Consider the following 288358-nt stretch of genomic DNA (forward strand, 5'->3'; position numbering starts at 1 on the left):
GTCATGTAAAACAAATAGCAGAGAATACCTAGATGGGAAGAGAACCTGAAGGTGATACAGATTCCTGGGTATAGGATTCAAATCATGATGAACAAGCTACACCAAGAATTTGCTTTCCAGACAATTGTATATATTCTAGAAAGCAGGGAGCTTTTATAGACCGGTTTCATGTGTCTTAAAATACACACATTTTTCGTGTAATACTTGACTAAAAAGAGTCATTAAATTAACAATTATCATTTACTGAGGATTTAGCACATGCTAAGCAGTGTACTGAGAGGTTTAAATGATTTAATTAGTCCACTTCTCTTTTAACCACTTATAGATAAGTAACCTAATTCTTAGAGAGGCTAAGTGACTTCCTCCAGGATGCATGGATAGTAAGTGCAAGGTCTAGAATCTAAACCAAGATCTAATCTCACCATTAATGACACGCTTTTAACCACTGCACCACACAGCTGCATTGTAAAAATCAACTTTTCTGCTAAATTAACATTATTATTAGCCTGACAATAAAGTCCACAAGGATAAAAGATCCTTGCATAATTTTAACAAGTATCACACATTTGGCTTCTCCTGGATGATTTTTATGACCCATTAGTCTAGTTAATTTTTCTTCTAACTCATTTATCCTTTTCTATCTTACTGTCATTTTTTAGAGAAAGTATCAAATTCTCTCAATACAGAAAAATAAAAATTTTTTTGACTCTGGGCTTCACCCTCTTTCTTGAACTTAACTCATTTTAGGAACAGAAACTATTGGTAAGCCAAGCCTGTAACCCTAAGCAAATTAAAGTTCTTGAGTATTTGCTATTTATAGCAGTTCAAATTCATGTTATATATGACAAATAAAGGTGAATATTTCAAGACTCTACATATTTATTCTGATTTCCCTGAGGTTTCACATATGTCCTTATCTGTTTGGTTTCTGAATTAGGAATCATAAAAGAATTTCTAGAAATCTACATTGCCTTGAATCACGGGTCCTGGTTTGCAGTTTCTAAAGCACTTGTTAAGTTTGTGTATCTGTATATTATATTTAGATTTTGAAGCATCACTTTGGCATATACTACCTATTCAATTTCTCATTTGAGAGGACCATGACTGAGCTAACATTACGCAGTGCCAACGAAATTTGTGTTTGATTTTAAACCAAGTGCTTGGTAGTTTTTGAACCCACCTGAATTGTTCAGTGGCAGTTTCCATCCATCAATACAGACACACTGGCAATTCCTCAGGAAATGCTCATGTGCTTGTGTGCCATCGATATGAACCATGAAAACCAGACAACCCACAAGTTTTCAAACTTCCTCTCAACTATCCAAATGGGTAGCACAAATGCAAGTTTATTGACCTTTTTTATGAGAAACAACCCAAATTATTTTGTGGTTCAAATATCTGTATTCCAATATGCATTTTTAAAGATAAGATGCAAACTCATTAAACTTTTTTCTATGTTTGAAGCAACATTAATCGATTAACCTGTGGAAATAATAGCTAAATCATGCTATCAATAATAATTTAAAACTTGCTTTCATTTTGAGGACTTGACCTATTGCTTATAGCTTGTAGGCAATCTCTAATAGGTTTTATCTATCAGAATCCTAGTTGAAATTTTCAAAGAATCCAGTCCATCAAAAGTTTTCTTAGAACTCTCCTGTGAGTTGAGAGGAAGTATGTTATGGGGTTAAGAATGCAGATTTGAATCTCCGTGGTTCAAAATCGTAATTCTGAATTGTGCGACTTTGGGCAAGTTACTTATATACTTCTCAGATACACTTCTTCATAGGTAAAATGAAAACATTAATAGCATCTACCTTATAAGATTCCTGTAGAGATTAACTAAACAGTAAATAGGTGATAGACACATCTAACTGTCTAATAAAACTTGTGTTCCCCCTTAGTATGATATTGTAAGTGGGAAGTTACTTCCTAGGCAGGAATCACATCTACCAGTCACTCCTTGCATCCAGGGGTAACATGTCACCACCTTTCACGAGTGAAATGTGAGGAAAAACAATATATTTTGCTTCCAGACCAGGACTTTTAAGTACCAATGTATCTTGTCCCTAGCTTCTACTAGCTGAAGGCAAAGGATAACAATGTCCTGTGGGAAGATGTGATAGAAACAGCCTGGGTCACTGAGTCACTATGAGAAGGAAAGTCACTCATCAACCAGGAGCACCCACGAGCTAAGAAAAACTCGTATTGTGAGAAGCCACTAAAATTTGAGCTTTATTTGTTATAGCAGCCAACATTATCCTACCTAATTCAACCTCCAAAGAGCTTAGCATAAAGCCTGGCATGTAATAGTTATCAGAAGTTTTGCATACTTTTGGCCACAACCTAAACACTGGGATCACATTCAGGATGCTAAATTTCCTTTTTTTTTTGGGGGGGGGTGGGCGGGGATGGAGTATCACTCTGTTATCCAAGCTGGAGTGCAGTAGTACAATTTTGGCTCACTGCAACGTCTGCCCCCAGGGTTCAAGCAATTCTCCTGCCTCAGCCTCTATAGTAGCTGGGATTACAGATACGCACTACCACACCTGGCTAATTTTTATATTTTTAGTAGAGACTGCGTTTCGCCATGTTGACCAGGCTGCTCTCAAACTCCTGACCTTAAATAATCTGCCCGCCTCAGCCTCCTAAGGTGCTGGGATTACAGGTGTGAGCCTCTGTGCCTAGCCTCAGGATGCTAAATTTTCAAAATGACTCTTGCCTTGATTCACATTATAGTTCAATCATATTCGCTAAATATTTGCTGAGAACCTATATTATTAATTATTATAATTATTAATAATTATTGCTAGGCACAATTCTGGGTTCTGGTATACAGTGGTCACTAAGTACATTCCAATCTTCATTGCAGCTTCTATTCTAGTCTGGCAAGACACAATATAAATACATCAATACTGTATAAATAAGTACATAAGGTGATTCTGGATAGATTGTGATAGAGAATGACTTGTAGTAAGAGATGCCATTTTAGAAAGAATTTTCAGGCCACTGGAAAAAATATTTCCAGTTAAAATAAGTACTTTCTTATATATATGTCTTCTAATTTATAAATGTTCTCTTCAGCTATGTCTAAATGAATATTTAACTTCTCTATTGAATTTTAACTCTAAACTTCTAATTTTTTTCATTACTAGAAGTTTGACATTATTTACTTTTTTAAAACCTGTCCTGAAGTTAACTTTTTTTTTCTTCTATTTCTTGATCCTTCTCTTTTCTTTGTTATTCATTTAAAAGATACTAATTTTATAGCTTTTGATTATTGCTTTATCTTAGAATTTGCACGCTAAACTTTTTTTTTCTACTAACTCTAACATATAATGGATTGTTCTTAATATTTTTAGGGTAAGCTTATTTTAACTGGAAATATTTTTTCCAGTGGCCTGGACTATGGAAAATACTCTCTAAGTGTGTTTGCATTTATTTCTTGCTGGTATTGTAGGGATATCACCAGCCTGGGGACCACTTTCATACTAATTTATCAGTTTGGTAGTATAGAAAAGCATAGGTTTAACCCAAGTAGGGCACACATTTGTGGCCTAATATGCCTCTCCTTCACCATTAAACATGATGCACTTTACTTTTGGATGTGAATTAGTCATACCTTAGAACTCCAATTTTCACTGAATGTTTCAGTGACACTCTTTTGCCAATTGCCAGAGCAACGTCCCCTTGAACTCTAGTGTATGAGAAGATATATAAGCAAATAAACAACATAAAGTAGTTGATATTACTACAGAAGTATTTATTTTTAAACAGCTATTTCAACATGAACAAAGTGGGAGTTAGCTGCAGTATATTAGGAAGGGAGAAGAGCAAATCCAAAGGCACAGAAGAATGCAAGCCTGACACTTTCAGAAACAGGGAAGAGCTGGAAGTTGGAAGACAAAAGATGTGATGTATATGAGGAGAGACTTACAGATGAGGATGGACCAATTGGCTACAGTGATCTTACGAAAGCCTTTTATCCATAAAGAGGTGTTGAAGTTTTGGTTAGATTACAATCTTTTTTTCATGGAACTATGAAGAGTTACACATATAAATGCTGTTTTGATAAACTAAATTATTTTAAACCTGGTTTACATATACATTTAATAGGTTTTTGTACTAAAAGTTGGCAATTTCTAGATTAATACCAGTTCTTCTTTAGGTTCTTGAGAAAAGGAGGAGCAGCTAAGCAGGATATTTCTCTTGATCACTGCCCAAGGAAGGGGTTAAAGAAGAGGTTGGGGGCTAAACCCAGCCTTGTCAATATAAAGACAGAGCATAAAACAGGAGGGAATAAAAACACTTTCTAAAGTATATTGCCAGCTATGCTTTTCAGAGTATGGGAGAATTGAGAAATTCCTATGCTTTCAAAGAATGGACAATAGGCATATACACATACTTGAGCTGTAAATTATATAAATCTGATACCTTTTTCCTAAGGAATATCCTGGTTTTATACATAATAGGCAGAATAAAAATAGAATAAACAATATTCTGTGACAATGTGAACCCATGGTTTCCAAATCCGGCTTTACTCTCAAAATTATCTAGGGAGCATTTTTTTAAATGTAAATGCCGGGAACCTACCATAGAGACTAGAGTTTCTCATCCTTTTCTTTATATTCTTCATGTCATTCTTGTGTAACTAGCACAACTTGAGTCAGCAGACCAGGAAAAATACAGATAAAATATACTGTGATTATACTCTAACTTTTGTACTCTCTTTAAATTGTTTTTAATTAGTTATCTTTATCTTAAATGATGTTCGTTATTTTTTAATTACCTTAGTTATTTGGTTATTCTTCCAGAGATGAAAAAGGATTACCCTAAATTTTTTCAAAATTTTTGCCTAGTTTTTTTCTTATTGTAAACATTTTACGTGGTAATAAAGATAGAATTGTAAGCCAGTAGAGAAAATACGTGACATTAGGTAGCCATCTGAAAAAAAAAAAAAAGGAAACTAGATTGATTCCTCATACCTTACTCCAAAATGGATTTCAGAATTATCAACACTGCAAAACTTAAAAATTAAATAAAACATACTAAATATTTTTAAATCTCTGAATTGGAAGAAAGCTTTTTAAGTATAATAGAAAACCCAGAAGCCATAAAAGATAACTGATAAATTTGAAAACAAAACTGAAAATCCTACATGCTTAAAAAAAATTCATTTTAAAATGTTAAAAGATAAATCACAAATTGGAAAAAGATATTTGCAACTCATCACAGAAAAGGCATATCTATATTTATAACTGGCTATTTACACAGAGATAGATATAGAGACAGAGATATATAAATAGGCTTAATATAAAAAGAGTTCTTAACATCAATAAGATAAAGACAAATCGATAAAAAATGGCCAAAATGTAACAATGATTCTCACAAAAAAAGAAATAAAAGTCTTTTAAAAGTACAACATAATGCTAAGCTTCATTATATATAACCACACATAAAATATATACATATAATCCTATGAATGCAAATAAGAAACAGATATAAACTTTAACCTCTCAAAATTGAAAGATCAGAATCTGACAACACATAGCATTTGTAAGAGTGTAGAGAATCTGAATCCTTCCAATATCCTTTGGAGAGTATAAAATGGTACAACCTCCATGGAGGAAAATTTAGCAATATCTACCAGAACTTTTAAAACATATATGGGACTCAGAAATTCCACATCCAAGAAATTATGCTACAACTGTAGTCACAAATGTGCAAGATTACATACGTACCAGAATATTCAGTACATCATTCTTAACAAAAATTAGAAACAACTGAAATACCCAAGAGAGAATTTGATAATACAATGCTGCCTTTAACAAGAACAAGGCAGTCTTGAGATAGAGAAGAATGTATCAATTATGTTTTTTAAAATTTTACTGTATGTAATAGGTTGTATTGTTGTCTTTGGTATATTTTGAATTTTGTAGTATGTGGATATATGACTTATTCTAAAACTTCAGATGCAAACTGATGGCATTTCTGTCAAACATATGCAGTAGAATGGCAAATAAAAAGCAATACTATAAAAATTATAATAATGGTGTTATACTGATCAAATTTGAGGTTTCACTTTGAAAATTTGTATGCTTTATGTACAGACAATAAGAAAATAAAATGAGAAATTATAAACTTAAAAAATATATATGTTCTGGCTCATCATAGGCAGGTTGTAAAATAATGAATAGTAGAGGAAAAAAAGCAAAAAATATAGAGATACAATTTTCCCTCCTATAAAAATATATAATCATTATTAGCCTGGTTTGATTTTTTTATTTCTATATGTGCTTGCTGCTTGTGATTGTGTGTATGGTAGGTTAAAATCAATATACATATACATGTACATATATATTATAGAAGGCAATATGGAAGTATGTTCTTTATACTGGTTTTTAAAGTTTGAAGGATTTAAATGATAATAGAACCATAAATTAAAATATATTCAAATGAATTAAATCTATTTAATAATTTATTATATTATTTAATTTATTAATAATCTATTATTCTATATTATATTGCTAACACATTAAATATAATAAATAATTTAATATAATATTAAACTAATATAAAATTTAAAATGAAGTCTCTGAAAAATATTTACTCTTTACATATATTTATTTGGGGGAATTAATTAGGTTAATATTAGTAGATATGTACTCCAACCGTAAATTTTAAAGAATACTTCTTTGACCAATAATACATTTGCAGTTCCTTAAAAACAATAGCAGAATCTTGAATAGGCTCTTAAGAAATAATAAATTAAATGTTATTAATATATTGCTACCATTAACAATGCACACTTTTAATAATCTAATTCCTGTCCTAACCCACCTACTAACCGTAATCTTGCAAAATATACTATAAGGAATTAACGGGCACTTCACATTGCAACCAGCAGCAAGCAGAGTAAAGATTAATGTAGAAGTACTAAATTAAATTTTTCTCATTTTATAGTCACATTTTAGGGAAAGGATCAAAACAATGTTTTTTAGTGCTTTGCAATACTACAGAGAAGAAATCAATTATACTACAAATTATTTATTGAATTTTAATAATTTTATTTGTATCTATCAAAAAATGCAAACCAAAAAGCAGACATTAATATAGAGTACTTTATAATTCCTTTATAACGTCCAGGAAGGTATTGTTTCAACATATGAATTCTGTTGTCACATATTGAATTAAAGATTAATGTGTTTTCCTTAATATTGGGTTTTATTAACTTGAAAAAGAAGCAACCAAAGTATTTTTTTTTTTCATCTTGAAAAGCTGGCAACCAATGTTGCAAAATGTGATGTTAAAAATTTTATCTAAAATTTATACATAAAAGTCTTGACTTGTAAAGCTTTTCAAAAGTCCCCAATGTTGTTATTCTTAATTCCAGACTTTCCATTTTTACATAGGCCATTTCCCCCTATCTTTCATGCCCTTTAGACATTCAGAATCTGACTTTAAAATTCACATCTTCCAATCAGTCCTCCCAGTTACATTTTTTTTCATCCTCACTCCAGTCACCATTTGCAGGTGTCAGGTTCTGCCTTTCTGAACTGAAAAACACTCAAGATTAGGAATAATATCATGCCTTGTAATGTTTTTACATCTTTTTTATAACACCTACTTCATCGATCTGCACACAGTTGGCACTTAATGAATGTATTTAGTGATAGGTTCAAGGATCCTACAAATACTTGAGTTTGTAACAGACATGTGAAGTGCCACATGATAGACTTTAATATCACCTTCCTCTTTGTAGGGAGATGGAAGTGGGTGTTAAAGAAACCTAGCTAAGTGTTCAATCTACTTTATCATAATTCCCCTTAACAACTGTGTTCCAGGTCCAAAATTATTTGATTCTTGCCAAGATCTTATTTAGAAAAGCTGTAAAGTTCAATCCTATTTTATCAAGCCATATTGTCCTCTTCCATCATGACTTCTTCCTCTTACACAGAAAGAAAACAGGGTACTTCAGAAAAAGCGATTTACATTAACAAGTTAACCCCTAAACCTCAGTGACTTGGCCCAACAAATGTTTATTTCTCACTTATGCTATGTTCATATGGGTTGGGGAAGGGGATGGCTCTGATTAGGTGTGTAGACAAAGGGAAGCTCCAGTTTCTCAACACTATGCAGGGAAAGAGGAAGCTGCAGAGTCTCACATTATGTCCAAAAACAAACAGGTTTCCTGCACTCCCAGCTAAGGGCCAAAACTTGCTCATGGCCCTATCTAATACAAACGGACTGGGAAATGAGCAGCACACGCATACTCAGTAAGTAGCAACCATTTTCCCCATAAGAATAAATAGCTCAATTTCTACAAAGAGAATAAAACATCTAGGAATACAACTGACAAAGGATGTGAGGGACCTCTTTAAGAACTACAAACCACTGCTCAAGGAAATAAGAGAACACAAACAGATGGAAAAACATTCCATGTTCATGGTTAGGAAGAATCAATAACATGAAAATGGCCATACTACCCAAAGTAATTTGTAGATTCAATGCTATCCCCATTGACTTTCTTCACAGAACTGGGAAAAAACACCTTAAACTTTAGATGGAACCAAAAAAGAGCCCACATAGCAAAGACAATCCTAAGCAAAAAGAACAAAGCTAGAGGCATCACACTAGCTGACTTCAAACTATACTACAAGGCCACAGTAATCAAAACAGCATGGTACTGGGTCCAAAACAGAGACATAGACCAATGGAACAGAACAGAGGCTTGGAAGTAATGCTACACACCTACAATCATCTGATCTTTGACAAACCTGACAAAAACAAGCAATGGGGAAAGGATTCCCTATTAAATAAATGGTGTTGGGAAAACTGGCTAGCCATGGGCAGAAAGTTGAAACTGGATCCCTTCTTTACACTTTATATAAAAATTAACTCCAGATGGATTAAAGGTTTAAACATAGGAACTAATACCATAAAAACCCTAGAAGAAAACCTAAGCAATACCATTCAGGACATAGGCATAGGCCAGGACTTCATAACTAAAACACCAAAAGCATTGGCAACAAAACCCAAAATAGACAAATGGGATCTAATTAAACTCCAGAGTTTCTGCATGCCAAAAGAAACAATCATTAGAGTGAACCGGCAACCAACATAATGGGAAAAAAATTCTGCAATCTACTCATGTGACAAAGAGCTAATATCCAGAATCTACAAAGAACTAAAACAAATATACAAGAAAAAAACAAACAACCTCATCAAAAAGAGAGTGAAACATGTGAACAGACACTTTTCAAAAGAAGACATTTATGTGGCCAAAAAACATATGAAAAAATGCTTATCATCACTGGTCATTAGAGAAACACAAATCAAACAACACTGAGATACCATCTCAGACCAGTTAGCATGGCGATCATTAAAAAATCTGGAGACAACAGATGCTGGAGAGGATGTGGAAAAATAGGAACACTTTTACACTGTTGGTGGGAGTGTAAATTAGTTCAACCATTGTGGAAGACAGTGTGGCAATTCCTCAAGGATCTAGAAATAGAAATACCATTTGACCCAGCAATCCCATTACTAGATATATACCCAAAGGATTATAAATTGATCTATTATAAACACACATGCATACATATGTTCACTGCGGCACAGTTTACAATAGCAAAGACTTGAAACTAACCCAAATCCCTATCAAAGATAGACTGGGTAAAGAAAATGTGGCACATATACACCATGGAATACTATGCAGCCATAAAAAAAGGATGAGTTCGTGTCCTTTGCAGGGATGAATCTGGAAACCACTATTCTCAGCAAACTGACACAAGAACAGAAAACTAAACATCTCATGTTCTTACTTCTAAGTGGATGTTGAACAATGAGAACACATGGATACAGGAAGGGGAACATCACACACTGGGGTCTGTTGGTGGGTGAGGTGCTAGGGGAGGGATAGCAGGGGGTGGGGAGATTGGGGAGGCATAACATTAGGAGAAATACCTAATGTAGGTGACAGGGGGATGAAGGCAGCAAACTACCATGGCATGTGTATACCTAGGTAACAATCCTGCAAGATCTGCACATGTACCCCAGAACTTAAAGTAAAATTAAATTAAAAAAAGAAAAGAATAAATACCTCATTCATTCTAATTCTGCATGGCAGTGTCACTATAGAATCTTGGCCATGATGTGTGTCACTTATCCTTACAATCATTCCCAAATGCATCCCAAATTTTAAAAATTCCAAATTACTAGTTTGTATTCTTCAATCCTCAGTTCTCAATTAGACTAACTTTTACCCAGAAACAACCTGTTTTAATGTTTTATTTTGTATACTTCATGTCTTGCCCAGACAATAAACTTGCCTCATTCATTCTTCTTTTTCCTTTCAGAAACATTATCTGTCTTTTTGCTCTAATAGTTGTGTCCTCCATGATTTTTTTTAGAAGCATCACAATCATAAGCAACTCAGAGACAAAACAAAACAAAAATAGGATCTGACACTGCAGGGACTCTTCTTTCCCTTTGTTAATCATCTCCCTCCATTCTTTTAATGCATCATTTCTTAACTGTGGCTACACATTAGAATCACCTGGGCAGCTTTTAAAAATGACTCGCTCTAGGTTCTGGGGCCCATAAGAGGGAGCTCAGATGTCTGCCCTAGGATGTAAGAAGAATCTTACAAAAGGCTGTGCCAAGGAAATGCCACTGAAGACAAATCTTTAAGATGAGTAAGAGTTGACCAGGTAAAGAAGGAGATTATCCCAGCTACTGGTAATATCAGATGAGCTCCCCAAGAGCAGGGCTGGGACAGAGTCAGGTCTGTGAGTTGAAAAATGATCCCTCTGGAGCCTACACAAGACACGAAATGGAGAGGAAAGACACAGCAAAGAGGCATTGATAGGATAGCCTTGGCAAGAGGTGGGCACAACCTCCATCACCATATTTACTCACCAACAATTGCTTATTTGTGTGTCCACTTGAGATGGACACACAAATTATCTCAACTTGAGATGTGTTCAGCTTTAAGTAGCAAAATCACCTGAATTACCACAGCTTAAACAAATAAAGGTTTACTGTTATCATACACACAAAGGTGCAATTTTAATGCTTGGCTTTCAGTTTTCACTTAAACCATTGAGCATCTCTGGGGTTTCCCAAACCCATCTGCTCACCGATGTACTCCCAATTTGTTTTGTTTTCTTCTGCCTCTCACTTCCCCACTCCTTCATAGCCCTTTTGGGATCACTCCCAAATACAGTTGGCCCTTAAACAACACAAGTTTGAACTTCACAGGTCTATGTATATGTGGATTTTCATCCACCTCTGCCTCTCTTGAGACAACACGACCAACTCCTCCTCTTCCTCCTCTTTGGCCTACTCAATGTGTAAACCATGTAGATGAAGACCTTTATGATGATCCACTTCCACTTAATAGTAAAGGACATTTTCTCTTCCATATGATTTTCTTAATGACTCTTTTATCTAGCTTACTTTATTGTAGGAATACAATACATAATACATATAATATACAAAATACATGTTAATTGATACTTTACATTATTGGTAAGGCTTCCAGTAAACAGTAGCCTATTAGTATTTAAGTTTTCAGGGAGTCAAAAGTCATATACAAATTTTTGACTGTGCAGGGGGTTGCTGTCCCCAGCTCTCCATCATATTCAAGGGTCAACTGTAAATTATTGGGATCTAAATCTTTGTTTTAGTATCTGCTTTGAAAAATAGGAATAATAATAGTGTCTATCACATATGATTGCTGGAAGGATTAAGTGAGTTGATACATGTGAAGCATGTGTTACCTGCACCTGCTCTTCCCTCCTCCTAGCAAGCTCTAATTCACACTCCACCAGGGATAGCTTCTACTTTTCACCCAGCGTAAACATCCCCTCCTCACAGAAGCTTTTCTGTGACCTGAAGTCCACTCTTGTTTTCTCTCACAGTTTTGATTGTTTTTCTTTCTTAATACTCAATACTTGTCATCATGTTTACTTAAATCTGTCTCCTCCCACTGGAATGAAAGCTCAAATAACAGGCACAGACTTGTTAACTACAATCTACCGGTGTTCACTAGTTTACTGTTGTCTAACACATCATAGGGGCCCAATGAAGAATTGTTGAGTAAATGCCATCTAGACATATAGCCTAACTGTACTACACATCCTATAACTTTTCTAAAACTCCAGGTAAAGAACAAATTAGGAAAACTGAGAAGTTAGAAACCTATTGTGGCAGACAGAATAATGGCACACAAAAAAATGTTCATGCCCTAATCCCTGGAACCTGTGAATATGATACTTTACACAGAAAAAATAAAAAGGCATTGCACACGTAACAGACCTTAAAGTGAAGAGATTATCCTGGATTACCCCAGTGGGCCCAATCTAATCAAGTGAGACCTTAAAAGCTATGCATGTTCTCCAGCTCATTACAAAAGAGGCCACCAAAAGAAGATGGAGAAGAGGAGCCAGAGAGATTCTAAGTATGAGAAGGACTCGATCACACTTGGATTATACTTTCTGGAGTAGGGCCAGATAACAAGCAAGCAAACTCTTCCAGCCCTGGATTCAGCCAGCAAGGAAACAGGAACCTCAGTCCTACAACCACCCTGAACTAAATTCGGTCAACCATTGGATGAGCTTGGAAATGAACTCACACCCAGAGCTTTCAGAAAGGAAAGCAGCTTTGCTGACACCTTGAGTTCTGCCCTGTGAAACTCTAAACAGAAAGCCCAGGCCATGCTCTGAGTTTGCTGAGCTGTGAGATAATGAATAGGTATTGTTCTAACCTGCTAGGTTTGTGAAAATGCGTTATGGCAGTAAGGGGAAACTGCACCATCTAACCCTAAAACTCTCTCTTGGTGAGATGTCTAAAAGAGAAAGAGAACTGGAAGCCCATTATTCCAGAGTAATAACAGATCCAAGGGAATCTCTGTAATAAGTAAATCTACAGTGCTCAATAAGATTCTTTAACTCCGGAAGACAATGTGTTTCTGGAAATGAGGAATGAATACTATTTCCTGTGCTATGAATGAATGTGCTATGAATAGAATGAATACTATTTCCTATGTGTTTTCTCATAGACAGTATCACTTAGGGTAGAAAGAGGTGATCATCCTAAGGCAATGTACAAGATGCAAACCTATCAAGACACTCAGCAACTTTTAATGTTCTTCCTGCCTGGTTAGTGACTGATAATTAGGAAGAGACCCACGCTAAAAAATGCCACAGTAAATATCAGATATTGAAAAAAATGAGAGGTATCTTAACACTCCATTTCTCAGAATCAAGCTATCCCCAAACATGAAGTACTCATGCGAGTGTGTACAAATGCAGAGGCACTATGTATCAACGATTCTAAAGCGGTCTTTTTCAGGTTTTGATATACTTTAAGTTAGGATGCATCTTAAAAATAATGTATACTCTTCAGGCCAGGTGCGGTAGCTCATGCCTGTAATCCCAGCACTTTGGGAAGCCGAGGCAGGTGGATGATGAGATCAGGTGTTCAAGACCAGCCTGGCCAAGATGGCGAAACCCCATCTTTACTAAAAATACAAAAAAAAAAAAATTAGCGAGGTGTGGTGGTGGGAGCCTGTAATCCCAGCTACTCTGGAGGCTGAGGCAGAGAATTGGTTGAGCCTGGGAGGAAGAGGTTGCAGTGAGCTGATATCATGCCCCTGCACTCCAGGCTGGGTGACAGAGTGAGACTGTTTCAAAAAAAAATAAATAAATAAAAGGATACTCTTCAAATAGTTTTCCCCAAGAAAACTATTTTTAAAGGAAGATTCATTTCATAGAGTGAAGAAATATGGTATTTAGCACTTAAATGATAACATGGTGCCTAAGTCTGCTTCGGCTGCTGTAACAAATGCCACAGACTGGGTGGCTTAAACAACAGACATTTATTTTCTCACAGTTCCAGAAGCTGGAAATCCAAATCAAGGCATTTGCAGGTTTTGTTTCTCCTTAGGCTGTTCTTAGATGGCTGTCTGCTCGTTGAATTCTCACACAGTGTTTCCTCTACATATGAGTATCCCTGGTCTCTTTCTCTCCTTTTGTAAGGACACGTACTGGATTAAGGCCCCAATCCATTACCTCATTAAACTTTAATGACCTCCTTTAAGGCCCTATTGCCAAACACAGTCACATTGGGGGTTGGGGCTTTAAAATATGAATGAGAAGGTATAATTCGGTCCATAACATATAGAGAACTGAAGCTAGTGATTTGAGTAAGGAAAAGCAAAGCCAAAATGGAAATTGGATTTTGCCTTTCCATGGACCTTCCTCTGTGGTCTCCTGGCATGCTGGATGGCTTTCTGGACTGACAAGGTCCAGTAGGCACATTTCATCAAAGCTCAGCCACAGAGAGAACTGGTAAGTGAGGCTGTTGAGGCTGCACAGAAGGAAATGGATGTGGGAGGCGACATGAGGAGCTAGATCAGAGCAAAGAGTTTTTCGGGAAGCAGAGGTTTTATCTTGCAGAAAAAATTTCAGCCAAATTGCTAAGCCACGTTAACCCCATTCCCTTCTTGCTAGAAGTTTAAAGGAGTTTAGAAACTTGTCCTGAATATAGTATGTCTTCACGTCAGCAAAACGTTTAGAACGACTTCATGGTGGGAACTTTGTGGTGGATAAAAACACTCAAATTCAGTGTTAAGCTCCAGCTGCATCTAAAATTGAGCTCTGCAGAGTTCTTTCCTTGGTTCTTTTTGAAACTTGGTGTCAATGATTTAGATAAAAATGTAAAACACACTTATAAAATCTTCACTATCAAAACATTGAAAGGAATGAGTATTATGCTGTATTGAAGATTCAAGATCCGAAGAGATCTTGATAAGATAGAAAGTTCAGACAAAGCCAACACAATGAAATTTAACAATAGTAAGTGAGAAGTCCGGCGCTGGAGGAAGACAACTGTGTAACAACAAGGTTAAGCAAACCCCACTCAACAGCAGGAAGAAAGATCTATTGAAATTGGAGATAATAGAAAAAGAAGCATGCCAAAAGCAGGACCCAAAATCAACGCATTTGACATAAAATGGTACAAGGCAAGAACTTACTGGAGCTAGAATCAAAATTCTTTGCATGATAATTTACTTATCTACCCCCTACCCACTCTTCTTTAACTTTTAATAAAAATGAATATTTATAATCTCATTTGTTTCTATGTATTGCAAACAAATACCAAGATTAAAGAGAAGGTCAGCCAGTTCATCATCACCACATATTCCTGAGTAAAACATTCTGGATTCTCATACGCTTAGACTTGGAAGGAATTGTGGACACTTGGGTCTTCTCCATATGCTCCATGTTAACCTTCTCACATCTTCTCTGTTTGAATGCCAAGCTCCACTCAAATAGGACAGCTTGATATTACTCGCACACTTTCTGGTCTCTCCTACCTTTAGGCCTTTGCTCAGCTGATTCCTCTCTTTGGAATGCCCTCCTTCCAACTTCTTTGAAGACATACTCTAATTTCAAGGTGTAATACAAATTCTGTCTTTGGATACAGTTTCATGACATCTTTCTATACCTCATTTCTTACAATCCCAAGTTGATGCCCCTTCTCTTTTGAATCTGTAAACCTTTATAGCAAATACATATGCTTCCTTATGATACTTAACATGTTGTTTCTACATAGGGGAGGGTGTCTTTGTCAGGAGGCTTTCTAAGCAGTGAGGCCCAGTTTTCCCCCTGTTGCTAACACAGGGAATGACCAGCCAGCCAGGTTCTCTGCCCAGCCTGGTAGTCACATTCCCATCTTGCTCTCTAAACTCCTCACCATGGAGATGGCAAACCATATCTCACTCATCAAAGCCGAAAAACCTTAGTTTTCTCTTATGTAAAACTTTTTGTCCATCCCAAGCAGAGATGATCACCATTCCTTTGTATTATGCCTTCACCTAACACATGCTTCTATTAGACAGGTTTATAATACTGAAATAGCCATGTTCCCTCAGTTATAAAGCTATGTTTATAAAACACTATTTATATATATGATATAACATAAAATGTTGTATTAACACTGCATGTCAGTTGTGAGATACATAATGACTCTAAAAGTAATCAAATGCTTTAAAACATGCATCCTATGGTTGAAGTAATAATTGTTGACTCACATTCCTTATCCAACAGATTAGTAGGCCTTCAGCAGGCAGCAGAATCACATCACATTTATCTTATTATCAATTTTTGCCCAGTGGCTAGTATATAGTATCGGCTCAAGACATATTTGTTGTGTGAATGAATTAAATATGTTTTTAGCTGACTATAAATTTAATTTGGTTCAACACTCTAGTCTGGCCTTTATGAAAATTCACGTAATATAAGACTGCATCATATTAGAATGTTCAGAGGATAGAAAGCAGTAATCATAAAAAGATTCAATCACTTTAGGAATATGGTATTCAATATTTTCACTACCTTAACTAGTAAAGGGAACACTGACTGTCCAAGATGATCAGGATGAGAAAAGGTCCAGAAAATCTTTTCATACAAAGAAAGCCTGAGAGAACTGGGTATAGATAGCCTGCAAAAGAGAAGCAAGTATAAAACATGATGGCTGTCTTCACACCTTCGAAAGACTGTCTACATAAGTGTAAAAAGGCCTGATGTGTGGCACTCCAGAGAAGCAAAGACCCATGTGATGATAATTCCAGGAGTAGATCTGATTCTCTCTTCAAAATACCTTTACAAAGTGCTACTCCAAGGCAATGGAACAGGTTGTCTTATGATATCCTTTATGTCTTACACCCAATTTCAGGACACCAAAGCAGAACCTTAAAGGCTAAGAGTTATTCAGCATTGGATAAAATCGTAGACCAGATGTCTCATTAGGCTTTCTGCAATTTCAATCTTTTATGATTTTCATCAGTATTAATTTCTTTTCCAGAGAGGACTACCATAAGAACGGGCACAATTGAAAAATGACAGGTGCTCTACGGGATGACCTGAAAGTTTCCAGCCCCAGATCTGTGACAGATTATCAATGAACATGAATCTATCCATCCTTTCATTTATGTATGCAACCAATCAACAATCACTGAATGTCTACTGAGTGCCAGGCACTGTCCAAATCCCTAGGGATACAATAGCAAGCAAAATAGGCATAGTCACTATGTTCATGAACTTGATGCCTAGTGCAGACAATAAGAACACATAGAAATTACAACCCCTGATAAGTGCTATGAAGAAAAGCATGGGATAAGACAAGAGCCAGTTGAGCTAGTTGGAGGGTTCAGAAAAGGCAGGCTGCTTTGACATTTGAGATAAGAACTAAGGCAAGTCATTTAATTCTCCATTCATTCACAAAGGCTGCTGTTAAATAGGGCAAAATATTCTGGCCTTACCAAGACTTTGCGGAATCTAGTTACTATCTGGGGCACTAAAATTGTCTTTGTAACCTTGAAGAAGTTCATTTGACCTCTGTAAACCTCAGCTTCCTCATCAACAAAATGGGAAGGATAACAGCACCTAGGTCAGGATGCTGTCAGATCATGCATGCAAAGCCAGTGTCGGCCACAGAGACCATCTTCAATAGTAGATGGCGACTACTGTTGTTAAAATACATAGGAAACACTCTGAGTGCTTAGACGGAAAAATGCCACACACGTTTTAGATGTTATTTCTACTCTTCTAAAATCCCCAAGCTGCCGGGTGGGAAGAAGGAATTAGCCAGTAGGTGTGGCGATATTTATCTCAACCACGTTTGAGGACATCAGCAGTCTCCCTGTGCGCCAGGCTTCCCTCCTTGGAGTCAGTTGTCCACTAGAGGAGGAAAAACATCCTCCTTTGTTTCACATTCAACTTTCTTCTCTTTAAAAGATCAGAGAAGGTTAGAAAGAACACTCCTAGAGAAACGAGACCACGTCTGCCTCAGCCAGTGCAGCCACCAAATGAAAATTCACTGCAGCAGCTCCCTGGCGTTTCAGGAGGAGACCAGCCCAGTATGAATAAATAATCCACATTTCAAGCAGGATTACGGATATAAATGAAAGACGAAAAGCACATCAGGGTACCAATTCGTCACACATCTCCATACAAAAGTGCAACCTTGTTTCTCTCCTTCCTCATCCCCGGCTTACCCAACTTCCTACCGCACCTTGCGGCCAAGCGTGCACAACACTGAAAAAGAGAAAGAAAAACGTAGGGCAGAGAGACACTCAGACATCCAGACAGACGTGTGACTGCAGTGGGTCTGCGAGTGACACCCATCGCCTCCCTTCCTGTCAGACTCCGTGGATCCACTTGAACTTCTGCGGTCAGATGGTATCCACCAGAGCTTGACTGGCACCGCAGCCAGTGGTATCACAGGGCGCCCTGCCACAGTCCCCCAGGACCCTGCCCTGCATAGCTGTGGGGTTATCTCCCTCTTGTCTTGATAGCTAATACAGCTCCGACAGTGGCTCTATCCCATTAGGTCACAGCAATGAAAACGAATGCCATTTTCTTGATGGCTTATGCAGAATTGCTGTAATTCGAAGCAAGCCTCTCTGGCCAGCTTCTTCTTTCTGTCTCCATCCCTCACCCCTGGAACCTCAACCCCCTTGCCTGACTGCTCCCCTTCCCCAGCTACCACCCCCCACCTCCCCATCTCTGTCTGTCCTCTCTTTTCATACTGAATATATTGGGGCCCTGGCAGGCTGCCATTCTAACTGCACATTAGAAATGGTAGAGTTTTCCTCTATCTGATTCTATAAAATGAGTTCACCAGAAGGTGCAGACCCAGCACATTAGTGGCTTTTCCTATAAATTACTTTAACACTGTGTCCAATCATATATATAATTTCAGATTTTCAATTTCAACTCACTGCTGTGTCAGCACAGACTCCACTGATATGTCTAACGTATTTAGCTTAAAATGAAACGGATGGCATTTCATTACCAGGAAGATAATATTTTTGAATATGTTTCCTGCATGGCGGGATCCATCATTATTCTGCCATTTTATGTTCAGTGTGTGTAATAGCTTTTTAATGCTTTGACGTATTTTATTTATACGTGTAATATTTTTCTAATATCATAGGACAGTTTAACTCATTGGACACATTAGAAAATCTTAATTGACTGCTTTTAAATATTAGCAAAAGGGGGAAAGGCTGAACAAATTGCCAATATTTTTATTTAAGATTTCATAAAGAGTAATGAAAAAAGGCACAAAAATTGTTCAAACCTTATTCTTTTATCTATTCTCCCAACCTTCTCCCTGCCTCCTCCTACTCAGTAGTCTCCCATAAATATACACACGTTGGAGAGGAAATAGGAAGATAAAGAAAAATCCCCTAGTCCCCTGAGACTCACAAGCTGTCAGGGTGAAGGCAAAGAACACAGGAAATAGTGAGCAAGCCCCGGTGTGAATGACAGGAACCCTCTCATTGGCTGAAGCTTCTGACAGCACTGAAATCTTTAATACCAGGTTCCCGGCTCTTTGACCAAAGTCATGGAGTGTTTGAAAGAAGACTGTTCTCAAAAGATGTCTTTGCAAAGAAAATGCAAAGGAAAGTGTTTCACCTTAAAACCTTGCAGGTAGCCAACTTTGCTAAAGGCATTTCAAGCAAACAGGTAAGAGCTAGAGTGAGCACTTCATTCTCATTCTTTCTCTCTTCTTTCAAAGCACTACCTTACTCCAAATGAAAAATTTGGGGGTCAATGTGGGAAAAGTGATTTGGTTTTCTCACTTTAAGTCAAACCAGTGTAGTGGGCTACTGACCAGTGCACATTGCTGGAAGCCCCTAGTTTTGGGTCACTCACAATGGAAGGATGTGAGAATTAACACTGTCTTTTCAGAGAAAAGACTGCCATTACTGTATTAAAAGTACAGCCCCTGTTTCTCTAACTCCTGCTGTTCTAGGGAAGAGTAAACAGAAATGAATTCTAATTCTGGTCCATCTTTTATCACCTATGGGACCCCAAGCAAGTTACTAGAAGTCTGCAGAGCACAAGGGGATTTATCTGTAAAACTGAGATAATAACTCCCAACTTGGAGGTTGCTGCAGTAATAAGATGCAGTTCCTGCAGGCTCCTGGCCCAATGCATGGCTTATGCAGTCAACACGATCATCATTATTATTTTTGCTATAATTAGCAAATTTCTTTTTGATGTTAAAAGACAGCTACTTTTACCCCACTCCTTCAAATTCTGTAATTTAAAACCAAACTCTAATACGCATGCTGATAAAATAATAAATACAAGTTATAAAGGCACAGACAATTATGGTATTTTAGTTACTCAAACAAAGTTCATTTTGGAGTAAAACTTCCCAACTTTATACTGAGGATACTTGAAAGAGTTTTGCTGCTTGCTAGCCTGGAGTGTATATATACCTATATTCATGTTTATTCACCTTTTTGTTCTTAGAAGAAAATCATGGCATAAAATCCTGAATAGAACACACCACTAACAATTTCTTGTATCAAATTCACTTACTTGAAGCTTCTTGTAACTTTTTCGAGTTCTCAGAGTTGGAAAACAAGGCTCTAAGACAGAGGTGAACAAACTTTTCTCTGAAGGGCCAGATAGTAAGTATTTCTGGCTTTGCTGGCTCAATTCTGCTATTGTTACCCCAAACAGCTATGGAAAACAGTAAATGAACCAGCTGTGTTCTAATAAAACTTTATTCACAAAACCAGGCAGCTGGCTTATTTTGCAGACTAACACCTGATTTAAGACATTAATATATCTTAATTTTTGTATTTTTCAAGAACCAAAAGTCCCAAAGAATATAATCACAAAATCAGGCACAGAGAAAAGGAAGTGTTGACAATATAACCCTTTAGGTTGAGCACAGGAATTTTAAAAATCATATTATAGGATACTGTATCTTCTATTATTCTTATACTGGCTTTATAGAAATTTGCCAAGATGAAGTTTCAGTTTTTCACTCCAAGGCTCTGTTACAGTTATGTCAAATTAACCTAATCTAATGACCAGATGAACAATTTTGATCAAGATCAAAATAGCACAAATAATTTATACATTCAACAAACTCCACTGAACAACCGCTATACACTGAGCAAACCCAAAGGCAGAGAGTGAAAAGACACAATCCACGTCACTGCACATTTAGGTTTTAGTCACAAGACACAGACAATATATAATCAAACAAGTCAAGAACAAGATAAATGGATTTACCAGTAAGTGCCAATGGCAATCCAAAAGACTGCTGTGACAGAAAGGAATGGGCTTGAGGGAAGAGGGGAGTCCTGGGAGAGTAGTCTCTTTGAGAAGAGGGGCTAATCTGATATTTGAAAGGAAAAAAGTGATCATGCTCAGCCCTTTGAAGATAGGAATAACAATGCAAAAGTCATAAAGCAAAATAAGAGTTTGAAGAGTAGAAGGAAAAGAAAGGAAGCCAGTGTGGTTGAAATACAGGAAAGTGCTGTGAAATATAAGACCGTGCTGTTCTGCCTGGAACTGAGTTTGCATAAAGTTTGTATCATATTTACAGGCACATGGATAGTTAGACTTGCAAAATTATAAAGACTAGATTTTGTCCTCATCAGTAGAAAAGTGTTTGTACCAGTTAATTCTCAGTACATTATTTGTTGACAACATTGAAGAAATTATCTTGAGGTGAAACCATGGGGCCAATCAGAAATTCCTTATTACTCTGTTATAGACCTTCTGAACCAAATTTCTAAATTCCTGCTTTCTAAATTCCAGTTCTCCTGAAGGAGGTGGAAACATTTAGATAGGTGTGGGCAGATCAGCATTGCCTTATTTGGAGTTGCTCTTTCAGGAAACAAAGCAGAAGCTATTTAATAATATTCCTCTTCAAAGTTATATGGCACTTTTCATCTAAGAATATCAGAGCACTCTGCCGCAATTAAATTATTAATCCTCCTGACAACTCCATCAAGAAAGTATCTGCTTTATTATCAGTGAGAACACTTGGCATTTACATGCTCGCCTTGAGAATGCTATTCAATCATACTCAGTTAATTAATGCGTGCAACACATTTAGGAGGCAGGTCAGCATTCTGGTCCCCAGTTACAGGTAAAGAAACTGAGGTCCCAAAATGATAAGGTGTTTCCAGACAACTTACCCAAATGAGACTGGTAACAGAAAATGCTTGCTGCCTTAATCATGGTTAAGAGTCACTAATTCATACATTAAACTCTCAAACATTTAAATGCCTGTAACCGTATAGCTGATTATAAAATCATCAACCTAAGGGAGGGAAACGAGCTTTCTTTAATCATCCCAATAACAATGTCTTTATAGCAATATAAAGCAGTCTGCATAATATTTCCACACACTTCTCATTTGACTTTTATTATGACCTAGGATGTTGATGTCATTAATTTTGCAAGCAAAGAAATGGAGTCACAAAGAGAATACAAGATTTGCCCATCACATTATATGGATAGCTAATAAGAATTTTGATTTTAAGCAAGGTGCTGTTTCTTCTATTCCAGTGTTTCTCCTCTAACCTCTCAGATTTTTATTATAAAATGATTTGCCCTTGACCTCCATCCAAGGCATTTTGTTTTCTGACCCCCAAGGTGGTGCTGATCATATTTTTATGTCACCTATAAAGTTGTTCCATAGTATGGACTTTGACAAAAGGGTTATAATAAAAGTTTTCTTCAGTTGATAACAGAATCTACCATAAACAAAAGAAAGAAAAGCTGCACGGTTGTTGCTTTTAACTCAATATGTTGTATTTTGGTATAGTCAGTCCAAATAATTGAAACCATTCTAGGAATTTCAAATGGAGGGAATTTAATTCAGGGAGCTAACAAAATATGCTGAAAGGCTGCAAGAGCAGAGGAGAGAGGGGGCCATATTTGAAAAAATAATAATAAAAGTGGCAAGACCCAGATGCTACTAATGGCACTTAGTTGAATGAAACCCATGAGCTGAATTGGCGCTACACAATTGGAGACACCAACTGCAGTCAATTTTAGATTTACAGGAGAGGCATCTCCTCAGCTAAGGATGGGAGCACTAAGACAGTGCTGTTCTGCCTGGAGTTGAGAATTACTACACCCCAGCAATTGCCACACTGAGTGAGCCCAAAGCCGCAAGCTTCTTTCTTCTTCCCATCTGTTGATCCCTTACCAATGCCTAATGGTAGATGCCAAAAGAAAGCCAACTGGAAAGGGAGCTGGGAAATGTAGCCTCTGAGACTCTTCCCTAGCAGGCCATAGTATGGGGAGGTATGAGTCTGGGAGACATTGGGGAAATCAATGGCAGGCTGTGCATTGTGAAGGCTCAGGTAGATGAAGCAGGGAGGGACAGAGCTTTCCTCAACCCCAGGCAGTGCTCTGCACCTCAATGACAGGCAGAGGAGGCATGATGAAGGCTTTGCCCACAACCACCCTGAAAAGTCTGAAAATAAAACATGTCCCCCAGTAAAACAATATGTGCTGAACAGAAAGCTTGGCGTTCTTTGTACCTTAAAATCCATAACGGAAGATAAGGAGCCCATCTAGGCAAGAAGGTCAGTGTCATGAATACAAAAACATATCATGTGAGTACTTGAGAAAAATATGGATCTCTGCTATACAGAAGCCAGCAGTGATAGTGGGAAGAAAAAAAAAAAGCAATAAAACAAGACATCTATGATGTTGGCAAAAGAGTTCTAAGGAGGAAGCTGGGAGAAGAAAAGGTGAGCTGTAAGAAGAGCCAGCATTACAGAGAAACCAGGATATCTTTTCGGTGTGGAACAAACAAAGAAAAGATTTCAGAAGGAACCTATTGCTAAGGACAGAGAAGGAAAGAAAGAGAGACCCAAAATGGATTCACCGAGCTGGACAGGTTGACAGCCAGCCCGAAGAGCTCACAAGAAAGCATCAAGCATAAGGCCAGCAAATGTCCATCAAGATCTGAAGGACAAGGCTCAGAGGAATAATAACCAAATGCAATATGCTGCCTCAGTTTCCCAGAGGTGATTAGCCCCCAACAGAATGAAGACACAAAGTTCTAAGAGAGACTCTGAAGCAAGCACAATGCTCGTTTATGGCCACTGCACCACTACCCTCTACCCCTCAATCCCCTGACCCACTGATGCCATACATTAGAGAACTGCCTTTCCAATCTCTAGATCCCCTCACTTAGTATATACATAGATGGTCATTGGAGCACTCACTTTTCTAAGTATCTTGGTATAGTACAGGTTTCTCAGAATTCTAAATTGATTAATTTTCTAAAACAAAAGAGTGACAGTTGCTAGGAGGTGTCTGATTTCTTCCATTGAATAGCTTAGTTAGTTCAACATCAAGTTCTTTCTTCTACCTATCTTCATTTCCTAAGGTTACAGAGTTGGAGCTCACGGTCCCTTTCACTGAATTATAGACATAAACCCCACTATGTGACAACAGAAATCAATCTAGAAATGTCCCATAAGGTAAGTAGAAATGTAGTTCAAGAAATCCACAATTAGTTTTGGGGAGAAACTTTTTTCTTTGTTCAGGATGAGTTTAACCCTCCTCATGTGGAGTGTACAATTAATGCAAGCCGATAGGTAATGATATGGCTGGGTACGTATGTAGAGATGGTGGGAGATCAAGCTGACATTTTACGTCTGTGTTAGGATCTGAAGGAACTTGAGTGGTTTGCTAAGAAAAAATTAAATCTTATATGGTAAGAAATAAGGAACACACTACAGTACTTCTATTACCATGAAGAAAATGTCACAAATCCCATACAGGTAAGTCTGGATGTGCAGCCAGAAACTACATCTTAAGTCAGTCATTCCCTGCTCCATGGTCCTTCAGCACCTTGCACATAGCAATAGAGATGAGTACTCTTAGAATCTGTCCCTCCCTCTCCAACAATCATTTTCCTTCCTCTTGGTAACTTTCCAAATGTTTATTTAGATATCCATGCACGCCTATGCATCTTACATTGTTGGGGGCATGAGGCTCAGGCTTAAGCTCATCATCCTAACCCTTGACTACACGTAGCAATTCAGAAGTGGACACAGGCCCAAATCAAGCCAAATGTGCAACAGAAGAAAGTTTGCTGCTCATTTTGGAGAAAGAAACTTCCCTGTTAATGATTTCTTGGTAAAGGAGATAGAAGAATAAACCTTCTTGGAAATGTGAGAAGTCAGTTTTTTTAATGACATTGATATTATGGAAGACAACCATGAGACAGAATCTTGAAGAATATCCTTGATCCTAAATTAAATCAAACAAACATTAACTCAATCAAGCTAGATATATACATTATATTAAATTTTTAAAAAGATCATTTTTGTTTAATTCACTTGTAGGTGGGTTTTCGGTTACAAGCAATGAAAAACCACTCTAATTCATACAAGTGCCTATACCACTCCATATTATGATTAAGGTTACATGTGTGTGTCCTTCTCCCTTAGAAGACCGTGAGCTCCCACCATGCAGGGAGAAGCCCTAACACCATCTTCAAATCCCCAGCATCTGGTCCACATTGAATTGTCCCCAAAATGCTGTTGGACATGCTGAATTGAGGCAGTTACCTCAATTCCATGAGGAATTACCATGGAACTTACCATGAGGTGGCTCTGAAGCAACGTGCTGACATTTCATTTCTTCGCTTCTCAGCACAGTCCCAGCCTGCCCTGCCTTTCATCTCTGTGATCATCACTCATCTCCCAATTGCCCAAGCCACTAATACCCCCTCTATTCCACACTTCAAAAACCTCACTGCCAGCCAGGCACAGTGGTTCATGCCTATAATCCCAGCACTTTGGGAGGCCGAGGTGGGCAAATCACTTGAGCTTAGAAGTTTGATACCAGCCTGGGTATCACATGGTGAATCCCTGTCTCTACAAACACAGGAAAATAGGGCATGGTGGTATGTGCCTGTAGTCCCAGCTACTTAGGAGGCTGAGGTGGGAGGATCACTTGAGCCCAGAAGGTCGAGGCTGCAGTGAGATAAAATCATGCCACTGCACTCCAGCCTGGATAACAGAGCAACACCCTGTCTCAAAAAAATAAAAATAAACTCGCTGCCACTTAAAGGCCAATTGATTCTAAATCCCCAAAACTAAGGCCCCTGCTTCTCTCTCCCCAGTTCTAATACCTTGTTCTGACCACCCTGATGACCATTTCAGATAAAAGAAACTGTCTACAAAACTGATTCCCTGATTCAGGTCTTGCCTCCCTTGTCTTTCTTCTCCAGTCTGCAGCCAGACTGAGGATGCATATGCAAATCCGGTTATGGTGTTTCCATGAATGGGGGCCTTTCCTGGCTTCTCAAAACTCTCAGGTTAAATCCCAGAGTCTTCCTTATTACAAAAGCAGCCCTTGGCAATCTGGCCCCTTTCATATTTTGCCAGAGCCATTTTTCTGTACCATACCCCTCACCATATACTATAATACATCACCTTTAGACTATCGCCAGTACCCTAACACAATGAGTACTCTCCTAAGTCCTTTAAATAAGCTGCCCTATCTGAAATATGCTTCCTGCTTTTTTTTTTTTTTTTTTGAGACAGAGACTTGCTCTGTCACCAGGCTGGAGTGCCATGGTGCGATCTTGGCTCACTGCAACCTCCACCTCCCAGGTTCAAGCGATCCTCCTGCCTCAACCTCCCAAGTAGCTGAGACTACAGGCACGCACCACCACACCTAATTTTTGTATTTTTGGTAGAGACGGGTTTCACCACGTTGGCCAGGATGGTCTCAAACTCCTGACCTCAGGTGATCCACCCGCCTCGGCCTCCCAAAGTGCTGAGATTACAGGCATAAGCCACTGCACCCAGCCCTTACAATTTTTCATCTATACAAATCTGTCTCCTTCAGGGCTCAACTCAGCCATCACCTCCTCTAAGAAGCCTCCTAATTCTCCCCTGGCTACCTAGTCTATTAGCAGCCCTTCCTCTGTAACTCCAAAACAACCCAAATTCACCTATCTCACGGTACTTGTCATATTGTATTATCTTCAACTATTTATATGTCTTTTCTGCCAGGCTTTTGACCAATTTTTAGAAGCCAACTACATGCAGAAACCTTGTCATATTCACCATTGAAAGCCCAGGACCATGCTTAGTTCATAGCAGATGATCAGAAAACTATTAAAATGAATCAATGAAAGAAGCAAATATCAGAAAGTCAAAAACATTGCAGCTTCCAGCTTCTTTTTCTCACTTTAAGACCGACAAAAAATATATTTTCTTCCAAAATTAAATTGTAAAACAAATGAATTCATTCAGGGGCCCACAAGGTAGTGTCTCTAAAGCCAATAGAAATCATTATCAAAGAACACTTTCGTGGCCGACTTCCCACTTCACTACTCCATTGCCATCTTTCCACTACGCTTGAATGTCTGCATGTATCCAGTTAAAGATGAATTTACAGGTTGGAGTGGTTGGCTGGCCATATATAGAAAACACAGACCATGAGTATACCCAAAAGAAAGTCCCAAGGCAGCTCTTCTTTTCTCTAGTCTCAGTGGGAATAGAGGGGAGTGATGCATTCTAAGTTATCGGTGCTCCCGACAAAAGTCACTGCATACTGGTAGGATGGGGGCCTTGTTTCAGTCTGAGGGTCTCCACAGAGCCTGGTGAAAAACAGCTCCTCACCAGCAGATCTCTTTGGGAGGACTGCAGCATGGCAAGCCTCAGGCTGCCCTGGGGGGTTAACCACAGACTGCTTTGTTACCAGCACAACAGAGAGTTATTCTCCTTCTTAAGGAAAAGGGCATGGTATTTAGGAGCAAGGTTGCCCAGGCAGAAGTGAATGTTCCCCTAATACACATCCATTCCCTCCCTTAAAATATTTACCTAAGAGCCAATTACACTCTTACAGTTTAAGGTTAGTATGGCTCTATGCTTGCCAGATAAAATACTGGACTCCAACTTAAAATTAAATTTCAGGTGAACAATAAATATTTTTAGTATAAGTAGTTAGTTGAACAACGGATATTTTTCATACAAACATGTCCCATGCAATAACTGAGACATATTTATACTAAAAAAAATTATTCACTGTTTATCTGAAATTCAAATTTTATGGGCAGTCCTATATTTTTATTTTCTAAAGCTGCCACATCCATATGGCATCAAAATTCAAACGGTTGCATTTAATCAGCCTACTTTTTACCTTTCTGGGTCCGCAGGATTCAACTAACGCAATTGATAGTCTTGAAAAAGATTTTGAGACATAGCAACAATTCTAAAAGGGGATTACCCTAGAGATCATTACCAATACAATGACCCAATGAGGGCATATAATATGGATGTTTGTTAATTTGTTTCTTTCAACGAACGAATGAATTATGGTGGCTTTTTTTCCCTTTCATTTGGGAGTTGTGTGCAAGTTTCATACAACTTGAGCTACCAGCTTTCTCCAAGGGCCAAATATTAAATACAGAGGTCTGTGAGACCTCTGCTCTTCTCTCTCAGAATCATCAAAAGCTGGCCCTGTTCTTTCTGAGAGTTCATCCTCTCATTTACTGATCCTTCCAGATCCAGAGATGGATGAGTAACCATACACGCAAGAAAAGAAGAACTGAGTTGTGTGAACAAAAAGACACTATGGAAATTCTCCTGGGGCTCCTCAAAAGAAAACGAGTCCAACCCTCTGCATTAGTTAGCTTGACTCATTTGCTGTTCACGGCAAGGAGACTGAATTACAGCAGCTTGTAACAGTTCAATAGTAATGTTTTCTTGGCTCATTGCTCAGTGGTGAAATTTCCCCTGCAGTAACTGATGCCATCCCCAGCACCCTAAATCTCAAAACGTGTGCCCCATTCTCTCTGCTGATGCACTCACAGGCTGTTGTATAAGGTGTCTATTGGGGTCTTCAGATAAGTACCCTGTCATTTGCCTTTCATTTTCTATGCACCGTCTAAAAAAAAGTCTGAACTCAAAATGTATTTCCAGTCAGAAAATAAGATTCTTAAGTCCCTTTTCTAAAGCAGAGACATCCTCTTCCCTTTTCCTGATGTGTCATCAGCGACTTTAAAAGCAATCCCCTTGTGTCTGTCACAGTGACTCAAAAACTAGGCCAGTGATGATTCTGTCATTTAGTGGTCCTGCAATATGTGTGCCCCACCGTCTTTCATTTCTGTGCTTCGAAATACTAAATGGGACACACGGAGACATCTTTTTAACACAAAGTACTCCGTGTAATGGCTTTGGAACACAGGGAGGAAATTGGAGATGCAAGGAGGGGTGACTTTTGCATAATTGCTGTTTGTTTCTGTGGCAAGTCACTAGTTGGGAAAACATGTATTTGAGGGACATTTAAGGTTTGGCATTTCGATCCTTGACTTCAGTCCTTGGAACTGCCTTTTGCATGATGACATTTGAAACTTGACCACCCTAGACCACCTGGTTGCCAGACAGCAGCCACTTTGGCATGAAGTAACTCCAGAGGGATGGGAAGAGGCTGTCTTCTAAATTAAAAAAAATTAATAAATGTCTGCTCAGAACCCTGTATCATCCCAAACAAGCAGCTGCAGTGAAAAGGTTTCTCCTATCTTGTACATCCAGAAAAGGTGAGCTGCTCCAGACAAGGCCAGAAAAAATCCACTAGAATGTGGCGGGGGGAGGGAGGGGCACCAGGAGGGGTATCACTTATTTTTTAAAGGAACTTGAAAGAACTCAATTGTAGGATAAGAACAGTAGCTTCCACCCCCATTTGACCCCCTTTTCAGTGTGTCTGAGCACGTAGTGCACAGTTAGAATCTGCAAACTCTGCCCAGATGCTGGTTATCATGAAGGCCTGACACTGGTATTAAATCCCTTTCAGCTGAGACCATTATGTTCTCCATATATGTCAGAGCCCCTATTCTCTTTGGACTGCTGTAAGGAGAGAAGTTAATTGAAACTCTTTTCTTTAGTTTCATCCTTGGCTCTTACCACTGCAACTCAGTCTTCCCCATTCACCTGTTTCCCTTTTTGACCCCCCAAAAAAATTTAAAGAGAGGCAAGATAGGCCAGGCACAGTGGCTCATGCATGCAATCCCAGCACTTTGGGAGGCTGAGGCAGGCGGATCACCTAAGGTCAGGAGTTTGAGACCAGCCTGGCCAACATGGTAAAACCCCGTCTCCACTAAAAATACAAAAAATTAGCCAGGCGTGGTGGTGCGCGCCTGTAATTCCAGCTACTCAGGAGGCTGAGGCAGGAGAATCACTTGAACCTGGGAGGCAGAGATTACAGTGAACTGAGATCGTACCATTGCACTCCAGCCTGGGTGACGGGGTGAGACGCCATCAAAAGATACAGTCAAACAGAAGAAGAATGGGTGTTGAGGGAATAGAAAAGGCCTGAAGAAAATCTGTAGAGTACTTGCAGCTCAGGTCAAAGAAACTGAAACCGAAAAAAGACACCAGGCCACTCCTCTCTCCTATAATAACATAATAACAAACATAAATATAAAGGCTACATTGTTCTAAGCACTTCACATGTTACCCATTTTAATCCTCACATGCCTTATGAGGTAGATATTAAAATTATCCCTTTTAGCAGAGGAGAGGCAAGCCCAGAAAAGGTAAGTAATTTGCTTGGGATCACACAGCATATATCTTGCAGAAGAACCTGAAAAACCACTCAACCCCCGCAGCCTAACTCTGCCATATCTAAGCTGCCTCCTGTGGGTTGAAAGTGTTCATGTCTGTCTATACTGTTCTCCCACTCTCTGTTAACATCCCATGTTTCTCTTTGCTTGGGGATTAAATATGAAGAGGTAGACTTACTGCTTCATAGATTTCACTGGATGTTTCCAGGGTCCAGAAATGAGGACCGTAGGCCCAGGCATGGTGGCTCACACCTGCACACCTGCAATCCCAGCACTTTGGGAGGCTGGGGTGGGCAGATTGCTTGAGGTCAGGAGTTTGAGATCAGCCTGGCCAACATGGGAAACCCCGTCTCTACTAAAAATACAAAAATTAGTCAGGTGCGTGGCAGGTGCCTATAATCCCAGCTACTTGGGAGGCTGAGACAGGACAATTGCTTGAGCCTGGGAAGCGGAGGTTGCAGTGAGCTGGGATGACAAGATCGCACCACCGCACTCAAGCCTGCATGACAGAGTGAGACTTCATTTCAAAAAAAAAAAGAAAGAAAGAAAGGAAAAAAGAAAGCAGAAGAATATGAGGACTGTTACAACAGAAGACAGGAACTATGCCAACTTAAATCCACAAATCAAGGTCATCCCCAATGTACTTGTATTCATTGGTCATTCAATCAGAAGAGCAGTAAAAAGTATGAATAAGATTGAACCCTGGCTGATAGAAGTAGGTTGGGGTGAGTTGGGATGAGTTTGTTGCAGGGATTTGACTTGTGCAATTGTAGGGGCTGGCTAAGCCATCTCTGTAAGGCCATTGTCCTTGAGAGTACTTCAGAAGCCTGAAAGCAGAAGCAGTCAGAACTCTGAAATTTCAGAATTTCCTGAAAGCAGGAAAGGTTGGAACCCCACAAGGATGGTATAAAGCCCATGAAAGTTCTTATTGACTCTGACCTTGACCTTGATAATATGAGTATCCTGCAGTAGCTGGTAGTGCGGCCAGCATGTCATCAACATACACACTTGGCACAGGAGTTGGAGGAGCTGAAGGAGGATGCAGGGGGCAGTGGTCAGATCTAAGCCCAGTCACTACCTCGAACCAATGAGGTGAGCCGCACCGCATGGGAGCCTCAACGTGGCTGTTGCTTCACTTCCACCCTCCAATTCTCCCACAGGATGCCTCTTATGGCCCACCCCATGTGGCTGAACACAGGGAAGGGAGTTCTGAAAAATGTGGTTCAGCCTAGCCAGATCAACAATTACCAACCCACCACCATATAACCTAATTGAAATTGTTCCACACCACAGTGCTTGTGTAATAATTTTATCATCTAACCAACTTCGCCACTCAGTAAATACGGAAGGCAGAAAAGTGAAACAATTAAGACACAGACTCAGGAATAGAAGAGACCTAAGTTCAAATCCTAGCCCCAAGAGTTATTCACTGTGTGACTTCTATATGCTTTAATTTCCTCATTTGTAACATGGGCTTAACAATAATGCTGTCTTAATTAAATACAGTAAAGGTCAATTGAGAGAATACCTGTAAAGTACTAGATTTTATGTCTAGTGCCTAGAAAATATTCAGGAATACTATATTTAATATAAAGTAACACATACATTACATATGTAAGTATATAGTAACAAAGTTAATTGTTATTAATAATTTCTAATTTTGCAATAAATTATACAATGACCAGATTAATTGAATGTGTTTTTTTCTCAGCCAAATAGAGTTCTGATTATACTTCATGAAATATTAACAATCTATGAGGTCTCCTAACATGGTCTCCCCATATATTTAGAGTTTTCATATAGGATATATTAATACTGAAATAAAAACTATTTGTTACTAAAATGTGGCTAGGGAGTGCCTTGAGTATTTGAATGGTTTCTGTTGAGGATCTTTGATCTAAATATGTCTATTTTAAGCCAGGAGAAACCAGTAACAGAAAGACAAAGAGAAAGAACCATAGATAGCTTGGATCCACCCCATAAATTAGGTTCATGACGTTAAGACTCATGTGATCTCTGTGAGTTACAGGATCCCTGAAACTCAAAATTAGTATGAATCATAGAAGTACTTTAATCAAACCCTGCTCTGACACATCAGTCTTCTCTATACCACTCTTGATAAATCTGTGACTTAGAAATAAGAAGTCACATTCTGATAAGAAATTCACCACTCCTGGAGGCCAGACCAGTCCATATAAAGAGAACCCCAAATTTTAAAATGTTATTACTTATATAGTCGGATGTTTCCTCCTTGTAACTTAGAGCTATTAGTCATTGTTCTGCCCTTTTTAGCCACATGGAAAAAGTACAGCACATTGGTGTTTAGTCTTTGAGACTCTCATTAATTCTATGGACCTACTCCACCCAAAAATATAAATGTTCCCATTCACACAAATTGTACATAAGCTCAGAGGCTCCTCAAGTCTCCTTTAACTCCTACTGATCAAGTCTCCACAGTACTTCCCTTCCTTAATCCAAAGACAATCGTCAAGTTCTTCCCAAGTCCTCCTGTGTGCAGAGATCCATCAAATGTTTTTTTGGCATGATTTCAAAATCTTTTACTATGATGGGCCTGTCTCCATGAATCAGCTCCTCCTTCCAACGTTCTTCTTAATGAGTGGCACTCAGAAATAAATGCAATACCATAAGAGCAACCTGGGAAGTTCAGCACACAGTGAAAACATCACCATCTGTGTACTCACGTACCAATTCAATGCAGCCCAATACTGCATGAGCTTTCTTGGCAATCACATTGTGGTGCCAGTTCATTTTATATTAAGCAGAGCTTCAGTTTTCTATTGTGCAGGATAAGGTGGTAGGAAAAGAACATCTCCAGGTACCTTCCAACTCTAAACTGTATAGGTCTACTACAAAGGACCCCCTGAAGGTGATAATCTCACCAACAAATTCCAGGGCTAAAGCATTGCTTTAGGGAGCCATGGAAGGAAATAATGGCAAAGACATATTGGGTAAGTTATGTTTTTTAAGGCTCTGGCCGTGGTTATAATGAGAACAGGTATAAAATGGAAAGATTTGTGATATTTACTAAAATGCCAAATTAAGGGAAAAAAAGCTTTTCCCATATTATCTTTGAAGAGCATTTTCAGATTAATAAAGAGCTTTCATAAACATTAATTCAAACTATCCTGTTTGGAAGACTACTTCTGAAGCTTTATTACACTGTCCTAATTAAGGCTCAGCAAAGAAACACTGTACTGGCTTACCAGTCTCTCAGAAATGAGGGGCCCCCAATCATTACCTACCTCATCATTTAGCATTTATGTATGTGTAGGAAGCATATGAATTTGTAGGCTCCGGTTCAGCTGGTGTTCTACAGCTGAACTCCACTAATTTAAACGACTTGAGGCCAGATGTGTCATAAAGTGGCAATTTATCTAGATTAGTCATTGCACATTGATAGCCACAATCCTTTCTGCAAAATGCACAGCACATTCTGATCCTAAGATGCCTCAACATTATGAATTCCTTTCACTTGGTTGAGTGTTTCATTTGCCTGCTAATATAAAATTCATTGAGGCAGCATGCAGCAATGGGAGCTGTTGGGAGTTCTAGTTCAATGCACCACAGACCCATTGCAGTAAGACTAATGGCAAAGAGGGCACCCCAGAATAACCCACTTGCCTGTCTGGCATATCAGTAGGCTTTCTGTATACGTGAAGCACAGGTACAGGGCTTACAATGGTTTGGGATAAATTTGCAAATCTCACCCCCAGAGAACAGGACTATTTCCGCTGCAGTTCTGTAACTACTTAGCAAAAATGCTTCAGAGTGCTCAGCGGGGAGAGGAAATGTGATAATTGTGGCAAGATTGGACATTATATTAGAGTGAACTCTTTGGCACAAAAGAATAATGTCTGTGAAATGCTAGTTTCAGGTCACATAACACTGAATTTTCATCATGCTGCTTTAAGGATGCAAAATGAGTGGGCAACAGGCAGTAAGGCTTTAAATCTGAACCAACTGGGCAACTGTTTGAGGGTTCTGCATCAAAGAATGGGGATAGGTGGATGGGGACAAGAAGACTCGAGGTTATTCTATCAGCTGTAACTTCCAGCTGCCAGGCTTAAAGCATTGCATTTCAGCTCATCAAGGCATGAATGAGGCTGTGTCTTCCAAATTCACAAGAGATTAGCTTGTGTGAGAAACACAACAGAATAATTTCCAGAGAAAAGCAGAGAAACCATTTTGGGACACTAAAATAAGATGTTTTCTTGGTAATTATGTTGTCTTGGAGCAGAGAGGACTTTAATCGGATTTACCTCAAGTTTTCCTGGACCCATAGCTTTCCTCTTTCCAGCATAAATTAAAAAACACTATCTAGTTCTTACCTTCAGGTTTCCTTGAACTAATGCCTAAAGTCCCACAATTAGTAAGTGATAGAATGGAAGTTGCAAGTAGTAATCTTGGACTACAAAACTTGCCCTTCACTCTTCACTACTCTGTTTCATTTAGTAATTGTCTTTTAAGCATGTTAATTGACAAATATTTTTCATCAATGCATTAGTCAGGATAGACTTGGCTAGGTTGCAGTAACAAATAATACCTTCAGTCCTACTGGCTTTATATTTCATACAATCTAATTTAGGGCATGCAGTTCTTCCAGGAAGCTCTTCTCCAAGTAGGGACTTAAGAACTTATTCAGTTTCCATCTTGTAACTACATCATCTAAAATCACTGGCTTCCAAAATCTGAGAGGAGAACATCACATTGGTGATACTTCAGTCACATGACTCTTGCCCTGGTAACCAGAAGGCAGAGAAAAGCAGGAGTATGAATCTTTCTGCTTTCTTGATTGGAGGGGGCAGAGTTCTACTTCCCAATGTAATGGCGGATTCTCCTTCAGTACTAAAAGGGATTGGAAGTTGGACAGCCAAAAAATTTTAATATGTCCATTTTATTCACAATGTGTAGCTCATTATGCTAGAAGCTATTCAGGATATAAGCAATCCATGACTACAGCTTTGAAAGAAAAAAATATTCAAAAGTCTGCAGCACTGATCTACAGAATCGGCTATAATTTCAAAGACAATACAAGTCAGTAAAACAATGGAGAAGAAGGATGACAAATGCTGTTTATAGAACTTGCCAGTCTCAAAATCTGAATGAGTATATTTACAATGTGTTCTAAGTGATAAGGTCTCCTCATTTATTCAGAATGGAAAAAAATGTCTAAAAAGAAAAAATGATTCACTTATTAGAAATGATTCACTTATTAGAAAATCACTTATTAGAAAATTTGAAAACAAAAACTTTTCTCTTGAACTTACTGCTTTTTCATTCTCTTAACATTACCAAAACTCAGTTTTCTTATCCGGAAAATTATTATACTATATCCTATATTTTTCCTTGGGTGAAGCCTATTATGTAAATAGTAGCATAGATAGTATTTCTCTCCATTTTCTTGACCGTTGGTCATTTTTCACTGCATTAAATGAAGGAAATGGTAATTGAGCCTATCATAGTTGGGTCTCCTGAATTTATTCTTCCTTTGACTTCAGTCTCATTGTCAGGTCCTGCTGTTATAGGTCACATTCACTTCTCTAGGGTCTTACTAAGTGGATGGCAAGGTGATTTGATGAAACATGTTTGCTATTGTTTTAATGGGTGATAATTCATTGGTATATTATTCCTCCAAAGTAAAATGTATATGAAAAGTGGTCCTCACTGTCTCAAGTCAATGTTATAAATAAATAGTAAGTTTTTTGACAATGTGTCAGCCCCAGAGGGCAATTATATCCATGTCAAGAATTCTCAACCTCAGCTCTATTGACATCTGGGGCAAGAGAACTTCCTTTGCTGTGGTGGGCGCTGTCCTGTGAATTGCAGAATGTATTCCTGGTCTCTACTCACTCAAAACCAGTAGCAGCCTCTCCCATCCCCACAAATGTGACCACCAAAAATGTCTCTAGACATTGAAAATGCTCCCTGTTGGTAGAGAGGCCAAAACTGTCCTTTTTTTCCCCATGCTGGCAGTTGGTAATCACTGATCTAGATAAAGGGTTATTTGTATTCTCTTTATGGTGAACACTGATGTTGCCTTCCAAAAGCCATTAGGTATGTTTGCCCATGATTACAGAATCCTGATTTCACTATAGTACAAACTTTCCAGAGATGAAGGTGATGCTATTCCAAAGTCAGAGGTAAATCCTCAAAGTCTAATCCAACATGGTAATCCCAGTGCCTTCCTTAGAAGTGGTTTAGGGACAGTCATGTGACTGAACCCTGGGTAATGAGAAATAAAGAGCACACTGCTGCCGGTCTTCTGGGACAGGTTTTGTGGCTGTCAATAACACAGGAATACCTGCCCTCTTTTTCCATTGGCTATTGCTGTGCCTGCATATGATTACTAGAACCACTAAAAATCATGAAGATTTTAGCTAGGATGAGAACAAAAGCAACAAGCTAAGAGCAAAGAACCTAGGTCTTTGATGTCATTGAAACAGGAATTTAATTGATCCTGAAGGTATACCACCTCCAGACTTCTTGCAAAGTATATTAAAAATGTGCCCTTTTATTTAAGCCAGTCAGTCAGGGTTTTGGATTAATTAGAGCTAAGCATCCTGTCTGACACACTCCACATATCACATCAATATAGTCAGCGTCAACTCCAGCTTTTATGGCCTACTTGACCAAGGCTGTTTCTATATAATTAAAAGAAACAGATCATATAAAAAACTGGCAATCCAGTGTTTCTTCTTCATCAACGAATCAAATAAAAAAACATTTTAGTGACTGCTTTCTCCCTCATTCACCAGATAAGCATGTATCACTGTGCCTTCCCCCACCACCAAAAAAAAAACAAGAACAACTGTACTTAGGTATGACAAATATGTCTTCAAATCAGATCTGCATTAAAATTACTCACATATTAAAAGATTTGTTTAACAGATACTTATGAATACTTATTTCATAGAAGTTACTCCATGGATAGCAGGGATGATAAACATATGAGGTCAAAATTCTTCCTGCCCTCAAGTTGCTCACAGTGCACTAAGAGAAAGCATGTGCAAAAATTACCATAATCACTGGGTTTTGATCATAGGAATCATAAGAGTGGTGGAGCTAGAACATTTTGGAAATTCAGATGAGGACAATGTTGCTGATAGTCTGTGCCAATCAAGGAACATTTCATTATGAAGGAGTAATTTTTTTTTTTTTAGACGAAGTCTTGCTCTGTTGTTCAGGCCGGAGTACAGTGGCACAATTCCTGCTCACTGAAACCTCCACCTTCTGGGTTCAAGCAATTTTCCTGCCTCAGCCTCCCAAGTAGCTGGGATTACAGGCACGTGCCTCCACACTCAGCTAATTTTTCAGTCGAGACAGGGTTTCACCATGTTGGTCAGGTCTTGAACTCTTGACATTAAGTGATCTGTCCACCTCAGCCTCCCAAAGTGCCAGGATTACAGGAGTGAGCCACCATACCTGGCCATGAAGGAGTAATATTTTAACTGTCCCTTGAAGTATGAATAATACTTATTTGTTTAGATTGAGAGGTGTTCTGGGTTGTGAGGAAGGAAGCAACAGCCGGCCACAGCCAACAGATACAACAGGGCTCTTATATAAAGAGCTGAGACATTCGCTTTAGCTGAATGTCTTAAGACATTCAGGAGAATAGAGATGAAGATGTGGAGAGTAGTAATGGCCACAAAGGAGGTAATGATTGTGCTCAGATGATGAACAGTCTTAAACATCACATCATGGTAAGGAAAGCTAGAGGCAAGGAAAGCACAAAAAAGCAAATGAAAATTAAAGAGAATGAAGATCCCAAATATTATAAGTGAGGGAATACACTTCTTTATGATCAAAAGATAGATGAAACCAGGAAAGAGGAGTATCAGAATGCTTTGATTTAGGAAAAATAATGTTAATCCAATTATCTGTAATTATTTTCTCAATATAAGAGACCAAGATGAGCAATTCACGGAATATCCAGTGGACTCTTCACCTTTTTCAACATTACAGAATTGATGCATCAGCAAGCTATAAACCAGAATAGGTTATAAATAATCTAGGTATACATCTAAAACTTTCGCCCCCTCTTTCTACCCTAGAAAAACTCTTAGAGTCTATTTTCTTTGAAGCTGTGCAAGTTTTCAGCCCTCAAGTAAACATAGACAGTGTTAGCTTTTTAAATAAAGATGATTTGGTTTCTAGTCCTATTCCCAAGTTGATTCAGTAATTCAACATAGATTCTGCTCTCAAATTATAGCATAAATCATTTACTGTATAGTAGGTGGTTTAATGATTTCACAGAAAATGTAAAATCAATTTCAATGCAAATGTAACTTCAATAGAAATCACCACTTTCCCCACTTATCAACCGTGTGACTTTAGAGATATTATCTAACCTTTCCGAGTCTATTTCCTCATGAAAAAAATGAAATAACCATATCTACCTTTGAATGTTGGTGAGAATATTGAACAAAATGATATGCCTAAATCACCAAAACAAATTCTGTGACATGGTAAGAGCTCAGCCAAAGCTGGCAGGGGTGGAGCTGGGGAAAAGGGAAACCATTTAATCAAAGCCTCAGAAACAGCCACTCAAAACAGAATAAAGGAAAGGGACCATTTATAAAAGGATAGATAAATACCTCATAGAAACCAAGAGAGGAAATTACAGCAGGGATTCACGAGTGACTGAAACTAGTAAACGGAAAGTCAAAATCTGAACCCACTGAATGTTCTCTTTGAGACTGTGGTATCTCTCATCCACATGTCTGTGTATGTATTCAGCTCCCTCTCACTTACAGACTAGCCACTCCTGCTTCACTCCAAAACTTAGTAGCTCAAGCCCAGCTGTATATCAACTTATATGCAAATACCAAGCAAGCCTTCAAACTATGTGTTGGTCCCACCTGGGTCTGGTGTACATTCAATCCACTGGGCATGTCCATTCATTTCTGAGAAAGGGTTTTCTAGGAAGAGAGAAGCATTTGTCACATCTAGTATATCAACAAAAAGAAAATCCAATAATGCCCTGACTTTAATATCCTCCAAGTTTGCATTAAACAAAGAAAATCGTGGACTGTGGTATTCCTGGAAGAATCCTGTTTCAGAGTCCACAGGAGCTAAAGAGTTTTCAACAATGGCCTCTGCCAACTGCTTAGTTTCAGCTAAGGCTGCTCAAGAACAACCCAGCTCCTCTCCTCCCCATAATATATTCAGGTCTCCCTCTTCCATTACGGCTGTGTGTGTATTTCAGTTTGGCATCTCCCTCCGTAGTGAAGCGGAGGTGATCATATTTCAGGAGGTGCTAGTTCCTGCGTGTGGAGATGCTTCTGTGTTATAATTGCTTTCCGCCATGCAGCTGCCGCACATGAGCTAATCTACATGCTGTATTGCTTCGTTTACAGCAAGCTGGCCTCACACTGAGTTTAAGAAGAGGCAGGCGCCACCAGCAAATCTTGCTTCCTGAAGCATGTCATTTCTTTGGACGATTTGCAGCCTGATAATGACCATGTCATGATTGTGCAGCGATAGTTCCAAATGCCCCAAAACACTTGATGGATCTTAGCATAAATTGGCCATTTATCAACATGTAGGACCTTCAGAATTTCCATATTCAAGCCGTTATGCCATAATGTTGATTAATTGTTCGAGGCCCCAATGTAACCTCTACATCCTGTGTTACTGGGAGGTTACAGCTACCCACGTGGCTTAAATAGATTTGCCTGGGAGAAAAGCAGTGCTAGATACTCTTGAATAATAAGCATTAATCTCTGGTTTCCCAGTGAATTCACAGGTTTCTTAAAGGAAAGCATGTAAGTACTTCTGTGTATCACCTATAGTCCCTTTGGAGAGAAGAAAGTCCCTTTGAAGATATTAACGAGGTACAGTTTGCAGACTTTTAAATCAGAAGCAAAAAAAAGCATAAAGCTATCACTATATTGAAAGTATGCCTTGTTCCCAATTTAATAAGTCTGAATTGATTATTCAGGGTTTTTTTTTCATAATTTTCTAATTTACTTATTGCTGGAATCTTTCATTGTCATTAACAAAATATATTCATCACTGCAACAAATATATACTAAGTACCTAAATATTTACTAAGTACCAGAGTCAGGAACAATTTTCAGGGATACTGTAGGATGAATTCTGACATTTATTACAAGGAGATCAATCACAATGGCCCCTGCTAATTCTGAGATTCTGTTCCTTCTAAACCAGTATCTGTTAACATTCCATTCCATTCCATTCTGCCCATCAAGGAAAATGAAAAAATATATATACAGCTGGTTCACATACCTATTCATAAGCAAAAGCTAAAGTATGCTTCTTCCTTCACAATGTTTTTTCCATCCTTTTTTCCTTCATGGATTCTTGTGTCGTATTTTTTCTTCTTACCCGTTTCTGCTTTTACAAACCTTATCTTCAGTGAGCCCTAAATTTCACACTCAAATCATTGTTAGTAGTCATCTTTTTTTGCATATCACTATCTGATTTTGGAATTTTCTAGTGACCTTTCATACATTGTATGTTCCTAGCTTCAACAAAAGGAATTCTGTATTAGCTTCCCATTGCTGCCGTGACAAATTGCCAATGTTTTAATAGCTTGAAAAGAGTACAAATATATTGTATTAGTCCATTCTTATGCGGCTAATAAAGGCTGAGACTGGGTCATTTATAAAGAAAAAGAGGTTTAATGGCCTCACAGTTTCATGTGATGGAGAGGCCTCACAATCATGGCAGAAGGCAAAGGAGGAGCAAAGTCATGTCTTACATGGTTGCAGGGAAGAGAGCTTATGCAGGAAAACTCCCATTTATAAAACCATCAGCTCCCATGACACTTATTCACCTCCACAAGAACAGTGTGGAGGAAAGCCCCCAAGATTCAATTTTCTCCACCTGGCCCCACCTTTGACACATGGGGATTATTACAATTCAAGGTGAGATTTGGATGAAGACACAGCCAAACCATATCATGTTTATCTTATACCTTTGAAGATCAGAAGTTCAAACTGGCTCTCTCAGGGATAAGACCAAGCAAGGCTGTTTCTTATGAAGGCTCAGCAGGGAGAAGTTATTTCCTTGTCTTTTCTAGCTTTCAGAGGCTGCCTACATTCCTTGGCTCACAGCCTCCTTTCATATTCAAAGCCACCAATTGCAGATTGGTGTTCTTCTCACATTGCTTCACTCCAACCCTGCTGCCATTGTCACATCTCCTTCTCTGACTCTGCACACCTCTTTCATTTTTTAAGAACCCTGTGATTACATCTGGGCCCATACAAATAATCCAGGATAATTTCTCTATCTTAACATCCTATCTTAATCCCATCTGCAAAATCCCCCTTGCCATGGAACATAACACATTGACAGACTCCAAAGATTCGAGTATGGACCCTTTGGAAAGCCATCATTCTCCCCACCACAGGACCTCAATATTGACTAGTGAAGTCTTCCATTTCACAGCTGAAGAATAAGTGGCAAGGAGATGGAAGTTCTTGCTCACCAAAGTGCCCTGGAGTAGAACTGGAACTACAATTCACATTGCCTACCTTCCATTCCAGTACTCTAGAATACACCACTATCACCCCCAGTAAAATCATAAATTTAAGATAAATCTAGTAAATAAAAAGAATATTACTAAAGCAACTATCTTGCTAAAACTGAAAGTTTTCTCAAATTCTATAAATTATTCTATGATTTAACAGTTTTCTGATTATTAAGTATTTTAAGGTAATTCCTCGGCTGCCTAAAAGAGTTAATATTTCCTTTTAAATTTACTTAATATGCAGAAATAATTCTTATTTCATGCCATAAAGAAGGATAAGGAAGGTCAAATTCACTTACTTTATAAAAGAATCTTCTAAATCAAATAAATTGCTTCATTTTATTTCACTTCACATTGTGATTAATATTTGGATAGCGGTTATAATTTCCTCTTTAGTTTTTTTGTGTTTTTTTTAATGAACTTTGTTTTTTTAAGTAGTTTTAGCTTGACAGCAAAACTGAGAGGAAGGGACAGAGAGTTCCCATGTACCCTCTGCCCCCACACATATACAGCCTTCTTTATTAAAAATATTCCCCCACCAGAGGGATATGTTTATTACAAATCATGAACTCACATTGACACATCATTATCCTCCAAAGTTCACAGTTTATATTAGGGTTCATTCTTGATGTTATACATTCCATAGGCCATATCATAAGAGGTCAGTCCATCCTCATGGGATAGTAAGTAGGTAATGTGAAGCTTCCCATCTGACTGGGAGCCACCTGGGCCGAGGTCTCTTGACAGCAGGAGATGTTTCATGGATGTTTAGTGAACTGAAGATAAGCAAAAAATGCCCCATTAGTTGCCCCTTTGAGCCTAGCTCCTCTTTCCATGCAACAGAAAATGGCAATAAACAGTCCCCTGAATCGCCCTGCCATGGAAGAGATGAGCACCATTAAGGACAGGCAGCACTCACTTCCTCCAAGTACCCTCTTGTTTCCTAATAAACTTCAGCATTTCAATTATTGGTATACATATCTTTAAAATGCCAGTTAGCAGCCACCAAGCAAACCTAAAAAAAAAAAAAAAAAACAGACTTTTCCAAGTCTCCACCAAGGACTGCATTCACCAGGGTGGTGAAATGGTCCAAGAACCTCTGACTGACAGCCCTGCCACGGAGCAGCACCTCGGGATTATTCCCACAACATCTTAACACCTTGCCTCCCCATCCACTTGACAGTAAAACAATACTTAGTGGAACATGGTTTCCACTACAACTTAAAGTCAACAGTGGACTGCAAGCCAGGGCCTGATAAGAAAAGAAAAAAATTAAACAAATCAATCATGAAGCTAATGTTAGAAAGGGAATGAAACTCAACAACAGAAACAAGGGAATGGAGGATGCATCGCCAGTTGAAATTTGAGCAGAAATACAAAGTTGATGAAGAAGAAAGAGGCAAGAAACTCTTCAACATGAGGCTGAGCAACCCTGCCTTTCCGCCAAAAACCAAGGCAAAGCTTTGCACATCTCCTGTAGTTCCTTTCTCTTGCACATCTGGGCTTCCCGCAGCCTAGGCAGCCACGGAGCACTTGGACGCTCTTAATAATAATGCTGGGTGCAGCCTTGTGTGCATCAGATATGGGGCTCCTCTCCAAGCAGAGCCCTCTGCCAAATGGGCCCCAGCACCTTGCCCCTTGCAGCCTGCTGATAATCTGCAGCTTGCCTATAATTATTGCAGGAACATGTACTTTCTTTCACTGATGATTTTGGCACCCTCGCAGGGCTCTACCCCAAAAGGCATTGAACAATGGGATGTGATTGTTTTGAAATGTACCCAACAGGAAGCCCTCCTCCCTCCGACAGGCACTCAGGCCCCAGGCTTTAGGGATTGAACGGATTAATGGAGTTGAGCTGCAGTTTACAGTTTATCACCAACCAAGTGCTGCTCTGGCGGCCTGTCTTCCCTTCTCCAGCTTCTAAAGAAAAATAAAGAGAAAGAAGAAAGGAAGGAAACGCAGCAGCCCCAGAACATTCATTGTATAACAATCTGAACAAGGGAAAGAAAAAAAAATGCCCTCAGTGACCATGAAACTGACAAGGCTCCCAAAATGGCTTCCAGCTTTCAGTTTGTCATGCAGAGTTGTCTCCCCTTCAGTCTCCCAACCCTCTCCCCCGTTTATAATCATCGTTCAAAGTGGTGAAAGGCCTAATTGCCCCGAGCAGTGTGGTCAATCTTCCTGGAGATTTAGCTGCCTGCTTTCATCTGGCAGCCTGGGAGGGAACTCAGTATTTCCCTCCAGGCAATCTATATGGTCTGGCAGTTCACTGCGGAAAGTGGTGCCTTATCGATTTCTGCCATAGCTTCCATGGCTGACTCAAGGATCAGAGGCTCTGACAATGACTAACAAGTTTAAACCATTAGTCCCATTTGTAACTACTCAGTGAAAGGCTTGTCAGTCACCGCGTACCATATACTGCAGCTTTTAGCAGATTTCTAATCCCATTCATTTTGCCACAATGACCCCTGTAGTTAATGGGGGTTATTGGAAAACTATTTTTTCCCTTCAAAAGTGGTGCCTTTTTCTTCTTCTTTTAGGAACATAAAAGCCATTTCGGTTCTGATGTTTCAAAATAGTGATGCAGGAAATGATCAGTGTCCCTCTTAGGACAAAACCAGCATCCTGGTGAATGGTACGATACGTCTGATCCTGCAAACGCAAACAGAGTCAGGTGGCAGAGAGCGATTCATCATAAACAGATCCTCCCTGTCTTATCCCTGTCTTACTTTTATAGAGGTTTGTCTTAACACCGTTTTTCTCCTCCCTCTGACCTAGAAGTATATCATTTTCCTGTGAGAAACTTCTCTCTTTCTGGATAACTAATCACCCCATGGTAGGTCTGGCTAAAGCCTGTTACTCAAAGTGTGGTGCCCTGAATCAGCATCACCCAAGAGCTTGTTAGAAATGCACAATTTCAAGCCTAGCCTTAGACATACTAAGTCACAATCTGTGTTCTTACTAAATCCCCGAGTGATGTCCGTGCATTTGAAGGCTGGAGAATCACTGGTCCAAGGAAGCTATGTTTTTCCACTTTTACATTAAATACAGCAAAATTTAACATTTCCACCATATACTAGGATATTTTTAAGGAAAAAAATGACTTTTTCTGCAAAATAGTTCCAGTAATATTCTCCTTATAGCTCTGACAATTGAATGTTTTTCATCTTCATATCCACAGTAGTTAATCCAATACCTGATAGAGGACAAGTCCAAGATAAATAGTTGTTGAACTATTTGTGAATATCTGTTGAATTCACAAGAATGAACAAATGAATGAGAATGAAGAAAAAATGTGATGTGTCTCTCAGTCATATGAAGAGCCAGGACTGATGAGAAATGAAAAAGCTGGCTCAGAGGACAAGGCTCTCCATTCATTTTTTATGGATATTTAATAGTCACATATATGTTAGGGGGTACATGTGATATTCTGATACCTGTATGCAATATGGAATGATCAAATCAGGGTAATTGGAATATCAATCACCTCAAATATTATTCTTTCTGTTGGGAACATTATACCTTTTCTGGTTTGAAATATACAATAAGTTGTTGTTAACAATAATCTCCCTGCCATCCTTTTGAATTCTAGAACTTATGTCTTCTGTCCAACTATATGTTTATACCTACCCATCAACCAACCTCTCTTCCTACCCTTCTCCACACACCCTTCTTCCCAGCCTTTGATAACCGTCATTCTACTTTCAACCGTCACGAGATCTACTTTCTAGCTCCCTCATATGAGTAAGAACTTGCAGTATTTGTCATGCTGTGCCTGGTTTATTCTCCTTAACATAAGGACCTCTAGCTCCATCTGTGTTGCTACAAATGGCAGAATTTCACCCCTGTTTATAGCTGAATAATACTCCATTACGTATATGTGACACATTATCGTTATCCATTTATCCATTGATGGACACTTAGGTTGCTTGTGAATCTTGGCTATTGTAAATAGTCCTGTGATAAACATGGGGATGCAGGTATCTCTTAGATATGCAGATTTTCTTTCTTCTGGATATATGCTAAGCAGTGGGAATGCTGGGTCATATGGTAATTCTATTTTTAGTTTTTTTAGAGTCCATTCATTTTTTATTATCTTAACTAAATGCTCACACCACCAAGTTGATCCAGTCCTAAGAATGGATCACAGGCAAAACAACGCAGCAGATGGGGCTTTTCCTAGAGTATCTCTTTCCACATCTAGGTCATCCTCTCTCCTCTCACCATCATACAGGGTCTCTGTATGTTTGCTTATTCTGATCATCAGTCTCCATCTCTTAAAATCCTGTGCTCAGCCAGCTGAGACCAAAGTATCTGAAAACCAACACACTAAAATGGAAGTGATGGATAAGAGGTGACTATGTTGAGGGCTATTTCTTGACAATCTGGAAATCATACCACCTAGGCAGTCTATTTTATCTAGGGGGCAGATCAGCTCTATTGCTGCCAACTTTACACCTGAAAAGGGAAAAGTAACTTTCCCACGTGACATTTGGGAAAGAGATTCCCTTCTGTAGCTGCTTCTTGTGTAAGCCCAGCCCTTCCACTTTCCAAGGAATGTGTTTTCATCACGTGGCCACCTTGGCTCGTGGGCATAGGTCTTTGTTTAGACACTGGTCATAAAAAAGTATGTGTAGGGAAGGCTTGCCTCTATCTTATCTCAAAAAAATTAAAACATATAAATTTAAATGTAGGGCAAATTTGATGGGAAAGTTAAAGACCACAGCCATCTTTATCAAAGAGAATCTTCATGATTTTTTTTTCCTAAGACAAGGACTTAAGGACTTGGGAAATAAAATTACCTTCTTCCAGTGATTACCTTTGGAAACAACTATTTCTGGAGCTTTCATCTATGAACTGCCATGTTGTGACTACTTAATTGCTGCCTGAGAAACAGAAAGCTGATTATGTGTTTTTGTTTTAAGGTAATCCTTTGACATTTTGAATAGTTACAAAAATAGGTTGTTTTGTGAGTTGCTAGGAAGAACCAGCAGGAAACCGTTTCATTTTGGGGCAATGGTGCTAGTGAGTATACAAAAAGGGCCGGGTAGATGGCAGGGCAGGAGTAGACAAGTACACACACTCACAGAAGCTGAGGATGCCACAATTCTATGGTCTGAATTCTCAGCCTGAATCTGTATACCTTAAATAAATTATTCATAGATTTCCCACATCCAAGTTAAAAAGTGCCTTCAGAGTCAGGGTCTCCTCCCTGCAACCCACCCACTATGAGTTTTAATATGTAATTGGAGAGCATGTAAAATAAATGGAAATATCATTTGGCTTGTAACAAAGACGTAAATCATAACGGATTATCGAGCGGCATCTTGTGGTCCAAAGTGAGTATGACAGGTACAGAAAGCCATTTGGCTTGCTAGCACGCCACTCCAAAATGTGTTAACGTCACCTCTTATCTGGCTTTTGATAACGTTAATAAGGGGCTGTGCAAGGTTATCAGTGCAGCCTTATCATTATGCCACCTTAAAATATTTTTGTGAATGAGCATATCAACTTATAATTAATCATCATGCATTAATGTAAATGTATCCATGTAGGCACGTTTAATCAGTGCTCTTTCTCTTTCATAATATTTTAATAACAGAGCACTAAAGGAGACTTACAGGATATAAAGTTACAAGAGCAGTGTTTATAATCTAAGCCACTTCAGCAGAATTTCAAAATTAGTGCTTTTCTATGAGATGAAATATGAAACCATTCAGTCATTTACTAAGTAAAATCCACTTTCTCTATAGTCTACAAAACCATAGGAAAAGAAGAAACTACTACTTCCTCGTATCTGTGTCACATAGAATCATGTGTATTTTGACCACGAAATAAGTTAATGGACCTTCATAAACAGAGAGACAGAACCCAGACACAGCAGCTATATATCCAGCCACATTTGTTTTTTTGTATTTTTGTTTTTTTTTTTGGTCAGGGTCTTGCTCTGTCACATAGAGTCCTGTGGTATGATCATGGCTCAAATGTACCCTCGAGTTCCTGGGCTCAAGTGATCCTTCCACCTCAGCCTCCTGGGTAGCTAGGCCAGGCCGTGCCTGGATAATCTTTAAATGTTTTACAGAAACAACGTATCTACTATATTGCCCAGGCTGGTCTCAAATGCCTGGCTTCCAGGGATCTTCCTACCTCAGCCTGACAAGACACTGGAATTACAGGCATAAGCCACTGTACCTGACCTCCAGTTGTGTTACTTTTATAATACTTTTATAAGACAGTAAGACAGCCAGTGACTGCCAGTTCAATTTTCAAAACTCAATTCAATATTTTAAAATTTTTCACTGTAGACATGACTTGGCCATCACAGCATTATAAACAAAAAAAAATACCTAAACAAAGGCAGAATATGAGCTATCAAGTCAAAACTCAGATATCCAAAAAAGTACTGAAGGAATTCAGTAATTCTAATAAATTCTATCAAAAATCCCAGTATATGCTGGGAAAGCATTATTGCTTTTTACCAACCTACTGTAACAAATTGTTTACCCTTTCTGGCACTTTAAGTCTTCTTCTGAATAAAGAGAGGGCTTTCTATCGCTAATACATCATATTATTTTAAATTTTGTAAACTCTGACGTTAAAAGTGCTACTGAAAACAAAAGACACCCATGTAAATAAATTTTCTATATCAGATAAGATCTAAACGGGGGGAAACATTCAACTATTTAAAGCAGAAAGAATTTAGTACAAGGAATTGGTTACACTGGTGATAGAAGAACTGAGAAACTCGGTGATAAATGTCGGACAGTGAAGTGACCCAGATTAGCAACAGCAGGAAGCCAATACCACCCCTTCAACAGAGGAACAACTGGAGGAGACGAGGGAAGAGAGATTCCCCAGGCTACAGAAGAAAAGATGAAAAACCATTACTTCTTTCCACCCATCCTCCGAGCGAGCTCTCTTCAGAGCTTCCCATTGGCTAAACACAGCTGGAAAACAGCATGTTAACTAGTGACTCTCAAAAAAAAAAATCAAGCCCTGATTGCTAGCATTTGCTGATTTCCATAGCATAAATACTCTCACTTGGCCAATCTCAAGCTACTCCTTGTATGGTCCCTGAATGTGAAGTTGAGAAGAGATAAGCAATAATAACACCCTGTTATGTAGTGTTTCCCACACATATGGATATCATACTATAACTTCTAGAGCAGAGACAGTCAAAAGAAGGGTAGCAAAATAATTAGGAAATGATAAATTTGTAATAGATATTACCTTTGGTTTTTAATATACAATAACTTATTTAATGTGCGTTTAGATAACTTAATTTTAATGGTGATATTAATGGTGTTAACCAGTTCACAGGATCTCTGACAATTTATCAACTGGCTCTCACTCATTGATAAGAGCCAGCTCCAGCAAACCCTGTCAGCTAGCAAGGAAACCTAGAAAAAGCAGCCTAAAAGTGGTCCACCAGATACAGTGCAGAACAGAGCAGGAAAGAGCATGGAATAAAGCTGAGAGCAAACAGATCCAGAAACGGTGCACTATAAATCAGCACGCAGCAAAGACGACTTACATCCATCCAACAAGAAGGAACTGAGCATCTCTATAACTGACTTCCTGCTAAATCCTGATTAGATTGACTATAATTAGGTTCACAAAATACTTGCCAGGAGAAACACGTGCCTATGGGTTGTTCCCACTGGTCAGTTACAATTATTTTGTCTGTTTTATTTTTCTATTGTCTTTTGAAGATGACAATCTCCAGAGCATCATATATTAAGAAGTAGAAAGTGTACCAGTAATTTCTGAGCTAATGAAATTTTGATTGATTTCTCTATCACATTTTTTTGGCAAATTGATTCATCATGATGAGTCTGTGATGGTATGCCCAGTGACAGAAAGGATTCAGAAATGTTTAGAGAAACAAAAAGTGTTGTTTGTGTATGGTTTGTTTTCTCTTTTGCAAATCTTGGGAAAGTCACTTAGCCTCCCTGGGCCTCAGTCTCCTCATGTATAAAATGAGAAGTGAAGGGGTTCAATTAGATAATCTCTATGGTGGCGTCTGGCAATTATGCTCCATGATTTTATTATGGTGTGTGTGAATTCAGGTTGAGTATTTTATTCTATTTCTTTTCTCTTTTTTAAAAAATTCCTCTCACCTACCCACTGTATTTGGCATAAATTAGTCCTTTTGATCAAAAGCATAAGCCAAGTGGACATAAAAATAGAAAACGCAAGGAAAGATGAGTGAACGGTTCCAATAACAATCAGGAATCTTCTGTAAATGGCCGCATCTTGGGAAAGCCTGATCCAGCTTATTTTCTGGGAACTAATGATCAGTGAGATGAGTTGCTGATAGGCCGCAAAGGCAAGGACCATTAACACTTGATTGTCACTAATTCTGAGTCAATGTCCCATTTCAAAGTCATTAGTGGTATTAAAAACTGCAACAGCACATACATACGAAGAAAAAAGAAAGCAAGCATTGGGATAGTCTTAAGATTAACATATTACTATTGAAATACCGAAGAAATTTTCATGAAAACCCTTAATGCAATAAATGCCTATTCAGAGACTTCTCTGTATAAATTCTATACTAAGCATTACATGAGACATAAAAATAGAAAAAAATAGAAAATACTTCCTCTACCTTTAAAAAGTTTAAATTCTGCTCAATATCATATTCATATGGATTTGTACTTATCTGGCAATGATGATCTTATAAGAACTTTCCATTTCTTTTTTTAATTGTGTCACATAAGCCACTAGCCTCAAAAACTTTTCAGAGCATGTTTCATAATGGACTTAAGTCTATATAGTATTCCTGTCCCATAGGAAATACATGTTTGATTACCGGTCAAGTGCCAGTCATGTGCTAACAAAGCTAACCATCCAATGGGGACAAACAAGTAGGAATTTCAAAAGAGAAAAAACAGGCGACAATTACAGGAGTGCACAGAAAGTCGGCTAATTCAAATTGGAGGGATCTGAAATTGCTTCTGTGGCAGCCATCTGCTGCTTTTGCCTGCCCAGCATCTTTTTCTCTCTCTTTGAGCCCTAGCCCTAATTTATGCTTGAAAACACTCATTTCATGGCAGCTGGGGAACTCTTCCCATTAACTGCTGAGGGCAGCCCTCTGCTCATGGAGTGGATCTGTGACCCAAGTTATGCCAACTATGAGGCATTTTCTCCAAGGAATATTAATCCTGAATAGTACAATCCAAGATCAAAAATGGCTGGAGTTCTTCTAATGGTAGAACCTTGAAGAGACACACATTGGGTCCTACCTCTTCAGTTCCTGAAGCAGCCCTCATTTCTATCTCTCCCAATTCCTGAGTTTTTAGCCTTTTGTTTCCTTGCACTACCCTGTGACCTTCCAAACAATTCCTTCTTAGTATGATAAACCAGTCTGTTGCTCTTGCTGGCTGACTCAAAACTAAGCCCAAGAGATATGGCTGCCCTAGTAAACCTGGAGGTGGCAGTGGTAGTGCAGGTACCTTTAAAAAGCTGAAAATAACTCTTTCTGGTTAGAATATAAAACTCAAGATGGAATTTAATGAGAGAAGACAAGAGTATGCAGAAAATCAATCACACAGGGCTTTGTAAACATGTTAAATCCAAGGGGAAACCATTGAAAATGTTTTTAAAGAAAAAAGACTGCTATGACGTCAACATGGAAAATAGAAGGCATTAGACTAGTGATGGGAAACCAGCAAGACAACTGTTTCAGTAATCCATTCCAGAGATGATAACGGCTTGACTTAGAGTGGTGGGAATGGAAATAGAGGTCCAGGAAATTGAGGAGTTTGACTCAACAGAACATGGAAATTGAGTGGATGCTGAGGCCAGGGACAGGAAGAAGTTAAAGATAACTTCCTGACTTGAGTTTTAGCTGACTCAATAGGTAATTGCTCCATTCACTGAAATAGAGAAAATAAAAAGATTCTGGTTTTCTGAAGAAGACAACAAATTTCTTTTTTTTTTTCTTTTTTTTTTTATAGTGTTGAGAAAATTGAATATTCATATGCAGAAAAATTAAACCAGACCCCTATCTCCTACTACACAAAAAAATGAGCTCAAGATAGATTAAAGACCTAAATGTCTTTAAAGACCTGAACCTATGAAACTACTAGAAGAAAACATAGGGGAAATGCTTCAGGACATTGGTCTGGGCAAAAATTTCATAAAGAAGACTTCCAAAGCATAAGCAACAAAAGCAAAAATAGACAAGTGGGATTATATCAAACTAAAAGCTTCTGCACAACAAAAGAAAGAATCAACAGGATGAAGAGAAAACCTGCAGAAAGGGAGAAAATATTAGCAAGTATACGATAAGTAATTAATATTTAGACTATATAAGAAACTCAAATAAGTCAACGCCAAAGATTAAGAAATAAATAAGTCAATGTAAAAATGGGCAAATGATCTAAATAAACATCTCTCAAAAGAAGGCATACAAACAGCCACCAGGTATAGGAAAAATTGCCACCATCAATTTTCATCAAGAAAATGCAAATCAAAACCACAATGAGATATCATCTTACCCCAGTTAGAATAGCTATTATCAAAAAGACAAAAATCACAAATGGAGGATGCAGAAAAAGGGGGGCCCTTATACATCATTGGTGGGAATATAAATTAGTATAGCCATTATAGAAAACAAAAATATGGAGATTCTTCAAAAAACTGAAAGTAGAACTACAGCATGATTCAGCAATCCCACTACTGGGTATATATCCAAAGGAAGGGAAACCAGTATGTCAAAGAAATGTCTGCACTCCCATGGTTACCACAGTATTATTCAAAATAGCCAAGATATAGACTCAACTCAAGTGCCCATCAATAGATGACTAGACAAGGAAAATGTGATATATACACAGTGGAATACTATTTAGCCATGAAAAATAATTAAATTCTGTCATTCACAGTAACATGGATATGGATAAGCTTGGAGGACATTATGTTAAATGGAGTAAACCAGGAACATGAATATAAATACTGCATGTTCTCACTCATACAGAAGCTAAGACAGTTGTCCACATGAAAGCAGAGAGTAGAATAGTGGTTATTTGTAGTGGGGAAGAGTGGAGGGGGCCTGAGGAGGTAGCTAAAGTTCGGGTAACAGATAAAAAAGTACAGCTAGATAGGAGGAATAAGTTCCAACGTTCTATGGCATTATAAAGTGACTATAATTAAAAGCAATGCCTTGTATATTTTCAGATGGCTAGAAGAGCAGATTCCAAATGATCTCAACACAAAGAAATAACAAGTGTTCGAGGTGATAGATATCCTAATTGTTTTGATTTGATCATTACTCATTGTATACATGTATTAAAATATCACATTGTATCTCATAAATACACACAATTATGTGTCAATTAAAAATAATCATAAAAGAAAATAGGCATAAGCTACTATCTATAGAGGCAGAAAATAAAATGCAATCTTAAGTATTCCAAAGGAAAAATAATAATTACAATAAGATAGTCCTTTGATAAAACCCAAACTTGATATATAAACAAGATGCTTAGAGCCATTATAAAGAAAGGATAAATTCTGTTCAGTAAATCTGAAAATATTTTGCAGAAGAGAGGGCAATTTGTCTAAGTCTTGAAGGGTGCATGAGAGTTTTCCAGGTGCTAAATGGTGAAAACAACACTCCAGACAGAAACAAGTCACATTTGTAAACCACTGTTAATATTTTGGTATCTTTCCTTCCATTCTTATTTCTGTGCAAAACTATTTATTGAAACAAAAAAGAAGTCAAACACAAGAAACAAAATGAAAAGAGCTTGACATCTGTAGAACATTTTGTGACCTGTTGATTTCTTTTTTTTTTTTTGAAAGGAAGAAAAAGAATTAACAAATTTCTTTTTTTAACAGCCAAAAAAGTATGTCAGGTAGGCAGAAAGATAGGTAAATTTGATACTCAGGAGCAGTCTGAGTAGAAGATACAGGTTTGAATTTAGGAATCATCAATATATAGTTGAAAGTGGAGCTAAGGCTATAAATGCAATCTCCTGGGGAGGGTGCATGGTATAATCAAAGATGATGGCCCAGAACAGATTCCCTGTGATACAGAAACATTTTAGGTAGAGGAGAAAAAAGAACCTGGGATAGCCATAAAAGAGAAAAATTTAAAAGACTGCAATGTTATAGAGGCTATTTTTTTCTAAATTTCCAAAGGCAAGATATAGATAATGCCGCCCGGAAAGTAAGAAAAATAAAGATTAAGAAGAATCATTAGACTTAGCAACGAGGCTATTAGGGGCATTAGTCAGAGCACTGGGAGAGCAACTGGACTGCAGTAGGTTGAGAAGTGAGTGGATGAACCAGAGACTGAAGTGTAGATGATGCTTTTAGAAAGTGTAGCTACAAGTGGGATGTAACAAGAGAGAGCTGAACAAAAAGAGGTGGAGGGAAGAAAGACTTAAAGGAATGTGCTTTACAGGAAAGATAAGTATATCATAAGTAGGTTGAAATGTTGGAGAAAAAAATTACCAAATTGAGATGAAGTAGTGGCAAATACAGGAGAGAGGGGGAACAATCAACGGGCCAAAGTCTCTTTAAAAGTTGAATGGCAGCCAGGCGCGGTGGCTCAAGCCTATAAGCACTTTGGGAGGCCAAGGCGGGTGGATCATGAGGTCAAGAGAGCGAGACCATCCTGGTCAACATGGTGAAACAGTCTCTATTAAAAATACAAAAATTAGCTGGGCATTGTGGCACATGCCTGTAGCCCCAGCTACTCGGGAGGCTGAGGTGGGAGAATTGCTTGAACCCAGGAGGCGGAGGTTACAGTGAGCCGAGATCCTGCCATTGCACTCTAGCCTGGGTAACAAAAGCAAAACTCCGTCTCAAAAAAAAAAAAAAAATGTTGAATGGCATGTGATTCAGAACGCAGATGACAGGATTACCCTCAAACAGAAGTAGCAGACATTTTTTATCAGAAAGGAAAGAAGAAAATAAAATTCTGGGGTTTAATGTATAGGCTTCAAGGTGGAATACTGAAGAAATTCCTGTCTAATGGCTTGTAATCTCTTTGAAATGGGCAAGAAAGTCATCTTCTGTGAGTCAGGGTGTTTCAGTCCATTTTGTGCTGCTCTAGCAGAAAAGCTGAGACTGGGTAAATTATAAAGAAAAGAAATTTATTTCTCTCAGTTCTGAAGGCTGGAAAGTCCAAGATCAAGATGCTGGCATCTTGTGAGGGCTTTCTCACCACATCCTCACACAGCAGAAATTGAACGGGCAACGGAGAGTGAACCCACTCCTGCAAGCCCTATTTACGGCAGCATGAATCCATTCATGAAAATGAGGCCCTTATGACTTAAACGCCTCCAAAAAGGCCCCCCATTTCCCAACACTGTTTCATTGAGGATTAAGTTCCCAGAAGATAGAGTTTTGGGGGATACATTTAGACCACAGCCTTCCGCTCCTGGCCTCAAAAAGTCATGTCTTTCTCAAGTGTCATTTCTTCCCAATCGCCCCAAATGTCTTAACTCATTCCTGCATCAAATTTTCCTCCAGTTGTGAGCATGTGAAATCAAAAAGTTATGTGTTGTCTAACTACAACAGTGGGACAAGCACAGCATAGGCATTCCTGTTTCAAAAGGGAGAAATTTTTTTAAAGAGGAGGAAGAAAGAAGTAACTTCCTAAGTAAGCCCAAAACCCAACTGGGCAAGCAACATCAGATCATAAGGCTTGAGAATAATGTTTTTCGACTCTGTCTCACCCTCTGGACACGCTGGGGCAGAGGTTTGGTCTCCCAGGTCCCAGGAAGCCTAACTTCCATGGCTTTGCTGGGTGCAGGCCACATTTCGGATCCAAGACATTGAAATCACATGCCTGTCGCTCTCCCAGGCTGACACTCACTGCATGCCAGTGGCACTACAGTTCTAGAGTAAAAGGAGCAGCCAGCTTTCATGGCTCTACTAGGAATTGTCCTAGCGAAGACTCTCTGCGGCAGCTTCACCCATGCCTGGGCCTTGAGGCTGTCTGAGATAACCTTTGAAATCTAAGTAAAGGAAGCCATGCCTCCACAGCTTTCGAACCCTGTATGCCTACAGAATCAACACACGTGGGTGCCTCCAAGGCTCACTGCTTGTGCCTTTTAGAGTGATGGTCCAAGCCACAGCTGGACACACTTGAGCCATAGCTAGGGCAGCTGGGGAGCACTATGCTGGAATTTGGGGAGCAGACACCCAACGCAGGCCTGAGTAGTAAGCCTTAAGTTTCTACAAGCACTCTGAGCCCTTCCCTTTAAATCATCCTGCCCTCAAGTCCCCAGCTCTTTTCAAAATGCCTTTGGGGTCATTATTCCATTGCCTTGAAGAATAGTGCCTGGCTTCCTTCTATTCATACTAATCAGACATAGCACACAGTTTGTTTCTATAACATTACTGATTATGTCCACATTCAAAGCCTCTATGAGAATATTATTTTTGACTCCAGTTCTTTCTCTTCTTGTTTCTGCAGTCTTAGCCTTTACCCCATAGCATCCTTTTTGTCTGTAGGATCAATCAAGAAGCAACAAGAAATAAAATGGTGCAACATAAGCAATCAAGGGCAGCCCCTCAGTGTCAGCCTTCTTTTGCCTTTGAGTTTCTCTAGCTTTGTCCTGCAGTAATTTAGGAGGAAGATTTTCAGCAGTAAAGGAATGTTACTGAAGATCTGTTTTTCTTCTATTTATTATTGCGCTAACTAGGCTTCTGATACAAAAGAATCAGGATAATAGCAAGGAATGGCTATTGATTCCATAACAATATAAGCATTAAATAATTCATTCTTTTTTTTTTTTTTTTTTTTTTTTTTTTTTTTGTGAGACAGAGTCTCACTCTGTCGCCCAGGCTGGAGTGCAATAGCATGAGCCTGGCTCACTGCAACCTCCGCCTCCTGGATTCAAGCGATTCTCCTGCCTTAGCCTCCCAAGCAGCTGGGATTACAGGTGCCCACCACTATGCCCAGCTACTTTTTTTGTATTTTTATAGTAGAGATTGGATTTCTCCACGTTGGCCAGGCTGGTCTCAAACTCCTGATGTCATGATTCACCCACCTTGGCCTCCCAAAGTGCTGGGATTACAGGCGTGAGCCACTGGGCCTGGCCTAAATAATTCATTCATTTAAGAAACATTTGCTGTGTGCCTACTAGGTGCCAGGCACTTTTCTAGGCATAAGGACTAATAAATAAGACAAAGTCCTTGCCCTCATGGAGCTTATATGGTTGGCAGCCAAACAATAATCATGTAAATAAATAAAACGGTTTCCAGTAGTGAAAAGAGCCATGAAAAAAATGTTAGCATAAAAAGGAACAAGTGAAGAGGAAAGAGGGATTATTTTGATAGAGTGGTAGGGACAGATTTCTCTGAGAAGGTGATTTTCGAGCTGACACCTGAACTGTAAGAAGAAAGGATCATTCAAAGCTCTAGACCTTAGAGTTTGCAGAGAGATCTTTGCTGACAGCTAGTGCAAAGTCTTCAAGCAAGATGGACTCACCTTGTTTAAGGTAGAGGGACAAAAATGAAGCTGGAAAGAAAAGAAGGGGCAGATCCTGTTAATTCTTGAAATTCAGGATAAGGAGTGTATATTTCTTGCTTATTAAAATAAGCAGTCAGTGGAGGAGTTAAGCAGGGAAGCACTGTAATCTGATTCACTTATCACTACTACATAAAAACTTAGTCTCCATTCTAAAGTTTGAACAGATCCTATGTTTCAAAGGGTAAGCCAAAACATATTAAAGAGTCTTAATCAGTCAACGTGCTTCTTGCACTTTATGTGCTAGGAATTTTCATTGTATTTTAGAAAGAGAAAACTATGAAAAATTGCATTCTGTATTTTTCACCATTCCTTCTATCCCAACAATTTAGCATAATTGTCATTAAGTCACTTGTCAAGTCCTCTCCACCTAAATCATTGGATAAACTCAAGGAATTGTCATTTTTTTTAATCATGAGAGCCACCAAGGTTGTTTACAAACTCAGATTTTCACCAAAAAAAAAGATAAAGAGCCAGGTAACAATACTGTTAATTTCATTCAATATTCTTCTTTATTTGAAAAATGTGAATTCTAAACTATGATGCTTCTTGAAATCCTTGTTAATATTAGACTTACTCATTTTTAGTTTTTAGAGGTCCAATATTTAAACTATAACACCTAATGAGTAATTAGAATTTTGAGGTATTACATTGAATAGTTATTAAATATCCAAAATACATAAACCACCACAATTATTAACACAATCCTAATATAATCTTATAAAAATAGAACAAACACCAATGACTGCAAAATCCCTGTGATCATATTGTTAAACCTTAATATAAAATAAATAGTCAATGCTGTTGTAGCTTTTCAGGTTCAACACTTTGATTAATGACTTTCAGGAAGGCATTAATGTCAGTCTAATCCAATCTGTACATGAAACAAAACTGAAAAAATAAATACTAACTTGGAATTCCTCAAAACTGAACAATAGACATGAGTGATGGACCAAATATTTTCAGACAGAAATTAGTAAGACATAAAAGGATAGGATGAAGAAGATGTGTCTCAATCAACAGCCACAATACAAAGCTAAATACTATACAAAGCTCAGTTGTAAGCCCAGTGGTTCAATATAATTTTAACAATAAAGTTAGCACAAGTATTTCAGTGTCTCAAATAAGGAAGCAAGTGATCTTCTGTAATTCACCAATTCAGTCCCAAGGACTAAAGAGTGATGATCACAAACTGAAATACATGCTGATGAGATCTATAGTTTGGCAAGAAGTCATATGAGGAAATACAAAGACAGCTGATGACATTGGGCTGAAATGAAAAAGAAGTGAGGAGAATTGAATAGCGGCCCTTTCAAATGCTACAGAATTCCCATGTAGGAGTCAACAAGAAGAGGAATAAAATTTCTTTTGATGCAGCCTTGGATGGGAGTCCTATGACCAGTGGGTGGAAGTTATAAAGAAATGGATTATGAGCCAATGTAAGTGAAAACTTTCTAACAGTTAGATATGGCGTAAAATAGACTGGCTTCCTCAGTCCCTAGGCAGTTCTCTGTCACATGGATCATTCCATGCATCCAGAGTTGAGGATATTGTTTGGCTTAGGATGGGATCAAATGTTAAAATCCTTTTCCATCTCAAGGTTTTACATATACTATTAGAGCTTAGTTGTTAACATGATGGCAATATGTATTAAGAACAAGATCCTTAAGACATGACAGTATTTGCTGAATATTTACTGTAGAAGGTAGAAATTGAAAGGTAATTCCAGTTATGTTGCAAAAACAATCAGTGAACATAAGTCTCCTATTATTTCCCCATGTGTCCTTTGAGAAATGATTAAATGCCTTCGCAATGATGAAAGTCACACAGGTGATGTTTCTGGAAACTAAGCAATGAGTGTGAGTATTATTCCTTCATAGAGATGTTTCCATTCCTCATTCCATTCCTAATAGCTCTTGGGAGAAAACTGATTTATACTAGGACGATTCAGGGTCCAAAGCACTGAAACCACTAAACAAGTCAAGTACAGGTGTTATCAGCAGAATTCCCAAAGACGATGTGAGCCATTCCAATGAATTTGGTCATTGAATTGATTTATTTGTACCCCATCATTACATATTTGCTTTCAGGTAAGAAAATAACATGTTGAGCACTTACTCAAAAAGATGCCTTTTAACCATGGACTGATTAATTATAAGATCAAGGTGAAGAGTGGACTACATTTGAAGCTATGGACCTTGTCATAAAAGATCTAGCATTCATAAGAGACTGGTTAATCAATCTCTAAAGCAGCATTTTCTAAACTGTGAAATCAATATTCACAGAGAAAGAAAAAATATTAATTGGTTAAAAAAAAGTTTTGGAAACACTATCCTAACATGATGTTAAACTGGCTTCCTTACTGGAGGACTTCTCAGAGTTTTTCATGTTTCCTGTGAATTTCCAAGAAGTCCATGCTATGCAGGAAATATATTCTATGTTTACAACAAGGCACTTCAAGACACAACAATTATGCTTTTAGGAAACAGTGTCAGAAAGTAGAGAATAGAATGCAGTTCTGATTATGTTGTATAAGAACATACAACATATGGGCTGGTAAACTTTTAACAAGCAGTTCTGTGGGTGGATAATACATACAAATATATACATACATACATAACTTTGTCATGAATGTTATTCATATTAATGGTGTTAGCTCATAATTAACAAATGCTGTAAAATATATAATACTGCTATAAATTTCATATGGCCAATGAATTTTCCCAGAATATGTTCTTGCTTTTTGCCTGACTCATAACTGTAGCCAACTGACGCCTGCAAATTAATAAACAGGTGTGTCTCTAACATGAACGCTGGTTGATATTTTTGCTTATTTTAATGAGTAAGACAAAAGTGAAATAATAAAGACATATGTCAGAACATTGTTGAGCAATTTCCTTGTTAAATCAGACAGTAGTTTTGAACATTGGAAAACTGTATTTTCTCAATTTTTTGTGTTTTGTACAATGTAATGGCTACATAAGCAACAAATTATTAAGTTTAATTTGCATTATTAACATTTTCTTCAATACATTCTTCAGTCTGGACAATCAGCAAAACAATAAATCCCATCCCCAATTTATAATGTCTTCTAATTTCTATGATGTATATATTCTCACCATGCTCAGTTTCAGACTATCAACATGACATCACTGGAAGCAGGACTGAAAGCTTTGCAGCAGCACAGGATTATAGAGAATTTCTACCACAGACATAATATTAATAAATAACCTCAGGGGCACAAATAGTTGCAAGATGTAAGAAGACAACAAGGAAGAAATGTTTTGAAAATTTATCACCTTTGTTCTAAATATGATTTAATTATAAGTTTCTATAGATTATTATTTAACAAAAGCTGTGTAATAGCAACCAGCTAACTGTATTCTTGAACATTTAGCAATCAGCATTTGTTATCTAGTCTAAGATGGTTCCAGCACATCACTTATGTGACCAGAAAACTCTTTTGTCTCTAAGGAAGCCTTCATGAGATATGTAGACCAAGGTCCCTAACTCTCTTTAGCTTTTACATTTAGCCTCTCTCTCTTTCTCTATCTATCTATCTATACACATATGTATATATATATATATATATATATATATATATATATATATATATATCCAAGATATATATTTTTTAAAGTAACAATTTCATATTCCTATTAGAATTCTGTTAAGCATTGCTCTTGACAGACAAAAATAGGCTTTATAGTTTAAAATACCTATTGAATTGTTCATTTTATGCTTCAGTTAATGTTTATGTTATAAAGAACCAAATACATTAAAAGAAAAATGTTCATACAATAGAGAGTATACAAAAACCAACTCATCAGATTCACATGTAAAGCATATTTACAAAACATATTTACTTTGAAAATTCTAGGGTTTCCGGTTTAGACAAAAGCAAGCATCACTTGGGCAACAACAGTTGCTTAAACCAATAATGAAAGGGAGCCATTCAAAATTCCCTTTGAAACAAGGGAAAAAAATGTCTTGGGTTTCTTGCAGGGGTTCTGCTGTTCCATAATTGATTCATTTGAAGATTAGATTAATGTTGCTGGTAATTCATTTCCAAATTGAGATTACGTTGGTAGAAAGAAATCTAGGCAATGGGAAAGAACATGGAGAAAAAAATTCTTCTGGATGGTCATGTCTCATCACTCTGGCTGGGGAAGGTGCACCATGAAACTTGGGGAAAGCAACCTTGGAGTGTGGGAAAAGCAGGATCCATGTGTATTCTGGGAGGAGGAGATTCCAAACAGTCCCCTCCCCATGAATAGTTTCCTTGGATCCACTGTCCCTACTAGACCTCATGGTAGAGTGGGAGGTAAATAAACATATCCTGGAAGCAAAGGTGAGAGCCTGAATGGCGGAGAAAGAAGCCTTCCTTTCAGAAGACCGGCTCATTCACTGATGAGGAATCAGAGGTGAATGCTCGCTAGTGAACGTGCTATTTGGAAAAAGCACTCATGGACTTTTATGTCCTCTTCGTGCTTATAATGTCATCCATCAACTCATTTTGTTCTAAGCATTTGGATTTCTCTTTTTTCAGTTATTTTTCAAGGCAAGTTATTTCATACTTAAGTAGAAAGTTGATTGTATCCAGGTTTCCATAATCTTCCTCCAGACTTGAAGCTTTTGATGGCTCTCTCTTGAGGCTGGCATCAGTTAACGATGATTCTGGTCCTTTTCTTTTTTAAATAAGGCTAAGCTTGTCAAGAATTTTACATCTTTCTTTGATTTGTTCAGCAAGTTTTATAGGCAAGCTGTTTTCCTCTTCTTAAATAACATCCTATGTTTAAAGGATTTTAAAACTTCTGAGCAAGAGAATTATAAAAAGTGCAATGATTGCTGTACCTACCACCACATCCCAGAGCCCTCTGTCATATCTTTAGGCAACCCTACTGTTTTCACCTTTTTTGTGCCACTATTACAGAATACCTGAGACTGGGTAATTTATAATGAACAGAAATGTATTGGCTCACAATTCTGGAGGCTGGAAAGTACAACATCTAGGCAGTAGCATCGCTGTGTCATCACGTGGCCAAAGGTGAGAAGGCAAGAGAGAACTAGAAAGGGCTGAACTTGCCCTTTTGTAATAGTAAAAATCCCACCCATGAGGGTGGAGTTCTCATGGCCTAAACACCTCTTAATGGCCTCACTTCTTAATATTGTTACAATGGCAGTTAAATTTCAACATGAGTTTTAAAAGGAATAAATATTCAAACTGCAGCACCTACCAGAACCCAGTGCAGCTTCTCAAAGATCAGCCCCCAAGTTAGGCTTTGCTCCTTTCTGAAGGCATTCCTGACCCCCAATCTGTCAGCAGAACTCCCACCAGGAGCCATGGATCCATCAGGCCCAAGAAGACACCCCCCTCCACAATCACCAATACATAACATTTTCCCAAGAACCCAAATCCACATCTGACAACTGGAACAAACTGAGCAAGGATTGTTTAGTGAGAAGAACTAGAACAAAAAAGAGTTCACATGCCCACTCTGTAGCCTAGTGTAGTCTCTCTTTTCTCTCCTTTGATATCAACATTTTAAAGAATAAAATACTCTGAGAAGAATGAACAAATCATGAGTGTATTTTTTGATTAATTATCAGAAATTGGACACAGCTATACAGTGATCACCCAGGTCAAGAAGTAGAATAACACTTGCCCTCCATAAATCCTAGTCTTGTCCCATTGAAACCTCTGTATCTTCTCTCTTTTTCCAAGAAAATATTCTGACATCTAATATCATAGATTCATTTCAGCTGTTTTGAACAGTACCTATTCTTTAAGTCTAGGACTTCTTTGCAAAACCTTAAGTTTGTGTGCTTAGTCGATGTTGCATGTAGCAGTATTACATTCATTTTCATCACTGTATGGAATTTCATTAAATGAATATATCACAATAGATTTATCCCACCATTGATGAACATCTGGGTCCTTTCTAGTTTCCACTACAAAAAAAAAAGTGTTGCTATGAACATTATTTTATATATCTTGTTAGGAACATATGAATGCATTTGTGTTGGATATATTCCTAGGAATAAAATTGCTAGGTCAGAGGGTAAGCATATACAGCAGATACTGTCAATTTCCAGAGTGGTTGACCACTCTTACCAGCAACTATAAGAGTTCTAACTGCTCTATCTATGTCCTCACCAACTCTTATTAATATTAAACTCTACATTTAGCCTTCCTGATGGTCGTGATTTTTAAATATTCATAATATTTTAAATATTGTGATTTTTAAATTGTATTTTCCTAATTACTAATGAGATTCAGCACCTTTCCACATCTTTATCTTTCATTTCATCATCTTTTGTGAAGAGCTACAGTTCTCCCACTTCTTTTTCCAGTGGGTTCTGTTTTCCTTATTGACATAGGAATTTATTACACAAGCCCTTTTTCAGTTTTCTATGTTCCAAATATCTCCTCTCAAATTGCAACTTGTGTTTTTGTCTCTAAACAGGGAATTTTTATAAAATGAAATTCTTACTATTGATGTAGACAAATTTAACAATCTCATCCTTTATAGTCAGTGTTTTTCATGCCTTGTTAAAAATCTTTGCCTACTCCCAGGTCATAAAGTTTTTCTCCTGAATTACCTTCTAGGAATTCTATCATTTTACCATGTATGCCTACTATCCATCTGGATTGATTTTTGTATTGGCATGAGGTAGAAGTTAGGCTTCTGTTTTTCATATGGACATACAATCAACAAAGCATCATTTATTAAATATAAAACTGTTCTTTCTCCACACACCTGAAGTGTAAATTTTGAATAAGTCTACATTTATTAATGAATCTGATCCTGGACTCTAATCTGCTAGAATATTATATATCTGTATACCAATACCATACTGTTTTGATTACTATAGGTTTATTATACTGTAAATCTTTATATAAGGTAAAATCATCCAACTGCACTCAAGATTGTCTTTGTTGTTATTGGTCCTTTGTATTGTCAAAAGAATTTTAGATTTTTGTTTTTTAATTTATATATAAGCACACATTAAAAAGAAGAAAATGCTGGGTTTTGATAGATGTAGTCTTGAATCTATAGATAAACTCTGAGAAACTGGTGTCTTCATAATAATGAATCTCCCAATCCATGAACACAATATATTCTTCCATTTATCTGGGTCTTCCATAATTTTTCAATGTTTTATAAAGGATTATGCAGAACTTTCTATTTCTTCTAGTGTCAGTTTCGATAGGTTGTGTTTTTCAACAGATTTGTATGTTACATCACAACTTTCAAATATATTGCATTAAGTTGTATGATAATGCACCATTTTTAACTCCTGATATCATCTTGCCTTTTGATGTTTGGAAAACTTCTCAGAGCTTATAAGCTTTATTAGTCTCCTAGAAAGAAATTGGCTTTGTGATCTACTCTATTAATTTCGTATTTATTTCTAAATTTGCCTTTATTATCTTATCCCCTCTATAAATTTTAGTTCAACTTGCTGTTCTTTTGCTGAGATCTTGAGAGAATACTCTTAGATAATTTATATTTAGCCATTTTTTATTCCAATACAGGCATTTAAGACTATACATTTTCTCTACACATGGCTTTACCTGTATTCCACAAGTACTGATATGTCATTTTTATTATCATTCATTTTAAAATATTTTCTAGTTTATACTATTTTGGCCATAATTTAGAAATGTTTAACATATGAACATTTTTCTAGCTATCTTTTTTTTTCTTAATTTATAATTTAATTCTATTGTGGAATTTGAACATTTTAAATCCTTTTACAATTTGTTAAGACTTGATTTATAGCCCTGGAAGTGACCCAAGTGCACATGAATAAAATACATATTCAGTCATTTTTAAGTATAGGATTCCATATATGAGTATTGCATCATATTAGACATATTGTCTAAATCTTCTATATCCTTATTGATGTTTGCCTTTTTACTTTTTTGGTTACTGAGAGAAGTTGGTTAAAATTTCCTACTACATTTGAGGATATCTCTTTGGTAGATAGATGGTAGGTAGACAGAGAAAGAGATAAATAGAAGCAAGAGACACACCCAGAAATACTGAAAGATGGCAACATAGAGACGATTCTTTCCATACAAATGTAATGCATGCCATACAAATTTAGAACTTTTTCATTTTTGTGTCCATTCTTTCTGTATCCTTATATTTTGAGTTTATCTCTTATAAAGTTGCATATTTGTATTTTGCATTTTATCCAGCCAGTCAACATGGAAGTATTTCATCTGTATACCTTAAATAAAATTATTGATGTATCTGGGTTTAAATCTACCCATCTTACTATTTTTCTGCCTGTTCCTCTTGCTTTATGACCTTTCTTTCCTTCTTGCCTTATTTCCAATTGACTACATATATTACTCTATATTTTTGCCCTAATTTGCTTGTTAAATATATATTCTTATTCTAATATTTCAGGATTTCCCCTAGAAGTTACTGTATCTTCAATTTCTTGGCATCTAATATAAATCAGTTTTAATATTTCATTAATATTTTAATATATTATTTTTGTGATACAAAACTACATTTAATCCCACTAAAATATAACATAATTTTTAGAGAGAATGGTGATTAAAATGCTTCATTATCTATGAAAACCCAGATTTAACACTCTGAGATACAATTAGAATACCTGATTTAAACTCAAGCTCATGTCAATATTTAGCTGTCCAACATAAAATACCTACCTAAGAAAGGTAAGTAGATGAAAATGGAAAATCTCCCACACTAGCGAAAATCTGACATATCTTTCAGTCCTCATCCTTCAATTAGGCAAAGTTTGTGCCAATATTTAGCTAGCAAATATTTGTATTCCCTAAACGCAGGCATTTGTTTCTACAAATTAATTAGCAAGTATAACATTCTTATTTTTAAAAAATTGTTTTGAGCATGGGTAATATGATTCAAAGAGTCAGAATATTCTTTCAAATGTTGATTATGTTGATAGAATCTTAGACCATTTTCAGCAACAAAATCACATTACAATTACAACCTTTCCAAATGGCATTTTTCAAAATGATCTTTCCATAACATGGGTATCTTTTGAAAAACAATTACTTTCTCATTCACAACTAACATATCACCTTTATGTTGAAGGGACTGATTAAAAATATGTGTTTTTAAAATATCTTCTAAGGAATGTACTAAAGAAAGTCACTTGTTATCATATGAAAGGTCAGCGAATTTTAAGTATTTCTGTGTTTGTAAAAGAATAAAGTATAACTTATCTTTCAGTTTTACTTCTCTTTTAAATAATTTGCCACAGAATCAAGAACAAACTTGCATGTGGTTAAAATTATTTTCATGGTCACTCTTCATCTTGTTACAAATACTGTAAAGATGAAATATTTCAAAGTTTTAAAAAGAAAAAAATTAACCACATCAATAAGCCATATAGCACTTTGATTATATTTGGCCCCAATTTCTTCCCTGCAATGTTTCTGCTTATGAATGTTGCAAAAAATGAATTGCCCTCCTGATTCTGACTCTGTGATTTTACTCCTGAATCCTTTCTTTTTGAAATTTCAGTCAAAGCAACTATACTCACCCAGCTTTTCCAGGAAATTGTTTTAAAGAAGTCAGTTAATCTATAAAAAGCACCTTATTTGATTCTTTCTTCTTTTATGGGTCACAGAGTGTTTTTTTTATGTTGATTAATGAAACAAATTCTAATAAATACTATACACTGAGACATGATAAAGCCAGCTGTACCTTGAAGCAGCTATAGAGCAAACGTTCTATGTTTGCTCTAATGCGTGTTTCTTCAAATGATCAGCTGTGTTTTCTCTGAGCTTTCCAATAGCGTTTGCTGGCAAAGGAATGCATTTTAATTTATTGCCATATTGTTTGCCAAACATGGTGTTAGCCGTTTTTACCATAACTATAAGAATAAGGTATTTTCCAAAGGCATGTAAAATTATTGTTTTTCACTGTTAATTACTATGTATTTATTCATTAAATACATACATTGTCTACTACATGCCACATATTTTTCTAAGTTCTTAGGGTATTGCATTAAACCAAATTGAAAAATGCTGCCTGCACTCAGAAAGCTATTCTTTAAACCTCAAAAGTTGCTTCTAAACATTTAACATGAAGTTCAGTAAATATTAGTAAAAGATTGAATATCTCATGATTTTAAATATCCTTGAACATGCTACAGGTTTTTCCTTATATTTTGGTTGCTTTGTTTTTAATTGTCTCGATAATTGTTTCATCTTCCTATTGTCATTAATTCATATCCAAAGCACAGTATAAACCAGAGGTGAGAGTCATCCTTAACACCAGTGATTTTCCAATCTTCCTTTTTTCGACATCTGACTTGTATGATTAGATCGCTGTGATTTTCATGTAGTCGGCACCACCATTTTCTTGTTACCTGATGTTTGAATTATTAACCTGCATTTTATAGTGTCTGTATAAGGTGGGGCCCATGCATCAAACAAACCACTCTAGTTATTTTGACAGATAACTTAATAAAGGAAATTAGCTCAAGAGGCATTTAGGACTTAAAAGGGGAAATGGGACACTGTGGTCTCAGAGTCCACATTATCTGTGGAAGCAGCTTCCACTCCTGGCGCCAGAAATCAAAGGGATGAAGTTGGGGTTTACAGACCCCAAAGCCTGGGGGAGGCTGGATGTCCTGGGGCCCAGATCCCTGAAGACATATTAGTGCTGTTTCTTCAGGTGCTCAAAGGAGGAGCACACAGGGTTGGGCTCAGACTTTTGAGGAGGAAGCATGGCCTGGCTGGTGCTGCCACATTGGAGTTTCTGAGTGTGGAAAGAAGCTGAGAACTGGAACCAACTGCTTTTGGAACCAACTGGGGTGACAACAGCAAAAGCAGCTGTTGTCAAGTAAGAAGGAGCAAATTCTTACTCTCCCCTCCTATCTTTCGGGTTGACAAATTCTGCACAGGGAACTAAATGACAAAGCAGAACTGTGATCCGTACAGACCCAAACCCTGGGTCACAGGACAGAATGCAGAGTGAGGCGAGAGACAATAGCATAATACGCAGTCATGTCTCTACAGAAAACGTTTTTATCACATAGAGGGTTATTCAATAGTAACCTATTATTATAGGTAATTCAATTCATAAAAATACAAAACTAGGCTATGTAGACTATATTATGTCACAATGCATTAGGAAAAAGGAAAAAAGTGCCTATGACCACCACATTATACCACGCTGGGTTGTGGAAATCTCAACTAACATATGTCACATGTGACCAGCCAACAAACGGACCAAGACAGAAGGAATCAATGCCACTTGGGATCACGGAGACAAGTAAAGATTACTGGATTATTTTTCTTAATGTAAATATAAACCAAAGTTCTAATGTTTTCCTACCATATTCATTGAATGGTCATGTAAAAATGGCTGCCATCCCTTTGGAGACCATCGATCTAGACCAGGGCTTGGGAAACAAATGGCCCATGGTCCAAATCCCACCTGCCGCCTGCGTTTGTTTGTTTTTCGTGGCTTTTGCACTTAATATCTACATCCTCATCCACATGGAGTTGATTATCACGTATGGCATAAGATAAGGATCCACCTTCATTTTTTCCCCAGATATCATTTCTTTCCAGCTCCATTTATTGAGTAGTATTCCTATTCCCCTTGATCAAATATGTCACCTCTAATAAAGTTCCAAATAGGCATGGGTCCATTTCTGAGCTTTTTCTTCTGTTCTTTTGGAAAACCTGCACCAATATCATACTGTCCTAATTAATACAGCTTTCTAATAATTCTTGATAGCTGACAGACCGAGTTCTCCATCCTTATTTGCCTTAAGAATTATTTCTGGCTATTCTTGGCCCTTTGTTCATCCATATAAATTTTAGAACCAGGTTGTCAAGTTTAATAAAAAGCCTCTTGGGATTAAAATTGGAGTTTTACTGAATACAGAGATCAGTGGTTTTCAAAGTGTGAGCCAGACCAGCAATTCTTGGGGATCCTTGGGCCTTTACAGAATTCATTAAGTTGAAACTATTTGCATAACATTATTAAGATGTTATTTGCCTCTTTTCACATTCTGTTGTGAGTCAAGAGTTTTCAAGAGGCTATATGATACTGTGGAATTCTCTGATGGCTAACAGAATGAATATTTGTGTATTCCCATGTTTAAAATATTTCCTTTCTAATCCTATAAATATTGACAGACGTAATCAACCTAAGTAAAAGCACTTTGGAGTCCTCAATAATTTTTAAGAGAATGTTAAGATCTAAAAGTCTGAGAAACAGTGATACACATTTAAAGATCTTTCAGTTCATGTATATTGTTATTAAGTTTATTAAGTCTTTTAAGGCACAAGCATTATTTAGGTTATCTTCAATGTTTCCAGTAAAATAATAATAACGAACTTATCTCCTTCTTTCTAAGTCTTGTGTTTTTTATAGTTTTTCCCTGTCTTATTAGTATAGTTAGTATAATGATTAATAGACTCGGGAGCCAGAATGTGTTCAGATCATGGTTCTGTCATTACAGGGCCTTGAGCAAGTTGCCTAACCTCTCTGTGCTTTAGTTTCTGAATCTATAAAAGAAGGATGATAATAATACTAAAATCATATTACTGTTCTTATTCTTTTTTTAAATTGAGACAGGGCCTCTGTTGCCTAGGCTGAAGAGCAGTGGTATGATCACGGCTCACTGCAGCTTTGACCTCCTGGGCTCAATCTAGCCACCCACCTCAGCCTCCTAAGTAGCTGGGACCATAGGTGTGTGCTACTGTGCCCAGCTAATTTTTTTTTTTTTTTTTTTTTTTGGTAGAGATGAGGTCTTGATATGTTGGCCAGGCTGGTCTCAAACTCCTGGGCTCAAGCAATCCAGCTGCCTCGGCCTCCCAAAGTGCTGGGATTACAGGGATGAGCATCATGCCTGGCCTGTTCTTACTCTGAAAAAAAAAAAAAAAGATCTCTGTAGTATTCCATTGCATAAGTATACCAAAAATATATCATTCCCTTCTTGAAAGACATTTAGGGAGTCTTTATATTATTAACTATAAATACAGTGTATATTAGTATACACTGATCCTTGCATGGTTGTGCATTTCTTTTTTTTGAGACAGAGTTTCGCTCTTGTTATCCAGGCCAGAGTACAATGGCGTGATCTCAGCTCACTGCAACCTCCGTCTCCTGGGTTCAAGCAATTCTCCTGCCTCAGCCTCCCGAGTAGCTGGGACTACAGGCGTGCGCCACCATGTCTAGCTAATTTTTGTATTTTTTAGTAGAGACGGGGTTTCACCATGTTGACCAGGATGGTCTCAATCTCTTGACGTTGTAATCCACCCGTCTCGGCCTCCCAAAGTGCTGGGATTATAGGCGTGAGCCACCACGCCCAGCCGGTTGTGTATTTCTTAAAGTTAAATGTCTAGAAGTAGAATTTTTGGGTCAAAAAGGCAAACGTTTCAATTTTGATAAGTCCTGCCACACTGTTCTCTGAAAAGGAGTATCAATATATATTTCCACTAATAATACCTGAAATTAGAATGAAATTTTCAAGCCCTTGCTGATAAAATATAGCATCAACACTTCAAACTACTGCCAATTTGAAGTATAAATTAGCATCTCATTTTAATATGCATTCTATGAGCCCTGGTGAGATTGAAGACGTTTTTATTTAGAAGCATTTCCATTGCTTCTTTCCCAGGTTGCCTTGTTGGATACTTTGTCAATATTTCTTACAGATGCATGGGAATGCTTTACACAGCAGGGATATTAAAACCCTTCTACTGTTGCCATTTTTTGTGAGGTGGTGGCTTGTCTCTTAACTTACAAATAAGTTTCCATTTTAAAGGTATGACAGGAAACAGCACTTAATATAAACATCACTAGCAGATTTTGCACCAAAGTGTAACCTGTGCTCTGTGCATGACTGTTTCTACACAGAAAAAGTCGAAAGATTAATGTAAACATTGAAGACTAGGTATGAGAATAATCAACACTTCTTAATTTTAGAAAATGAAACTATTATCCAACAATTCTTGCCAAAGTTAAAACTGGTCTAAAGTACCTAAAATGCTGCTGTTGAACATGCAAGTATTATGAAGTATGTGTATTTAAATATTTGCCTAAATATATGTTAGATAGAGTCCTTTCTCAGGAACTGTTTACTCATTTTCCCAAATCAGGACTGAGTTCTTTTAAGTCTTCCAATGATAGCGTTTGGTCCAAAAGTTTCTTCAACAGTGCCAGTGGGAAACGGAGGTTGGCAACATTGCAATTGAACAGGGAAAGTCCACATAGAACCCCAAAGAAGATCTTTTCTTCTCAAATTTAGGCCTGACCAGAAACCACATGCAGGAAGCCTCTCAGGATATTTGAACATCCCACATTCTGGCTGGGTCATCTCTTCAGACAGACAATAGAAGAACTCTGTCTTTACTCTTCCAAGGTCACACCCGATTTCTCCACTAAATGAAAACCCTAACTCTTTCCTCAGGTCTTCATTCTCAAATTGACTTAGCTGATTCAAAACATCCTCGATCAAGTGATTCCTTCTGACTGTTAAATTAAACATGGGCAGCAAAGCGAATTCAGGCTCTCTTCCTCACTTGCTGCCAACCTTAAATAAGCTTTATGTTTTTTACCCTGTATTTTTAAAAGTGTGTCTGTATGTAGCAGTTTAATGTTTGACAGATTATTAAAGATAAATGGAGAGTGACTGAATATGAAAAGCATTCTACATTTTCTGAAGTGTCTGCAGTCATTTTCCACAAGTACCTTCTGCATACTTCTACAAAAAATTGAGATGGTTCAAGAGTTGTCTACTTGGAAAATACTTCAGGCAGTTGACATTTCATCTGGTTTATCCTGTGCACCATTTTCAATATTTCTAGGAGAGCTTGAACATTACCATTCTCTCAGTAATCCAACTGGCATATGCCGACTGTTTTAAACATGTGGACCAGTTTGCTGAAAGTGGACTCTTGCAGAGTTGCCCAATACTCTTCCAGAACCAGTGAAGACCAGTCGCTCATTTTACAAACAACCTTTGCAAATGGAACCACAAGCCTCTCCCAGTTGTTAGAATTGTGCATCACGGGGCATTCTGGGACAAGGAAGAAAACTTCTAAAGCTTCTTGTTGTGGAGAATGAAATCGAAGTCTTTTGAGCAGATTACTTTTGAGGCAGGTGGTTATCATATTAGTAATCCAGTCCTTTTGGGTTAATGCCTTGAAGATGTTCCTTGCTTTATTTAAGTCCAAATTAGCAGGCATCACTTCTACAGTTCTTCTTTTTCCGTAAAAAACTTCCAGTTAGATAAGCAGGAGACGAAAATATTTCTTGGATTTCCCTTTCTGTGCTCTGCCACCATTTAGTCTCCACATCAGCAGTCCATCTCTTCACAGTCCCCTCATTCAGTGTAGGAATTGTCCTCCTCAGATTAACATAGGAATTCTCTTTCTTTATCCAGAGCAAAATGCTTTGATTCCCTCCAGCAATCATTATTAAACCATTTTCTGAGGTATGGCTTTCAAGTTTGAGTTCTTCATTTGATAATACTTTCACGGGAAGCGTTATCAGCTGGTCACATGTTCCACTGTCTCCCAGTTGTCCTTCTTTTCCAGAGCCAAAGGAAAAGACCTTTCCCAAATCAGAAACATAGGCAAATGTATGCCACCTTCCACGTGCTATCTGAGTCACTCTATTCCCAGCAAGCTCAGCCACCGAACAGGGTCTTAGCTCATTCTGTGTTGAACTGTGACCAAGTTGCCCATGTTTTTCAGCACCAAAAGTAAGCAGCAGCCCATCCTGTGTGAGTAGGGCAGTATGAGAGCCACCACAAGCGAGAAATTCAACTTTCTGATTGTCTAGTGCTTCAATAAGGGAAGGAGAATCTTTACTCTCAGTGTGGCCCAGGCCGAGTTGTCCAAATTCATTTTTTCCCCATGCCTAAATGTTGCCAGACATGGATAAGGCCATGCTGTGGGCTTCTCTGGCGGAAATCTGGGCCAAGGATACCCCTGTGGGGTGCTCCACAATCTGTGGTGTGGTGGTTGAGGGAAATTTCCTTCCAACTCCAAGCTGCACATGCAGGTTCTGTCCCCAGGCAAAAAGCTCACCACCTTTTGAGAGTGCATGATAATCTCCACATGTGACCTGAATTATATTTTTTTTCTTACAAAATGCTTTCAGACCTTAGGTGTTTCATGCTATAGCTGTTGTACTCAAATGGTTTTCCATCTGATGAGAGAATCAGCATGTGGTCTTCTCCTTGGCGCATGGAATGTATCATCATTCTTTTTTCCTAACTTAATGCACTCTAGCGTCCGGGCGTTGTCATTCCCCATGACCAGCTGGTGAACCCAGATGCCCACCCTACTGCACTCCAGGACTGCCAGGCACCCCAGGGAGTAGCAGATCTGCTGCCTGTATTTTTAAATAAAGTTTTATTAGAACACAACTATGCCTATATGCTTACATATTGCCCATGGACGTTTTCACACTATAACAGCAGAGTTGAGTAGCTGTAACGGAGACTGTCCTGCAAAGTCTAAAATATTTGCTATTTGACCTTTTACAGAAAAGTTTGCTGACCCTCAGACATCACTGTCCAACAGAGCTTTTGGCAATGATAGAACTCTTTTACATCTGTATTTTCCATAATGGTGGACACTAGTCGTAAGTGGCTATGGAGCACTTGAAATGTAGTGTAACTGAAGAACTAAATGTTTTGTTTTATTTTATTTTATTTTTATTTTAAAAGCTACACGTGGCTAGTGACTACTGTATTAGAGAGAGCAAAAAGTAAATAGAAACAGGAGCAGCAACAGCTCTAGAGGCATCTAGCATTGATTTTTTATTATACCTTAAAGTCTTAGAGGAAATACATTAGAGCATTTCTAGACCCCTGTGGCAGACATCCCACATGCATGCCAATCTTTTCCTTACATGTATACTGAGGATTACAATCCCTGACTCCTTTGAAGTCCTGTGACCATATGACTGGTTATATATGATAAAATGTGAGAAGTGACGTGCATCACTTCCAGCCCAAAGCACTTACATGCCCACACTCACCTCCCAGCACGTCCTTGTCTTGATGAAGCAAATCCCAACATGCTGTGTTGAAAAGTCAGTGTCCTAAGATGACAGTGTGATCTCTCTCCACCTGAGCCCTTGATTGACAAATGTATGGAGGGAGGTACTCCTCCAGCCCCTGGTGGATGTGTGTATGAGTGATAAGGAAATGTTTTCTGTGTTAACAAATTAATGTTTGGAAGTTATTTTTCTCCCCAGCATCACTACTCAACCCTGACAAGATCCACTAACATGGCATTCAGATGGCCTCAGAAAATTCTGCCTGCCTTCCTTGTCTAGCACATACCAAATAAATTTGAGGTATCTTATGCAAGCCAGAGAGAGGAGGCTGCAAAGCTGGTGATCTATTAGCTCTGAGTTTTTTGGAAACAGTGAGTTCCTAGAGCTCTGTGTCATGGTGATTTGGAGTCAGTTTGCCACCTGATGCAATAAATGACTTTTAAAGATATGTTCTTGCCCTTCCAGGACCTTGCTTCCTGTTGTACTGTGTAGAAGGTGAGGATTGGTTAGGGAGTCATGAAAAATTGAGTCCTGGCTCTGCCATTTAATAGGTCTATGACTTTGGGTGAAGCACTTAACTTCAAGTCTCAATTCCCTCTTGATTGAAATGTTTATAAGTACAGCAACTTTTCCTGATTGTCATCAACATCAGCAATGACTTAAAATACTATTAGTGTGCCCCTCAATCTAAAAAACATTCCTTTGCCCTGCTCCTCCTTTCTCTGGAAATTCCCTCAGCATTCCAAGTTGCCTCTTCTTAAATGTTACATTCCTCTTACTCAGCAACATTTTCTCTTGCTGCATCAGTTGACCATGACATCTTCCTCTTCTTTAACTCTGTCTCTCAACGTTTGGTAGCTCCTACTCTTCAATCAAAATCCATCTCAAAAGTCACCTTCTCAGCAAAAATAGCCCTAATGTGTGACAAAGTTTGCCTTCTTCTTCCAACCCTTGCTCTGAGCACCCGTGGTGCCCTGGCTTCTAGGATTGCCTTTGACACAACTACGTCGTTGTTTTTCACTCATTCTCTTGACAGCTCATTAGTGGCAGCACTGTAGACTTCTGATCCTTGTATTCACACCCTGTCCCTTTGTTGTACCAAGCAGAATTTCTGCCATAAAGCAGGATATCAGTCATCATGAAAATCAAGGAGGGAAAAGAGGAAGAAGATAAAAAGAAGAGGAAAGGAAAAGAAGAAGGGAATGAAGGAAAAAAGAAAAGAAAAAATTAGGCAACTCTGATGTCTATGAAATAGAAAATGTATGAAATTATAGTCTCCCCTTCCAAGAAAAGTGTATCTTCCTTTTAAAGAATTAGTTCAAAATCTTTGAGTCATGCAGAATTTTTTAACGATGTTTGAGTTGACAGTTAATCTATAAAAGGAAAGAATTCATTGCAGATTGATGAAATGAAGGCAGTTTCTATTCTTCCTCTTGGCTCCCATACCCATATTTTTATAATAATTTATATTTCATTAACCTGTTAACTATAAAAAGCAATTCAAAAGGTGAGAGGGAATATATTTGGTTACCCATGTTACTAATGTCACAAAGAAAACTGGCAGAGATCTAATAACTGAGGCCCAGCCCTAGTGCAGAAGAGCCTTCACAAAAATTGTGTCAGACCTTCTTTGTTACAATCATGCTTTTTCATTGGGAGGAAAATGTTTCCAGTAACACACGGTAATAAAGCATTAAATTTTTTTTTAAATAGAAAAAAATCAAACCCTGTGACACCTAACATAAAAATGGAAGGAGAATCCTATAAGCATTTTGGGGGGCCACACAAGGTTGTAGCCAGTGAGGTTATCATCAATTTCTCTTTGCTGCTGCCCCAAATGTCTACCATATCAAGTCAATGGCAGGTATAAGGGGAAGATTATTCTTCCCAGTAAAGGACACAGGAGCAGTGACAAGAAAGAGAAAGAAACTAATATTGGTTATGAAACTCGAGAAAAATCCTTGTTGAATTATTTATGTCTAAGTTTGAATGTTCCCTTGCTGTTTTTAGCTGTCAAGAAGTCTAAAAAGAAAATCATAGAATTTTCTCTCTCCAGCCAAGAGAGCAGCTTCTTTGAAAAGATGGCCCTTGGAGATGAAGCCCTAGAAGTAGTCTCAAGGTACAGCATGGGGCACAGGGTTAGTTAGGGTTGAAGTTTAGATGAGAAGTATTTCCAGGTACGCCAAAAAGTCAGCACTATCAAATTGTTCTAGGACAAGAGTAGCCAACAGAAAATTATCTGTCATTGTGAGTAGTCCTTCCACGATGTTTCAGAGGCCATATGTCTCTCAATTTGTAAGATGGTCTGCAATTGTGTGCAGTCAACCATGCTGCCTCCATTCGAAATAATGAAAGAGACCAAAGTTCAAGATAGAGAGGTCAAACTGAACCTATTCAGCATCAAGGGAAGATTTCTACTTCTTTATTAAGTGGATTGCACAGATTGGGTCTCAACCTAACCAAGTGATGTTTCCCTGAACTGTGGAAGGTCATCATGTGCTGATGGCTTGGATTCAGCATTCAGTGAGATGAGAGAGAAGCCAAAGCTTTGTGATCATATGCATTGCTCTCAGGGACCTAAAAAGGAGATTTCCTGACCCCATTTATCAGTGAACAACTGGATGGATGGTTGAACAGAAAAGAGCACCGTAGGTTGTCACCTCCACAGAAATCAGCTGCTGTAAGTTTTGGAAGGTGTAGGATATTATTCTTGAGGTTTTGAGTGCAAGCTCCATGCCACTGCAGGGAGACACTCAGCCACTATTAGGTATGCTGGAAAGTTAGGAGGAAAATAACTCATATTCTGGTACTCTCTATTAAGAGGAAAAAATGTTGAAGGAAAATAAAATCAGGTGTATAGACACTAGAGGACAAGAAAAAAATTACTTTTTGTCAATTTTAAAAATAAATAATGTTTTAAACTATTTTTGTAAGGAACCAAGGAAAAGTCTGCAGTGGAGAGAAACATGTCATTAACTACTCATTCTTAAGTGACTAAATATAATAAAAGTGACTGTACTATGAATGATGTCATCTCTCCCAGAATACAGTAAGCTATAAAGTTGAAATCTGATAACCTTTGTTATCTTCTGAAGATTGATGAAAATCTAGCCTCTCTACTCTGGCCTTTTAATTCGAGGAACTATACATTCTGACTTTCCTGGGACAGTTTTCATTTCTGCCTATTGTCTCAGCATAATTAACAGCATCTTCTTTCATTGTTAAAAGTAACCTGGTTTGAACAACAATATCGTCATACTACTTATAAATAGTTTCCTTTCAATATACATGTGTCATTACTTCTTAATTGGAAGGTGAAGGGAGTTTCTCCGCAAATAGGAAAAGTCTCGTTATAACACCATGTGTTACACAAAAGTACAAATAGGTTTAGCCTCACAACTGGACAGCATAACAAAACATCACATGATGCTAAGATTAAGCTAATAAACTTATCTTCAATGCCTTTACCAGTGGAATTTCTCCTTCTAGCTCTCCTGTGTCACGTGGCATTTTTAAATTTGACATAATTGATGTGATCTTGTAATACCAACACCAGATTTACCGTAAAAAAAAAAGAAGCTGCTAACAAAGCTCACATCTGTAGTGTACATGTGAACAGCACGTGCTGTTTTTTCCTGCGCTTGTCTTCCTTTGAACATCTTCCCATGTTTCAAGTTATGCCTTCAAAATTGCTCAAGACAGCTGGGCCTGTTGCCTGTTTCTTGTTAATTAATTCTTGTAGTTAGGCCTCTGCTGTTATTACTATTTGTTTATTGGCTGTTGCCATTATCATAATATTTATCTCTCTAAATAAGCTAAATACTAAGATTCTGAAGTGAATACAAGACAGTAATATAAAGCTTGTGAAGGAAATAGAAACAGAATATTGGATAATCATTGTAAGAAATTTTGTTCCTGACAAACTACTTACAGGCACAGTCTCATGACCGAGCAAAGAAAAAGGGGACATTTCAAAAGGTGTATTTTTCTTGCCCAGAAATTTGCAGGCCTTTGTTAAGGAGGACACTGAAGGGAGAGTGACAGGTTGCAGAACACGATTCCTTCCACTAATGTTCAGTAGGGCACTCCCTCCTCTGTCCAGATGAGGTCTGCAGGGGTGCCCCACCTCCAGGCATCCCATAAGAAAGGAGTAGGTGGGGACATCCTTTAATCCTCTGTCCAAGACAAATAGGTTCCACAGTGCCAGTCTCCAGTAATGGCATGCCGTGGAGACAGCCCAACCCATAGCAGAGCACTGGCTCCAAGAGTCTGCAGGGAGACTCATGCCAGAGTCACTCCTGCAATTCTTTCTCCCCAGTAGCCACTTCCACCAAACTATTATCACAGTTTTATCTTGCTCTACTTTATCCACATGTGGTCCTCTCCCAGAGATTTGTCTTTCAAGTTTCCATCGCAGAACAGGAAGTAGTAATGGCCCCAAACAATTACCCACTCAGGAAAAAATGGATTATGTTAGCAATGAAAAGCTTGGTTTTCATTCTTTTGATGCCAAAGTGCCACCCTGATTCAAAGTCTAGTCTTTGCCTTGGTTAAGATACTCTTTAATTAGGAGAAGGGAAAAATGAGAGAATTCACTAGAATAATGTGAGTCAAACCGGAAGTCAATCCAAGAATTAGATAAAAGCGAAATGTCACTATTGGTCCTAAAAAGAACTAGTTGTAAAACCCTCCCCATGATTTATCATTATTACCATTCACTTAGAAGCAGAAAGTCACTTTCTTTATATGTATATTGCTGAGGGAGCAGTCACCATGCATAGGTGATGGGCTAGACCCAACAGACATACTTTTTGGACATAAACTTTAAATGTTAAGTACTAATTACTCTTTGGTATGGTTTTAGTGTATTTTCTGAGATTGCTTTTATTCCAGAAAAGAGGACATGGAGGGTAGAGAAAAAGAGATGTCACTCATGCCAAATTCTTCATTTTTCTAATTTCCATAGGTACTTGTAACTTTTACCTTTTAAGGAATTTACAGATTTTGATTCCTTTACAGTACTGAAAATGTTCATCTACACGTGCCATTTCTGTCAGAAAAGCCATTTTCTCTTCTAAGAATTTTTATATATATGAACTCAGTTCATCTTTATAACAATCTTAGAAGGTAGGCACTGTTATAACCTCACTTTACAAATGGAGAAAATGGAGCTGGAAAGGTTAAGTAACTTACCTGAGGTCACACTGAGTTTCATTCTAGAGTCAAGCTCTTAACTGCCATACCAAGTTTAGCAGCCAGGGATGGTAAAAAGAGGTCTCATGGATATGCAACATACCAGAGGCAGCCAGCAACTCCAAATACAATTTGACTCAATTAAACAAGCATTTATTGAGCACCTACTGTTACTGGTAGAGGGTATTGACTGAAAATTGTCCAGGTTCTTGGCATTTTGAACACAGAATTGGACCAAATGCACAGCAAAGCAAAGAAAGAATGAAGCAACAAAAGCAGAGACTTACTGGTAAGTACACTCCACAAGGTGGGAGCCAGTGGAGCAGCAGCTCAAGGGCTCAGTTACAGAATTTTAAATACCTTCTAGAGGTTTAAGTACCCTATGGAGGTTTCCCATTGGTTACCCGGTGCACACCCTATGTAAATGAAGTAGTGCTCCCCACCATCAGTCTGATTGGTTGTGGGAGTGCTAATCAGAGGATAAAGCAAAGTTATCTATCAGAGGATAGATCTAATCAGAGGATAAAGCAAAGTTACTATCAGAGGATAGATCAAATCAGAGGATAAAGCAAAGTTATCTATCAGAGGATAGATCTAATCAGAGGATAAAGCAAAGTTACAAAGTTACACCCTATGCAAACAACTGATTGGTTGTGGAAGGTGACCAATCAGAGGCTGAAGTGAACTTATGAAGTTACACTCCTATGCAAACAAAGACTTGGCCTGCAATCAATCTGATTGGTTGTGGGAGGGAACCAATCAGAGGCACTTTCAGAATTTCATTTGCTACGTAGAAAAGAGGGGAGGTTACAAAGGGAGTAGCCTCTGGTCCTTTTGTTACTTAGACATACAAAGTTGGAGTTTTCCTTTTCATTTAGTGCTAGGAAGTTAGCCTGAATCCACCTTAGTTTCCCTGCCTCTAGACCCTATTCTCCTGCCTCACTACTATATGCCAGACATTGTACTATGTGGCAAGATCAACCAGATTAACTAGACAAGAGGCACTTTAGAGAGGAGAAAATACATACATTTGAGAAAGGAAGGAGATGTGAGGACCACTGAGCATCCTGAGGTCAGAAAGGAAAAGGTTCCAATAAGAACAAAGTGACGGGCAAAACAACACTACTAAAGACATCTTACTCTTTTATTAAAACCTGTTTCCCCATGATTAATGCCTTTGCTTTTTTGCTACAATATACTTATCACCTCAAATTTATCGGCATTGATATATAAGAGACACGGTTCAGAATTTTTCTCTGACTCACAATTAATTAAATGCATTGTTAAAATAAAACGTGCTCCTTATGTTTCAATCAGATTCTTTTACCCCCCAAAACCCCCACCCAATCACCTCTTTTTTTCTAGTGCCTCCCGGAGAGAGATTTTTCCCTCTCAGCCTTTACAGTCAAGTTTTGTAGACATTTATCAACTCTGTAGTTTCCAAGTCGGGATGTCTGTCACTTAACCTTCATCCTCCTTGAATTTTCATCCTGATAGGTTTGGATTAAACCACAGACTGATAAATGAACACGGCTTTGGCGACACAAAAGAGCAGTCATTAAGGAAACCTCTCTGAAGGTATGAATCAAAGCCAGAAATCCTTTGTTACCCACCCACCCCCAAGTTCACGGATTGCCTGCAGTAATACATTTTTATTATTTTTATTTATTTCTTTTCTCCCTTCAGTTTTCAAATGGTTTTCATCATCATCATTTCCTGCTTGTTTTTCTAAAAGAATATAAGCATCTCCTGATGGCAGACAGTTCTGTGTTTATTGCACTAATGTGGCTAGCAAAAGCCTTTTATCAGTTTGAAATTTAATCCAGGATTAGGAGGCCGGGTGAATCAAGGGGGATGAAGGTTAAGCAACAGGCCCCCTGATGTGAATACTGTGTTTCACTCATAAAGACTTAGGATAACTAGGAAGGTGATTGGGTTTTTTCCCTAAGGCAACAGTTTTTGCTAAACAGGAACTTGTATAGGGGCATTCCTTCTATTTATTCAGATTCCAGTTTTCCAGTTCTTCAAACCATCATTTACTTACACATGGTATTTGGTTTCTTTTTGGTTCTGGAAGTTGCACACCATCCTTCTCTGAATTTTTTTTCCTCTCCATCAAACTAAAAGCAACTACATAGCAAAAAAGAAATTAAAGCTCGCCAAAGACAACGGTTGTTTTGGACGTGACAAGAGAATATTGGAAAAGATTTTCATGAGGCATATAAGAAAATAGTGCCGGTGTGTCACAGTCACACCTGTGCGTGCCTGCTCACTCAGTTTCTTTGTCCATGCCTGAAAGAAAATGCCTTTGGAGTCACAGTAATGCCTTATTCTCTGATTGACGTTAGTTGTAACCCAAATGCTAGCTGCCTGAATTTTTTTTAGCTTTGAGCAGTCATCTTATTTAATATTTTAGCAAGACGGTTATCAGAGGTTGGGAAGGGTAGTGGGGGCCTTGCAAAGAGATAGGGATGGTTAATAGGTACAACAAAATTAGAAAGAATGAACAAGATCTACTATTTGATAGCATAACAGGGTGACTATAGTCATTATAGTCAATAATAACTTAACAGTATACTTTTAAATAAAGAATATAATTGGATTATTTGCAGCTGAATGAATAAATGCTTGAGAGATGGATACCCCATTCTTCATTATGTGTTTATTATGTGTTTATGCCTGTATCAAAGTATCTCATATACCCCATAAATATATATACCTAGTGTGTACCCAAAAAATTAAAAGTTAAAAAAATGTTTTTAATGTTAGAGAGTCATCTGCAGAATCACATAGATTATTGTGCACAAGAAATTAAATAGGCATAGGTAGCCCCCAAAGGTGAAGGTGCTCCCGAGTCATTACTCTGGCCAATGGATGGGCCTTATTACTCTGGCCACTCTGAGAGTGTAGGAAGCCAGGTTCTTTGTTTCTAAAGGCACTGATTGTTTATCTGCCTGGTTAGTTGCCCCTCTCCTTCCGGGAGCTGCCCCTCCTCCACGCCAATACAGGTCCCTCTTGGGAGCTGCCCTGTTGTTTTTTTTTTTGTTTGTTTTTTTTTGGTTTTTTTTGTTTGTTTGTTTGTTTTAGTAAAAAAAAATTTTTAAAGAAAAGCTCAAAAAGTAAAAAGAATTTAGCAAATCACCATTTTTGTAAGATGAGAAACTCACAATCTCTTGACAATCACTGGGATTTTGGGGATGGAGTGAAAGGCAGGTTTATACTTATCTTACTCACCTTTGTTCCCCACTCCACTGAATTCCTGGTTCCACTTCACAAACATGCTAACTAATCCTGTTGGCCCTTTGTTGGCCCAGCCAGCACCTGTCCCCAAAGTCTTGCTGACACAAAGCTGCATACAGCAAAGCTTTTTCCAAATTTTGGAAGCAACAAAAGTGGATAATAAAAACCTACCACATAGGACAATTGACAAGGTTTAATGCTGTAACTAGAAATCAGCTACATGAGGGCTTGGAAATAGTAAGCCGCTGTGCTGTACAGGTCCTCACCTGGCAAGAGGACGACATACAAGATCTCCTCTACTACACTTAACAAAGGAGACAAAGGAAGGAAAAGGAGAATGGCTTGTGCAAGGGGGCCATTTATTCAGCACACATTTATCAATTTCTTGCCACATTCTAGCTGCCTCCACACTACACTGCACAAGCGATGTTAAAATAATACAATAAGCCCTACAACCAAAGAAAGTTCCAAGTACTAAGGAGGAAATCACCCAAGGAAATTAATACTGCAACAACTATACACCCAGACTTCAGAAGAAATTCTCCTAAGCCTTTGGTTAAGGATTTGTGACAACCTGAATTACACCTTAGCACTTAGGTTTCAGGTTGAAGACAATAGCAAAGGTGCATTGAGAACATAGGAACCTGTGCCAAAAGACAGGCAAAGAGGGTGCTATGTAAGATGTTACCTCCACCAATAGGCTAGAAACTGTCTGTGGACCACAGCATAGAAAGGAGGAGTTTTCCAAGGTAAAGCATAGAAGTCTTTTGCATCACTAGGGCCAGAGGCTGCTGTTCTCCCAAGAAGCTTTGGATCATACCATGAAAAGCCCAGCAATTCAGGCTGTAGAGTCTGGCTCCCTGAGTTGGTGCACTCCACATTTATTATCATCAGCAAGAAATCCTGCATTTCAGCACCCAAAAGAAATAAGAAACTCCTGTCTGATTGCTGATGAGCACATGTACACTTCTCCAGGCCACTCCTGATAAACATTAAAGAACCAGCTGCTCTTACCAGGACCTAGTGGGGGTTTTACTTACTCTCCAACTCCAGCACATCCCAAGATGAGTCATAGGCTTTTGATGAAGAGCAGAAACAAGTGAATGAAACCACAGGCCAGGTAACAAGGGTCACTCTTTTATTCCTGAAACAAATACTTACAAGGACAAATACACAATAAATCATCTAAACTATACCAAAAGCCTGAAAGAAAGAAAAATTATGTTATTTCAAAGAATAATTCACAAGTCTTAATTACCTCAATTTTTCTTCTTTAAGGAAAGTTTGAGATTCAAGGTGCAAAGTCACAACCAAAGTTCTCATTGGGAATAAAACCTAACCTCTCACAGAATCAAACATCTGGAATCACACTGAGTCACAGAATAATGGTAAATGGGAGGAAATACAGAAAATGCAAGTACCATGATAGTTGCATCGAAGGCATCAAAGTATCAGGCCAAGTGCATAGTCACTGATATCAGACAAACAGTGAGACCAAATTCCAGCCCCATCACTTTCTGTGTGACCTACGGCAGGTTACTTAATCTTTATAAGCCGCAGTTTCCTCATTTATAAGATGAATATAATAATATCTGCCTCTGTGTTTTGTAGGACTTAGATCAGATAATATGTCAAGTGTCTGGCTTATGGTAGAATACTCAAAATTATTGAAAAACTCTCTTTTGAACTCCCAAGACCCTGTCGCAGCCAACACAACTTTATGGGTATTAAAGACATGATTTAAAGACAGGTTTAACTGCTCTTTAATCCTTTTTCTGGTAGGTGTCCAAGTTAGTTGAGTTTTTATTGACATGCTAAGTTTTGTGATCTGTGGATGCATTTTTCATAACCACCAAAAACTATTTTCAAGTCACTCTCCCAAATGTGTTTCATTTCTCCCACTACTTAACTTTTTCCTAGGGCCACACTTGATCAGATTTTTGTTTTCAACATTATCAAGGTAATGATTTAGAGGAGGGCCTTTTATCCCCTACCAGATCACTGAAGGAAAATGGATGCTTGTTGTTATCCAACAGCAACTGATTTGTTTTGTTTTGTTTTGTTTTGTTTTTTGGCGAGAGGGAGTTACGCTCTTGTTGCCCAGGCTGGAGTGCAATGGCGTGATCTCAGCTCACTGCAACCTCTGCCTTCTGGGTTCAAGCAATTCTCCTGCCTCAGCCTCTAGAGTAGCTGGCATTACAGGTGCCCGCCACCACACCTGGCTAATTTTGTATTTTTAGTAGAGACGAGGTTTCTCCATGTTGGTCAGGCCAGTCTCAAACTCCCGACCTCAGGTGATCCTCCTGCCTCAGCCTCCCAAAGCGCTGGGATTACAGGCATGAGCCTCCAGCCCTGGCCTAACAGCAACTCTGAGAGATGACTGGCAGGCATGGCTCAAGATGAGGTGCAGCCTTTCCTGTGGTTCCTTTCTGTTCTGTTTCCCTTCCTCTCTTGTGGTTTCAGAAAGGATTTCTTCCAGGCAGTAATCCCCAGCCCATGCAGGAATAACCCAGCCTTCTGCAAGCAATTAGGGCACCCACTGTTTTTACCTGGCCTATTTTTGCCCCTTCAGTTTCACTGAACCAAAGTAAAACTTGACTTCTGTTCCTTCCAGTTTGGGATTTTTTGGAATCATGCGTGGTAAAGGTCTACACAGGAACCTATTCAACTCCTTATCACTGCCTTTCTCACCCACATCATTCAGGAAACCAAATTTTCCCTCCCTCCCTCCCTTCTTTCTTCCTTCCTCCCTCCCTGTCTCACTTCATCCCCCCTTTCCTTCCTTCCTTTTCTTCCCTCCCTCCCTCCTTGTCTCCCTTTTTTCCTCCCTTCCATCCTTCTCTCCCTTCCTCCTTCCCTTCCTCCTTTTTTCCTTCTTCCTTTCAATCCGAAAGATAACTACTATAGTGGGAATCAAGATGTGCTGTAGTTGCAGCATGTAAAATGGGTCTTTTTTACCAGTAGATAACAATTCTAATCCCTACATTCAGTCCAATAAACTGTTATTGAGTGTTCAATGTATGCCAGGCTCCATGCTATGTGCTGAGAATACAAAGATTATTGGAGACATGGTCCCTGTCCCCATGGAGTCAATAATGTAGTAAGCTATTGTATTCTATTTTGTTATAATAATATAGTATAACAATAACTACAATACTCTGTAATGCAGAATATAATAGGGTATGTGGCAACTGTTTTGGGAGAAGAGGTCATTTTGCTGGAAAAGGTCATCAGGGAAAGCTGTTTTTAGTTAAAGATTTTAGTGTCTGATGGAGAAAAACTGTGAAAACTTCCTAAAGTTTCTCCCAGATGGTTTCTCAAGCTACTCCAATAATCCTCCATGGTGGTGCCAGAATCATCTTTGTAAAATACAATTTAAGCCCAGTCATGGTGGTTCATATCTGTATTCCCAGCACTTTGGGAGACTGAGGTGGGCAGACCACTTGAGATCAGGAGTTTGAGACCAGTCTGGCCAACATAGCAAAACCCCATTTCTACTAAAAACACAAAAATTAGCTGGGTATGATGGAGTGTGCCTGTAATCCTAGCTCCTCAGGGGGCTGAGGCAGGAAAATTGCTTGAACCTGGGAGGCAGAGGTTGCAGTGAGCCAAGATTATGCCACTGCACTCCAACCTGGGTGACAGAGCAAGACCCTGTCTCTCTCTCTCTCTCTCTCTCTCTCTCTCTCTCACACACACACACACACACACACACACACAGACACACACACACAAATTTAAGCCACATCTTTCATGAACCATTTAAGGAAACCCTATACTCCTTTAGGATAAAGCTCCAAAGGCTAACTCTCGCGATGCATGCTCCATGTACACCTAATGGGCCTCTCTCCACTCTCCCACACTCCCTCACATCTCCACAGTCTTGTATGTGTTAATTCCTCTTTCTAGAAGGTTCTACATCTCTTCCACCTCTGACCCCTTTTCTACTTGGTGAAATTCTACATCTTGTTTGAGATCTACCTCAAATATAAGCTCCTCTGTGAACCCTTCTCTGACACCCTCCACCCACCTTGGCCACCCAGGGAATTTGGCACCTCTAACAGACAATGTTAGTTGACAAAGAGAATCCTGTTTCCCAACCCCACTATTTTATCAGTTAGAGTTCTCACCAAAATAGACAGTACGTTCAGACTGGGTCATTTAAGAAGAGCTTCATAAACAGACTATTTACAAAGAAGTGGCAGTAGAGAAAGCCTAATGGATACTGCAGCACCTGGGGCCAGAGACAACAGGGTATCTCTAGGCCCATAAGGGAAAGGGGAGCTGGCTGATGCCAGCCCAGAAGGAGAGGACTAACTGACAGAAGCTTCCAAATGCAGCCTGCTGCTGCCACAAAAGAGCGAGCAAGGGAAGTAAACGCCCAACCAAAACCCCACCCTCGTTCTCCTCTTTCTCTGCATCTGTCCACTGCTGCCCATTGCCCAAACCCAAGAGCACGGAGACCCACTGATGTCTTTTCTCTGTCAGCCTCCTGGTGTAGAAGGCAAGGTTTAGAAAGGAGGAGAAGTGGGGGTCTGGAAACTCTACACTCTCATTTTCTTGTTCCACTCAAAGCTGATGGGAGGAAGCGGGTGGCACTGGACATGGTTTGGGCTTATGTCAGTGAAAGTCTGCTTTGGAGCTCACAGAATGGCCCTTATTTCCTTGATGAACAAGCCAAGCCAGTCATCCCTGGTGTTTTCTCTCCTCCACCCTGAAAGCTATGACTCTAAAGCTATGGTGACCATCTTGAAACACTGAGGGAGAGTCCAAGAAAATCACAGCACTAACAGACCACATGTCATTGAGGCCTTAAACCCACACCAGCAGCTACCTGCTGCCAGACTTCCTATTGTGTTCAATTTATGCCATTATTGTTTCCTGTTACTTATGAAGGAAGGCATTTCTGACAGAGGTGGCTTCCATATATTATAGCAAGTCCTATTGAAACTCTCTGAATAGGCATCTGTCTTCTCCCCTGGAATGTGAGTTCTGCAGGGTCAGGGCTGGCATAGGGCAGGCCCTAATTATTGCTCATGGAGTGAGTAAATGAAGCAATGCATGAGGCACTGCAGCCATATAAGTAGGATTCAATATCATCTTGATCCTTCTTCCAAACACCATTTCTTTCCTTTGCGTTATTTTACCCTAAGGAACTCGGTCTTAAATGCTTCGCTCCCTGTGTTTCCTCATCCTCCCTCTGCCCTCATACGTCCATCGTGTATCAAGCAGACTTGCCTCGCACAAATTGTTTGCATCCTGTTTAATACCTACTTTAAAAAATGATTCTCACTCTAAAAGAGATGGGCTGATTAATGTACTCAAAATATCTTGCACTACACAGCCAATTCCTTTATCCTTGTTCTATTCATAATGTATAGCTCTTCTGTCTTCAAATGTGCATAAAAAGGCCCGTTCCCCATCAGCTTATTTGTAGCTGCAGAGCTTGAGGTGGTGCTAGATGTCAAAAATGAAAAATTGCTAAATTCAAAATTGCTTCTCTCTTTGTTTTAAAGGTGACCTGCAAGTAGTTTTTATTTTTTTAATGAGCTAATTGTAGGATTATATGCTGAATGCCCCAAATGCAGAGAGTAAGAGAAGAACACTCAGCACATACCTGCTACAAAATACCTGGTATTGTTTCCTTGCCTCTGCAACCCCAGAGTGCTGACACCCACATTCCCCACAGCCCCAGTGAGGAGACTGACTCAGAGGCAGCTCTGCTTTTGAATTGGGATAATGGGTATGCAGAACAATGGTTAACTGGGCTAGGAATGGGAAGGCACAATTTGGCTATTTGCTGGGTGAACTTGGGCAAGTTGTCTTAGCCAGAACTCAGTCCCTTCACCCCTGCCATGAGGGAACTGGCCTCTTCATTACCTCCCTCTGAATAACTGATGGTTATGACTTTGTGATCAGCACATGCCTTCCATAAAGGGCGGCTGTCAGAGCTGGAAATTATTTCCAAGACTCATCAGGCCCATATACATTTTATTTGATTTAAAAAATTTCTTAAATACAGGCAGTGATCCTATGTTTCTCAGTTCCAAACCCTGCTCTTTCTGGTTCCAAACACCTACCAAGGGCAGGCCGGGACGTGGATGATCTCAACTCTTGTCCTGCACTGAGACGTAAAGACATTCCCTCAGAGTGACTCGGTTACTTCACGGGTCCATAGCCTTTTCCAGATCATCTAGGAGTCTACCCAGGAAGAAAATTATGCCAAAGGAGAAGTGGAAGTTCAGTAGGTGATACTGTTTAAGAAAAACCACAGAATTTCATTAGCAATTTTTCATTTTTGTCATCTTTCATTTTTGACCTCCTCCTGATGAAAATGGCACCCTGGGACCAACGTGAAGTCCTGCCTTACTTACTCTGTCTCCAGTTACAAGTCACCTATTAAAATGTGCACAACCATTTTGGGGAAGCACATTAAATTATTCATTATCTACTATTAAAGCTCAGACAGCATGAGTTGTTCAGATTCTGTTCCAATGAGCTGGCTACTGCAGCAGCAATAGAAGAGCAAGCAGGGGCCGGGCATGGTGGCTCACATGTGTAATCCCAACACTTTGGGAGGCTGAAGTAGGCAGATCACGAGGTCAAGAGATCAAGACCATCCTGGCCAACAGGGTAAAACCCCATCTCTACTAAAAATACAAAAATTAGCCGGTGTGTTGGTGGGCGCCTATAGTCCCAGCTACTCAGGAGGCCGAGGCAGAAGAATGGCTTGAACCCAGGAGGCAGAGGTTGCAGTCAGCCGAGATTGTACCACTTCGCTCCGGCCTGGTGACAGAGCAAAAGACCCTGTCTCAAAAAACAAAACAAAACAAGCAGGGCAGTTTTGCTAAGGAATCCAAAGAAGGGAGAAAATTAGAGTGAGTAGAATCACAAAAGGAGGGCACCAACATGAGGGGTGCTCGGCAACTGTCATTTATCCATTCTTTCCCCCATCAAATATTAAGTGTCTTCTCTGTGCCACGGAGTGTGTAGGAGTGGATGATCCATTATAACATAACTTCACAATCACAAAGAAGACTAAGAACACTCAAGATCAACGTGGCCCACTTCCTGGAGTCCCCTCCAAGCCAGCATGTCATAATTATGCCTCTCTGGGAGTTGGAAAGCTTTGGCTCCCAAGACCAGGGGACAAAAAACCTCCATACTGGCCTCCTGAGAACCAGGCAACACTGACCATCTAAACGCAGCTCCTCTTCCACAACCCACACTGACCCCACTCTAGTTGTTTCCAAAAGATTATGGCATTCCTGTTCCTTTGCTCACTGATGCGGCAGCTGTGAGGGCCTCGCAAATACACTAAAGAAGGAACACTGCTAAGCTAGGAAAACAGGAGGACTGAATCACTATTCGTGCCATAAATTTATCAGCCCTCGTTTCATATAAAAACAAAACCAAATGTGGTACATATACACTATGGAATATTATACAGCCATCAAAAACAATGAGTTCGTGTCCTTTGTAGGGACATGGATAAACCTGGAAACCATCATTCTCAGCAAACTGACACAAGAACTGAAAATCAAACACTGCACGTTCTCACTCATAGGCGGGTGTCGAACAATGAGAACACATGGACACAGGGGGAAGAGCATCACAGACTGAGGCCTGTTGGGGGAAAATAGGGGAGTGACAATGTGGGGTGGGTAGTAGGGGAGAGATAGCATGGAGAGAAATATCAGATATAAGTGAAGGGGAGGAAGGCAGCATATCACACTGCCACGTGTGTACCTACGTAACAATCTTGCATGTTCTTCACATGTACCCCAAAACCTAAAATGCAATAAAAATAAAACTAAATAAATAAAATAAAAACATATATATATTTATATGTAATATATATATTTATTACTATATATAATAAAAAGGTTTATATATAAGCCTTTATATGTAGATTTTTCATATATACACCTATTATAAATACACCTTTTTTACACAGTCTGGAGATCCATGCTACACAGATCCTGCAGAGATTCCAACTCCGGCATTGGAGTTCTCTGTGAGCGCCTAAGATTTAGACAAGAATCCTGGGGGACTGAATCCACCCTCAGCCCTTGCAGCCTCTCCCCAGAGGCTTGCTAGACCCAGGGCTCTTTCAGATTCCATTTTGTCCAAGTGTTAAATCTCCCAATGGGAAAAGGTGGTGTGTTTGTTTGTTTGATTTGGTTTTGCCTTCCTATTAACGTATCAGAAAGATGTTGGAAACAAAAGTCCAGGTTTGGCCTTCTAATGAAGTTACTTGGGTACTGCCAAGTGCACACCGGGAAGCCAGCCACTTCAAGGAGGTTAAAGCATCAGCAAGTTATGCCTCTGGATTTGAAAATGCCAAGCTGGTACTTGCGGGTCAAATGGAAATACCATGCTGAACTACGCCTTGGGAGCTTAAGACAGATTAAGTTACTGCTAAGACCTGACCTCGTCAGAATTCATCTGCAAAATGAACTACAAGAGCAAGCCATCCACAATCAGGTAATTCCTATCATAAACCTAATGAGAAAATAACTCAGTAGCCACCAATGGCTTTTGCCTAAAAAGATGAATGATGTGGAGGAGAATCCTTGGCTGTGAGAAGAACAGAAGAAATTAATTGCTGAAACCTTCACAGCATGTTGAAAGCCAAGAATTATCCCCTGGATCTGCACTCATAGTTTACAACAGCTGCCTCTTTCAGACAGGTTGAAGTGACTCTTGGGCAGAGCACAAAGCACAGCTGATTGCAGCAATGAATCTGCAGCCAGGTCAACACTCAGCACTGCATGGAAGATGCCCATACTTGGGCACATGCACAGAACCTAGCCAAGGCCAAAGACTGGAGCCCTCGCTCCCTTCACTCTCTGAAGCTGGCACTTCCCTTGTGACACAGCATCATCCCACTCACAATCTTACTGTCATGATAACTTTTTAAAATTCCACTGAGAGATGGCTGAAGCACAATCTATTTATTGATAATTTCCAGCTACTAGAAACTAGGATTGTCATGAATGCATCAGGAAAGAACATCTTGTGCCCTGTGGTGAACTCCTTGAGGGTGGTAATAGAAGGAACAGAGAACAACCTATCAGGAGATTCCTTTGGGATCAATGCCTAAAGTCAAGGCACTTAAAAATATATATAGGAAAAAAGTAAAATATAAGCCATTAGGAGAAAATAAAGCCAGAAGAGATAGAAAGTTGATAGGCAAAAGATTTACTTTTATTTTTTTTTTCAGACTGTCAGAGTCTCGCACTGTCGCCCAGTCTGGAGTGCAATGATGTAATCTCTGCTCACTGCAACCTCTGCCTCCTGGGTTCAAGCGATTCTCCTGCCTTCGCCTCCCAAGTGGCTGGGATTACACATGCCCACCACCATGCCCAACTAATTTTTTTTTATTTTCAGTAGAGATGAGATTTCATCATGTTGGCCAGGCTGATCTTGAACTCCTGACCTTGTGATCCACCCACCTCAGCTTCCCAAAGTGCTGGGATTATAAGCATGAGCCACCACACCCAACCTGCAAAAGATTTACTTAAATAACTGTTGTAAAGGGTAAAACTTGCAGAGGCAGAGTTTCAGAGAAGTGTGGTTTCTACTAAAACTTAGTGCAGGTCTTGTGTAAAGCAGATCATAACCTTTTGTAACACATATTTAACAACTTATTTTCTGATTCATACCAGAAACTAATGTTTCTATTTGAAGGACAAAGTTTAAGACTCTAAGCAAATTGAACTTGGCCAACAAGCCATTTCTACTCATCTAATTGTAGTCTCTGATGCTGAGAATACTATTTGGGAAAGAACAGAAATTTAGTGAAACCAAGATTTAAACAATATGAATATGAGTACTGAGTGGCAGATTTTGAAAAATTGTTTTGAAGACTTGCAGCCACTCTTCACATAATCAGTTCTGAAAAACTGGGCTGCAGATTTCATGGTGGGTTCTCAGCAGAGAGAAATTGAATGGCATTATTACAGAAAGGCCCAATTCTCCAGTCAAGCTCCCTTGAGAAGTACTTAACACAGCACAATGATCTCATGATTACCTAAAATTCCAAAATTAATAAGATGATTTATTTTGCTTAAAGGGCCAACTGCTCTTAAATTGATGTTCCTAAATTAGGCAAGACACTGAGTTTCTTCAGCTATTTACACTTTGCTGAGAATGTGTTTATTAGATCCTTCTTTAAAAACAAGTGATGCTAGGAAGAAAATATATATGCGTGGTTCATGGGTTTTTGGGGATGAGGACAAGGGCATATATTTTATAGTGAGACCAGTTGCTCTCTCTAAGGGTATCGGATTCTTCCTTGGGTTGCTGTACTAACTTAGAGATTGAGACATTTTTCAAAGTGCTTAGGTCATATTTTAGTGGCCATTTAATGCATCAAAATCAAGGGGGCAGACAATAGGATACTATACAGGATGGCCAACTTTCCTGGCTCTGTTGTCCTCATATCCCACCCAGATAAACTTCCTCCTTTCCCCTGTATTCATCACATCTTCCTCGCCCTTATAGGATTTCAGTTGCACAGGACAACAGGAGTTTGGATCCATAAACATATGTATAGATATAGATATAGCTGGCCGGGCATGGTGGCTCATCACCAGTTATCCTAGCACTTTGGGAGACCAAGGCGGGTGGATCACCTGAAGTCAGGAGTTCAAGACCAGACTGGGCAACATAGTGAAACCGCATCTCTATAAAAATACAAAAAATTAGCCAGGTATGATGGCAGATGCCTGTAATCCCTATTTAGGAAACTGACATGGGAGAATTGCTTGAACCCAGAAGGCAGAGGTTGAGCCAAGATCATGCCATTGCACTCCAGCCTGGGCAATAGAGACTCCATCTCAAATATATATATGCCATATATATATACACACACACACACACACACACACACACACACACACACACACACACATATATATATATATATATACACACACACACACACACACATATATTACAGAAGCTTATATAAAATAAGCTATATAAATGGCCAGGCCCAGTGACTCACACCTGTAATCTTAGCACTTTGGGTGGCCAAGGTAGGTGGATCACCTAAGGTCAGGATATATAAACTATGGGAGCATATATATGTGATCCCAGTGAGTAATTCAGAACACACTCCAACCTGACCCCATAGATAATTTAATTTATGGCCAGTTTCTATTGTTGTTAGTACTTGTTCCTCCTGCAGCCTTCTCTTAAACAAACATACTAGCTATGAAACCACACATTCTTGCCTAATGCCCCAGCACTTTTTTCCTCCATCATGATCATTGCTAGACCCAGGAATGAGACCCAGCCTTCGAGATGGAGCCACCTCCAGGGCCTGATGGGCTAGCAAACATTGACAGGACTTGACACCAGCAGTGACATCACATGGCAGCAAGAAGCTATGGACATAGTAGGCTTGCCACGTAGACTCCATCCAGCTCCTTCCACATCGTGAGTGAGCCGGGGGATCAAATCATCACCCACCACCCCTACTCGCTGAACGGAGCCAGCTGCTGTAGCTCTTGTACAAACTTATAGGAGAGGAAGATGCTGGACTTTTTGGTAATAAAGCGAGCAGGTGCTCCTGCAATAATTGGAAAGATTACATTCTCACTCTCAAATTTATATCAAGTCCTTCTGTTCCGTTTTCTTACAAGGAGACATAAGGTCAAATTTTAGCAACCCCATGACATGACAAACATTTTGAGCAGCAGAATTAAAAATGACAACAGCATCTCCTAGCAAGACCCCCTTCTCCTTAGCCTCTCCCCTCCTCTCCTTCAAGAGGCCTTTTCTATCATCACCACCACCCTCACAACCCACTGTGCACCTCATTCCCCTCTCATATTCCATCAGTTTATTTCTGCTAAAATATTAACTGCTAATCAAAGTGTCAGCCGATGCTATTGACTTCAGATGAACATATCTAGGAGCATTGGCATTTGTAAAAAAAAAAAATAAAAAAAAAAGAGAGAGAGAGAGACAGACTTAAAAAGAGCACTGCTGTCCTCTCCCTCATGTTGCTACTGTCCTCGGGGGGTTGTTCTGTGAGCAGTTCTCACTCTTTCTTTCCTTTGTCCAAATAAGGAGTAGGATGAATTCGACCTATATATTCTACTTTTTTGTTTTTGCTTTTCTTGAGACACAGTTTCACTCTGCCGCCCAGGCTGGAGTGCAATGGAGTGATCTTGGCTCACTGCAACCTCTGCCTTCAGGTTCATGCAATTCTCCTGCCTCAGCCTTCCAAGTAGCTGGGACTACCGGCATGCACTACCACACCGAGCTAATTTTTTATATTTTCAGTAGAGATGGGGTTTTCCCATGTTGGCCAGGCTGGTCTCAAACTCCTGGCCTCAGGTGATCCACCCACCTCAACCTCCCAAAGTGCTGGTATTACAGGCATGAGCCACTGCACCTGGCTGCTCTTGAAGAGTGATATTCTACTCTTGAACAGTGTCATCCTTTACCATGAATGAATCTGTTGAATGTAAATGGTTTAGAATCATGATTTTCACTTATCTGTCATGGTATCTTCTATTAAGGAAGTGAGGTCTCCAGCCCATTGGATCAGGATTTCCCAGGAAGGCTCAAAGGCTTATGTGGAAAGCTCTAAGTTAGTGTATAAAACCAAGAGTCCTAACCCTCACTCTGTGGTTTGCTGGAATTCTAGCAAGGAGGAGATTGCAGACAACAGCAGAATCCGTGCCTTCCTATGAAAACTGTTGAGTTCCCAGTTGAGGGTAGAGTGAGATTTCAGAGCAATAAGGAAGAGTTCTTCCTCTTGACAACTGCCCAGACTTTTTTCTTAGTGCTTCGCACTTTACTGAAATGTGAACATGCCTGTCTGGCTCCATGCAGCTGGTGGTCTAAGGGAACAGGGTCTGATGTGTCTTTCTTTTGAAGCAGGGACTCGGTAAACGTTTGTTGAGTGAGTATCTAAACAATAAATAAACAAATGAAAAACCATTGCTCTGATACTATCTGATACGAATGGGGGGGGAAAAAGATGTTTATCAATTTAAAGTTATTCTTCAAAATAAGCCAATTGCAACATGGAAAGATTGCAGGACTGTGACAAGAAAGACAATTGCATATTTTGGGAATGAATTATTATACAAATATTTTCAGAGGCATAAATAATAACAAATTTCTACATACTGTATTTTAGCATGTTGTGAACTACATAATTCAACACTGCACAAATTGGCATATCAAGTGTGCCTTGCCTGAGAGCTGAAAGAAACTGACAATCCCTTCACCCACATCTAAAACACCCCAATGTTACCAACTGCCTGAATTGTATGTTATAAATGTAAATGTTCTTTAAAAATCCATATGTTGAAGCCCTAACCCCCAGTACCTCAAAAATGTGGCCCTCTTAGGAAATAGAGTAGTTTCAGGTGTCAGTAGTTAAAATGAGGTTATACTGGAGTAGTGTGGTCCCGCAATGCAATACGTCTGGTGTGCTTGTGAAAAGGGAAGATTTGGACACAGATGAGCACATAGGGAGAATACCATGTCAAGGAAAAGAAAGAGATTGGGGTGATATAGCAGAAGCCAGGGACACCAAAGATTCCAGCAAATAACCAGAGGCTGGGAGAGAGGGTTGGATGTTTATCCCCTCCCAATCTATTTGAAATGTGGTCCCCTGTGTTGGAGGTGAGGCATGATCACAGGTGTCTGGGTCAAGGGGGCAGATCCCTCATGAATGACTTGACACCCACCCTACAGCAATGAATTCATGCAATTGCTGGCTGTTAGAGAGCCTGGCACCTCCTCTCTCTCGGTCCTCTCTTTGGTCCTCTCTTGCCACGTGATGTGCCCGCTTCCACTTTGTCTTCTGCCATGAGTAAAAGCTCCCTGAGGCTTCGCCAGAAGCTAAGCAGATGCCATGCGTATATAGCCTGCAGAACCATGAGGCAAATAAAACTCTTCTCTTTATAAATTACCCAGCCTCAGATAACACAGAGAGGCATGAAGCAGATTCTTCTTCACAGCCCTCAGAAAGAACTAACCATGCTGACACCTTGATAACAGACGTTCAGTCTCAGAGCTGTGAGACAATAAATCTCTGCTGTTTTAAGCCATCCAATCTGTGGCAATTTATTACTGCAGGCCCAGCAAACCAATGCGTGGTGCTGCCTCTTACTCTTTGCCCAACTCTTTCATCTCATCTCCCCAACCCCGATTAAATGAGCGTAGTGACACAAGAGTAGTTGCTCAGAGTGTCAGCCTGAATATCTTGGTCAACAATGACCTTCACAAAGTCAACCTCTATTCTTCCAAGTGGGGCAAAGTGTCCACCATGTTGAATTTCTCAGGTTTTCTTGAGGACACCAGAAGCTTCATCATACTCACTCTTGCTTCCAACTCTGCCCTGTGTGCACCAAGTTTAATCACCCGGGCACCCCTGAGACAAGTACTAGCACCTCTTTGTCTATATAGGAAGTATTATCTTACTGTAGTTCAACTTGGATAACTAACAATCCTTCAGAAAGTATAATTTATAAAATAACCATGCCTAGACACCCCCTGAAGTATGAAAGTACTTCAGGAGGTGTCTCTGTGACACTTCCATCTTCCCCTACTCGCTCTCATTCCTCAGGAGGATGAGAGATAGTGGATATCCATGGAGTGGAGACACAAGGAGGCTTAGTGGTTGGGATGGCTCAGTGCCCGTGTCTGAGCCTATATGAATATTCCAGCCACAGCAACAGATAAAGAGATGAGCTAAGTCTTCTTATATAGGACCAAACAGCCCAAGGAAATGAACCCAGCCCTCAGTTGGACTCTCTTCAGAAGCCCGCAATAAACAAGAACCCACCAGAAAAGGGCCTCTGCTGCCACTTGCCATCTTACTTGACCACAAAAACATCAGTTAAACAATCACACATATTCACTCAGCCTTTTTGTAGGACTTACATGTGCCAGGCATGGTTCCAGGGACTGAGAATACAACAGTGACTAAGAAACAAAACCCACCGCTCAGGGAACCTAATCTAAATGGAAAGGGACAGAGAATAAACACGGTGTAGAAATAAATACATCAAGTATGTTAGGGATTAGTGTTTAACACAAGGAACAGCAGAAGTTATTTTGAAGGGTGTTGCCTGTGTGTTTTGCCATGTCAGATAGAGTGCTGGAAGAAGATGCGACAGAGAAGATGAGATTTAAGGAATAAACCGGAAGACATCCTGAGGGAGGGGTCCATGTAGCTATGCAAGGAAAGAACCTTTCAGCTAGGAGACAGCAAAGGCACAAGCTCCAGTGGATGTGAAAAGTAAAACACACTATGCAAATGAAAACTAACAGTGTTATCAGAGAGGAAAGTGAACATCAATATTTAGCAAAACTTTCCACTTCAGAGGAAATAGAAAGTAGTTTAACACCAATTGAACACATGACCTCATTCTTTCGCTCCTTAGAAACTTTCACCTCATCTTGCATATCTTAGCCCTCAAAAATGCAGTAAAACTACCCAAATTGTATTAAGGAAATAAAATTTCAAGTAACATTGGTAATAGGGTTATTTGTTACCCCAGCAAAGCCCAGTCAATCCTGACTTATACAAGGGTACAGAGAATGACAAGAATTGAGAAAATTGCTGAAGAAAATAGGGTTTCTTTTACAAATAAAAATAATAAAAATATGAAGTTATCTTCAACTATCTGTAAATATATGAAGTAGATGTAATCTGGAATATTCTGGAAGTTTGATACAGAGTTGATAAGTAGATTTCAAATCATTCCAAACTAAGTAAGTTTGTAATAATTACACCAGCCCAATTCCTCCTGAGGAAACAGGCTTCAGCCAGAGATGTCGTGGAAGGAATGCCGGCACCAGCACCAGGAGTGTGGGCCAAACTAGGAGGGTTTATGGGAAATCTTTTCCTACCGGAAGTTTCAAAACTCTGGAAGTAGCCCTTTTGTTTCTTTGTTTTTTGGGGTTTTTTTTTGAGATGGAGTTTTACTCTTTTTGCCCAGGCTGGAGTGCAATGGCACCATCTTGGCTCACTGCAAACTCCACCTCCCGGATTCAAGTGATTTCCCTGCCTCAGCCTCCAGAGTAGCTGGGATTATAGGGGTGGGACACCACACTCGGCTAATTTTGTATTTTTAGTAGAGACAGGGTTTCAGTATGTTGGCCAGGCTGGTCTCGAATTCCTGGCTTCGTGATCCACCCGCCTCAGCCTCCCAAAGCGCTGGGATTACAGGTGTGAGCCACCACGCCCCGCCGCCCTTTTGTTTTTTAGCAGTCCCTAATATCTATCAGCTTTGACAGTGGTTCACCAACATTCAGACCACAGGGGTAAGGTTAGTGAGTTTCTTTTCATTTCAGCAGCCTCTTTACTCACAGCTGTCATCATCAGGTCTCATTTGATACTGGGGGAAAATGTACTTGTGATTTCTGACCTTAGGTGGCTATCAGAGTTTAGCCTTAATAATTGTGTCAGAGGTAAGACAATTAACAGGGTTGATGCTGGCAAAGGAACCCTAAATAAATTTACTATTTAAGAATAAGTTGGTATCTTCATCAGGGCTCTTCTTGAGACATTTCTGATAAACAAGAGATAAGGATATTTTCAGTGTATGTTCATGCTACAAATTAATCTAAACTCTCATCATGAGAAATGCAAATTTCTTTCCTAAGAGCTCAGCTCTCTTGTTTGCTTTAGACAAGTCGTGATTATGATAGTGTAAATACCAAGCTTAAGACTTTACCACTCAAATAATTCACTTACTTCTTACACATGTCCACCTGCCACAGCAAAACCCACCTTTGCCTCCACATGTTAGGTTTATCTTTTCCCTCAAACATATTTTCATACATTAGATTTTCATGCAGATACCAGCCCTGTACATGGTGGGCCTCAATCAACGTAAGACAACAATATCTGCACACCTCTTAGGGAGCTACATGATATTAAAAGTTTTTCATTACTTTTCTCACATTATCTTTTTTATTCAGCAAAGCCTACCCTACGGGTGTATTTTTTCCCCTCAAAACGTCTTTATGCCAGATCCTTCTCTTCTCTGACTGAAATTCATCTGTGTTTATTCCTCAAGCTCTTGCACTTATGTATTTTATTACAGCTTCTTCATACCCTTTCCCACTCCCAAACCTAATCCTTTTCCACTTTACCCTGAGGGCCCTTGCCAATATAACTTCAGGTGAAGCAAATGAAAATACTAGCTTTTGCCCCAGGCTTCAGCCTTCCTCCACCAAAATTAAAACATAAAAACATCGCATGGATATTAATATTATATTCCCTGCCCTGTAAACCTTCTATAACGTTCTGTGACCTGTCAGTCAACAGCATTTATTGAGTGGCCACTCTGAAAAGGAAGTCAGTGCCCTTCAGAGGAGTAAAGAAAGAAAAAGTATTGTGTGCTTTCCTTTACTAGTAGTAAAAGTTTTATCTTGTTCTGTTTCCCTCCACTTGGAATTCCTCCACCCTCCTGTACCTGCTTACAAAAGCTGGAGCAACACTCGCCCTAAGTGTTTTGTTCTTCTCAGGCACCCATTCTCTTGGTTTCCCAAAGAAATCTTCACAGTACTTATAAATTGTCCAATTAAGAATAAGCTACACCCCATCAGCTCCAAAAGGCCATAATAGAGGCAGTAATCTAAAACCTGCGAACCCCACTGATGTGCCTGGAACTGTGGTAGATACATTTACATTCATCCGAATAACATTCATTCCTAGAGCTAGTCTGCAAGATGGAACTTGTTCCTATCTCATAGATCTTACAAAACAGAATCAGAAAGGTTCGGTAACTTGCTTGAAGGATTTAAAAGTGGCAGAATAGAAAGCAAATTCAGATCTGTTTTATTCTAAAAAGCTTCCACAGGAAATATGTTTATTTTGCCAATTTGACCAAGGAAAATTGACCATCCCTTTATCAAATCAGGAGTGGGGATCAAGAAATTCAGATTTTGCTGGGCACAGGGTGCATGTCTGTAGTTCCAGCCATATAGCAGGCTGAGGCAAGAGGATTGCTTGAGTCCAGAAGTTTGACTCTTGCCTAGGCAGAAAGAAAGGAAATTCAGATTTTATGGAGACCCCACCTAAGTAGTGGTGACAGAGGCCACTAGGCTACAAATGAAAGTGTTTGAGTTTAGAAATGGGAAAGAGCATGGGAAAGACAAAATGGAATGCACATTTGCAAGAGCTTTAGGAATAACGGTGTAAGATTTCAGCCAAAGAATCAAAGGATTTCCTGGGAATTATCCAATCATGATTGGATGATCATTGGAAGAGTATTAGAAAGAATGACAGAGGCTGTGGCCACACTGTTCTTGAGGACAGTCTTACTCCCCTCTGGAGGTTCTCCTGCAGTCGTGCCCATCCTGGTGGTTCAAGGTTCAAGGCCTCAGCCACAGCAACAAAATGGCTTCATGAAAGATAAAGAGGATCAAAACACTCTTTAATAGCAAAACCTGGTGCTTTTTGCTATTAAACCAATCTCACCAGTCTATTCATAATCTCAGGGGGTAGTGAAACATCAATAAGCCACATCACCAAAAGCCCAGATGGCCCAAGTCATAGCCACATGTAGCTCCTTTATGGCATGAGGAATTATGCATCCAAAGGGTCAAATGACTGGGGAGATATTCACACAGCAACTCCAAGGTGAAAACTGGGTTAGCTCTCACTACTCACCACACAAGTCCTCCATTTGTGCATTTATAAGATGAAGTAAGGGTTGCTTACTCAAAGGTTGGCAGGGACAGGCAGGTCATGTGAGTGAGTGGTGATAGGAAATGGGAGGGTGATGGAGAATTTGAATGCAGAACAAGAATCTTAACTGATCCAATCCCAATCCTATTATCACTCTAATCCCTCATCTAAAGAGAGGAGCTGAAACCCAGTGAAGACAATCATTGACAAGTGAAAATGGATGCCCGGCACTGCCAGATCTTCCATCTTTCACGACAATCTGGAAATATGTAGTTTGTGTATATTCTTAAATTGGCAATTAATAAAGCATTTTTAATAGGAAAAATTGAACTGTGAACTGCTCGAGGCAGCCCCCATGCCACAATTTGGATTGCCTTGAAAATCCTCCTTCATCCTGAGCCCTCTGGGTTCTGTCATTGGGTTGGATCCCTTTGCTCTCAAGGTAAGGTATTCTATCTACTAAACTAAAGGCAGGTATGTGTACCTCTGTAAAGCCTACACAGCTACTGAGTCCTGCCATGCTCCCTCCTCTCTCCTTTTTAGATCTCTTTAATCAGTGTACAGTTCATTCCACCTCAATTATATCCATGTGCTCAAGTACATCTGTGTGCTCCCTTACCTGCTATGAATTAAGAGCTGCCCAATTCCCAAAAGATTTGCTATACCTCTTTAGGAATGTCACATAAGCTCTGTTAGCCACCAAATACAAACACTATCAAAAGTAAGAATTTGCAGGATGGGTGCAGTGGCTTACACCTATTATCCCAGCACTTTGGGAGGCCAAGGTGGGCATATCACTTAAGGTCAGTAGTTCAAGACCAGCCTGACCAATATGGCAAAACCCTGTCTCTACTAAAAATACAAAAATTAGCAGGGTGTGGTAATGCACGCCTATAGTCCCAGCTACTCAGGAAGCTGAGGCAGAAGAATTGCCTGAACTCAGGAGGTGGAAGTTGCGGTGAGCTGAAATCATGCCACTGCACTCCAGCCTGGGAGACAGAGCAAGACTCTGCCTCCATAAAAAGAAAAAAGTAAGTATTTCCAAGGTACCCTCTACCAAGGCTATCTGGCTATAACCCGGCTTACTTCCCAACATAGGTGGTATTATTAGTGATTACCAGTGTGTTATCTGAGTCAGACTGCCTGGACTTGAACCCCAACTCCTCCATCTACTAGGTGTAGCCTTTGAAAAAAGAAATCATACAACCCCTCTCTGCTTCAATGTCCTCAGCTATAAGATGGAAATTATAACAGTACCTACATCAAAGGTTGGTTGTAAGGATTAAATGAATGATTATAGGTTGACCTCTCAAAATGGTGCCTGCCAAACAAGTGTTCTATGGTTTTTCTAACATTAAAATTCAAAAGGACCAAGCAGCATGTTTGATGTAGGTAATACCAAAATGGATGATACTAACTGATAGCGATGGAGAATCTGAACACAGAACAAGGCTCTTAACTGCCCGATCCAATCTTACTACCAACTCTCCCTCCATCAGTCACCCCTCCCCACAAGGTCACAGAAGCAAAAAGCTGCACAAAGACAAAGCAAGTTAGCGTCTTATTACCAGCCAGGACTGGAGGTAGCATGGAGGCTGAGGCTGAGATTGGTCTGGCTTGGGGCTGGGTCACAGGCTGGGCTCTCAGACCTTAATGCGGTACTCTAGAGAACTAGATTCAAATATACAGATGGCCTTTTTGGCTTAGCTTCTATAGCTCTAAGTGGTCTAGCACCAAACTATAGAAAACACTAGAAAAGCATGCCATACCTCCTTTCCTCCAAAACCAAAACTTAAATTTCAGACATAGCCCTAGCTAGAGAGAGGCAGGGATTAATGCCCATTCTCCTCAACACACATACACACACACAAGCATCTTAAAAACACACACAAACATCTCACAAACACACACAAGCATCTCACAAACACACATACACACACGCATACCCCCTTCTGGGCAACAAATAAATAAAAAATCTCTGGCTTTTATTGCACAGAAGGAAATTGGTATAAGCAGCTGTGTCTGGTCTCTCCCAGGTTGGACAGCAATTTCTGAAAGGCGTTGGGGTGAACAGGCCCTCTCATTTCCCCAGTATTCTAGAATGAAGAGAACAGCTTCTAAGAGAGGGAAGTGCAAAGGCACTCCCTCCTCTAGTGCTGTGGACACTTCAGTGTCTTAAAATTTCTCTAGAGGCCGCCACTATCTCTTCCTCCCTGGAGATGGAATGACTGGAGGTAGGTCCTGACTCATCCTCAGGAGACGTGGAGCAGGGCAGAAGGAGAAGAGAGGACCCCTGAGCTGCTGCCAGAGGCCAACTCTAAACAATCAGTGTGAACAACAAACGCAGCAGGAATGACCTTGAGTCTACTTACGTGTAAAATGAGGGTTGAACTCATGGTCTGTCAGTTCCTTCTCACTCTAACACCTTATGAGCTATAAAGCCATGAGCTCAGGCACCATGTCATATGACTGCCTAAGTACAAAACCTATATTTCCATGGCCTGTAGAGAAGCCACCACAAGTTCAGTCATTGAACATCACCAACCTAATTTTATAGCTTGTTCCCAGGCAAGAACTGCCTTTTCCATATTCCACCCATGTTCACTGAAAAACATCCCCCCCACCCCCACCCCAGGGAGCTTTCAGATATGGAAGACTGATTCAAGTGGAAAGTCACTTGGAAAAATCCGGCTCTCTGGCCCTTGAGGAGTAGAGCATTGTGTTGGTCAAGGGTACACTGATTCCAGGCACCTCTGATTTTCTGAAACCAATTACCACTTGTTCTACAATTCTTCATGCCTGTTCTCAGCTCAAATTTCATCTAAATGCTCCAGAGTTAACAGAGCATGTGAAAGGATGTGTTTTTCACCTGCACACACATTTTTCATGTGCTTTTTGTGACTGGATAACTCAAACACAGCTTTGTTTTAAACCTTCAGACGTGCTGTGATATTAATGGGAGAAGGAAGTTTACAGAAACGGGAGAGATTACCCTCATTTTGGCCCCTGTGTGAAAGGAGGGACTTGAAGGCGGCCTTTATTTTATCAACCCAAATGTGACCCCTGAATGAAGGAGGTTACTCAGAGCATTACAAAGAAAATAGAACTTCAAAAGGGACATCAGGTAGATAGAATCAACAATAAAATTTCTAACAATCCCAGTCTCCAACGCAAGCAGAGTTTTAGGTTATGCAAAATTTTTCTTTGCGATGAAAAGATATCAAGAGCTGACTGTAATTTCCGACACACCATATTGCAGTGCTGTTATTTAGAAAACTAAACATATGTACATATAATTTTTAAACAAAGATGCTGTTGTGAAGTGTAAAGCCTACAGCAGTTATATTTGTTACAAACATTGGGTCTAATCCAGGGAGGGGGGAGAAATTACTTTTTCTGCCACAGGAAGTCTGGCCTCCATTAGCTCTGGGACACAGGTTTTCAAAATTACAGTTTCCTCCCTTTGGACCCCAAGAAAATATGAGGATGGAGAATCGGCTTTGGGTCTTTGCTCACATAAGTCACAACATTTTAGAGCAGAGGATTTTGGAATAATCCTTGGAACCAACTACTTTTCCCTTCCATGTAGTATTATTATAAGGTCCAAAAAAGAGAACAAATAAAATAAAATGGGATGAATGTCAGAAGAACATGACATTCTTCTATAATGTGTTATTTATTACCACTAATAAATAACAATCAGTGAATACTTACTATGTGTAAGTCCCTGAAGTAGGCACCTTTATGCATGTTAACTCATTTTTTTAAAGAGTTGGGGTCTTGCTCTGTCACCCAGACTCATGTGCAGTGGCACAATCACAGCTCACTGCAGCCTCAAGCTCCCAGGCTTAAGGGATCCTCCCATCTCAGCCTCTGGAGTATACAGGACTGGAGTCATGAGCCACTGTGCCTGGCAACTCATTTAATTCACCCCACAACCTTCCGAGACTAAGTGCCATTATTACACGCATTTTATATACGAGGAAACTAAAGTACAGTGAGATTCAGTAACTTTCTTGGCAAGTGAGAACGTTAAAATTCAAACCTGGGCAATGTGGTTCCACATTTTTAACCACTGAGTTTTTAAATTGTGTACTCACTGTGTACAATGCTAAGGCTTTGCTAGATGCTTCAAATTTATTGTCTCATTTAATCACCACAATAATGATTACACCACACTATAGATTTCCACACCCTAATTTACAGATACACCAAATACAGGCCAAGTAACTAGACAAGAAGCACACAGTAGGGAAGTCTAGTCTCAAAGGATTTGAACCCAGGATTACCAGGTCTCAAAGTTTATATGAGGTTATGTGTCAAGTACCCTGTGCTAGGAACTAGGAATTCACAGAAAACATGTGACATGGTTCCTGTGTTCCTAAAGATTATGTCTCCACCTTCCTGGGAAGGAAGGTAGAGAAAGAAAAAGATGTTACAGAATAATGTGATCATTGCAAAAGGCCCAAATTTTGTAAGCAAAATTACTTCCTGACATCTTGAAGTTCAATAGTAGAGTCTTGCTCCCTTTATAACATCCAATTTAATGTAACTCCCCTGAATGAAAGTAGGCCCACCCTATTTGCTTAGGTGATATTAAGAAGCCATTCCAGAGAATCTGTGAGCCTCTCTTATGCATCCAGGTGTAAAAATGGAAACAGAGTACAAAATCTATTTTAACACTTTACCAACCAAACAAGCTTAAATGAGCTTTTCAAAACAAACTTAGTAGTTTCAAGAAATAAGAAGAGTTACTTATATATGAAGAGCTCTAAGGCAACTGGAGACTAGAAGAAATAATGGGAAGGAAGGAACCAGGGGATCCTACAATTTGGTGACTGGGACCCTATTCTTCATTAAGTTTCTAAATTTGGTCCTACAAGTGTGAGCAGAATGAGGAAACTCTGCCTGTGTGGATGAACACAGATCTTTCTGGCTTCCAGGTGTGAGTCAAAGGGTGAAAGGGGAGTGAAAAACTTACACATCTGTCCAGATGACTGATGGTGGGAAAAAAAATCCCATTTTTCACAAATTATGGGCCATTTTTTTTACTGCAGTAATGCACAGAAGATTAAAGTGAAGTCTATATTTCACAAATGGGAGGACCAAATGATTAAAAACCTTTGTTATAATGACCTACTTCGGAGTGAAGAATCAATTTCTTTTACAGCAAGAACCTGTTAATTTAGAAAAAGGGAAAAGAGGGAGGAAGCACGTGAATGGAGCTTAAGAGAAAAAGAGGAAAAGGTGGGGTGAGAAAATAGCTAAAGAGGCCGGGTAGAGATTTTCTAATTCTATTTTTATATATCAAGCAATGTAGAGGTCACTTTGCATAGTGAAGAGAGGATAAACTTTGGATTCTATTTTTAACTCTGTCTGCCCCTGGGAACCCCCAGTGGTTGCCGTAACAAAATAGCCCACATTTAGTGGCTTAAGACAACCAAATGTATTACGTTACAGTCAGAGGGCTGATGCAGGTCTCATGGGGCTAAAATCAAGGTGTCGGCAAGGCCGTGTTCCTTGTTGAGGCTCTGGGAAGAATCTTTTTCTTTGCTTTTCCACCTTCTTGAAGCAATCCACATTCCTCGACTCACGGCCCACTTTTATCTAAGAAGCCAGCAATGGCCAGTAGAGTTTTCTCACATTGCACTCCTTTGATGCTGACTCTCTTCCACCCTCCTGCTTCCACTTTTTAAAGACCCTGTGATTAGGTGGGGCTCACCTACATGAGACAGGATCATCTCACACTTTTTGAGGTCAGCTAATTCCTCCTTAATTCCATCTGCAAACTGCCTTTTCCATGTATCCCAATATATTCACAGGTCCTGGAGCTTAGGACACAGACATGAAGGGGCCATTATTCTGCCTACCACAGTGGCTGAGGGACCTTGGCAACTTACTTAGCTACTGACTCTCAGTTTGCTCATCTATCAAATGAGAATCAACACTTGCCTCAGGATTTCTGCAAACATTAAATGATATTATATCAGTAACTCATCTTTAAGAGTGGGTCCTTGGTAAACAGTGCCTTTCATTATCTTGTTAACTCTTATTAGTCCATTTTCACACTGCTATAAAGATACTACCCGAGACTGGGCAATTTATAAAGCAAAGGAGTTTAATGGACTCACAGTTCTGCATGACTGAGGAGGCCTCAGGAAACTTACAATCATGGTGGAAGACAAAGGAGTAGCAAGGCACGTCTTACACGGCGCAGGCGAGACAAAGAGTGCAGGGGAAATGCCAGACACTTATCAAACTACCAGATCTCATAAGGACTCCCTCACTATCATGAGATTAGCATGGGGGGAACCACCCCCATGATCCAGTCACCTCCCATCAGGTCCCTCTCTCAACACCTGGGAATTACAATTCAAGATGAGATTTGGGTGGGACACAGGGCCAAACCATATCACTTAATAAACTTATTAGAGAAGGCAACAGTGTCTATGGAAAGCTTTTCTAATAATCCAAGCAGTCATTTAACAGTATATGCTGTCAATTCTATTTTAAGCTTTTTTTTCCTTCATTTTTCATTATATGAAACTCCCTGGAATGTGTCCTGCAAGCTGTCATCAGCATACATACATTAATCAACATGTTCTTGCTGCCTGGCATGGGACTGGCAGGAAACAACAAACTTAAGCCAAGGGGGCATTTTCCACCTTCACTTTTTACATGGACCCTGCCTGGAGTCAAAGGGAGCTGAGAGAATGGAAAAGAAGTTAAAGTGGTATCGTAAGTGATTTTGCTTCTCCCATCACACGAAGTAACAGGATCTTTCTGGCAGGAGCCCCTTCCAATATCAGTAAATCCAAAGCACTCCCAGTGACCTGTTGGGCAAATGGCGGTGTCTTATGTTGTAAAGTCAAAAAGTTCTACATCTTAGAAGATAAAAATAAGAGAATTTCCAAGCAAAGGTACCTTTCTCCTTTCAGTATTACAGTATTACAGCTATCAGATATTGTCTAATTATTATCCAAATGTTCTGAGCAAGCTCTTCTTCAGTGAAGCTAAGCATTAAGTTCTGCCAGGTGCCCACCAATTAACTGGATCTTTACTTACAGCTGCTGAGATAGTAGGAAATTCAAGGCAGTTGTTTCAAGGAGCTAGCCAGGTATAAGATTCCACTGAAGACAAAGACAGAGCATTTGGAGGCACAGCTAAGCTACAATTCATCTGGGATAAAAAGTGAGAGGTTTCTTCATGATTACCATAATGTTGGTCAGCTCCAGCAAGCATTTCCAGATCAAATTATTCTGTTCACTACAAGTGTAAATACTATGTTGGTGCAAAAGTAATTGTGGATTTTGCCATTACGTTTGCACCAACCTAATACTAGGAGCAGTCACTGTAGACACAAGCCACAGAGCTCCAGGAATCTTAACTCCCTACAGCTTCTCCATGGGCTGGGGAGACCTTGTCCTGCTAGCTCTAACCACAGAGACTTTATATTGGGGCAGCAGCCTTCCTGTCACACTTCACTTTTTGTTGGGGTAGAATAAATTTTTAGCCATAGTTATATATTATGAAATGGAGCAGAACTTGGGCTTAAACTGCATCTTCTGATTCTGTGGCTTTTCCCTACCACAGCAGCATGCCCCTTTAAATTAGAGAGAGAGAGAGGAAGAAAGAAGTGGCTGCCAGAATATGCTCAGGCTAGTATACTGCAATATTTGGAACAATATAAATGCTACTTTTAAGTATGTAATGTTGTTTAATTTTCACAAGAAAAAAATCTTTGTTAAGTGTTCATAATTCATGGACAGTTTGTTCTCTCAGAGAAAACAGACTCTCATAAAGTATCTGTGCCCTGACCTTGCCCTCTTGCTCTGTCTGTAAGGTTCAGGGAATAGCATTACTCCGTAGAGGTCGTATTCACTATCTTGGGAATCAGAAAACTTCCAAGAGTGGCATGGGTAGTAATGGGTGGAGACAGAGCCCTCCAGCCAAACACTCTCACTAACACATACTCCCTCGGGCAACTGAGGTTGCAACCAGAAGAAGGAGAGGCAAAGATTCAAGGGCGAAAAGAGGGGTTCTTGGCATCAAAGGACAAGTAGCTATCTCTCTTGACACATGCATGGAAAACTGGAGCAGAGAGAAAAAATAAATTATTAAAATGACAGCTCTATGTAATCACCAAGAGAGCTAATTGGGCTACAGAAAGAAAACACACACACATTCTCTCTCTCTCAAGAGACAGAGTCCTGTGAAATACAACCTAATGCTTCCTTATGAACTTTCATACTCCTCTGTGATCCATCATGAACACTACAAGCTGGCAAGGAAGCACAGCACCAAGGGGACTCATGACCTCTGCTCCCTGAAGTGCCTCCCCAACCCCCTGCAACCTATAACTTGGGAGCTCACTAAGGAACAAAGTGCTACAGCAGCAGGCATTCAGTGGCACCTATGCTTGCGTGGGAGTGCGGTAGATTCTCCTGTTTGCCAGGGAATTCATTTGCACCACATACGCAAAGCTGGGGTGTAGAGCATCTCCTCAGCAGGAGATTTCCACTTGACAAAGTTTTGCCTCCTGTGCAACATGCTCTCACACCTGAGAGGCCCTGGTTATCTCCAAATTTCAGATTTTCCCACTGAGGCTTCACTCAATGAAGTAAGCACTGTCTTTTGTTGTAAGAAATTCTAATTTAAGACTCCAATACTTCCATGGGATCCTTCCCTAGCATATCAACCTAGGGACCCAGGAGAAGCAGTAGGGAAAAGCAGACAAAGAAGAATGAAGAAGAAGAATGGGAAGAACAGTTGAAAGAGAGGTTAAACACAACAGGCACCTTCATATACATCATCTCATCTTTGCAACAACCCTAACAAGAGAACTTTCTTAGTTTCATTTTGCAAAGACAGACCTGGGACTCAGAGAGGTTACCCAGCTTATCTATGTAATGAGATTATTTTGTGTTTTATTTTCTCAGAAGGCTGGCTAAAGCTAAGGACAATAGGCTGCAGGTACCCCCCTTTGTTCTCAAGAGGAGCTGCTAGACCCATTCCTACAGGTTTTGCTAAGAGATGCTTGGATCCCACCATCCCATTCAACCTGTATAAGCAGAGTCTGAGGCTGGTTGCAAAGGAGAACAGGTCCAAGAGTCATCCACCCAGCTGGGATTTCTACAGGATGAGGGGACTAAGGTTCTAGTCCTTTGCTGGAGGCTTGTCAAGTCAAAGAAACTCATCAGTCTGCCCTGGTACAGTCACACACGTGAACAGGATGCATTTCAAGAATGTTAGGAAAGGCTAGATATTTGTTCCTTGGAGTATGTGGGCTTACCAAACCTCAATGTTGTTGCTGCCTCAAGCCCAGAAATTCATACATTTCTGAACACAGTAGGGTTCCTGCTTGTCCTCCCAGCACGTGTCATGGCCAGGATATGTGGGCTATCATGGGCCCAGTACCCACAGAAGGGGAATTGGTCCTATTTGTCTTTGTGGAATCAAAAGAGCTTCCTGCCAGGATAAGAAGACCACAGTACTAAAAGGCTGTGGGGTCGCCTATCACAAGCAAGACTTGAAGAGGGCTTTAAGAGAACAGCAGAACAGCATGAGAATATTGTATACTGCAGGGGTACCTACGGGGTACCTCTGAAGGACCCACAGATGGCATGAGAGTTACCCATGGTGGCCAAGGAAAACTGCAAATAGCACCAGCTAGCTAGACTTTTGTCTCTTTTCATCTGCACTTTGCTCTCCCTGCCCAATCTCTACAGGGCCCAGAAGACAGGGAGGGATAAAGAACAAAGAATGTAGAGGATATAGGAAACCATGCTGATATGGTTTGTCTCTGTGCCCCCACCCAAATGTCATCTCAAATTGTAATCCCCCTCTGTCAAGGGAAGGACCTGATGAGAGGTGACTGGATTAAGGGGGCGGTTCCCCTATGCTGTTCTAGTGATACTGAGTGAGTTCTCATGAGATCTGATGGTTTTATAAGGGGTTCTTCCCAGTATGTTCTCTCTTGCCTGCCACCATGTAAGATGTGCCTGCTTCTCCTTTTGCCATGATTGTAAGTTTCCTGAGGCCTCCCCAGCCATGTGGAACTGTGAGTCAATTAAACCTCTTTGGTTTATGAATTACCCAGTCTTGGGTATTTATAGCAGCGTGAGAACAGACTAATACACATGCCTACCTCCTCACTATAGGGCTGCACTGAACTAGGGCTGCTAGGGATGGGGTGGAAGAAAAAAGCTTCCATTTATAGGTGAGCTTCAAGTTTTAGAATGGACAAACTAAAAAAATAAAAACGATAAAATGAACTGAACTAAAAAATGCTTATGGCAAAAAATGAGCTTTAATTATCAATATAAATTATGATAACTGAACAGTTATCAACAACTGAAAAGTTTTAGGATCCTAGGGTAGGAAAGTGGCGTTCATCATAGTTTGAATGAAGGTGGTATTTTGAGAAAAAAATATTTTTTGAGACAGAGTCTCACTCTGTTGCCCAGCCTGGAGTGTAGTAATGCAATCTCCACTCACTGCAACCTCTGCCTCCTGGGCTCAAGTGATTCTCCTGTCTCAGCCTCCCAGCTAGCTGTGATTGCAGGTGCTTGCCACTATGCCTGGCTAAATTTTGTATTTTTAGTAGAGACGGAGTTTCACCATGTTGGTCAGGCTGATCTTGAACTCCTGACTTCAAGGGATCTGCCCACGTCACCCTCCCAAAGTGCTGGGATTATAGGCATGAGCCATTAAGCCCAGCTGGGAGAAAAATTTTAAAACTGTATTTTCTAACTTGGACCCTATTAAAGTCTGCTCAACTGATAGGTTAATCACATCGAATATCTCAAATGTTTGCAAAGTCAGCATTTGAACTTTATTTTGCAACTGCAAAGGCAGAGAGCATTCGCATGCTAGGGGGATAGAAATTAAAGTCAGTTGCGGTAGTAAAACCTAGAGTTAAACAGGTGTTATGGAATCACTTTTCTTTATGTTTATCAGCAGCAGCATAAATCTGTTTGAGGAATTAGAGAGATTTGTTTAGTAATTTCAATAGGAGTCTATGGTGCAAATCAGTCCAGTTCCATATAATTTTGTCCACCATTGTGTCAAAGTTGGTAGCACACTGCCTGACCAACTTAGTGGAAGACACCAAGAAGTAAGAGTGCTGACAAAGACACCCTCATTTACTAAACTTTTGTTAGGCTCCTCTGAGCCCTCCAGACTAAGCCTCCACCTATGCCCGTGTTTAGCAAAAATTTTTTTTTTTTTTTTGAGACGGAGCCTTGCTCTGTCACCACGGTGGAGCACAGCAGCGCAATCTTGGCTCACTGCAACCTCCGCCTCCTGGGTTCAAGTGATTCTTCTTCGTCAGCCTCCCGAGTAGCTGGGACCACAGGTGCGTGCCACCATGCAAGGCTAATTTTTGTATTTTTAGTAGAGACGGGGTTTCACCGTGTTGGCCAGGATGGTCTCGATCTCTTGACCTCGTGATCCACCCGCCTCAGCCTCCCAAAGTGCTGGGATTACAGGCGTGAGCCACCACGCTTGGCCTAGCAAAAATTCCCCTAGCCATGGCAGCTCCTCTTAGTAATTTTCCATGTACTGAGCCCTTCACTCTGCTTCTAAATCCCCAGCTATCTTTGCTGTGTTGGGAGTTGAGCTCAGTCACAACTCAATTGCCACAGTCTCCGCTGCACTGCCACAGGCTTGAAGAAGATGCATCTCGCCATCTTTCACAAGTGTCCAGTGAATATGTTTTCTTTAGCTGTACTGACTCCAGTTACCTTACTGACTTGAACCGTGTCGAAAGGTAGCAAGAACAGCTGCCCTTATTTCATGTGTCTGTGGTTTTGCCAAGGGTGTTTTATTTCACTGTTGTCAAGTACATTTTTAATTATCTTATTCGTTTTGGTTGTTTGAATTAAAGGAAAAAAGGGAAAAGATTTGAAAAAAAAATTGTAAAACATTACAAAAGGACTGAGGGAAAGGACCAGTTAGTATGCATGACAAACAAATGCTCTGCATTAAAGGCTGGGGAGGAAGAGAAAAGGAAGGGATGGGGGAGGGAGAAGAGAAAACAAGGGGGGTTAGCCAAGTCAGGCTTATGTACTAAATGTTATAGCTTTATAAATTCCCAGAAGTGCAAAAAAGATCTTAGTGTATATAATGCTTTAAAAAGTCACAGAAGGAAAAAGGAAATGAATTCAACTCACTTGCTTTCGGGGCTGCCTTAAAAAAAAAAGTCAGATAAATGCTGCTAACAGAGCTCTTTGCAATGTTTCAAAATGAATAAATAAAACCTTCCCTGCCAACTTTTTTTTATTATTATGTCTGTCTCTGACTTTTTAAATGCTTTCCTTAAAAATGTTTTCATGCTTCCTTTTCCCTGAACGTTTTACAGTTCGCGTTCTTAAATTTCACTGGAGACCTGCAAATCAAGTTGCATCTTGCTGATTTGATAGCTGCTTTTACGCAGCCCAGCGGAAGGCAATGCCTTAGCATCACTCTTGCTGGGAAGAGAGTTTATTAGCAAGGCCTCCCCTGCTTAGCTGGCAGGAGGACATGATAGGAAAGCGAGACTAGGCTTGGTCTGGCCCAGGGGCCAGCCAGCAGGTGACTGGATCAGGCGGAGCGGGCCACTCAGCGGTGACCTTCAGTCTCATAGGGACAACAAAGGAAATAACCTCTTTCCCCAAACATCATTAGAGACCCTTGCTTTCCCATCCTGGCTGGGAGAGAGGAAGGGAAAGTGGACAGAGGCAGGAGAAGAAATATCCTTGTTTTGCAATGCTAGTAATTAGTCCTAGAGGATTTCTCCAACTGCTACTGCTGGCAGGAAGGCCTAGAAAGTGTAGTCGTCAGGCTCACTGCAACGGCCACCGCGGTGCGGGTTCCCTACTTGAAATTCAAATGAGAGCTGCTCTGACCTTTCCTGTCACATATTTTATTTCAGACAGTTTACAAGGCCTCTCCACCATGCAGGTCATGTTTTAGTTTAAACAGAAATACTCTCATAGGTGTTAGATGCGAGTTAATGATTACACTGAAATCATTCTAATTAGGCTCTGTTGTTACACGCTGCCCTTTGGGGGCTGCTGCTGTTGTCACATAAAGTATTTTGTAGAAAAATAATTGGTCTGAGATCTCTTCCTCCCTCTTTTCACATACCCATCCCCTCTCTTCCTCTTTTTTCAAAAAAAAAAAATTATTGATCTTTCAGCACTTTAACGGGAAGATCATTCACCTCTGGGTCCCTGTGATCCTTCAGGAAGGCCTCAGGCTGTCAACTGCGGAGGGAGGTCGCCTCCACTGGTCCTTTGGCAGTGCAGGCCTGCGACACTTTATTAGAAAGGAAATGAGAATGAGATTCCTATTAGGGTTCCTCCAAAGCATCCTTACATTCTGTTTTGTTCTGCTCTGTTTTGGGGGAGCCCCCAGGTAGAACGATTGACTTATTCCAAGAGGCTTGTCACCTTCCTGCGCTGTGCACTGTGTGAGGAATGATTCAGTGGGGTGGGCGGTGCTCAGGTCTCTGTATAATTTCTTTGTCATTTACCTACATCTATATACATACACCATGCACAGTTCACTCTCCAGCAATTTTCTATCTTGTTACCGCCAGGATAATCCAATATCGATTTTTTTCCCTCTCAACTTTTCTTTGTTTCTTCTCATTTACCCTCAATAATTGACCCAGCTACCTTAGAGAAAAAAGCACTTAGCAATTTAAAGGGATATACTTAGCATTAGAGGAAGAGGAAACAGATATGGAAGCACGAACAGGGTCTATTCTGAAAAACAGACAATGCTGATGAAGATAAAAAGGACCATCGCTTGGAGGAAAAAAAAAAAATTTGTCCTGAAATCTGACAGTTAAAAAGTTGGCTAAAGAGTTGAAAGGAGAAAGGAAGAGGCTTCAAATGAAGAGGCAAAGATCCAAGCTGGGAAAGGTGTGCTAACCTAGTATCAGGAGTAGGCTGGGTGCTTAACATCCTTGCCTGCAATTGAGAGACCTGACTACACTTTTTAAGGTTGTTTTCAATCTTACAAGTATTGGGAAAAATTATCCCGAGGCCAACATGTCTCAGCCTCTTTAAATCTAGATCCAGTGTCATCAGAGAATTTGGGAAACAAAAATTTTTATTAAAGTTTATGCAGCAAAAAGTTGTTTGAGGCAGGCTGGCAAAAAAATTTACTCATCCTAATTTTTAAAAAACAGTGTAAGTTTCAACAGAATTATAAAAGCATAACTACTGTTTACTACCTTAAAAATTCAGTATCTCAGCTGGCCATGGTGGCTCACACCGGTAATCCCAGCACTTTGAGAGGCCGAGGTGGGTGGATCATGAGGTCAGGAGTTCGAGACCAGCCTAGCCAACATGGTGAAACCCCATCTCTAATAAAAATACAAAAATTAGCCAGGTGCAGTGGTGGGAGCCTGTAATCCCAGCTACTCAGGAGGCCAAGGCAAGAGAATCGCTTGAACCAGGGAGGCAAAGGTTGCAGTAAGCCAGGATCACGCCACTGCACTCTAGCCTGGACGACAGACTCAGACTCCATCTCAAAAAAAAATAAAAATAAAAAATTCAATATCTCTAGCATTTGCTGTCTGGTACCTCTTAAGGATTCCCTGTCTCAACCTGAGTCCTATGAAATCCACCTTGCATTTCATGCCACCATGGGGAGATACATGAGCTCCAACTCCTCACTCGGTTTCCCCAAGAAGCTGAAAAGTATAAGACACAGACATTAGTTGGGTATTCAAGAAAGATAAAAAAGTAGTAATGAAAACTTCCTTTATGTTTTCATAAATTATGTTTCAGAATTAGGTTACTGTAATGTTTTGCTTTTATTCTCTTTTAACATTGGAAAGGTGGGGGTGGGTTACAGCGACAGGATTCAGGGAGCCTTGAATCCCTTTGAAAGAAGTCACAAAAATTAAAATACTAGGTTAGAGACCTTTTGTTCTTTTTGTCTTTGCTTAAGAGCTAAAGTAAGTTGTCAGTCCACAAAAACCCTTGCTATGTGAATAAACATTCTACCGGCAATGCTAATAATTCAATTAATGTCCTATGCAAGTATGAAAGAACTAGTTTCTCACCGGTTTGATTAGCTCACATCTTGTTAGTATTTTGTTTTACAGGTTTTATATACACATGCACTCATCTACACATGTACATGTATATACACTGTGCCTATATATGTGATAAAGACCCTTGCTCTCTCTTCTAAACTATTAAAAACAAGTTTATTTCATGACCCCCACCAACCTTAGACTGCAGCCTGGCCGCCTCATGCCTACCAAGGCCTCCAACTGCAGTGTTTGTTGGCAACACCTTTGTCACTGCCTAAACAAGGCATCAATAATTAAATTCCCATTTATAAAAAGAGGAAATTATTCATGCCATCAGCACTCCCCATCAATAACGGGAGGAAACCTAACTATCTCATTACCCCATCACACTGTGTGCAAACAGAACTGCCCGTTGTTGACAATAAATATTTGATAAGTGAGGAAACAGGAAGGATAAACCAAGGGTGCAGAGTGGAGCTGCACAGTTGCCAGGGGACGTGGCCTCGGTGGCTGTGGTTTACCTCCCAGGTCATCCTGGAGACGCCTCCTGGATTAGCTGCAAACTGACCATGCTGAATGAAAAGCAGGCCATGCGCCTTCTTCTGAATCACACAGACTTTCTCTCTTTATTCATGTCTAAAAATAAAATAAATCTTGTTTTTCACTTTTCTTTCTTTGCTTTCTCAATACATTGCTAGAGAACATTCTCAATCAAAGTTTTAAAATACACCATTGTATTTGAAACATTCTACTATGCCTCAACATCCCAACTGGAAGTTTAGTGAAAAATGGACTGACCAAGTGGGTGGGCACTTGAGATTCAAGCTTAGCTTTCCCGTGGACCTGCTGGGAAGCCACAGGGAAGCTGCTTTACCGCTCTGTGCCTCAGTTTCCTCAAGTTGAAACTGAGGTATTTGGAAGAGCTAATTTCTCTCTAGCTCTTAAAAATAAAATGTTTATTTTCATGGGAATTCTTCCCTCATAATAATTTGTTAAAATATAGGAAAATCACAGATCATCCCAAAGAAGAGATGCAATCTAATTTTCAGTTTGGTACTAGCTTTGCTGCTGACCTTGGATAAATCATTAATTCCAGCCCCCATGTTGCTCATGTTGAATAGAAATAATGCTGATTATTTTCTTTTGCAAGGTTATTCTCTATTTCTACCCCTATCTATTTTCCACCCTACTCAGGTCTCCTCAGTATCTTTGGAAGCAGATGCCATCACCCATCCTCCTCTCCTTTCTGGCTTCCTGTTGGACTGGGCCAATGGAAGTCTCCACCAAGAGACTGGAAGGCAGGAGTTGAGAGATGTTAACATATTTCTTCACCACTCCCTCCCCATTTGTGCAACCCTTCTGGGACAGGGACAGCAGTTCTGTCTTTCCCTAACTACAGCTCCCACCAGACAGTCCTTTGCCACAGCTCCTGTTCTCACTGGGCTCTGGAAACCTATTTCCTCCCCTTTTCCCCTCAGCCCCAGGCATAGGAACAGCTCCCCGCAGTGGCCACCCTCTGGTTTGTCTCTGCCCATATCTCTGTAAGTAGGAGTTTCAGTAAAGCCCCATCTTCAAGCTATCTAAGCTCAGTTCCATTTAATGACAAAACTCTGGGTGATACCCAGGTTAAAAATTAAGAATAACCAATCTAAAATCCTTCTGGAACTGTATTAGTGGCTTAAGGCTGCCATAAGAAAGTACCACAGACCGAATGTCTAAAGCAACAGAAATGTATTTTCTCGTGGTTCTCGGGGCTAGACGTCCAAAGTCAAGGTGTCAACAGGGTTGTTTCTTCTGAGGCCTCTTTATTGGTGTGTCCACACACTGCTATAAGGACATACAAGAGACTAAATAATTTATAAAGGAAAGAGGTTTAATGGACTCACAGTTCCACATGGCTGGGAAGGCCTCACAATCATGGCGGAAGGCGAAGAAAGAGCGAAGGCACATCTTACATGGTGGCAGGCAAGAGAGTGTGTGCAGGGGAACTGCCCTTTATCAAACCATCAGGTCTCATGAGACTTATTCACCATCATGAGAACAGTATAGGAAAACTTGCCCTCATAATTCAATTACCTCTCATCACCTCCCTCCTACAACACATAGGGATTTCCGGAGCTACAGCTAGTGCTCGACTTCCAACCACGGTCAGGACCGCGGACCGGTCATAACACGATTTGGTCGTAAGTTGAGTAGGCTATATGCACGCGGAGGTGGTAGTGCTGCCGGAAGCTGGTCCGCACTGTCATACGCCCAGCTGGGCAACGTTTGCGCTGCCAGACGTGGAGGAGTCGTGGCTAGCGATTGTGATCATAAAGTCGAATGGTCCTAAGTTGCATAGGTGATAAGTCAATCAAGAAGATGAGATTTGGGTGGGTACATAGCCAAATTCTATCAGCCTCTTTCCTTGGCCTGTAGATGGTCACCTTCTCCCTGTGTCTTCACATCGTTTTTCTTCTGTTGTGTCTGTGTCCTAACCTCCTCTTCTTATAAGGACATCAGTCAAATTAGATTAGGACCCACCCCAATGACCTAATTTTAACCTAACTACCCTTTAAAGACCCTTAACATTCTGAGATACTGGGAGTTAAGACTTCAATGTATTAATTTGGCAGAGATAAAATTCAGCACAAAAGGTACTTTCGGTATAATTTCAACAAGGACTTTCAATATCATTAGGACACAAACTTTTAGGAATGAAACCTGTCTGCATTTCTAGCATATTCTTCAAGAGAGGTCTCCCAGATTATAAACCCAAACCACAACTAATAGCCATGCTATTCACAGGGTATGCAATACCAGACATAAACTCCAACCAAACACTGGTCACAATGTAGTACTAGCTTCACCCACCTCAATCAGAGGAATCTGTGACCAGAATGGGAGCATACCAGGGTAGGAAACATTAATTGGGAGGCAGAAGATGGGAACTTCTAGCTGAGTGGCCTTGATTATCACCCAGCATTTTAGATGCTCCATTTCTGCAGCGATAAAATAATAAGATCAACCACTTTCTGAGGTTATTAAAAGAATCAAAGGAGACAGTAGATGTAAAAGTCCTTTGCAAACTTAAAATACTGTCCTGTACATATAATACGCTTGCCCTAAGTTCAATTGCACTGTTTTTTGTTTTCCAGAGTACGAAGAGTTTAAAGACAATAAGCCCTTTGAAATCAAGAAACTTTTGTCATATACTAATTTTATTCCTTCCACAGTTCCTAGATGAGCACACAGTGGGTTTTCAATACGTATTTACTGAATTAAGTTTTCAGTAGTACAGTGCTTATCAATCTTCATTTAATTAAAAATAAAAACATTGAATGAAGGCACCCAGCTCTAGAAGACAAAACTAGAAATACCTATTAGTTTGCTCAACAAGTTGAGTTCATAAGAACTTCTCAACGTTTTTGCCAATGTCTTTTAGTAATTAAGGCACACCAACACATTTAGGATGTATTCTGAAAAACATCTATCAGTATTCTTTCCAGGGGCCATTACATATGGTCCATGATCTTTGATGATGAGAGAACTTCTTCAATTTCCTGATACAATAGTCTCCTTTTATCCATGGGGCATATGTTCTAAGATCCCAAGGAGATGTCTGAAACCTCAAATAATACTGAACCCCAAATATTAGTCTATGTTATGTTTTTACTTACACATACATACCTATGATGAAGTTTAATTTATAAATTAGGCACAGTAAGAAATTAATAACTAGTAATAAAATAGAATAATTATAACAATATTCTGTAATAAAAGTTATGTGAATGTGATCTCTCTCTCTTTCTCTCTCTCTAAATATCTTATAGTACTGTACTCACGCTTCTTCCTGTGATGATGTGAGGCGATAAAATGTCTATATGATGACATAAAGTGAGGTGAATGACATAGGCATTGTCATGCAGGGTTTAAAACTTATGAATTGTTTATTTGTGAAAATTTCCATTTAATATTTTCAGATCAAGATTAACCTCCAGTAACGAAAACAACCAAAACCAAAACTGCAGAGAAGGGGGAGTACTGTAATTAGATGGAACTCTAACGTAATTAGAGTTTGACCCGATAACAGCTCCATCCTCTAATCCACATATCATAGGTTCATACCTACTCTGAAATTATACTTTAAAGAAGACAGAGTTTTGCATCATTTTTATATTATACTAAGTGACCATTGAATGCTGGAATCCTAATTCTTCTTCAAATTCTTGAATAATAAGCATTTATACAGGAACACACACCTGTAATCCCAGCTACTCAAGAGGCTAAGGCATGAAAATCGCTTAAACCCAAGAGGTGGAGGTTACAGTGAGCCAAGATCGTACCACTGCACTCCAGCCTGGCTACAGAGCGAGATTTCGTCTCAAAAAAAAGAAAAAAGAAGATAATGAATAATGGGAATTAATTATAAATTGGAATTTTTTTTTTTACTTAAGAAATAACTTTGAGTCTTTTGAACTTCCCTGATCTCTTTCTGCAAATCCCTTAATTTCAATTCAATGTCATTCACTCAGAACATTATAGTAGATAGTCCTTCCTTGAGTTAGAGCTGCTAGGGTTTCTCTGTTTTGGTTTATAACGTGATGGAAACTATGACGTTAGTTGAACTGTGAGATACATTGCATAATTTGCATAGTTGCTTTCCTATTCAAAACCACTTCTTATTGTGTAACATCCTTGTGACATTATTACAAATCCAGAGAGAGAGAGTGAGAAAGAGAGAGAGAGGATTATGGGGAGTTAACCTCCAAGGTTCTCATTCCACATGCTACATATTAACAGGAATAAAGAGGAACTGGAAAAAACTAATAAACAGAGAAAGGAGAAATAAGAACAACGATGTTTTCATGGGAACAACAAGAAAATTATTTTGCCTATGCTTGGATGGGAGAATGCAGAGGTGCACGTGAGGGTGGAACCTAACAGGATGTGGGCTCTGAGGTCAGGTTATCCGGCTGGAATGCTGGATGTGCCAGTTATTCACTGAGTAAATATGGACACATTCTTAACCTCTCTATGCCTTAGTTGTCTTTTTTGTAAAAGAACAGTGTGATCATTGGGCTTATAGAGTCATTCTGGAGATCAATAAAGCCAATTAATGTAAAGGATTTAAGGCTGAGCCTGGCAAATATCTGAATAAATACTAACTGCTGTTGTTGTTGTTGTTGTTGTTGTTATAAAAATGTTCCACCCTCCTTAAGTCAGAATTTTGTCACTAGTTAAAATCTTTCCAAGTGTGTCAGCATCTCACTCAATGTAGATGATATGGTTTGGATGTTTGTGTCCTCCTAATCTCATGTGGAAATGTGATTCCCAGTGTTGGAGGCAGGGCCTGGTGGGAGGTGATTGGCTCATGGGGGCAGATCACTCATGAATAGCTTAGCACCATCCCCTTGGTGATGAGTATTCACTCAGTCCCCCAGAAAATCTGGTTGTTTAAAAGAATCCGGTTCAATATAATCCATAGGTTCTAAGAAAAAGAGTCTGGGATCTCCCCCACCTCTCTCTTGCCCCCTTTCACCATGATAGAGGCTGGCTCCTCATTTTGTTCCACCATGATTGGAAGTTTCCTGAGGCCCTGTCCTGAAGTAGAACAGATGTTGACACCATGCTTGTACAGCCTGTAGAACTGTGATCCAATTAAACCTCTTTCTTTATAAATTACCCAGCCTCAGGTATTCCTTTACAGCAAGTTTGCCCAACCCATGGCCCATGGGCCTCATGTGGCCCAGGACAGCTTTAAATGAGGCCCAATACAAATTTGTAAACTTTCTTAAAACATTATGAGTTTTCTTGTGAATTTTTTTATAGCTCATCGGCTATCATTACTATTAGTGTATTTTATGTGTGGCCCAAGACAATTCTTCTTCTTCCGGTGTGGCTCAGGGAAGCCAAAAGATTGGACACTCCTGCTTTATGGGGAAGTATAAAGGCTTAACACAATGACAAACATATTCTATAAAAAGGATGGATTGGTCTGGCACCTTCTAGCTCTCACAGTCAATGCTCCTGTGAGGCCAACAGACCCTCCAAGCCCTTAGGCTACATACGTTCTAGAACAGGAAGGAATCTGAAAGACAGTATTGTCTATTTCACATATTTTGTGATGAAGAGACAGACTCAGAGAGATTAGCTCTGGCTGGATTTTCCATAAGGGATTATGTGTCAGGCATGGGGCTGGAGTAGGAACGACACCCCTGAGATGGCCAGGCCTCTCCACATTACATGCCCAGCCCATGTTGTCACCTATGTCCTTATTTTTCCCACAAGTTCCATAACCCAGGATTCTAAAAACTAATTCATGCATGGCTAGATAAAAAAAGTGACTTGAAAGACCAAAATGTAAGCTTTTTAAGGGCCCAAACCTTATCATTTTTTTTTCTTGTTAGCTGGATATATTTCTCAACCTCACCTTAACCTTTTTCTGTTTCTCCCAGAAAACCTAGCACTTTGCCTCATACAAAGCAGGTCTTTTAAGAAAAAATGTTGTTTAAAAATTTTGACTTTACTTAATTTGCAATGATGTATCTATCATCATTCCTCACTCTTAGCATGATTTGACATATGGGCATAGGGAAAGACCATGAAAGAAATAGCTCATCATAAGAATTTTGAATTCCTGGTTATGTCAGAACTCCCATCATATTTTCATGCCCACATGTCTCAAAATAGATATTAGCTTCCTGATGGGCCACTGCATCAATGCACTGTGATATTCCTTAGTGTTCTGCCTATGTGTACCATCAGCTGCCCTTTGGAAATCATGTCTACTAGCACGTCTTGGTCCATTTGGGCTGCTTTAACAAATATCATAAACTGAGTGGCTTATAAAACTAGAAATTTATTTCTCAGTTTTAGGGGATAGAAAGTACAAGGTCAAGGTGCCAGCAGATTCTTGAGGGCCCACTCTCCAGTTCATAGATAGCACCTTCTAGCTGTGTCTTCACATGATGGAAGGAGAGAACTGTTGATCTCAGGACCAGCAGCTCCACCTGCCCTCTTGACCTAATCACCTCTCAAAGGCCCCACCTCCTAATACCATCACATTGAGGATTCGGTTTCAATGTATGAATTCTGGGGAGACACAAACATTCAATCCATAGAAGCACACATAAAATTACTTTGTCAAATCAAAAGGCAGTTTTGGCTCAAATTAAATGCAAACTTGGAAGGGCTGCCGAATCCTATTTATCAATGTAACAAATAATATTTACCAATTGCTTCATTTCCCTAAATTGTTTTCCATCCTCAGGATACGTAGCTTGCATCTTAATTTGGCACTAATTTCTCGATACTAGAAACTTCTCCTGTGTGTTTTACCTTATTCCTGCTTCAACAAAAGTAAACACTGATTTGGACTCCTCTGGCAACTTGCTAATACAACAGATTAGTGCATTCTGCCTTAGGCAAAGTCTTTCTTTCTGCTCTTTAGGGATTGTGCAGCTATCAGATGTAATTTTGATTCTTCATATTTTAGCAGTCATGCATGGGACTTCTTTAGGCAAGTGAGACTGAAATATCTCTCTGACAACATGTTGGAACATGTCCCAGTCAAGGACACAAACACAGTTGCCTCTAAGATGAAGAATGCTGAAAGGGATCGTACAGTGGAAGAATGAGAGAGAATCAACACAGAATTTAGTTCTAAATCTGGGATATGATTAATCATTTACCAATCATGGCTTGATTTTCCTTGTCTCCATATTTACCACAACCGGTACATCAAAGACCAAAAACCAAGAAAACATTTGAGACAAGATGACAATGAGACCTTAGAGCCAAATTAACACCTCCTTCATACAAACAATAAATTGTTATATGCCTCATGAGTAGACAAAAAGGCCCTCTCGGGGTGGCCCCAAATTAAGATCTTCAGGTGAGTCACATTAAGGAGACAACAAATAGGTTACTCTGGTGACAAGGATTCTCTCCTTGACCAAAACTTTAGTTAGCTTCCTCTGAATCCTTTGTTTGACCAGGTCTGACATTGGGCTTTCCTTCTCATCCTTGTAGGATCCACTTTGAGCAAGAATTCTGATAAGTCAGTTTAGGGAAACTCTCCCCGGGGCTTTGGTATCTGACCACCCTGGATATCCTATCACCCTTCCTTCAGTAATAAGCCTAGCAAGTCACTTTAGCCAGAAACCCTTTATCTTTTATGTTTTTCCTCTTAGTAATTTTCCATCCACTGACACACACCCTGCCCCTTGGTTATAAATCCCCTTTTCTTGTTAAAGTTGGAGTTCAGTCTGATCACTCTCCCCCACTGCAAGACTCCATTGCAGTGGTCCCTGTACCTGTCGCCAGGCTCCCCTCCCCCTGGGAATAAAGCCATCCTTATCATCTTTAACAAGGTTCGTGAAGAATTTTTTTCTTTAACACTGGCTTGGATTGGGGAGAGGGCATGTCAGTAATCAGACTGGCTGTTTCTTCCTCTAATCCAACCTGCCTGTTAATGCTGGACAAGTCCCCCTCTGGCTCTCATTTATCTTACTCATCAGATTGATGAGCTCCAGGACTCCCTATCTCACCAATCCATAATCTGTCAGCTCAGTGCTTCCAATATGAGCATGCATCAGAATCCCCTGTAGACTGAAAAACTGACTACTGGGAACTATGTTTACTATTTGGATGACAGATTTAGAAGCCCAAATCTCAGCATCATACAATATATCCAAGTAACAAACCTGTGCATGTACCCCTGAATCTAAAACTACATTTAAAAAAAGAATCCCCTGTGGAGCTCACTTAGTATCCCCATTCTCAGGAATTTGGGGTGCTGAGTGCCCCAGCATCTGTATTTTTAATAAGCTTTATATGTGAATCCAACACCGATGCATTCATCTTACATACATAAAAACTGGTGATAACAGATGTTAAAGAACTTGTCCCGGGCAGCATGGCTAGTGCTAATGCTAATTAGGTGCACAGCTGGGCCCCGCTCTGGTCTCTAGTCTCCTCTTAATCTGGTTGCAGTAATGAGCCTTTGCTTCTTATGGCATTGATAGTCCTCCATCTGACTTTCTAGGTCCTTTCTATTGTATTATTTTTTATTTACTTTTTTTTTTTTTTTTTGAGACAGACCCTCACTCTGTCACCCAAGCTGGACTGCAGTGGCACTATTTCAGCTCACTGCAACCTCTGCCTCCCAGATTCAAGCGATTCTCCTGCCTCAGCCTCCCAAGTAGCTGGGATTGCAGGTGCCCTCCACCATGCCCGGCTAATTTTTGTACTTTTAGTAGAGACAGGGTTTCACCATGTTAGCCAGGCTGTTCTCAAACTCCTGACCTTAAGTGATCCTCCCACCTCAGCCTCCCAAAGTGCTGGGATTATAGGCGGGGGCCACTTGACCCTGCTAGTCCTTCTTAATACAGTACCTTGCACTAAACTCTCTCCAGTCATGCACCTCCTGCCTCCCCGGCACCCTCTACTTTATCACACAGCCGTCCATGTTCTGTTCCCCTCACATGTTGTCATTGTCCCATGAAATATCCTCTTTTCTCTAACCCACAAGTTATTTCTTCAATTCCTCAATGTTCTGCTCAATTCCCACCTCTTCTCAAGTCTATGTGACTCTTGTGCTTTCACTCTTCCCCCTCTTTTGCTCTCTAATTACACTCTGTCCTTAGTGCACAGCCTGGCCATTAACTATTTATTCTAATATAGTTGCTGTGATGGTTAATTTTATGTGTCAGCTTGACTGGTGTATTAGTTAATTTTTGAATTTCTATAATTAAATACCTGAGACTGGGTAAATTACAAAGAATTTAATTAAATATCTGAGACTGGGTCAATTATAAAGAATTTAACTGGCTCATGATTCCACAGGCTTTACAGGAAGCATGGCTGGGGAGGCCTCAGGGAGCTTTTATTCATGGCAGAAGGCAAAGCAGAACAGGCATTTTCACATGACCAGGGCCAGAAGAAGGGCTGGTGAGAGGAAGGTGCTGTACACTTTTAAACAATCTGATCTCAGGAGAACTCTATCATGAGACCAGCACTTGGGGGGTGATGCTAAATGATTAGAAACCACCCCCATGATCCAATCACCTCCTACCTCCCACCAGACCCCACCTCCAACACTGGGAATTATCATTCGACATGAGATTTAGGCAGGGATACAGATCCAAACCCTATCAACCAGACCGTGGGACAGCCAGATTGCTGGCCAAATATTATTTCTGGATACACCTGTGAGGGTATTTCTAGAAAAGATTAGCATCTGAATTGGTGGACTGAGTAAAGTATATGGCCTTCCCCAGTGTATGTGGGCCTCACGCAATTCATAGAGGGCCTGAATAAAACAAAAAGGTGAAGAAGCTTGAATTTACTCTCCAACGTTGAGCTGCGACATCGGTCTTCTCCTGTCATTGGTGCCCCTGGTTCTTGGGCCTTTAGACCTGCACTGGAATCCACACCACTGGCTCTCCTGCTCTAAGGCCCCAAACTACACCGCTGACTTTCCTATGTTTTAAGCTTGCAAACAGCAGATCACGGTACTTTTCAGCTTCCACAGACATAGCTTATTAAATCTATATTTAAGTCTATCTATCCTATTGGATAGATATCCATATATATCTCCATCTGACTGGCTCTATTCTCTAGAGAACTCTGACCAACATGCTTTTGTTTCTTTTTTGTTACTTACATTCTTTCTTTTAATTTTTATATTTTATTGAATTTTATATTATATTACTATTATTTCTTTTAATTTGTTTCTTATGTTGTAATTGTTTCTTTTAATTATTTTGCCCAACTAGATCATGAGTTCACAAAGTCAAGCCCCATCCTCTGTATTTCTCTCAGTATTCCTCACAGTAACTAGCAAACATATGCCAACTGACATATGTTTGTCCAATTTTTAAGATGTAACCTCTTTACATGAAGTTTTATTGTCATTATTATTAGCGCGAGTAACAGAGGCTATGGGGCACTTGGATATTAGCCTGGGAATCACAGGGTGCAGGGCACTTGGCCAAAGCCCATAAACTGCCACTATTATGACATATTTTATTTGTTCTCAGAATGATTTTAAAAATTGACCATTATCTCAAAATTAGAATATTTCACATAAAATCTTAACTTCAAGCTTTTCCTAGAAAATCATAAAAACTGGGAATCCTCTGCTCACATTCTTGTAGGTCAGAAATTACCTTGGACTAAGTAAAACCAGCTGCCTCCTTTAGACAAGGATTTGTGTAGTCCAATGTGCCATGGTCATCACCCTTCCTGTGGTATCCCTAGCACTGAAAGTGAGTGTCAACAGTCATTTATCATTACGCTTGACTGCTGTTTTACATCTAGTCAGAAAACAGCTGCTGGGACTATTGTTCTATCAAAGGAGAGAAATCAAAAGATATACCAAAAAAGCTGCTCATTAAAAAAAAATTGAATACATGCCTTTGTAAAGGCAAGAAATATGCTTGTATGTTTGACATGCAAACAAAGCAAATCAGTGGTTTTTTTTTTTTATGCCCTGCCTGCCTCAGTCACTCAACTTGGGTGTCATGGGCACTGACATCTGTAACCACTGATATAGGCCCTAAGGGAATGACTGCCTTAGCTATAGTGTATTGATCAGGTAGGTTAAGTTATGTTGCCATAAGAAGCCCAATAATAACAAATGTTATCTCTTATTTATCCAACATATCCTAAGAGTCAGCTGGGAACTCTGATCGAGGTCTCTTTTTCTCTTGCTAATAAAATAATCATCATCCTGAATATTGCCAGTCACATAAGCAGAACAAAGCTCTAAAGAGGTCTCATATTGGTAACTAAATGCTACAATATGAAAATGATACGTAATATCTCTCATAACTACTTGGCCAAAATTAATCATGTGGCCCCAACTCAACTGAGGGAATGAATGTATTCTCTTCCCAGGTCCACAAGGGGGTGTAGTTTCAAGGGCAAGAATTTCCCAACGCCATAACCTTGCCCCCCCTCCCACCTCTCCAACTGGGGATTAGAGGTCTTTGTTTAATTTTTCAAGTGCTCGGGAAAGAATCAAAGATCAATCGCTCCAGTAGAAGTTTAAATGAACTCCTTTCCTAGGCCAGGGGGCTTGGAGGAGGTGGGAATTCCTCCCAGGTTAAAAGTCCCCTTCTTCCACACCCCTTCAGATTCCATATTTGGGTCCACTTCTACAATCTTCATGGAAACTTTCTCTTTCTCATCTTTTTCTCTCTCCTTTTTCTCTTTCTCTGCATAAATAAATCCCTTTCTGCAAAAACTCTTTGGGGTCTGATATTTACTTGCAAGTGCACTTCACTTGGCATGGTCCCCTGTCCCGTTCTTGGGTGAGTGAGAAACCAAGAGCCTGAATCCCACCAGGTAACGAGCTAAACCTCCCCTACACCCTGGGTCCTAGAACACAACCACAAGGAAACACAGCTTACTTTGTGCCTGAGGACAAAGGGCTGGAAATAAGTGATGAGCAGTATTGACAGACAACCATAGGGCCAGGAATAACCTGATCTTAAGAAGGCTAAACCTGCCCTTGGCCAAGCACAGGACCAACCATTGGTGGTCACTTTCTGATGTGTTGCTTTGCTGAATGGCCAGAGTCCAGCAGAGCTGTCATTCAAAGCACTTACACAAAAGAGAACACAACTTTGTTGCATATTTTTGAGAATTCCCGGAGAATATAAAGAACTGAGTAATTCTTCAAATCTGTGGCTATGAGTCCCATCTATCTTAGCCATCAATATCATATCAATAAGAACGATACTCTCCCCATGAATTTAAGATACTCTGTTATACCTGGGGCAATGGAGACATGAACTGTTAAGAAAGACAAGATTTCCAAGCCACAGGGGTAAGAATTTTGTCAAGAAGAGTATAATTTGTTCAGGGGGGAAGCAAAATGAGAGGAAACACATGAGTTCACGGTGCAAAAACCATGTCTAATTCAACATTTTATGTGGCATCTTGCATATTATTGCTTTAAACTTTTAACAACTTTAATAATATCCTTGAACCTTATTCTTCTCTGACAGGCACATCATAAAAGCCACCTTCAAAAGTGATGCTAGACAAACTACACTTGCTGCTTAGTGTTCTGACAAGTATCTGTATGCTACTTGTAATATATAAAAAGCACTCATTTAATATGTCTTTTCAGTATCACAATGAAAAAACATAATTAAGTAATGAGAACACAACTTTGAAGGCTATAATAAGTCCTGGCCATTAAGGCTATCCATGTGAACACCTGTGCATCCATCTTTGGAAATCAGAAGTCTCTCTGGAATATACTTAGAAAGACTACCCAGCTCCTTCTTTTTCAGTGTTGAAAACATTCGCATATTTTTTTCTACGTGCGCTGACGTTTCTCCCATAGTCTCCTTATGTGTGAAGAAAACATTTTAATCAGAACTCAATTTATCATAGAGAATAATGAATGCTTTAAAAAAGCACAGATGAAGATAGCTTTACAAATAAGCAAATAAATTGCTACCTGCTGAAAGCACACAATGAGGGCCCTGTCATGAAATCACAGTGAGATAATAACAGTTTCATAAAATTTGCTGACCCACTCAACACATTTATTAAGAATTATGTAATAAGAATGCCTTTTTGTATATTTCCTGCAAGCCTCTATGTCAGATATCAAGTCTGTCTTCTCAGCAAGCCAAGCTGGAGGATTCACAGTTCAAGACATCTTGATGTCTGTATTAAAAGTTCAATCTTGCTGTTTGGTCCCTCTCAGTGCATGGCTCACACAGGCAAGACATCTGAAGGCTCTAAAGTATGGTTTATGATTAGCATTACTGACATAAAAGCAAAAAAAAAAAAGAATCTTTTTAAGTTTTCTTTTTTGAGACAGAGTCTCGCTTTGTCACCCAGGCTGGAGTGCAGTGACGTGATCTTGGCTCACTGCAGCCTCCGCCTCCCAGATTCAAGTAATTCTCCTGTCTCAGTCTCCTGAGTAGCTGGTACTACAGGTGACCATCACCACGTCCAGCTAATTTTTGCATTTTTAGTAGAGACAAGGTTTCACCACATTGGCCAGGCTGGTCTCAAACTCCTGACCTTGTGATCCGCCCACCTCAGCCTCCCGAAGTGGTGGGATTACAGGCGTGAGCCACCCTGCCCGGCCTAGAATTCTTTTCAAATTGCAAGGCAGATGTATATTCTCTTATGACCTAAGAAATCAAATCAATGGAACAAACCACAGATGGCTACTTGAAGGCCATGAAAACCTCAACTTTTAATATCACGAACAGATACTTTTCAAAATCACACACAACAACCCAGGGATGAAAATCCCAGAATGCAGAACATTCTGGGATCACTCTAAGGTCTTAAAGGACTTGATATTTCATTCCAATGGCCCCATTCTGCCATCACGTAGCCACATCAGGTTTCCAGAGAGCTTCAGCTTGTGATATCCCAAACCAGTGTAACAGTCCCAGAAGATTCCAAAGGATGATACCGACAGAGAGGTTTTTAAGCTCAATGATTTGGAACCGTCATGACATGTGGGCCCCTGGAGTAAGTCTAGCAGGGAGAAGGTGGGGAATAAAAGGAGACTGTGAGGCATTGGAGTGTCCCCTGGTACAAAAAGTTGATGCCCAATTAGATTTAGAAAAAGTGACAAAGAGTTGATGCCCAATTAGGTTTAGAAAAAGCTCTTCTCTGTAAACCTCAATTACCTGTGATGCCTTATGACATTCAGCATTTACAAAGTATAATTACACAATAGTGTCTGACATTTAACGTCTATGGATAATTTAAAAGACTTCTACTTCAAAAAGGCTGCTCATGAGCAACAGTAATCACTTCAATTAGCTTGGCACCATTACAATGTAACAAGACCATTTGACTGCCTATTAGAACCAGCCAAGCTCTTCAAGTGTGTTAATTTAGCAGTCATTGCTAATTTCTGGGCTTTGCTACATTTGCATAGGAAAACATAGCCCTCTAAGCAAGAGAGGAAGTTTCATTCCTGAACTGGCTTCCTATTCTTAGAGGGGCTTTTTATATTTTCACATAGAAATCAGAAACATATTCAAAATGTAAGCATTTTTAAAATAGTATTGGGTAAGATAAGACCCTGAACCAAATGGAAACAAGACGATTGTTCTCCCAGTTTTATGTCATATATATGTGTGTGCGCACGTGTGTGTGTGTGTGTGTGTGTGTGCATGGACACATTAAATACATGTTAAGTATATGATATATAAACATATATATAGGAAATATATAATAGCCAACATGTAACATACAATATATTTACAATATCCAATCTATTTTAACATATATATTATCTAACATACGATATATACATTACAATGTATTTTAAAGTCAACTTGGCAAAATTGTGATTGCAAAAAACCGTAGGACTTGGTCTTCTAAAAAAATTTTCAATGACAAGTCAATCCACTAGTACTGGAGCTATGGATACATAGTCTCCTTTATTATTTTTATTTTTTTTATTGTTATGCTTATTATTGACACTACCGCGCATAAATTAGGCTTTATAAAAATCATATTCTTGGCCGGGCACAGTGACTCATGCCTGTAATCCCAGCACTTTGGGAGGCGAGGTGGGCGGATCACCTGAGGTTAGGCGTTCGAGACCAGCCTGGTCAACATGGTGAAACCCCACCTCAAAAAAAAAAAAAAAAAAAAAAAGAAAAATCATATGTTTTATACATGATGTCATTTGTTTCTCCCCATAAAGAATCTATTTTATAGAAGATTCTATAAAAAAAGAATCTATTTTATAGAAGAATCTATTTTATAGAACAAAATTCTTTATTTTATAAAATGAATCTATTTTATAGGAGAATCTATTTTATAGATTTGTGTACTGCTCTGAATTGCAGTACACAAAGTGACCCATACACACATGCACATCTAGAGATTACAGCATGCACCTTTTAGCTTCAACTTCAATAAAAATGTATTGAACGTATTCCATACCTGAGCAGTATTAAGTACTAAATGCTTATGAACAGAAATTCTCATAAAATAACTTGAAATATTGTGTACTCCTGATGAAGTGCTCTTTTGCCAAGATGCCATAATCTTTTCCTAATTGGGGTTCTCCTGACTTGCCATGGTGTGAATATGGCTTGTTTGTCCCCAACAAAACTTGAAACTTGATCCACAAAACTCCATACCAATTAGTAGTAACTCCTATTGCCCTCTCCCCGAGGCCCTGACTAATCTTCATTCTGTCTCTATTATTTGCCCCTTCTGGACATTTCATATGAATGGAATCCTATAGTACATGGACTTTTCTGACTTGCTTTTATCATGTAGCATAATATTTTCAGGTTTCATCTGTGCTGTACCATGTATAGGTACTTTCTTCATTTTTATAACTGAATATTATTTTACGGTATGGATATATCACATTTTGTTTACCTATTTATCAGTTGATGGACATTTGAGATTTGGGTTGTACTCACTTTTTGGCTATTATGAATAATTCTGTTACTGGTGAATATATATTTTCATTTTTGATGACTATTACCTTGGACTGGATTTGCTGGGTAACACCATAGCTCTATTTTTAACTATTTGAGGAACTGTCAAACTGTTTTTCAAATTACATCATTTTACTTTCTTATTAGCAATGTAGGAGGGTTCCAAATTCTCCACATCCATGCCCATGCTTGCTATTGTCCATCTTTTGTATTATGGCAACATACTGGGTATAAATCACAGTATCTCACTGTGATTTTGACTTGTACATCATTATTGCCTAATAATGCTGAACATTATTGATGATTATTGATCATTTATGCATCTCCTTTGAAGTATGAACCCCGAAAATCTGAAACAGGTCTCAGTTAATCTAGAAAGTTTATTTTGCCAAGGTTGAGGAGGGGCACCCATGACACAGCTTCAGGAGATCCGGACAACATGTGCCTGAGGTGGTCAGAGCACAGATTGGTTTTATACATTCTAGGGAGACATGAGACATCAATCAAATATTCCCAAGATGAACATTGATTCAGTCTGGAAAGGCAAGACAACTCAAAGCAAAGACGCAAAGACTCAAAGCAGAAAGGGGTCTTTCAGATCACAGGTAGACAAGAGACAAATGGTTGCATTCTTTTGAGTTTCTAATTAGCCTCTCCAAATGAGGCAATCAGATATGCATTTATCTCAGTGAGCAGAGGGGTGACTGAATAGAATGGGAGTCAGGTTGGTCCTAAGCACTTCCCAGCTTAACTTTTCCCTTTAGCTTAGTGATTTGGGGGCCCCAGATTTATTTTCCTTTCACAGAAGAAGTAATTAAAATTTTTCCTTTTTTTTTTTTCTTAGAGATGGGGTCTTGCTCTTTTGCCCAGGCCAGAGTACAGTGGTGAGAGCACAGGTCTCTGCAGCATCAGCCTCCCCAGCTCAAGCAATCCTCTCACCTTCCAAGTAACTGGGACTACAGTGCACACTACCATACCTGGCTAATTTTTTTTTTTTGGAGAGCTGAGGTCTCACTATGTTTTCTAGTCTGGTCTTGAACTCCTGGCCTCAAGTGATCCTCCCACCTTGACCTCCCAAAGTGCTGGGATTACAGGCATAAGCCACCATGCCCAGCCCTTTTGCCCATTTTTGATTAGGTTGTCTTTATTTAGTTGTAAGAATTCTTTAAATATTCTTGATACTACATCTTTGTAAGACATATAATTTGCAAATATTTTCTCCCATTTTGTGGGTTGTCATTTCACTTTCTTAATAATGCTCTTTAAAAACAAATAAGTTTTTAATTTTTATGAAATCCTATGTGTTATTTTTCATTGGTTGCTTCGATTTAGGTATCTTATCTAGAAAACCATTGCCTGATCCAAGGTAACTATATGATCAAAGATCATAAGTTACAGTTATGTATTATCCTAAGAGTTTTATAGTTTTAGCTCTTATATTTAAGTTTTTTATCTATTTTGAGTTAATTTTTATATATGGTATGAGTTAGGGGTCCAACTTCTTTTTTTTCACATGTGGACCCATACTGTCCCAGCATCATGTTGAAAAGCCTATTCTTTCTTGGTATTCTTGTAGAAAATCAATTGTCCATAAATATGAGCTTATTTCTGGATGCTAAATTTTATTTCATCAATCTACATGCTATCATTAATGCTAGTATGATATAGTCTTAAGTACAAGGCTTTGTAGTAACTTTTGAAATTTGGTAGTATGAGTCCTCCAATCATTTTGAAGACTGTTTTGGCTCTCTGGCCCCTTGAATTTCCCAATGAATGTCAAAATCAGCTTGTCAATTCAAAAAAAAAATGTTGTAATTTTGAAAGAGATTTTGTCTATCAATGTTACATTGGTGTCAATGACCATATTAAGTGTTCCAATCTATGAACACAAAAGGTCTTCCCATTAATTTGAAGATTTCTAAAACATTCTTTCAACAATGTTTTTAGTTTGTAGTATACAAGTCTCACGCTTCTTTTGTCAAGCTTATATCTAAATACTTTATTCTTTTGTGCTATTTTAAGTAAAATTGTTTTATTTGCTTTTTGGATTATTCATTATGAATATAAAAATACAATTAATTTTTGTATGTTGATCCTTCATTCTGCAGTCTTACAACTCATTTTTATAACTTTAAATTTTTTGTGAATTTCTTAGAATTGTCTACAAAAAATGACCACATCAACTGTGAATAGTTTCACTTATTTCTTTCCAATCTGGATGTCTTTTATTTTTTTATTTCCTTACCCAACTGTCCTGGCTAACACCTCCAGTCAAATTTTGAGTAGAACTGTCAACAGCCACTATTTTTTTTCAATTATTTTCCTAGTAGTTCCACTGGAGATTACAATGAACATTTGAATTTATAGTTACCTAGTTTAAATTAATATCAACTTGGTTTTAATAGTATACAAAAAACTTAATTCTACATAGCTCTATCATCTGTTTTTGTAGTGTTATTGTTATACAAATTGCATCTTTATACACTGCATGTATTTAAAAATGCAGGTTTATAATTACTATTCTATGCAGTTTCCCATAAGTCACATAGAAGAAAAAGGTTACAAATAAAAGTATGTATCTGTCTTTTATATTCCAATATTTAATGCTTTCTATTTATTCATGCAGATCCAGTTACTGTCTAATATCCTTTAATTTTAGCCTGAAGGACTTCCTTTAATATATCTTACACAAGAGACTTGCTAGTGACACATGCTTTCAGTTTTTATCTGCCAGTCTTAACTTTTTCTTCACCTTTAAAGTTAGTTTTGCTGGACATACATTCTTGGTTCACAGTTGTTTTAGCTCAATACTTTGAATATGTCATCCCATTGCCTTTGGCTTCCATGGTTCCTGATGAGAAATTGGCTGTTACTCTACTACACATCATTTGCAATCCAGCTTCTACTTTGCTGCTTCTGAGATTTTCTCTTTGTTTTGGCTATCAGCTGTTTAATTATTTTATTTCTAGACATGAATCTTTTTTAGTTTATTCTATATGATGTCAATGATATTCTTGGATCTACAGATTAGTGGTTTTTATCAAATTTGGGGAGTTTGGGTTATTATTTCTTCAAGTATTGTTTCTGCTCCTTTATCTTTTCCTCTTTCGTATTTGTCTGTTTGATCTACCAGTGGTTCTTATATTTTGATGTGTTTTCATTATGGTAGTTTTTCTTTCACTTTCAGGCATAGGACTCCTTTATGCATTTCTTTTTGGATTGTTCAAGTGGTGATGAATTCCCTCAGCTTTTTCTTGCCTTGAAAAGACTTATTTCTTCTTCGTTTATGAAGTGTAACTTTGCTGGGTTTAGTATACTTGACCGACACTATTTTTCTTTCACACTTTGAACCTATCATCCCTTTCTCTCCTGATCTGTAAGGTTTCTGCTGAGAAATCTGCTGTTAGTCTGATGGGAGGTTTTTATAAGTGACTAGCAGATTTTCTCTTGCTGGTTTTAGAGTTTTTTCACTGACTTTGATTTTTGACAGTTTGACTGTCATGTGCTATGAAGAAGATATTGAATTGTATCTATCTGGTTTTCTTTGAGCCTCCTGAATCTAGATACCTAAATATCTTGGTGAACTTTAGAAGTCTTCATCTACTTTTCTGTTAAATAGGCTTTCTATCTCTTTCATTTTCTCTTTACCTTCTAGGACATCAAAAATTTGAATATTTGGTTGCTTTATGGTGTACCATAAGTCATAAGCCTTTTTCATTCTTTCTTATCCTTTTTTCTTTATTTTTGTCTGACTGGGTTATTTCAAAAGACTTGTCTTCAAGTTTTGAGAGTCTTTCTTCTACCTTATCTATTCTATTGTTAAAGCTTTTGATTATATTTTGTATTTCATTCACTGAATTCTTCAGTTTCAGATTTTCTGTTTGGTTCTTTTTTGTGATATCTATTTCTTTGATAAATTTTTCATTCATGTCCTGATTTGTTTTTCTAATTTCTTTGTATTGTTTTTTGGTATCCTCTTATCTCACTGAACTTCTTTAGTATCAAACTAAATTATTTTTTATTTGGATCTCTTATTGGAGAATCATTGTGTTCCTTGTGAACTAAGTGTGCCAGTCCCTGGGCCTTGGGGCAGTGTATACTAGCAACAATGTTAGCAGGTTTAAGTAGGCTGATGCTTGGGCCTCCAGGAGACTTACTTGGGTGCTAGGAATGGCAGCAATGGGCCAGGCAGGTAGTTGGGTTCTCGATCTCCTGGGCAGTAGGTATGGCATAAGCAATGGCAGTAGCAATGGTGGGAGTAGGACAACCCTCTGGGACCCAAGCTGTTTGCACTGGTGTTGGTGATGGCTACAATAGGCTGAGTGGGCCAATCCCCAGACTCACAGCTGGTGCATGCATGTGGATGCCCCAGTTGTGCTGGTATCAGTAGGGTGAACGGGCTCAATCTCAGACCCTGGGAGGAGTGCTCAAGTGCCAACACTAGTGGACTCACCTGGGCAATCCTCAGGCACCCAGACAGTGTGGTCAGGTACTAGGAATGTGCAGCAGGTCAGGTGGACCTGCCCTCAGACTCCCCAGAGCTGTGTGGTAGGAGGGGTGGGTGATCCCCAGGTCACTGGCAGAATGCTTAGGTGGGAGCAGCAGCAGCTGCACTGCAGGACTGACACTGAGGAGAACAAGCTTGCTTTTAGTAGGAGCAACTGTAAGCAGGTGGCTGAGTGGCTCAAGTTTCTCTTACACCTCAGCCCACAGACACCAAGAGCAACAGCAGTTGTGGTCAGCGGAATCTGTCCTCAGGGCATGTGGATAGTACAGTTGCCTATCTGTTGGGAGGAGGCCAGGACAGTGTTGCTGCCCACAGCTCCCATTCACTCCCCTCAACAGCAGTGGCTGTGGGCAATGGGGATCCAGAGATATGGAGATATAGAAGCTATTGAGCCCAAAGGCAGGACAGTCAGGTAGGGCTGGGCTCTCAAAATGGCACCATGCTGTATCTTTTTAGGACTAGAGATTTGTGAAACCCAGTGTGAGCTCTCTCTAGAGCAATGCCTTCACGTGGTCTTCAGGCAGCTCCCTATGTTAGCTTTAGGGCACTCTAGGGCCCAAGGGCTCTGTCATAGCTAGGATTATAGCAGTTTGTGGCAGGATGTGGACCTCTAGGGGTCTCTCATTTACCCTTTCCCCACATTAGGGAGCTTCTACAGACTTACAGCCAATCCTGGCCAAACATGCTACCTCACTTCCCTCTCCTTTGCTTTCAGTGTTTCCCATCACTTCTCTGTTTAATTCCAGCATTCTTTCTTAGATAATCTCTTCAAAGTGTGATTATATACTGCTATTTTGGTTCCTCTCTGTGGAAGAGGTGAGTACCAGTCTAGTCAGCTATATTGAAGGCTTTTTCTCTCAAATTTGCTTTTAAATTCTGATGATTATTTTATATGGTTATTTTGACTTTTCAACTCCAGAATTTCTATTTATTTTTCATATATAATTTATATCTCTGTTATTCTCTATTAAGACATTATTCTTATGCTTTTTTAGGTATTTAGACATAGTTTCTTTTAGCTCTTTAAAAATATTTTAAGTATCTAATTTAAAGTCCTTGTTTAATAAATCCAGTATCTAGGCTTCCTCAAGGACACTTTCTGTTGATTATTTTTTTCATTTGTGCAGACTATACTTTCTTCTTTGCCTAACTCTAAATTGTTTTCTAAAAATTTATATTTTAAATTATATAATGTGGTTGTTCTTGATATCTGATTCAACACTCTCCCCATGGATTGGTATTTTGTTGGTTTTTGTTGTTTCTGTTTGGTGACTTTTCATGAACTAATTATGTTAAGTCTGTATTCTTTGTCATGTGTAGCCACTGACATGTCTGGTCAATTAACTTATTGGTAAGCTAGTTACTGAACAGGGATTATTGTATATGCCTGTAACCAATAGACTTATCCAATCTTGGCTGAAAAGCTCTTTGTGTTGGAGTATGCCTTCTTCACTCAGCCAGACAACTGACAACTCTGCCTTAGCCTTCATTTCCTGCCTATGCAGAGCCTCAGGGTCATCAGAAGTGAGAATTTAGGGACTTCTCAGGTCTTTACTGATCATGTGTAGATCCCTTGGCATGCACTCAGCCTACATCTGAATGTGGCCTTATAGATTCCCAAGAATACATCAGAGGATTTCAAACCCCCTATGGATATCTCACTCTCTGGCCTATTATTTGCCCCAACTGTTATCTCTACCTCAGGCAGTCTCAAAGTTTTACAATTGCCTCTAAATAGTTTTGATAAATGCCCTTGGAGAAAGATTTTTTTCCCTGGATGAGCTCTGAGTCAGAACAAATAAAAGCAGCCTTGCAAGTAGGGTGGTCCAGGTATCCACCAGACAAGTCAAGTAATAACAATTTTCTAGGAATGAGGCTCTGGAGGAACTCCAGTTCTATTCTGTCTCTTCTGGTGATTGTCAGGCTGCTGGTTTTTATCTTGATTGTGGGATACTATCTTTCAATACTACCATAGAGCTAAAAAGAGATGAATGGGAATAAGGGAAGTTAAAATGCAATGAAGATCACTGTTTTTACTGAGATTCAGCCAATTGTCTTGAATAAATGCTCTCTAGAATGCTATAAGCTTTTGGTTAATTTCCAGAGTTCTGAAAGCTGATTATGGCAATTTTTTTCTAGGTTTCTCATTGCTTTTATGAAGGAGAGAATTTGTGGAAGTCCTTACTCTACCATTTTCACTGAAATCATTTCAAATATTTTCTTTTTCTAACGAAAATCAAAATTCCTCAATTTGATTCAAACCTCTACTCACATTGTATCCTAGCCAAACTTACTTTCACTTCCTCACCCTCCTTCAATTACATGAAGTCTTTACTTCCACCAGTTGATTTCCTTCATGCTGCCAGAATATATGATTCCCATTCCTACTGGTGGCCATTTTTATACTGTTACTCTCAGTTGGACTGTTCCTTCCTTCCCCCACTCTGCCTTCAAAATGCCATTCATTTAGTGGGTCCTGCTCACATCCTCCCTGAGTCTTCCCAAGCACTCCTACCCATAAAGATCTCTTTCTTGTCCCTTCTGATGGCACCTAGAGCCTCTTGCATTCATTGTCATCAGTTGACTTTATATTGTTTTATATTGCTCCTTTTTATGAATCATTTCTTCTTTAATAAACAAGGCTTTAAGCTACTTGAGAATTAGCCCATATTTAAATTATAATTACTCCACAGCAGATGTTCAATAAATTTTAACTGAATTGATCAGACATAAATAGATGGTTTCTTTGAAATAAGTTCATAGTTCTCTTTATGCTCTCACTGTTGTACTTTGCTAAAGGCTCTTTTTCTCCTTGGCACTAATTAGATGCACTAACATTTCTTCTCAGCGAGAGTAGTAGGGAAGACTTTAAAGGAATAGAATTGTCCTGATTGGCTCTTTTCTAAGATGAGCTTCAGAAAATAGCAGCACCAGACAAGACCTTGAAAAACATACAAATAAGAGTGAATATTTCTCAATTCCCTGAGCAAAAAAATATGAAAAATGAGCAAGCATTTTTTTATTGATTTTTACCAACCTGGCATATGATTTACTAAAACTAGTTCATATTTTTTCTTCTTATTTTCATTATGTGTGTCCAGGAATTTCCCAATGATATAGTAAATTGAAACCAATTCTCTTACTCATCCATTCTAATAATATGTGTGCATGTGTGTGTGTGTGTGTGCATTTAATGCTCTGTTAAGCACCTACTACAAGCAGTTAAATAAGAGATAATTAGAAATCATTATCAATATCATCAATAATAACAATGAGGAGAAATTCTCATCACTGTGATTCCCTGGGTCTTCACATTCAAATCCCAAGAAGAGTTTGACATGGAAAAGAGAACTATTATAAGGAAATAATAGAAAGAGCTCTGGTATTGTAACTGACAATAACAGAATATAATATATAAAACAATTATGATATTATTATATGTACATTGTACAACTAAGTAATTAAATCTTGGCTGCCAGTGCACCAAGAAAATAGGCTCTTCTGTTGAGTGAAAGAAATAAAACATAACAGACACTTAGAGCCACATATCAACAGTCTCATGAAATAAAACTGCCCTATAATAAACTTATTTCAGTTCCTCTTCAAAAGATGTAGTAAGATCAATTCTCCCAAGTTCCTTTAATTTTTAAAATATCAAGTGGTTCAGATTAAATAAAGACAACTGTGGCCAGGCACATGGCTCACGCCTGTAATCCCAGAACTTTGGGAGGCTGAGGCGGGCAGATCACGAGGTCAAGAGATAGAGACCATTCTGACCAACATGGTAAAACCCTGTCCCTACTAAAAATACAAAAATTAGCTGGGCATGGTGGCATGCCTATAGTCCCAGCTACTCAGGAGGCTGAGGCAGGAGAATCGCTTGAATCTGGGAGGCAGAGGTTGCGGTGAGCCAAGATGCCACCACTGCACTCCAGCCTTGTGAAAGTGCAAGACTCTATCTCAAAAAAAAAAAAAAAAAAAAAAAAAGACATCTATTATCTTTATCCTTTAAGATTGTATTTTTCTGGTTTTACTGTTGATTCAAACAAAACTTAATTTTGCGTTGAATTATCAAATAATTCATGAGAGTGTATTTTCCTATGTTGAAGCACCTGTAATTCTTCCACTTTGCCTTGCAGTCGCTTCTTCCAGCCTGAGGGGGCTCCCCTCTCTGACCTCATGTGCAGCGATTGACTCTGGTGCTGATTCTAGATATTTTTGGCTTTCATGCTCCTTCCTTAGGGCCTTTGCACTTAGTGTTGCCTCTGTCATGAGGGTGCTTCCTCAAGTTCTTGCAAGGTATTCATTTCCCACTTTAGGTCTCTGTTCCAATGTTCCTCTGTCAATAAGGCCTCCCCTGACTACTTACTACAACAGCAACCCCCCCACCCTGCCACCAACTCAGCACTTTCTATCCGACTTCCCTGATTTAGTGTCTGAAACACAATGTATCTTAAGTATGTATCTGTTTATTGTATGTTCCACACAACTTGAATGTAAGCTATACAAGATTAGGGATTTGGGTCTCCCTTGTTCATTGCCTTATCCCTAACATCTGTATAGTGACTTGCACAGACTAAGTGCCAAAAAGATATAGAAATGAATGAGCAAATCACACATCACTAAATGCCTGTATTTCTAGCTTAGAAAGGAATACCCAGTGGTGATCATGATAAACTAAAATGCCTTTCAGGGGCTGGGCGAGTAAAGTAAAAAGGAGAATAAACCAACAGGGAATGGTGAGGCTAGTTGATGAGGGTGTGACAGGACACTTCTCACACACAATGTAAAAAGCTATCTTCAAAGCTAAAACAGTAAGGCAGAACTATGGCCGCCCACAGAGCTACTGGACAAGATGTGTACCCTCAGGCTAAGTGCCAGTTAGTTGGTTTCTCTGTTTTTTAAGGCCACCACAGAGACAAAAGCATGGTTTTAGATGCATTTTAGCCAGAACAGGAAACCACCACCTTGAAATGCTATGTCTTGAAAAGTGCTCCATTTGTGAAGTTAGAATTTTTAAAATAAATAAACACTCCTCTCACTGGCCCCCCTGAGAAAAAGCCACTGTCCATTTAGAAGTCTAAACTCTCCTTTAAATAAAGTAAAACAAAAATCTTTCTATTCAAAAAATGTGGGAAAATTTATATTCATAGATGTTTTCTGAGAGAAGTATGAAAGGATGCATATGAGTAAGAAGAAAACTGAACCTAGACATTTGGAGTAGGATGTGAGAAGCAATGATGAACAAAGAAATGATAAAGTTAGGAAAAAAGAATTTAGGTTAATTATTAATAATATTGACTAGTTCAAGGAGTGTTCTTTTTTATTGATATAAGATGGTTATACATATCTTTGGGGTATATGTGATATTTTGGTACCTGTATACGATGTGTAATAATAAAATCATGGTAATTGGGATATCCATCACCTCAAGCACTCATCTTTTCTTTGTGTTGGGAATATTACAATTCTTCTTGCTATTTAAAAATATACAATAAATTATTATTAACTAATTTTCATACTGTACTATCAAATATTAGAATTTATTCTATCTAACTGTATTTTTGTACTCCTTAACCAACTTCTCATGACCCCCTCACCCCTCTGCCATTCTTAGACTCTATTAACCATCATTCTACACTCTGCCTCCATAAGATCCACTTTATTAACCCCAGCTTATGACTAAGAACATGTGATATTTGTCTTTTGGTGCCTGACTTGTTTCATTTAGCATAATAATCTCCTGTTCCATCTGTTCTGCTACAAATGGCAGAATTTCATTCTTTTTATGGCTTAATAATATTCCATTGTGTATATATTCCACATTTTCTTATCTCTTCATCCACTGATGGGCACTTTGGTTTATTCTGTATCTTGCCTATTATGAATTGTACTGCTAAAAACATGGGAGTGCAAATATCTCTTGGAAATACTGATTTTCTTTCTTATGGATTGTCTAGCAGTGGGACTGCTTGGTTGTATGATAGTTTTATTTTTAGGTTTTTGAGGAATCTAGGAAGTTCCTTTCTAAATAAAGTAAAACTAGATATAAATAATATCAAATAATGCAGGGAAAATATTGGAATTAAAGTATTCTAAGGTCCTATAGTTTTCAAAGGAAAAATAGAGATATTGATGAATTTTAAGCTACATTAAGTCAAGTATGTATAGAAGGATTTTTTAATCAAAAGAATAAAATGGGCTGGGCCCAGTGGCTCAGGCCTGTAATCCCAGCACTTTGGGAGGCTCAGGTGGGCAGATCACCTGAGGTCAAGAGTTTGGGACCAGCCTGGCCAACATGGTAAAACCCCATCTCTACTAAAAGCACAAAAATTAGCCAGGCATGGTGGCAGGCACCTATATAATCTCTGCTACTCAGGAGGCTGAGATAGGAGAATCACTTGAACCTGGGAGGCAGAGGTTGCAGTGAGCCAAGATTGTGCCACTGTACTCCAGCCTGGGTGACACAGTGAGACTTCATCTCAAAAAAAAAAAAAAAAAAAAAATGAAGTAGTACATGTAACTCCCAAATAGCAAACAATCTAAATTTTATTCATACAACCTAAAGGAGGAAAAAATTTAAAAATAAAGCAAACACATTTTAAAGAGAACACAAAATAAAATGGTAGAATAAATCAAAATTCTATCAGTATTTATAACAAAAGTAAACAGAATAAACTCACCAATTCATAGAAAGTGATGCTGAGACTAGATTTTCTTTTAAACCTGCTATATTTAATTTAAGTGGTTACCTTGGGTAGAGAGGGAAGAGACTATTGACAAGAAAAAGCACATGGGAATGTTCTGAAGTGATGAAAATTTGTCATCTTCATCTAAGTGGTGGTTACATGGATATATCCATATATAAAATTCAGAAAGCTTTACATTGAGATTTGCACATTTTCCTATGTATACATTTTAAAAATAAATGATGTTATGGTTTCTGGGTGTATGTATATATACATATATGTGTACGTATATAGATATCATGTGTATACACATATATACACACACATATCATATATTTTCAAAGTTTGAAAGGAATTGAAATGATATAAAATGGATATCGAGTTGCCTGTTTCTTGTAAGATACTGTATCCTGAAAACCACACACCAAAAACACTTTAAAATGCTAAAGAAAATATTAAACAGGAAACACATTTTATATAAATTAAGTATTTATGAAGTTCAACATAACTCCTCTAAGTATTTTAGAGAAAATACATTTTTTTCTTTATCTCTTTTGTACAATTTTTTTTAACTACCGGCAGGTAAACGTTGAAGAGATATGTGCAAAAATAATCACTGCAAAGTGGCACAAAGTGGTTAATGGAATTTAAAGTATGTGTGGGGGAGAGCTTGCTTTTGGTAGGGAAGATCAAGACAGGCTGCCAGGAGGAGGTGGTTTTAGAATCAAGCCATGAAATATGGCTGAGGTTATTATATGAGGCAGGAAAATGAAGACAAGCCATATAAGGAAGGCAAAATAAAGACATGCCAAGTAGAGGACCCCTCATGAACAGGATTGAAGGGGAAAGATGGGGGGTGATTGGGACCAAGGGGCTTGCTTATGGGGTAAGTGATAGCGTTCTAAGCAGAGGGTACTACAAGAACAAAAGAGCAAAGGTGAGACCTGTTAAGAGAGCAGCCAGGATGGAGAATAGGGGGCAATGAAGAAGGGAGAGCCCCAGAAGGCTTCCAAGCGGGAGAGAAATGTGGAGTCTGCAGCAGGATCAGTGACTGTGGATGGGTGTGAAAAGGTTTTCTTGAAAAACTGCCCATAGTGGACCTCAAACCTGGTAGTCTTACTAGCAGTCGGCAGAGCCATCAGGCAAAGCCACCTTTCTCTGTTTAATTCACTTGACAACGCAGAAGAGCAGAAAGGAAACAGGTACTCAATTCTTATTCTATTTTTTTGACACAGGGTCTCACTCTGCTACCCAGGCTGGAGTGCAGTACCACGATCACAGCTCCCCCACAGTCTGGACTCCCAGGTTCAAGAGATACTCCCACCTCAGCCTACCAAGTAGCTGGCACTATAGGCATGTGCTACTACACCAGGCTAAATTTTTGTCTTTTGTAGAGACACTGGTCTTGAACTCCAAGGCTCAAGGGATCCTCCCAGTTTGGCCTCCCAAAGTGCTGAGATTACAGGTGTCAGCCACCGTACCCAGCCTTAGTTCTTATAAATTTACTCTTATATGCTTAAGTGAGCATGTATCAAAGTAGGGGTGCTCTTTTGAGGCCAGAGATAAAGCAAGAGCAGGCATCCACCAAGATAAGCAAGCCTTGCAGATCAATCTATCAATCTCAAGGGTGAGCTTAGTTCTGATGCCAGATATCAGTCTCAAGAGTTTGGAGCAGAAGGTGAAAACTGAGGCCTACTCCCAGGTGAAGAAGTAAACTAGAGCCTCCTTTAGGAAGCTGTATTTCCAAAGGGCCACACCCACTAGAAAAGGGTTAGCTAGTTTTTTTTTTTTAATCTGCCTTGCAGAGGCATCCAGCCAAAAATCCGTAACCATGGGCCAGCCTTCACACTTCTTAGGTACACAAAATAATCAGAAATTGATAACTTAAAGTGGACCCAAGGTGAGAGTGCCCCTAGGTCCGTGGAAGAAATACCTATCAAATCAACTTCAAGGTTTCAAGTAACATGAACTCACAATGAAGTCTGAAAAACACACAGTTAAAAAGGTGCCATAAATTACGAGTAAACAGAAACAACAATCAACAAAAGCATATCCAAAAGACTAGATATTGGAATTGTCAACTATAGGTAATACTGAATGTTTAATATGTGCAAAATAAAAGTAAGAATTAAATCACATAATATAGTGTTCTGGGTTAAGATGGCAGATTGAAGATACATTCAGTTTTGCTCCCTTCTAAAACCCAAATTATACTGCCAAAACCTTAAAAATCTAAGGAACAAGTAGCACCACCTATTTCTGGAGCTGAAGGCTGGGAGTTTGGAAGGCTGTAAGAGAACTGTGTTAAACCTGTTTGATAATCATTTAGACTCTAGATCATCCACTTCCTCTCCATACCAAAGGGTAACTGCTTTTTACTGACCTAGCAAAGGTCCCCAAGCTTATTCACTGTGTAAAATGAAAGGTTTCTGGACCGGGGTTGAGGTCAGTATGGTTAAGGGCTCAGGTACTGGACCAGATATTTGTAAATTATTTACCATATGATGTAATGCTGAGCCTCTTGGCCTCCTTCCAGTATGAATCCACAGGAAAATTGGCAGCCATACCCTTATCTAATAGACAGGGGATTAGGAGATAATTCTTTGGGAACATGACCTACCCACCACCAATTCTTTTGATTCTAGATACTGCATTCCAACTACAGTACCTCTTACCTAAGTTAAAAAAAAAAAAAAAAAAAGGAAAATTTGGAGGACCTAGCTACTGCTAAAAGTCACTTACTTGCAAGACTGTTCCAAGTTCTTTCCAGCAAAGCTCCCAGCATCCTGGGGTTATGGGTGCTTAGGCAAATCAACAGAGAGCTCCATGTGATCAATTTCTCCATTCAACAATGATTATAAAAATATTAGCTAACATCTTTTTTTAAACAAAAATGGCACGGTACAAAAAGAGGTTACATCATACAGTATTTGTCAATTAAATGCTTTCATTAGGTGTTTATAATCCTATTTCAATGTAGGAAGGACAGTTTTAGAATTTGGGTGTTGCTCCATTTGGGCTTTGGGCTTTGCTCTGCTTGGACATAAAAGGCTTTCAGGTTTTTCTCGTCGCTTTCTCCTATCAGAGAGGGTCTGCTCACCCTCCCCTAGCAGGGCAGGACCATTCTGAAAGGACATTCTTAGCATAACTAATATCCTGGGATATACACCTCACCTTAAGGCAGAGGAAGGAACTTCTCCTGGGCAAGCTCAAAAAGTTTGCCCCTAATTGTGTCCACGCTGAGTCACTTCCATAATTCTTTCCAGTTCAGCATCTGTTAGAAAGTCGAAACCCTGTTCTTTCACATAGTGCCACCAAGACTCATTCAAATACAAGTTTAAAAAGTGATTAACTATTACCCTTTGAAGAGGTTGTACAGTGGAACACAACATGAAAAGAGTTCATCTTGTGGCTTCCTTCAGTCAATCTACTTGTAAATCATTCATTAGAATTATCAGTCACTATACCAGGTTGTGGGGTCTCCTCTGTAATGGCAGAAAATGGTATTTCTCCCTAGGCGTGCTGCACGGTCATTGTACTGATTTTACCTCTTTTTAGTTCACTCTGCAATTTTCTTACCCCCTTTTTTTCTGGTAACAGGTATGACCAATCATACTCTAACTTTTGTTCCTTCCCCTATGTCATCAGTGATTGGTATAGGATATGGGTATGTAATATTAGCATGATCCTGATTGCATAAACAATCTGAAGATAATGAACTGTTTCCCTCTAAATTATTAAATGGGACCATTGTAGCCTGGAGCTCCAGTGACCATCTCTCCTAGCCACATGGAAGATTATCTACAGAACAGGAAAAGGAGCCAAAGCATATATACTGGTGTATATGGGCTGCCACAACAAAATACCAGAGGCTGGATGGCTTAAACAACAGGGATTTATTTCTCACAGTTCTGGAGGCTGACACGTCCAAGATCAAGGTGCCAGCAAGGTAGATTTAATTCTGAGGCCCCTTCTCTGGCTTAAAGGAAACTGCTGTCTCTCTGTGGGCTTGCCTGATCTCCTTGTAAGAAAGAAAGCTCTCTGGTGTCTCTTCTTATACGGACACTAATCATATGGATCAAGGCCCCACCCTTATGACCTCATTTAACCTTAATTACTTCCTTAGTGACCCCGCCTCCAAATACAGTCACCCTAGGGGATAGCGCTTTAACATATGAATTGGGAGCAGGGAGGACACAAATGTTCAGTTCATAGCAATACATTAAGTCAGATCCTAGCACAGATGAGAGGCACCGCACAGCTAGGCTTCAGGTCAAGGAGGCCAAATTATTTTGAGCAAATCTTTCATGTTGGTGTGCCACTTTGGTATTTTTCTCAGTCATCTGAGCAGAATCATTCATTTTATACCCACGCTATTTTTGGCTTGGTTTCTGCTGGTGGCAACTAAAAACTTCCTGATTAATACATTGGATATATTGACAATCAGAATATAAAACCTCCAAACAAGAAATATGAGCACATTGGCTTCATTAAACAAATACCATCTTGCACCAGAGAGAGAATGGGTCTGGCCAAGAAAAGCATCATCTGAGACCCATCCTCTCTGTTGGTAGCAGTCTTTGTTGAAGTTAAAACTCTCAGTATCACTTTCTATATAAGAGACAGAAAAGCTACACTTCTCTAGCTTTGTCTTATTCCAAAGCAACAATTGAAGGAGTCTGATTTAGGAGTCAGAGGTACCCAACTTCAAATCCCGGACCTATTTCTTACTGTGTGATGTCAGTTAGTTACTCAATGTCTCTGAACCTCACCCTCCTGAACAATGAAAGTAATAGCACCTATCTCACTAGTAACAGTGTGAGAAGAAATGAGAGAATGTATGTGAAGAGCCTGCCCTTGTGACCAGCACGCAGAAATCACTCAAGGGAAGCTGGTTCCTCTTTGTGCAGATGCACAGATTTCACCAAATCTGACATCAATCATGACTGGGCAGGAACTGCAGCATTTCTTTTTCCCTTGCCTGCACCTCAAATCTCCCTGTGGGAAACTGCAGAACTGCAAATATTTGTGGGGTTCGTGACCTGAGGCCAGATAGGCCTTGGAACAATAGCCTTTTTCATTCTCCTGCTAGAGAGTCCTGGGGCTCCATCCAGAACCTTTCACCCCAGTCTCTGTAAGCCAAGTCTAAATTCAATTACTGTGAAATTAACTAAGCATTAAACAAAAAATCCCAACCTGGAAGTCATCACTGCTAATTAACTGGTTTCCACTCACTGCCACTGCCTTTCAGCGGTAGGCTGACAAGGAGAGCTGTCAAGAACTTGCCTGTGGGGTGGGCTTGAGCTGCCGTGACTTGATTTGAACTGACAAGGCACAGCAAGCTAATATCAGAGCCCTCTTTAGACACCCCATGTGACACTGGAGGGGAACTCACAGAGTGAGTAAGGCAGTGGATACAGACTGACCCAGACACAGAACAGAGACAGGTTGGAGCAAGGTGGGGAGCGTCAAAAAGGAAGGTGATATCCCTGAAAGCAAGTCGGGTGCAGAAGTGATTAGTTAGGCTGTGAATGAGCTGCTATTCAGCATGATAGCCTCATCCTGGTAGATTCATTATTTTATCTTATAGCAAGAACACTACAAATACTGGTTGGGAGGGAGAAAGGGAGGGAGGGAGGGAGGGATGAATACATTTTATAAAATAGAAGGCAACATCCTTCCATTTCCAACTCTCATTTTTTAAGGAGTTTCTGAATTCTTTACCAAGACACCGATTTACTTAAAGCCTATTGAGAAAGAGAGTTCCTCCTAGACCTCCAATATACCAACTCCAGGCTCCCTCCTCCTCATCTCACACAAAATGAAAGGGCCATCATTACTGACTTATTTGAACAGATGTGTATGGGTCGGCCAGGCTGTCAGACATAGCAATGCAGTGACCTCACCCACTTAATGTATCAAGCCCAGTGACCACCAGTGCTTGTAACAAGGGGATACAAGCAAACGAGAAGAGATCCAGGTCAGGCAATGTTCTGTGTGGAAGGGTTTTGCTCATTCTGGCTGTAAGGTATTCACCTATCACCTGGGCCCATTCTGCCCGGATAACTATCTCCAATTATATCCATGGGATTCTTTTAACTTGAGCCTCCTATGGACAGATTAAAAGATTTAAGAAGAATTAAATTAAAACTAAAGAAGGCACCCTAAATGGTTTGTTAACCAATTAAGAAACTGCAGAGACAATATATTGATATAACTTATAGAGAGGAAAACTACAGTGAGGATCTTGCATTAAATGGCAAACGCTTAATGCAATGGTTTGCCCCAAAGCCCTCTTTTCACCACTATGCTATGGCAATGAATGGGTTCTGGAATTCTCCCAGGTTCTTGTCTCAAAAGAACAAATGCCAACCTATGACTGCAGAACCTTGCCCCTATCTCTACCCATCTTGCTCAAAAGAACAAACAAGCAAACAATTACCATCCAACAGTTATGCTGTGTTGTTCTGTGGCACATTTCTAGGGCCGTGGGCTGTGAGTTGTACCTGTTCAATTCTTTCATGTCCTCTTCTGTGGGAAGGAAAGAAGTTGAATGAAAACTTTCAGGCCAGCCAAGTGTGGTGGCTTATACCTGTAATTCCAGCACTTTGGGAGGCCAAGGCAGGTGGATCACAAGGTCAGGGGATCGAGATCATCCAGGCTAATATGGCAAAACCCTGTCTCTACTAAATATAAAAAAAATTAGCTGGGCACGGTGGCATGCACCTGTAGTCACAGCCACTACGGAGGCTGAGACAAGAGAATTGCTTGAACCCAAGAGGTGGAGGTTGCAGATCATGCCACTGCACTCCAGCCTGGGCGACAGAGCAAGACTCTGTCTCAAAAAAAAAAAAAAAAAAAAAATACCTCAGGCCAGTGTGGTGATGGTACAAAGACACAATCATAATCAGGGAGCCAGAAGTGAGTGTCCACACCTTTTGATTCACCTCTTCCTTTCTTCCCTTCTCAAGCAAAGGGTTAAACAACTTATTAATTGCTGATGACTAAATGTATTGTGCTAATACATGTAACAACAGTGACATCTCTAGAATTAGCTTGCAAGTCTGGATGGATACTCAGTGATAGCCAAGGAGTCTACAGAAGTATATCAAGGGCTGTATTTGAAAGTTGAAGTCAGTCTAGTCTTCTAAAGTTAGCTGAAACAGCACTAGGATATATATCTGTGGTAACAGGAGCTCCATGTATGTGAGCTTCTGTTGACTTTGGGGGTGAGGGGCTCAGGCCCTGCCCAGCACTGTCCTGCTGACCAGCTCTCTGGTATTTAGCAAGCCTAGGCCAGGCTCTGGAGAGATGTCCTCACGGTGAGCATCCTCTGAGAGGCAGGAGGATATGAATGGCTCCTCAGCTCCTCACATCAGAGCTTCTGCCTTTCTAAAGCTGAGCAGTGGTCCCAGTCAGCAGGGTGCCTGCTCTGTAACAATCCCATGAATGTTCTCAGATCGAGACCCTTTTGTCTCAGAAATTGGCTTGCAGCCTCAGATGTGTGTGTCTTCTGACCCATAATGTTTCAGAATTGAGTGCTGATGTGTAAATACCCGGAAGCTTCACCTGTGTCTCCAACATTCCCCTAAGTACCCAACATCTCTTGAAAACTGCGCGATTTGGTAACACTAGCCCTACAGTCCCTGGCCATAGCAGATGCATCCTGCAGGGGGAGCGTGGACTCTTCGCATCGCCACAGTCTCCGCCTCCTATTGTCTAATTTTGTACGGGCTTCACCCATTTCTATTTCCTGCCAGGCTCTGGCAGGCACCTGAGTTTACTGCTCTAGGCTTATGAATCTATCCGCACAAAAATCTCTGAAAGCCAAGTTCGAAGTACAGGTTTCCAGGGGAAAAATAAATAAATTTCAAGGCTTCTCTGCCACAAGGCTCACTAACATCTCCTTGTCATTAGTGAGGCCATCTTTCTGTCCTATCCTATGATATTCACACCCAGCTCAGGGAGCATCTTAGTCAGCTCAGGTTGCTATAAAAAAATTCCACAGATTGGGTGGCTTAACAACATTTATTTCCCACAGTTCTGCAGGCTGAGATGTCCAAGATCAGAGTAATACTATGGCTGGATTTTGGTGAGGGGCTCTCTTCCAGGTTCTGGATAGCTGAGTTCTTATATCATCACATGGTGAGAAACAGCAAGATAGCTCTCTGCAGTCTCTTTAATAAGGCACTTATCCCATTTATGAGGGCTCCATACTCATGATCCAATCACCCCCCAAATGCCCTATCTCCTAATACTATAACACTGGGAACCAGAATTTCAATATTTGGATTGAGGGGAGGACATAATCAATCCATACCAGTGGAAACTTAGGAAAATTAAATTACATTTATATTTGGAAACTACCCACTAAAACACCTGCTGTATAATACAAAGAGATGCTGTAAATATTAGTTCTCTTCTTTTTCATAGAAAATGGGGCTGGGTCTTTAACACTCTGGGAGTTTTTGTTTTTTTCAGCTTCCCTCTTGACCCACCAAAAAGAGTGATTGTACATAATTTCTTAAAACAGTGGCCAGTCCCACTTCACATTTTATTCCCATTTGTTCTCATTACTTGGTCTTGAGTTTCTTCCCCTTTTCCTACTATGTTTTTCTTTTTCTCTACTGCTTTTAGCATCAGACCCTCTCTCTGTTCCTGTTACTGTGCAGATGAAAGGTTATAAACTTAAACACCTTCAGGGTTCAAAGAGGCCATAAAAATGTGTGAAATTCCTGAGCTTAAGGCCTATAGTCATCTGGATCGGGCCAAAACCTAAAGTCATTTGCATATGATTTAGAAAGGAAGGAAGGAGGGAGCGAGGGAGGGAGAGAAAATGAAGGAAAAGAAAGGGAGGGACAGAGGGAGGGAGGGATGGAGGGAAGTAGGGAGGGAGGAAGGGATGGAGGGAGGGAGGAAGGGAGGGAAAACCTGCCTGGCTGGCTGTTCTGAACTAGTCTGTTGCTGGATTGGACTAGTGGCCACCAGTTTGCAAAGAGTATTTTAGCCATTCCAACATAAAAAGCTAGGTTTCAATCTAGAGTCTAGACCACTTGATTTCCAAGCTTTCTATTTGTGCAATCAGATTAGTAAATTTAGCCCAAGCCCCATTATATGAACCTGTATTCATTTACAAAGTAAATTCATTTACCACTGTATTAACAAAAAATTTGTTTTACAGTTGAACACTGTAAAACAAATACAAGGACACCAAATGTCACAGACACTCTGATGCTTGGATCCCTCCTCAGGACTGAAAGGCTTGCTCCCTCAGCTGCTAGAAAGAGCCTCCTCGCCCAAGATCAAACCCTACTCCAGTGGCCACTTGCAGGAGTATAAAGGGCTGGTGCCCTCTTAGAACTTGAGCGCTCAGGAGAACTGAAAAGTTTTCCCTGTTTCAGAGCTCCCTGTGGGTCAATGGAGGTGTTTACTGTCAGTGCACCACAGCCAACATCTTCCTCCCCTCTTCGCCAGTCCTTCTTCCTCTACAGGTGCTGATCCTGATGGTGCTTCCTAATAAATTCCCCATTTGTCATGCTCCAACTCAAAGTCTACTTCCCAGAGCTAGATAATTAGATGTTCTGGTATGTCCTCCTCTCCCCACAGGGCACTGTCTTACAGACTCCTTGGGTTACTCTCATCTCACTTTGGAGAACAATAGTCTAAGCCAGTGCTGCCTGACAGAATGTTCTGAAATCATAGAAATGTCCAAAATGGTAGCCACTAGCCAACACACGGTTATTGAGCACTTCGATGTGATTCGTTCAAATGAGGAAGTAAACTTTTTAAATTATTTTAATTAATTTTAAACAGGCACATATGACTTGGAATGACAAGCGCAGGTATAAGCTACTTGTATCTCAGATGAACAGATTTAAAGGGTCTAGAGTTGGTATTACTCCTCTTTTTCATTTTAAGAAAGTAAGCACGAAGCAATGAATATAATATATATGCAGGGAGTCATTTAATTTAATCATTATAAGTTGTTTAAAATAAAGAAAAAAGCCCTTTATCCTCATGTCAGATGAAATATTCGGTAGCATCCCAGTCCGCTTCTTTGAGCTGGAGACAGTCTTTGTGAATCAGCCAGGGCAAGTGCTCAAGGGGCAGAGACAAGGCTGCCATCTGCTCCTGTTTGATCAGTTCAGTTCTGATGTAAGTGAACATTCCCCAATCAAACAGTTTTCTTTGCACAACCTAAGCTTCCATTTAAGAGAGCTGACCAAGAATCTGTGTCTCCCATGCTGGAAAAATGCTGCTGCTGCTAAACCCCATCAAAACTGCACAGAAATTTATGCATCAGTGACAACCTAATAATGTGGTGGGTTCCAGGGGGTATATTTGGAGGTAAATGAAACCCAAATCCAATTGCCTTCTGATTGTAAAGGGAGACGCAAATAAGTAAGGTGAACCCAGAGAAAACAGTTCCGTTTCTATGAGAGGCATTTCCTCATCTCTCCCTCCACAGCCCCTTTTTCCTGTTTGACATAATTTTCCAGCCTGTGATTATTGGAAGCAAATGGGAGATGCACTCAGACCTAGGAGACACCAGATACCATCCTGCCCTGGGAGCCGGTGGAGCGGTTTGAAGTGTTAATGCATTATCTACTCCTCTGGAGAAAGGTTAAAGTTTGGGTTTGAATCACAAGTGCAAATGAGGTTGGTGGCCTGGTTGACGCCCCTCACGGACATTTATCCACAGTATTGAAGACTGGCCCAGCTGGTGGTCTCGGCTCATCACAGTAGCAAGACAAGGGAAAAAGGGGGTTAAAAGCCCAGAGTGCTTTAGAAGTGAAACACTGGCTCACTTTCTCTTAAAATTACAATTAAGCTATGCATGAGTAAAAATCACTCTCTTAGGGAACAACAGAACCACAAATTTTGCTTTTCCCTTTTCCAAAATGACCTTGCCTCTGATGTACCGGTGCCTCTGTGCATGATGACCCTAGCCTACAATGCTCTCTCTTCCTTCTTCCTTGGGCTAACTTGAACTTACTAACCAAAATTCAGCTCCTCCTCATGCTTTCACCCAAAAAAGAGTTCTTGTGTGCCTTCTATGTCCCAAGCCACGCTATGATTTGACAAACATTTCTTGGACATAGCCATGAAGAAATGAGACACAGTTCCTGCTCTCATGGAGATTATAATCTGTCAGGAAAGACAGACGCTAATAAAAGCACTGTGAAAGAAGACAGTAGGATGCAATGAGAAGAAGATACAAGGAAGACCTGAGCAAGTCCAGGGGTTCACAGAAGCTTGGTTAGGGAAGAAATTGTTAAGCTAATGCTCACCATGATCCAATCTCTAACTTGAGGCTCAATCCACCTCTGTGTTGATCAGTATCCTGGGCAAACCTTCATTATAACACTTACTGTTGTATCATCGTATCTCCTAGTACAGTACTGAGACTGCCTATTCCCTTCTCTGCATTGCAGCTGTCTATATATGTGGTTGTCATATGACTGCCCACAACATCCTATTTCTTCTTCCCTCTGGGCACATTTTAGGATTGGGCATTCCGTGCTCCCTGGGGTGTAGTCTTTTGACTTGCTTCAGCCAATAAAATGTGAGCAAAAATGACATATGTCACTTCTGGGCAAAGCTTTGAAATAAGTGTGCAATTGGCTGTGCTCCTTTTCCCAGGTGCAGGGATCCTGCGGGGATTACACGATAGATGAAGCTTCCAAAAGCCTGGGTTCCCCGGGTACCTAAGGAACAAAGCCCCAACACTGACTTTTCTTGGATATGAAGTATGAACATGAAATAAATGTTGGTCATGTTAAGACACTGAGATTTAGAAGGGTTGTTTGTTACTGCCCAGAACCTCGTCTGGTTGACGTATTACAATATGTTAGCCCCCCTCAGGATTGGGAACTCCTATAAAATAAGTAGTACTTATATATCTTTGTGTATATCACCAGTGCCTAGCACACAGCACATACTAAATAAAGGTTTGTCGAATTAATGTCTAAGTATACTTACATGGTTTTTTAAAAATCAGCCTAATGGAAACTCAGTTCAGATGTTGTCTTTAAAAATGATGTTGTCAGAAAATGGATCACTGCAGACAGCCAAGATAGGAGATGATTGTTGTGGAATTAGTGGAAGCAATGTCATTAAATGTGACATATATCACATAGCATAAGCTATGATATACAATAATGTTTATGAAAGTAGTTTGGTTATTTGCTCAAAATGCTGACTTGCATTGAATACAGATAAGAACAAAGTAAAAAAAAAAAAAAAAAAAAAAGTTTAATGATGTCCTGGATCACATCCATTATTTTTGTAATTGCATCTCTATCCAACTGACACTAGGGAGAATTAGCTTCATATTCACAAACCAGGGAGAAGGATAAGTAATTAGGGGAAGAACCAATTCCCCAAAGGTTTTAAATTTGGAATCTACTCAATTACTTCCCCCTTGCAAACTATATCCATTATTTGAAAGCACTTTTCAAGCTTCTGAGTCATCCTATTTATAATACTTTATCTTCAATTACTTTTCTCATTGTATCTTTCATGGAATACATTTCCAATTTCCTGCTTAATGCCCTGCCTACACCCATAAGTATCGCAGGCTAGTCATTTTAGGGTTGGAACAAATGTAAAGTAAAAATGCAATGCAATATTCCCCCAAATATTTAAGGGACAAATATTTGTTCCTCATTACACCTTGCATTACCCATTAATTTAAAAATAGATTCTTTGCCGAGAGGATAAAAAGAGAATCCGCATAACTTTGGAAAGGGATGTCCTTTTTCAAAGTATCTCTGTAAAAAGAAATCATTAATGATGTTAGTCTTTAGAACAGTTTTAATTTACATGTCATTGAGGAATATGAATCACTGTGAATTCTAATTAAAAGTTCATTATTCAAGTCAGTGGTAAGGTAGGCTAATTGCTATAACAAATAGACCTAAACATCTGATGTTCAAAACAATAGAAATGTATTTCTTGCTCCCTTGTCCCTGGACCAATGTTCTGAATGCAGCCAGCGCTCTTCCATATGGTCATTCCAAGGCTTCTTCTACCATCTCATTGGTCTTTATGTCAATCCCCATCCCATCAGTGGGGGCTAAAGAACACAGACTAAATACTTTATATATTGTCATAATATGTTATGCCTCAATGCTTTATATATTGTCATAATAAAGGCATCTAACAGTTAAAAAAAAAAAAAAGAACACAGACTAGTATGCACGGAGGATTTTAGTGAAATGTGCCAAGTAGTAACACTCAGCCTTTCCACTAATTGTTGTTGACACAGTCAAATGGGCACTATCTGATGCAAGAGAGGCTGTCTAAGAAAAGAGGCAGTGGATTTCAGGAACACCTAGCAATCTTGCCCACAAGGAAACTTTGGGTTGATATACAAATACTAGTGAAATTTAAGAAAACAGATAAAAGAGACAGAGATGCAAATGAGCTTCATTGCTCATTTGATTGATGCATCCTAGTTAAATCATCAGTCCTACATGATAAAGTGAGGTTTGACCCAGTTTGATCAATTACATTTTCTCTCCCAATATCATCACTAGAGGTAGGTAAGGCAAAACAGTTTTTATAGAGTGTTTGACTGTTATACCAGCAGTACTCCAAGTGTGATCTACAGACACCTAGAAGTCCCTGAGATGCTTTCAGGGGACTGAAGGGGTGAAGAACATCTTTGCAATAATACTAGGACGTTATTTGTCTTGTCCCCTATGTTGACATTTGTACAAATGGTGCAAGATTGATGCCTGACCCTTTAGCATAATTGAAGGCATGAAATTATGGTTAAAAGAAAAGAGGGACGTGGGGATTAGAGCAGTTTTACTTAAGAATCCTTGATGCAGTAAAAATATATTTTTTAAGTATGAACTCTTGAGTACACATCTTTTTAAAATTCTATGTGACAAAATGGGAGGTATACATAAAGCACTTTTGATGCATACCAAACTGATGATTGTCTCAAAGAAAAGCACATGTGAAACTGTTTGAATGGAAAAATGCACTAACCAGTCTTTTCATAAAACAACATTTTTACTTGAAAGAATGGCTGACAGCCATACCATAGTTATTGAAACTTGGGTACTGGCAGACATTTTATCAAAAATGAATGAAGTGAGCTTGTCACTTCTAGTGAAACACATGACAGTATTTATTGCCAATGATAAAATATGAGCTTTCAACAAAAAATTCAAATTTTAGAAATTTTAGATACTCCACTATGAGCTTAACAGCTTCCCAACACTTAAGGGCTTCTGATAAAATTGGTGATGGAATTAATGAATGTGATTTTTTTTTTCTTGAGACAGTGTCTTGCTCTGTCACCCAGGCTAGAGTACAGTGGCACGATCTTGGCTCACTGCAACCTCTGCCTCCCAGGTTCAAGCAATACTCCAGCCTCAGCCTCCTGGGTAGCTAGGATTACAGGTATGCACCACTATGCCCAGCTAATTTTTGTATTTTTAGTAGGGATGGTATTTCACCATGTTGGCCAGGCTGGTCTCAAATTCCTAACCTCAGGCGATCTGCCCACCTCAACCTCCCAAAGTGCGGGGATTATAGGTGTGAGCCACCCCACCCAGCCACTTGTTTTGTTTTTTCTACAATGAACTGTGTCAGTAATTTGGAAACTCTGCATAACTCATGAAAACAGTATTTTCCAAATGAGCAATGCATAATGCTGCAAAATTACACTTGAGAAAAAGATTCATTAAAAGCAAAAAAAATGACAGACTAATGGATTTTATTGTCGCAGAGGAAGAAAATTTTATTAATATGATTTCAGATTCCACATACCAACTAACTTTAAATAAACTACCATTTTTCAAGTTTTAGTATAGTATCCAAAAATAATGCCCACAAAAATCATATGAAAATGCCACTAAAATATTTCTCCCTTTTCCAACTACATAACTATGTGAGGCCTAATCTTCTTCACATACTTCAACAAAAATAATGTAGAACAATAGATGATTGAACATGAAAGCAGATATGAAAATTCAGCTAACTTCTATTAAGCCAGATGTGAAAGAGATTTGCAAATATTTAAAATAATATCACTCTTCTCGCTTACGTATTTTTATTTTGGAAAATAGAGTTATATTTTATAAATTATGTTCAATATTAACATGTGATGAATATGTTATTTTTTAATAAACTAAAAATTCCTTTTGGTTTCTCAGTGTTAATTTCTAATATGGTTAACATAACAAAAATTCTTTGGGATCCTAGTCTAACTCTTTCATTTTGTTACCATTGTAACATCCAAAAACACTAAGTTTTGAAACAAATCTGACTCCAAGGCTTTCATATTAGAGACTGTAGACGCCTTACCTTAGCTCAGATCAAGACAGGACAAAGAGACGATCAGAACACTTTTCCCCAAATAGGTATTGAACTATATGGTCTGCATGGATATCATGAGTGACTGCTAACACCCAAGTACGCTACTTCCACAACATTCCTAAGATCTAGAAGGCTCCTTTCCTCTATTAAAAGAAATACTCTGGCCAGGTGCAGTGGCTTATATCTGTAATCCCAGCACTTTGGGAGGCCAAGGTGGGTGGATCATGAGGTCAGGAGTTGGAGACCAGCCTGGCCAACATAGCGAAACTCCATCTCTACTAAAAATACAAAAATTAGCCAGGCATGGTGGCGCGTGCCAACTACTTGGGAAGCTGAGACACGAGAATCACTTGAACCTGGAAGGCGGAGGTTACAGTGAGCCACTGCACTCCAGTGACAGAGCAAGACCCTATCTTCAAAAAAAAACGTACCCTTCAATTAGCTTGAAATGGCCAGTTCTGCAGGACCCCAAACTAGCCCACAGTAATGTTTCTCATATAATCATAAATTATGTGTAAAATCTGTTTTATAATTTAAGAAATATCTCCATAAAACTCATCCACCCATGCTTTTTCTCTAATTTGAAAAATCAGGAATATTTAACGTATTCAGTTAATAAATATGTATTAAGCACCCACTCTGCATATGGCACTCCACTATAGGCAATGGGGGTGTTAGATAAATGTGATTCTTACCATCTCAGATCTGAGAATCTGGCAGGAAAAATAGGGAATGAGCAAAGAACTGGCATAAAATGTAATGATTTGTGCTAATATGGGCAAGTTCAATGTTTTAGAAGCACATTTTGAAAGCACCGAACCAGTCTTGCAGAAAGATAAAACGGAAAGAGTCATCATGGGAGGCTTCCTGGAATAAGAGGTGTCTCAGTCAAGACTTGAAGGATGAGAGGATATTCAGTCAGGTAAGGAGAAAGAGGAACAGTATTTCAGTCAGAGAGTGCGGCTGCTAACACCTTCTTTCCCCCCAGCTGTGACCTAAAGCTCTCCTCCCATTCAGAGCAGTTACCGAATCCAAGAGATATTTTCTAGTGGTCATGTTCATTGACCTCTCACATCTGTCTCGCACTCTTTCTTTCTTGAAACCCTCATTTCTCTTAGCTTCTGTGACATCACAGTATACTACCTATCCTCTCAGTACTTTAACTTTCTTTTTGAAATGCTATCTACTATTCCCCCAATCAATGTTGACTTTCCTCAAGGCTTGAGCCCATGCCCTCTCTTCCTTATACTTATGTTCTGTCAAAGTCCGTAGCTTTAATTATGACTTATACAAGATGTCTTAGAGGTTTTTATATCTACAGCATGGACCTTATCCCCTGAGCTCCAGAATGGTGGTTCTTACTGCCTGTTTGACCTCTCCTCTTGTACAGATCTAAAGCTCCTCAGACTATCTGCCCAACACCAAACTCATCAACCAATCTGGTCTTCTTTAACAGTTTCCTCTTCATTGACTGTCCTCACCAACCATCCCTTCACCCAGCCAGACACCTGGGAGTTTTCTTTGGCATGCCCTTTTTTTCCTCACATCTTCTATCATAATCCACCACCAAGTCCTATCAATTTTATCTCCCAAATATCTCTCAAATCTACCCACTACTCTCCACATCCTCCACAGCCACCCTAATCCAATCCAGACCATCCATTGCCTGGATGACTACAATAGGCTTGCCAGTGCTTTACCCAAATACTTTCAGTCTCCCTCTGCCAATTCCCACTGCAAACAAAATGATCTTCCTAAAATATTCTATTCTACTCACTCTGCTTAAAATGTTCCAATGACTTTCAACTTCCTTTAATACAGAGACAAACCTTCCTTACCATAGCTCACAAAGCCTCGCATGATCTGACTTGTCCCATATTCATTCCAGCAACACTGATTTTCTTCCAGTTCATCATTATTATAAGGTTCTGTTGCTGAGTAGGACTTTGTAAATCTTGGGAGTTTTTTGTCAGGAATAACCTTCTTCCTCCTTCTTCTAGCAAATGCTGTTCATCCTCATCACTTTACCGAGACTTTTTTTAACCTACTTGACAAGGTCATATGATCTCACAGCATTCTATTTCTCCCTTTTTAATGATATCATTTTATAATGATATCATTGATTTAATCACTTAATGATCATTTAATTAATGACCATCTCCCCATAAAGACCCAGATTCTTTCTGGGTTTTTTTATCCTTTGTATACCCCAAAGTTTAATACAGGGCCTATGTGAAAAGGCTCAACAGAAGAACAGGGACAATGCATGCATGAAAGGCTGGGAAGAGTTCAGTAAGGAAGGAAAAGAGTAAGAGTTAAGGCTGGAGAGGCTCACGTGAGTCCAAGCAAATAGCCACAATAAAGAATGAAATGAAAAGTCCTTGCATTGGTTTTGACGAGGGAGTAAGGTGATCAAATTTGCATCACTTTGGCTTCCGTGTGAATACATAGGAACAGTCAACTCTAGAGGCAGAGAGAAGATTTCAGCTATTCAGAAATCTGGAAAATGAATGACTAATTGGGACACATAGACTAACAGTGGTGGCCGAAGGAATAGAGAAAATTGGGTTGGTTTGGAAAACACCACATGAGGAGGACTCAACAAGACTGTGACCTCTCTTTTCCAAATGCTTCCATAATCACCTACTAATTTCAAAATCCTAGACTGTCTCTCTTCTGGCAGGGACTTGAATTTCCTGAAAGCAGCTCCAGTCTCTCGTATAATCTTATATTTCCTCTGAAGTAGGTCTTTGAGGTCATACTCCCTGGCAAAGAACACAGAAGCAAGGTTCTAGTAGTCCTTCTAGCTCCCTGCCTTGTGCTAACATTATGCCATCTGTCCCAATCATTGGGTTAATTAATAACAGCTTTTTAAAGTGCTTTTAATTTTTTAATTATCTATAACATTCTTCAAATATCTGAACTCAATCCTGATAGTATTCTTAAGAGTTCATTCCATTACATTTATACATTTTATTGCAAGTATCAACCCTTTTAAATTCACCCCTGATTAAATTTGACCTTTCATCTGTTCACATTTTTTTCTCACACCACAGTTCATCAGAAAGTACCCTTCATTCAACCTTCCACCATCAATTTACCATCTATTTTGTGCTAGACGTTTTCTGGGCACTGCAGATTAAATGACGAATAATACATGACTCTTAATATCAATGAGTCATAGTCTAGTGAAAAAGATAGGAATATAAAGAAGCATTTAATCTATTTAATATATTTAAATTTTGCCTGATAAATGTACTAAAGACATATAAACACATGTTTTCAAAGTCCCAAGACCACTCCTAGAGAATGTTTCATATAAGAGAGGTCCTTTGTTCTGAATCTTAAAGGATACATAGAGTTTGATATGTAAAGAACATATATGAAAGGCATGGGAGTAAGAGCACATGTGAAGTCATGAAATATAACAATAATGTGATGTGGTCAGATTTGTTTTAGGAAATAATTCCAGCAGTCACCATTGGTTTATCAGCTGCCTCGTGGTTTTCTTCCTCATTGGTATTCTTTAGGATTATACTGTGAATTTCTTTTAGAACATCTCTCTCTCTTTAGTATCTTCTCTTTTAGGGAAAAAAAACTAGCAAGAATAGCAGAGTATACTGTATCCTACACTTGTTTCACTAGACCAACCAGACTGACTTCTGTGGGATTTTGCCTGTATGTCTGGAGATGCTTTACATCGGCACTGGGCTGAGTCACTAAATCTGGCAGTGGGTCTTCAATAAGACAACTCTTCATTTCTGAATAAAACTGTGCTTTGCTCACCAATCCTAAAGTCGGTTCAGGAGACAATTACATTACGTCAACTCAAAAGAAAAAGAAACAGCATACTAACATGAATCATACATCCCCCACGTGTCATATATATATGCCATAAGAAGAAAAAAAAAAAGATCCTTTTGGGATAATATGAAGGAGAGATGCTGACAAATGTATAAAGTGGGAATCCTAGAAGTTTAAGATCATTCAATAACAAGATGTGAATGCTAAATTAGCTTAGTAGAAAGACCCAGATTTTTGTTTAAGGCAGAATTTACTTTCTAGATTAGGGGTTGAAAAAAAAAAGATCTTTTATTTTTCACTACTTCACTATTTAATTGCAAGCAAACTCCTCTGTGGTTGTCCTCTCTCTAAAAAAAAAAAGGAAAAGGAAAATCACTTTCACCATTAACCCCTAATCTAAAAAGTAAATTCTGCCTTAAATAAAAATCTAGGTCTTTCTACTAAGGTACTATAGTGTTCGCGTCTTGTTATTGAATGATCTTAAACTTCTAGGATTGCCACTCTGTATATCCATCAGCATCATCTCTCCTTAATATCCCAAAAACCCACACACAACAACACTTGCTCTCTCTTCATCCGCTGGATGAACTCTTAATTCTCCCACCTCGATGAAACCTATGGCTGTCCCCCAACAGATCAGAAACCAAGAAAATCTTAACACGATGAGAAAATGTCCCTTAATGAGACCAACAGCTCATCAGCCACTGTCTCCAGGGTAACCCACAAACGTGCCCCAGCCCAGTCAGCGTTCTTATTAGCTACAATGGGAAAAACAAGAACCAAGAAAGAAGAGTCAAGAGCAATTGTCTGCCACTGCCATGAAAAGACAGGCTTTTTAAGGCTTGGACTGGTCCCTATTGAAACTGTCATTCTCAGGTTATAGCCAGCAGTACCATGAGCACCCAGAAACCTGGAGAAAATCACCAAGCTGGTTTCTGTCTGGTTTCTGAGAATGGCATGCGACCTGTCAGCGGCATCTTAGCCCACTGAGCCCAGCAACTGGGGTGGCAGCTGCAGCTACCTTGCTTGACAGCACCCTCTCCAGAGGCCCTGTATCATTACAGTCTGTCCTTCTGCTGGGGTAGAATTAACTTGTTGTGACTGTGTGACAGTTCTGACGACTACACAGTTTGAGGCAAGGAGCTGGGTCACACACTGCTACGTGCATGGGCTGTCACTAACTGCTCCACTAAAACCAGACAAAACCTTGTCAGGAGAGATAAGTTCCTCTGGAGACAGAGGTAAGAGACTCAACCCACGGCCTGCTTGTGAGGGTTTTGTTCAGTTCAAGGACAGCATCAACTGACAAGAGGACTTACTCAGTGTCACAGGGAGACACAATCAATGCCAGCAAGAGGAAGGAGGCAGAGAAGCGGAAAGGGGAAAAGCACCCAGACAAATTCGAGAGCACTGAAGGAGACAGGCTGTTAGGAGGTGGAAAAAGAAGAGAGTGTCCTCACTTTTGAAAATCAATGCCATAAACTCCCAAATCACACCTACTTCACAGTCATAAAAGCTCCGCCAAGAAACTAAAGCAATCAACCTTCGTGTTATTTAGTACAGTATCTTCTCTGTTTAACACTGTGCTAAGTATTATAAAAGCTACAAAAACACAACACATGACCCCTAACTTTAGCAACCTTACAATTTCACTGTTAAAATAAGACACACTCTCATAAAAATACACAACGTGGTCAACATACACCTCTTTCCTCAGGCCTATACTCCCAGTGGGAGCCTGAAGACCTAGTTCAAGCTACAGAAAGAGCAGAGGACTCAAAGGAAGGTGAAAGGCACAGCACGAAAAAATCACAGGGAAGTTACCCCATAGCTCCTTTAAGAAATGACTTTGCCCCTGCTTGGGCTGCTACAGGAGGTCAGGATTCTTGCTGTCCTTTCCTCTTTTCTTGGCTGTACCTGAGGAAAGTCCCTCCAGGTCCCCAGGCTTGAGTGTTAATTGACTCACAGTTCCACATGGCTGCGGAGGCCTCAGGAAACTTATAATTATGGCAAAGGGGAAGCAGACATGTCTTACATGGCGGCAGGCAAGAGACAGCATGTGAAGGAGGAATTGTCAAACACCTATAAAGCCATCAGATATCTTAAGAACAACTATCACAAGAACAGCATGTGGGAAATCACCCCCATATTCAATCACCTTCTACCTGGTCCCTCCCTCAACACATAGGGATTATGGGGAAGGATGAGATTTGGGTAGGGACACAGAGCCAAACCCTTATCAGTGAGCTTCCATACTTTTCATGCTATTAAGTGGTGTGTTATTTAACTTACTCTCCTTCTGTAAGTGGTTAGACTCAGGGATCCTGACAGCTTTGTTAAACCCAGGTTTCTTCCTCCTCTGTCCTCTCCATCCCCTATCCAACCTAAGCATATGCAAGAAAGTGACAGGAACAACCTGAGTTTCCATTCCATGTTTGTTCAAATTAAAGATATGGGCTTTGAGTTGTAAATATTGACCCTGAAATCCAACTGTGGATTGATTAGCTATGTAAATTTGGTCAACTTATTTAGTCTCTGAGTTTCCATGTTCTTAACTGCAAGATTAATGTAAAAAATAAATACATGAAAGTACCTAGGATGGTATCTGGTACTTGGTAAGATTAATAAATGTTGGCCAGGCACAGTGGTTCATGCATATAATTGTAGCACTTTTGGAGGCCAAGGCAGGAGGATGGCTTGAGCCCAGGAGTTCAATATTGGCCTACAACCTAGTGAGATCCCATATCTCACTAAAAACTTTAAAAGTTAGCCAGCCATGGTGGGGGAGGCTGAGGCTGGAGGATCACTTGAGTCCAGGAGGTTGAGGCTGCAGTGAGTTGTGATTATCTCATTGCACTCCAGCCTCAGTAATAGAGTGAGCGCCTGTCTCAAAAACAACAAAGGTTGGTTTCTTTTTGTCTGTTTAAATCCTCTACTAGTGACACTGAATGCCCAATTAAGCGTAAATTTGTACATACAGTCTTTATTCTTAATTGTACACTTGATCTTCATTATTCACAGATTCCATATTTGGGAGCTGACCTACTCACTATAATTTTATTTATAAACTCAAAATCAATACTTGCAGCACTACTACAATCCTATGACTTTATTATTTGATTTAGGGCTCATACCCACAGAAATGCAGAGTGACAAAAAATTTGAGTCACCCAATGAGCACATTCTTCTCTGAGGCTGAATAAAGTGACACCCTGTCTTCTTATTTCAGCTCTTGTGCAGTAAATGAGTATTTTTCACAGTCTGTTGTAGGTCCATGTTTTTTGTATTTTTATGCTTTTTGTTAGTGATTTTGCTGCTTAAAATGGCCCCTAAGTGCCCTATAAGCCCAGCTACTCAGGAGGCTGAGGCAGGAGAATCACTTGAAACCAGGAGACAGAGGTTTCAGTGAGCTGATATCACAACACTGCACAACAGCCTGGGCAAGAGAATGAGACTTCATCTCAAAAAAAAAAAAAAAAGAAAAAGAAAAAGAAAAAACCTAAGCAAAGTGCTGAAGTGCCTTCTAATGTTCCTAAGCACAGAGGGGCTATGATGTGCCTTATGGAAAAAATACATATGTTAGATAAGCTTCTTTCAGGCATGAGTTACAGCACTGCTGGCTGTGAGTTTAACATGAATGAATTGACACTACATATTAAATAAGGTGTTTTTAAACAGAAACCCACATAAAACAAGGTTACAAATTGATTGGTTGTCAAAAATATTGTAGCCAGAGGCCCGCAGGAACCTAACTCTGCATTTCAACTAGGAGCAGTGGGTTCAGTACTTGCTAATTCAGTGTTTGTAGTAATATCAGAGAACATAGCTGCCAAGAATGATGAGAACTGATGTATGTCGTTTTCTCATTTAATGTCCACACTGATTCTTTGAGGCAAGAATCTAATTAGCAGAGTCAATAACTGCATTATAAAAAACAACATCCACTTGATCTGGGTCTTGAAGGGTCTCAGAGTACAAAAGATCTTGGGAGAGAGGAGAGGTGCATGGCAATGAGCAGGATCTGTTCATCAGAAAGTAAATGGCTTCGCCTACCAGAGCATGACATGAATGTTGGGACTTTGTGGGACATCTGCACTTCCGGTAGCTCCCTTAGTATTATTTATAAGTCATTTTGGATGACTAGATGGATTATATTCATTTTTCTTTCCCTCAAATCTCCTCTAATGAGCTTAAGCACTGGTACAGCCTTGATCTATAATTAGCAGGATAGCAGGTGATACACTAATCTGGGATGAATTTCCCAAACCAGAGTCTGATGAGATATCAAAGACATCAGAATTCTTTTTATCTGGTCAACCTCTCAGCTAACTCAGGCAAGAAGCATGAAAAGATTCAGCGTGTTTCTATCTGGTTATTAATTTTTCTTTACTGTCTTTTCCTACCCTGAACACACACCCTCTCATTAGGAATATAGACAACTCTAAATAAAATTCCATTCTTTTAGGAAAGTTTAGAGTCATTATTTTAGGAACAAGAGAGAAACCCAATAGGTATCTGTTTTAATTTCCGCTATTTCAAATGAGAACGCTGAAGCTCTGGGAGTCCATGAGACAGAGCCTGTTTCTCACCCCAGTTGAATGGACTTTCCATGCCTACAGCAATTATGTGTGCAGATTTTCCAGAAAAAACCCTAATTTTAAAAATTTTTGGTTCCATCTTTAAGAGTACTGATGTCTGTTAGTCTCTGGGCTCTGAATTTCGGGTCTCATGATAGGGTCCCCACAATTATACCATGTTTTCTCTAAGTGATAGGAAGACTTTTCTTAGCTCTCATCCTCTTGTAGCAATTCATCCAGGCCTGTGGCATCCACTGTCACATCTATGGGTATGATCCCCAAATCAAGTAATTAAAGTCACAGGATTTTAGTAGCCAGACGAATCATTTAGTTAACTTCCTTGTTTTACTGATAATGGTGAAATTGAGTCTCCAAGAGGCCAAATCATAACTAAAATGACATAGCTAGCTAGCAAGAGATAGTATCAGAATGTAACACAGGCATCTAAAAATCTTATGAATCTATAAAGAAGTTGGTTGATATTAACTTGCTAGTTTAATATCACAATGAGTCTAAAGATTGCAAGAACCTCAAAAGAAGCATTACTAATATATTCATATAAAACAAACATAATGGTTAAGACCTTTGTCTCCAAATTGAGAGGCAATAGGCTCTGATTTTCTTATTAGAATAATATTTATTGATCTATATCATCATGGAAAATGATTACCCTGAACACCTACCTGCAAAAACAACATGACAACATTTACCAGGATTTGTATAACAAAAGGAACACTTTGAATGAAACACAAATACTTGGTCTACATTTTATTAGCACTTAAAACTCAATTATTATTTCACACAAGTGAAAGCAGTGACATGACAGGCTTTTAGCAATAAACCTATATATACAATTCTAGCTCTTAGGTCACTTGAAGAGCCTTCTCAAGCTGCTAGAGGCCAGCAGATTACATTGTAGGAACAGTTGTTCTAAGTGATTAGGAAGGCAAACAATAATTTTGCCTCCATGAATCTGTACCATCAAAGAAAAGCATTGTTTAAAAGGCAAACTGTTTTCCAAATTAGGGGGTGCCAGACAATGGAAGAGTATAAGAATTATCATCCTATTGCTCTCCACCAGCAAAGGATGTCCGATAACTGGGCTTTTTAGCTGCTTGTACAAAATAAATGAATTATGGCAACATCCTCCCTGACTCACAATTCTTATCCTTCTAATCCGTCCTTCGTTCTTCTGCCAGACATCTCGGCCTGAAATACCATGTTAATCATGCCAGCTCCTGCTCAAAATCCTCAGTGATTCGAAGGCCCAGAAAGCCAGAGCTATTAGAAAGTATCATCTGGGACAAAACCCCATTCCTGCATTCATGGCCTTCTGGGGACCTGTGGTCACAGGACAATAAAGGCCAACATGGAAGGTTTTATCATCCTACTACAGTCAAAAAGCCAAATGGTTTACAGAGAGGTTGATCTTGTGCTTTTGTTTGCCTGGGATATTTCATTTTGTGTCTGTTATTATAGCTAATAGCACTTCTGCTTTGTTCTCAAATGTGTCCTGGTTTGGACAATAAATTTTATGTCCAAAACCCTAGTTACACGCATTATGATAACACATGCCTGCCGCCATTATAAATATTTTTTACCAAAAGTTACAGACACTACAAGGACCTAATAACAGCTTATCATAATCTTCTCATCTCATCCTCCAGGCAGCACTGCCCCATAAGCATGAGTAAGAAGGACCGTCAACAGGGCCAGCAGAATGAAACACCTAGCTGATGCAAACTTTATCCCCCAGTCCTGAGGTTGCTTCGCATCCATTGGCATCTTGTGATTCTCCATCCAAAAATATAGAAGGATTCCTACTGAAGTTGCTCCAACAAAAAAGAATTATAGAGTTGAGTTCCCTCTATTTTGAAAATAAGCCTTCATTGATCCTATTGCCACATAGCTTATGTACCTCTTTTTCTAATCTTCGTCTAGTATAAAAAGCTTTCACAGTCTGCATATAGTATATATAAAATTTTGTATCAAGCTTTAATCAAAACTTCTTTACCAAGTTGTTACATATAGTTGCCAATTATGATTAAAGAGCATCTCAATGTTTTTAGTTGATATATTACAATTTAATAAATTCCCTATTTTAATATTTAATTTCTTTCAATTTTTCTATAACTGCAAGGCATTTTGCTAAGCACTGGGGATAGTAAAATTTTTAAAATAAAAATAAATGTTTTTACTAAGTAAAGAATATTAGACTCTTTTGGTAGACTAAATTTGAATTCTTGTGATATATTTCAATAGCTCTGGTACCATATTCACAAAATAATCACTAACTTTAAGAAAATCAAAAAGAGAATGAGAAAATGAGGAAGAGAAGATAATAAAATGAAGAAGAGGAAAGAGGGAAAGAGAGTGGGTAATGACAGGGCAGGGAGACAGCAGGCAGGAAGGACTTTTAATTACAAGGATAAATTGAGGGTCTTACTTCTGTTCTGACATTTGCTTCATGTAAATGATGGAAATACCATACCAATTCATTTAAATACATGTCAAGTTGCTCGATGAATTATAATAAATGTCAGCATCATTCTAATATTTAAAAACAAAAGCTATCTATCATTCAGCCATGACCCTTTCCCTATTGTCTACTCCATCATGTAAAATATCCATTGCCTGGCCTTTAAGACCTTATACACACAGCCCAACAACCAAACTAATTTTTCTCCTTTTCTCTGCACAAAACCTCATCTCCAGTCACAGATACTTATTGGGAAACAAACATGGAGAGTTTGCATTTTCAGTAATGCAGGAATAGCTTTTATCAAAATAAACTTCTCATAGCTAAGAATTATAACCACTGGATTTTTTTAATTAAAGAACTATGTAAAGGCACAAGAGAATAATAAAAAATGCATAAATTGGAAGGTAGTAGACCTTGAACAAAGGAAAGTGCACTGGGTGAGATCATCACTTTTATAGCTTTTCTTTTAAGAGAACATCCCAGTCCAAGGGATGTCAAATAAAATTCAAGCAGAACTATAGCCTTAATGGCTTGTACTATCTGAGGACAGAGTTCACAGCCACCCCAGAGTGGCTGGTAATAGAGAAAGGAAATTCAAGAAAAGGAAGGAGCTCCAAAATTTGCGTGTAAACTTCCCTCAAATCTTGATTTTTACATGACTTTTGCACACAAAAAAAAAGATGCAAGACACCCCAGCAGAGAGCAACAGCTAAAAGGCTAAAAGAGTAGAGCAGAAATATCTGGTGTCGTCCACTGCACAGTAGAAAGAATTTAAAGTTTAGGTGTTTCCAAGTAAGAGAGTTTGGGTAAACATTTCGTTTTCCATTAAAACCCCAGGAGGGCACACTTTAGGATTAAAGTGTATGTCTCTATTTACCCTAGTAATACTAAGGACATAATCAACAGACCCACCTTAATAAAACCAAGCTTCCAAGAAGATCAGCCAGTCACTTAATCACCTCAGTAAACAAAAACCAAGACTCTTCACTGAAAGATAAAAGCATCCAGAGATTTTACAATACATCATCCATAATGTCCAGTATATAATAAACAAACAGTAGACCTGCAAAGAGTCAGGAAAATGTGACCCACTATCAAGAGAAAAGATAGTCAATAGAAATTGATCCTGAGATGACCTGAAGGTTGGAATTAGCAAACAAGGATTTTAAAGCAGCTGTTTTAATACTGTCAAAGACTTAAAGGAAAAATTTGTCCGAATAGCAATACAAATAGGGAAGATCAACTCGGAGATAGGAAATATAAAAAAAGAACCAAAGGGAATCACTAGAACTGAAAAAGAGGGTTACAGCTGAAATTTTAAAATTCACTGAAAGGACAAAAAGAGCCACAGAGACAGCAGAAAAAAGAGTCAGTGAACTTAAAATAATAATCAGTAAAAATAATATAATATGAAGAATAGAGATCCCGAACAACAAAATAAACAAAGCTACAGTGGCCTATGGGACACTATTAAGTTATCAAACACAAATAATTAAAGTCTCAGGAGCACAGGAGAGAGAAAATGAGGAAGAAAAAATATTTGAAGAAATTATCACTAAAAATTTTCCCAAATGTGTTTTAAAAAATTAACTTACTGTTCCAAGAAAATATGTAATCCCAAGAAAAAATTTAAAAACAAACAAACCAATATCTAGAAACATCATAAACTGTTTTAAACTAAAGGTTAAAAAAAAAACAACTTAGCATTTGGTGAGAGGGAGAAAGGCACATTAAATACAGGAAAATAACAATAAAAATTAAGACTAAGTTGTCATTAGTAATAGTAGAGGCCAAAAGACAATAGAATAATATTTTTTAACTGCAAAATAAAGGGGAAAGAGGGGTAGATCTATCAACTCAGAAATCTATATCAAATAAAAATATTTTTCAAAACTGAAAACATAAGGACATTTATGACTAGAAATCATGAATTTTAAGAAATGATACAGGAGATTCTTTGGACTAAAGTGAAATGAAAGCAAAGGAAACTCGTGGCTATAGGAATAAAGAACATTAACAATAATAAATACGAGAATAGTTATAAATGATTTTTCTTTTTAAAATTTCTTTAAAAAGGCAAGTGTCAAGTTAAAGCAAATAACAACATAATATTTTAAGCTTTAGAACACAAATAAATTTTTTATTATTTTAAAATATTTTTATATTTTATAAAATATAAATATACACATTTTATATTTTAGAATAAAAAATTTGACAGTTATATGACAAAGGTTGGGGTAAATGAAAATACTCTTGGCCGGGCACGGTGGCTCAAGCCTGTAATCCCAGCACTTTGGGAGGCCAAGGCGGTGGATCACAAGGCCAAGAGATCGAGACCATCCTGGTCAACAAGGTGAAACCTCGTCTCTACTAAAAATATAAAAATTAGCTGGGCATGATGGTGCGTGCCTGAAGTCCCAGCTACTTGGGAGGCTGAGGCAGGAGAATTGCTTGAACCCAGGAGGCAGAGGTTGCGGTGAGCCGAAATCGTGCCATTGCACTCCAGTCTGGGCAACAACAGCGAAACTCCGTCTCAAAAAAAAAGAAGAAGAAGAAAATACTCTTCTGTGGGTTCACATATTTTACAAAAAATGGTACAATATTCACTCTGTAGTAAGTTAAGAATATTGCATACTGGTCAGATGCAGTGGCTCATGCCTGCAATCCCAGCACTTTGGGAGGCCAAGGCAGGTGGATCACCTTAGGTTAGGAGTGCAAGACCAGCCTGACCAACATGGAGAAACCCCATCTCTACTAAAAATACAAAAATTAGCTGGGTGTGGTAGCACATGCTACTCAGGAGGCTGAGGCAGAAGAATCACTTGAACCCAGGAGGTGGAGGTTGGGGTGAGCCAAGATTGCACCATTGCACTCCAGCCTGGGCAACAAAAGCAAAACTCTGTCTCAAAAAAATAAATATTGCATACTATAATACTTAGAATAGCTACAAAAATTTGACATATGAAATAGCTTACATGCCAGTAGAGGAAATAAAGTGGAAAGTTAAAATAAATATTTAATTAACCTAAAAGAAGGCAGGAAAGGAAGAAGGGAGAAACAAACAAACAAAAACAAATAGATAATAGTTGCTCTATATCCAACCATGTCAACAATTAGATAACTATAAAATGATAGACCTAAATTCTACAACATCAATAATTATATTAAAAGTAAGACAACAGAGTTTCTGGTCCAACATGTAAAAACCTTGGTAGTTATCCCTCCTCACAACGAGAAAAAGATGAAGCTGGGTGCAATGGCTTATGCCTGTAATCCCAGCTCTTTAGTAGGCTGAGATGGGAAGATCACTTAAGACAAAGAGTTCAAGACTAGGTTGGGCAACATAATGAGAACCTGTCTCTAAAAAAAAAAAAAAAAATACATGAAATTAGCTATGCATGGTGGTGGGCACCTATAGTCCCAGCTACTCAGGAGGCTGAGAAGGGAAGATTGCTTAAGCCTGGGAGTTCGAGGCTACAGCGAGCTAGGATCTATACTCCAGCCTGAGCAACAAAGCAAGACTCATCTCTAAAATAAACAAATAAATAGCAGCTCTTCATAGAGCTTATGAAACAAACTGCCATCCCAGAAACTGGAGAGGGAAGTGAATACAGGAGCCTGCAGCTGAAGCCAACATCCATAGGAACACTTTAAACCACAAATGACAAATTAACTCAGGGTGAACTAGCATGAGAATTTAAAACTCCAAGGGTCTGGACAAAGACAGGATCCCACACTTAAGTGAGTTTTACCTACCATGTTCTCACTGTGAAGATCAGTGAGAACTCTCCTTGTGCTTCAGGTAAGAGAAGGAGAAAAGAAATCATTTTGAAATAATATCCAGAGCTTTCTGTTCTCCCTAACAAATCCTGCCCTCAAGGAAATCTATTTTATTGTGGCCAAATTGGCTGAGATTTTATCAAAGCCTAAACGATATGGAAGAAGGAGAATAATATGCTCCCCATGTGACGAAAAGAAAATATCCAAGCATGGGACTATAGAACACTTCCCCTCTTCCCACACCTTACCACTGCATCAACATGACTGCTGTATAATAAGAGAGGAGTGAAGCTAAAAGAACTGCAATTCTCATACTCTCTTCAAGGAGTCTTTAGGAACATAAAAAGACAACAGGGGAGACAAAAACAAGCACACTAGAGGTAATTTTAGCATCTGATACCACAGCCACAGCAGACAGTAAACACAGTCTAACTCCTAGCCAGATACACACACACACAAAAAAAAAAAAACCACTTCACATTAGAGGCCTGATGCTCAGCTCGTTACCCGGCACATCAAGTCCAGCTTTCGACAAAAAATTACAAAGCATACTAAAAGACAAAACCATGGTCTGATGAGCTATTTGTTAAAGCATCAGAACTGGACTCAGATAAGATATGGCAGAGGTTTTGCAATTATTAAACCAGGAATTTAAAATAACTATGATTATAGACATTCCTCATTTTATTGCACTTCACTTTATTGTACTTCACAGATACTGCATTTTTTTTTAACAAATTGAATGTTTGTGGCAACCCTGAGTCAAGCAAATCTATCAGCACTGTAGGAGTAATAAATATCTAGCTTAAAACCTTGTTATTTAAGGGATACATTTTGTAAAGCTATAGCTGCCATACATAGTGATTCCTCTCATCGCTCTGGGCAAAGTAAATTGAAAACCTTCTCAAAAGGATTCACCATTCAAGATGCCATTAAGAATGTTGGTGATTCATAGGAAGAAGTCAAAATATCAACATTAATAGGAGTTTGGAAGAAGTTGATCCCAACCCTCATGAATGAGGTTAAAGGGTTGAAGACTTCAGCGGAGGAAATAACTGCAGAGTGGTAGAAGCAACAAAAGAAAACTAGAATTAAAAGTAGAGCCTGAAGATGTGACTGAACTGCTGCAATGTCATAAAACTTCAATGGATAAGGAGTTGCTTTCTGATGGATGAGCCAAGAATGTGATTGCTTAATATAGAATCTACTCCTGGTGAAGATGCTGTGAACATCATTGAAATGACCACAAAGAATTTAGAATATTACATAAATTTACTCAGCTGATAAAGCAGCAGCAGGGGTTGAGAGGATAAACTCTAATTTTGAAAGAAGTTCTACTCTGGGTAAAATGGGACTGAACAACATGGCATGCCACAGAAAAATCTTTTTTGAAAGGAGGAGTCAATCACTGGGGCAAACTCCATTATTGTCTTATTTTAAGCCACGTGTGTACCTATGCCACAATCTTGCATGTTCTTCACATGTACCCCAAAACCTAAAATCAATAAAAAGAAAAAAGGAAATTGCCACAGCCACCCCAGTCTTCAATAACTACAACTCTAATCAGTCAGTAGCCATTAATATCAAGGCAAGACCCTCCACCAGCAAAAAGATTATGACCACTGAATGTTCAAATGACCATTAGCATTTTTTAGCAATAAAGTATTTTTGATTAAGGTATGTACATTGTTTTTAGAATAATGCTATTGCACACTTAATAGACTACAACATAGTGTAAACATAATTTTTATGTGCACATAAAAAAATCATGTGACTTGCTTTATTGTGATATTTAATTTATTGCAGTGATCTGGAACTAAACCCTCAATATATTTGAGGTATACTTGTAATATTCTAAGGGCTTTACTGGAAGAAGTAAACAGCATGCAAGGATAGATGTGTAATGTAAACAGAAAAATGGAAACTAAGAAAGAATCAAAAGGAAATGCTAAAATCAAGTGTAAGTGAATGAAATATTTAAATTAAAGGCAAAAGATTGTCAAGGTGAATTTATTTAAAGGTAAGATTTATGTAATAAAGAGTCTGACACCATATTTTATGTTTGACTCTGACAGCTTTCAAGCTCTGCCACTCTTCATCCCCCTCCTAACCCACATCTGGGCAAACTGATAAGAAAGCCGAGTGCTCCTTCCTTTGGCACTGGTGAAAAGATCAAACCAAACAGTCTCCAGTTCATGCACAGGAACTCTCACCCCAGCTTCACCATCGGATCACAATAAAAGTCAAGCCAGTCATTTTTTGTTTTTTTTTATCCTCATTATTCTCAAGCCATTTGTCTTACTAGTTTGGGTGCCAGCCCTGCCTTCCCCAGAAAACCTCACCATGTGGTAACAAATCTTTTCACACCCTCTTGGTGTATTTGCAGCATTGTCAGTCTTGACATCCAAACCTAATTGGAGTGGCAGCAGGAGAGTCTAACCCATCTATGTAAAGTAGCCATAAAAACTCTACCCTCTGCTCTCTACAAGAAAGGCAGTTTAAAAGAAGTACTTAATAAGAAGCATTATGAGAGAAAGCAAGATTTTTTTAATGATAAAAGGATCCACTCATCAGGAAGACATAGCAATCTTAAATGTGCATGCACCTAGTAACAGAATCTAAAATAGATGAGATAAAATGGACAGATGTCAAAGGAAGGACATGCTGATACATGTCACGATATGATTGAACCTCAAAAGCATTATGATAAGTGAAAGAGGCCATACACAAAAGGTCACACATTACACAATTCCATTTTCATTAAACATCCAAAATAGGTAAAATGAATAGAGACAGAAAGCAGATGAGTAGTTAACAGGGGATGGAGAGAGGAGAGAATGAGGTATGGTGTCTGCAGAATGGTATGGGGTCTTCCTTGGCGAAGATGAAAATGTTTTGAAGCAAGACAGAAGTGATGGCTGCACAACCTTGTCGGTGTACTAAATGCCAATGAAATGAACACTTTAAAATGGCTGATTATAAGTCATGTGCATTTTGCCTCTTTAAAGAAAATAATGAACAAACTTAAAAGGAGAAACAGATAAATTTACAATCTTGGTTGAAGACATTAAAATTCTTCTCTCAATAATCGAAAGAACTAGATTAAAAATACACACATGTTTTTGGGCAGATCCAAGATGGCCGAATAGCAACAGCTCTGGAGTGCAGTTCCCAGCAAGGACAACACAGAGGATGAGTGTTCACTGCATTTCCAATGAGTTTTTACTACCCACAGACCAGGAGATTCCCAGGCTGAAAAGCACCATGAGTTTCCAGCACGGCTGTTTCAGCTGGTGCAGCGGTTCTCCACACAAAAACTCACAAATCTGGGCACCATTCCAACTGGCACCTGGATCATCTGGGAGACAGAGCTGCCCATTCAACCGAAAAAAAGGGGCCTGAAACAGGGAGCCAGATGATCTGGTTCAACGGGTCCCACCCCCACAAAGACAAGCAACATGAAACACTCTGAACTGAAAGTTTCACAGCAAGCACAGCTGGACCCAAGACAGTCAAGCTCTGTGGGAGGAAGGGCATCAGCCATTATCGAGGCAGTTCACCACTACCGAGCAGTCCACCATTACTGAGGAAATTCACCATTACCGGGGCAGTCCACCATTACAGAGATAGTCCACCATTACTGAGGCAGTTCTAACTATACCTCTACAAACAAAACCACAAGGAAGTTCACACAGCAGTTGGGCAGAGCCCACGGCAGCTCAGCAACGCCTCTGCTGGCAGACTGTGACTAGGCTACCTCCTCACTGGGCAGGACATCTCTGAAAAAAGGCAGCAGCACATCAGGAACTTATAAATAAAACCCCACTTCCCAGGACAGAGCACCTGGGAAAAAAGGCAGCTATGAGTTCCACTGCAGCAGACTTAAACATACCTGCCCAGCAGCTCTGAACAGAATGGAGCTCAGCACTTGAGCTCGTATAAAGGACAGACTGTCTCCTCAAGCAGCTCCTCGACGCCTGTATATCAAAGAGACACCTCATAAAGGAGATCTCAGGCTGACATATGGTGGGTATCCTTCTGGGACAAAGATAACAGAAGAAACTGGCAGCAACCCTTACCTTTCTGCAGCCACTACAGGTGATCGCTAGGTAAACACGGTGTGGAGTGGACCTCCAGCAGTCCTACAACAGAGGGGCAGACTGTTATAAGGAAAACGAAAAAACAGAAAGAAATAACTTCATCATCAACAAAAAGGACATCCACTCAAGGACCCCATCCGCAAGTCACCAAATACAAAGACCACAGGTAGACAAATCCAAAAAGATAGGAGGAACCCAGCACAAAAAGGATGAAGACACTCAAAACCAGAACACCTCTTCTCCTCCAAAGGATCACAACTCCACACCAGCAAGGGAACAAGGCTAGATAGAGAATGATTCTGATGAATTGACAGAAATAGGCTTCAGAGGGTAGGTAATAAATTTCTCTGAGCTAAAAGAACATTTTCTAACCCAATGAAAAGAAAGTAAGAACCTTGAAAAAAAGATTTGACGAAATGGTAATGAGAATAAACAGCTTAGAGAAGAATATAAATGAATTGATGGAGCTGAAAAACACAACATGAGAACTTCGCGAAGCATACACAACTTTCAATAGCCGAATCGACAAAGCAGAAGAAAGGTTATCAGAGATTGAAGATCAACTAAATGAAATAAAATGAGAAGACAAGATTAGAGAAAAGAGTGAAAAGAAATGAACAAAGCCTCCAAGAAATATGGAATTATGTGAAAAGACCTAATCTATGTTTGGTAAATGTATACGAATGGGATGGAGAGAATGAATCCAAGCTGGAAAACACTTTTCAGGATAATATCCAGGAGAACTTCCCCAACCTAGCAAGGCAGGCCAATATTCAAGTCCAGGAAATACAGAGAACACCACAAAGATATTCTTCAAGAGGAGCAACCCCAAGGCACATAATCATCAGATTCACCAGAGTTGAAATGAAGGAAAAATTGCTAAGGGCAGCCAGAGAGAAAAGTCAGGTTACCCACAAAGGAAAGCCCATCAGACTCACAGTGGATCTCAGCAGAAATTCTACAAGTCAGAAGACAGTGAGGGCCAATATTCAACATCCGTAAAGCAAAGAACTTTCAACCTAGATTTTCATATCCAGGCAAACTAAGTTTCATAAGTGAAGGAGAAGTAAAATCCTTTATGAATAAGTAATTGTTCAGAGATTTCGGCACCAGCAGGCCTGCCTTACAAGAGCTCCTGAAAGAAGCACTAAACATAGAAAGGAACAACCAGTACCAGAAACTCCAAAAATGTACCAAATTTTAAAGAGCATCAACACAATGAAGAAACTGCATCAACTAATGTGCACAAGAACCAGCTAGCATCAATGGCAGGATCAAATTCACACGTAACAACATTAACCTTAAATGCAGATGGGCTAAATGCGCCAGTCAAAAGACACAGACTGGCAAATTGGATAAAAAGTCTAAACCGATCGGTCTGCTGTATCCAGGAAACCCATCTCACATGCAAGGACACATATAGGTTCAAAATAAAGGGATGGAGGAAGATTTACCAAGCAAATGGAGAGCAAAAAAAAGTAGAAGTTGGAATCCTAGTCTCTCATAAAATAGACTTCGAACCAACAAAGATCAAAAGAGACAAAGAAGGGCATTACATAACGGTAAAAGGAACAATGCAACAAGAAGGGCTAACGATCCTAAATATATACACACCCAATACAGGAGCACACAGGTACATAAAGCAAGTTCTTAACGACCTACAAAGAGACTTAGACTCCCACACAATAATAGTGGGAGACTTTAACACTCCACTGTCAATATTAGACAGATCAACGAGACAGAAAATTAACAAGGATATCCAGGACTTGAACTCAGATCTGGACCAAGCAAACCTAATAGACATCTACAGGACTCTCCACCCCAAATCCACAGAATATACATTCTTCTCAGCACCACATCACAACTACTCTAAAATTGACCACATAATTGGAAGTAAATCACTCCTCAGCAAATGCAAAAGAACAGAAATCATAACAAACAGTCTCTCAGACCACAGTGCAATCAAGTTAGAACTCAGGATTAAGAAACTAACTCAGCACAACTGAAAACTAAGAAACTAACTCAGCACAACTCAGGATTAAGAAACTAACTAGCACAACTTCATGGAAACTGAACAACTGGCTCTTGAATGCCTACTAGTTAAACAATGAAATGAAGGCAGAAATAAAGATGTTCTTCAAAACCAATGAGAACAAAGACATGATGTACCAGAATCTCTGGGACACATTTAAAGCAGTGTCTAGAGGAAAATTTATAGCAATAAATGCCCACATGAGAAGCAAGGAAACATCTAAAATCGACACTCTATCATCAAAATTGAAAGAGCTAGAAGAGCAAGATCAAAAAAAACTCAAAACCTAACAGAAGACAAGAAATAACTAAGATCAGAGCAGAACTGAAGGAGATAGAGACACAAAAAACTCTTCAAAAACATCAATAAATCCAGGAGTTGGTTTTTTGAATAGATCAACAAAATAAATCACTAGCCAGATTAATAAAAGAGAGAAGAATCAAATAGATGCAATAAAAAATGATAAAGGGGAAATCACCAATGATTCCACAGAAATACAAACTATCATCAGAGATTGCTACAAACAACTCTAGGCAAACAAATCAGTAAACCTGGAAGAAATGGATAAATTGCTGGACACTTGCAACCTCCCAGGCCTAAACCAGGAAGAAGTCGAAACCCTGAATAGACCAATAACAAGGGCTGAAGTTGAGGCAGCAATTAATAGCCTACCAACCAAAAAAAGCCGAGGTACAGATGGGTTCACAGCTCACTTCTACCGGACATAAAATGAGGAGCTGGTACCACTCACTCTTTCTGAAACTATTCCAAACCAACCAAAAAGAGGGAATCCTTTCCAAATCATTTTATGTGACCTGCATCATCCTGATACCAAAACCTAGCAGAGACTCAACAAAAAAAGAAAACGTCGGGCCAATATCCACAATGAACACGGATGCAAAAATCTTCAATAAAATACTGGCAAACCAATTGCAACAGCCCATCAAAAAGCTTATCCATCACAATCAAGTAGGCTTCATCCCGGGGATGCAAGTCTAGTTCAACACACACAAGTCTATAAATGTACTTCACCATATAAACAGAACCAAACACAAAAACCACATCAATCTCAATTGATGCAGAGAAGGCCTTCGAAAATTCAACAGCCCTTTATGCTAAAAGCTCTCAAACTAGGTATCGAAGGAACATATCTCAAAATAATAAAAGCTATTTATGACAAACCCACAGCCAATATCATACTGAATGGGCAAAAACTGGAAACATTCCCTTTGACATCTGGCAGTAGACAAGGATGCCCTCTCTCACCACTCCTATTCAATATAGTATTGGAAGTCCTAGCCAGAGCAATCAGGCAATAAAAAGAAATAAAGGGTATCCAAGTAGGAAAGAAGGAAGTCAAATTGTCTCTATTTGCAGACAACATGATTGTATATTTAGAAGACCCCATCATCTCAGCCCAAAATTTCCTGAAACTGATAAGCGACTTCAGCAAAGTCTCAGGATATAAAATCAATGTGCGGAAATCACATGCATTCCTATACACGAATAACAGACTTAAAGAGAGCCAAATCAAGAACAAACTGCCATTCACAATTGCTACAAAGAGCATAAAATACCTAGGAATACAACTAACAGAGGATATAAAGCACCTTTTCAAGGAAAACTACAGACCACTGCTCAAGGAAATAAGAGAGGACACAAACAGATGAAAAAACATTCCATGTTCATGTTTAGGAAGAATCAATATTGTGAAAATGGCCATACTGCCCAAAGTAATTTACAGATTCAATGCTAGCCCCATCAAGCTACCTTATGACCCTCTTCACAGAACTGGAAAAAACTGCTTTAAACTTCATATGGAACCAAAAGGGAGCCTGCATAGCCAAGACAATTCTAAGCAAAAACAACAATGCTGGAGGCATCATGCTACCTGACTTCAAACTATACTAAAAGGCTACAGTAATCAAAACAGCATGGTACTGGTACCAAAACAGAGATATAGACCAGTGAAACAGAACAGAGGCCTCGGAAGCAATGCCACACATCTACAACCATCTGATCTTTGACAAACCTCACAAAAACAAGCAACGGGGAAAGCATTCCCTGTTTAATAAATTGTGTTGGGAAAACTGGATAGCCACGTACAGAAAGCAGAAACTGGACCCCTTCCTGACACCTTACACTAAAAGGTAAGGTGGATTAACTCCAGATGGATTAAAGATTTAAACATAAGACCTAACACCATAAAAATCCAAGAAGAAAACCTAGGCAAAACCATTCAGGACATAGGCATAGGCAAGGACTTCATGGCTAAAACACCAAAAGCATTGGCAACCAAAGCCAAAATGGACAAACGGGATCTAATTAAACTCCAGAACTTCTGTACAGCAAAAGAAACAATCATTAGAGTGAACCAGCAACCAACAGAATGGGAAAAAATTTTTGCAATCTACCTATCTGACAAAAGCCTTCATCCCAGGGATGCAAATCTAGTCTAATACCCAGAATCTACAAAGAACTAAAACAGATTTACAAGAAAAAGACAAACACACCCATACAGAAGTGGGCGAAGGACACAAACAGACACTTTTCAAAAGAAGACATATATGATGCCAACCAACATATGAAAAAATGCTCATCATCCCTGGTCAGTAGAGAAATGCAAATCAAAACCACATTAAGATATCATCTCACGCCAGTTAGAATGGCAATCATTAAAAAATCTGGAGACAACAGATGCTGGAGAGGATGTGGCCCAATAGGAACACTTTTACACTGTTGGTGGGAGTGTAAATTAGTTCAACCATTGTGGAAGACAGTGTGGCGATTCCTCAAGGATCTAGGAATAGAAATTCCATTGACCCAGCAATCCCAAAGGATTATAAATCGCTCTATTATAAAGACACATGCACACATATGTTCGTTGCTGGCACTGTTTACAATAGCAAAGACCTGGAACCATCCCAAATGCCCATCAATGATAGACTGGACAAGGAAAATGTGGCACATATACACCATGGAATATTATGCAGTCATAAAAAACAATGAGTTCGTGTCCTTTGTAGGAACATGGATGAATCTGAAAACCATCATTCTCAGCAAACTGACACAAGAACAGAAAATCAAACACTGCCAATGTTCTCACTCATAGGCAGGGGTTGAACAATGAGAACACATGGACACAGGGAAAGGAACATCACACACTGGGGTCTGTTGTAGGGGATTAGGGGAGGGACAGTGCGGGGGGTAGGGAGTTGGGAGGAATAACATGGGGAGAAATGCTAGATATAGGAGACAGGGGGATGAAGGCAGCAAACACATTGCCATGTATGTACCTCTGCAACAATCCTGCATGTTCTGCACAGGTACCCCAGAACCTAAATAAATAAATAAATAAAAATAGACACACAGCCGGAAGCCACAGCTGTAATCCCAGCATTTTGGGAGAAAGAGGTGGGTGGATCACAAGGTCAGGAGTTCAAGATCAGCCTTGTCGAGATGGTGAAACCCTGTCTCTACTAAAAATACAAAATTTAACTGGGTGTGCTGGTGGGTTCCTGTAATCCCAGCTATTTGGGAGGCTGAGGCAGAGAATTGCTTGAACCCAGGAAGCAGAGGTGACAGTGAGCCAAGATTGTGCCACTGCACTCCAGTCTGGGTGACGGAAAACACACACACACACACACACACACACACACACACACACACACAGAGTAAGGCTATAAAGAATCTCAGCAACAATATCAACCACCTTAACCTAATCAATATCTATAGAATACTATGACCAGGAGTTGTAGAACAGACATTTTAAAAAGCAACAATTACTAAAATAGACTATACCCTGAACCATAAGGAAAATCTCAAAAAAATTCAAATTGTTGAAATTTTCATAGTATGTTATCTGACCTCAGTGGAATTAAATCAGAAGCCAATAAGATAACTAATGGAACCCAAAATATTTGTAAATTAATTATGCAACACAATTCTAAATAGCCCATAGGTTTAGAAATTTCACAAAGCAGAATACAAAATACTGTAAACTGAATGACAAAGAATATCTGCAACCAAAGCAAAGTTTGCAGGGAATTTTGTGGCATTAAATGTTTATATTAAAAAGAAGAAATATTTTAAATCAATTATTTAATTTCTAACTTAAGAAGATACAAAAAGACAATAAAATAGGCAGAAATAAATGAAATAGAAAATAAATGACATAAATGTTTAAAGTCAAAAGCTGGATCTTTGAAAAAAGTAAGAAAATTGACATATACAAATTGCCAAAATCAGGAATAAACTGGAAATATCATATAGAAACTAGAGATGTAAAAACAACAAAGGAGTATCAGAAATAACAAATTTGACAACTTAGAAGAAATAAGCAAATTATTTGAAAGATACAATTTACCAAATCTGACACAGTAAGACATAGAAAATCTGAGGAAAATCTGAGTAGTCTAACTTCTACTTAAAAACTTAAATGAATTACCAAAGCCCTCTCAGAAAGAAATTTCTAAGTCCACATAATTTTACTCAAAATCCAAGAAAAATCTTACATTGTTTCAGAAAATACAGAAAGAATATTCTCAGCTTATTTTATGAGACATCATAAGTCTTATACCAAATAATCACAAATGATTTGAAAGAAAATTACAGACACATGAACACAAGTTCATGAACACAGACACACAAAAAAAGTACATGAACATAGACCCAAAAATTTTATAAATTATCAAATTAAAGCCAGCAATATATTTTTAAAATCCTATGTCATTTCTAATGTAGAGTTTATCTCGGGAATTCAGGTTGTCTTAACATTGGAAATCAATGAAATTCACCATATTAACAGAATAAAGGAGAAAAATTATATGATAGTCTCGACAGATACATAAAAACAATTTGAAAAATTTCATACGCATTTAATATTTTTAAAACTCTAGAATTAATGAAGGGAATATCCTCAATCTTATAAAATGTATCTGTGGGCCAGGTACAGTGACTCACACCTGTAATCACAGCACTTTGGGAGGCCAGGCAGGTAGATCAACTGAGGTCAGGAGTTCGAGACCAGCCTGGTCAACATGACAAAACCCCATCTCTACCAAAAATACAAAATTAGCCAAGCCTGGAGGTATATGCCTGTAATCCCAGCTACTAGGGAGGCTGAGGCAAAAGAATCACTTGAACCCAGGAGGTAGAGATTGCTGTGAGCTGAGATCACACCATTGTACTCCAGCCTGGGTGACACAGCAAGACTCTGTCTCAAAAAAAATAACATAAAATATTTCTGTAGAAGACTTAGAGATTACATTTTAACTGAATGCTTGGATGCTTTCTCCTAATATGTTCATTTTTACCATTTTTATTCAACATTCTACTAAAGGGCCTAACCAGAACAAGAAGATAAGAAAAATAAAGATTAAAGAAAAGGAAAACACTATTTATTCAGAGATAACATGATTATTTACTTTAAAAATCCTAGGAATGTTGTTAAAACTAATAGAACTAATAATCAAATTTATCATGGATTCAGGAAACCAAATTAATATAGTAAAAGCAATTTTATTTTTATATTTTATATACTGGATACAAACAACTGGAAAATGATATTTTATCTATAATAGCATCAAGCAAGACTACACATTTAGGGATAAATTTGTGAAAGCTGTATAAGAAGTAAACATAGAAATCTACAAAATATTGCTAAGAGAAATAAAAGAATAGCTGAATAAACAGAGAGGCATATTATATTCACAAATGAGAAAATTCAATGTCTACAGCTGGGCGTAGTAGCTCACTCCTGCAATCTCAGTGCTTTGGGAGGCTGAGGTGGGAGTTCTGCTTGAGCCCAGGAGTTTAAGACCAGCCTGAGCAACATGGCAAGACTCTGTCTTTACATAAAAATTAAAAATTATCTGGGCATGGTGGTGTGTACCTGTAGTCTTAGCTACGCAGGAGGCTGAGGCAGGAGAATCACATGAGCCCAGGAGGTTGATCACACCACTGCACTCCAGCCTGGGTGACAGAATGATACTGTCTCACAAAAAGGAAAAAAAAAAAAAAAGAAAGAAAGAAAATTCAATGTCTAAACACTATTATGATATCAGTTCTTCCTGACTGAGCTATGGATTGAATAAAACTCCATCAAAATCCACCACAATTTGTTTTGTAGAAGTTGCCAAGTTGATTCTAAAATTTATAAAAAATGAAAAAAAACCTAGAAGAGCAAAAGCAATCTTAAAAAAGAATGAGTTTACAGTACTCACACACACTCTAATTTCAAAACTTACTCTACAACTATTACCATCAAGGCAGCATGGTATTTGGTATAGGAAAAGACAAGTACTTCAATGGAAAGGAATACTGAGTTCAGAAATAGACCCACACTTACACAGTCAATTGACTTGTACAAAAAAAAAAAAATGTCAAGGTCATTTAATGGGAAAGGGTCAGTCATTTCAACAAATGGGGATAGAATAATTGTATGTCCAAATAGTGAGGGGGCAAATGAACCTCATCACTACTTCACATAAAAAAACTAAAATGAACTTGAAATAATTATGCATCTAAACATAAAATCTAAAACCATAAGGTCTAAAAAAAAAATAGAAAACTCTCTTTGTAACTTGGAATAAGCAAAATTTCTTAATATGAATAAAAACACTAATGATATAAGCAAAGCATGATGAATCAGTCTTTATAAAAACTAAAAATGAGTGACAGGTGCACCAAAATCTCAGGAATAAAAAAGGCTTTTATTAAAGAAAAATCATTTTATCTTCCAAAGACACCTTTTAAACACTGTCACGCTAAGACTAAAGGATTTCTCCAACAACAGCCTTATTTCCATACAAGGAAGGAGCTACTACGTATCAATAATTAAAAAAAAAAACAGATTAAGTAGATATACAAATTTCCTATAAGCAAATGAATGTGCTCAATATTATTCATTATCAAGAAAAATGCAAATTAAGACCAAAATGAGTACCATTTCATACCTACTAAAATAGCTAGAATTTAAGGCTGATATCACTAAATGCTGACCAAAATGCACAGCAAATGGAACTCTCATACTTGCTGCTGGGACTGTTAATTGTCCAACCACGTAAGAAAACATTTAGACAGTTTATTATAAAGTTAAATATATACCCAATCTATAATCCAGCAATTCCAAACCTACATACTTACCTAAGAGTATGAGAATATATATATATAAATACTTGTCCAGAATATTGCTCATAATTTGTCACGGCTAAAAACTGGAAGCAATCCAAATTTCCATCAACAGATAAATTAACAACCATGTTCCTCTATATTCAAAAGAACATAGCTTGAGATGAGAACTGTGTACTCTTATCTGTATTAATTTCCAGTACAAAAAAAAAAAAACCTAACTTCTACGGAAACAGAAATCAGAAAACTGAGTGATATGAGGGAGGAAAATGACTGAAAGTGGGTAGGAAGGAACTTTCTGAGATGATGGAAATTTCTTTTTATCTTTATAATGATGGTAGTTTAAAAAGTATATACATTTATCAAAACCTGTCAAGGTATACTCTCAAGACCCATGGATTTCATTGCACGTAAATTCTACCTTAATCAAAAAATTTAAAACACACAAACTGATATGCCCTTGAAGACTCTCACCAACACGATTCATTTTCCAGAAATATCCCTCCAGATCTTCTTCTCCATCCAAAACCAAGTCTATCCAGGCCCTCCAAAAGTTCTCCTTCCCAGAGAAAGTCACAATGCTGGTTTTTACAGTGTCCTTTCCTCTCTTAAGTGTTAAATGTGCTTTACATTTATCTCCCCAAATAGAGGGCAGGTCTCTTGAAGGCAGAAATTACACCTGGTTCTTTCTTTTATACCCACATGCACATATGATAACACTAAGAGCATAGAGGGCATACGATTTAATTCTTTTCAGCATTGGTTATAGTCATCTCCTGGGCAAGGTACTATGCTAGGTGTTGTGGGAAATTCTCAGATGAGTGAAACACAGATTTGGCCCTCAAGGCACATACTTCAATGAACAAGATAAGCATGCACGCAAGTCATCATGACCCAAGACAAGCTGAGAAAATGGGAAAAGTATCCCATGAGAATTGAAGATATAAAACCAATTCCAATTACAGAAATCTGGACACTTCTGAAAATAAAAAGTTTGAATTCAATTAAGGTAAGGCCTTAAAGCATAAATAATTTTTTTCATTTATTTATTTTATTAAGAAACAAGGTCTCTCTCTGGCACCCAGGCTGGAGTGCAATGGCACAATCACAGCTCACCGCAGCCTCAAAATTCCCAGGATGGAGCAATCCTCCCACCTCAACCTCCTAAGTAGCTGGGACTATAGGCATCTACCACCACACCCAGCTTTTTTTTTTTTTGGTAAAGACAGGGTCTCACTGTTGTCTAGGCTGATCTTAAACTCTGGGCTCAAGCAATGCTCCCTTCTCAGCCTCACAAAGTGTGGGGATTACAGGTACAAGCCATTGTGCCTAACCTATTTTCTGTTAAGTGCTTATTACATGCCAGGCATGGTGCTAAGTACTTAGGCACAGCATGACAGCTGATCCTGATAAAAATCCTATGGGATCTGTCCTGTTGTTTTCCCACATAATGAAATGGGAATGATGAACTTGGATTGTAGAGGTTATACAACAAGGCTACATGGCTTGTATGTGTCTAGTAAGAGAATTCACACCCAAAGACGTCTGACTCTGAAACCCAAGCTCTTAGCCACTACCCTACTTTATATTAATAGGGAGAATGAGAAGAGGACTGGGGCATTTCAGGCAGAGATGAGGCAAGTTACAGAGGAGACAGAAGACAGTGCATGGAGCGTCTGCATTACATAATTTGTTTAAAAGTGTGGGATAATAGCCAGGCACAGTGGCTCACGCCTGTAATCCCGGTACTTTGGGAGGCCAAGGTGGGTGGATCACTTGAGGTCAGGAGTTCGAGACCAGCCTGGCCAACATGGTGAAACATCGTCTCTACTAAAAATACAAAAATTAGCTGGGTATGGTGGCACACACCTGTAATCCCAGCTAGTTGGGAGGCTGAGGCAGGAGAATCACTTGAACCCGAGAGGTGGGGGTTGTGGTAAGCTGAGATTGCACCACTGCACTCCAGCCTAGGCGACAGAGCAAGACTCTATCTCAAAAAAAAGAAAAAGAAAGTTAGGGATAGAGGTGCAAGAGCAGATTATGGAAGACCTTAAGGACCAGGCTAACACTTTTGGATTTTTTATTTTTTCCTCCATACCATAAGAATACCCTTGCTAAAAGCTCTTCTCCAATAGATTTTGTAAGTAGTAAGTCAAGAAATAATTTTCTAAGAAATGCTTAATAGCTGTAGTTAGGAAACTTAAAATAATGCAGTTATGTATTGTCTGTGAGAGAGCTTTGACTTTACTTTTCATCACATTATGGCTTGTCACAGCTACACAAATATGGCCTCATGAGAGGCCTCCGCTTTGAATTTACTGTGGGAGGTCCATGTCACTGAGTTTTGTAATAAAAAAAAAATAGCTGTCATATCATCTATGTGCCATCAAGACAGGTTTAGATAAATGAGAGATACTCATCATTTAGAAAACAAGAGTTTTCAATTCAGTGGATATCCTCAGAATAATTTATTTTCTCTCATTCTCAGCTCCCCTGAATTCAACTCTTAACTAACTCCTACCCCATACAAAGGCATCAGAAAGCTTCACCAAAAGAAACTACCCACTCATTGGAGTAATGCCACAATGACAGAACATTACCATAGTTTTATTTTCTCCATCACAGGTTTACAATTGAGTTCAGCTATGAGAGAGAGACATAAGTTATTCTCAAGTTCAATCAGAAAGAAAATATTAGAGTGTTTATCAAAACTACAACAATAATTGATCAACTAAAGCCCAATAAAAACTAATCATCTGTACATTATATACAATGTGAAGTTGAAGGGTATGCCTTATTGCATGCTTTAGACCAATCTAATCTCCTTCTCTATTTAGACACCAATTTGCAAAAATAATTTTATATATTTTTTGAATTCAAAGCTTCGGGTACTATTGTTGACTGAAGCCCTTGAAATGTGCACTGATTACAGTGCCAATGTAATGTACATTAGCAGAGAACTCAAGTATTATACAATAACCTTAAATCAGAGAGAGCTGTAAGAGGCTAATAATGAAGATGAAGTAATGCTGAGAGTACCAGCCTTTTATTCTGAACTCAAGAAATGCATTAGAAAATATGTTTTAAGAATAGGTCATAGAGAACATAAATGCAAAGTAGAAGAAAGGAAAAGGGGAAAAAATAACTCTACTGGGTTGGGGGGGGAGAAATGGAGAGAGTGAGTAGGAGAGGCTGTACCTAAAAGGATATGCATAATTCAGAGAATAGAGATTGAAGAGACTCCAGGACGAAAGTACCATTCATTTAGATATAGTGGCAATGGTTTCAATAATAACCAAGAAGATGCCGCCTGCACTCTGTAGGAAGCAGCATTGGAATTTAAGAGCACATTTATTTGAAAATCTTTAATATTGCATTTCTATACCATGGTCTAAGAGGGCAACCCATTCTTTCTACCAACTATTTAATTTCCAACGACCCATAATAACTTACATGAATCTTATGATTAAGCATTTTAAAATAAAACAGAGACGTTTAAAAATAGAATATAAAATCATTTAGAAAGAAAAATAAGGGCTAAAAACAAAAGAATGCATGGGGAAATATTAGTCCATAAATTCTGTCTTGGGGTCTTAGACAAATGCTGGAGGTGGACTACAAATCTGGTCTGGGCTTTCTAGCTTCTAAAACACAGGAAAAAAACACAAGTTGGTTATAGCAATGGTTCTTGAACTTTTTGGACTTGGGATCCATTTACATTTATTAAACTTATTGAGGGCCTCAAAGAGCTGTTCGTGTGAATTATATCTACTGACATTTATCTTATTAGCAATCAAAACTGAGAACGTTTTAAAATATTTATCAATTGATCTTAAAATAGCAATAAACCTTTTGCATGTTAATATAAATAACACATTTTACGGAATTTTTCTCCCCCCCCAAAAAAAATTAGAAGATTGTCATTTTTCTACATTTTTGCAAATCTTGTTACTATCTGGCTAAACAGAAAACAACTGTATTCTTGTGTCTGCTTCTGCATTCAACACGTTGTGATACCATCCAGCAGCTTCCAGAAAACCCTGCCATACACTCATAAGATAACAGAAGTGCAAAAGTCGAATAGCTATTATTAGGAACATAGATTTCACCTCCAAGGCTCCCTGAACTGGTCTCAGGAACCCCCCATGGATTCCTGAAAGACACTCTGAGAAACACAAAGGTTATAGGAATCATAGATCCTGTAAGACAAAAACAAATAAGAGATGTGCAATCTTTCAAGGAATGAGATCTGAAAGAAAAAAAGAAAAACATATTCCCTTCAGTCCCTATAAAGAGAGGGTCATGTAATGTAGTGTAGTGTAGTCCATCCTCAACACTACCCTAATAACAAACGCAGTTGTAAGTGGTATATGATCAGATATCCGGAAAGGAGGTGTACATACATTCCCCTATTTCCCATAATTTATAGCTCTGGATAATATGTGAGTTAATGAAATCAATACTTCCTGTAATTGATGGCAAGCACATTTTGTAATTATGTTTTGTGGCCTGTGACTTTTATGAGCTTGCTCTATAAAACAATTAACAACTCCATAAAAATAATACTTTTGACATTGTTATTTTCATTTACAGACTGCTGCTAGATCCATGTTGGGGATAAGGGGATATGATACCACAAAACTTTATTATTGATTTTCAATACAGGAAAAAATTATTTTTCCTATCTCCAATGATTCTATTTTAATATGCTTTTTAATTATAAATCCTTAATAGGCAAAATTGCATAGTAGTTAAGAGAATAACTTTGGAGGCAGATGCACCTGGGTGTTGATCCTGATTCTGCCTCTTACTGGTTTTGTAAACATGAACACTTTATTTGACCTTTTTGAACCTCATTATCCTCCTATGGAAAATAGGAGTTGTAATAGCAGCCACCTATTAGACCATTGTGAGAATGACAGGTAATACAGATAAAACCATTAGCACTGTTCTTGGCATATAAAAAGCATTGAGAATGTCAGCTCTCATTAACTGCAAGTATTACACACCTATCTCCCTGGCACCTTTTCCTCCCAGAATCACTTCTTTGGTCACCACTCTAGGGTCAAGGGCACACAAGGGACCCAAAAGGAAGGTGGAAAGTGATAGAGGAATGGAGCCCAAGAGAAGGGATGGCCACAGGAGGTATAGAGATAGAGCCAGGGACTTGGGACTGCAGCCAGATCAGTGGGGAACTGGAACAGAAATCAAGCAGACAAGGAGGATTTCAACACCTGAACATTTCCCGTCTTTCAGTGGGTTAGGTAATAAACACCAGCTAACACCGAGGTTATGTGCCGGTACTTCTATTTCTTTTGAGTCTCTGTCATCATTAATGAATGCTACTAATGGACTGCTTGTGCCTAGCGATTACTAGGTTGCCTACTGGTAATGGTGGCAACCTAGTTGCTGGTCAACTCCCAACAACCCCCAGTAATTACTTTAAGCTGTTATTGGTAAAATTAATTCCCCTTTATGGTGACTGGTTTAGAAATCAGCATATGAACCAAATCTGGCTTAGGGCACATGAGACAAAATTGGCTTTGGGAGAAGAGAGTGTAACAGATGAATTACTGTTCAATATTCACCACCCTTCTCTTCCCACTGTGAGTGTGGTTTACTTCACTGCACTTGTATTTGGTTTGACCATGTAACTTGTTTTGGCCAATGGGATGTTAGGAGATATAAGATGAGGGGGTCACAGGACTTAATATGACTTGTTCTTGCTCTCTTTTGATTCACCATCAAAAAAGATGTCTATAGTAATTGCTGCCCAAGAGCCCATGCCCCAGAACAAACACATGTGAAACAGACTTGAACCCAACCTGCAGTCTGTAGATATTTCCAGAAGACACTGAAGACTGAGGCATAACTTCTTAGCCTACAACAGCCAAAGTGCAGTCAACCCAGGCCTATAAGCTTGAGAATATATGCTTTTACTGTAAGGCGCAAATTTGGGGATATTTTATAACTCAGCATTATTGTGCAATAGCTGAATAGTATTTTTCATTGGGCAAAGTGTCTGGGAAATATTTTTTTAATTCCTAAAAATAGACACACTGGAAAAGAATTCTGGATGTGACATCTAGCCCTACTGCAGCCATTTTGCAACCAAGAGGAAATCAGGCTGATAAAGAGGAGATAATAGCCTCAGTGTCATTAATAACATTGAGCCATGGATTATGGAACGTCTGTTGCTTGCCTTCCCTCTGTTGTGAAGACTTTGTTAAACGTTCTTAATTTTTATGCCTTCAAGACAATTTTCTATTTATTGCAGAACTCTGATGTTTATATTTTGTTTAAAAAGAAAAACACAGTTACACAATGCCAAGATCGTGTAAATATACACTGCTGAAGCCACTATCTAATTCCTTATTATTTTACGGCCCTCCAGAAAGTGGCCTTGGAACCTACTGATGTCAATAATCCTAACTCCTGATGTTCTTTTCCTATAAGGCAATTTGATATGATTTGGCTGTGTCCCACCCAAATCTCATCTTGAATTGTAGTTCCTATAATTCTCATATGTTATGGAAAGGACTTGGTAGGAAATAATTGAATTATAGGGGTGGTTTCCCCCATACTGTTCTCATGGTAGTAAATACATCTCACGAGATCTGATGATTTTATAAGGGGTTTCCTCTTTCGCTTGGCTCTCCTTCTCCCTTGCTTGCCACCATGTAAGACATGTCTTTCACCTTTCACCATGATTGTGAGGCCTCCCAAGCCATATGGAACTGTGAGTACATTAACCCTCTTTTTCTTTATAACTTACCCAGTCTCTGGTATGTCTTTATCAGCAGCATGGAAGTGGACTGATACATAATTATAATTTTGACTCAAATAAGAAAGTTCTACAATAGTCAAATTCATAAAATCAAAGTGTAAAATTGTGGTTGCCAAGAGCTATGAGGGAGAGGAAAATGAGTTTCTAATCAAAGGACATAAATTTGTAGTTATGCAACATGAATAAGTTCTAGAGATCTGCTGTACAAGATTGCCCATATATATATATATATATATATATATATGATACTGTATTATATACTTAAAAATTTCTTAACAGGTTAGCTCTCAAGTTCAGTGCTCTCACCACAATAAAATATAATTGTTTTTAAAAAGAAGGTTCTGAAATGTGTGAACATGCATGTCTGAGAGGCCAGGCTACTTTTCATTGCAAGATTCTCCCCAGTGCAATGGTCACTTGGAACCAGAGCATTAGAGGACTTTGTGGGGAAATGGAATGGTTATGACCTGAAGCTGTATAGCATAGTTCCCTCATTTGCTAAGTGAAGTTCCTTTTCACTGGGGTCCCTATCAGCTGTAAAACCACTGTAACTCCATAAAATAAGCTTATCATGGGATTCTTGCCCCACATGTGCCCTAAGGCCTCAGCATAACACTCAGCAACCTCAGATATTATTAAATCAGGCCTTGTGGGCCACTAGGCACCCAAGATCTCAGCCCCGTTCTTCTTGCACTAGACCAGTTTGTCTGAACTTCTGTGCAATTCCCCGCTGGCTCTGGCCATCTCATTCATCTTCCTGTTTCCATGTTCTCTGTAACCCCTCTTCACACTAAGCCCTGCTTTTCCACTTACAGTCCTCAAATTTCTTCCTCTTCTAGGGTTGCTGTGACATGTCATTGGGGACCAAATCTGTTTGCTTTTTTTCCCACTCCACCCTCCTTCTGGAAATCCTTTGTCCACATCTATTTAAAGGCAGCACCTGGCCACCATCACTCCAGGTGATGTCTCACATGAAAACAATGGTCTACAGAGACAGTTGTTTAATCTGGTGCCTGTCCCCAAGCCTTGGAATTTGAGGTGGAGTGAGAGGGAGAACAGCCCTCTCTCTTTCCCGCATTCTTTGTCATCTGAGCCTAGTGGAGACACTGTCATCTATATATAATGACTGAAGAAAATCAATTGCATAATAGTTTTTCAAAAGCCCCTATCAAATGTACGAAATCAACATTCAATTCTCTACCTTACAATAACATAGGAGATACATTCATTAAACCAAGAAAATTTGGGAAATGTAGTTGTAAGATTATAGCAAACTATCATGGAGGAGCACCTGCCACTTGAAGAAGAAATTGGTTCTGCTGTCAGGTTTGATCTGGAGAAGGGAAAGAAAGATCCCTAGACATCTCACTGACTGTTTGGCTCCCGTCAAAACACCTCAAATATTATAATCCAATAACTCAGAGGTTAAAGCATTCATGGTACCCCCTCTCACTTATATTCTTTGACCCTGATGACTGCTTTGGTGCTTCTAGGTAGAATGCAATGGAACGCAGACAAGAATAACATCAGGGGATCCCACATTACCAGACAAGGACTGCACTGGTAGACTGGCACACCATGAGGTTAAGCAACTCCTTTCATCTTTAGATAGCAATTTAGAAAGCAATTTGATGGCTTTCCAAATCTAGGCATGCTTCCTTTGTGGGGAGGCCTATGTGCCTAATTCCTTCTGTCGAGATCTCCTGGGTACCTAGAACTCTTTTACCAGTAGCACACACATGTGCATGCACGCACACATGTGCATGCACGCACACATATCTCCAGTGAATGAAAAGGGGCCATAATTATCAGATTAGGAGCTATCTCATTTAAGGAGTTTCCTAGCCCTTTCTCAATGTTTGTGAACCTATTTCTAATTCTTCCTTGCCTTTCAATAAACTTCTGCCTTTGGTTAATAATTCTGGCTTTACCAATCCAGCAAATGTTTACCAAACACCCACTGTGGATTAGGCGCCATGCTAGTTATTAGAATCTTCACTAGCTCTTGCAGTTAGCTACTGCCACATTTGCACAGTTACCTCCTTTATCCTGTCCAGGTCAAAAGCAAATTCCTAAATACACAGTTTCTGACACTTTCCTGGAGCCCATTATTTGATCACTGAAAGCACTATGTAGAAAATTAAACTGAGCTGTTCAACTCATTTCTGTATCTGGTCGTTCACTTCCTAGAACCTGCTTTTTTCTCAGAGATGCTACTGACAACCAGAAGAAATGAAAACATTATCTGTGCCCCCAGTTAGTTTACTTCCTGGAGCTTCAGAGTGACTAGAAATCCATTTGTCATCAAGAATGGGAGACTCTCAGTCTCCCATCAATCAGTAATTAGCTATTCTACAGATTTATTAAACTTTGGCAGATTTCCCACAGAGCAGCCACAGTTATCTCTGTAAATTGTAAATAAGATCATGATCCTGGTCTTTCTCTTAGAAGAAAACCTATATTTATTACTTGGAATTATAAGGCCTTTACTCTCTATGATAAAAGCACCTTTCCCATTTGGTCTCTTCCACATCTCTATTACATAATTTTCTACCATTCATTACTACCTCAAATTACTTTAATTGTCCTCCCCTACTAGAATGAATAAGATCTTTGAGGGCAATGGATCTGTCTGTCTCATGGTCATTTATTCAGTACCTAGTAGAGCACCTGGCTGGCAGTAGGCACAGAACAAGTATTGTTAAATGAGTTACTTTATTAATGAAGGAATAGTGCCTGGCTCTCCTTCATCATGTTTTATAAACACTCTTGGGGTGTGAGGGCGGGGGGGGACAGCAGCACCCATTTTCAGAATTTCTGTTCTTTCCATCAGGAATCTCCAGCAACCACTTTCTCAGTTGCCTTTCTGGGACTGGTCATGTTTATAATTATTCCCTTTAATACTTTTAGAAACCAGTGAGCTCACTGAACTTATGTGCATCAACGAGCCTTGAAAACCACCATGGAATTGTGGTTAAGCTTGACACAAGTTGCGGTTGCTGCAATATTTTTGGTTTACAGAGTGTTCTTTTTCTTCCTTCAGAGACACAAGATCCCCTATCTAAACTCAAGCCAAGAATGCACCTTCCTTCCTTTTCTCCAACAACCACAAAATACGGTGCTGAACTTTTGTGGATTTTTTAATATTATTAGATCTGAGATCTTTTCCAGTTGTTGCATGATAGCTTACCATGTTACCACTTGGAATTCTTTAAAACATTTTTAAATCCAATGAATTTATTAAGCATCAAGTTACAGCTACAGTTTAAAGTCAAAAGAACTTACTCTCTGGGGAAAGGGTAGAATTAAAGCATTCAGGCAGGCTTGCCTTAAAGATGTAATCAAAAAGGTGACATGAAGAATGAACTAGAGTGTGGGGTTGTAGCAGCAGCTATTCCTATGGTGCTCAAGATTGTTCCCCTAACTATGGGGGTAGCTCAGCATCCCATTCTTCCATGGGGAAATGGATGACTCATAGAAACAGCAAATGTACAAGCTAGACAAGCCCTTAGGCATCAGCTTGTCCACACCTCCACTATAAACTGACCTAGAATATTTTGTCCAGGAAAGAAAAATCCATTGGGAAGGGAAGAGTGGCTGCAAAAAGGCAGAACTTCTCTTGCCATTGCCCCTGTCATGACCAAACCTGCCAGTCTGCTTCATTGTATGGAATTTGCAGTAGACTCAGACACTCAAAGATGCATTTGCTCTTGTTCCTTTCACTAAGAGACATGGTGAGGTCTCAATGCAGTGAATAAATGGAGGTACAAGTCCAGTTTGTCACTGGGGATGGAAGGGAATGAGTGGGAAATAAAACCTCTGAAATCTGTCACCTCAAAGGGGAAAAACACAACAGCAGCCATAAAACACATGTGCAGATCCCTGTGTTCCCTTCTAACTGATACCCCAGAATGTTCAATTCATTGCCTCTGAGAGGTAAAAGGCAGAGAAAGTAAACTGAAAATGTCAGGACGTCTTGTGCTCTGGAGAAGGAACAGGCAGCCAGGGATCCGCTCCTTTTCATAGTCATGGATGGAGTATTTTCAGAAGGCTACACTGCCTTTGTTACTAAGAAGCTGTACATCATCAAAGTAGGCGGTGAAAGGCCATATTCCTGTGGGATTTCACCCTCCTTTCTATGCAATGCCTAAGCAGGCTCATTTATTCCCACCTCATTTATTTCCCTCTAGCTGCTACCAAGAACCCCAAAATGTTCAGCTCCAAAGTTAATGCACATTTACAGCCTGAGATTATTTTCCTTTCACTGAACTGGAAGAGAAGAGCAGGGAGGGAGAAGGGAGGTAATTTCAGTTGTTCTATTGTTGGGAGTAAGAGGAGTAATTCTTGCTTATATCAGCAGCTTGCCAAGTCCTGCCATCATTTCTACCCCCCTTTATTTTATTTATCTCTTTATGGCCTATCTGATAATGTTAGAACCATTTCCTGTTGTATACTGGCTGAGGAAGCTTTCTCCAGGCCCAAGAGCAAATCAATAAAAGTAAGCCATAGCGATTCATAAAAATAAAATTGTCATCATTATTGTTCAATTATTGCTGTGTCTGTGGAAAGAATCTCCAGAACTGAAAGTTTCTTGGCTAATATTTATAATCTGCGTTGAATGGTGCTAATGAATGAGTGGGTGTGCACTAGACTGAAATGCGATGGTGTTTGATTTATACCAAGTCCAGGTCTGATTGCTAATGTTAAATCCATTAAAGTGTCTCTTAGATCTGCCTTAATGTACTCCCCTGCATATAATAGAGCTTAAACATACCCGTTTACTTAGCTTTTCATTATTGGTTGAGTATTTGTCTTTATTACATTATCCCCATGATAAATTTGACTTATGATAGTTTAAAAAACATCACTTTGAGAAAGCTAAGCTTTTAAAAAGCTACAGAAGTAACTCCAGATTCCCCAGTCTTCCCACAGATAAAAGAGCAGAATATCCTCAAATAATTATTATTTTTAAAAGTTCAAACTGTTAAATCCGAGAATGTCCCAGATCACAAAATCCAGACGCTCAGGGGAAGAGGAAATATTTCATCCTGGAAGGAAAAATCACAAACAAAGAAATGAAAGCTATCTGCCTAAGCTGCCACCTTTGGAGTGTCTCTGGGGTGGAGAGCTTTCTGTATTCCTTTAAAATGCTTCTCCCTGAAGGAATCCATAAAGCACAAGTGTAAATAGGAACAACAGGTTGAAAAGACTTAGGTGTAATCATCAAGAGTCCCCTCTAAGGTCATCCATTTCGCAGGGATTCTGAAAAGGACAGTGAGTATGAAATACATCCACTGCCTGAGCTCCCCTCCTTTAATCTACAAGAGTTTTCCATTCACAGCCCAGGCAGTCCGAGGCGACAGATGCCAAGTCAATTTGGGGTGTATTTCTGATGCTTCTCCTCCGTGCTTCACTGGCTTTACTTGAAAGCTTGACTTCCTACTAAGTCCGTGTTTGTTGATGTGTATCTGGATTAGGACAAGGAACAGACTTCCTGTTTATTTCTCACAATGCCACTGCTACCTCTGGCTTTGGTGGTCCAACCAATCCTCTTACAGGAGACCTGAGATGGGAGGCACAGCAAGACAAATGAACCATGAGGATCTGGATTTGATAAAGAGATAGGTAAAAAGGAGTAAATCCCCTTCATTCCAATTTATATAGTTAAACACAAATCCTAAAGGAATAGGGAGATGATTCTCTAAACAGCTTTATGGTTATTTGGTTCCTCCTGGGGGTGTGGATAAGACTGTGGCAATCGACAAGTATGGGGCACGCTCATGCTGAATAGTACAGGAATAGACCATATAGCTCCTTTCCCCAGAAAGCTTATAGTTCTGTTTGTTTTGTTGAGGGAAATAAGAAAAATATTTATTAATTTGAATAACAAGAGATCATCAAGAAATAGAAACCATCAACTACTGATATGCCATGAACAGCCCAGAAAGTAAATGCCACGTGTATGACAGGTGGGAATACAAAGGTCCAGTTCTTATAGGGAATTTTAAAGACTAAGATGGTCTCTAGATAGATATGAAAGAGTGACTTCGTGGGAGAGGTAGGGAGACAGTTGTAGCAGTAAGAGGGACATGTGCACAGAAATAGCAAAGTCTAGCATACATTTCAACTTAAATTGAGCAGAAGCATATTTTAAAACTAAAAGACATATACCCATACATACAAATGAAATTATCAAAATCCAAGTATTTGTCACACTTGTTTTCAATGAACCTACACATTTAGTACCACTTGACACTAAATACTGATATATTTTGGATTTACATAAACAAATCTAATCCTGGCTTGACTCTATAGTCTATTTTTGATGTCTTTGGATTTCATGATAAAATTTTTACATAGCTTATTATAAGACAAACACTAAAATTAGGCTTTATCAAACTATAAGGATTTTGTACATAGATTTTAAGGTCAATAGATTCATTTCTTTAGCTTTGCTCTGTAAGATACTAAATAAGAATGGGAAAAGAATAACTCAATATTTGCAATATGTGTTGCCAAGGAGTTGCCATGTTATCTAACCACTGAAACTCAAAAAAGAAACTTTTCCCATCATGAAAATTAGCTGTAGAATGAAAGGGTCCTTCTTGGAATGATGTATAATGAAAAGAATTTTTTTTGAAACTGTGCTATCATTTGAAACAATGCCACTGATCCTCTCCATATAGGATGTAAATTTTGAAGGTTCTCCCCAGGAATGAGGATGAATTTACTTTGATCCTTCCACTACCTCTCATTCCATTGTTCCTTGTCTAACAGTGGCAGAAATTTGCAAGTTGACCAACTAGGTTAATGATGCAATAAGTATCCAAACAAATACAGGATAAAGTATACACAAAGCAAGTATGCATCTTGAATTTAATACATACAAGCAGAAGAGGTAGCTCAGGATAGTTGTCCAGATTATAGTCAAAATTTCTGCCAGCAAGATAGATCCCTGAACCTAAGGGACTGTCAGATGTGATGGTCCCAGCATTTCCTTCAGTCTCTAAGGTCTTATGATTCTGTGATTCTTGAGTCAAGAAAGCACAGAGATTCCTGACAAGGTCAGGAAAACACAGAGAATGGAAGATGAGGACTAACATTTAACAAGCACCTACTATTGGCCAGGGAAGATAAAAATTCTATATACAATATCTAATTCCATCTTCCCAACAGCACCATTATTTTACTATTATTTTCCCATTTACTGAGAAGTAAACTAAAGCTTAGGGAGGTTGCTTAATAAACACATAGTCACACAGCTAGTAGGTAGCAATGCAAGGATTTTAGCCTCCATAAGTGTAACCAGGGTTGATATTCACAATATTTATCAGCCAGAGTGGTGTGGATACTGGTGAATTGGGCAGATGCAGCAGCCAGTTGGAAAAGACACCCAATGTGGATGACCAGCACAGTCATATCTACAGGAATCAGCACGCAGTTAACTCAATGCAGAGGTTCTTTCCATTAGCCATCAGTGACACACTTAAGTTCTCAACCTGTTGCTTTGTCTCTAAATTAGTATTCTCATTTACTTAAACAATGAAGTGTGTTTTTGCTAATTAAAACATTTTAGGTGGAGATCTATCAATCTCCTTAAGTACCTCTTATTTTGGGAAGAGGTGGCAGTTCTCTGAATACAGTAAAGCAAAAACAACAAAAAATTCCTATAACATTTTATCTGCACTGTAGTACACAGGACATGCTTCAGTTATTACTGGTAAATAGGCCAGTCTTCATTCACTTTCCTTATTACTAATACAAAATCCACCTGAAAAGCACAAAAATAAATTTGTTTTAAAATGTAGGGACTATGCCTTGCAAAAGTGAAATCTGCATTTATCTCTAAATTGTAAGGCCATATCAAATCAAGATAAATTTACTGTTACTTTAAATTTATCCTAATTGAATATGATTCTGCAAATATTATTTATAACTCAAAAATAAATCAATATAGGAAGAACCTACAGTAAAGGACTGGCCTTTTCCAAGTCACCATTCACACATAACATCAAAGATATTGACAGGTAGATGACAGATGGGTTAGTTAGATTCAACAGGCGATAGCTAGCTATTTCATTTCTCATGTAAATATATCATTGCTATCATCTGACTCTTCCAAAGCTTAAGCAGTGACCTTGTATTCGATATGTAATTCAGGTTAATCCTTGACGCTGAAATGTAGCACCTCAGAATGGATATGGGCATAAACTGTAGCAAGACGAAAAAAATAAAAGCTTCCTTTTAGGAGAAGCATGCCCGAAGACATATGTACTTTATACAGAGAAAACGAGAAACTGGTAGAGACAAAATCTTAATTTTTTTTCTTTAAAGCTACATAGCAAAACAATAATCCCTGTGTTCTCCAACAAAATCTACAATTGATTTTTGTATAAGGTGAGAGATGAGGATCCAGTTTCATTCTCCTACATGTGGCTAGCCAATTATCCCAGCACCCTTTGTTGAAAAGGGTGTCCTCTGTTCACAATAGAGAAGACTTGGAACTAACCCCAATGCCCATCAATGATAGACTGGATAAAGAAAATGTGGCACATATACACCATGGAATACTATGCAGTCATAAAAAAGCATGAGTTCATGTCCTTTGCAGGGACATGGATGAAACTGGAAACCATCATTCTCAGCAAATTGACACAAGAACAGAAAATCAACCATCACATGTTCTCACTTATAAGTGGGTGTTGAACAATGAGAACACACGGACACAGGGAGAGGAACACCACACACTGGGACCTGGGGGGGCGTTGGTGGCAGGGGGAGGAATAGCAGGGGTGGGACGGATAGCATTAGAAGAAATACCTAATGTAGATGATGAGACAATGGATGCAGCAAACCACAACCATGGCATGTGTATACCTATGTAACAAACCTGCACGATCTGCACATGTACCCCAGAACTTGAAGTATAATAAATAAATTTTTTAAAAGAAGAAAAGGGTGTCCTTTCCCCACTTTATGCTTTTGTTTTTTTTGTCAAAGATCAGTTGGCTATAAGTATTTGGGTTTATTTCTGGGTTGTCTGTTCTGTTCTTTTAGTCTATGTGCCTATTTTTATACCAGTACCATGCTATTTTGGTGATTATGGCCTTATAGTATAGTTCGAAATCAGGTAGCATGATGCCTCTAGATTTGTTCTTTTTGCTTAAGTGTTACCTTGGCTATGTGGGCTCCTTTTTGGTTCCATATGAATTTTAGATTTTTTTATTTTCTCATTCTGTGAAGAATGATGGTGGTATTTTGATGACGATTGCATTTAATTTGTAGATTGCTTTTAGCAGTATGGTCATTTTCACAGTATTGATTCTACCTATCCATGAGCATGGGATGTGTTTCCATTTGTTTGTGTCATCTATGATTTCTTTCAGCACTGTTGTGTAGTTTTCCTTGTAGAGGTCACTCACCTACTTGGTTAGGTATATTCTTAAGTATTTTATTTTATTACAGCTATCGTGAAGGGGGTTGAAATCTTGATTTGATTCTCAGCTCAGCTGCTGTTGGTGTATAGAAGAGCTACTGATTTGCATATATCAATCTTGTATTCAGAAACTTTGCTGAATTATTTTATCAGTTCCAGGACCTTTCTGCAGGCATGTTTGGGGTTTTTGAGATGAGCAATCATATCATCAGCAAACAGTGACAGTTTGACTGCCTCTTTACCAATTGGATGCCCTTTATTTCTTTCTCATCTGACTGCTCTAGCTAGGACTTCCAGTACAGTGCTATGTTGAAGAAGAGTGGTGAGAGTAGGCATCCTTGTCTTGTTCCATTTCTCAGAAGGAATACTTTCAACTTTTGCCCATTCAGTATTATGCTGGGGGTGAGTTTGTCATAGATGGCTTTTATTACATTGAGATATGTCCCTTACATGCTGATTTTGCTGAGAGTTTCAATCATAAATGGATGTTGGATTTTGTCAAATGCTTTTACTGCATCTACTGAGATGATCATGTGATTTTTGTTTTTAAATCTGTTTATGTGGTGTATCACATTGATTGACCTGCATATGTTAAACCATCCCTGGTATGAAACCCACTTGATCGTGGTGGATTATCTTTTTGATATGTTGTTGGATTCAATAAGCAGTAATTTGTTAAGGATTTTGGTATCTGTGTTCATCAGGAATATTGGTCTATAGTTTTCTTTTTTGGTTAGGTCCTTTCCCAGTTTTGGTATCAGGGTGATGCTGGCTTCATAGAATGAATTTGTCTACATAGAATGAATAGTGTCAATAGGATTGGTACCAAATCTTCTTTGAATTTCTAGTAGAATTCTGACGTGAATTTGTCTGGTTCTGGACTTTGTTAGTAATTTTTCAGTTGCTATTTATATCTCGCTGCTTGTTATTGGTCTGTTCGGGGTATCTCATTCTTCCCGATTTAAGCTAGGAAGGTTGTATTTCTCCAGGAATTTATCCATCTCTTCTAGGTTTTCTAATTTGCAATGTAAAGGCATTCATAGTAGCCTTGAACGATCTTTTGTATTTCTGTGGTATCAGTTATAGTGTCTCCCATTTTGCTTCTTATTGAGGTTATTTCTATTTTCTCACTTGTCTTCTTGGTTAATCTTACTAATGATCTATCAATTTTACTTATCTTTTCAAAGAACCAGCTTTTTGTTTCATTTATCTTTTGTATTTTTTTTTGTTTCAATTTCATTTAGTTCTGCTCTTAACTGGATTATTTTCTTTCTTCTGCTGGGTTTGGGTTTGGTTTTTGTTTCTCTAGTTCCTTAAGGTGTGACCTTAGAGCGTCAGTTTGTGCTCTTTCAGTCTTTCTGATGTAGGCGTTTAGGGCTATAAACTTTCCTATTAGAACCACCTTTGTTGTATCCCACGGGTTTTGATAGATTGTGTCACTATTGTCATTCAGTTTGAAGAATTTTTTAATTTCCATTTTGATTTCATTTTTGACCCAATGATCATTCAGGAGCAGGTTATTTAATTTTCATGTATTTGCATGATTTTGAAGGTTCCTTTTGGAGTTCATTTCCAGTTTTATTCCACTGTGGTCAGAGAGTGTGCTTGATCTAATTTCAATTTTCTTAAATTTATTGAGACTCATTTTTGTGGCCTATCATATGTTCTACCTTGGAGAAAGTTCCATGTGCTGTTGAACAGAATGTGTATGCTGCAGTTTTCGTTAGACGGAATGTTCTGTACATATCTGTTAAGTTCACTTGTTCCAAGGCATAGTTAAGTTCATTGTTTCTTTGTTAACTTTCTGTCTTGATAACCTGTCTAGTGTTGTCAGTGGAGTATTGAAGTCCTCCACCATTATTCTGTTGCTGTCTATCTCATTTCTTAGGTCTATTAGTAATGGTTTTATAAATTTGAGAACTCCAGTGTTAGGTACCTATATGTGTAGGACTGGTAGTAGTGAATTTTCTCAGCATTTGTTTGTCTGAAAAAGACTGTATCTTTCCTTCATATATGATGCTTAGTTTCACTAGATACAAAAGTCTTGGCTGATAATTGTTTTGTTTGAGGAGGCTGAATATTGGGCCCCAATCCCTTCTCGCTTGTAGGGTTTCTGCTGAGAAATCTGCTGTTAATCTGATAGTTTATTTTTTAATATAGATTACTTGGTGCCTTTATCTGACAGCTCTTAAGATTCTTTCTTTTGTCTTAACTTTAGATAACCTGATGACAGTGTGCCTAGGCAATGATCTTTTTGTGATTAATTTCCCAAGTGTTCTTTGTGCTTCTTGTATTTGTATGTCTAGGTCTCTAGCAAGGCCAGGGAAGTTTTCTTCAATTATGCCCCCAAATATCTTTTCCAGACTTTGATTTCTTTTTCCTCAGGAACACTGATTAGTCTAAATCTAATGTTTGGTTGTTTAACATAATCTGAGACCTCTTGGAGACTTTGTTCATGTTTTCTTATTTTTTTTCTTTGTCTTTGTTGGATTGGATTAACTCAAATACCTTGTCTTCAAACTCTGAATTTCTTTCTTCTATTTGTTCAATTCTATTGCTGAGACTTTCCAAAGCATTTTGCATTTCTAGAAGTGTGTCCAATGTTTCCTGAAGTTTTGATTGTTTTTTCTTTTTTTTTTTTTTAAAGTGGATATGCACTTTTTACTGTGTTTCTCCCCACCTGCCTTCCCTCTCCCTGCCACACACATCCTATTTGCAGAGTGTTGGGGGAGGTGGAACTGTGATGTGGGCCCTGCTGTCTAGCAGTCTGCAGTCGCAGCCATCCAAACTACAAGATTGTATGTGATTCAGTGCCAAACTGTGAGCTTCGGGGAATCCAGAAAGAAGGATGAAGTGTCTTTCGCAAGGTTCCTTTGGTTAAATGTGCCACTTGAATCCCGTTCTGACTCCTAGGCACGTGCAAGAGTCAGTCACATACGTTCCTGTGGCCTTTATCAATTTGGTCCATCTCTTGGGTGATTGTGTTTTCTTCATGCTGTCTAATCCCTTGAATATTTCTCCCTTCACTTCTAGTATCATTTTTTGGATTTCCTTGCATTGGGCTTTACCTTTCTCTTGTACCTCCTTGATTATCTTAAAAATCCTACCTCCTGAATTCTTTTCCATGTAAATCAGGAATTTCTTCCTGGTTTGGATCCATTGCTAGTGAGCGAGTGTGATTTTGGGGCAGTGTTAAAGAGCCTTGTTTTGTCCTATTACCTGAATTCGCTTTCTGATTCCTTCTCATTTGGGCAGGTGCTGTCAGAGGGAAGGTCTAGGACTGAAAGCTGTTGTTCAGATTCTTTTGTCCCATGGAATGTTCCCTTGATGTAGTGCTCTCCCACTTTTCCTATGGATGTGACTTCCTGTGAATCAAACTGCAGTGATTGTTGTCTCTCTCCTGGGTCTAGCCACCCAAGCGAGTCTACTAGGCCCCAGAATGGTACTGGGGGTTGTCTGCACAGAGTCCTCTGATGTGAACCGTCTATGGGTCTCTTGGCCATGAATACCAGCGCCTGTTCCGGTGGAGGTCAGGGAGCTGATATGGACTCTTTGAGGGTTCCCTAACAGCACCGAGTCTGTTTCCAGGCAGTGGGAAAGCAGAGCTGAGAATTTGCCTCAGACTACCCATCACCCAGCTGCAAAAGAAAAGGGCTTTCATTTTCTTCCCCTGCCTGTGGAGTCTGCACTTTGGATTTGTGCCCTCCCTTGAGTTCTGGCCACGAGGCTTCTCCACCAGTTCAAATTGTTACAAAGTTCGGCTGGTGTTTTCCCCCCACCTCTGCCTGCCCTCCTGAAGGATCCCTGTGGTGCCAGGCAGGAATGGGCTGCTTGGGAACCCAGTGAGCTCCCAGGGCCTTTCCCACTGCTTCCTCTACCCCTGTATTTCACTTGGCTCTCTAAATTGACTCAGCTCCGGGTTAGGTCAGAATCTTCTCCAGTAAACCAGACCTTCCTTTTCCCAATGTGGGTGTGTATTCCGGGGCAGAGGACCTCCCTCTCCCACCTGCACAGTTTGGGCACTCACAGTATTTAGGGCGTCTCCCAGGTCCTGCAGGAGCAGTCTGCTTCCATCATAGGGTCTGTTGGTCCACTCAGGTTTTCTGATTTATTCCTGCAGTTGTTCTGGAGCTAAAATTCACGATGTGAACCTCTGCACACTGTTCCGTCCATCTGAGTCAGAGTTGCGATCTAGTCCTGCCTCCTGTCCACCATGATGGAACTTCCTCCCATTATTTCTTATACCAAAAGGATATAATGCTAAAGTTTCAATCTCATATTGCTCCAAACCCACCTTCATACAACTTCCAGAGTAATCTTCCTAATTCATAGTTTCAATTAGGTCATGCTCCATTCAGAAACTATGCCATCTGCTAAGGACCTGAGTACAAATTCCACAATCTTGCATTTAAAGTTCATTATTAGAAACTAGAAGGATGAGGCCAGGCGCAGTGGCTCACACCTGTAATCCCAGCACTTTGGGAGGCCAAGGCGGGCAAATCACAAGGTCAGGAGTTCGAGACCAGCCTGACCAATATGGTGCAACCCCATCTCTACTAAAAATACCAAAATTAGCTGGGCGTGGTGGCAAGCACCTGCAGTCCCAGCTACTCCGGAGGCTGAGGCAGGATAATCGCTTGAATGTGGGAGGCAGAGGTTGCAGTGAGCTGAGATCGTGCCACTGCACTCCAGCTTGGGCAACAGAACGAGAACCCATCTTAAAAAATAACAACACTAGAAGGATGATCATTTTGCGATTTCAATGTTTTTCTCCTCTATTATCAATCCCCCCATTCTCCTCCCTCCCTCCAATGAGTTTGATCAATGTTTGTTGCTTTAGGAGAAGACACAACAGATACAAAGCAGACAGAGGTTGCCAATAACTTCCTGAACCTACCTACCAAAAACTTGAGTTCAGAGAATTGGAGAGGATATGGGGTAAAGTTAAAATATTGAAATGAAATTAAATTTGAAGAAACAGAATCCTTTCCCCAGCTTTCAGGAGACGAGTAGAGAGGAGAAAGAAAGCATGGGTGCTAGAGAGAAGTTTTCCAATTCTTGTTTTTCACATAGAGACCTCAAGGTCTCTGGAAAGTTCTGGAGAGCCCAAGAGCAAAGAGGAACTGTACCCCACTTCTCAGTTAAAATGCTAAAGAAAGCAAAACCCCAAAAATGTCCTGGGAAACTGAGCCATATAGCAGCCTTGCTGAGATTCTGATGCCTCAGTGAAGTATCAGGCCCTAAAGTGACAGCCTGTGTGGATGGCTGGTGGAAGCCCAGGATGGGCACTGTAGCATCTTGACCGTCACCAACTCCGAGGACTTAGCCACGATGGACAAAGTAGAAATCAGGGAATAGGCGGAACTGACTGAGACAAATTTTTTGTCATGCCAAAGTAACACAGTCATGTGTCACATAATAACATTTGGGTCACTGGCAGGGCAAGTATACAACAGTGGTCAAATAAGATTGTAATGGAGCATATATTGAATCTGACACAGGCACTTGATATTGACATTGGTGATCAAGTAGGAGAAATGACTGATGTTCAGTAATGATGCTGGGATATTTGGTTCTCCATATGAAAAAATTGTATATAAATAAATAAATAGGTACTATCTAGGTTTGTGTAAGTAAGTACACTCTATACTGTTCACATGAAAAATAACCTAATGACACATTTCTCAGAATGTATCCCCACTGTCAAGCGGTGCATGACTGTACAAATTAAGTTGAACTTCAGAAAAAAATAAGAAATATATGGTTCTTGCATACTATTAGATTCAAACCCATTCGAGTGCTTACATAGCCCTAGGATTGCATATTGAAGCCAGTCCAAATTTAAGGAATGCCAGAAAAGTCTTTTCTTTTTTAATTTATTATACTTTAAGTTCCAGGGTACATGTGCAGATCATGCAGGTTTGTTACATAGGTATACATGTGCCATGGTGGTGGTTTACTGCATCCATCACCCCGTCATCTATATTAGGTATTTTTCCTAATATTTTCCATCCCCAATCCCTCCACTTCCTGCTATTCCTCCCCTATTCCTCCACCCCTCAGAGGTCCTGGTGTGTGATATTCCCCTCCCTGTGTCCATGTATTCTCACTGTTCAACACCCACTTATGTATGAGAAGATGTGGTGTTTGTTCAGAAAAGTGATTTCAGAACGAGCAAAGAGAGCCTCACTAGACCCCTCCATGTTTAACTATACAGTTGGCTTCCTTTTAAAATATCTATGGCTGAAAACATGGTCCGGGGTAGCCTTTCTTCGCTGGGAAGGTGTACATTAGTGCACGTTAGCACCTTGCCAAAGTGGCTGTTCTTTTCAGAATTCAGAGATATGTAGGTCTTTCTCCCCAAACCACAAATCTAAAGACCAGAAAAAACTGATCAGCAAATAATTCTGCAAAGAAAATAACAGCCTATTCTAGGTCAGATTTTGGCGACAGATATGCTTACTTTTGCTGGATAAGCACCAATAAATAATCTTTTTGGTAATGCACGGAAGTGATTACCTTGTATAAATGTCATCCACCTAGATTTGTACAGGACAAAAGGGAAGATTCATTAATAAGAGAAAATTAGACACAGAGGACAACCCAATACAGAGAGATAAATGAGATATGAACGCTGGCCAATCTACTGTGCACATTACAAAGAAGAATGGGCACTTGGTTTTGAAAATAATTTCCCTATTTTTTTTCTACTTTGCAAAACGCACCAAAGCACATTTCACCTGTATTCCCATGACACTAACAGAAGAAAAACGAGCACAGGGAAGTGATAATAATACAGCTGGACTTTGCTTTTATCTTCATGCCTTTCATCCAAGGATGTTTCTGCTCTTAAATAATAATTGATTAAAGCTCACAATATCCCTACTGAAGGTATCTTCTGATGGGCCTAGAAAGAAGCAGAGAGAAATGGCAGGGATCGGATCACCCAGGTTCAGGACCCAGGGCTCTAACAGAGCCAGGAGCAGACCCAAGGGAAGCATCTCCCATCAACCACTTTTAATCACCTGGAAATTTCCAGGGCCCTTGAGATCATTAGCCAGGCTACCTCCATTTTGGCATGAGCTATATTTTGTATTTAATTATTTTCAGGGCATCCACTTTTGACAGCTGTTCTTTTAAAAAATGGGACTAGAGAATTGTCAAAGGCTTGCCTATGGCCTCCAACAAGTGTCACTTCTCAGGATTGCTGCAGAGAACCTGCAGGTAGCACATATCAAGTACAGTTCAGTAATTGGGGGGCTGCCACAGAAGTACTTTCATGCTGACTAATTAATCTCTAGTAATTAGCACTCAGATGTAACACGTGTAGTATTTAAGGGTCATCATAAGGAAAATAAATTCTACTCTTCAAAAATTTTCTCAAGAGTTTGATTGCCTTCTTTCAGATAAATAAGAGCATCTATCCACTCAGGCACAGAAATTGGAATAAGAAATTTACTTCCTCTGCCCAATGCTAAACACTGCCCAAGACTGCCTCCAAATAATAATACTTAGTCTAATTCCTTTAAAATCTGAACAAAAGTTACAGACTCCTTATTAAACTGGAAAGGACTTCTGAAATAATCTAGCCCAACTTTTTCTTCCTACAGATAAGGAAACAGAGGCCAGAGAGGTAAAGAATCTTTCCCAGGCCTCTGAAGCTGTGTGAGACAAAGCTGAGGCTGGACCCAGGGTCACCGGGTCCAAGGTTTCACCATATCCCGTTTTCCTACATCAACAGGGTTCTGGATGCTGTTCAATGCTCGGCATCCTTACGTACAGCATTTGAGAAACCACAGCCACACTAGTCCCGGGCCAGCTGCTGTGAGACCAGGATAAAGTCTGCCTGGTACCCTATCTCATCTCCCTCATCTAGGGCCCCCACCTTTGCCCTCCAACCCTACCATCCAGCTCTTACAACCTGTGTCTCCTTCCAGCAGGTCCCCACTCTCAGACCTAAGTGTGATGCAATCCCTTCCATGAGCCAAAAAAGCACACCAGGCCTAGGGCGCAGCAGGACCCCAAGTCTAGGCGTTTTCATCTGTCAAAGTGACCAAGCTATGTCAAACACACACAAACACCTGCAGAGAGAGAGAGACAGAGATCACGCCTCCTCTGAAAATCTCTAAGACTTTTCTAGATGGAGACACGTCTCTCTCTCCTGTTAGCCTCAGGGTAAAGGATGGCAACCATGCAGAATCATCTCCATTTATGCCTTTAACTCCCTCACTCCTCCATCCATGTCTCTGCATCCTGGCCTCCTTCCCTGACTCCAGCTCTGATTCTTGTTGACATCTTTATCTGAACAAAATGATAAACTAAGGGAGGGTGCTCGTCCATGGAGTTTCTCTGAACATGAGAAAACGAGAAGCCTTGCCATCTGCTTCTGAGGGGGCCCAGCCCTGCTCTGGCACTATGAGGAAAGGGAGGGGCAGGAGAAAGGGTTTGGACCTCTGCAGGCTCCACCCTGAGCGGTGCTGTCTTCATCATCCATCCAAGATGAAAATTCAACTCCTGAGCAGAAGCCAGGCAGACAGTTTTAAGTTGTTGGGCTTTATTTTCTTTTTCTTCTTCTCTGTGGTAGAAGGTATGAAGGCAAATACAACTTTTCATGGCTTTCCCCTCCTCTTTGGCCCTTTGATGCCAGCTCTGCAGAAGTCAGCCTCAACCTGGGAGAGGATGGGATGCACTGAACAAAACCCTGGGGGAGTCTGAAAGGGAATGCCTCATTCAGACAACTCCTTTTTTTTTTTTTTGAAACAGAATCTAGCTGTCACGCAGCCTGGAGTGCAATGGCACGATCTCAGCTCCCTGCAACCTCCGCCTCCCAGGTTCAAGTGATTCTCCTGCCTCGGCCTCCCAAGTAGCTGGGACTACAGATGCACAATACCATGCCCAGCTAATTTTTGTATTTTTAGTAGAGACAAGGTTTCACCATGTTGGGCAGGATGGCCTCGATCTCTTGACCTCATGATCTCAACCTCAGCCTCCCACGGTGCTGGGATTACAGGCGTGAGCCACTGCGCCCAGCCCTCATTTCTTTATGCCTCAGGCTTTACCTACAAAATAAGGGCTTAGATGAGATGTTGTCAAAGCTTGCTTTCTGCTCTAAAATCTTAGTCCTGCATTTTTTTTGGCAAATATTTAATAAACGCCTATTTCTGCAAATCACTGCCCAAAGCACAGGGAATACAGAGGTCAGGTAAGCCACAGTTCCCACCCCCAAGGAGCTGATGTAAGTACAATGGGCACATGATTTGAGAAATTCTGTGATAGAGCATGTCCAAGTGCTGGGGGCAACTGCAGGAAGGCTGTGGGCAAGAATGGGGGAGAAATCAGGGAGGGCATCACAGAAGAGACAATTGTACTAGACCATGAAAGGTGAGTTGGAGTTTCCAGGTGAACAAAGCCTGAGAGAAAGCAGAGGATGGAGAATGTTCCAGATAGGAATGTTCCATAAACGAAGGCCTGGCATAAACACACACCAGGTGCAGAAATGTCAGGAGGCATGGCATGGCTACAGGGAGAGGAAAAGAAAAGGCCAGGTGAGTTTCCACATTGTACCAAGGAGTTTAGATGTTGTTGCAAAATGATTTTCTGAAATGCTAACGTGTCAGCAACATCTATGAAAATAAATCTCCTGATTTTTGTTTCACTGGAAAATGATACAGAGGAGTGTTATGCGAAGCCCTCATAAAATCTTAACATCTTCTGACATTATTTTGAAATGATTCTTTTTCTTTCCTTGTGAAGAACAGGGCACTAATAGACCCAGCCTACTTCAACCAAGTTCCAACAAGATCCCCGAGATTCTTTTCCCAAAGATGATCTGCGTGTAAACATAAAGGAGGGGGCATGTAATGACTGCAGATTTTCTAGTTCAAAATTCCTTTTCACCTAAAGAGCACGTTTCTTTGCTTTTGTTTCAATTAAAGAAGAAAGAAATGGATTCCCCAGAGTCCTAAAAGAAGTGAGAGTACTACTCTTACTCCTTTTAAATGCTCACAATTTCTGCCCCAGGGCCAACCTGCCCTCTTTTTTTGCAATCTCCCCACAAACCCCCCCAGGGCTTCCAATGGCTTGCAAGCACACCCACTTGTCCTGCCTCTCCCATCTTTAAAGCATACAAACTTGGGGGTCCAGGATTGTTTAGACACACAAGAAAACCCTACTTTAAGCTGAGGGCTCAAAGCAATGCAGATATCTGAATATGACTAAGCACTGTTTTTGGGGTTTTGCATGTGTTTTTTTAAGATGGAGTTTCACTCTGTTCTCAGGCTGGAGTGCTCTGGTGTGATCCTGGCTCATTGCAACTCTGCCTCACAGGTTCAAGCGATTCTCATGCCTTAATCTTCCTAGTAGCTGGGATTACAGCTGCACACCACCATGCCCCGCTAATTTTTTTGGTTTTTGTTTTTAAGGTTTTTTTGCTGTTTTTTGGTTTTTGTTTTTTTTTTTTTTTTTGAGATGGTGTCTCGGTCTGTTGCCAGGCTGGAGTGCTGTGACACGATCTCAGCTCACTGCAACTTGACCCCTGGTCCAATCAATTCTCCTGCCTCAGCCTCCTGAGTAGCTGGGACTACAGGTGTACGCCACCACGCCCAGCTAATTTTTGTGTTTTAGTACAGACAGGGTTTCACCATGTTGGCCAGGATGGTCTTGATCTCGTGACCTTGTGATCCACCCGCCTCAGCCTCCCAAAGTGTTGAGATTACAGGCATGAGCCACTGAGCCCGGCCTTTTTGTATTTTTATTAGTGACAAGGTTTCACCATGTTGACCAGGCTGGTCTCAGACTCCTGGCCTCAAGCTATCCACCCTCCTCGGCCTCACAAAGTGCTGGGATTACAAACATGAGCCAAAGCACCCGGCCTGGGTTTTTTAAAAAACAGAGAGACAGTAAAACCCCAGTGACTGGTACCGTCTCTCAATGCCCTGAAAACTGTTGTCCCATCACAGCAGAGTAGGGCCTAACCCAGGGAGGGGAGTATCCCTGAAACCAGGCAAATTCTAAAAACGTCCGCCATATTATTTCATAAACACCAGAAGTATAAAAGAATAAAAGGCTTCTCTTTAATTCTCAACTCAATTCCCACTTCGAGGTTTTTGTCAACACTTTGTGGTACATCTTTCCAGACCATTTCCTCTATCCTCAAAAGAACTTTTTACTTCTAGGTCAAGTAAGTCGTAGTCTGGGTAATCAGCCTAATTAATTTAAAATTCTATGTATGGTTCCAGGGCAGGGGTCAACAAATGCTTCTGTAAAGGGCCTGAGAGTAAATATTTCTGGCTTTGTGGACCATAATCAGTGGCAGCCACTAATGCCGCTGCTGTGGAGTGGAAGAGCCACAAATACTATATCAACAAATTATCTGGGCTCCAATAGACCTTCTCTAACAAAAGCAGGCCCTGGCAGGATTTGGTCTGTGGGCAGTAGGTTTGTTGGCCCCTGATCAAGGTATGACCTCTTACATTTTGTTTAAAGTAGAAGAGAATTTCCTGTGCTTGTAAGGATTCAGAACTGAGCAGAGTTTGAATATCTGAAACAATTACAAAGCAACACTATGCGGCAAACAGCACTTACGATGTTGGGGACAGGCATTTCAATATCCCCTGGGGTTTGGACACTGAAACAGCATTGGGGTGGGGCCTGTGAAGGAGATTTACCTAGATCTTTCTAGGAGACACATTTCCAGTCTTATTAAGGGCCATTCACAAATGGCTGGGAAAACGTTTGTGGAGTGAAGCAGTTTGGAAAGCCTGTGAAGTGGACCAGGCAACCATTAGCCTCCACCCCAACCCCGCTGACTCTCCTAGTACCCCCAGCCCCCAACCCCAAACCAACACACTGGCAAGTGGAAGCATGCACAGATGTATTTCCAATGATTAATCTTACTGTTTCACTTTGAAACCTAAAAGAAACAAAAAACTGGGAGCATTCCTATTTCCCATTGAAAGTAATCACAGTTTTATATCCCTCGATGTTTACATAAAGAGAGCCGTTTATTTAGAATCCTTGCTGATAAGGACACCACACGCTCATAACTTATTATATATTCTCTTTCCATTTTTGTCTTTTTTTAAGGGGGGAGGGAGAATTATGTATATTTTATGATAACCCAAAGTGACTTATACATAAAAAATACAGACTTTAAAGATAAAAAGGATTAGTCGCAGGTAATGCATTTTCCATGAGTGGCTATAGGGCTCTAGGTTCCAAGTGGTACCGGCTGCATACAAATGAATTGATAAAAGTCTGGCGCTGTGGATGGGTAGCAAGGCTCATGCTTTGCTGGAGATGATTCTTAAAGTTACAATAAATCAGACAGACAGTGTCGGCCTTTGAGGATAAACCTGTGATGGCTTGTTGTGCCTCTCTGAATCGCCTCAGAGGCCCAGGGACTAAAAGTGCCTAGATGTCACATTAAATCTACTGGGAGGATGGAGCACTTCAAAGAGGAACGCAATCAGATCTGATGGAAAATACATTTTCTGAAAGCTACTGACAAAAAAGTAATCTTTGATGTGGATGTTGAATAACAATTGATATTGTCTTTCCTGACATTTTTCATTATTGCCGTCTTATACAGCCTACTTCATGTATTAAAGCAATATTAACTGTTTGACAGGGACAAATCCTCCAACTATCACATAAGCAATTGTTTCTGAATTGTCCTAGCCCACTGCCTGTAAAACCTGTCCCAATAACTGCTTTTAAATATGACGGTAGACTCTTCTCCCTGACTAGCTAGACAGTGTCTGAGCTCTGGCATAGTTCAGTCGAGTCTGGGGAATATTAAAAATGGTTAGCTGGTTACGAGGTGTCATTTGATTATAAGGAAGGAGCAGGAGTGTTTTTTGAAGGTGAGTTTTAATGAGAGAGGTCTATAAAAGTTAGGCCTTATTATTCCCCCATCTTCGATACACATTTATGTCAAGTATATCTGTGCAAATCTCGGGTCTGCTGCAATTCTTGCAGCTCAAAGGGAGAAATAAAGGAATGTACAAAAGATCTTTGTTATTTATGCAACGAAATAAAGCAATCTCTGGCCGTGCAAGCACCTATAAAATATTCTGGAATTAAATCCCTCAATATGCTTCTGGGGAAAAAAAAAAAAAAGGCAAGCAGATCTGGAAGGCACATGTCACTTTCAAAACCAAGGATACCTCCTGAGGTTTGATGTCTTAACCTTCAGCTGTGAATGTGTGTGGTTTCATTGTAGGTATTTGTAAAGCTTAAAATCTCTAATTTTCTGATGACCTTGAGCTTCTTGAGAAATGGGGGGAAGTTCTATAAACGAAGAGTGGGGATTTTTTTCTATGAAATGGGGCTAATTGCACCCCAGAGTAAAAGATAGAAAATGAATACCCCACAATTCAAAATCACAAAACCATGACAACCCTGTGTTGTCAATGCTCCAAAGTTATCATTTGCACCTAAGATACCTAGGGAATGAGATATATATTCTTCACTCACACGATTATTACATCCCCATATTCCCTGCAGCTTCCAGCTTTTCCATGCCTTGCCAATACTGTAGCTCACCGTTATTTTTATGGTGTGGCAGTTTTACTCAAAGTCTACTTCTCCACCAGGATGTGGGGTGAGTGTGGCCTCCTTTACAGTATTTGAAATACTTGGTGAGTAAAAAGAAAAAAAAAATCACCCCCAAAAAATTGAATTATAAGACATGACGTTTCCACTTAGGAATCCCTTGTGACACTGGACAAAGTCTTGATCACTCTGCTCTACATGAGGAGTCAGTAAGCTTTTTCTGAAACAGCCAGATAGTAAACAGTGGAGGTTTTGTTGGTCACGCTGTCTCTGTTACAAATACTCAGTGCTGCCATTGTAGCACAAAGCAGTCATAAACAATATATAAATGAATGGCGTGGCCAAGTTCAAATCAAACTTGAACTTAAAAAAGTAGGTGCTAAGCCAGATTTTGTCCACAGAACATAGATCGCCAGCCCCTGCTATGGATCTCTTCTCTGTAATGGATCCCTTCTCTATAAAATCAGTGAACTAAGAAGAGATGAAATTTAGTATTCTTTACTGCTGAGCAGAGTAAACTTGTTAACAAATGAACACTGCTTTTACTTAAGAAAGCAAAAGACACCAGGCATGGATGTTCATGCCTATAATCCCAGCAATTTGGGAGGCCAAGGTGGGAGAATCACTTGAGCCCAGGAGTTTGAGACCAGCCTGAGCAACGTAGTTAGACCCTGTGATATGGTTTGGCTGTGTCCCCTCCCAAATCTCATCTTGAATTGTAGTTCTCATAACAGATGGGAGGGACCCAGTGGGAGGTGACTGAATCATGCGGCAGTTCCCTCATGCTATTCTCATGATGGTAAGTTCTCACAAGATCTGATGGTTTTATAAGGGGCTTTTCCCCTTTGCTCGGCTCTCGTTCTTCTCCTCCCTGCCGCCCTGTGAAGAAGGATGTGTTTGCTTCCTCTTCCGCCATAATTGTAAGTTTCCTGAGGCCTCCTCAGCCATGCTGAACTGTTAGTCAATTAAACCCCTTTCCTTTAAAAACTGCACTGTCTTGGGTATGTAGTTATAGCAGTGCGAGAATGGAGTAATACACCCTTGTCTCTACAAAAAATTTTAACAGCCAGGCATGTGGTACATGACTGTGGTCCCAGCTACTCCAGAGGCTGAGGTCAGAGCATCTCTTGATCCCAGGAGTCATAGTTACAGTGAGCTATGATAATGCCACTGCAATCCAGCCTGGTCAACAGTGGAAGACCCTGTCCCCCCCCCAAAAAAAAAAAAGAAAGCAAAAGACAATAGAAAAAAATCCATAAGACAATTATAATTACCTTCCAGGAGATGTTTGATGAGCATATTTATCTTCTCTCAATAAAAGGAAAAACCTACATCGTTGCAGTAGCAACAGTATATTAATCCACTCAGTCAGTTTTTTTATGATTATGTTTTAAGATTTAGCACAGCTGTCTCCTCTTGAAGTTCTTTACAAACTCTGTTACACACTTTCTCACAAAGTTGAAAGGGTGGGAAACTGGTAAAGTGTATTAAAATTGCTTAAGAAGAGAAATTTCCAGGCAGACACAGAAAGTTGCCCTCAGACAGGCCTTTTTCTTTCTTTTTAAGAGAAGGGGCTTTGCTCTGTGGCACAGGTGATAGTGCAGTGATGCAATCATGACTTACTACAGTCTCCTGGGCTAAAGTGATCCTCCTACCTCAGCCTCCCAAGTAGCTGGGACTATAGGTGCCAGCCACTACACCTGGCTAATTTTTTTTTAATTTTTTTATAGAGAAGTGGTCTCACTATGTTGCCCCAGCTGGTCTCAAACTCCTGGGCTCAAGCGATCCTTCCCACCTTGGCCTCCCAAAGTACTTGGATTATAGATGTGAGCCACTACATCCCATCAGGGTCTTTTTTGAATGCTTGAGCAGCCCTTCCCAATAAAACAAATGTGACATAAATAAGTGTCTATCATTTCTTAGGGCACAGCAAGAACTTGGGGCTGGATCTACCTTTAGGTGAGCAGGGATGTACCATTACATAAGGAACATATCAGGCAGGACCAGCAAGGCTGTGCTGAAATAACAAGTAACCTGCATCTCTTCAAGGCCTAAAAACCAACAAAGGTTATGGCTAGGTACAGTGGCTCACGCCTATAATCCCAGCACTTTGGGAGGCTGAGGCAGGAGGATCACGAGGTCAGAAGTTCAAGACCAGCCTGGCCAACATGGTGAAACCCTGCCTCTACTAAAAAATACAAAAAAATTAGCTGGGTGTGGTGGCAGGCGCCTGTAATCCCAACTACTTGGAAGGATGAGGCAAGAGAATTGCTTGAACCCAGGAGGCAGAGGTTGCAGTGAGCTGACATCGTGCCACTGCAGTGCAGCCTGGGTAACAGAGCAAGGCTCCATATGTCAGGGGTGTGGGAAGAAAAAGGGAAAAAAAATCAACAAAGGTTATTTTTTGGTTCCATGCTACATTTACATTTTGGTTCTGCAAGATGTCTCCGTCCATTGTAGGCACTTCTGGACCCCCGATGACAGCAGGACAATCTTGACAGGCTTCCATAAACCAAAAGGCAGAGGAAAAGCAATCAAGGAAAACTGCACAGACTCCTAAAAGTGGCACACATTGTACTTCCACCCACATTTCATTACCAAAGCAAGTCACAAGGCCAAGCTTTTCTAGCCCCTGAAAGTCATCTCTTGTGGCCCTTCATGCCACCTGTCAGTCACCTGCTGCTGACCTCAGCTCACTTAATAGATTCTAATCGGACTGAAGCAATAGCTCAATGCAAAGACCAAGCACACCTTTGTTTCCAGCAACTCTGCTTTCCTTCTGATACCACATCTGCCCTGCCAGGGTGACCTTCACAGCCAGCCATGTGGCACACTACCTCTAGGGCATGCTTACACTGAAGAGCCTCAAAGATTTGCACACAGGCTCTGCACTACAAGCTGTATGGCCTCAGGCAAATCACTTAATCTTTCTATGCCCTGGTTTTCACATCTGTAAAGAGGAGCCTTAAATTAATTAAACCTAAAGTATTCAAAAGAACATTGATGCTAATGCAGTCGTTGCTACAGCATGAGCCATTGCTATCATCTGCATCTAAACACTCTTCCACATTGGCAGTTTTCATGTCACCCCCCTGGCCTTCCTGAGACAATGACAATAATGAACTTACTATTTATTGAGCAACTATTATATACTGGTAGATTAACATATTTAATCTCATATATTTATAAATTTAATCCCCACCAGAGCCCTGGAAAGTAGACAGTGTGTGTGCCCATCTTACAGATGAGGAAATGGGTTAAGAAACTTGCCCAGGTGCATAGCTAGAAAACTGATTCAGGACTCTGAAGAGCTTGTGTTCTCTCACTAGACTGTGTGGTCTCTCCCCTTCCCTGCCTGAGCCAACAGAGCAAGAGGAGAGGTGGTGGTGAGAAACAATAGGCCTCCTTAATTATTAATCCTTCTACAAAAATTAAAAATCAGGGATATTAGGGAGGCAGCAGAGAGGAAGAGGAGGATACTGCATCGCATGCTCTTTGAAAGGTGACTGTTTCTTATCTCTTTCTTCCCTGAGGCTTGGTAGCTTTGCTGTTTCACACCAGGAGGGGACAAACATACCCCATGAACATCTGTCTAAAGTTCATCTCAGCCCTCTCCACACTGCAGCCCCTCCAGCACATTCTGAGAGACCCTCATGCCTTCTTCCCCTTGCCAGCTTTCCTCCCCTCTGGAGACACACACTCATCTGGATTTAACATCCATCCCTGAGCTTCAAAACAAAGCAGCCAGACCAACTGAAACCTCTTTCAAAGGTCCCAGAGAACGTGTGTGCTGCAGACTCGGCTGAGACTCTGGTAGCCCGGAGCGTGGGCCTGTGAGTCAAGCCCGAATTCTAGTCCTGACTGTCACTGGCTCACTGGGGCAAGACTGCGACTCCTTCCAACTCTAAATGGCAAGTTCCAGATGTAACCTCTCCCCTGATTAGATGTTCCAAACCTACCTCTTCAAGCTCTGGAAAATCCCAAGTAAAATGGAACACAACGTTGTCACTGTGAAATAGTGCTCTTGCCTTCACATTTCTTCCTTTGAGTGAAATCAACCAACGTTAACGGAGGAGAGAAATGGTTTGTCTGTCTCAAGTATCCAAATAATTGGGTAAATGTCATTGAGATGCAGAAAAGACAACAACCAAGTTTTGACAGATTCACTGCATATAACACAAAGCACAGCTGCTGTCCTGAAAACACCATAAGAAGAAAAGCAATGTAAAGAAAGGGGAGATTCTGTGCCAAAATGAGAAGGTGTACATGACAATGTGTGAAAGCCAGCTAGCATACACAAACGGTCACCCAACGCCTGGGGATGATATGCGAGCTACGGTGGTAGCAATGTCCTCACACTTTAATTACCATTCTCCTTAAGTTATGTAGGAGAGAAGTTAAGCACGTTCTCTCTCAGGCAGGGAAAGTCCTCTGTGGGGCACCTACTCCATATCAGCCCCCGTTTCAGGCGCTTACATACTTTATGTCACAGATTCCTCACTCCCATCCTTTAGAGAAAAGTATCCCTGTCCTTAGTTTTCAGACTGAGAATCTCAAGTTTGTGGCAGTCACAATGACTGCAAAGCCACTCAGCCAAGCAGAGGCAGATTGGAAGTTCAGGTCTCCAATTCCAAACACAAATACCTCAGACCCTGTCTCCAACCATGCTGTCTTGCAAAAGGGCTGATGCTACATGCAGTGAAACAATTAGAAAACAATACAAGGGTGTGGTGGACTTCAGTTATTTTTGCTGTTCAATATCCCTTTGCCACTCTTTTGATTAAACAGAAACCAGTGCCCCGTGGGCATATTCTGGTGCTGACGTTTCTACTTTCCAGGATCAAGAGGTAGAAAACTGTGATCCTGCCTGGCCATTGGCACCCTGACCTCCACCAGCCACAGGGCCAGCTTCAGGAACAGCTGGATCCACCTGCTCAAATGGAACAGATCCGGTCTTTGTGGCTCTGGCTTCCATTTCAGGCAGCTGTTCCCACATAGCAGCAAAGACCATTGCCAACAGTTCTAAGTACATAACCCACCAGTTTAGCAACTCCAACAGATTTCTTTTTAAATACTTCTTTCCCCAAAACGCCAATAAAAATCCCGAGCTGATTATGATCTGACTACTCACATACCCTTTTTTAGAGCCAATAGAGTTGCCAGTTAAAATGCAGGATGTCTCACTACATTTGAACTTCAGATAAACAATAAATTGCTTTTAGTATAAGTATGTTCCACACAACATCTGAGACATATTAATAATAGTAATAAACAATAATAGTAAAAAAATCATAGATGCTTATCTGAAATTTAAATTTAACTGAATGTTTGTTTTGACTGGTGATGTTTTGCTAATCCTGGCAATTTCAAGAGCCAATCAACACAACCAAGAGAGGTGGAAGAGCTGGGATACGCAACACCCCAGAGCAGTAGAAAGTCACCTCATCTAAGCCACATGGACTGGTATGGGCAGAAGGATAAGCCCCCAAAAGAAAACCAGATACTCCCCCAAGGAGAGCGGGGGACAGATGTTTAGAAGCCAAGACAACAGATGTGCACCAGAATTGAAGTGGGCGTCACTAAGGAAGAGGAGCATATGTTTTTGGCAAAGGTGAGGGGCCTGTGGACCAGCTGAGTGGGGAAAAGAGACAGCCCGAGCCGACTCCTCCTCAACCTTCCAAGTTTGTGTTTTTACCCACACACATTTGCCAGATTCCTTGAAAAAGGCAACAGCTGTGGAAACTGACAGTTTACAGTTGTGATAAATCGCATTAGTAAAGTATTTCAATTAAAGTGATAACTAAAAAACAAGAAAGCATCTCTGAATAAATAAATTAGTCCTTCAATTTGTGGAGCCTTCGAGTGGAAGATTTCAGCACTTACCTACTCTCCTATTGTTCTGCTTTTTCTCCAGGAGAGGGCCTGCCACGGGGTGGGGATGGTTCATTGTCTCCAATGAGGTAGGGGCGATAACTAAGGATGCATGCAAAAACACAAAATCTGTAATTAGGCATTTATTTCATTCCCTTTGGGTATTTCTTAAGCACTAAAATCCAAACTTAGTCTCAGATTTGCTGTAATTTCCCTCATTGTGCTTCAGGAGAGAAGGCATTCAAGAGCCTCCCTGTGGGGTCCGCCTGTCCGGCCCCATCAGCGGGGTGGCCATGCCCCACAGGGCTGTGTTCTCTTTCCCAAGCCAATTCATCTACATCTGTAACATTTTAAAAGGAACTCAGGGGCATGTCTTCCCCAGCAGATGCTTTTTCCTCGGTTTAGGGTTTAGAAAGTCATTCTCCTGCACAAAATGAATGGTCCCGAGACTCACTGAGCCCCTTGTTCTCCCAGGGTCAGGAACAGCATAACCCCCAGACCACAGGGGCGCAGGGCTCTACAATGGGCTCCGGGGCCCTCACCTCCCTTGTCTTCCCACCCCACCTCCTCCTCCCCATGAAATCACATCCCCCCTCTCCAAATTCTCCACTTCAGCTTAATTTTCAGCAGATCCCTTACGGCCAGTTAGTAATTCAGGACTAATTAGGTGATTGCTTTCATTTATGGTAGCAATTGGGAGAGGGAATGAACTGGCATTGCCCCTATTCTTGTTGGAAAAATAAATTATGTCCATTGTTATTGGGGATCTTATTTTTCCCCCAATCAAGCAAATTAGCAGCTTGGTTCATTTCCCCAGCATTCACTCCTGAGCAGACGGCAGCGCCCTGGAATGTGGCTTAGAGCTGTGTGGTCAGTGCAATTGTTTGGAGCTGTTTGTGCCAACAATGAGAGGAGTCGGCTGTCTCCCAAAGGACGAGTGGCACTTGTCTTCCTTAGCCCAAGGAGCCGCTACGAGCGGCCACTAGGCTGGGCTTCTCAGGAAGACGTACACCCCCATCTAGTGGCCTCCGGGGATAACTGCAACGCGTTCGTTTCCCTGCGTTTGCTTCTGGTCAGTGAGGACAAGCAATGTTTCTAGTAAGTTACTAAAAATAGGGTGGATTATTTCAGTCTCCGGGAGTGAAGAAATGTTTGCCTCAATAGCTGTAATGAAAGTGCAATTCAAGGCTTGCATAAAATCTCTTTTATGGGTAGCTCTCCTCGGTACTGATTTTCTGGGCCAAGACAGGGCTGCCGGGATGGTCTGAGTAAAGGCGGTCAGTTCTCTCGAGCTCCTATCTAAACATAGAGTACTGAGTGTCAGCACCTCCAGGCAAGTAAGTGGCTCCTTTATCTCAGCAGCCTCTCCATCACCACCTGTGTCTCACCACAGCAAGCCCATTTCTGAAGAGCACAAAGTAGAGACATTCAAAAGCTGGCTTGCTCGCACAGCCACTTCCCAACAGAATTCAGAGACCCCCTAAATCCTAATAATTTTCCAGTCTGGGTGCTGAGGGAGTGCCCATTCTCCATCCTCTAACAACACATCTTTCATGTCTTTTTTTCTTTCCACTCAGTCTACTTACAGAAACACATTTGTCTCTCCCTGTTTTCCAACAAGAACCATGATTTGCCTGGGGTTTGTAGACAGGAAGCAAAGCAGGAAGAAACACATTGCAGTATGGGTGGGTTTCGGTCAATAGTTCTCTACCAGGGGAGATTTTGCCTCCCGGGAGACATTTGGAAAAGTCTTGGGACATTTTAGTTTGTCACAACTTGGGAGGCCACTAAATATTATCCAATGTCCGGGACAGTCCCCCCACCACAAAGAATTATTCAGCCCAAAATGCCAATCGTGCTGAGGTTGACGAAGCCTGGTTTAGGGTAACAAAGACTGCCCTCAGTAATGGGGTTATGATAACATTGATTGCCCTCAAATGAGCCACACTGCAGAGACTAGATAATTCATCCTCTCCCAAGTCAGTATTTACCACCTTTTTTCTTCTTTTATACTCTTCCATTTTAAACATAATTTAGCTGTCTTTTTAAATTTTTTTTTCTTTGTGCCGCTGGGAAAAGAAAAGATTGAAAAGAGGGAGGGGAAAGCGACAGAAAAGGAGGATTAGAAGCATGACCTGTTTCTCCTGGAAGAGCTCGGCACATTCCTCTCTCAGATGTGCTTTGTGACCGAGCAGGGTACAATTAAAAGCACAATAATTTGCTTGTTATTCAAGTCAGGCATTAGTCCGGGTAATGGCGTGCTTGGTGGAGAGATGGATTTCCTTGTTAGGAGCTAAGCACAGGATTAGCTGAATTCTCCATGGAGAAATCTTGATTTGTTCAAGGTCTTTCATGTTTTCTACAGAGAAGGGATTATGTCTTCTTAAAGAGGGGCCTTGCTTAAAAAGCTACAAAGTATAAGAAAAGGATTTAGGGCAGAGGGGCCTGTGGTTAAGTAGCTGAGGGGTACAGGGAATTTTAGAGCAAAGGATTATTTAAAGCCATAAAGTTCAAAAAATAATTGGTTTAGCACCATTGGGTCAGTGCCGGCGAGTGCGCGGTAAAGGCAGTTAAGCATGAGCTAATATTCATTTTACTTTGGCTAATTATTGCATGGATCCAGGAGAGAGACACGAAAGAAAACATGCCCCCTCCTTGGCAATCAGAGAGTGCCTTGTTTTTAGTCTCTTTGCCTTACAGGCGTACTTATATGTTGGGATGCCCAGAATCCCAGCATCACAAGGCCCTTATTACATAAAGCACAAGAAAATTGTTCTCTCAAAACAGCACAGCACATGCCATGCAATTCCAGTGACCAAGAAAAAAACACTATTAGTGTTAACTCTTTTATTTCATCAGCCAGAGAGGACGTGAAGTAAAACAATGCTGACTGCATCAATGCCCCTGCCTCAGTCTAGGTGAGCAGTTCTCAACCAGGGACAACTCTGTTCCCCAAGGCATACTCGGCAATGTCTGGAGACTTTCGTTTTTGTTGTTGTTGTTTTGAGACGGAGTTTCACTCCCATTGCCCAGGCTGGAGTGCAATGGCACTATATCTCAGCTCACCACAACCTCTGCCTCCCAGGTTTAAGCGATTGTTCGGCCTCTGCCTCCTGAGTACCTGGGATTACAGATATGCACACCATGCCCAGCTAATTCTGTATTTCTTTTTCAGTAGAGACGGGGTTTCTCCATGTTGGTTAGGCTGGTCTTGAACTCCTGACCTCAGGTGATCCGCCCACCTTGGCCTCCCAAAGTGCTGGGATTACAGTCCAAGCCACTGTGTCCGGCCTGGAGACATTTTTAGTTGTCACTCTGGGGAGGTGCTGCTGGCACTGAGGGTGCAGAGGCCAGCGATGCTGCATAACATCCTACAATGCACAGAATAGCCCCACCACAAAGAACTGTCTGAGCCAAAACGTCAACACTGCTGAAATGGAGAAATCCTGGTCTGGACAGAGGCGATGTTTGACTTTTGGATAAGTGAAGGATTTCAGAACCCTCCCTTCCCCACATCCATAACTGATGATTACTGGGATGACCATAATTATTGTTGACTGCCGCACTTTTCTTCCCCCTGTCAACACTGAGCTTTGTTCCAATTCTGGAATTAAAGTGCTTTCAAGGGAAGCTTGCCCTCAGGATGCCAGGGCCATCCAAGATGTGTGGTTGTGCCTACCTACTCCTTCCACAATGGACACACATCCAAAAATAAAGCTGCCTTCTCTGCCATTTCCCCAGATTCTGAATTTTGAAGACTTTTCTTTCCTTTTCTAAGACTACTGTTCCTCCCTGCATGACGAATGTTCAGTTAAATCATTTGTCCTGCAGCTTTAAAGGAGTTAAGAGCCCACAGCTTCAAGATTATCTATTTTCTCCCTGGTGACTGATGATTCCCATCCTGAGACAGGTGAATGCCTGGGACAGGAGCTTCCACAAACCTAGATAAAGCCAAAGGACTGTGAATCAGGACCATTCCAAGGCATAGCCATCAACTCTCCAGGAGATCCTCAAGGATGCACTTAACCTCCATCTACAGGAGATGGGGAAGACAGAAAGGAAGTTAGAGGGCACCTGGAGAATAAAAGGTGAATACACTCAAACTAAGCACTGCCCCTATCCCCCTGCACAGATCAATACAGAACAGCCCGGGGTCCCACCGGCCAGCCCTTCTCTGAACCCTCTGCAAGCTCATCTCTCTGCCTTGCCCTCACTCCCATTCAGTATATTCTCAGTGCAGCAGTTGCCACAATCCTGATAAATCTCAAGTCCAATCATGTCACTCCCAAACTCAAAACCCCCACAGGCTCCCATCTTGCTCCAAGTAAAAGCAAAATTCCTTCCTTTCACTCTCTCTCCCTTCCTCCGTCCTCCTCCCCTCCCTCCCTCCTCCTCCCCACAACACACCCCTGCTTCTGCTGTCCTCATCTTCCATTCTTCACCTACCTCACCGTCTTCTCATTTATTCTGCCCTTGCCTGGACTGTGTTTCCTCTCCATACCTCCTGGGACTGCTCCCTCAAATCTGCCCAAATGTCCCCTTTTCATTGAAGACTTCCTCTCTCATGCTTTATTTTCCACCACCCTTATCATCTTGCAACATGCTGAGAGCTTTAGTTATTTTATTTTTGAGACCTTACCCCACCCCACGCCACCCCACCCCTCACTCCCAGATTGCAAAGGCAGAATCTTTGTATACCTTGTGTTAATATACTGAACTCCAAGTTTCTTTTCAAAGGATCAGTATGTCAGTATGCTCAGCTCTCTCATTCTTTAATTCTCCATTTTAAAGTTTAACTTCCTTGTAGTTTCAGTAAACAAACTTTTCTACCAGTTCTAATTAGTAATTCACATCTGTTACCCCCAGTCCCCTCCTGCTCTGTCCTGACTCATCTCAGTCACTTGCTCTGGTCACCTGCTTTGACCCCTGGTTATCCACTCTGACCTGTCCCGTAACCATCCTTCCCGCCAAACTACCCACCCCACCACTCTGGCTCCTACCCCTGCTCTCTTTAGAATAGCCAATTGAAATTAGCCTAGACTGTGCAGTCTAACCCTAGCCAATAGGGGAACAACATAGCAATAGGGGCGACCTTCATCAGGAATAAGAACCCCTTCCCCTCTCTTGTCCAAGTGTACACTTGCCATTGTTCCATCTATGAGCCGCACCCTTCTATAGAAGTAAATTGCCTTGCTGAGGAAATTTATATTTGAGTGCTACTTCTTCTACCACACCAAAATTTTATGTGTAACATTTGTTTTCACTGATATAGCTAGGACCAAGTATAGTGCCTGACCCCAGGGAGTCACTCAAATACTTGTTGAATAACTGAGCAAATGGGCCAGGCTACTTTGTTTCAGAAGCTGTATCATGAAAGTTTCCATCCACCTCAGTTCTGCTAGTGGACTGGGGAACAGCAAGCTAACAATGAATCTGCTCTAAAGTGTGAATGACAAAAACACTCACTGTGCCTTCTGGAGGCATTTGTGTTGTTTTTTAATTGTGACAAAATGTACAAAACATAAAATGTACTATATTTTTAAATGTACAGCTCAATAGTCTAATTACATTCACATTGTTGTGCAATGCATCTTCAGAACTTTCCCATCTTGCAAAACTGGACCACTGTACCCACTGACCAATAACTCTCTATTCTGCACCCCACCTTCCCTGGCAACCACCTTTCTACTTTCCCAAAAATTCTGCAGAAGGACAGCTGAGGTAACATGGAAGACTTTTGGAATGTTCTCTGCCACCTTTGTTTTTTTCCCTCTTTCTTCACATAGCCTTCCCTTTTTTCCCCCTTCCTCCAGTGACATGTCTGGGGTAGGGTAAAGTAAGGAAGCCACTTCTCCCTCACTTCCTATGATAACACAAATGACGCTTCCAGCATCAAGTACCCCCCAAATACGTGGAGAAGTAGTTTGCCTAATTTGGAGAGAGAAGCATTGTTAAATTCCTAACTGGAGAAAAATTCAATTTGAGCCATGCTAGGATTCAGGTTCAAATTTGCATAATCACAAAGCCCATGTTCATGGACACTCTAGCCTCTACTGCTTTTTTAAGATATAAAAATTCTGGGAAAGGAAGACCATCTCTGTTGTTAACTAGAAAGTCATGATACCTTTGGAGTCTCAATGTTATTTATAAGATGAAAATGGACAGTCACAGTGCATTTCCAACATTCGTCCTGAAAAAATTTTCAATGCTTCCTTACATGAAAATAACACATAGAACATATGAAAACAGTGCAGATGTGATTGAAATGAGGCAAGGGGCCCCCAACACTGCCTGCTTGGCAATTCCCTCTTATACCTTGACTTCTGGCCCTGCAAAGAGGTCCCCCCCGAGGGCCATTCCTAGACCTTGTAGGATTCAGCCCAGGATTGATCTGGATAACCCTAGGCTCCCTTCCAGCTCAGTAAGTCTTTGGTTGCACAACTGTCTTTTCTAGACTCTAATTTCTTAAGAGTTCTTGAAAATAGAGCCAATCACAGATCTCCATTTCACCCTGGGCCAGCATGGCCAAGAGACCACCAACATTTGTTTCATGCCTGTCCTAAGAGATTAACTGATTGCTTGGCTTCCCCCTTTTCTGTCCTGCTTTTTCGAATCACTTGCCAGCCTCCTGGAGAAGCATGTATTTAATAAACCACATGTACATAGTATGGACTGAATGTTTGTTTCCCCTCCAAAATTCCTCTGTTAAAAGCCAAAGTCCCCTACCCAAACAGCATTATAAAAAAAAAACAAACTAGGAAAAGTATTTCCCTATGAAAGCCAATCCATAAAATTGGAAGCAGCTACTGTTACACAGATATTAACATGACGCCAAAAGAAAAAATGGAAAAGCAAGGAAATATGAACCTCCAAAGAAACACAATATTTCTCACTAACAAACATGTAAGAAAAGGAACTCCAGGAAATGCCTGAAAAAGAATTCAAAATAATGATGTTAAAAAAAAAAAAAAGCTTGGTGACATGCCAGAGAACACAGATTAAAAAATACAAGAAAACAATTCATAATATGAATGAAAAATTCAACAGAGATATTAGAGATAAGAATCAAGTCCTAGAACTGAAGAATTCAATGAAGGAAATAAATATAATTAAGAGCTCCAAAAATACACTAGATCAAGCAGGAGAACGAATGTATAAACTTCAAGACAGGTCTTTTAAAATAACCCATTCAGACAAAAAAAGCTGAATGAAGAAAGTTTGTATGACATATGTGACACCATAAAGCATCAAATATTTGAAATTTAAGATTCCAGAAGGAGGCGAAGTGAGAAAAGACATAGAAAATATGTAAAATGATATCTGAAAACTTATCAAGTCTTGCAAGAGATATAGACATCTGGATTCAGAAACATTCAAAGATCCCCAAATAGAATAAGCCCAAAAGACCTTCTGCAAGGCACATTATAATCAAATTGTCAAAAGCTAAAGTCAAAGAGAATCCTAAAAACAGCAAGAGAAAAGTCTCAAGTCACATTAAAAGAATCTCCATCACACTAACAGCAGATTTCTCAACAGAAACCTTACAGGCCAGAAGAAAATGGGATAATATAGTCAGTGTGCTGAAAGAAAACAACTGTCAACAAAAAATAATATACTCTGCAAGACTATCCTTCAAAAATGAAGGAGAAAAAGTCTCTCCTAGACAAGCAAAAACTGAAGGAATTCATTACCAATAGAATAGAACTACAAGAAATGCTTAAAAGAGTCCTACATCTGGAAATAAAAAGGCAACATCTACCATCATAAAAACGCACAAAAGAATAAAATTCACTGGTAGAGCAGATACAGAAATGATTAAAAAAAAAAAAAGAGTCAAACTTTATCACTACAAAGAAAATCCACCAAATTGTAAATGTAAATAATAAAAGGGGAAGAGAGAAGCAAAGGCTATCAAAACACAAGAAAACCATGAACAAAATGATAGGAATAAGTCTTCACCTATCAATAATAACCTTGAATGTAAAAGAATTAAATTTGCCAATTAAAAGATATATACTAACTGAATGGATTTTTTAAAAAGATTCAATTATATATTGCCTAGAAATACACTTCACTTACTAGAAATATACTAGAAACTTACTTCACCTGTAAAGACACATGTAGACTGAAAGTGAAATAATAAAGTATTTCATGCAAACCAAAACCAAGAGCATGCAAGAGTAGCTATATTTATATCAAACAAGATACACTTTAAGTCAAAAAACATAAGAGACAAAGGTCATTACATAATAAGTTATCAATTCAGTAAGAGAATATAAACAATTATAAATATATGTACCTAATACCAGAGCACCAGATATATAAGGCAAATGTTATTAGAGATTAAAAAAAAATAGACCACATTACAATAAAGTTGAAAAGTTGAACATCCCACTTTCAGCATTGGACAGATGATCTAGGCAGAAAATCAACAAAGAAACATTGGCTTTAATCTATACTATAGATCAAACAGACCTAAAAGACATTTATAGAACATTTCATTCAGCAGCTGTAGAATGCACATTCTTATCAGCACATGGAGCATTCTCCAGGATAGACCGTATGTTATGCCACACAAAACAAGTATCAACAAATTTTTTTAAATTAAAATCATATCAAGTGTCTTCTCAGAATAAATAAAACTAGAAATCAATAACAAGAGGAAATTTGGAAACTGTACACTAATTTATCTGTATATTAATTTTCATTTAATATATGAAAATTAAATAGCATGTTCCTGAATGACCACTAAGGCAATGAAGAAATTAAGACAATTTTAAAATTTATTGAAACAACTAAAAATGGAAACACAACATACCTAAACTTATAAAATACAACAAAAGCAGTGCTAAAAGGGAAGTTTATAGCAACAAATACCTACATCGAAAAGTAGAAATATTTTAAATAATCAACCTAATTGTGTACCTCAAGGAACTAGAAAACAAGAACAAGCTAAACTCCAAAATGGTAGAAGATAGAAATAATAAAGATCTGAGCAGGCCGGGCGCAGTGGCTCACGCCTGTAATCCCAACACTTCCGGAGGTCAAAGTGGGCGGATCACAAGGTCAAGAGATCGAGACCATCCTGCCCAACATGGTGAAACCCCATCTCTACTAAAAACACAAAAGTTAGCTGGGCATGGTGGTGCGCGCCTGTAGCCCAGCTACTCAGGAGGCTGAGGCAGGAGAATCACTTGAAACAGGAAGGCGAGTTTGCAGTGAGCTGAGATCGCACCACTGCATGCCAGCCTGATGACAGAGTGAGACTCCATCGCAAAAAAAAAAAAAAAAAAAAAAAAAAATGATCTGAGCAGAACTAAAGAAAATATAGAGACTAATAAAAAATAATCAATAAAATGACGAGTTAGTTTTTTGAAAAGATAAACTGATATACTGCTAGCTAGACTAACCAAACAAAAAGAAAGAGAAGACCTAAATAAATAAAATAAGAAATGAAAGAAGATCTAAATAAATAAAATTAGAAATGAAAAAGGAGGCATTGCAATCGACATCACAGAAATACAAAGGATCATCAGAGACTATTATGAACAACTATATTCTAACAAATTGGAAAACCTACAGGACAAAGATAAATTCCTGGACACATAAAACCTAAGACTGAACCAAAAGAAATAGCCCAAATCAACCAATAACAGTTAATGAGACTGAATAAAGTCTCTCAACAAAGAAAAGCCCAGGACCAGATAGCTTTGCTGCTGAATTCTACTTATCTTATAGAGAAAAACTAACACCAATTTTTCACAAACTACTCCAAAAAATTGCAAAGGGGGGAATTCCTCCTAACTCATTCTATGAAGCCAGAATTAGCCTGATACTAAAACCAAAGACACTACACACTAAGAGAAAACTACAGGCCAATATCCCTGATGAACATAGATACAAAAATCCTCAACAAAATACTGGAAAACCAAATCCAGCAACAGATCAAAAATATAATACACCATGATCAAGTGAGATTTATCCCAGGTATACAAGGATGTTAACATAAGCAAATCAACAAATGTGATACATCACATCAACTCAATAAGAGACAAAAACCATATGATCATCTCAACAGATGTAGAAAAAGCATTTGATAAAATTAACATCCTTTCACAAGAAATTCTCAACAGATTAGGTATAGAAGAAACGTAAGTCAACATAATACAGATCACATATGACAAACCTAGAGCTAACATCATACCGAATGGAGAAAAACTGAATGCTTTTCCTCTAAGGACTGGAATAATACAAGAATGCCTACTTGTCACCATTCATATTCAAAATAGCACTGGAAGTCCTAGCCAAAGCAGTCAGGCAAAAGAAACAAAAGATATCCAAATTGGGGGGAAAAAAAAGTCAAATTATTGCTGTTTGCTGATGATATGAGCTTACGTATAGAAAAACCTAATGACTGCACTGAAAAACTCTTAGATCTGATAAACTAATTCAGTAAAGTTGCAGGACACAAAATCAGCATACAAAATTTAGTAGTGTTTCTATATACCAATTATGAACTTGCTGGAAAAGAAAGAAAGCAATCACATTTATAATAACTATAAGAAAAACAAAATGCCTAGGAATAAATTTAGCTAAGGTGAAAGACCTCTATATAAAACATCAGTGAAAGAAAATGAACACAAACAAATGGAAAGACAGCCCATGCTCATGGATTAGCGGAATTAATATTGTTAAAATGACCATACACAAAGCAATCAACAGATTCACAGTAACAATTCTTATCAAAACACCAATTAGATTCTTCACAGAAATAGAAAATACAATCATAAAATTTATATGGAGCCACAATGGACCCTGCAAAGCCAAAGCAATACTGAGCAAAAAGAGCAAAGCTGGAGGAATCACACTACCTGACTTCAAAATATACAAAGCTACAGTAACCAAAATAGCATAATATGTATAAAAAAAGACACATGGATCAATGAAACAAAATAGGTAATTCAGAAATAAATCCACATATTTACAATCTACTAATTTTGGACAAAGGCAGGAAGAATATACATTGGGAAAAGGACACATTCAATAAATGATGCCGGGAATATAGCATATTAATTTGCATAATAAAACTAGACATCTATCTCTCACCATATATAAAAATCAACTCAAAAGACTTAAATGTAAGACCCAAAACTATAAAACTACTAGAAAAAACACAGGGGAAACACTCCAGGACATTGGTCTAGGCAAAGATATGATGGCTAAGATCTCAAAAACGTACAGGCAACAAAAACAAAAAGCGACAAGTGTGACTATATTGAACTAAGAAGTTTCTGCACAGTAAAGGAGACAATCAACAGAGTAAGGAGACAACCTGTTGAATGGGAATTAATATTTGCAGACTGTTTATCCCGCAGGAACTAATGCCATGAATACACAGGAAACTGAAACAACAGGAAAAAAAAAAAGAGCATAAATAATCCCACTTAAAAATAGTCAAAGAATCTCAATAGACATTTCTCAAAAGAAAACACAAAAATGGCCAGGCTCAGTGGCTCATGCCTGTAATTCTAGCACTTTGAGAGGCCAAGGTGGGAAGATCACTTGAGGCCAGGAGTTTGAGACCAGCCTGGGTAACATGGTGAAACCCTGTCTCTACGAAAAATACAAAAATTAACCAGGTGTGATGGCATGCGCCTGTAGTCCTAGCTACTCAGGAGGCTGAGGTGGAAGGATGGTTTAAGCCCTGGAGGTGAAGGCTGCAGTGAGTTGAGATCTTACCATTGCATTCTAGCCTGGATAACAGAGTCAGAACCCATCTCAAAAAAAAAAAAAAAAAAAAAAACATGAAATCACTAACAGGTACGTGAAAAACTGCTCAACTTCACAAATCATCAGAGAAATGCAAATGAAAACCACAATGAAATATCACTTCACCCCAGTTAAAAAGACAATAAAAAAAGGCTGGTTGAGGCTAAGGCAAATGGATCACTTGAGCCCAGGAGTTTGAGACCAGCCTAGGTAGCATAGTGAGACCCTGTCTCTTTAAAAAACATTCTGGTAAAGATGCAGAGAAAAGGAAACTCTTATACATAGTTGGGGGGAATGTAAATTAGTATATCTATTCTAGAAAACCCTATAGAGACTATCCCATGCCTTCGCATTTACATAAATGAGTATATCAAAGGAAAGGAAATGAGTATATCAAAGGGATACCTGCACTCCCATATTTATTGCAGTGCTATTTACAACAGCCAAGATATCAACTCAATCTAAGTGTCCATCAACGGATGAATGGTTAAAGAAATTGTAGCATATATAAACAATGAAATATTAACCAGAATTCATACTAGAAGGCTAAGGCAAATGGATCCTATCATTTGCAGCAACCAGGATGGTACTGGAAGTCATTATGTTAAGTGAAATAAGCCAGGCAGAAAAAGATAGATAACAAATGTTCTCACTCACATTTGGGAGCTAAAAAAAAAAAAAAAAAAAAAGTAGGCCTAGTGGAGGTAGAGATTAGAATCAGAGTTACCCGAGGCTGCAAAGGGTAGGGGCAGAAATGAAGAGAGGTTGGTGAATGAGTACAACTACACAGTTAGAAGGAATAAGTCATAGTTTTCAATAGCACAGTAATGTGACTATAGGGAATAATTTATTGTATATTTCAAAATAACCAGAAGAAGCCAGGTGTGGTGGCTCATGCCTGTAATCCCAGCACTTTGGGAGGCTAAGGAGGCAGGATTACCTGAAGTCAGGAGTTTGAGACCAGCCTGGCCAACATAGTGAAACCCCGTCTCTACTAAAAATACAAAAATTAGCCAGGCATGGTGGTGCACACCTGTAGTCCCAGTTACGCAGGAGTCTGAGGCAGGAGAATCACTTGAACTCGTAAGGCAGAGGTTGCAGTGAAATGAGATGGTACCATTGCACTGCAGCCTGGATGACAGACCAAGACTTTGTCTCAAAAATAAATAAATAAATAGATAACTAGAAGATTTGAAATGTTCCCAACATAAAGAAGTGATAAATGTTTGAGGCGATCAAAATCCTAAATACCTTAATTTGATCACATTGTATATAGGTATCACCATATCACATGTACCCCATACATATGTACAATTATTACATATCATTTAAAAAAAAAAAACTCTTGGAAAGCTATACACTCATTTGTTAACAGTGGTTATCTCTATGTGGTGGCATTTTGTTTGGTTTTCATGATTTTCATGTTAAACTTTTACTTGTATTTATGTTTTCCAAAATTTGATAACAAATTGTATTACTTTATAAGTGGAAAAATATCCATTTCCATGAGCTTGATGCTTTTTAGGGGCTGCATACTTCCCATATAATTTACTTTTCCCATGAACACTCCAAATTAGGCAAAATAACATTTATTCTATTTAATGAAAAAAAAAACATATCTAATAAAATAAAGTTTCCTGTCCAAGTTCTCACGTAACTTATTACAGGAGTTTATATGAAAATCAAGGTGTCTCAGTTTTCATTACAATTCCGTTGCAACACTCCCTGTTCCATTTTGCATTCCCCGTAGCTGGTAAGGAATATTCAGACTCTTTATACCCTTCCTCCAAACAAAATCAGCATGGCCAAAGAGACTTCTCTACTAGGCACCAAACAGGCTTGCCATTTCAAAGATCTGCCAGTTCCTTTGCTTTCACACCAGAAGGAGTCTAGTTGTTCCCTGATGAAGAGGACTATTAGTGACACCTAATAAATGAAGGTCACCAGGAAGGACCCAGAAGTGATGCATGGCTAACAGCTGGTACTAACCCTGTTGGAACATGAAGTCTGGCTCCATTTCCATAAGCAGCTTTGTCATTCTTTCTTTCTTTAATTATTAGTTTTTATGTGACAGAGAATTGATTCAACCGTCAGGGAGCAGGAACTTCTCTCAGCTCACAGGCCCAAAGATGTGCTGAGCTGCCTTTCTTAGCCCCACTCCCCATCTGCAGTGACACCAACCCACCCCATGGAAAAATAGCATCAGGGAATGGTCAAAATGCCAGATCTAAGTGAACCACCTTAGATGGAGTTTAGAAAAATAATTGTCACATCTCCATCCTTATTATCAGCACCAAATCTCTCAAAATCACTAGGAATAGTCTTATGCATTTTCTAGGAAATAGTAGCTTTCCTGTAAATTAGGGACATTATTTTAAACTGTGCAGGACTTAAGAAATACTAGAATTCTTAAGACTAACTAAAAATGTAAGATATTTTTAGGGGACAAAAGGCTTCACCAAACTTTGTGGCTTCCACATCAGCAAACTTCTTGGAAGGCATTTTCCTGATACATGGCTGCATAGAGTGTTATGCAGTTTAGCTACATGGAATGCTGGGCTCACCCACTTCTGGACACATGGAAAGATTATACTTCCATGCTTTTTTTTTTTTTTTTTTTTGCTTAGGAGTCATGTGACTATTTCCGGTCAATTGGTTGTGAGTGGCAGTGATATCGATCGTTCCTGAGCCAAAGCACTCATTATCAGTGAGACCCTCCATTTGCCCCGCCTACATCACAACATGGAAGTATGTATTGAGATAACAGTGCCATGAGGTTAAAGCAGCCTTTATCATTGAGTTACTCCTTGGAGGAATCTCTCAGACTGACACCAACATTAGGTAAATAAAAAATAAATGTTTGCGTTTTAAAGATACTTAAACTTTGCACTGATTCTCACGACAACACAACTAGCCTACCTTGACCCATGCAAGTGTATACTCTAGGTCAGGCTCTGCACTGGCACTTTGTGCAGTGAGCTGAAATCATACCACTGCACTCCAGCCTGTGTGACAGAATAAGACCTTGATTAAAAAAAAAAAAATGCTAAGAACCACTGTAATAACCTACCCTGAGCTAGCATCACTGACTCCATCTTAGCTGTAAACTCCAACCTGGCTTCCGCCTCCCGACCATAGCCCCTTTGGGTGTATAACTGGGCCACACTGATGCTGTGCTATGTCATGCTAACTCTGGGCTTATCCTATCATATAACCAATGAAACTACATCCTGCTTGGCAAGGACACCTGCTATTGTGTATAACTCTCTTTGAACCCCCATTGGTGACTGTTTGGAAGTACACTTAGCAACCAACAATCCTGGGAACCTCCTCCCCCCTGGTTACTAGCTAACTTGCTTGTTCTGCTTCTATAAAATTCGGCTTCAGCTACGCTCCCCTTCCCCTACCTAAATCAAGGTATAAAGGGAAATCAAGCCCCTTCCTCGGGGCCGAGAGAACTGTGAGTGTTAGCCATCTCTCAGTCACCAGCTAATAAAAAGGACTCTTAATTTGGAACTCAGGGCATGGTGCGTTCCTTACAGCTAGCTCGGTTATTACACCATTACCTATTTTCTTATCAGGTGTGAGAACGAGCCACTTTTCCTCACAAAATATTTCACTTTCAATGACTATCCAGATGCGAATCTTTATAGAACCTCAATAGAAATTTCAGAAAAATTTTATTGATGAATAATTTTTAGAATGTAATCTGACTTGTTGTCCCATTTAATAGTAAATTAAAGTACCTATAGCAATAATATTGGACCACAGTGATCATGACATGCCTTAAGGTGTCAACACATGTGTTGCCACTTTTAAGAAATTCTTTCAAGCTGGCCAGGTGCAGTGGTTCACGCCTGTAATCCCAGCACTTTGGGAGGCTAAGGTGGACGGATCACCTGAGGTCAGGAGTTCAAGACCAGCTTGGCCAACATGGTGAAACCCTGTCTCTACTAAAAATACAAAAATTAGCCAGGCATGGTGCTATATGCCTCTAATCCCAGGTACTTGGGAGGCTGAGGCAGGAGAATCACCCGAACTCAGGAGGTGGAGGTTGCAGTGAGCCAAGATTGCGCCACTGCATCTAGCCTAGGTGACAAAGTTAGACTCCGTTTTTAAAAAAAGAATTTTCAAGATGTGACTATAAATATAAAGCCCAGGCAGCAAATCACACTGCCACGTGTGTACCTATGCAACAATTATGCATGTTCTTCACATGTACCCCAAAACCTAAAATGCAATAAAATAAATGGGGGAAAAAAACACATATCTAAATCTAAAATTTCAATCAGTAAACATAAAGATGATTCTTCAGTAAATTAATATTCACATTTCCTAACAATGTTGGAAAATATCTACATTTATACATATGTATGTATACAATATTATATTATGCTTTAAGGAACTTCAATTGGAAGAATCAACATCAATATACCAGGTCTTAATATTTTCAAAGTTTAACTCCTCCTGAATACTGATCATGAAACAATCTATTTTGACACAAAACTATGAGTTTGCTTTAGAATTTACAGAATTGGTTTTAATTCCTTAACTTGTCACAGTTTCAGAATTCACTTGCCTTCCCCTCCTGCATTTTCATTCCTGGTTTTAATTGCCTTCTCTTTCTGATCTATAGTTTTCATGCTTTTTTAGTCAGATTTGGGCCTGAACTTCAACAAAGGACAAAGCCTCTCACTAGACGAGAAGGAAGAGAAGGGGGGTAGCTGTGTCTCTAAACACATACATTAATGCCCTAAGGAATAAACAATATCTCAAAGTGGGCTGTCACTGATGAGACAGTTACAGAAGACTGTGTCCATTATGTGCAAGCACTCTAAAATAATTCCAAATTTCTTGATGTCTCACATAACATCAAGCAATTGAAAATGCACACACAAACAAAAAAAGATAAATGTAGGAGGTTGGAGGAAATCCAGTAAAGAACAAAAACCCATCTATCCTCCTTTGCCACCTTTCTCTCATGCACAATTGTCACTCTGATTTGATCATTCAGGGATTCCCAACACACACCATACCACACCGGCATTTATTCCCACCCTTTTGCAAATGTTCTTCCCCCTAACTCATTTTCCTATCCAGATCTTACATATCCATAGAGCCCTGTTCAAGTACCACCTCCATCATGGAGCCCCTAAGAAAGTTCAACACCCTGAGGTCTTTATTCCTCTCAATTTCCATTGCTCCAATCTTCTCTCTCTGTCACCGAGGCTAGAGTGCAGTGGCACGATCTCGGCATACTGAAACCTCCACCTCCTGGGTTCAAGCAATTCTGAGCCTCCCAAGTAGTTGGGACTACAGGCACGCATCACCATGCCCAGCTAATTTTTATATTTGCAGTAAAGACAGGGTTTCACCATGTTGGCCACGATGGTCTCGATCTCTTGACTTGCTGATGTGCCCACCTCAGCATCCCAAAGTGCTTGGATTACAGGCATGAGCCACCATGCCCAAAGCTGCCCTGCCCAGTGAGGAGGTAGCCTAGTCACAGTCTGCCAGCAGAGGCGTTGCTGAGCTGCTATGGGGTCTGCTCAGCTGCTGTGTGAACTTTCTTGCGCTTTTGTTTAAAGAGATATAGTTAGAACTGCCTCAGTAATCGTGGACTGCCTGGGTAATGGTGGACTGCCTGGGTAGTGGCGGACTGCCTTGGTAGTGGTGGATGCCCCTCCCCCAACAGAACTGGACCATCCCAGGTCCAGCTGTGCTAGCTGCGAAACTGTCAGTCCAGAGCATATCAGATTGTTGGCCCTTGTGGGGATGTGACCCGCCAAGCCAGATCACCTGGCTCCCTGTTTCAGCCCCCTTTTTTTCAGTTGAATGGGCGGCTCTGTCTCCCAGGTGTTCCAGGCGCCAGTTGAAACAGCCATTCAGATTTGTGTGTTTTTGTGCAGAGACCCGCTGCACTGGCTGAAACAATCATGCTGGAAGCTCGTGGTACTTTTCAGCCCAGGAATCTCTTGGTTTGTGGGCAGTAATAACTCGTTTGGAAATGCAGTGCTCACTCACCCTCTGCGTTGTTCTTGCTGGGAACTGCACTCCAGAGCTGTTCCTATTCAGCCATCTTGGATCCACCCATTAATGCATTTTCATGAGAAAATTTGAAATTCAGTTTAGTTGAAGTACAGTTCAGTTCCTCAAACACTGAAAAGAGGCTGAATAGCTAATGATATGGCAACAGGTAACTTAAATACAGTGGACACTGTTGATACCTTTCCTCCCTTCCCTCCCCAACTGTTTAGCAAGGCATGTTGCTTGGGCTGAACTTCCCCCATCCCCAATGCTACATCAGCTCATCCCCCATCCTCTAACCCCTAACCCCTTGCTATAGTGATTCTGTTAACTGTGGGCAAAAACTCTGTTAATCAGTTCATGGCAGGCCCTGGCTACAGCTACTGGTTTCAGTTAGTCCAATCAAAGTGGAAGCAAAGCTTTTGTTTGATAGTTTGAGGAGAAGATCTCTGTCTGGAAAGTCCAGTGCTGTGAACTCAATTGTATCCCTCCAAAATTCATGGTGGTGTTTGGAGATGGGGACTTTTGGAGTTAATCAGGTTTAGATGAGGTCATGAAGGCGGGGTCCCCATGATGGGATTAGTGCCCTTATAACAGAGGGCTTGCTTCCTCTCTCCTTCACTCGCATGCACCAAGGAAAGACTATTTAAGGGCACAGCAAGGCTCCATCTACAACCAGAAGAAAGAGCCCTCACCAGACATCAACACTGCTGGCACCCTGACTTTGGATTTCCAGCCTCCAGAACTCTGAGAAATAAATTCCAGTTGTTGAAACCACCCAGTCTATGGTATCTTGTTATTATAGCCCAAGGTGACTATGACATCTTATATGTAAGTTGTATGTTGGTGTGAAGCCTGAAACAGGAACAGCCATTTATATCCTCTGAAGAATGCCAGCCTGAAGATAGAGCCTTCTAGAGAAGGGCAAGCTCCCAGGGAAACAGAAACCATGCCCTAAAAATATCACACCTAGTCTCACTTAAAGTTTGGGTTTATTTCACATGCAAATAAAATCCCCTTTGTAGAATTTATAAATGTATAAGAATTCTAAAAGTAAATAAGGAAACACAAAAGCAGATTAAATTTTGAAATTAGGGAGATTGGTGGTTTTTTCTTTTACTTCAAAATTGATTACCTTCATTAAGTGTTTACAGAGGATCAGGCATATGCATTATCTCATTTAATCTCCATTTTGCAAAGAGAGAACAACAAATGTTTTATTGTTATTTCTTCTAAAAACAAAAATTTACACAACTGTAATTGAACTGTTAAAAAGACTAATTTATTTGCTCTTGGAAACCATCCTCCTTTAGAGGATGTAGCAGTACAAAAGTTGCTTGGTACAAAAGAATCACTCTCTACAATACTTGAAAGGCAAGTGGACAATCTTTTACCTGAACCAGTATACAACTGAAAGGTAGCTCTAGCTGAACCCAACATAAAAATTATTTAATTTTGCCCTCTATTACAGTAGCATTAATATAGTTCACAGATAGATGACCACAATACTAGGAACATAGTAAGGATTCAATAAATATTGGCTGAATTTTATGAATTCTTAATCCTTTGCAATGTGTCATTCCATTAATAGTGTTTATTCAAATGCTTCTGTTCAAAGTTTCAGTTTGAACATGACAGCATGAAAATGCTAGCAATGATACTTGACTGAACAATCCAGATCAAACTGGCATCTCATAACTTAAAATGTTTCGCTATATAACTTCTGTTTTCTACTGTATATCCATTCTCCACCTTCTCTACCCTGCTGACCATTATGGACTCCACTGACAGCCTTCCAGCTGAGTTTGATCAATGCAAAGGCCAGATAACAGACAAAAGAGACAAAGTCGGGGTATTTATTCCAATGACTTCTCCCTGGAAAGTGACCACAGGCTGGCTGCCTCCTGTCATCGGCCTGTTCCATACAAACTGGCCTATATCCAGATTCCAGGAGCCACTATCTCCACTGGCCCCTTCAGGCCTGGGGACAGTAGTAACCAACTCCCACATCACTCCACTGTCTCTAGCCCTAGCATACTGCACAATCACTTGCGATTCTGCTCTGCACCTAAATCATCTCTTTATTAAATTCACTACAAATAATCCATTTAAGGTATAATATTTGATTCTGCCAGTACCACAACTGATACAAACATGGAGCCCAACTGGTTTTGTAATACAACTTGAGATCAGGAAAAAGACAGGTGTTCTCTTAGCAAAATAAGACCCCAAAGTTATACGATTATGAGAGGTATGTCTCAGGTTAACATAATAACAAGGTATTAGGTCTTAGAGTAGAGACATCTAATTATTATTTAGATCACCATAGAAACCAAACAGAGAAAAAAAATTAAGTGACTTTCCAGTTAAAAGCTACCTTGACTTCTTTTCTTCCCTCCATCCTCCTCCTGATTCTACTTCCACCTACCTAGAAGTGAAAATGAGTATGGAGGACAGAAAACTGTGATTTATACCCAACCTTGTAGACCAAAAGATGGAGGAATCTGGGGATCAGCCAAAGCTTAGAAACTGAAAGGAAACGGTAACTTCACAGAAAGGAAAAGTATTCGAAGGAATCTCCCTTGAGGTCAAAGATCATAGACTATGAGAAAGAGAAGGTCTATCTATGACAGAACACCCACCACTGGCTGCAGGAGCCTCCCCGTGGAGATGCCCTGATACCAAAGCATCATGGCTGGATGTGCGGCTCCACCATACACCGTGCTCCCCAGCTGGAAAGCCACAGACAGCAACCCTGCTAAAAGCCTGGCCACTCAGGTCCTACACTCCCAGACCAGTTGTTGGAATGTTAGCTAGACCAGATGCTCTGCCCTACTTTTCATTTGAAAGCGTCTGTCATTTGGGTTGTATCATAATGAAGAACAGATTGAACTCTTGTTGGGGCTCTGTATGTGTGCTCCTCAGCTTACTTCCAATCAAAAGGCTGGCAAGATTCCTTCACGTGATTAACAAACAAGGGAAGAGGGCTACTGTCAAACTGCCCAGCAATCTGGTTGGGGTCTGTGTACATACATAATTTGAATTGTTTGCCAACCTAAAAATCTAGATTTCCTTCTTTTGAAAAAAATCATAACTGGCAACACTGGGTCCACATTTCCAAAAAGCCACATCACTGGGGCTAAGCACCTGCCTTGCCCTTGAGACCAGACCTGAATTCTCCAGTTGCCATAGTCTCTACCGTCTGCCTCACTAAGATTTTGTTTGTCTTGTTTTGAGATGCAGTCTCACTCTGTTGCCCAGGCAAGCAGGCCTGGAGGAAACTCCAGACTGGAGTGCAATGGCGTGATCTCAGCTCACTACAACTTCTGCCTCCCAGGTTCAAGTGATTCTCCTGCCTCAGCCTTCCGAATAGCTGGGACTACAGGCGCACACCACCATGCCTGGCTAATTTTTGTATTTTTCATAGAGACAGGGTTTCACTATGTTGGCCAGTCTTGTCGTGAACACCTAACCTAAGATGATTTGCCCACCTTGGCCTCTCCAAGTGCTGGGATTACAGATGTGAGCCACTGCACCCGACCCTCAGTGACATGTTAAGCACTGGTTTCTGGAACCACCTGAATGGGCAAGCCTGAAAACTCAAATGAGTTCTTTGATCTAGCTCTTCTCCTTCCACAGGGAATAACTACAAGACACTGGTTTTTGGTTGATATAGAGGCCTTTACGTTTCACTTTGATAATGAATGAACATATTTAGACCCTCATGTGCTATAGAACCAAACTGTGGTTCACTCACCCCATGCCATAAAGCTACTAATAAATACCTATACTAAGGTTTTGCAGCAATAGAAAGAAAAATGTTTATTTGCCAGGTGCCAAGCACGGAGGACTAAGTAGCTAAATGCTCAAATGCTGGCCTCCCCGATGGCTTGCAGGCAAGTGTTTTTAAAAGCAGAAGCTACAGGCAAAATTCTAAATCAATACACGGAGATTACACATTGGTTTAGGCCTAAAAAGGCAGATTATCCTGAAGCACAGGCTTATTGGTAGTAAGGAGATTCAAAGCTTTGCTGATTTGCAACTGGTTAAGGAAAAGAAACTTAGTTTTAAAATTTGGGGTTTGTAGAAAAATGTTAACTAGCTATGGGGGGAGGGTGACTTTCTCCAAACCCGTCAGGAAAAAATTTAGGATAAAGAACATGGTCAAAGTTCAGTCTTTGGTTCCCTTTTATCTGAGGCCTATGTACAGGTGGATGAGTTTGATGGGGATCCTCAATGGGGATCTCCAAAATACAGCTCAGGGACATGTGTTAAGATGTTGTCTTTAGTTTCTATAGGGAAAGCAAACATCTCTGGAACTCTAACGTCCTTGGCTATTACTTTAGGCTACTCTTCTTCCTTGAAGGAATACAGGATTGTCCTTTATTTCCATGTGTGGAGTCCACAGGCCCCTAAAAAAGGGTTTCCTGTTCCATCTCACATGATTAAGGGCCAATCTTCTTGATTATGAGAAGTGGCATCAGCTTTACTGATTAATAAATAATCACTTATTTATTAATGACCTGATTAATAAATAGTCACTTTCCTGGGTTATAAGAAGACTCTGAAAGAAAAAACATGTTGTTGAGGTTGAGTGTGGTGGCTCGTGCCTATAATCTCAGCACTTTGGGAGACTGAGGCAGGAGGATCCCTTGAGCTAAGGAGCTTGAGGCCACCCTAGGCAACACAGAGAGGCCTTGTCTCCACTAAAAATAAAAATAATTATCCCTGTGTGGTGACACATACTTGTGGTTCCAGCTACTTTGGGAGGCTGAGGTGAGAGGATTGCTTGAGCCAAAAAAATCTAGGCTGCAGTGAGCCATAATTGCACCACTGTACCCCAGCCTCAGTGACAGAGTGAGACTGTCTCAAAAGCAAAAAGAAAAGTGTGTTGTTTAAATTCCATCCTCCCTCATCTCAGAATAAAATCTAGAGAATTCCAAAAACTCCTTAACTTTAAAGTGGTACACTGTTTTACGTTTTGTTCTGTATTGAAGTTAGACTGAGTCTCTGACCACATTCTCTCCTCCATCCCACTCCATGCCTGTGAGAGGCTGAGAAGCTGAGAAAATGTACCCTCACCCTCAGTTCAGTCCCCTCTAGTTTGAGAGGCCCAGATTTGCCTGTCTGTGAAGCTTTACCTTGAGCCTCTGATGGGAATAGATAAGGAGAAAAACAAGAGCTTTTCCATGTAACACGGAAAAGGGTTGGAAGTCACCTTTTCGAAACTCTGTCCAGGGTGAACAGCTGCTTTTCATACTATCACGTGAATAGAAAAATGCACAGCCTGATGAAGCCTTGGTTAACTTCTCACTCAATAGCCTCTGGAAGGAGAGAGGAGAACTTACATGTTTAACCTTTCAATCAGGCTGACAGCAAGCACTGAAGACTGTTGTTTGGAGGATAAGTCTAAGGCAAGGTAGAAAACTGGAATGGGAGAATGTCAGCTTGGCAAAAAGAATTGCAAAGAAGTTGAAAGGCACTTTAGGAGGTCAGGGGCTCAGTTACTTAAATATCATTGATTGCTAGAGCTGAATGGGACCTGAAATCTCATCCAAGCCCTATTTAAAGGTCAGGAAATGGAGCCAAGAGCCATTAAATGGTTGGGGCTGCATGCTGTCTTGTTACGTACTCCAGCAACTCAGCCCAGTGCCTGGCACAAAATCACAGTTGATTGAGTAGATGGTTGATTGAATTCGTATATGAAAAAATCTGAACTGAAACTCAGGACAAAGGTTCTATAGTCAATGATTCCCAACTCTACTGACCGTCAGAATTGCCCATGGAAGCTTTTTAGAAAGATCCCTAGACCCTACCCCAGATCTCTTGAGTCAGAGTCCTCAGATATCAGAGGCTGGTGAGGTTAGAAACCTCCTCCAATTAATTCTGATGATCACCCAGATTTACAAAACCATTGCCCTTAATGATACCACCTCTCAATACATCACACATCAAACACTTGGTATTTATCCTACTACATGAGATCACCAGTGATCATCGCCTTCTAGAGGGGAAATAAATGACCTCACATATCACAACTGAAAATCTTTCTAAACATAGTACATGATTTTCACAACAGTTGCAACTTTTAAGTCAACTTGGAACCGAGGGTGAGTGTTGATTTTAAAGCAAAGGACTCCATGCACTAAAATGGCATGGGATTAATTATCAAGGAAAAAAATATAGATGGATACACAGGACCCCATAATGAAAGCTTTGTCACACAGACTGATAATGAGACATCTCATGGTCTATACAGACGAGTCCTGGCAGATGCTCTGGACAAGGTTCAGAAAATGACATAACTGCATTAGGGCTCCCTTTCTTATGACAAATAACGTATTTCTTATTCAAAAGAAAATAACCGCATTTTATGTCAACAGCAAGTGTGTGTGGTTTTCTATTTCTCCCCCATTAGAAAGCTTTGTCTCACAAGAGGTCTGGCATTCATCATGAGCTCGTTCAGAGCTATCTGGGATCTCCTGTGAACAAGAGAAAGAAGCTAAGCATAGGCCATAACAAATCAGGGGATAATATGTTAACTAGACACCATTCTCAAAGAGTCATCTCAAAGATAAATGTGTTTATGTTCACAAGGTTCTTGAGCTCCAAGAAGAAAGATGTGCTGTGCATCTGGTCCTGTTAGTAACTTCTTTGGTTTTCATTTATGCTTATACCCACAATAATAAAAACACAACCTAAGCTGTCTGATTCATTCACTCACTTTATATAGGGAAAGTGAATCCCAGGCCCTCTCACTTTTTTCCAAGTCTATATTTGTTTCTTTAAATAAAAGTACAGGGGGAGAAAACCAAATAAAATCTCTTTCATCCTTGCTTAAACCCAAATCTCTAACCTCTTGTAATTAGTATATTCCAAAAGGCAAGTAGTCTGCAGGCAGAAAGGAATTGCTCTGTCCTAGAGGCACCATCAATAATGCCTCATATTCCCGACACCTATGTCTCTGTAACGGCCTCGGCCTACTATGAGAACTCTGCAAAGTCCAAACACAAGTTTTTAAATTATCTACCCTCCCTCAACTCCTGAAAGAAAGGAAAGAAAAAAGTAAGGGACTGGGAGAGACTGGGGTGGAAAGAATTGTGCTAAAGCAGAAACACAAACCAATAAACGCAAGTAAGTTCGGAGTTGGGGTCACCACGGAGTCTTAAACCAGGCCCGTTGTGTTTTGATCTTGCAGAAGCACATATGGTCTTCCATTAGCAGGTCTCAGAGCAGTGGGCAACGTTACCATACCATATGCGCTGATCGCAGCAACAGGGCTGATTTATGTTAGTGAGTGCAAGGTTTTTGCTTTGTATTTCATCTCCTTGTTATTTCAGGAGAAATGTAAGGGTAGATTTATTCTGCCATTAAAAAGAGGCTTCCTAGAGTTTGTTTCAAGTTGATAGTTTCCAATAGAGTGAAGCAGATCTGTTTCCTGCAAAAATTTGGTGAAAGCTGGATGTTCCTTCTCCCTGAAGTGAAAGCAGATTTACCCTCATCCCTACTTACATTCATCCTAGAATCATGGACAAACAGACAACACAAGAATATTGTAGAGAAGTGTCACTCTGTAAGTTTGATATTTACATGCGGCCTCTCCTCTGTAAATATGCTTGTAAGTTATCTCTTAGAGATATTTGAATGTGACCTCTCTTCTGTGGCTCTCTCTCCCTTCTCTACTTCTTCCCTCACCCCAAGGAATAAATCTGGCCAGGGTTGAGTGGCTGCACAAGGGAAATCAGAAAAATCCCAAGGATATCTCCCTAGCAGCATCTAAGATCCTTCCCTCTTTGGCCAATAGTTAATTTCCCAATAGTACAATCAAAATGGGTCAAAAGGAAGATGAAAGCCTTGAGTGAGGCAGCATTTGGTCAATGCTGGTATACAAATAATATCCTTTAGGATATTATTGCTTGTGAAATGTGCAAACAAGATGTCAAGAGCTGCCGCCACATGCTCCACAGGGTTCAGTCACCTCTGCTTCTCCAAGTATAGAAACTTATTCATCTTGGGTGGCTCTGTGCCTGAGTTCCGCTTGTGTCATCCCTTATATCTGAAGTCCAGCCAACCAGCACACTCCTACAGTACCTAACAGAATAAAACTTTACTGCCTTCCAATGCATGTCTCCAAAATTCCCTTTCATTATCAAATCTACAGGAGGGAAGCTTTCTAATAACTAAACTAATTGAGACCCAAGGTTTGAATGCCCAACAGCCATTCTAGAGCTAGTCTCCATTTCAAAGTGGACAGTTGGTAGTAGGAATGGATTTCTAATTGGTAGAAAGGCCAAAGGTGAGACAAAAGGGAAAGAATCTTTTTAGGTGTTGTGGGAAAGACTCATATTTTTAGACTAGTGTGTAAATTTTATTAGACTGTCTTCACCTCCTAGAAATACCCCACTTACCTCTCTTTTCCTTACTGCCCTTTTCTAAAAGCTCAGGAATGGAATGCAGCTCCAAATTAGCAATAAAGTCAAAGGTGATGATCACCCTTGACTTTTGAGGAGTCTTTGTTTAGCTAACAAATCTCATTGCCTGACAATAGAAAATAGCATGCCTTCTCCCTCATCAAACTCTCTTTGAAATTTGGGAAGTAATTTAAAGAATCAAATTGTTTTCCAAGTCATCACCAAAATTTTTACCAAAAACATAATTCATAGTTTTAGGGGTATTTGTTATATTTCAAGTCAGGACTAAAGCCTAGATGTTGACTTTGTTGCAATAAGATTGTGGTTTTCTTCTAACAGTGCCAGAAAGGACTACATTTTTTGGCTTTGTGTTTGTGTGTGTGTGTGTATGTGTGTAGTTCCAATTAAAATCTGTATTAGGAAACATATTCAAAGGTTGTTAAGAAATATTATATGGGATCTTCTGTCTTAATCTGACCTAGGGTTTTTTTTTTTAACTCTGACCCTTTGATTGCTCTATTTTGAACCTACCTCTTTTATATAGCAAGTCTCCTGCAAAGCAAAATAAAGTGTTTGAAAACACGTGTTGTGAAGAGGTTACAATAACAGCTTTAGACTCTCAGGCTTGAATTCAATGTTGAGCTATGTCATTTAATATCTGTGTGATTCAGAGTAATTACTAACACTCTAAATTTTGGTTTTCTCATCTGTAAAATGGATTTACCAATACCTAAGTTATGAAATGTCAAGAGGATTCAATAAGATAAAGTCTGAAGACACTTAGCAAAGTAACCAGCACATCCTGAGTGCTCAGTATAAATTAATTATTCTGGAGGGGGCTAGGATGGTAGCTGTTGACACAACCCATTCCCCCCACATTGAACACTAGTGGAGAAAAGCATCGTGGCTTACTTCTCTTTGTCCCTCACCACAGAACTGTACACCGAGTGGGTGCACAGTAAATACTTGCTGAACTGAGTAGCCAGCACAGTGGACACAATCAATTAAGTCATTGAACAAGTTCCTGTCCGGCACCTCTTCAGGCACCAGTTGCAGGGAATATCTTAACTCAGGATATACTTAGGATAGAAAGTGTCAATGAAAGGAGAAGCTCCCTGCCTCCATCAAAGTTACATTTTAGTGGTGAGAAGCAGATAAACAAGTAAACTAATAGATGATATATTTCAAATGATATCAAGCAATATGAACTATTACTTGATAAAGAGAATTACAGAATGGAGAATGACTTGGGATGGGGAGCAACTTTATGTAGATTCATTTAGGAAATCATCTTTGAAGAAGTGATGTTACATCTGAGAACTGGATGTTAAAAGGGATTAACCATCTAGCGGGGAGAGGGTCCCGGGCAGCAAGTATAAAAACTCAGAGTCAGGCACAAGCTTTTAGTATTTGAATAACAGAAAAGCCACCAGTATGACTAAAGCAGAGTGAGTAGGATGGTGGGGGATGGGCTGGGGGCTGGCAGGTAGACCCAGCAACAGAGACTAAAGTAAGCTAGGGTAAATAGTTTGGCTTTTCTTCTAATTATGATAAGAAGGCACCAGAAGGTTTTAAATAGCTTCTCAGAAAAGATGCCTGCTTGGTGCATGATTATGTGATGGAGCAATGAGGCTATTCTGGCTCCTGCATAATTATTTCATGCTAATATAACATGCCAGATTGTCAAAGCAACCAGGTACTTCTGTGGCTGACATTCAGAGTTCTTGTATCTCAGAAATGTATTGCCTCAATTAGGAAGAAAAAAATCAGGACTTGCTTATAATTCTAGAGAACAGAAAATTAGATCAAACCTATCAATTCATTCAATGGAAGAAGGCTATAAAGATTTAAGGGGGTGAGGTGGGAACCTTGTTTTGAATGCCAAATGCCTTCTGAATCAGAAAAACTACATAATTTTACCTCTATAAGCAACTGCTTTTCTGTCCTTTGTATTGGTATTTAAACACCATATTTATTAGCATTTATACCTTTATCTCCAGAAAAGTAATATAAGCCTCAATAACTCTGAAAAATTCCTGGGAAAGGGAATGTGCCATAGCAATGCCAGATCATTATGTATATTATCAGGATAACAGAAGCCATTCTACATATTTCAAACAGAAAGAATTTGATACAGGAAATAGAAAAATCTGGCCGGGCATGGTGCCTCATGCCTGTAATCCCAGCACTTCAGGAGGCCAAGGCGGGAGGATCTCCTGAGGTCAGGTGTTCGAGACCAGCCTGGTCAACACGTTGAAACCCTGTCTCTACTAAAAATACAAAAAAAATTCATCAGGTGTGGTGGTGCAAGGCCTGTAATCCCAGCTACTCCGGAGGCTGAGGCAGGAGAATCGCTTGAACCTGGGAAGTAGAGGTTGCAGTGAGCCAAGATTGCACCACTGCACTCCAGCCTGCGTGACAGAGTGAGACACCAACTCAAAAAAAAAAAAAAAAAAAATGAAAATAGAAAAATCTGGGAAGAGCAGGCAAAGGAAAAAGGGAAATGGTGAACTTAGCTAGAAGCTAGAAATTGTAAGCTGCTGCTCCCACACTCAGAACTGGAGGAACAAAAGGGAACATGTAACTTAGAATCCATGATCTGTTTGCCACTGAGGTTAGAAAGCACCCATTGCTGGTGCTGTTGGAACCACAGCCATAGTTGCTTTGCAGAAAGTCTGGAGCCTAAAGTTGTCCAAAGCAGTCATTGTTGCTACTGGAGCCAAAGTCTACAGGTGCTTGGTGGCTGAAGCTGCTGAGGCATGTCCAACCTGGCCAGGAAGCCAGGAGTCTAGATTTGCCTTCTATCACTGCTGCCTCTGCTACACTTACTTCCAGAAGCACAGAAAATATCTTCTTCCTTCCTCCTGCCTCCTAATCTCCTGCCAGTGCCTTCCATTTGCAGAAGATAGCTGGAAGCCATCTGGCAAGAATGTTTCAGAAATGTAGTTTGCAGACTTCTAACCTCTACCCCAAACCCACCCCCAGGAACACACAGAAGAGTACAGAAAAACAGGAAAGGAGCCAAGAGTAACAGACAAAGAACACATCTTCCCTAAGATTTATACTGTTAGAAGTCTTAGGAAATAGCTAGGCATGGTGGTTCATGCCAATAATCCCAGCACTTTGAGAGGCCAAGGTGGAAGGATCACTTGAGTCCTCAAGTTCAAGACCAGACTGGGCAACTTTGTAAGATCCCATCTCCATAAAAAAGTTTTAAGAAGTTGCCGGGCATGGTGGTACATGCCTGTAGTCCCAGCTACTTGAGGGGCCAAAGTGAAAGGATTGCTTGAGTTTGGGAGGTTGAGGCTGTAGAGAGCCACGATTATACCACTGCACTCCAACCTGGGTGTCAGAGCTGAAAAAAATGCGCAGCAGCAGCATTAGTAAACCAAGGTAAATAAGAGCTGCCTGGAGATGTTCTGAAAAGTGTTTGGAACTAAATAGAAGAAAAGAGAGAATCTAAACATCCAAGGAAGCAGGAACATAAGCTCAAGAAACATGCAACAACTTTAGTGCTTCTTTTGCATCCCATCATCGTCTGAAGCTACCTTCCTTTACCAACCAACCTATTCTCAAGAAACCAAACAAGCCTCATTCACTGTAAAGTATAAATGATTGATAATGGCTCTGTGAACAACCAATAGGGTACACAAAAGAAATTTAGGAGTAACATCAACTCAAGTCATTTTAATAAATAATTCTCAAGATGTTCTATAGGCAACAACATAGTTCTTTAGTTCACATAATCTAAAGAGGGAAATACATGATTCAAATAAATAAAATGCCATGCGGAAGACATGTAAGAGATAAGTATAAAAGAAGAGCAGTGTGAAAACTGATCTAAAGCAGAACGTATAGAACTCGGCACTATTGGCCTTTTTGACCAGACAATTCTTTGTTGTGAGGTGCTGTCCTGGACACTGGAAGACGTTTAGCAAGATCCCTGGCCATTAGCACCCCCAACTTGTGACAACCAAAAATTTCTGCAGACATTGCCAAATGTCTTTCAAGGAGCAAGATCTAAAGTATCTTAAAAAAAACTTCAGCTAATAATTAGCATATATGCAGGAATTGTCTAACAAAAGAGAAAGATAGGGATTAGAGGCAGAGAAATTATATGCAAAGGTATGAAAGCATAAAAAAGCAATGGAGCTGGAGCCTAGAGTGTGAGGAGGTTAAAGGGGGGCTGTGAATCTTGAAGGCAGAAAGTATGTAATATACCAGACTAGGGGCCAGCCAGGGTGGGTCACGCCTGTAATCACAGCACTTTGGGAGGCCAAGGCGGGCAGATCATGAGGTCAGGAGATTGAGACCATCCTGGCCAACATGGTGAAACCCGTCTCTAGTAAAAACACAAAAATTGGTGGGGCGTGGTGGCATGTGCCTGTAATCCCAGCAACTCAGGGAGCTGAGGCAGGAGAATCCCTTGAACCAGTAAGTCAGAGGTTGCAGTGAGCCAAGATCTTGCCACTGCACTCCAGCCTGGCAACAGAGTGAGACTCCATCTAAAACATGTATACACACACACACACACACACACACACACACACACACACACACATCAGACTAAAAGTTTAAACTTTAATCTCTAGGCAATGGAAAGCCATTGAAGGATTTTGAATATGGTAATGATTTACTCAAATGTACATTTTGGAGGCACTTCTTTAGTGGCTATGGAAATAACAGAATAAGAGTAGAAGAGATTAAAAGAAGGGAAACCCAGTTTCCTAACATTGCCATCATTATGATCAGATCATGAGGATCAATATGAAGGCCATGAAGGCAAGATGAGAGATACTTAAGGAGAGGAAATCAATAGGCTTTAGTCATTAAGTGAACATGGAAGGCAAAGAAAAGGAAGAATGGAAGAACTGCAGATTGCAGGCTTGAAACAGGAGTAAATGGAGCAGGCTGAGAAGTGGGTCTTCCTTTGGATATGTGAAGTTTGAGTTGCCTGTAAAAAATCTAGGTAAAGACATCTACTGGGTAACCTTACAGGTGTGTAAATACATGTGTCTATTACATGTGTGCGTATAAACTTGTTCGGAAGGAGACTTGGGCTAGATCCATTTGAGAGTCTTCACAAGAGGCAGCAACTGACATATCCATGAATTACATCATGGAGGGAGAAGAGAAAACTGATTTCAGGAGAACATTATTAACGTTTGGGAAAGGGAGACGTCAGGGGAAAAAAAAAAAAACCCGAAAATAATTCTGAAAAGACGCAGATTACAAAACCCAACTGGAATCCACTCGACCAGCAGAGTAAAGCCAAACATCCACACTGAGGTTTTGCAGAGAGAGAACCGAGAATTTATTTGCAAGGCACCAAGCAAGAAGTGGGCAGCTCATGCTTAAAACCTAACTTCCTTGATGCTTTACAAATAAAAATAAAAAAAAGAAAAAAAAAGAAAGAAAATCCTGTCCTTTAGTTCATATAATCTAAAGAGGGAAATATAAGGTTCAAATAAATAAAATGCCATGTGGAAGATATGTAAGAGCTAAGTACAAAAGAATAGTAGTATGAAAACTGATCTAAAGCAGAGTTTATCAAACTCAGCACTATTGACATTTTAGACCAGATAATGGTCTTAAGGCAGGGATAAATTTCAGGAAAGCAAAGTTACAGACAAAATCGTAAATCAACACATGACGGTTACCCATTGGTTTGGCCTAACAAGGCAGGCTATCACGAAGTAGGGGCTTATAGGTGATAGGTGGACTCAAAGACTCTAATTTGTAATTGGTTAAGAAAGTAAAGCTTTGTTTAAAAATTGGGGTTGGCAGAAAAGAAAATATTATTGTCTGGCCTGTGGGTGTGACTTTCCCAGGCCCTTCAGAAAGAAATTTAGAACAAAGAATGGTGATCAGAGGTCAACCCTCAGTTTTCCCTTATCTGAGGTCTATGTGCCAGTGGATTCATTTGGTGGGGGCCTGGGTTTCTGAAAAACCTCTTGCCTCTCAGGTTGCTCATTTCTCAGGGCTTGCTAGGTACCTGGCATTTCTCTTGAAGGAACTCAAGGTTTTCCTTTACTTCCATGCTTGGGAAGCCTGGCAGGCCCCCAAGAGGGAACCCTGCTCCATCTCAAAGAGAGATAAAAGCAATCAGATGTGATCAGAATGTTTGTGTCTCCCTAAAATTCATATGCTGAAACTTAACCCCCAAGTTGATGATATTAAGAGTAAAGCCTATGGGAGGTGATAAAGTCATAAGGGTAGAGTCCTCATGAATTAGATTATTGTCCTTATAGAGGCTTGAGGACGTTTCTTTGCCCTTTCCATTTTATGAGGATGATTAAGAAGAGAACATCTAGGATCTGGCCCTCACCAGAGTGACTTAATCTTAGACTTCTCAGCCTCCAGAGCTGTAAGAAATAAATTTCGGTTACTTATAAGCTACCCAGTTTATGGTATTTTTTAATAGCAGTGCAAATGGACTAAGACATAAGAGATGATAGAGTAACAGCAGATAAAGAGAGAGAAAGAGGAAACCATCTGAGAGAGAAGGCATAGTCAATGACACAAAGATACCAAGCAAGGTAAGAGCTGAATACTGGCCCTTGGATAGAGTGATCACGAGCTTCTGGTAACCTTTGCCAAGGCAATGTCAGGAAGGTCCAAGAATCTGATTGCAAAAAGCAGGGAGTCATGCAGACAACTCTTTCAAGAATCATAGCACTATTATTATTTCAACGACAAGATTGAGCATGTTTATCAGCTAAGAGAATGGACCCAGAGAAGGGGTAATTAACAGTAGTAAGTTCTCTAGGAAAAGTTAGTGGAAACGAAGGATGTAGTTGGTGGAAGGGACCTATCTAAAAATAGAGAAGACATCTCTACACAAAGAGGGGTTTGAAGTAGGCGTGTGCACGTTACAGAGGATGTTCATGCCTCTGAGAAGTAGAAGGCAAGACCATCTGCTAAGAATTAGATCAAATAAAGCCCTTTGAAGAGAAAAGCTAGGTTGGGTACTCCAGGAGGGAATAAATATGTCTAATGACTATCACTGGACATTGGAGAGAAGTCAGAAACACAGAGAAAGCTGACCAGGGAGCTTTGAGGTTGCAGTTGAAATCTGAACGCCTTTGTTTGTAGTGGGGCCACTCTGGGTCTGTGCAATTTTTCTGGGCTGCACTCAGCAGCTCAAATAAATATGAAAGGAGAAGCAGAGATTGGTCATGTTTGGGGATTTGCAGGAGAATTCCAGCAAAAGGTCCAAGAAGTGGGGAACTCAGATTGTTGGTGAGAAACCAACTGACTGGGTCAGGTCGGGGTGGGAAAAGAGAAGTCCAGAGGACTATGGCAGGGAACTGGTGATGTATCATCTGGTGACAAGAAGTTGACTAGAGATGGCCACAGACTCTGACACGCTCCCATTTGCAAGCGTCTACTCTACCTCTTGAGCCTGGGTGGACTCTGACTGCATTGTTTAATAGAGGATGGTGGAAATGAAATGATGCCATGGGAGCTTTCAGGTCAGGTCTTTAGACACTGGCAGCTTCTACTCCTGGTCTTGGGAAAATCCACTCTCGGGGCCCAAGTAGTCATGTTAGGAGGTCATCTGCACTGCCAGAAAGAACACAGAGGGAAAGAAGAGCCCCATGGAGTCATGCAGTCCAGCCAGCCCATTGAGGCATTAGGCATGTGAGAAAAACCAACCTGGACCATCCACATACACCAGATGAGCACCACTGAGCAGCCTAGTCCCTGCGGCATGAAACAATGAAGTCTAGCCCAAATTCCAGACTCACAGAATGGTGATGGAAAATGATGGGAAGTTGTGTTCTGGGTCAACCTGAAGACTCCAGAAGTGAGGCTTTCCCAAGTTTCACAAGGGCTAGCGTCTCACCATGAGGGTGGACTATCAAAGCAGTTGGTAATAAAGATCTTGGCTGTTATTAATGCGTGTGAGAAAAATTATTACTGAAAGGCTGGGATGGGGTGGGGGGATTTACTCAGGATCAAATTATTGCTAATCATTCCTGGCTGTTCTTATTCTGAATTTCAAAAAAGGGATGCAAGTAGAAAAATTATTCACCAGCAGTCACCTCAGCTGCCACTGTGATGCCTGGTGACACATAATTAGAAAACAAATGACAGATTAGTTTAATAATATTCATTAGCAACTAATGAAACTGACAGTGTTTCCTATTGAAAGCAGGTTGGGTTGTTAGTTGATTTTAAGCAAATTATGCTCCACCCCCTGCACTGTCCCTCCCTCAGCTGCCTTTCAGCTAAATGAGAGGTTAGAGGTGGAGTGAGGAGAGGATTGTAAATAACTCATAAAATGGCACAAAGAGTGAGATGGTTGAGGGGACAAAGAGAATAAAAAAAGACAAAATCAGAATGGGAGGGAAGAGGTTCCTGGGATCCGGAGGGGAGGAAAGAGAAGGAAAGGGCTGGGTTTAAACTTTCCCTCCCAGGTATCTTCAGACATCTTAAATTTCCATTTGCCTCAGGAAGGAAATGGTTAAATGCAGAAAAATCAGTGCTTCCTTTCAGGCATTGTTGTTCTTTTCTTTTTCCTTAAAAAAAAAAAAAAATTCTCCTAAGTAAGAATTTTAACGATATGCAGAAATCATAGCTGTCTTGCTGAACCGCTGTAGGACTGACCCCCCTTGACAGTTCTTAAATTATTCAGCTATCAAGGGCCTGCTAAACATTAAATTAAGCATCCTCTCTCCCCTGTCCTAAACCATTAAGTTATGCAAATGCACAGATAATGGGGCATATGACAGCTGGAGGCATTAATCACGCAGCTCTGTCTCTGGGCTGTTGTTATGTAGAAACTGCATCTGCCAACAGACCGAGCAGCCACAATTAGATCTCACTTAATGGAATGAGGAGCCGCTACCTAGCCCTCCACACTCGTGTTAGGTTGTAGACCTGGGAGTGAATAAGGCACTTGGGAGATCTCACTGCTCTCAATTTTTCTCTCCCCCACCTTCTCTCTCTTTTAATACCTGCTCCTCCAATTGAAATGAAAAATTGCCTGTAATTGTTATCATTTGCAAACAAAACCTGTCAGAAGACAAACCTGCTGTTTACAATGAATGTTTTTGTTGTTCCTGGGAAGGTTCTTTGGGGAATTTCCTTCATTTGCTTTTTTTTTTTTTTTTTTTTTTTTTTTTTTAACTAATTCTCCATCTTTGAGGGGAGGCTCGGAGCTGGGGAGTGGGAAGAAGCAAACAAACAGATTTCCCATTACAGCCTCAAATTGCTGCCTTGAAGACACAGAGTGACTCACCCTGAAAGACCGCTGGAGTACTCACAGCTTACCTGGAGCTCATTTGTGGCTGTTTTGCCCCCACCAAGACCTAATTGTAAAAGAAAGCAAGGCAGGCAGAGCCAAAGCTTATGCTACCAGTCTCTCCCCCACAGGAAGTCATGAATTAGACCGGCTGCAGAGACATCCCCATCATCTTTCAAAGAACTTGTGCTTCCTGATTTAACACACTCAATTTACAGCTTATGTATATTTTAAAATCCAAGATGTTAAGCATTTGTACAGTGGTCTATTGTTTTGTCTTTTATCTGTTTTTTTTCAGTTTTACTTGATTAGTAAAACTGAAGACAACACGGATGGCTTTCAGAACTACATGATTTGCTAACAGTTGCCATCTGTATGGGACTTAAGTTGGTGTATCTTTTTCATTATACCAAAATGTTGGTTTTCAAATGGCTTCTCAAGAACAGTGCTCCATGGTTCCACACAGTACTTACGGGGAGAGAGGGGGCCTCATGTGGAAGTGGATCGTGACTACGACCTTACCCACCAGCAAACAGCAAAAGTGCCACTTTTCACACAAAAGCTCAGTATGTGAAACAGTTACAAGGAATAAAGTTCTGTTTCTGAAGTAGTTTCAAAACCACTGTTCTCAAATGAGGTTAAGGAGACATGCAGACTTGGTCTCTGGTGACAGTCACTCAATCTCAGATATGCTCTCCCTGCTTGCTAAAAATAGAATCATCCACATGGCTAACAATCAATGGCACTGTTTTTGCTCCTTCCATCAAAAGTTCTCCAACACCTTTAGAAAGTCTACATATATTCATGAGCAAGAAACCAAAGTGTAGAGAGGAGGGGTGAGGATGTGCTAATAATTGAAGCCAGCCTGCCCTCCCCTCCCCTCTTAATCCCACTAACTACCATTTTAGGCCAATTAGCTGCAAGCTGGGTCAGTGCTCCCTGAGTGGAGGGCTCACCTTGAAAATGCTTGCACAGTGAGAGCAAGCAGGCCAGCTCATGGAAATCTGTAATTACTAACAGGGGAGGAAACTCACGAAGAGGTTTATCTGGTCAGATTCAGTAAAGTCAACTCAAGCATATACAGAACATGGGGTACTCCTTCCCAGACTTCTAAGCCAGGCCATACTGTCTTTCTTTAAACCTTCGAACAGTTCTTCCTGCTAAGGCCCTTCCAGAGCCTGCGTAAATCCAGTTACAAGGTGATCTAACTCAGTCTTGGGTCCCTCTTGTTTCATCTGGAACAAAATCTCAATGGCAATGGGACTGGTTTCTTAGATTTAAGACAGAGCAAGGAGCTCCTCTTACGGCCCTGCTGCCCAACACCCCAAACATGGAAATATAGGGAAGTCTTGAGTTCCTTCAAGGGAAATTCCAGGCACCTAGCTAGCCCTGAGAAGTGAATAAGCAACTTGATAAGCAAGAAGATAATAGTAGACTAAAACAATAGCCAAGGAATTTAGACTTGGGAGATGTTTGGTTCCCCTACAGAAACTAAAAACATCTTAACATGTGTCTCTGAGTTATTTTTCAGAAACTCAAACCCCACCCAAATACATCCACCAGGACATAGACTTCAGATCAGGGGGAACTGCAGATTGTTCTCTGACCACAGTTCATTGTTTTAAGCTTCTTCCTGAGGGGCAGGAGAAAGTCAAACTCACAAGCAAGAGATAACATTCCTTTCTGCTGACCCTATAATTGCCCCATGGTTTCTTCCTGTCTGCTGTACAGACAAAACCAGTTCACTGAGACTGTGGTATTGCAGTAAAGGAAAAGTTTAATTAACATGAGGTAGGCCACAGAGAAGATGGATTTATGACTTAAATCAGTCTCCCCAGAGGCTCAGAGGTTAGGGTTTTTTGAGATAGTTTAGTGGGCAGGGGACTAGAGAATGGGTGCTGCTGATTGGTTGGTGATGCAATCATAGGGGCGTACCAAACAATCTTTGTGCGCTGAGTCCACATTTGGGTTGGGGGCCACAGGACTAACTGAGTCATGGGGTCATAAGTCCAGGTGGGCTCAGTCTGAAAAGCATCACAAAAGATCAGTCTCATGTTCTACAATACTGAGCAATTGGGGAAGTCACAAATCTTGTAATGCTGATCACATGACTCCTGGACAGTTAAGGATTATAGAAACATGCCTACATTTTAGCAGAAGCCAGGACGCTCTCATAGTCCTAATCTCAGGGATTCTCATTAGTTTTCAGTATCTGAGCAAGGAGAGAATTCATGTTAGGGAGGGACAATTATGCTTGCTGTCAAGATAAACTATAAACTAAATCCCCTCCATGGTTAGCTTGGCCTATGCCCAGAAGTGAACAAAGACAGCCTATGAGACTAGAACCAAGATAGAGTTAGCCACAAATCTGAGTGCTCCAAATGCAACCCTGTGTGACTCTTCTGTATTTAAAAATTGTAGGGGAGTAATAACCCTCACAGGTTTGTTAGGGAGAATGCATGCCTGATCAAAAGACAAATTAACAAGAGAAACACAAACTTAAGTTTATTAACATATACATGGGAGACACCGAGGAATGAGTAGTCCTCAAAGAGGTGGCTTTGAATTCCAACTTTTATCACTTCTATAAAGAACAGCCAGTTTAGAGAAGTAACAAGACAAAGGAAAAGTACTATAAACCAAAAATAAAATCCTAAGCACTTCCAAACAACCGAGCAAATCACCTCTTGGCCAAGAGGACCCCACAGAAACCTCAGAAACTGAATTTCTGGCCACAACGGGAAGGGAAGTAGGACATGCTTTGTGATATCCCATCCCTTTTGGAGTTTAGGCACAACTGACCAGCATCAATGTGTGATCCTGAAAATCTGAGACAGGTCTCAGTTAATTTAGAAAGTTTATTTTGCCCAGTTTGAAGATACATAGCCTCAGGAAGTCCTGAGGACATGTGCTCAAGGTGGTCAGGGCACAACTTAGTTTTATACATTTTAGGGAGACATGAGACATCAATCAATATAGTGTAAGAAGTACATTGGTTCAGTCTGGAAAGGTGGGACAACTTGAAGCAAAGGCAGAAAGACTCAAAGTGGGGAGGGGCTTCCAGGTCACAGATAGGTGAGAGACAAATGGTTGAGTTCTTTTGAGTTTCTGATTAGCCTTTCCAAAGGAGGCAATATACATCTGTCTCAGTGAGCAGAGGGATGACTGAACAGAATGGTAGGCAGATTTGCCTTGAGCAGTTCCCAGCATGAAGGGCCCAAGATATTTTTCTTTCACAAAAGTTAAAATAGAGATCATAAGACTGACAAAACAGATTCTGTAGTAATAAGATACCAAATTACAAACAAGACTTAAGGCCACACAAGGCAAGGGGTGAAGTCATACCCTACAAACCATAAAATCTCATTAAAAGGCTTTTTTTAATTAACCTGATATAATGTGGCTTACTTTCTAACCTGACTGATATAGCATGACAGATCTATCACATGACAGATAGTACACTGTGAGGCAAATAAAAATGTTTTACCTCAAAATATATTTCTTTGACATATTTTGAAATGGCCCTATAAAGCCATCTCTGTGGTGAAAATTTGCACCTGTAGAGAATCTCCATCAATGCAGCCAGGCCCTCCCTTCTAGGCCTTTCGTGGATCTAGGAGCAATTAAGAGTCTGATGCCTTTAAAGGTCTGAAAAGAGACATTTACTATCTATTCTCTCTGAGGGCTGCTACCTAGGAGGCTTCAACCACATAACAAGAATCTTGGCCTCCACAACCCACTTATATCTTAATTCAAGATTTCTTTGTACTGACAGTAGCTCAACTCTCTGCTCAACCAATTGTCAACTAAATCCCTAAAACCCACCTATGACTTGAAGCCCCCACTTTGAGATTTCCACCTTTTCAGGCTGAACCACTGTATACCTCCCATGTATTGATTTGTGTTTTTGCCTGTAACTCCTGCCTACTAACACTGCGTAAAACCAAACTGTGATCTACCCACCCCAGGACCACTTACTTAAGGCTACTTGGGTTTGTGTTTTCTCCAGTCCGTGGTCACTCATATTGGCGCCAAAAAAAAACCTCTTTCAAATATATTACAAATTTTGGCTTTTCCTTTAATAGTACTTCGAGTGTCTCTAAGCAGCATCATGGGGAAAGGCAAATAAATGGCAAATAACGGCTAGTTAGGAAAGCTTGCTATTACACATTTCTCTGGTATCATCTCCAGGCCAATGGAGGGGCTAAAACCTGTCTTCAGTGGTTAACATTTGTTCTGCCCGGTAGAGAGGGGGGCAGGATACCTCTGGTATTTGTAAATGTATGTCCTATTTCTATGCAAACAGAGGAAGGACAGAGAATTCTCCTGCATCTGTTTCATTATCTTCAACTCAATAATCTTTCATATTTCGGGGAGGCATGTTCTAGTCTCTCACTTCCCCACCAACAAACTTCTGACCCAGTTGAGGGTAGGTTCCAGCTTTATTCATTCTTACCTATGTTGCTGTCAGGGCAGAAGAATATCTTCCCTCCCACCTTCTCTGAAGTTTTGCTGGAGTGAACCAAAAAAATGAGTTAGCAGGAGAAAAGTCATATAAATGTATTACATGCATAAGCATAGTGGCCATACACAATATGAGACACTGGCTGGGCGTGGTGGCTTGTGCCTGTAATTCCAGCACTTTGGGACACCTGAGGTCAGGAGTTTGAGACCAGCCTGTCCAACATGGTGAAACCCCATCTCTACTAAAAATACAAAATTTAGCCAGGCGTGGTGGTGTGTACCTGTAGTCTCAACTACTCTGGAGGCTGAGACAGAAGAACCGCTCGAACCCGGGAGGCAGAGGTTGCGGTGAGCTGAGATCATGCCACTGCACTTCAGCCTGGGCAACAAAGTGAGACTCTGTCTCACACACACAAAAGGACAGACCCTAAGAAGGGCCAGATGGAGGCTTAAAATCCCTCTTCACAGGGGAGAGGGAAGTAGGGGCCTATAGGCAAATTTAGAGGAGAAGCACATTTTTAGGGGGAATGAATAGACCCATAAGCCAGATATTATCTTACAAATGATTCTCTTTGGAATTGGAATGAACCTGAGAAGCAGACAGTATCTTGTGACAAAGTCTGTCCAGGTGTGGCTATATTCTTCAGTTCTACCTGAGATGGATAATGAAATTTCAGGGAAGGAATGAAGGGAAGTTGTGTCCTTTCAAGGGGGTCTAGTCTTGACGGAGATCCTAAATCCTCTTAAGCTTCTAAGATCCCTTCCCCTTAGACTTCTACGTTGCATTTCAATAGGAGAAGTAAAAGCTGGCAGATCCAAGTGCCACCCTTAATCACACTCCTGTAGATCACAGGCACGGTATGGAGGAATCTTTCCAGAAGGCATTGTTTTTACTTAAACACGATCACACCCCCACCTAAGTCACATACCCCATGCCTACTTCATGGATCAAGACCCTTTCACATGTAATTTCTAGAGTTGTAAGCCTTTAAAACGGCCGGGATTTTTCTTTGTTAGGAGAACTCAGCTATTAGGCATCTATGCCGCTGCAGCTCCCGGCCGAATAAATCACCACTTCAAGAGGTTTCTTTCATGGCCTTTCCTGCTTCAATCTTAAGGCAGATAAGGAAATTTCAGAGAAAAATTCTACCCTGCACTGGGAGCACGGAGACAAGAGAGGTGAGAAAGCCCTTGATTTGAGACAGCTTCAGAGTACTCAGCAAGCCAGAGGTATCTTTTTCCAAGGCCCAACATTGACTACACCAGAGATTCTCTAATTAAAGTGTTGGGAATAGTGAATCATGAATCTCTTATTTAGAAAGTAGACTGATTCTGCATATGTGGGCCAAGGCCTGGGGGTAGACATTCCTAACAGGCTCCCAGGATGCCAGTACTGCTGGTCAGTGGACCAAGCTTGAGGTAGCTAGGCCCTAAACAGCTTTCTGTTTTTGTTTTTTGTTGTTGTTGTTTTTTGTTTTTGTTGAGACAGAGTCTTGTTCTGTCAGGCAGGCTGTAGTACAGTGGGGTGATCTCTCAGCTCACTGCAACCTCTACCTCCCAGGTTCAGCTGATTTTCCTGCCTCAGCCTCCCAAGTAGCTGGGATTACAGGCATGCACCACCATACATGGCTAATTTTGTATTTTTAGAAGATATGGAGTTTCACCATGTTGGCCAGTCTGGTCTCGAACTTTTGACCACCCGCCTCAGCCTCCCAGAGTGCTTGGGATTACAGGCGTGATGCCTGGCCATCACCTTTCTAGCAGGGCCTCTATCTTATATCCCGAGTGCTTAGCACAAAATACAAGGTTTGAAAGACAGCCTTTCCATGTCCTGTCACTCCTGTCCCCCCAATCCCATGTTAAATGAATAATTACATAACAATTCTCATATCTAATATTCTCAAAATAGAACTTGGGCTGCTGGTTAGAAGAAACAATTCAAGTGCACAAGCAAATGGATAACTAGCCCCCTTAGTTATGCATCTAGAGGCCCCACTTGGGGTAGTGTTTCTGTCCACCCACTCCCTAAAATCTGTCAACTCTGTTACTCCCACCAGGTCTAACAGTTGGCTTCCCCTGCCTGTCTCGTAACACACAACACTGTTAGTGTGCTTTGTAGCACTTACTATTCATTTTAAGTCATTTTATTCATGTACTATTTTTCTCACTTATTGTTCATCTTCCAACTAGAGGGTAAGGTCCACAAATGCATATCTGTCTCAGGCTCCATCTCATCTGTGCAAAATGCAGTGCCTTGCATTTAGGCATCTTAAGAAGCGACTGGCGAAATGATCATCCACAAATTCCAGTGGGCCTACACATTCCCTTGTCCAGAGGTTTTTGAACTACCCCTACTCTTCTTCCTCTCCATAAACACTGTCTGAATAGCCTAAAGAAGCAAAAAAGACAGAAAGCCAATGGAAAATACCATGTTTTCATCCTGGAGCAGTGGTAGAGATTTATCAGGCACTTTAGTTGCTTTTAACCTCGGTTGGATTTTAAAATGTTGGAGTCCTCTGGAAATGCTGATTTGCATAAAATAAACAAGTATCATTCTTTTGTGATGATCTTCATTTTCAAAGATCCTAGTACCTACTGTGCTGCTAGCATGTGGTCTAAAGCTGAGAAAAGCTTTCCATTTTTGTCCCAATGCTTAAAACTTCCAGGAAGGCTGTTCAAGAAAGTGCCCACCCATGAAGTTTAGCTTGAGGGAAATAAAGCTGAAAGATGATTCCACTAAGGTAGCTTAGAAATTTAAAACAATACTTAAATTGCAGCAGATGTGATTTCCATTTTCTGGCTGCAAGGACTAGACCTAAATTAGAATACTGAAGGAGGTTTTACCATCTTCCTTAAGAAACATTAAATTATACAAATATCAGATCATTTAATTGAAGAACAGAGTAGGAGGGACAAGTATAGGCTTGTTGAACAGCTACTCTACACTTCTGGCACTCTATTTTGTTCAGAAATACTTTAGGACTTAACTAATAAGAACACAACTTATACAAGCATAAGTGAAAACAAAAGAAATTGATTGGCTTGCATAACTGAAAAGCTCACAGAAAGGTCTAGCGTCAAGTATAGCTGGATCCAGGTTCTTTACAGAGGGCAGGTGTGATAAGACCTTTAATTTTCAAGTGTTTTAGCATAATATCATGCATGTAGATTAAGCTTCAATTCTAGGAAGAAGTTGTAGCTCTAATAGACACTTGCATAAGAAACAGAACCTGCCAGAGGCAATAACTCTATATACTTCTATATCCATATCTCCATCAACACCGGAGGCTTTGCCAATTAACATAGTGATGGTAAGAAAGGTTAAGTAGTGTGATAGGTGTTAGGAATGGGTTCTCAATGATAAAAATAAAGCTATTCAAGATATGTGGATTGGTCAAAAATTTGTTTTTTGTTGTTTTCTTTTGAGATGGAGTCTCGCTCTGTCTCCCAGGCTAAAGTGTAGTGGCACAATCTCGGCTCACTGCAACCTCTGCCTCCCAGATTCAAGCGATTCTCCTGTATCAGCCTCCCGAGTAGCTGGGACTACAGGCATGTGCCACCACACCTGGCTAATTTTTTGTATTTTTAGTAGAAATGGGGTTTCACTGTGTTAGCCAAGATGATCTTGATCTCCTGACCTTGTGATTCACCCACCTTGTGATTCCCTCAAAGTGCTGGGATTACAGGCGTAAGCCACTGCACCGGGCCCTGGCCGAACTAATTTTGAGAGGCATTTCCCTCTTGCAAGTACTGTGTATACCATTTCTTCAAAACCTATGGGCTTTTATCCCATGCACTGGTCTCCAGTGCTTTCTCTTTAGCCAGTCATGTGTCAAGCTGTATGTTCAGAGGATTTCTGGTTGCATCATGCTAAACTTGAGGAAAAAGAAATGGCCTCTGGGATACCAGCATCTCTGTCTTGGGTGAAATGTTTCATGGACACTGATGCGGCCACTCTGCAGACACAGGACAAACCCACACACAAAGTTTCATTCAGATATGGAGACTGATGATGCTCTCAAGCACATATTCCTTCCCACCCATAATTGAGTTCCCTAGGAAAGAGCAGAGCAGGCCTCTCAAGCTTGTTTGAAACTGCTTGAAAAGACGATATCTCAGCCTGTTCAGGCTGCTATAACAAAAATACCATAAACAGGGAGGCTTATAAACAACAAATTTATTACTGACAGTTCTGGAGGCCTGGAAGTACTGGCAGACTTAGTATCTGATGAGGATCAGATTTTTGGTTCACAGACAATGCTTGCTCATCATGTCTTCATATGATAAAAGGACCACAGTAATGTTTTGGGTCTCCTAGAATCAATGTCATTTCAGAGACTGTGGCCAGGATTCCCCAAAAGTTCTAATTATGTTTTTTTTTCCCAGTGTGTAGTTACCACGGTAAAAGGTCACAATTCCTTCTGGGGAAGGCTGGGAGACAGATCAACAATGCCAGTTTTCAATTGTGTATCAAAGTCCTTCCTCAAGTAGGTGCAGTCTCTCCTTCATTCAAGGGGTTCTGGGTCTATAAACTGGTTGAAATCTGAGAACTGATGGAAGGACCATGACTTTTTTAATTCTTCAAGTTAGACTTCTGTTCATTTGACCTGAAATTTTTCTGCTTATAGAGATCAAGAATGTAATATGCTTCCTATCTATTTCACTTCTAAGAACACCATGATTATTAAATAGCCATGCCATAGATACGTGTGTATTGGACTACTCTGATTACTACTTTGACTCTGCTGTCCATTTTGGTAACTAGACCTACTTTGCCTTTGGTGGTTGTGTGTCACCAGTTGGCCCCTGCCACTCCAGGATCCAATCACTCCCCCTGTATTAAGCTTTCCAAATGAGTGACTGTAGTTCCTGCAGTCAAGTCTGGCTTAGAGAGAGGAGTGATCACAGAGCTCTTCAGGGATGCTTGGGCTCCATTCACAAATTAATTTCTCAAAGTATTGGGGAAAATTATATCTTCTGGGCTCTGCCAGTGTGAGTAGGTCTGAAATGGCAAATCTACTCCAACATTTTAATCTCCCCAAGCCTTTTAATCCCCTCCTCTACATTAAACCAAGGGAGATTGGGCACTATCCAGTTAGCTCACAGTGGGCCAATTTTTGATTCATGTTTCAGCCAACAAACTATTAGAGCCCTTTCTAACTCCCCAGGCTGTAACATTAAATTCAGAGTCTCTGCTTAGTTGGCCCACATCAATAAATTCAGCCTGATCCAAATTTATGTTCCTTCCACCATATTCCACCTACTTAACATTCATTTTCACATATGCCATAAATTAGAAATTATTTCTGCTTATATAAATTAGAAAACTCTAGTTCTTTTGGAATACAGTGCACCTCCTCGTGGGTCATACTTTGTATCTTATCTTTAGGTGACTACTGGAACTTAAGTCTGGTTAAAGATCTAAAAGCAACAAGGCCAGCGGGTAAAGTCCAAGGAGAACCAGCACCCTCTTGCATGGCAACTGTCTGAAAGGAGGCCAATATTACTATTTCCTCAGGTAATGCTGTGTTAGTCCCTGTAGGCAGGAGGCTACTGTCACTGGCAAAAAAAGACTCATCAAAATGTAGGGGCTCAATGTCCTCCATCATCATCAGAGTCTTCCCACATTTCCCTATTCCAGCTTCCCAACTGATAGGATCCCATTCTTTCCTAGTCAATGACCTCACTTTAACAGCAGTCACCCTGCTTAGCCAGGCACGGTGGCTCACACCTGTAATCCCAGCACTTTGGGAGTCCCAGGCAGGTGGATCATGAGGACAGGAGAGCAAGGCCATCCTGGTTAACATAGTGAAACCCTGTCTCCACTGAAAATACAAAAAAATTAGCCAGGCATGGTGGTACACACCTGTAATCCCAGCTACTCGGGAGGCTGAGGCAGGATAATCACTTGAACTCGGGAGGCGGAGGTTGCAGTGAGCTGAGATCATGCCACTGCACTCCAGCCTGGGCAACAGAGTGAGTCTCGGTCTTTAAAAACAACAACGACAGTAGTCACCCAGCTAAGCTGGGGGTTCAACTTGCACTGTAATTCAGCCAGTCACAGGATAAGTTCCCGCATTTGGTTTTTAGCAATTTCAGCCCTGCAGCTGCAGGAAGCAAGGCCTTCCCCTCAGACCTGAGGTCATTTGTGTGGCACTTGTGCTAAAAATTCAAATCCCTAAGCTTATCCTTCTCTTTCACCACTTTGCCCAGTAATATTAGGAGCAGATAATCAATGTCATTATATTCCTTAGTTTTCCAGAAGTGTTCAAGAGTATCATATACAGAGTTACTTAGCTCCTTGCTTCTTATAAGTGGTTGATTAGGAGTATCCAATGCAGATGTTTTGCAGATCTCTATAAACTGTTCATGCCATGGACTATCAGTGCCCTTTTTATTTCTGAAAATAGTCACTAGCATCTTTAAATGGAATCATGATAGAGAGACAATTTCAGAAACCACACAACCAATTCAAAACTCTCATCCTTAAAATTCTGTTCCTCTTGAACTGTGGGTCAAGATGGCCAGGGACAGACCTATGTTATTTCTAGTCAAATAATTATAAGCTTGCTTTGCTTATTGTACACTGAAGTTTATACCCCAAACTAATCTATATCCAATATTGGTGCATTAAAATAGAAATCAAGCGGCAGCAGGAGGCCTAAGGTAAAGACCATCTGGGAGCGCTGTAAAACCGTGGAACACTGTGGGGTGGCTGCAGAGCAGGAAATACTGCTTTGGTCCCACAAAGGCCTTCTCAACATGGAGGTTGCACGAGGATCTTGTAAAGAGGACTTGTGTAAAATATCTGAGAAGGGAGGTGACCTCTGCTCACAAGATCCAGGAGGGTCTTTGCAGACGGGAGTTTGCAAGGGGGAAAAGCCTTGCAGGGCAGAGATTACCGAACACCTCAGGCTCTGCCTAGGTTCTCAGAATATGGAGTACTGTATCTTGATTGCTCTGTGTCCACGATTAGGAAGATGCATTGGGTGTGGTCAGACATGGTGGCGCCTTATCCTATATGCTTCTGATGCAAATGCACCTTGGTAGCAACCGTTGGTAGAACCCAGTGTTCTAGGTTTACACAAGAATCACCTCCACTACTGAATACTGCAGACCACACCTCTCCCCCTTGGCTATCTTGCCCACCTTAGTTTCAAGCCCTCCCCCAATAGTTTCAAGTCCTTCCCTGATCATCCCTCCCTGTTCCCCCACCCCTCAATTAACAAGTGTATACACCTAATAAACGCATGTGGAGCCCAGAGCTCAATGCCAACACAGTTCACCCTGCGCGAGAGTACCTCAGACCCCTGGACCCATGCTGTGAACTTCTACTCTTATGTCTTTGTCTTTTTTTTCCGTTTCTCACTCCCTCATCACTGCTGGGACACAGGGCACCCACACACAGAGTTGCGCTGGTTCACAACAAGAACCACTGTCAATACCAAAGTCTGTATTAGTTAGGGATTTCCAGAGAAACAGAACCAATAGGATATATAGAGATGTGAGAGGAGATTTATCATAGGAATTGGCTCACATGATTATAAAAGCCAAGAAGTCTCAGGATATGCCTTCTACAAGCTGGAGAAGCAGCTAGTGGTGCAATTCAGTCCAAGTCTAAAGGCCTGAGAATCAGAGGAGCCTATGGTGTAGCTCCCATCCTCTGAGGTCAGAGGCCTGAGAAGCAGCAGTCCACATCTGAGAGCAAGGGGAGATGGATGTCCCAGCCCAAGAAGAGAGAGAATTCACCCTTCGGTTGCCTTCTGTTCTACTTAATGGATTAGATAATGCCCGCCTACATTGATGAGGACATATTTTATTTATTCAGCTACTATTTCAAATGATAATCTCTCCCAGGAACACCCTCACAAACACACTCACAAATGTTTTACAGGCCATCTGGGCATTCTTTTGTTTTTTTTTTTTTTTTTTTTTGAGACGTTGTTTCACTCACGTTACCCAGGCTGGAGTGCAATGGCGCAACCTCGGCTCACCGCAACCTCTGCCTCCTGGGTTCAGGCAATTCTCCTGCCTCAGCCTCCTGAGTAGCTGGAATTACAGGCACGCACCACCATGCCCAGCTAATTTTTTGTATTTTTAGTAGAGACGGGGTTTCACCATGTTGACCAGGATGGTCTCGATCTCTTAACCTCGTGATCCACCCGCCTCGGCCTCCCAAAGTGCTGGGATTACAGGCTTGAGCCACCATGCCCGGCCTGGGCATTCTTTAGCCCCATAAAGTGGATATAAAATTAATCATCACACAAAAAAAGAAAGGAGACTGACCTGGGTTTTTATTTGATTAGGGAGTGGTGCCAGGGAGAGTGTTCACACAAAGAAAGAGGTTCATTGATTTGAATCTTTCTCCCTCACAAAGCAGGGAGCACCCACTCCTTCTTATCAGCTTTCTCACATGTAGTGCAGGGGGAAAAGAATTAAGGATGAAGTTTAATTTGTCGGCAAAGATCAAAAAAGTGATGTCAGATTCTATTGCAGACCTGAAAGAACAGAGATTTTGAAATTTATGAAATAAACGAATTTGTTTAACTAGATCCTGCTTGAAATAAAATATTTATTAACTGTGTCTATATGAAAGAATTTGTTTGAGACTTACTCTTGTTATAATCCAATAGCAATGTTATAGAATAGTTAACCTTTTCCATCTTACACCTTTCAGTGGCAACAATTACTAGACAAAAACAACTCATGGGTTTTACACGAGCAAACTATTTTAGGTAGGTTTGCAAATACCTCTGCATTCCTTTACGTCTGTTCTCAGGCAGCTTCTCTGCAAATGGTGGCAAAAGCTTAGCACACTAGCATCACAATGACTCCTGACAGGGAACAGGTCCCTTTTCTGATGAATCCAACAACACTCTAGCTTGGGTCACATGCCTGAACTGGAACTAAACCTCTGATGGGCCAGGCCAGACTCACCTGCTCTTCGTGAGAATTGGGTTACTCCATGAAAACCACACAGCCTTCAAGTGAGAGAGGGGGCATGCAACAACAACAGCCATCCACTTCACAGGCTTTCCCAGTCAGGGATAAGACAGGTTCAGGGCCGGGCGCAGTGGCTCAAGCCTGTAATCCCAGCACTTTGGGAGGCCAAGGCGGGTGGATCACGAGGTCAAGAGATCGAGACCATCCTGGTCAACATAGTGAAACCCCATCTCTACTAAAAATACAAAATATTAGCTGGGCATGGTGGTGCATGCCTGTAATCCCAGCTACTCAGGAGGCTGAGGCAGGAGAATTGCCTGAACCCAGGAGGCGGAGGTTGCGGTGAGCCGAGGTTGCGCCACTGCACTCCAGCCTGGGTAACAAGAGCGAAACTCCGTCTCAAAAAAAAAAAAAAAAAAGATGGGTTCTTTAATATAACTTTGCTTTCCAAAACTGCAATTGCCACATGGTATATAGATGCAAAGGAAGATTATTCAGCCATAAAAAGGAATGAAGTACTCATATGTACTACCACATAAACCTTGAAAACATTACACTAAGTGAAAGAAGCTAGACGTTCTTGAAACCACATATTGGGTGTCTGTTTATATGAGATGTCTAGAAGAGGCAAAAAGTACAGAAAGAAAGAAAGTAGACTCATGGTTGCCATGAAGTGGGGTGAAACCTGCTGATAGGTATAGGGTTTCTTCTGCAGGTAATGCAGATGCTCTGGAATTAGTGCAATCATTGTATAACCTTGTGAATATACTAAAAAAAAAAACACTGAATTGTACACTTTCAAGGGGCATTTTATGATTTATGAGTTATATAACAAAAAATTTTTTAAGGCAGCAAATGTGACTTTACACATAGAATCACTTCTAGCAGAGGGGAGGTTGACACCACATGCCTTTGATCCCTTCTGCCTCAGCAACCAAGATAGCCCAAGGGGGTTCCAGTCACAAATGAAATGATACTTTATTCAGTGACAGATTATCCATAACCTTGCTTCTCCTAAGGCTTTGTTCCTTCAAACCACAATTTCCCAAACTAGCGTTCTACTGATCACCATTGCTCAGGAAATTCAGAAACACTGGATGACACCATTAATTTGAATCTGAAGGAACATCCTTTGGAACTAATTTTTCATGGAAAGTGGTTTGAAACTCACAGCTCTCCAGCACTAATTAGCCCTTTATTTCTTTGGATTCTGAGAGATCTACCATAATAAACAAATCTTATTACAATTGATTTTTTTTTTCTTAAATTTACTCCACAGTTTGATCCCTGGCCTTGTCCTTTGTTGGCTGTGTGACTGTAAGCAAATTCCCTCTGCAATTCGGTTTTCCACCCGTCAAACGGGATAATTCCAACCTCCCAGAGGTGTTGGAACAATCAAATGAGGGCCAAAATAAGATTCCTAGCACAGTACTTAGTAAAAAGCTATTGCTTAATAACTGTGCATCCTCTTTTCCTTATCAAATTTATTATAAGTTATTCACAAAGAAATAGGCCTATGTCAAACTGCTACAATGCTGGCTTGGTTCTATGCCCATCACAGACTTTGTGTTTGCTAAATGTGTAATGCCCCACTGCACCCACATCCCTGAGCCACACAAATCCAAGGTAGACAGTCCATGACAAAGTGATGACCAGAAATGGGAAGAATTCTGGAGCTTTCCACTCACTCTGTACTAGAGGAAGTTTCACAAAATCCCCCACAGAATACACCTCTCTGCCTAGCTATACTTTGCCTTGCTTTTTAAAGATCTCAATGTTCCAAAGCTTTGCTTGAGTACACTGATGACATGAGCTGCTTTTCTGATGCAGGCAGATGGATGATTCAAACGCAGAAAGCATTAAAGCAGAGAGAACAATCAGTCCACAGCTCAGAAAACTGAACACTGATACACAGAATGACATTCTTCATGAGGCATCCTGGTTGAGAACTTAGACTTGGGATCCAGATCACCTGTGTTTGAATCAGGCCCAGCCAAGTGTGACCTTTAGTAGATACTTAACCTCTTAATGCCTCAGTTTCCAGTCTGAGCGCTTACACTGTGGTGGTGGGGATTAGAATTAATACATGGGAAATGCTTGGGGCAAAGTTTAATCATAATGAGGTACTATGTTAACTTCTCTTCCCGGGTCCACAAGGGGCATAGTTCAAAGGCAAGAACTTCCCAGTGCCATGCCTCCATCCACCTCCTCAACTGGAAACCTAGAGTTATTTGTCTAACTTTCCCAAGCGCAGGCTAGGTAGACAGCCCAGGTGAGCTTCCTTTGTTTACAAAGACTGCCAAAAGCTCTAAGGGAGGAGGCTTTGATTGCTGGCAAGGCAATCAATCCTCTATCAGAGTTGAAGATCAATCACTCCAGAGGAAGTTTGGAAAATCTCCTCTCATTGGATGAGAACTTGAATGGGGCGGGAATAACTCCAGGGTTAAAATCCCCCTTACTCCCTTACCTATGTGGATTTCCCTCTCTGGGATCCCCTCCCACGGCAGTGTGGGAGACTTCTCTCTCTCTTTACCTGTACAGACTCCATCTCTGGATCCCCTCCCATGACAGTGTGGGAGCTCGCTCTCTCCCTCTATTTTTCTTTCTCTCTCTCTGCCTAATAAATCACTTTCTGCAAAACTCTCTGGGTCTGATACTTACTTGAACGAGCTCACCGTGCCACCAAGGCCTTGTCCCCATTCTTGGATGAGTGGGGCCCCAGGACTTGGCAAAACACATCTGATCAGGGAACAGTGAGCCTCTCTGGGACACTCCCACAGCCTTGCCCTCCTGTAACCTGGTTACAGTAATAACTACTCAGTATTAGTGGCTATTACACTCATTTTTTTTTTTTGATACGGAATTTTGCTGTTGTTACCCAGACTGGAGTGCAATGGCATGATCTCAGCTCACCACAACCTCCGCCTCCTGGGTTCAAGCAATTTTCCTGCCTCAGCCTCCCAAGTAGCTGGGACTACAGGCACGCACCACCATGCCCAGCTAATTTTTGTATTTTTAGTAGAGACGGGGTTTCACGTTGTTGACCAGGATGGTCTCGATCTCTTGACCTCATGATCTACCCGCCTCAGCCTCCCAAAGTGCTGGGATTATAGGTGTGAGCCACTGTACCCAGCCTACACTCATAATAATGGGCATTATTATTATTAGTGCTTTATATCACAAACCCTTTTCAGCCCTGTTCTACCCTTCTGCCATCTAATAGTTCTCTAATCTCATGGGTGAAACAGAAGAGGGAAAAGTTATTAGACTGAAAAGACTCAAGTAATACTATCAGAATTACTAAAGAAACTTTATTCATAGAACAAGTGTGAAAATGTCTTTTTATTAGTATTAAAAGGGAATTTTAACGCTGTAAGGCCTTAAAAGGAAAGTAGTGGTCACTGAAATGGTGTACTTTGAGCCACATGGCTAGTTAGCACCTTCCCTCATCTCTAGGAGCCATGAAATCCATTATGTTCCCTTAGGAGAACAGTTTTCAATGAGAAATTGCTACATTTGTAAGGAACATATTGACCATGATAGAAAGATTTTATTCACATCTATGACAAAATTGAACATGACTAAAAGGTTTGGGCAGCTCAACTGTCAGCATCAAAACCTAGAAACAAATGTCATGATACCCATAAAAATGGCTTATGTGTCACAGGATGCTGATCTAAGCCTTTAATTCACATTCCAGTGTAGGTGGCCCTGAAGGCATTTCCAATCCATGGATTCAAGTGTGTTTAGCAGAACAACCCTCTTCTCAAACAAAATCTTACAGAGAAACCAAATATGTAAACATAAAAGTAATACAGCTGAGCCACTCTGGGTTGAAAAACATAGAATGGCAGTTCCTTCCACCCAAGAGTGGTTCCTGAGCTCTTCAAAAAGAAGTTTTCAGGTTTCTCAAAGAACTTTTCAGGCTTCAAGAGGCTATATGAGGTTCCATGAGCCACCCTCCACCTCTACCCATAAACTCAGACACTAACTTGGAGAAGATAAAGGTGGGGAGGAGAGAGTGTTGCCATAAAAGAGCCTGTACCATTATTCCCAAAATACAGATCACTCTTGCAGGGACTTTTTACAATTATTAGATTATACTAAGTTCTAAACTGCATTAAACTAAATATCATTCAATTTTTCCTTCTGTCAGTAACAACCCCCAAGTGGTAACAACCTAAACTTATCTCCAGACATTGCCAAATGTCCCTTGGGAAGGAAAATGCTTCCGGTTGAGAACCCTGTTCTAGACTGACCCCTTCCAGACCATTTCTCATAGTAGGGGCTGGAGAAATCTAAGATGTAAGTCTAACCAGAGTATTCCCTGGCTTGAAGTCCTTCCATTCATTCATTTGTCAGATGGTAAACACTTGAGAGTATGGGCTGTGTGCAGAAACCTGTGCCCAACCTTCAGAGGGCTCCCTTTGACTTTAGGCCCTGGGCCTAAAGTCTGAACCCGTCTCAGCTGGCACATTGACCATGTGCGTCCCTTACCATCCCAGTCATCATGTAATAGCTGAAGTGTTGTTCATACCCTTGAGACTTTGCGCTTGCTTTTCCCCATGTCTAGAAATTCCTTTCTTCAACTTATCCACCTACTTGAGAGCCTTTTTTTATTAAAACCATTTGACAAAGCTCCATCTATGTGACAGGCTCTGGGGATATAGTTAAACCAAACATTTCCTGCATTGCCAAGACTTGATTATTGCCCGAATATGATCAGACATCTTTCACCCTGCATCTATTCTGTCCTGTTATAATGCGGGTTTGAGCATCTGCCTCTTCCCAGAGTGGCAGAAACACTCCTTGACAAGCTTCTATACGTTGTTCTGCGCCCACTACTTCTGTTAAAAGAATAAATTTAGCAGTTTAATGTTTTCCTTTACTTATTCAAATTCAAATTTTTGAGGACTACAACAATAGGAGAGAAAGAAAATCCTCAAAGGAATATTCAACCCAAAAAGGAACATTAAAATACATATTTTTATGTTACATTGTAAAGACAGAAGAATGACAATAGCTACTAGAGTTGGAGAAATGAGTAATCAACTAATTTCAGTTCTACTGGCTTTAAGATTGCTGGAGAAAAATAACCCTGGTTGAAGCTAATTTTGAGCCTTCTTTTCAAAAGCTTTGTGCCAGCCAAAAGCTCTGTATTAGGCTAAATCTCTGCTGGTTTCTCTAAATTTGTGTCCAGACAAATTGCAAGCATCACACCATCCAGTGGTCACTGTGAGTCTGCTTTTAACAGACTGATTGATTTTTATAATGTTCCAGGCAATTTCAAGTTGTCAGTAAGAACTAATTCTGCCTCGTTACTGCCTTCACTCTTGGCAGCTCCGTGACCACTTATTGGTTTTTGTCTTCATGTTCATTTTCTTCTGCTAATTCTAAAGCCTTTTTTCCCTTCTCTAGCCCCATTCAAAGGTCTAAAGCGATAATCAGAAGGAGCCCCCCAGCACAATTACAGGTAAAAGTATCAGCTCTTTTTATTGGCTCTGAAGTTGAACCCGAAATCCCCATACCCCATGAAACCTTCTGCAAAACCAAAACCCATTAGAGCCTGCAATACTATATTACTTAATCAATCCAGCCACTCCGTAGTTGAAGTCCTCTCTTGAGTTGATATTAAACCAACTTGTCAATCTGTAATTCTCTTCATTTCGTGCAGTTTGGGAATAGAAGCTGACTGGAGCTGACTCTTCATAAGTATCTCCATACAATCTAAAATAGGAATGGTTTATGAGCTGCTTTACTTAGAAGCCATATGGTGGGTGAGGCCTCACAGTCATATGAATCTCAACAAGTGCATTACACAGTGGCAGAATTATTAAATATATTCCTAGTAGGGCTTACATACACAGAATTAACTTCTTGCCATTAAGCAGAAACATATGTAATTACTCCCATTTATGCCATGCATACTTCCTAGGCAGTGGAAACTCCTGTAAGACCATTACTCAGTATAAACACTAATGTATAGCCTGCCAAATATTATAAATAAAATACTCTATGCCTTTCCCAGTTGATCAGATCTCTGCTTTAGGAGGAAAGAATGACAGATCCTCTGATTTACCAAGATTATATATGTGACACCCTATTCCATGTGCTTACCCGGAGCCCAACAACACGCTTCACCCCAACATCAACCACTAAGATAAATAAGATATGCTTATGCCCTTGAGGAACTTAAAAACATAGGGAGGGCCAGGCGCGGTGGCTCACGCCTGTAATCCCAGCACTTTGGAAGGCTGAGGCAGATGGATCATGAGGTCAGGAGTTCAAGATCAGCCTGGCCAACATGGTGAAACTTCATCTCTACTAAAAATACAAAAAAAATTAGCCGGGCGTGGTGGCGGGCATCTGTAATCCCAGCTACTTGGGAGGCTAAGGCAGGAAAATGGCTTGAACCCAGGAGGCAAAGTTTGCAATGAGCCAAGATCACACCACTGTACTCCAGCCTGGGTGACAGACCAAGACTCCATCTCCAAAAGAAAAAAAAAAAATAGTTATACATGGTGGCACATGCCTATGGTCCCAGCTACTTTGGAAGCTGAGGCAGGAGGATCACTTGAGCCCAGGAGGTTGAGGCTACAGAGAGCTATGATGGTGCCACTGCACTGAAGCCTGACAGAGTGGGAACCTGCCTCAAAAAAAAAAAAAAAAAAAAAAAGAGACATGGACTAAAATTGCTTTATCAGTTTTAGAAACCTCTCAGCTTCCAGTGACAGACTGAATGGCATGACAAAGACATCAGTTGTCTCATGTAACAGGAAATCTGGGAGCAGGAAGCCCAATTGCAGTGATAATCCACCAATCTCAGGGATCCAACTAGCTTCTGCACAATTTTCTTTCGTTAACTCAGGGTTAGAAACTGGCTGCTACTGCTCCAGGCATTGTATCATTGTAACAGTGTGCCACACTAGAAGAAAAGGGTGGCAAGAGGCTTTCTCCTCATAAGACATCTTTTATGTCTTTTTATCTGAGAAATTAAAAAGTCAGCTGGACATGGTGGCTCACAACTGTAATCCCAGAACTTTGTGAGGCCAAGGCAAGAAGGAGGTCAGGAGTTTGAGACCAGCCTGGGCAACATGGCAAAACCCTGTGTCTACTAAAAATACAAAAATTATCCTGGCATGGTGGCACACACATGTAGCCCCAGCTACTTGGAAGGCTAAGGTGAGAGGATTCTTTGAGCCTGGGAGATGCAGGTTGTACAGTGAACTGAGATCGCACCACTGCACTCCAGCCTGGGTGACAGAGTGAGACCCTTTCTCAAGAGGGGAGCGAGGGAGCGAGGGAGCAAATTGAAAACTCTTTCCTGGAAGCTGCCAAGGAACTCAGCAGCTAGTATCATGTAGCCACTCAGAGCTGCACAAAAGGCTGGCCAAAGGAAATAGGATGATTACAACTGGCCTAGACCTCCCTAAGCCATCCCTTTACGGCTGGAAAAGAGCCCCCATTCCCTAAGGTCAAGGGATCCCCACCCCTACCTCAACAAAATAAGGGCATTTTCATGATAAAGAAATGGGGGTAATGATAGGTTGTATGGGTCACTGAGTCACAGCTCCCATGTGTCTGATGACTTTAATGGCCATCAGCAGCTCCTGATGGTCCATGAAATGCACATCACCCACCAGCCTTGATTGGCAGTGGCACCTGGAAGCACAGTGCTGGGAAGTGTCTACAAATGAAGCATTTGTAGGGTCCAAGGAAGGAAGAGCTGTGTTTCATAGCAATGGCTGTAATGCACGTGGCATGGGGGACTAACAAGCAGCTGAGTGCCCTGTGTGGCCAATCTTTTTTTTCCCCTCAATGGATAGTCCCCACCCTTTGACAGGTGAGCTTCAGTGTATCCTAGTCTAATGGCAATTCCTATTTTCTTCCACAACAAAACTAGTCCCCACACCACTGTGTCTGTTTCTGCTGCTGGGTATCTGAATGTCATCTGCTCATGTTGAGGAGGAAAGGATGAAGCCCTGGAGAGGCATAGGCAGGTAGAATCCCACATTCCTCCTGCCATGTGATTGAAGCATAAGTAAAACAAGCCTTACGCTGTCCTCACCAACTTCTAAAGACGATGAACTGTACTATACGTATAACCCTTGAATCAAAAGTTGAGATAAATCGATTTGGAAACTTTCTACCTGAAAAAATGTCTCAACCTGAGAGCACCAGCATGTCTGCATCATTTTTAGTATCTATTTTTACAAACCACTTTTGAGAGGCACCACTAGCAGTAAGTCTAAAGGTTCCATTTCCAAATCTGAGCATTTTTATGCAAACTTTTCATCTTCCTGGGGCATACGAGTCCAAGGAACGCATTTCATTTATTGAAAGGTCTGCATCGCAAAGGTTTGCCCTGCTAGCATGCAGGCTGTATGGCAGCAGGACTTTTGGCTGGTCTGTTCATTCAGTATCCTCAGCATCTAAACCACTGCCTCCTCATCTAAAGCACTCCATAACTACTTTTCAGATTAACGTCACAGGATGTGCTTTCCTCCTGTGCTATGTGATGTGTCCTGCACCACTTTCCCCCTTGAAAATTAAGGTCTTAATGGAGCATCCTTTGACATCAGTGGCATGCGCCAGATGAGAAACAGAACTATGTAGAAGGCAGGCAGGTTGAGTCAAAGTCATCTATTCAGTGTTAGGTGAAAGACTCTCAGGAGACACAGCACGCAGCACGGCACTGGTTATAGGTCCATAGGAACAGCTCTCTCCATAAGGAGCTGTGCTATGCTAGGAAGTCACTTAACAACAGCAAACACTTGTATAAGTGCCAGGTCCGATTATAAGTACTTTACTTACTTTACCTCACTTAATCCTTACAAGGCTATCAGAGATGCTATTACTGTCACATCCGTTTAACGGTAGGAAAACAGGAATATCCTGGGCATGGTGGCTCATGGCTGTGATCCCAGCACTTTGGGAGGCCGAGGCGGTTAGATTACCTGAGGTCAGAAATTTGAGACCAGCCTGGCCAACATGGTGAAATCCCATCTCTATTAAAAATACAAAAATTAGTCAGGCATGGTGGTGCATACCTGTAATCCCAGCTACTTGGGAGGCTGAGGCAGGAGAATTGCTTGAACCCAGGAGGCGGAGGCAATGAGCCGAGATCATGCCACTGCACTCCAGCCTAGCAACAGAGTAAGCCTCTGTCTCAAAAAGAAAAAGAAAAAAAAGAAAACTGAGGCACCAAGTTAAATCCGCTGCTTGATGACTGTCACACAGCAGCAGCAGAGCCAGAATTTGATTCCTAGCAACCTAGTTTAAGTATCTGTGTGCATGGCATCTTCACCATGTGGCCACATTGGTTTCCAGGACCTTAGTCTTCTCTTTGTCAAAGCCAGGAGAAGGAGGGGTGAGACGATAGATCAGTGGCTTTCCACACCTTCTCCGCTCTAGGACTGTTTTTCAAAATAAATCTTAAATTGGCTGGTCAAATCCATAAAAACACAAAATAGGAAGGTGGTTTACCAGGGGTTTGGGATGAAGGGGTTGAATGGGGAGTGGTTATTCAAAGGCTATACCATTTTTTTTGCAAGTAGAACAGTTCTAAAGATCTAAAAGCAATATGAATATCTTTTACTGAACTGTACAAATAAAAGCGGTTAAGATGGTAAATTTTATGTTACATGTTCTTTAACACAAGAAAAAAAGAAATTTTACCTGGCAGCTCAGTAAGAAAAACAAGGATAGGGCTGCCTGATTTAGCACAAGGAGGGGCCCAAGATCCTACCCCCTTGGCTTCTTTTCCCAGATCCTTCCACCACCTTTACAAGAGCAGCCCCTAAGGGGTGTTTTTAAAACCACGACACAGGACAACCGCTAAATTCTTTTTTTTTTTTTTTTTTTTTTTTTTTTTAGATGTTTTTTTATTCTTGTTGCCCAGGCTACAGTGCAATGGCATGATCTTGGCTCACCGTAACCTCTGCCTCCCAGATTCAAGTAATTCTCCTGCCTCAGCCTCCTGTGTAGCTGGGATTACAGGCATGTACCACCACACCCAGCTAATTTTGTATTTTCAGTAGAGATGGGGTTTCTCTATGTTGGTCAGGCTGGTCTCAAACTCCTGACCTCAGGTGATCCACCTGCCTTAGTCTCCCAAAGTGCTGAGGTTACAGGCATGAGCCACCTTGCCCGGACTCTCTAAATTCTTTTTATGGTGAATCCAAAGCCTCAGATCAGATCATGCCTTCAAAAAATCTCAATCTCAAAAACCCTCGTGGGCCCTCCATGCATAGGTAATTTATTATTCCCCACCATGGTCCTTGAGATCTTCCACGATGTGGCCCCAGCTTAAGTGGCCCCTGCATCCTCCACTCCAGTCACATCTGACTCCACTCTTTGGCTTGTTGGGTCAGGCACAGGCACACTAGACATCATGATATTCAATTTCCTGCTCCCTTTGCCTGCTAAATTCTATTTCCCTAGACTCTCCTATTCCCCTGTACTCAGAGTTAATTCCAACAATCTCTTGAGCCTCTATTTATTGCCCGTCTCATCCTTATTTGCGAAACAAGGGTGGTGTGCTCAACCGGCACCCCAGCTCCGAAAGCTGTTTTGATTCCCACCTTAGCTATGGGTGAGGCTTGATCTTCATCTCACTGTCATTCTGACAGTCTGCCCAATTCCCCTACCCTCTGGCTGTCCTCAGACTTTTAGAAGTACCCAGGACTCTCAGAAGGAAGAGTTCGTGGGGAACAGTGGGGAAGAGACTCAGGCACAGAGGAACTGTTGGTGATACTGCCTGTCACGGTTCTGACCCCAAGGAACAGGGAGAAAGTGGATGCTAGGGAAGACAACCTCAGCCATGATCACCTTGTAGGAAGGAGCACCAGAGAAGGTAAATGGGAACATTGGTACACTTTTTTTTTTTTTTTTTAAGAGACGGAGTTTCAACATGTTGGCCAGGATGGTCTTGATCTCTTGACCTCGTGACCCGCCCGCCTCGGCCTCCCAAAGTGCTGGGATTACAGGCATGAGCCACCGCGCCCATCCTGGCACACTTTTTTTTTTTAAACCATCTCACTTTGTTGCCCAGGCTGGAGTACAACGGTGCGATCTCAGCCCACTGCAACCTCTCCTTCCCGGGTTCAAGGGATTCTCCCACCTCCCGAGTAGCTAGGATTACAGGGCGTCACCACACCCAGCTAATTTTTGTATTTTTATTAGAGGTCAGGTTGCACCATGTTGCCCATGCTAGTCTCAAACTCCTGACCTCCTTCTTGCCTTGGCTTCCCAAAGTGCTGGGATTACAGGCGTGAGCCACCATGCCCTGGCACACGTTTTTAATTTTAAGAAATAATCCTGACTAAAGCACAGAACAATGCTTGCCTTTGTCTGTGAGGCTTCTTGCATCTTCCTGGAGCCACACAGTGACCTGCTTCCATCATGTGTTCACTCCACCAGCACCCACAGTTCCCTGCCACTCATACTTTGACCCAGCCCACGTAGAATTGGCCAAAGGAAGGTACAGAATAGGAAAACACGACATTTGAAAGGGAAATGCATGCTTCCTAGTTTAGATCTGTATCAGCTCCTTTGCCCAATATAGGAAATTATTTGGCTACCCAAACAGAGTAACCCATTTCTCTTTGTTTGGGAACATGGTAATTATATACACAGGAGAGGGAGTAAATAAGATAAAGGACATAATGCGAGCTAGATTTTTCATTTGGTGAGCAGAATGAAAATCATTTCAACACATCCCTATGGAAAAAATAATCAATTTTTCATAGACTTGTTATAGGTTTCATAAAATATATTGCACACATATTTTTAAAGTAAGAAAGTGGCTTTTGGATGATACTTAAAATATACGACATGGCAAGATTTAAAATGTGTTGGAGGCTTGAAGTTTGGTACTGCCTGCTAAAATATAGGTGATTTGGAAAAGCTTGTCTTCTTGGGATAAACGTGAGAACTAGTTTATCTTATTATAAAGCTAATATGAAGGAACTTGGTATTCAGGCAGTTAAGTAATTGGTATAAATCCTCCCAAGAGATTTGATCCCCTAAATTTCTACCATTTAGCGGGTTGCCCATTGGTCTGTATGCATTAAATAACCACTCTTAATCCAGAGGCCCGTAAAATATTGTTCACATAGAAAAAGTCAACCCAAGGCAGAGTGAGCACAGTTGCCATCAATAGAAGTATAAACGCTACTCGTTCAACAGATACTTCCCAAGCAGTGCCCTAGGGTGAGAATATAGACACACGATCAAGATGGTCTGGGTTTTTCAAACCATTTTCCAGGCAGACTAGTTCAGCTTTTATGAGCAACTGGCTCGATTCTGCACATTGGTGGGGCAAGCTTTTCACAGGCACACATCTCCATCGAGAGTGAAAGTCTGTGCCCCACAGCCTTGTCCATCCTCTTACAAGCATTTAACACAGGTCTACAGGGCATAGGTAAGAACACAGAGGACAAACACAACTGGAGAAACGGATATCTTCAAAGCCACTGCTGGTGGGTCAGAAGGGCCCTGTCCACAGAGCACAGGCTGCCTATTTGTCACAGTCATAAAAATATCAAGGTTTTTTTTCTCCACTCTCTGCCAAATAGGGATGTGCCTGGCATGTAATTAGCGCTTCACATATAGGAATGAATGGGGGTATTAAAGAGAAAGAGACAATAAAGATTTTTAAAATCTGCTTGAAGTGGATCTAATAGATGAAGATCCACGTTTACCAGAAAAATCATTAGGGTTTAATATTCTTCATTACATAATAAGTTAAATACTATTTCGTTCTTTTGTCTCTTACTATTTCATTCTTTTGTTAAATACTATTTCATTCACCTTGCTTCAAGGAGCTGTGATGACATTAAACATCACCGACTTCAGAGAATTTAGAGTCTAGCTGAGAAGACAAGTAACATGCCCATAACAGAGAACGTGCCAAATGTATGATATCAAAGGTCAAAGAATGAGGAGTTTGCAGAAGGAAAGGTCACTTCAGAACCGAGTTGCCTGAGAGGACTTCCGGGAGCTTTAAGAAGGACTTTAACAACGGCACTGAAATACGGTGTGCTTTGAGTTACCAAAGGATCAGAGCAGCATTTCAGAGGTGTAGAAAAACAGAAACTAAGAGTTAGAAGCAGAAATAAGCATAGAGTCGGCTGATACCAATGACAGACTGTACCTGTCCTAATCCAGAGCTGTAGGAAATAGGGCTTTTATAGAGTGGGACCTTCAGACACAAGAAAGGATAACAAGCGGCCTGAGAAGTTGATTTCTTACATGGGGGAAGCATTCTAGGATCTTGACTGGAGCAACAGGGAGTTCCTTCAGCATGGTGGGAATTCACCCTAGGATTCCTTTCAAAAGCATGCTCCCCCTGACATTGAGTTAATGATTTCATTTGCACTCAGCTTTTCAATATCCCATCTCAGTGGTTCCCAATTTATGGACCACAGAGTTATGGCAGAGGTCCCTGAAGTCATATAAGCACTGCCTAGAGAACAAGGAAAAACTCCTCCCATACAGTGCTTCTATTTTGTTCCAATAGATGTAGATACTGTGTGAGACATAAAACGCAAATGCATTCAAAAGCAACAGTAACCAGAGTTGTCCCAGGCACCAGCCTATGGCTACACATGAAGTCACTTCATCAATAACCCAAATGTCACTGGCTCCAATCTCCCTGCTGCTCATGCAGGACCTCAGCCTCCAATAAATGCCGCCTCTAGCATCTCTAGGAATTCCCAGGGATTTTGCACACCTGCCTACAAACAAGCCTGTCTGCGAACAAGCCCATCCTCACCAGACAGCCACTGGGTGGTGGTGCGTCTGCACGGTTTCATCACACACTCCCAGACCTGGGACCCCAGCTTGACCAACGCTGCAGGATGGTTTACTTGGCATAACAGACAAACTCCTCATTCCTCTTCTGAGTGATTACTTCCAAAAGAGTAATATTTGTGCTACAATAGATTACTGAGGATTTTCTTTTTTTTTTTTTAGAAAAATAGCTCTTCCAGTTTTTACTTATAGCCCCTCAGCCATAAATGAAAACCGTATTCCTACATGAATCCAGTGGAGATTGGTCAGGAAGAAAAATACTAGGGGCAAATCAATCCCATGTTATACTCCCAAATGTCCCTTCCATAATCTGCTATTGAAATTTGCATCCTCTTTCACCCAGCAAATTAAACTAGGTGAGCAAGGAGACGGAAAGTGCAGGAGGATTTTCACTGAAGACTATTTGCAAGAATGAAAAAGGAGGAACAACAGAAACATCTCCTAGTACAGAAGTGGTTAAAATAACTCCAGAATATAGGCAGATGTTAAAAACAATGAGGTTGGCTTTTAAGTATTTCTATAGATCTCTAAGACGCATTGTTAAATGGAACAAGAATCAGAAGACATTAGGTTTAGTATGGCCCCATTGCTTTTGTTTTTGTTTTGTTTTGCTTTTTTGAAATAGAGTCTCACTCCGTCACCCAGGCTGAAGTACAATGGTGTGATCTCAGCTTACTGCAACCTCCATTTCCTGGGTTCCAGTGATTCTCCTGGCGTAGTCTCCCAAGTATCTGTGATTACAGGCATGCACCACCATGCCTGGCTAATCTTTGTATTTTTAGTAGAGACAGGGTTTTCCCATGTTGATCAGGCTGATCTTGAACTCCCAACCTCAGGTGATCCGCCGACCTCAGGTGATCCGCCGGCCTCAGCCTCCCAAAGTGCTGGGATTACAGGCATGTGCCACTGTGTCTGGCCTAGTGTGGCCCCATTTTTAAAAATCGGTGGGATTGATATACATAGCTATGTGTTTATGTCCAGAACAAAACCTACCGAAGTATTGACAACCTTTATTCTTTCTTCCCTAGCCCTAAAGAAAAATCGTTTCTTACCACTTGGATCCCTCAAGAAGTGATTTGAGAGATTAAGTGTTAGAGTCCTGGACTGGCCAAATGGTTTTACCCGTAACAATATTAAAGTGAAAGAAGAGGTATTGGATGAAGGGAGGCAGCTAGCTAGGAGATAGAGAAAAAGAAGTACCTAGAGCTTTTAGGAGGGGAAATGGAGATTGTGGAGCAATTGCCGCAAGACTCAGACCAGGGGAGAGAAAGCTGGGTAAAGTAGGGTTTAAGTTAGTTTTGCTGTGTCATGCACCATGTGATCCTTTCAGAGAATCTGCAAGTAAATCTATAATGAAGATATAGGACACCCAATAAGGGTTTGAGATCAGATTTGTGTTTCTTTGGCATGTTTCTGTGCTGCCCATGAAGTAAGAGCAAGAAGCCTAGATGAAAAAAATGCAAGGAAGACCTGGCATAGTGGCTCATGCCTATAATCCCAGCACTTTGGGAGGCCAACGTTGGTGGATCACCTGACGTCAGAAGTTCGAGACCAGCCTGTCCAACGTGGTGAAACCCTATCTCTTCTAAAAATACAAAACGAGCTGAGCATGATGGCGTGTGCCTGTAATCCCAGCTACTCGGGAGGCTGAGACAAGAGAATCGCTTGAACCTGGGAGGTGGAGGTTGCAGTGAGCCAAGATCGCGCCACTGAACTCCAGCCTGAGCAACAGAGTGAGACTTTGTCTCAAAAAAAGGAAAGAAAAAAGCAATGCAAGGGAGGAGGACTAAGACACTGCCCCAGTGATTACACCTCTGCAAAATCAGGTACGAGTAGGCTTTGCTACAACGAACATATATTGCATTTGTGATTTTAATAGGCATATATTTTACTTACACTCAGGACCAAGAGTAGGGTGAGCGAGACCGATTTAAGAAGGCCCTCACTCTCAGGGTCTTGCCTACTCAGAGGCGGCATATGGACACCCCTGTAAGGGAGCACCTCCTCAAACTGTGCACCCTGGCACCCTGCTTGCTCCTCGGTAGTCCTGGCCCTGCCTCCCCTCTTCTTTTGACCTATCATAGTTCCAGATCTTATTTAACTTCAATCTGGGATACCATTCCCTCCCCACACACACTATATACAGTACTCTGTCATTTCAAAAGCCCTTTCATATGCATATTTCACTGGCTTTTTACAACAGTCTCTGAGGATGACAAGACAGGTATTGTAATTCCCATTCTACAGATGAGATGAGAAAGGTTAAGAGACTTGCCTAAGGTCACAAAATGCTGGCAAATGGCATCCTACTCAGCCCAGTTCAGCTGACTCCAATGCCTTAGTCTCAGAGTTTTCATGACGCCAAGCACCAAAAACAACAACAGCTTATAGTCTCTTATGTGTCTGAATGACTGAATCTCTGAAATGAAACAAACCCAAAACCCAAATATTCATCTCTCCCATGAAATAAGGACCTACATCTTCCCTCCCCACCCTCCCCTTGAAAACTACAGGAGACAG

General features: G+C 40.0%; 1 pseudogene; it reads right to left on the minus strand.

Annotated features, from left to right (window-relative positions):
* Window positions 1-71534: 71534 nt before the first annotated feature.
* Window positions 71535-83830, minus strand: LOC116559699 (annotated as a pseudogene).
* Window positions 83831-288358: the final 204528 nt, after the last annotated feature.

Source organism: Sapajus apella, unplaced genomic scaffold (genome assembly GCF_009761245.1).
Source record: "Sapajus apella isolate SASKATOON/1434 unplaced genomic scaffold, GSC_monkey_1.0 scaffold24, whole genome shotgun sequence".
Taxonomy (NCBI): Eukaryota; Metazoa; Chordata; class Mammalia; order Primates; family Cebidae; genus Sapajus; species Sapajus apella.